The sequence below is a fragment of the Brachyhypopomus gauderio genome, chromosome 14 (assembly GCF_052324685.1).
Source record: "Brachyhypopomus gauderio isolate BG-103 chromosome 14, BGAUD_0.2, whole genome shotgun sequence".
Lineage (NCBI taxonomy): Eukaryota > Metazoa > Chordata > Actinopteri > Gymnotiformes > Hypopomidae > Brachyhypopomus > Brachyhypopomus gauderio.
The window spans coordinates 17429958-17668865 of record NC_135224.1 but is presented as its reverse complement, the minus strand read 5'-3'; the positions used below and the strand labels follow the sequence as shown (position 1 = coordinate 17668865).

The window sequence follows — 238908 nt, the reverse complement described above, 5'->3', positions numbered from 1 at the left end:
GTTTAGAGACTTTTATTTTTACTGGCACTTCATTTCTGAAGTAATGCATGTAGTCACTGAAGCAGTTTCACACATACACTGAAGTGGTTTGAGTAAAATCTGCTCAAATGTTTGTCTGAATGTACGTAATCTGAGCTCCGACGTCATCCCATCTTTCAGATGTTTCATTTATTTAATTTCTAAAGCTAAAGTAGTATGTGCAAAAGATAAAGAGAAAAAGATGTTTAGCTTCCTGTGTACTAGACATACAGATAGTATGGAGCAGGTGTTGTGGATGGTTGGAGAGATTATATACCATATAAGCAGAAAGCAGAAAGGGAAAAACAGTGTCCCTTATTCACCTTTGACCTGTTCAGTATGGCCTCTTCACATCTTCCAGACAAAGGATCTTAGTAGTCTAAAAAAGGGCCTGTTTTTTATTCTGTGAGGTACTTGATGTCTGCCTAAGATGAACATTTCTGCTGATGTATTCTGAATGGTGTTCTGAAATATTTAAACAACCTGCCCTCTCCAAGTAATCCAGTGGCCTATTGTGGAATTTGATATTTTTGTCATTCGTTATGAATATTACCCAGAAAAGATGTTCAGTGTGGGTGTGATGTCTCACATATTTGAATGTACTCTTTGTTTGTATGTTTTCTCCACTGATAGCCTGTCTCACACATCTGATTGCCTTATATTTGCCTGTGAAAATTGTGTGTTTGAACAGAAGGACATTAAAATATAGTTGTATGTAAATAATTTCAAGAATTTGATCAAAATATTACTATTTAAAGTTAGCTGTGGTGTGTTGTCGGTTCTCAGAGCATCACACATCTCAAGTAATGGGTGGGTAAGGTGTTGTTGGAGTTAGGGTTAGGGTTGGAGTTAGGGTTAGAGTTAGGGTTAGGTTTGGAGTTAGTGTTAGAGTTAAGCTTAGGGTTAGGATTAACCCGAGTGCAAAAACATGAGCAAAGATGAGAAAAAACATAAAAAATGCAGTATAAATCATATCAGTTCCCACTATACTGATTCTGTTGGTAATAATGCCTTGGACAGTGTAGAAGTGTTGCTTTTCTTCTGTATAGCAGCCAGGGGGCGCCACAGGTTCCTGCATGCTGCTAGTTCATCTAAGAGACTGAAGCTTGTGCAGGCCAAGGCAGTGGAGACACTTCATCTCCTGCTCATAGCAGACACAAGGACGCCGTCCTGTCACAGCCAATGAGATGCCTGGCTGCCTTTCACTTTATCTTTACTAGTCTTTACTAGTAAAGTCTACAAGCTTTACTCAGAGTCCGTATTTATTATGTCTGTCTTTATTATGGGCGATAATCTTTAGTCACAGTCAGTCTTTGCTGAACAACCTTTACTCAGTTTATGTGGTCTTGCCAAAAAGCAGAACAATAATAGTAAAAGATCAAATATTAAGGTTTTCCTTTCCAGGTCTGTTTAGACGGGTCTACTAGCATTAATGTTGCTTCTGTATAGTTTACAACGTGAGCGAATGGGTGTAGAGCACACTGAACCAATTAGGGAGGCCCCGCCCACAGCCTTGGCTGGCAGGTCATTCACGCCACAGCGGGAGATGCTTAAGGCCCTGAAACCGTCCCGTCTCTTCGCTAAACGAGACGTGTACTGTAGGGCCGAGCACCAGCACGCCATCGTTTTCGGTGAGGCGATGTGTTTGTTCGCAGTATGTTTTGGAGAGGGTGCATCACCATGGTCTTTTACAAAAATGCAGGTTTTCCCAATCGCTGACAGCCGAGGAAAAACGCGCACGTAAGGCCTCACGGCAACTCTTTTTGTCCGGACTGCAACACCGGGTCCTTATGTTATGGAATGCAAGGTTTTATGAGGCTGTGGTTACTTGAACCACTAGGCAGGTTTACACAAAGACACTGCACTTCACTTCTGCACTGACACGCGCCACACAGACGTGCGGGAAGCTCACACAGGGGGAGACGCGTTTTATCACCCCGGCCTTCCGGAGTCTTCCGCCTCTGACTTTATATGAGCGTCCATCACTTTCTAAAAGCTGACACATGAAATACTTTACATGAAGAGCACTAATGGATTTTTACATTATATGCAACAGAAAATACGAATTGTAATGGAATAAATGACCAACCAATAACACGCCCCGTTGAATACATTTTAAAATAATGGGTGTCACAATGTTGCTTTCTTGGCTAAAGGTGGCTGTGCCTTGCACTTTATTAACACTTTGACCTTTGACATCTCTGAATAAATGAAGGGAGAAACAGGCATCAATTTCACACTGCAAGGTCATATGTCTCTCAACAAATCCAGCGTCCTCTGATTCCCGGGAAGAAAATGATGCCCCGAGTGCTTGGGCTGTCAGCGAGTCAGCGAGCGTCTTCTGCATCCAGATGTTGACCAGCTTTCAGAATCTCCGGCATCCCTGTTCACGAGCGGCGAGTCCACATATTCCCCCCCGCCCACATACCCCTCTGCCTCCGGGCTGGATGGCAGACTTTACATGCAGCACAGAACACCTGTTTGCTGGGGACTTAAACATAATTATACATAAGACAGCACAGCAGCTGATCCCCGGACCTCAGGGAAAATACTTACGTAAACTGTCCTCCCAAATATGAATAAAATATGAGTTACTGATATCCTGCACACTCCTTTCAATGTGCCTTGGGCGGGGGGTTAGAGTGTATAGTAAAGTGCAGTATAGTACTGTGTATAGTAGCAGAGAACTTAATGATTTTCTTTGGAACTGTTAGTGAGAGAAAATAAAACAGTAGAAAAACACGAAATGCTCTGTAGATTTGTACATGTTTTTTAAAACTGTTAATTATCAGAATATATAGATTTGTAAATAACAGATATACAAACTACAAAACGACCATAAATAAGTATATAAAATAGAGGAGACAGAACTCTTTGTGAGGGCATTGAACAAAACTTGTTTTAGAAATACTTCAGAAATGTAATAATTGGCCCCTTCTTCTACACTCACACCCACACAAGCACGGACACACACGCACACAGAAGTGCTGCACTACAGTAATGGTGCATATCCTCTACAGCAGAAATGCAAAGTGGCTGATAGAGTGACAGATACTATAGCTTGCTTATAGAGAGATTAAACAGCTGGCTGCTTCCAGTGTGTTTGCAACATGAATATGTATGAGTTATTTCCATAGCCTAACAATTCCAGCTTTTTTCCTTGCAACTAAAAATAGATTATAATATATAAAATTTAGATATAGAATATGAGACATTTCAGAAATAAGCCTGGGGAGAAAAAGGTACGTTTGGAGAAACAGTCCAACAACCCTTCATGTCTGAAGCTGCACCCAACATATAGAGACAGAGAGCACCTCCCTCTGTTTGGGAGATGGGCCCAGCAAACAGTAATTAACCTGCTAACTTGCTGGTCAAGAAATATGTGTATGAAATGTGTGCAACTGATTCTTGGATAAGTCCAAATTCAACATTATTTTTAAACCAGAAGACATGGCAAGCTTAAACGACACCCCATATACTAAACCCCAATGTGGGTCTTTCTTTGATTAGAGCTAAATCCCTCTGACATCACCAGGTAGAGTCTTTCTACTTACTAAACACATGGCTGTGATTGGTGACTGTTTTGTATGGACCAATCGCAACAAGCAAAGATGCAGGTCCTCACCACATGACATGCCTTCTTACTTTTTAATGATCACGGACTCCCTTTAAAATGTTGCACCCCACAGTGGCTCTGCACTGAGCCGTCAGGGAAGTGGAGAAGCTGGAGTAACTACACCTCACTTACCACCAGGAGCTTACATCAGTACTGCTGAATCAGGTAAGTGTTCATGTAAGATCACGTAAGATCAGTTTATTGTAGAAGACAAATGTTATACGTTTAAAATCGGCTACAATCAGAATTATATATCAGTTCTTTTGAATATAACGTGATTGCAAATACATAATTGAACCAATTATTTAAGAAAATGCAAAAAACTATTTCTTTAAATGACTGCACTCATTTTAATAATGAAATAATTATAATAAATTAAATGGTAAATTACTAAAACCTGCCTGTTTTTGATAAACCTCCATGTTATTGCAAACCCTCCATGTTTTTGACATGTTTACCACCACACTGGAGCTGCTAACAAGATTCACCTCAATAGTCATGGACATGGGAGGTGAAGTCAGAGGCCAGTTTCTGGTCATGCAGAAACAATGTCTTTGGAATAACAATGTGCCCACAGTAAACACGGCTGTGTTGTTTCAGGCAGGAAGTGGCACGATCTCGCTGACTCCAATTTGGCTCTAAGGAGTCATGAAATCAAAAACCAAAACAGGATAACACACAATGACTTTTGAAGTAAACAGTTCTAAACACAATGGGCAGATTATTCAAGAGTTCAATAGATTTCACGCTGTTCTGTATCTGCAACCGTATTTTTTGTGACAAGTCAGCAAGATAGAAAAAATTGTGTTGAAACTCCAGAAGGACTAACGCTGGGTCTGGGTGGTCACTGTGTGTGTGTGTGTGTGTGTGTGTGTGTGTGTGTGTGTGTGTTTCTTCACTTTACCGTATTCCTCTCGGCACTCTCTTCACCTTCTTCATCCTCAGGAGCGGCTGAGGGCAGAAACATGGCCACACTCAAGCTGTCCTTCCTGTTCACCGGAACTCTGCTCGCATCTGTCTTCCTGCCAGGTGGGAACCTTTTCCTGTCACAAATCTAAGAGTAATTGGGTATCCTTCTATAATAATTTTATCCCAACGCTCCTATTTTACTCACATTCATTACATATCAAAAAAATTGTTAAACACATTCACCCTTAAAAAGGTCTAGTTTCCATAATATATGCACCCTCATTAAAAAGTATTCATGCAGTACTAAAGGAGCGTTTCCTTACAAGCACCAGAGGTCCTTTAATAATCAGCTGACGCTGTGCTTTCCCCCGAACCATAAACATCTAAGAGACCTACTGGTGCTGCCGACATATGGCACTCATAATCGTGCGTGTATAGGGTCCTTCAGCCGCCTTCGTCTTCCTTTACGAGAGCGCGGTGATTAAAGCAGCAGCCTGGGGCCATACGCCACGCGGGCTTTGTACTTTAAGGGGTGCCATCGCAGGGGCCCCGGGTGCAATAAGTGCCCCACGGTGGCACGGAAAGTCAAGGGAGCTGGGGGGTTTGAGCATTAGCATTCAGGACATGATACAGACCCATCCCATCAGGGGAAAATCCCTGCTAGTTCTTAAGAGCTTATTAGTGAGTCAGCATCTTAACACGTTTCTGCTATGGAACATCTGGTTCTTGAGAGTTTACGTTCTTTCTGTTGTTGCTGTATCTGTCAGGCTTTGTGTGGGGCGGTCCACTGGTGCGCCCGGAGAGAGAGAGCGGTAAGTGGCTCTTATTTTAGCTCTACCCATTAGGGACTCGGTTATGCAGTGAGTGGCACTATCCGGGGACGGAAGTAAGACTGAAGGACCACGTCTTAAAACCTCCTCCGTTGTAGCTGATATATCTCAGACCTGCCACCGCTGACTGTCTGCATCCCACCACCCAGCGCGTGCGCTCCGGGACTCCTACACTCCTGCTCCTTCTGGAGGGGGATCCTGGTTCCCGGTGGAGACTGTCTCACACTCTATGTGCAGATCTCTCTGCTGCCCCCCCCCCCCACTTTGAGTTCGTTTGCATGCCTATCTAAGTTTTTTAGATAGGCATGCAAACGAACGCTTCAGCGTAAGATCGCACGCCGCAGCTGTGAAGCCTCGTGCATTACACTTCCACAAGTACTGGGTGGTTGTTTAAAAAGTGAGACGAACCGCTGTGTTTTAGTGAGCACGGTGGCAGACGCCTCCGAGGAGACGCCAGCGCTGCAGAAACTGGGCCGTGATAGGAGGAGCGTTGCGTACTACCAACAGCAGCCGGACTTCTGGGACTGGTACAAGTACTTCATGGCCACCCACAACCAGGAAGGAGTGAGTGCACACTCACAATAATGAATGAAACTGTGAAGACCTGGCTGGTGTTCAAAATACGACACACTGGATGGGACAACTTTTAGAAATCATTACTCTATCAGCATAACATTCCCAAAAACGCCGTGTTATGGAAGACTGCTGTAGGATGCAATAATTATGTCTCTGATCTCTGATTTCACCTTTACAGATTGAGAACCTGGATCGGATGTATATGATTTACCAACAGAGCAATCACAAGGTGGAAGAGGGACGTTCCTACAACCATTACCTCAACCACCTGAGCGAGATCTACAGGGCCTGTGCCACCTCTGACGACCCAGAATGCATTGCAGAGTTCACCAGCAAACCCACCGCCAGGGTGGCCATCCCCGCCCCCCTGAGGCAAGCCTCGGTGAAAGCTGCCTCCCCCGCCCCCATCCTCAGCCCACTGCTCCCCCTGCCCCTGAGGGCCCCGCTGGGCTACTACTACGCCCCGATGATGGAGTCCTTCCTGTCGGCTGAGCAGAGCGCCGAGCTGCTGCGTATCTGCAACCCGTCCGACGTCGAGTGCCTGCAGTACCATCTGCGTGCCGCCTATGGCTATAAACCCGCCCTCAGCCCCGCCCCCTCCTACTCCCACCTCGGCTGCGACCCTGCCAAAGACCCGTACTGCCGGCCCCTGCTGGTGGCCAGGGCTCCCTCAGGCCTGTACCACCCGTATCCGGTCCCGGCCGCTCAGGTCGCGGGGGAAGCGTCCAGGGAGCGGTTCTGTAACCCGCTGTTTGACAAGGGCTGCAACCCTCTGAGCGCTACCAAGCTGGGCGCGCTCACCAGTCCCGTGCTCGAGTACATGCCCTCGGATCAGCAAGCACCCGCCAACCTGGCGTGCGACCCCCGCTATGACCCGTATTGCCTGACGGGGGGCGTGGCCGCCCTGATGAGGCCCCTCCCACTCCTCCCCCAGCTCCAGACCCGCTCTCGTCTGGGTGTCAGAGGCAAGACGAGGGAAGGCCACGACTGCTACATGTTCTACGATAAGGACTGCATCCCAGTCCAGCCCGAAGGCCTGCAGGCAGACGGCAGTCCGCGCTGCCATCCGTACGACCCCAGCTGTGGCAGGGTCGCCCCTCGGGCTTCCAGTAGCGCCCGCGATGGCGTCATCGAGCCCCACCCCGACTGCGATCCTGAAATCGACTTCAACTGTCGCCTACGCCGTTCAGAGCATGCAGCCGATGAGGGGCGGGCCGAGGAACAGAGAGATGAGCCAATCCCGCAGGAGAACGGCCAGGAGGATCCCAGCCCCGCCCACGTGACGCCAGAACAACCACGATTCGAGGATTTCCTGAGAGCATACACGGGTCACTACAAGAAATAGGTGGATGTTCCACTCTCTAAAAAGCCTCTCAAACTCCGCCCACATGTAAGGTGATTCCACAAGAACTCTGAAACAGGCCACGTCACCAGTGTTTAGGTCAGCAAAGACCTCCTAGTTATGAAGCCACTACTGGCAGTTCAGTGTAGTGTAAAGGGCTAGGGGTCAGGATGACAGTGTCGGTAGACCCTTGCATGTTCCTTACTGTCTGTGCCTCAAGACTCGTCAACACGTGTTTATCTTCACAATCATGCAAAATCATTTCTGTATTTAGGTGTATTGTGGAAAAAGGGATAGATTGCTAGAACATGACTGAACATGCATTTATTTTCTAGACAAAGTACTGGTTTTCCTGGTTTGTACATTGTCATTTTCCTTTGATTTGTTATGTGGGTTCTGATTAAAAGTATTTAATTTGAACACCTTCAGCAAAATGCATTCGCGTCAGAATTTTCGTCCATGTTGTGTGCTTTTGAATGTATTGTTGAAATAAACAGCTTGGGAAATATCACATGGCGGCACGTCAGGACCACAGCATGTCAGTACCACCACACGTCAGTACCACCGCACGTATTTGCCATACAGGATAAATCATTTAATTAACCGAAGCCTTAGATTTAACACAGATGTGTTATGATGATGGAGTCATTATTATAAACAAGCATGTATGTGATATGAGAGTCTCAAGGCAGGGAGATCATTTCAAAGAGGTTACAGCATCATTACAGCTTAAATATATGCACAAGATAAACACTATAATGCGTTGGAGTATTATAAGAATGATGATGACATATAAGAAGCTAAGATCTAAAAGGTTATGAATGAACCATTCTGCCCGATGCCCTGATTTGGTAATTTATAAAGATCAAATACAAACTTTCCATGGTTGCCCATTAGAATGAGTGAAAAATAACATGGTGTTAGCAAGCTGCTTCCTTTTGTATTTTGCACTGCACGCGAGTTTTAGGGAAGTCTGCTTAGTCCAATGAAAAGTAAGTGAAATTAATTAAGAGTAGCCTGTGTCTCGTGTGTGTATCTGCCTCAGCTATTATTGGGGAGTCTTCCCAGGAGGTTCCTGTGGAATCCAGGCACATTTGATGACAGATTTAAAGAAACAAGACACGCCAACACAGTAACAGTAATGACCACTTGGGAGAAACGGCTAAAGATGGAGACATGCAGTAATTGTAGGTGCGGGTTGAGACTGGGATCCTGGAGAGAACAGATCTGTGCACAGAAAACATCACATCTGGTCCTAAAACTGGTCAGATGTATCGCAAAGGTGGCAGCAGCGGTGGTGTTAACAGGTTTGGAGGAAAGCTCTAGATGTCTTCAAAATGACCTGTCGACGAACATCTTAGCAGTGTCGATGTCTGCACGTGTGTTCTCATAGGCATATCAGATTCGACGTTTCAAGGAAAGAAGCTTTTAAGCCAACCGCATAAAATTTCCACGCACTGATATTACTGACCTGAGACCAGTGTGATCAACTGCGATCGATTTGTAAACCCTGCTACAAATCAATCCTTAAAGGGAGACTCTCTTGAGGAGTGTAAAGTGGTAAGTCATCCTTTAAACAATAGCAAAAAGACAGAAGTCGGAGAGTTGTCCATGCATGTGTCTGTTCCATTTATACTCCTGGCTTGTCTGCTGGAGCTCATAGCCAACTGGGCATTCGTGATGGACTCTGTGGGCTGCAGGACTTTGTGTGGCACTCGAATGGAAGGCTGCAGTCAGCATGAAGTGACTCGGTGCTGACTGCAGCACACTGGCCCGGTCTCCCCTAGAGACGGCCAAAACGTCTCATTAACTAGATCAGAAAGGAGGCGCCATTGATAATGAGTATGAATATATCCTCAGCAAAAGCGAACCCAAATTAGCCATATGTCTGCATTTGGCGTAGGCCGCAGTACTGTGGGGCCTATCTGCATGTCCGTAAGTGGATTCTTCTCTGGAACGTTAATGTTGATTTTACTCTACTTTGCATTACATTTGGATGGACATTAGATGAATATCGTAATGTGTTTCCAGTGTCATCAAACACAGACAGAGGTTACTCTCATCATGGTTATTTTCTCTCCATTAATTGGGCGTGAATGCACATCAGACAGCATTTATAAACATGCACGAAAATAGCGTGGCTGTACTTCGCTGTTGCAAACATCGGTAACGATCATGGAGCGCTGTGCCATGTCGCAGCAGTAGGACTGTGAGATGAACACTTTCCTGTAGTAGGCCAGGTGTCCGTGGTGAGGAAAGGTGGCTCTGGTTAACAATGACATGCTGAGACATGCCTTAAAATAGTCATGTCATGGTCGGCCCAGAAAAGCCCACTTTGACCAGGCTTCTGCAGACACGCCTGAGGCTGGTCCTGCACCACAACACCAGCCAAACATCTCACAGGCCTGCGTAATCATGGCATTACAGTCTCCCAGTCCAAACAGTCTCCCAGTACAAACAGTCTCCCAGTTCAATCAGTCTCCCAGTTCAACCAGTCTCCCAGTACAACCAGTCTTCCAGTTCAACCAGTCTCCTAGTGCGATGTCAGGTGAATATCTGCATGGTCTTCACGTCTGTTCATGTACCAGTCTGACCCTGACTGAATAACATTTTTTACCATATTTTAATTAAAATAGATACTAGATCATTATAGTTAGACTAATGTACAAACATTCCATACAGCAGTACTTACATGCCCTGTACGCTAATGGAGAAAACACTATGAGTGAGGTCTCATCGTCCGTTGGCCTGACCCTCCCTAAGGCCGTGGTAGAGCTTCTGTCCACCAGCTTGGTGTCTAAGGTGATTTGGGAGATCTTCTGAACTGCCTCAGTCCCCAGACACCAACGTTGGAGGAGATTTCCGGCTCCACAGTGTTCACTGTGACAGATCTTCAGGTCCACAGGCCCAAAACACCTCAACGACAGTTTGGAAGATTCTGTGGCATGCTGTGATGGATGCTATTGGGGGATATTCTTGAAGATTCTTATTAAAATGGTTTGGTGTGCTGTGGTGGAACCGACTGTGGGTTATGCTGACAGGTTCGGTTCTGATTAAATGCTTTTTGGTGACACCCCATTAGCACCCTCAAATCTGACAGGTAAAAAAATGGACCCACAATCCATGTTAATATTCAGAATTAATATCAGAATATAAATGTGCTGTTAATTAACACCGAGATTTCAGGACGAATTATGGGTTGCACTGAACTGCAGGAAAAAAATCAATTAGAGAAGTAGCGTTGTACAAATAACTAATCTAATTAAAAAGGCTACATTCCCTAGGATACTGATGATTGCTTGCAATACAATATCCTTTTGGAATATGAGTGTCTTTTCCAGTGACTATTAATTAGGCTACTTTTTTATTATTAAACGTCCATCAAGAATCGGTCCGTATCAAACAGATGTATCCTACGTACATTATAACCGATCAGCTTTAATAATTCAGGCAGTGCAGAGAAGAAAACTAGACCTCACCAAACCAAACAGTGTGTGAATCGCTTGCTTGCAATACAACTTTCCTCCGACTATTGTTGTTATGGTGCGATGTTTAACGTGTCGCTATTCGTAATTGATCACAGACCGAATATATGATCCAGTAATTTGTATACCTGCCATTTCAACTTAATTGAACATTCCTTAAGCATAGCCGTTAGGGTAATTTATACGGACCACACGACACACATGCAACTTCTTAGTAAAACGGTTTTAATATTGATTGCACTGGAGAAAACAACTTTCAGCAAGCGAATCAAAAACGGAGATCCCGCGGATCCCAGCAGGAGAGCGTTCAACGCGATTCAGTGCGGTGTTTAGTCACATGATGGACTAGGCAGCCCTGGGCGGCAGTGCACGAGCTGGGCGCGCGGTCTCCTCTCGTGCACGTACGTGCCGTATATTAGCCTGCGTGTTAATTCGCTCGCGCGTCCTGCTCCGTTCGGTGAGTAGTCTTCATCTTACGCACGTAGTATTCACCCGTTTTGGATCTCGTTGCGGTTTGAAGTTTTTCTTCCGTTCAGTTGCATATTGTGATCGAAATAATACATTCACTAAGATAACACGGTCCGTTTAGACCAGCTTTAGCCAAAAGAAATGCTACATTGCGTTTGTCAGACTTTTAGTAGTTTTTATTAAGTAGCTATTTATTGAAGGCGTTTAAACAATTTTGTAAACATGTATCGTTTAGTTGTTAGTAAGAAATCTATGAACATTAATAGCTCTAACCATTGCGTGGCAATCTTTTCTCGTTAATGGTTTGTAATGGCTTTTGGGCGACCAGTCATAACTGAGTTTCCAGAGTGCAAGATGCACAGAAAAGTCCACTGTTGAATAAACTCTCACAATATTCGTCTGAGTCCTGCTGGACACATATAAGCTCAGGATAGAATTCCATCACTGATTTACTTTCGTGGTGATTCTTCGTATTATTGCTATATAAACACGATGATTTTGGTGAGGTCAGAAAGCCCAGTTTATTATAATGTCCATTGTTGTTATTATAATGTCTTTCTTTCTTTCTTTCTTTCTTTCTTTCTTTCTTTCTTATTCTCACATACAGTGTGGAATCTTTTAGTAGCATCACTATATTTCAATACACAGATGCCATCCTGTTGGCCAATGTGCAGTGCTGGATATTAAAAATTAGAGTTTAGAGATCAGTTTCAAGTTCAGTTTACAGATCAGTTTACAGTTCAGTTTAAAGATCAGTTTACTTTTCAGTTTAGAGATCAGTTTACAGATCAGTTTAGATATCAGTCTTCCTCCTGTTTGTGTTGCTTCCATCAGCTCCTCTAAGCTACCATACATTTGAATTATCCCATTATAAAAATGGCATCATCACATTATAAAACTCCACCTGATGATTTTGCTGTTTACATTTTGTGTCGAGGACCATGCGTGATAGCCTGCAAAGTACACAGAAGTGTTATTTTAGAGATAAGCAGCATTTATTATTCAGCCTGCATCAGTTGAAGGACCGATAGAAGAAGTCATCCGTGAAATGTATTTTTTTTTTCAAATAAAGCTTTTCTCTCATTGAGCAAGAATAACACCCATGAGAAAGCAGGACAGACCTTTAGCCTCTCGGGGAGCTGGACCTTGACTGAAGACTCTGGTGGGCACTGACTGTAACAGTGAACTGGACAGGATGACAGCTGTGGACTTCACCATGGACACTAACACGTAGTCGATGGACAGATAGTGGAAATGGTTGTGCACTCCTGAAGCTGCCATAGATTGGCAATAATGACCTTGATCTTCCAATCTCCAATGGCACGCCAGTGGCTTTACATTAAGCTGTTCACACAATTTTTTTTTGTTGTTGTCCATGATGATGAAATGATTCCTTTCCATCTGTAGAGTCAGGACAACCTAAATTATTATGATGAAAAGAGTACACCATATGTGTTATGCAGGAAAGAGACAAAAAGAGAAAAAAAGTGAGAAAAAAAATGCCTAGAATTCTGGGATGCAGTCATTCTGGTCTTAAGGTTTGCTAGTTGGAGCCTCTTGAACACCTGTCCGCCCTACTCACTGTGCATCGACTCGTGTTTGCGAATGTCAGCCGCTACTTTGTGGTGCAAAAATGACCCCTGCGTATCCTCTCACCTTCAGAGAGGGCTATAGAGGAGCAGGAGTCTGAGTGGGAGAAAGCTATTAGCATAAAACGCCCCATTTCATCATTTAGAAACAAGCACATAGCCAATTAGTCCTTACTCCAAAAGCACTCCACTGTCATATTCCTTTGCCTGAACATATTCCGCTGTGACTGCTTTAGTTTCATTAAAAGGTACAGATTATTTTGAGCAAAATGGCATGGAAATCAGTCTGTCTTTCCAGTTCTGTTTTCTCTGTCCCAGACTGATTTTGGACTTGTAGGTTGGGTTCTAGTTTGGCTTTGGTTATTCAGATAGAGGCCTTACCAACTCGTAGTCAGTCGCCAATGTTTACATTTAGTATTCAGATGAATTCATAAGAGATGTTTAGCGCACATCTCTGGTTTGTTCCAGCTAGCAATGATTATCGCCGCTTGAAACATTTCTTATCAATCAGGTTTAATTTAAACGAATCAGCTTAGAAATGAAAACTAATCAGCTTAGCAATAAGAACTAATCATGTATTAGAAACGCTTTCCTCGCACATCTCTGAGTGCCCACATTATCGGTCCAGTGTGTCCAAGGGTACGGTTCTGAACCGCAGTCCTTCATCGCTGCTCCTCATTGGTCAGTTTCTGACCACAGGACGACCGCTAAGCTGTTATTGTTTGGGGGGCAGATGATTCTTAACACAGCAGCGACACTGAGGCTGTAAAGGGCTGGCGGTGCCTGTTGTGTCTTTATGTCACACACAGCAGAGCGGCTGTCACATGTTAACACATCACTGGGTGCGCTGGGTCAGCACTTGCCCTGAGATCACAGACTGGCCACGCGAGAGCCGAACAACGGCCAACTCGGTCTGTCCTGAGCTACGGATCCACTACTGTACAGTGGATATGTATAAATCTTTGTAACAAAGAAAGGGATAGTGTAGTAAACCCAGTGCTTAAATTAGCCTCCGACATGCCCAACTTTGATTTAACCATAGAACCATTATATTTTATGCATTAAATTTTATTTAATATTTTATACTAGATTTTTCATGTTTTATTAATACGTTTCCACTCTTCAGGTAATATTGCAATAATGAGTTTATTCGCTTCACGTAATGCTTTACAATCTTTCTTGGTTATTTTTCATTTCATGCAATATTATTTTATTACTCTTTTTGTTACTTTACTTTTTGGGTCTGTTGAATATGTCCTCAACGGTTTAAGGCATTTCAGCACCACGGACAGCTGCTGATCCAAAGGCCGCCGTAAAGCCCCGATGTGATTGTGTTCTTGATCTTTTCTAAGCACCTCGTACTCTATCACATTGCTCATTATGGAACCGGATTGCTGTAATACGAATTTAGCGCAGAGGCACTAAATGGAAGGGAGGGGCAGACATAATTGTCCGACATTTTACTATGTCGTTAAATGGAGCGAGGATGTCCAAGCAGCTTGGCAGGGACCAGAAGCTACTCAAGGGAATGAAGGAGCACCAGGGGTCCGCACTATTTTACAGCTTCAGTGCTTCAGTGCTGCTCAATGCTTCAGTGCTGCTCAGTGCTTCAGTGCTGCTCAGTGCTTCAGTGCTGCTCTTTGATGGTGAGACTTGAAAACCCCACACAGAAGGCAAACGCACTTCAAATACAAAATACTACATGAATAAGTAAAAATATGTTTTAGATATTTCTAGCAAATTCTAAATGTAACATGGAGCAGAGAGGGTCACGACGACCATGTATTTATACACAGGATAGTGGTATAAACACACATTGGTGGCATGTTGGTGGTCAGCTCCACAACGATGTGCTGAAACGGACCACTGCGTGGTGTTAGCATCATCGGAACCAAGGCTAGCCTGGAACAAGACCAGGGGCTCAGTCCAGGGCCAAAACAGGGAACCGGGTCCAGAGGTGTGGAGAAAACTGGGTCAGGACCCGGGTCAGGATCAGACATGGGGGCCTGTGGAGGAGGTGCAGCTGGTAGAAATAGCCAGCAGGATACAACATCAACAACTACAAAGTTAAAGCAGCACATTGAAAAGCACAGACAACTAAATCCTTGTTACTTTTATTCCATTAATGTTTACTTACATTCATATACTTTATTAATGTTATTTGTTTATGTTTTATTGAGATATTGTTTATATGTAAATAGACAATACCTGCCAAGATAAATAGCTTAGAATTTCTTGGAAGCTTAAGACTTTGGCAGACTAGTATGTTTACATATATTTTCTTTGCATATTATATCTGTCTAGGCATGAAATGCAGCCTTCATTGATTGAGCCAGTGGTATATAACAGGAAAAAAAACAGCCAAAATAATTAAAGGGAAACCGTAACTCAGCGCAGACTGCAGTGAATTTAAATGACTTTGCTGCTGCATATAGCTGAATTACATTAGACCTGTAGTTAGCGAAGGAAGAATCTCTATAACAGCGTTGGCAAGAGTGGGGACATATCTGATATTTCCTTTGCTTTTATTCTGTTTTCATAGTACATAAACAACATTCCCAGTGCATTATAACTGATGTGCAATCCAGACCGTTAAAAATGGTCAGCTTTGTCACGACAGCAGTGATGTGTTTATGTGAATCTTACCACGTGCTTTAACAATGTACAAGGTGAGCTCTACAAAACAGAACATTTGGGCCAGAGATAAAAACAAAACCATAAAAGCATTCTGGGCCACGGTCTTCTTCGTCAGAGGGGCATTAGTGAGACGGAAGGCATCGTCACTTATCAGCCAGAGCACCTGCGTTGTGTTTACCGCTAAGCTGGTTCTGAGAATTCTCGTGCAGTGTCCGGCCAGTGTGGGACACAGCTGAGCGTGGCTTACCACACCATACACATAGAAAACGGGGACTTCTTCTTGTCTTTGAAGGAAATTGTTTTCGGGACTGGTGGGCCCTGGGAGGGCAGCAGGTCAGAGGGGCGACTGAGCTACACAGCCAGACACGTCTGGACTCAGTGAAAGGTCACTCTGAAGCTATCGGTGCTCATCTCCGAAACGGATCATCTCCTGCCCAGAATGATGACGTTCCTGATGAAGACGTGCAGGCAGCAGCGAACACCAGGCCAGGTTCATCTCCTACACAACAAATGGCTTAAACTGTGGGTGGAGGTTTTCTTAAGAGCACCTAACCAGCACCTAAAATAAAAGCATCTGGGAAGCCCCACCCTATCATACAAGAGCCCTGAATGGCTCCTCCTACTGCGGTGGAGTCAGGGTGACACCAGAGACAGCCAAAAGCTCCAAGAAGCTCCAACACATCTGTTACGTCGACCTGTGAAAGTCTTGCCATGTTTCTCTGAGTGAACGTCACAGAAAATTCCTCCACTGATCTCCCCCACTGATCTCAAAACAGTGTAGGACGGTGAGATTGTGAAGCTACGGGGTGGAGGGTGGTGGGGGGGGGGGGGGGGGGGGTCTGTCTCCACAGCCGTGGCAGGTTCGAGTAATCACTTTACCAACCTGTGATGTTCAGACGGATATAAAAAGAACGTGCGAGGACGACTCGCACAAAAGCAAAGCACAATGTATAGTAGGGTGTAATATACGATAGTGACACTTCTCGATTGTGTATGTGTTTTTCAGATCTTCACAGCGATGGCTGGTAAGACGCTGACCAGCAACGTGACAAACAGGACTGACCCTCACTCCCTGCACTCCAGGGTCTTCATAGGTAACCTCAACACTGCGGCGGTTGCCAAGGTCGACATCGAGCGCATCTTCTCCAAGTACGGCAAGATCACGGGCTGCTCTGTGCACAAGGGTTTTGCCTTCGTGCAATATGCCAATGAGCAGGATGCTTGCTCCGCCGTAGCTGGGGAGAACACTAGGGTCATCGCCGGACAGCCTTTGGGTCAGTGGGTATTCTCTATCACACATACTCTATACAGGGAGAGTTTCAGACTGTACAGGGAGTTTCAGACTGTACAGGGAGAGTTTCAGACTGTACAAGGAGAGTTTCAGACTGAACAGGGAGAGTTTCAGACTGAACAGGGAGAGTTTCAGACTGAACAGAGACACATTCTGCACAAGGAGAGTATCACACTGCTGAGTGGCTCTTTCATTTCAGACAGGGAGAGTTTTATACTTCCCAGGTTCACCAAGTAAAGGGATGACAGTGAAATGATGTAGCAGTATGAATTTCCAAGTGGAGCAGCTTGTTGAATTTACACAAGATTTTATTAGCTGATTAAATTCTGGAAGTGATGTATTCACGTTTGTATTCATGTATTCCATACAATATGGCAGATATTACTCGGCTGCCTACACACAGATGGCTGACGGTGGAACTGTTGCCATGTAGTGCAGTTTCAATTAAATTATGCATTTGAGTTTACACCTTCTTCCCCACATACGTTTTTTTCTGTCTTTGTTTCTCTCTCTCTCTCTCTCTCTCTCTCTCACTCTCTCTCTCACTCACACATACTTTCAAACACACACACACACACACAACCTTTGACGTTCGTTATTGGGGTCACACTGTAGAGTTCAATGTATTTTGAAACATATATTTTAGCGTCAGCTTGTTTTCCTGCTTCATATGCACATATGGCTTTGTGGTCTAGACCCTGTCTGACGTCTGCTGTGGTCTGGACCCTGTCTGACGTCTGCTGTGGTCTAGACCCTGTCTGACGTCTGCTGTGGTCTGGACCCTGTCTGACGTCTGCGGTGGTCTAGACCCTGTCTGACGTCTGCTGTGGACTAGACCCTGTCTGACGTCTGCGGTGGTCTAGACCCTGTCTGACGTCTGCTGTGGTCTAGACCCTGTCTGACGTCTGCTGTGGTCTGGACCCTGTCTGACGTCTGCGGTGGTCTAGACCCTGTCTGATGTCTGCTGTGGTCTAGACCCTGTCTGACGTCTGCTGTGGACTAGACCCTGTCTGACGTCTGCGGTGGTCTAGACCCTGTCTGACGTCTGCTGTGGTCTAGACCCTGTCTGACGTCTGTGGTGGACTAGACCCTGTCTGACGTCTGCTGTGGACTAGACCCTGTCTGACGTCTGCGGTGGTCTAGACCCTGTCTGACGTCTGCGGTGGTCTAGACCCTGTCTGACGTCTGCGGTGGACTAGACCCTGTCTGACGTCTGCTGTGGACTAGACCCTGTCTGACGTCTGCTGTGGTCTAGACCCTGTCTGACGTCTGCTGTGGACTAGACCCTGTCTGACGTCTGCTGTGGACTAGACCCTGTCTGACGTCTGCTGTGGTCTAGACCCTGTCTGACGTCTGCGGTGGACTAGACCCTGTCTGACGTCTGCTGTGGTCTAGACCCTGTCTGACGTCTGCTGTGGTCTAGACCCTGTCTGATGTCTTCTGTGGTCTGGACCCTGTCTGACATCTGCGGTGGTCTAGACCCTGTCTGACGTCTGCTGTGGTCTGGACCCTGTCTGACATCTGCGGTGGTCTAGACCCTGTCTGATGTCTGCTGTGGACTAGACCCTGTCTGACGTCTGCTGTGGTGGTCTAGTAGACCCTGTCTGACTTCTGCTGTGGTCTAGACCTAGTGTCGTGGGTTTGAAAAAAACGAGCAGGAACGAGATGAATCTCGTGAAGCGCGCTTTGCAACCCCTGATTTTCGGTATTGTAGTGCCCTCTTGTGTTCGTAAATGTAACTGACTGAAAGTTCAATTTATTTGAGTAAGAAAATTCGCTGTATACTATAAGAGTTGCAGGGTTGCCAACTCTCACGCATTGAGCGTGAGACACACGCATTTGACCGTTTTCACACGCTCTCACGCCACACTTCCGATATCTCACGCCGAAAAAAATATCCAGTTTATTTACCTCAGAGATCCACATATATGATTCAATACGTTACTAGTTCGCTAGCTCTGATGCCATCCACCGGCGATATAACACTGAATCTGTGTCCATTTTACGTTCGCCACCCCCCCCCCCCCCCCAACAACTTTCGTTCGCCATCCCCCCCCGGTCAACAAAATACACTCGCCACCGGCTCCAGGTTAAAAAATCTCACTCCAAGCGAACGTCAAAAGTTGGCAACCCTGTATTTACCTCTGATCCATCTATGATTCAATGAGTTACTAGTTCGCTCTGGCGCCAACCACTGGCGATATAATACTTAATTTGTGTCCATTATACACCCCGCCCGGTAACAAGTTACGTTCGCCACCCCCTCCAGGTTCAAATCTCACTCCAAGTGATCTTGAAAAGTTGGCAACCCTATAGTTGTATTTGTTGTGTTCGGTTTTAATAATGATTCCTGTTTAATTATTTCCTACTGACGTGAACTTGAGGCTGCTTAGTTTGTCTTACACATTGTCTGGTATGCTGTCTGTTGGTTTTGGAGAGTACTCTCTGCTTGCTTTTTTTTCCACAAAGAACTGCACTAGTACAGTGTGACGTACTCCTCCTGAACTGGAGCTATACCTGAATCAAACACTAGGTGGCGGCTCCAACACACAGTGGTTCAATAACCACTGCAGTGAACAAGATTAATTCAGAGCTGTCATCTGAAATATTTTATTGTGTTTCGTAACCTTGCATGGATTCATTTATGTGTCCTCACTCGGGCATTAATTTACATTAGATTATGCTGCACAATTTCAGTTTCAACAGCCTTGTCTTACCTTGTTGAGAGCAAAAACAGAACTCTGGCTGGCCTTGCAGTGCGGTGGTAATTACTTGCCCTTTTAAAAATCACCTGTGCTCTCATACATGAGCAGCAAGATACTTCACTGCATCTCAGATAAAAAATTGTCTTTAGCAAGATCATTAAAGGTTCTGAAGCCATTGCAAAATATCTGCTCATTGGATATTTTTACAAATCTCATCTTGTCATTGAACAATATAATGAGAATACTGAGTAGCCTATAAGAAGATTATTAAGGGCTTTAGTCTACATTCATAATTTGTAAACTCTAGATAAAATGATGACCTTCATTAATGAATCCCCCCAAATGAAATATAGAACTTAGCAATTTCAAAGTCTTTATATTTTGTTTATGTAAATTTTTAAATGGTTCCCTCAATCAGTGTCAGTCTCTGTCAAATCACTCATTTGAATTATTCAGTCTATTTCAGATCAGATAACCCCCCCACTCCTAGTGCCAGTGGTACAGTCTGGAGTGGTGTGTGTCTACATGTTCAGCTCCTTTCAGTCAGTAACCCCAAGAGCACCTGAGACCTGCATGATAGAGGGAGGTACCACGTACCACTTAACCAACCCAGAGGAAAACATGCATAGCCTGTTGGAGCCGTACAGAAGACCAGTTTATAAGGGTAAACAAAGGCGCAGTCAGATATGTGAGTAAACTATTCATCAGAACAACATTTAGACATGATACAAACGGATAAGTGCATGATTAGTAACAAATAGTAAATAATTTGTAATACTAGAAACTCCCATGATTAAACATTTTTACAGGCATGCAGACCCTTCATCATCATCATCAGTGCTATTTTAGGGTTTGCGTGTTTGTTTGCATAATTGAATCAGCTACTGGAAACTAACGTTTTAAACACTGTGTTTTTGAACCAGAAATTCATTTTGCAGTTTAAGTGACATGAGATCCGTAGCATCAAGTTGTGGAGATCCATGAAGCAACAGTTCTCAGCCGCTGTGTAAAACGAAGACTATAACTCCATTATGGAGCTCCGTGCCTGTTTGTGCTTGCTTAAAAAAAAAACATTGAAAATTTGAAATTAGTTCATACAAAACTAAACATACACACTTCTAAGTAATTACTGAAAACAATGTTTTTGCCTAATAATTTTCTGTAATTTACAATCGTTGTATGCGTATTATCAATATATCATTTGTGATGGTATTATAGATTTACATATTAATGAAAATATAAATGTCATGAGACATGTGAACATTTGTCTTGCCATGACAAATGTGTGTTGCATCAGCGTGTTTTAAACCTGTGTAAGGGACACAAAGAGGTCAGAGTGGTCGTGGGTTCAATGACCGTGTGCACTTGGGCTCACAATATGCACCCTGCTGTAAAAGTGAATATGATGTTTCTTCCCAGGAATACAGACTGTTGCAAACAATTGCATACACCAGTCTCTTGGTTACATCATGAGGGCACACAAATACACACTAACACACACACAAAACACACACGGTGAAATGTATGGTAATCATGCAGTGCTTAAGAGGGCTGATTAGGGGAAGTAACTGCTCTATTTATGTTCTTGATGGATTTATGGGTTTTGGATGAAACATTAAAATTATGCACCTGCACGCTTTAATATCTATCTTAATGAAAATGCTTTTAAAAAGTACAATACATGTAGTACAGCATAGTGCTGTAATTCTCTGTGGGCTTCAACAGAACCACACTCACTCATCATCTCAGATCTACTTCTGTAGACGGACACGGTACTTATGGTCTATGGGTTCATCTGTAGTTTCACCTAGACTCAGACATTTTGGTCAGACTTATAAAATCTCATCCACCTGCAGGCGTCCAGGCAGAGATAGTGCAGTCCTGCCACATGAATCACCCAGAGCCCAGAGAGTGTCTGAGTGTCTCCATCCATCAGCCCATCATCATCCCACCTCCCATCCTCCATCTCCCATAACACCACCCCCCTGAACCCCCACCCTCCGCCTCCTCAGCGCTCAAGTGACAGGTAGGTGCTATGCCTGTCCTATCATGGCCTAGAAGATGACAGACAGACAAGGAAGTTGTACGGGTCAGCAGGGCATAAGAGAGATAGAGAGGCAGAAAAAGAGAGAGAGAGAGAGAGAGAGAATTTAAAGGACTGAATGACAGATAGTAAGACACCTTTTTCGTTTAAACTAGATTTAATTTAGCTCTTACTGAAGTTGGATCTTTAGACATCACTGTGTTCAAATCATGTTAGCATCACTGGTGCAGAAGGAAAAGGGGGTTCTGTCTTAGCTATAGACAAAAGGTTCTTGTTCTTGTGTTCTTTCTGTTGCCTTAATTCTCAGGTAACCAAACGTTAATGCAAAAGGATAACATGTTCTAACACTTCGCAGCACCAAACATCTTGTCTCGCATTGTTAATTCTCACCTCTGTGCGAGGTCATTTGTCACATGGGAATGGTGTTTGCTTCTGTAGACAGATCCATAATGAAGCTGTCACCATTTTGTGCTCTTTCTGGTCCAGGGGTTGTGAGCCAGAATGTCACACAGAACCCTCGATTGTTTTGTAGGAGATGATTTAAAGGGTTTTATTTATGTGTAAAGGCTTGTAATCACTATAGTTCTACTTGGGTTCCCAGTGAACAGGCACTGACTCCTTCTTCACGCTGTTTTCATTTGGCTTTTAGTCTGTCTCAAAATGTTTTTTTACACCATTTTTGTAAAACTCAGTCATGTGTTTTTGGGGGTGGATCTTTCCAAATGTCTGTCTGTATGGATGGGTGACCTGAGCCAGTTGCACGTCTTTAATCCACATAAGCCGTGTTTCCCTGCGTCAACAAAGCGAACGTGGAATTTGGCATGAGCGGCTGCAAAGCCATGAACTGTGATTGAGTCAAATGCTTGTGTCATCTGAATGCTGGCTGGATGCACAAAGTGACCTTGAGAAACAGGAGTGATTGTGTGTGTGTGTGTGTGTGTGTGTGTGTGTGTGTGTGTGTGTGTGTGTGTGTGTGTGTGTGTGTGTGTGTGTGTGTGTGTGATCAGAGACAGAAGCCGTGCTCTGATATCACCTCCCTCTCTGTGACAGCTGAACCATCAGTCAGCCAGACACGGTTGATGGCTTTGTCTGTGGTGTCCACCTGCTTTCATTATTAGCATTTACTTCTACCCAGGGCTGTCAGTCATTATGGGCCCACCCTACACCTGGACCAAACTACACTGAGAATGGTCCTTCTCTGCTAATAAATTAATATTACCATCTGTTGAAACTGAAGCGGTTTCTTTTATGATACAGCGATTGTCACTTTTTCACAGCATTGCAATTCTGCTCCACCCACAGACATCAACATGGCTGGAGAACCCAGACCATGCCGCCCCAAGCTGGGCTTGAAGAGGCCTTTCTCTGCCTTGTACAGGTGAGAACCGTTCGTCCACGTTTTCAGAGGCAGAGAGCTGTTTTTGTCCCAGAATTGTCCTTCTGATTCCTGATGGAGCCATTTAAAAGAGACATTGAGATGCTCGATATGTCAGCAAATGAGAAACAACTGACGATAAACCTTTGTGTCCACTATAGATATGGGCTTGACTATGACTTCTACAGGGATGATTTCTATGGAAGGTGAGTGTGTAGTCTTTTATCTTATAATGTTCTCCATTACGCTGTACGGTCTGCTGTATGGGGCTCCTTCAAAAGGAGCGATGTTCTTGTGACCTTCTCACACCTTTTGACATTTGTTAATGATGCAGGTTTTAAGTACGCCATCATCTCCTCTCCTCCTTCTCCACAACCTTTTCAGTACTACCAAAAAAAAAAGAATGAACAGGGCTAATTAAATAAGTAACTAGGAGTCGGTGCCGCTAACGGTAATGAATTCCACTTTTATTTGGTTGTACACACATTTGTTGTGCGGGCTAATGTCAGTGGTGGTCCTCCAGAGAGGCCTTAACTGAATGTCAGATAGCTCGAGGGTCAGTATGGAGCAGCATCTGCGCGTTCATTCCGCCTTTGGCATTTTCACGGCTGCGCTCCTCGCAGAGAGACGAGTTTTTATGCGTCTCCACAGAAAAATAAATCTGCAAGCGAAGCCCCACAGGTGCCGTTCTGCAATAATTACAGAAGAGAAAGCCAATAATTATGCCCCCTCACATTCTACAGCTCTGTCTTGGCAGGAAAAGGGACGGTAAGATGATTATATGATATTGTGCAGCCTGCACCCCTTAGGAAACCTCAACCTTTATCATTGGTGCATTCTGTTGGGTTATTAGTAGAAAAATAATGTAAGGGATTTCATCTCTTTCATTTTGAGTCTTCAGGCTGGTGGTCACTTTTGCACTTATGCAGAGGTCCTTGTACTGTGGTTCTGTTGCTTGGAGGTTCACAGTGCTGGCATGTTCACATGTTTCCATCTGTCTCCAGACTGCTGGACTTTCAAGGGCGGGTGACGGCCCCGCCCCGTGCCGAGGTTCCTGTCAGGCTCTCCCGCCTGCCTGTTCCATGGAGACGCAGGATGAAACACTCCCTCCCGTCCAAGGGCTCCTCCTGCCCATCCCCCACAAAGGGCCTGAGCTCAAGCCCCTCCTCCTCTTCCTCCTCTTCATCCTCCTCCTCGGGCACAAAAGGTTTGCCCCACGCTGGAAGTTACAACAGTAAACCCCACATATAACAACCTGCCCAATCCCATCATCCTGATTGACAGTATATCTCCCATGTCACATTTGCGTTTATCTTTAACTGTCATTAAAACTCACCCCAGCGTTATTACCTGGTTAAACTCATCGGGTACGTCTCAGGCACGTTTCAGGAGATAACACACACACACACACACACACACATACACAGGGCTGCAAAGAGAAGGCTGTCGATGGAGGCTCCTAACCTCCAGACTCCCTGAAAGTCACCGTAGACTGATGAGAGGGTGATGAAGGGAGTGGCTGTAATTGCAAAGTGACTTGGAAAATGGTTCTGTCATTCAGACAGGCTCTCATTCTTCCCTTAGCAAAGTCAGATCACCTGCTGACAATCAGGCAGGAGCTATCGCAGATCAAGACCAAGATCGAGTCCTTGCTGGGCCGTCTGGAGAAGATTGAGAGGCAGCATTTAGCAGAGGCAGGTGAGGCGTGGAGGAAATGGGGCTAGCTGTCAGGGTGGAGGCCAGGTGGGTGGTGGTGGTGGAGGGGGAGCAGGGGAGGTGAAGGTCACTCACAGGTGCACCATGATTTTGAAACCAAAAATATCTCCCACTCAGGGGTGTATTTTCCTCGCATCTATGTGAGTGCAGTGTGCTCGGTGTGACTGCTGTGTGATCGGTGTGACTGGCCGCATGACTTTGATCCTTGTGTCTGGCGTGCAAGTGTAGCAAACACAGTTTTTCTTCTGTCAGCTTCTCCATCTTCTCGTCGTGCTCTCTCTTTCCTGTCGCCCTCTCACTAGTCACAAACAGGAGGTGTAAGGACATCCGTCCGCCTCTGCCAAATGAACGAGAGCAGAATTCTGCAAAGGAAGCAGAAGGATGCCGTCTGCGAGGACAACGTGGTGAAATAACAGACAGCTACGATGATGAAGGCAACATTGAACCGGTGAGCCACTCCTGGTCCCACATGAAACAGAACGACACTCATCCAGAGCAGAACTGACGTTCCTTAGTGGTGAAGTAAGATTGTATGGTTGTAACCTATCTGTGCTCTTTAAACTACAGATGGAGAACCACCTGTCTGATGTGGACAACTGAAAACAAGAGTCTATCCTCAATTTAATTGTCAATTTGTACTTCTAAACAGTTCTTCTGAGAAGGACATTGTTCAGGATGTGTCCTTCAAAACCGACATTACTCTAATGCACCGATGTGCATGATTGCAGAAGACCCATCTTATTGAGAGGAGAACAAGGGAAGAGATCAGTTACTTCACCTGTTGCTTCACCCGTGGCTTCCCAATGGCCTGTCATTCTTCGCTAATGCCCCTCCAGACTTTCCCCTGTGCCATGGCTGTTGCAATCTTCACCAATAGAACACCAGCACACTGCAACAAAACTGATGGATTTCAGTTGCCAGCAATATGAAGAATAAGATAGAAAATGTCTAAAAGAATGTCAAAAAGCATATCTACAGGACTGCCTCTAATCTTGACATCACTGAATGATTTCCGTCTTCAAGGTCAACCTTATATCTGTCATTGCAGCCAGGGCAGGATTCACGCTATATACTCTCAACTCCCTCTGGAGTTCTTTAGCTTTTAAGCTATTGCAGTGTCATTACTGCTGATGTGACTGCTCAGACTCTCTGAGGAGAAAAGACAGGTGGCTTGACAGATTAGAGGAAGGTCCAGAAAACACTCCACCACATGTTGCCCTTTGCCAGGGTCTATATTTACAGTCCACTTTACCTGCATTTTGTACAGACATAAGATTGACTCCCAGCCAAGCGGAACAGACATTAAATGTTGTAACTGAACAAATGTCTCACAAGCGTATGGGTTTACTTGCTACCGTGTAGGTTACATTTGTACTGTTGCATTGTATTGAGTGGGCACTGTTGTCACGCTAATTTTGTTCTGTGCATTTACATGTTATTAAAGTATTTAACTGTAGTAATTTTGGTTTCATAAGTGTTTGGCAGAATGTTCAACCGGAATGTATTTTGTTTCCTTAAAATAGGAATTAAATTAATAATAAAAGACTCGAGCAATGGAGGAGGCCATTAATATCAGGCCAATTGAGAAGCTGTTCATCCTTAAATCGTACATGTTATAACTGTTAGTAACACAGAGAACTGTTACTACTAGTGCAGGTAATTGGGTCATATGTGTGGCAGTTTGGAATATGTTTAATAAAGAAATTCAGAACTATGGTTTGTGTGTGTGTGTGTGTGTGTGTGTGTGTGTGTGTGTGTGTGTGTGTGTGTGTGTGTGTGTGTGTGTGCGCGCGCGTGTGCGTGTGTTAAATGTTATATTTTTCTCATCCTTCAAGGTGATCGTTACAATTCAGCTCACGGATTGAACTGCAACATTCGTCTATATAGGACGACCTAGCATGTGTCTTGATTGTCTATTGCTAAACACAATTTCCTGTATGAAGTTGTACATAAGAAAAAGAAAAGCATAGTGAACTCCCCGTCGGGGAATCGAACCCCGGTCTCCCGCGTGACAGGCGGGGATACTCACCACTATACTAACGAGGAGCTGCATGGAAAATTCCTTTAAACCAGGGCTTTTATAAACAACCATTTAAATTCAATAATTACAAGTTGATTAACCAGTTCGGATGTTGTATTATGCATAATTTGTACTATTTTAGCTATTATCGTTACATATTTAAATGAATTTTACTTTTGGAGTCCATTACGGCTGTGTGTGTGTGTGTGTGTGTGTGTGTGTGTGTGTGTGTGTGTGTGTGTGTGTGTGTGTGTGTGTGTGTGTGTGTGTGTGTGTGTGTGTGTGTGTGTGAGCGGGAGGTTTAACTTCAAATGAGGGAAAACGGTGTTTCCGAGCTCTTGACACAACTGTAATGACGTTTATCTGAGCAGGGTACGTTTAGTTCATTACGCCGTACATTATTACAGAAATGTCGTTTCCAGTTACCGTAAACATCTTAAATACGTTACTGCACTGATAAACACAGATATATGTGTAGCGGTTGCAAAACAATAACTGTTAGCTACTAACCGCCAGTAGTTAGCAAGCCCAGCTAGGCTATCTATAATATTTCAACTAATAACACCAGCGGCTCCACCAGTCTGTAAGAGAGCTTAAATGTTTATTTTAAATGACCGTAAACACGACATTAACCTCGAAGTTAACTGGATATTTGCAGCCATTTGTCCAGTTAGCTAGCCAGGCTGCCCGTAGTTAGGCTAGCGGGTTAGCTCGCAAACTTACAAACACACGACGGATTTGGATATGATAAGTTTCCCCCTGCTTTGTTTTGCTTCGTTTATGCCTGAAAAACAGTCTGAAGTTACATATTTGTTGTCAAATTACCCAATTTTAGCTAGAAAGTGAATAATTCGTTCAGGATTAGTTAGCTGACGCTAATGTAGTGAACCGTCTCATTCAGTTCTAGTGTTTCATGTACTTGAAAAAAACATGAGGAATAGGACCAGCTAGATTATATATATAGGTGGTTTGACAAACGTTTTTAGCAAAAAAAAGCTGCGAAAATGTGATGTATCATAACCAAACTCAGGTTTGTCTATTTAGTATTGCCATTTTTAAGCAGGTCTCAAGACAGGCCATGGGTGCTGGAGAGATATGCTTGATTGATAAAGGAATCTCCAGGTAAACTTCATACTTGACCATTTTATAAGTTGTCGTCTGCATTGCCAAGTGTGTTGAAATTAGTGTTTAGTATTGTAATTGTATAGTTTTTAAAACTGTAAATGTGTCTGTTTTTATAGTTTGTTGGAGGTCCCATTGAAGTCCGACATCACATCTTTAAATCTCCACTGTAATCGACTGGTAAAGATTGAAGGGTTGGCATCAGCATGGCACATCAGACATCTGGATCTTTCATCCAATCACATTTCTCGTATTGAGGGCCTTGGTTCACTATCTTCACTGCGCACTTTAAACCTGTCTTGCAACAACATCACCAAGGTGGAAGGTAAAGTTCCTCAAGAATTTTCAAATTGAAAAAGTGCATCTGTTATTTTTGCCTGTTCTGATTCCTGGAAGGTTAATCAAACATGTTTATCAAACAGATAAACCATAATACCTTTTTTTTTTAGGTCTCAATGGCCTCTTAAACCTCACAAGGCTGAACTTGGCCTACAATAAAATAAATGACCTCACTGGTAAGTAAAACATTGACTAAAATTTTGTATTGTATTTAATTTTAGTGAATGACAGTTGTCACACAAAACTAACCTATTTTGTCTGTTACGTTCCATGTAGTAAAATTTAATTAAAGAAGCTTCAGCCTGTCTGTTCATTCCATGACTGCCACCCTGTTGTTGATTCACAGGGTTCTTGTATCTGCACGGGGCTGAATACAAACTGAAACACCTCCAGCTCCACAGCAACCGTGTGGACAGCATGGCCCATCTGCTGCAGTGCCTGGTGGGACTGCACAGTCTACGAGATGTCACTCTCAGCAAAGATGGGGCTGATAATCCGGTGTGCGCAGTGCCAGGTTTGTCGTCATCTTAACCTCAAGTCTACCCATTCCCCCCTTCCTCCTGTTCACCCCCCTTCCAGCTCACCCTCTCATCTTTCTAGAAAAATACTGCAATGTAAAAAAAAATGGTAATCACAAAGTAATATTCAGGAAAATAAAATGATTCGGTTTAAATTTCAGATTCTTTTATTAACATTGTTAAATAACTTGGTGGACATTTCCAAGCAAGCAAGCGATGCCAGGCAATTTGTCACTGAATTGTGTGGTTAGGGTATTGCTGTGCAACTTAGCTAAATAGCTAGTCTGATTTTCCAGTACATTAAAATACATAACAAAAACTGGTCCATATTTAATTTGCATAGCTAAGTGACCTGCTAATCTGTCTATTTTCCAGTTCAATTAGGAACCACAGTCAGTTTAGCATGCTGGGATCAAGAGAGCATCTTTTCTTATTGGTTATCACCATCATGTGCCATGGGTCATTTGCATACTGTTGAGCAGAGCTGATTTTTTTCCCCACATCGCTCAGATTGCTCTCTTCATGCCACCAGCTGTCCAGCTGCTTTTGCCGCGTAGTGCGTCCACCATTCATTAAAAACGAACGACTCACTGCAGCGTGGTCACTGCCAGCACGCATGTACAATTAGACTAAAGCCCTTGTTGCTTTGGGAGGACCTTATGAATGAAGTGTACTGGAATTCCATTTTCGCACACTTGTTTATGCACTGTTGTAGTTGAAATCAGACATAATCGTTAAGGAATGCATTCCATCGTGTGCTCAATCGTTTGAGTGTATCTTACTGCATGACATAACCCTTTGGTCCTGTACCGTCTTTCTCCCATAGGCTACAGGGAGATGGTTCTACAGTCCCTACATCAAGTCTCCACTCTGGATGGAGATGATCGTCAGGGTAACCCCTCTAATTCAGGCAATGAGAGCCTAATGGATGTTCCTGGACTGGAAGACTTTCTTGAGTTCTTGATCTCCACAGGCACTAGTGTCAGCGACGTGCCGGTACACCCATTTCCCCGCCATAAGTCCTCATCGGTGTGAATGATGACACGGCTCATTGGCTTTCTCTATTACAAAGGTCCATCCAGATGCTTCTGTCCCCACTCCACGGATCGATGAGCTTCTGACCCAGTTCCGGCACCGCGGTAGGGCTTTGGGGATGCCTGATGAAATGACAATGCAAGAGAAATCGCAGCCTGGCCCACACAGAGTGGACTCCACCTCAGGAAACCAAGCAAATGAGCAGCGCATTGAGAAACTGGAGCAGCAGATCACCCAGCTATTCAGCAAGGTACAGCAGGGGCTTGTGGGAAGTCTTAATTCACACACTTGAGCTTCCCTCCGTCTCTCTCTTTACCAAGAGGTTCTACTTGTGCCAGGCTTCAGTGGGCCGTGGTCCTGACGCAACCACTGCTGTGCAGTCTGCGGTAAGGAAAGCCAAAAGAGACACTGATCAAACTTCAGAGAGCGAATGTGACAGCACAAAAGAAAACCGGGTACGCTCGAGAATCCCCTGTCCCAGAGGTCCAAGAGGGAAGCAGGTGGTAAAACACGGCAAACTCAAGGGGTCTGACAGGTGCAGTAACTCTCCATTACAGTGTCTCAGCCTACAGTATACCAGACTTTGAGCCTCCGAGTCATAAGGGAACTTGTTTTTCCGAGGAGGCAAAGTTTTGATCTGATCCTGTAATTAATCAAGTCCTAACTCCTCCCCATTTGCGATTGCTCTCAGACATGAGTGATTACTCTACCATCAAGTTTAACTCCAGTTCGTTTGGCTTTGTTGGAGTCAAGGCAATAATGCTTGTTCTGCTCCTGCATTTTAATGATGATTTATTGTTAGAAAAAGCTGGAAAAGTCGGGTTTACACCGAACTTCAATGTAATGCCTCTCAAAAGAGCAGTGATGGATCATTCATGTATCTAGAACTGGGAGTTGTTGTTTGGTTTGGGTTTACATGTGTAGTTCACGTTTCTGGTTAAGAATCCGGTCTTAGATATTTTCAGGTTAAATTAGTAAAAATGCCAGAAGCATTTTAGAGCAAGTCCTTGTTTTCATCTCGCTAGGTCAAACACTCTTTGCTAATATTATAATTATATGTATTAGTCTTTGCTAATATTCTAGTTGTCTTGCTTGATTAATGAAGCTCGTCTGATGTCCCTGTTCGCTGTAGTGAAGCAGACCCACAGAAGCGACGGAGCTCAAAGCTCCCTGCTGGTTCTCGTCAGAGAGCAGCTGTTCAGGACCAGGGGCCCACAGCCCCTGCCAGGAGAAGCCTCAGGACAGACCGCGGCCCTCCAGACAAAGGGCCCCATCAAACCGAGGAGGAAACGTATAGGGTGTGCAAACCCGCTGTGGCCATCTGTAGTGTTATTCAATATGTAAATGGGTCTGTGTAGAGAAGTGTGTGTGTGTGTGTGTGTGTGTGTGTGTGTGCACGTATGTGTGCAGGCCATAGTGGAGGAGCGAGACCAGGAGCGGGAGCGGCGCTGGAAGGCGGAGCAGGCCGTAAGGAAGCTGACGGAGCAGGTGCAGGGTCTGCAGACGCGGGCCACTGAGGAGAGGGAGCTGCAGAGTCTGGCCATGCACACCACGGACAGGTGAGCGCGTTCGCACGGACAGGTGAGCGCGTTCGCACGGACAGAAAAAAAACGGAAATCCCTTTACACAGAGGTGATGAGGAAACGTTTCTCACCTGTCCGTGCAAACACGTTCACATGGACAGATGAGCATTTGGACTGAGGAGAAACATTTCCTCATATCCAAACTGCACATTCGAGTACATCACCTCTGTGTAAAGGGATTTTCCTGTTTTTCTGTATGTCTACAGTTATTAGAAGAATAAAATAAGTAAATGCCAGTTTTTTCTTTTTCATAATAGTTTGTGTTTTTTTTTTTTTGTGGAAAATATTGACTGAAGTTTCTACTACCACCACAAATCTAACCTCTATTCTTATAAGTACAGTGATGCTTATTATGATACTTGTAGGTAAATCAATATTCTCATCACCGAGCTCAGGTAGATTAAAGGGCAAGAACTCCATATGGATGAGACTCTTATTGTGGAGAGATGATGGCCACTGTGCTAGTCTAGAGTTCCAGCCCCTTCTTACGTGGTGATAAATCATTCTTAAGGAGAAGCCCAGAGGTAACGTGTTAATGGGAGTGCGTCAGCCGTAGATCGTCCATCACAACATTACTGCCGCCTCTGCAGTATGTTCTCATCAGTGATGCTGTCTTCATACCAGCCAGAGTAAACTCCATTAAAACTGCCAGAATATGATGGGGTTTACGCTTTATATGTCTATTAAATGTACAGTTTGTAATAGGTGATTATAGAATTCATGAAATTGTATTGATAACTTTGTAATCTGAGTTTGAAAACATGCGTTTGAATTGTAGTGTGTAATCGCTAGAAAGAGATCTTTCTTGTGGCAATTTTTCTTAAATTTGCACTGATCAGTATTCAAACAAACGTCTAAAGAAAAACTAAACCGTAAACTAAAACAGTGTTCTCATACTGCCGTACATGTAGACTGAAGGAGCTGTTACTGAAGGAGCGCTCGGACCGGGCGGAGCTGCAGTCTCGGGTGGAGGAGCTGGAGGAAAGGTGTAGGACGTGGTCGGAGCAGGTGGAGCAGCTCCGCAGCCGGGAGGACCTCCACAAGAGGGCGCTACGCAGTCTGGAGGAGAGCGTGGCACAGGAGGAGGCCCGCACGGCCTCGAGGCAGGCTGAGGCGGTAATGCCCCCAACGCGCTCCCTCGGTGGGGCTAGCAGGCAGAGCCCAGCGGTGTCATGGGAAGGTTAACGTGGTTTGGCTTCGTGGTGAGCCACATTTGAGCACCTGCCCCGTCTCTCCTGCCAGATGAAGAAGAAGCAGGAGTTGGAAAACAGGAGTGCTGTCCTGAAGAGGGAGGTGGAGATACTCCGCGCGTCTGTGAAGCAGTACAAAGACAAGCTGCAGCACCTGCAGGAGCTGCTCACCTCCAGAGAGGAGGCGCACAGGTGCACGTCTCACACACACAGAAACACAGAAACATATCCATAAAAAGAATTAACCCCAAGAAAAGTCTTACACAGTCCATTTTAATCTGGACGAGAAATGACGAGGTGTCAAAGTGTAGACATGTCAGCCCAGTGCTGTTTTAATATAGTAAATAAAGCCACAGGCCTGAGGCTGCAAATGAAGCATTTGAATCATACTGCCTCCCAGTTTTCTAGCTACAGTAGTTTTTCCCCCGCGTGCGCTTCAGGAAGGAGCTGGGGTCACGGCTGCTCCCCGGGGGGCCCGAGTTCCAGGAGGCCGTCGGGAGGGCGGTGACGGCTGCGGAGCAGAGGCACGCCCAGAGACAGGCCGAGACGGAGCAGCAGCTAGCCCAGGCTAAACTCCACTACGCCGCCCTAGAGGACGAGTTCCGCATGGCTCTCGCCATTGAAGCGAAGCGCTTCTCCGAGGTAGGCCTGGGGATGGCCTCTGGCTTTGATGAGTGTAATTGTAACATCAGTGTGTGTTTCCACGTGTGCGGGACAACGTGTAACCAAGATTAAGCTAGTTTTCTAGGTGTATTTCATATGAAAATATTATGACATGCTAAATTTGTTTTAGCAAATTTTACTACCGTAGTGCTTTAGCCATACAAATAAACTACCTGACAAAGATTTAATTACTGTTCTTACACCAGAAGATGATTTACATGCATTGCTTAGCAGGAAAAGAATGATTTTCACTACAAAAGGCACATTTGAACTCTAATGCCATTGTGTGTGTGTGTGTGTGTGTGCGTGCGTGCGTGTGCCTTGCTGTGCATGGGGTCAGGTGAAGGAAGGCTTTGACCACGTGTCTGCTGAGCTCCAGGAGGTGAAGTCCGCTCTGAGTGAGCGTCAGCTGAGAGAGAAACAGTCCAGCTCTCTGGTGCAGGAGCTCACGGCCATGGTGAAAGAGCAGAAAGCTCGCATAGCTGATCTCATCAAAGCCAAACACCACGCTGTGACGGAACTAAAGGTGTGGCGGCGTTTCACTTATTTCAACTTAGAATTCAGTTATCTCAGCTTTACTGTATTTTATTAGATGAATCTGCTCAGTTTGTGTGTCTCTGGAAACTTTTAAATACCCACTTTGTTTCTCTTCTTCTGTTGTGTCGAAGGCACGAGTACGGACGCTCGAGGCGAAGACCGAAGACGACAGGCGTCTGAGTGTGCAGCTGGAACTCCTGAAGAAGGACAAGTCAAAGCTGATCTCTCAGCTGACTGCCCAGGAGTCGGTCATAGAAGGGCTGCGTGCAGAGAGGAGGATCTGGGGGCAGGAGCTAGCACAGCAAGGTCCCACACCGCACCGACCGCAATGAGGAAGAAGCCAACGTCGTTGTCAAACCGTTAACATTTTGTTAAACGTTAACGCCCTCGCTGTTTTGTGTAGGAGCTTCACTCTCTCAGGACAGAGGTCGCCTGGAGGCTAAGATTGAGGTCCTGACCACTGAGCTGGAAAGCCTGAAGAAACAGAACGAGAGAGACAATGATGCACTCAGGATCAAAGCGAAGATGGTAGACGATCAGACGGACACGATTCGGAAGCTAAAAGAGGTGATCTCACTTGCAGCCGTAATGAAGTGCTCAGAGAACGCACAGGTAGGACAAGATCAAACGTGGCGTCGTGTCCCGTCAGGCGGTGCAGGAGCGCGATGAGCAGCTCCGTGGTGTGCGTGAGGAGAACCTGCAGGCCCAGAGGAGACTGCAGCAGCAGCTGGAGGAGGAAGCCACCACGTCCACCGAACTCCGAGACGCAGTGGAGAAACTCGGCCTCAGGAAGGAGGAGCTCAAACAGCAGCTCCTCGACAAAGATGCTGAGCTGGATGAGCTCAAGGAAGCCTACAGGTACCTAGTGGCCAGTTGTGTGTGTGTGTGTGTGTGTGTGTGTGTGTGTGTGTGTGTGTGTGTGTGTGTGTGTGTGTGTGTGTGTGTGTGTGTGTGTGTGTGTGTGTGTGTGTGTGTGTGTGTGTGTGTGTGTGTGTGTGTGTGTGTGTGTGTGCATACATTACCTAACCCCACTCTCTCTTTGGCTAGCGACACACTGACCCAACTATCGGTTGTTCGATGGTGTTAGTGACTGAGCATTGCATGATCTCACTGTGTTCTGCATCATTGGCTCTAGTCCTTGTAAGTTTTGGCAAATTGTGGATTGAATCGGTGTTGGTAGGAGCCACAATCGGTTCGGATTGGCTGGTTCAGTCTAAATTTAATAATATAGAACAGGGTTTTGTATCAATTTGTAGCTTGACCTGCTGAGCCAGTGTGCTGGGCTAACGTGTGCAATATAACATTACGTTTGCTGCACAAAGAGTAATTATGTTGTGTTAGATCTCTAGAGAACAGGAGGGCCATTTGTTATTACCTTGCTGTATCCAATTTTATGAAAGGAAGAAGTTTGGTAAGTGGTAAGAGTCAGATCTCAGCTCTTCATTAGAAGGTTTCCTGTCCTGCAGTGTCACTTTGGTGTGTCCCTGGACTTACCGACAAAGTCCCCAAGTGTTGTTTTGTTTTATTTCCCTTCATGGCAGTGTTGTGTTCTGACAGTCTTGTCATTGTAATAATGATGATAAGCACGACGATAACGCCGACCTGTACTTGTTGTACCACGGCAGTGCCGCGAGCCGAAAGTGGCAGGACAAGGCGGACCTTCTTGGCAGGCTGGAGAGTCAGGTGAAACGCATGAAGGACGCCTTCGACACGAAGGAGAGTGCTCTACAGGAGGACAGGGACAAAGCCGTCCAGGCACACAAGTAAGAGCAGAGAGGTGGCTCGGCATGGCCACCCGAAGAGCCACTTTCGCACCGTGTCTGTTTTGCTGACGTCCTCCTAACATCGATCTCTTTCAGGGCAGCTGTGGAGAAGCTTCACTGTGTGGACGACGCCTTCCGTAGGCAGCTGGAGTCGATACAGGCTTCCCATCAGACTGAACTGCTACGATTGGCTAATGAAAAACAGAAACAGCTAGAACAAGCCAACCTGAGGGTACACCAGTGTAGAACCGTTCCTCGCATACATTTCATGCATCACTGTTGCGATGAAGTCTTCATTTTGGGTTTCACATCAGTCAGGTTATGTTGTTTGTCATTATGACACCAAATATGGAATTGTTTCAGAGATGTTATTGGGCAGTGCTGTATTCCCCGTCTGCTAATTTGCAATATTGTGATTCCCACGCAATCCAGATGCTACTCTTTATACACTGAGATGATGACTGTGATTAAGACAGCCGGTGTCCTTTTTACATATTTTCTAACACTGTGTGAGGCCGAGCAGCCGGATCTGTTGAAGTACGGAGCATAAACCAATTTGGAATGAGGATTATAGATCAATCTCTGCATGTAGGCCGGGGTGCTGATTGGTTGTGTTTTCTTCAGGTGCTCCAGGTGGAAGATGAGATGAGACAGCTCCTGGAGGAAACCGAGACCAACAAAAGAGCCATGGAGGAGAAAATGAGGCGTCTCACCAATGTGCTCCGAGACTTCTAAACACGTTATTTCCATTAAACAACACTCAGACGTGCCTTTTAGTCACAGATGAAGTATATGTAGTATTTTGGTAATTATTTACACAATTTATTTTGAAATTTAACTTTGTCGCAGTGTATGTCTCACGCTGCAACAATGACCAGTACAAGAAGGATGCCTTGAGTTTTTAGTCTGGAGGACGCTTGGGGGCGGACCACTTGTGAATTTGTATAATTTTTTGTTATATTTTTGGTAAAGTGCTGCAAATCATGAAATGCACTTTTATTGTATTTGGCTGTTATTTCAGTTTGTAAGCATTTTGGATACGGGCCATGTTTTGCCCTTTCAAGTGCTCTTGGGATCATAAACGAACACTTCGTTTTCTTTCCTTGGAACGATTAAATGAAAGGTGTAATTTTGTTGTTTTGCGGACGCCTGAAAATAACTTGACGACTCATTAAATTATTTTACGATAACACTTTTGTTTCTTTTGGTCTTTTTTGGTGTTGAGCAACTGCCGAAGCCGTGATGTTGCTATGGTAACGGTAACTGAACGTCATTTCCTTTCATTTAAAATCCCCCGAGCACAGTTGTTACTCTGAGGTAAATACCATGAATGGGGGGTATTTTTTTAACCCCCCCTTCTCCGTTATTTAATTAGTTGTGGGTAACCTGGATGGATAACCGCTTCCTCCGAGGCAAACCTGAATGGTCGCGGTAGTATATTTCGGATATAGTCGCGGAGTCTCTGAAACTATGGCTGAACTGAGCAGCCTTTCGCACGCAGCTCCGAACGGGTCCAGTCGCCATGAGAAGAGTTTGGGTCTCCTCACTATCAAATTTGTGACGCTGCTCCAAGAGTCCAAGAACGGAGTACTGGACTTAAAAGTGGTAAAGTTTGTTGCCTAACCGTCCCAACTTTTCCTTAAATGGGTCGAGGTTCGCTAGTTAACCAAGCCAGTGGACAACGTGCTGAGGTGAACAAACGTGTACCTGCCTTCACCGTGGCTGTGTGTGGTCACTTCTCCAGGTGTGCTGGCTGACCTTAGAGGAGTAGTCACGCACATCCAGGTAGCCTGTTGTGTGCCTCAAACTAACTCAGGTTTAACGTGTTGCCGAGATTGGACGCTGGCACATGGGCTTCACTGAGGTTCCTGGCAGGTGATCTTGGGTTTGATTTAGCAGTGAGTTGTCTTGCTGGCTTGGATATCTAGCTAAAATGTTAATGTTCGCTAACTTGCCTGTCTGCTCATAAGCAGAAGCGGTTGAGGACGTAGGACAGTCTGTTTTTTTCTGGTAAACACTGAAAAACCTTTCTGACATAAAATGCACCTAACTGGTTATCCACCACCACATAGATTCTAGTTGCGCCCCCCCTCCCCCTCCTCTTTTGTCTACCTGGGAACCTAATTGCTAATCTGACAGTACATGTTCACACTGGGGGTCTCTTGTTGTGCCAGCTGTTTTGTTTGGTGGTGTGAGATGTGTACTGGTTTTTGTGCGATCCTAATTACAGGCTGCAGACACTTTAGCTGTCAGACAGAAGAGAAGAATCTACGACATCACGAATGTGCTTGAAGGGATAGGTCTCATCGAGAAGAAGACGAAAAACACCATCCAGTGGAAGTAAGCGCGAAGACCGACATTTCTGCATAGTGATGCCTGAATATGTGATGGGCGTAGTGATGCCTTTTAAAATTCAGGCTATGTCCTCCGCACTTTGCTGCTGTTAATATTAGCTGTTCAAACCTCATCTCATTCTTAATCAGGGGGGAGAGTTCTGGCTGCCAACCTCAGGAGATCTTGGAACAGGTGGAACTTCTGAAGGCTCAGATATCCGAGCTAGAGAGACAGGAGAGAGAACTGGATGTTCAAAAAGAATGTCTACAGCAGAGCAACAAACACCTGAAGGAAGACCCAGATAACCACAGATATCCTTTTAGCCCAGTTTCCTGGATATAAAAGCTGGAATCATATAACCCAATTTATTAACAAATTGAGATCACCATTTTACCAGATTTACCAGTTTACCTTCATTGGAAGCTCAACACCTTAAGAATTACCTGGAAAAATGTGAAATTCCAGCACCATTGTTTGAAAAAGTAGCACTAATTATATGAGTGCTCAACTGTGGTAATGTGCATTTGTTGAGAGTCCAGTTTTTCTGGTATGTAATCTAAGCATCTCACTTGATGCTAGATTTTCAGGCCCCTTTGCCCACCAACATTTTGTCTTTCCACACATTTCAATTATTTTTTCCAAGCTTAGGTTTGACATCTAGTGCCCAGTGGTGGTTTTGATCATAAATTGTTTGCTTTTCTTGTCAAAATTCTGAACAGAGTAGCCCGTTTTATGTTCTGTTTGCACATCCCTTGAAGAACATAGTCTGTGGTCCAAGTCTTTGGTCATGTTTTCCTTGACTTTGTGTACATATAGTTATGTGACACATGAGGATATATGTGATGTGTTCAGTGGCGATACCCTTCTGGCAGTGATGGCACCTGCAGGGACTCAGCTAGAGGTTCCAGTGCCTGAGATGGTACATGTAAAAAAAAAAAACAAACACAACCCAAAAATATTCAAAATGCCAGCAGCCAAGACTGGAGCAGTCTGTGCCAGGCAGGCGAATAACTAGTGAACATATTTTGACTAGACGGTGTTGCGTTTTTTGTTTGTTTGTTTGTTTGTTTTATACTTTGTTATTCTAGGGTCAGAACGGTCTGAAGAGATACCAGGTAAACCTGCGCAGTCAGTCGGCTCCCATTCAAGTGATGCTGATCAACAGGGAGACCGGCAGCTCCAGGCCCGTGGTGTTCTCGGTCCCGCCCCCGGACGAGTCCTACGCTATGCCCACGCCGCCCCACACGCCCGCCAGCCAACAGTGCTTCGCCATCTCATCATCAGACTCCTGCGGTCTGGGGCCCGGCCAGCTGAAGAGCCCGGTGGCGTCTGAGCACCACGTCACACCCTCCTCCTCTCCTCCTGATGTTCATATGGGTACATGCGTCAGTGTGACCTGTTTTCTTGCTAATGCATAGATTTGCAGGAACTGGGCATTTGCGTAATTTTGTCTGACTATTAATCTCTATCTTATGTTGCTACTCTTGCATGATAATTTCCGCTTGTGAATCAATAAACATCTATGTTTATTAAATATCTATAATATATCTGTATGTATCTGTGTATATCTCCTCAATATGATTGTAAAGATCATATTTTAAGTTTATATGATTCCTCCATTTCCATCTAGTTGTGCTTACATCTGATTCCCCCCTCCCTTTGTAAGAGTGCCATCCTGAGTCCCCAGTCAGCCAGTGTCTGCTGATGCAGGAGCCCCTGGTTGGTACTGAGGTGGGTCAGGCACACGGGGAGCTGGACGGGCAGGACGGGCCCTCCATGCTGGATGTGGGCAGCCTGCTGAGACTGAGCACTGTGGACCAGATGAAGGAGGAGAGAGAAGGTGGGAGCCTGTGCAGAATGTTGCTGCAGCACAGTAGTGTTTACTGCTTCACCGGCTGTTTGATTCAACTGGGACATGTCCTGACGTGTGTGTGTGTGTGTGTGTGTGTGTGTGTGAGATGTCCTTTAATATCCGATTGTTTCGCTTAAAATTTGTTTGTGTTTTGAAGGGGTTGCTGACCTCATAGACGAGCTCATGTCATCAGATGGTAAGTTCCGCTGCGATTGGTGAATTATGTAGGTGCTGTGAACTAGTCTGTTGCTGCTCACTGCCCCCTTGTGTCCAAATTAGTCACTCCTAGCTATGATCGTTGTGTGTGTGTGTGTGTGTGTGTGTGTGTGTGTGTTACTGTAAAAACCTGAGAGTCTAAATATTCTGGTTATGCCAGGACTGAAGGAAGCCGTGTGCTTAATCTCATCTGAATCACTGTAGATCCCTCCTTACACTGCCATGCGTGAGTCTCTAAATTTTTTTTGTCTCTGTAGTTTTTCCCCTCTTGCGACTGTCACCCAACCCTGGTGTGGATTACAACTTCAACCTGGACGACAATGAAGGAGTGTGTGACCTCTTCGATGTACAGATTCTTAATTATTAAAGGAACCTTAATGCTCCACTGGGTTCTGGCACGGCTTGCTCTGAATAGAAGTCATCCTCTTTTCCATGGCAACGCTCCACGGCCAGAACGCTGCCGTTGCCCAAATTTCAAAGCAAATGCTTGGTGATCTCCACACCCTTCAGTTTACCCTTAATTCACATAAATGTTTAAATGTGCCCTTCCTGTGATGTCACTGACGGCGACATCTTTGAGAAATACTGATTTATTTACTTTCAGTACCATCAGTGGTTAAAAAGTGAATGTTTAGTCACTGATGAGTAGCATAATGCTTCAGTAAAGATTGCTGATAAACAGACATGCTGTGTGTGTGTGTGCGCGCGCGTGCGTGTGTTTGTGTGCGCACGTGCGTGTGTGTGTGTCCTTTCAGCATGTCTGTAGAGATATGGGCTTCTCCCATTGTCCTCACTCACTGGATATCCAGTCATTAGAGCTTGTTCCATATTGTATTTTTTTGTTACCATTTATATGAACACTGCTGGTGCTGCCTTATTTCAAGCTTTCGAGAAAAAAATGAAAGTGTTTGCTTTGTACAATAAGTTGCTCATACAGAATTGTATCTAATTTAAATAATTTTGAAACTTCTTAAATGAATGTTCTGTTCAGCTGCCTTGATCTTTAGGTCTTTTGAACTGACTGAACACTTGTGCCTTTTGTAGCACTTTTTTGAATGTCTGCTTTCTTCCTAACTCTTGCCTAATCAAAGCATTTTTGGGGTTTGTTTTGCACATTTTTTTAATCAAAAGTTTCATATAAAACACTATTGCATAAGTGAATATTGTGAAAATTCAGTTTTTGGGGGGTGGAGTACACATAAACCACTCTGATTTGGGCATTAACAAGTTTGTGTTTTCAGTTAACTGAGCCATGTGTATGTAACATACCTATTTTGTTTCCCATGTTGTGCTGCGTGACTAACACGGTTAATACGAAAGCCCACATTTAAACTAATCGCTTAAATCGTTATGCTTAGGCTGCCCAATCCAGCGTAATTTGGTTTACAGTGGTGACAATCTCACATGGCCCAATGTTCCTCATGCTATAGTACAACATCAATAGCACAGTCACGGTATTTTAAAAAGTAGAATTATACGGTCATCTGGAAGTTAAGTCAATTTTTTTTTACCCCTTAGTTTGTAAGATGAAGAATATGGTGCTGTAGACACAGTGCATGACCTGTTGTCCTCATAAGGGAGTGGGGTGGGAGAGTTGGCTAAGAAAGCATTAAAAATGATTTTTTTATGGCCATGGTGACCGTTCTACTTTCTGTAGCTATATAATTGATGTGAGGTAATGAAGAGGTTACCTTCTCAAATATCACATTCATACACACAGCTCTGCACATAAATCTGCATAATCAGGGTCTATTCCAACAACCTGGAGGAATGTTTTAAAGGACTGTTTATTTGTACTTTATCTTTTGGGGTTAAACAGTGGAATCATTGTTACCATATGGTTCCTTCAAAATCTCATGAGAATGTTTCTGCATGTATGCAAGACAGTAATGTAAATATTTATGGAGTTAGATGTAAACGAATGGACTATGAGTCTGTTGTGAAGTGAACAGTCTGTTGAGGCTGTGGATTAGTTTAAAAGAAACCTATTATACTGGTAAACTTTTGTACAACAGAGGGTGCTAGAGTCCAACTAACCTAAAACATTTCACCACCTCAAAATTGTTTTGTTTAGTTTTTCAGCTCCCGAACACTGAAATGTTTAATAATTAATGTTAGTCAGACATTCTCTTCTGTGGGGTAGGTTCAAGAATACTTCACTGTCCTCTGAAGACATGAAGTATACCTTTTGTGAATCTCAGATCTGATGAAAGCTGATGTGTTTCTCACCAATGTAACCTCAGAAGAGCTTGTCTGAAAGCACATTCTAGCACATTTGTTCTGCATACTGTATGAGGAAATGCTGTATAAGAATGTCTGTAAACTCCCTCTCAAAAGAGGTGCGTACTGCAAAATTGTAAAGATCTTGAACATGGCAGTAAATCAACAAAAGTCAGATGAGGAAAGATATTTTTTAGCATGCTAAAAGGTTGGCATTAAATTGGCATGGTTTGCTGTAAGTATATGAGTAATTGTTGATTTGGACTTTCTAGAGTTTCCATATGAGATCGGGGTTAATTCTTAAAATATGTTAACGCGAATATCTCCCGACTAAGACTGGTTACATTTATCAACAGTTATGGGTCATCAGAACTGACTCCAGGGGTTGTACACTGGTACAGGTTTGTCTGGGCATGAATTCAACAACACTGCGTGCCTTGATCGGGAATGGTGTGCCATGACTGATTATTGTAGCAAATTTGACAGCTGCACCATCTTTGCGTGTGAAGGTAGATGTCTTAGTTGAGCAGCCAAGTTCACATCACAAAGACGCATGTCGCTGCTTCAACTCACCCTGCTGTTAATTTTTAGTGTCTTGGTTCAGTGCCATTTCGCATGACCTCTCGCCTCTTTTGAGTTTCAGGTAACAGACCCCTAACGTTCAGTTGAGGCTTGTGAGAGTCCTTCAGTGATGTCCGACTCTGTGGGCCTGAGGTCAGGAAAACGATCCCACACACTCCTCATCCCTCCGACTCTCAGCTGGGAGGAGGTTCATGACAAGAGGTGTTTGTGCTGCTCTTTAAACTGGATCATGTTTATTATGATAACTCAGTCGAAGGTAGTACCACATGACAGCTGAGGCACAGCACACATCTCCAATTTACAAAAAAAAACTTTGCATTGCTTTTTCTCTTTAGTCATACTGTGTGCATAGAGGTAAATGAACAGGTCATTAGGTGTGACCCCCAGTTAGGGATAAGATGAGCCATTTGAAGTAGAGACTTCTTTTCTTCCTCAACTACAATTTGATTATGGTAAGAAAGAAGTGCACATAGTCATATAGCCTTATTCTTACTTTCCTAGAGGTCACTTCTAAGTAAACAAACCACATCAACATTCAGAATGCTTTAACATTTGAGTGCACAAACTGAAACCACATACAGTCACACACGTCCGCTGATTTTCATTCACAAATCAAACATTTCCTCCTTTTTAAATTGGCTTCCTTAATTTTTACACTTTCAAACCTTGTGATCTGATCACCGAGGTCTGATCTGATCACTTACTGTAAATCAGTAAGTCAAGGCTTATTCAGATGGTTTAGCTTTCTACTCATTAAAGGTCGATCGCTTTTTCTCAGTCCCTTTCATGGTTTGATCGCTTGATTAAAAGAAATTTCCCTGTGCTGTTCATCATAGCCAGATGGAAATTCCCTGAACATATGGTCCCAAGTACCGAAATGCTCGGGATGTATATACTCATACTGAAACGCCCACGTGCCTTGATAGATGGAAACAAGATCGTTGTCACCGCTGTTATTCCGCCTACAAAATATTAGTGTATACCTGTATGAAGAATATTTCCGGTGTCGACAACCTCTGGTGTCATAGCGCCTCCTCATGTTCGCTTGTGTAAGCTTGTAAAGTTTTGCAATACTTTTATTTCGTAATTCACCAAGCCAGTGAATTTATTTATTTCGCAGTTCACCAAAAGGCTTTTTCCACAAATGTTCAAAAACGGAAAAGATTGTGGTTTTGGGAGTCACAAAAATAATAACTAGCCTACATGAAAACAGTTATGATACGTTTGCCCATAATCTGATATGAATCTTTGTGTACGTACATAAGAATGTGAATAGCCTATATACGTATGCAGAGTAAATATTTATAATTGTGGGTATTTTTCTTAAATGTATGTATATCAAAAATATTTTTAAAATGTAAATATTTTATCAATAATAATGATAAACATCTTTTATACATTTTTTTGTGGACCATAGGACCCAAACATCTTTTTCAGTTCGTTATATTGTGTGGGTCAGTCCACAGAATATCAGAGCTTGGCCGATTTGTTTATGGACACTGATTCAGTAATGTTCAGTGAGGTGACACTTGTTTCCTGTATATATTATCATATGGAGAAGCTGCTGGTCTTTGGGGAGTGTGAATTGGAATTGAAAGACATGTCTACTCCCCCCTCCACCTGTCTCCGTGCCGATCTCCTCCACTGGCCGACGCTTTTAGCGAACTTCAGCACACGCTGTCTGAAGGAGGCGCCGATAAAAGCGTAGAGTACCGGGTTCAGGCAGCAGTGAGTCAGAGCCAGACTCCTGGTGATCTGAACCGCCCGGTCCAGGGCTTTGCTCACCCCACAGTGGGTCACCAACGCGTGCATCGCATCCAGGGTGCGGCTGAACTTCAGCACGTTGTAGGGCAGCTGCGTGAGCACGAACGTCCCGACCACCACCAGCAGCACACGGACGGGCCGCCACCTCCTTCTCCCCCTGCTGTCCAGCGGGAGGCTCAGCAGCGTGCGCACCACACGGGTGTAGCAGTACACCATCACCGCCAGCGGTGCCAGGAAGCTCAGCACCACCTGGAGAACCTCCACCGTCACCTTCGCCTGGAGCGCCGCGTCCGACGGGTACACGGCCATGCACACCCGCCCGTTGGCCAGGTCCCTCACCGTGCAGAGCACCAGGTCGGGGATCCCCAGCAGGAAGGCGGTGGCCCACACGACCAGACCGAGCTTGGCCGAATTCTCCTTCCTGAACGCCCGGCCCAGCCTCCCGTCCTTCGTCGCGGGTGTCAGCGCCAGGTATCTATCCAGGCTGATGCACGCCAGGATGATCATGCTGCAAGTGAAGTTGACCGTGTACAAAGCTGAAACGAGCTTGCACGGCGCCTCCCCGAGCTCCCAGCCGCGCACGGCCGCCGACGCCCAGAAGGGCAAGGTCAGCAGCAGGAGCAGGTCCGCCACGGCCAGGTGCACCACCAGCGCGTCCGACAGCGTCCTCGCCCGCTTGGCGTGCACGTACACGGCCACCACCAGCGCGTTGCCCGCTACGCCCACCACCAGACACAGCCCGTAAACCACCGGCTGGAAGACTCTCGCAAAGGAGCGCACGTCGTCCTTCTCACACATGGTTTGGTAGTCGTCATAGCTGAAGTTGTAGCTGTTATTCTCGGCGTAGTCGTAGTCCTCTTCTACATAGTCCATTCTCGTTATGATGTCTGCAGAACAACAGCGGTTATTCGCCGCACAGTCCGGAATTGTATTAAAATGTTTGGAGACTGAACAATTTGATTAGTACGTGCTTAAAGAAGTAAAAACAACTTTTTTTTCCTTTCTAAAATCTAAGTAGAGAGAAAACCACACCCAGGATTAAACCCAGCTCTCACAGATAGAAAACATCTTCTCTGAAGTAGACCAATAACGCTCTCCAACGATCTTCCACGTCATCCCACTTTAGATAACCACTTTCAGCTACCACAAAAATTACATAAAACACACGATTGCATCAACTCACAGAAGTACAAACAACACCTGCATTACAGTTTTTATGGATGGACTCATATATTTGCTCATATATTTGCAGGACTTATTTTTTTGTGAAGATAGCAAATATTGAGTCCATGACTAGCTGCACTAGCGTGTGTTTAACATGACATGAATATTTGCAACATGAGTATTGATTATTTCTCATTTAACATCTCCCTGCGCATATGGGAACCAGACAGTATCCCAGATTGCCTTATGCACGGAAGAACAGAATTCCTGGCATTCCTGCTGTACTGTAACACACTGTCGGAAAACACTTTCCAAATGTCTAGTATTAATTCCAGATGGTGTATCATGGACATTCACTGCATCTGTGCCCTCCTGAATGCCCACTGCACTCACGGTGCACCAGTGTCTTCTCTAGCCCTTCACGAATACCCTGGTCAGGAAAGTTGAGGAGTCCTGCCCAGTCAAATAAGGCACGTACATTTACACTATTCCTGTCTTCAAAGAGGAGCTGAATGCCTGAATGTATTTAAAACTTGTTTTCACAAATGATGATTTCATCTCGGTACATTCTTACTCGCAATATACACTTCAAACCTTAAACCCTTTAAAATGTTTCTATAAGCCCAGACATGTTTACAGATATGTAAGCTTCTAATGTATGATGCTGATATTGGGCTGATATTGATATGAGAGTGTGATCTCTTACCTTGCCTAGCTGGCTGAGAAGCTAGGGTAGATCTGGTCACAAATACTGAGAGAGCTCGCAGAGAGAACACCTTTATGTGTGTGTGTGTGTGTGTGTGTGTGTGTGTTATTGAGAAAGAGAGCGGGAGGGGGAGGCAGAGTAGCTATTCACAAAAAACTTGCAAAAACGGCAGAGGTGGACGAGCTTCGTCTGGTGTGCGTGGGGTTTCTGCCTCAAGAAACACGAGGCGAACGTTTCCGAATAATTATAGCTCTGTGGCTTTACATGTGCTTGTGGTCGGCCATGTTCCTAAGAGGATGTGCAGGCAGGAAGGAAGACAAACATTCTTTGATAACAACCGAACATTCAGCTCGGCATTCAACCGCCACGGGGCTGACTGGAACATCTCCAGCCTCCCTCCAGAACGGGCTGAGCAGTGCACATCAGCATCTTCGGTTCCAACACTTCCAGTTTGGGTTCCCCATACGAACGGCTGATGGACTCAGTCAGCACTTTCATTATTATTAATCATTTGGTAGCAGTCACTTGACAGAGGAAGAGTTCAGCTTCAGTAAGTGTCACAGGTCTGTGCGCTGAACAACGCGGAAAAATGCGGAATTCTGTGTCCTTCCCGGAAATTAATTTCTAGGATAACCGAATGTTTTGATATGTCTATACACATTACAAACACCAAACAATGCATAAGCATGAATATGCTATTGTTAAATTTCTGAACCTTTCTCTCTGTTTATATATGCCTCTATAAAATGCTTGTTCATACCAAACTTTATTTTTTGGTTTTCAATTATTTTAGATACTGTTAAGACTTTTCTGTTTCTGTTTGACTGGACAACGATCAATTGCACCACCTTTGTTATTGTGCTGTGTCTCCTGCATGCTATGTCCCAAGTGCTCGTGTCAAAACCTGTCTCCACTTGGACTTGACTGGTGTTTAAACAACTGCTGGGGCAAAACACCACCATAATCAAGTCAAAACACTCATGTGCTTTGCCTCATTTTTACTTTATAAAACCATGATTCTGACTTACCAACTTCAACATGTCCTCTGTACAAAGTCCCCTACAGTTCTGTTTGGGCTCTAAGACTAAACATGTCCTAAACATGCCAGACTGTGTTTTCATGTGCTCGATTGTCAGATTGTTCGTCTTGGTGTAGTTGGACATATGCTAGCAATTTAATCTACACACACACACACACACACACACACACACACACACACACACACACACACACACACACACACACACACACAGAGCAGCAGATGCTATGCAAAAATAAAAGCCTTTGATGTTAGCACAGCTCATATTTCAGAAACATAAACATAAATGACTCGTGTATCATCGACTGTGTTGTAATTACTACTAAAAATATCTGAAAAATTGTTCATTATAAATGTGATTTTATTGTCATTACTACACATACAGCATCAGGGGGTCTGGGACCCCAAACATATGGGTATATAAAAATTACCAAAACACAGGCCAACCATAGACTGGTGCAAACAACACATCACCAAATGTTCCCTGTTACGTCTAACTCAAACTCATAACTAACTCCTCTATTATATTTTGTTTGAGTGTACTCATAGCATAGCAGTGACAAACAGAATCAATGTCCATGCGCTACTACTGGTGATTTACCTCTAGACCTCTAGGCTACAGTGGCATGCTATGTGACGTTATACACTTCTGGGTTTGGCTTTCCTGGCATATAAAACTCAGGAAACCACCCAGTCACCAGGGTAAAAAACTCGGAAGACTTAACCACCAGTGCGTGTCTTCACCACACACACTTCCACATTCTCCAAACATTCAGAGGAGGAGGACCGTTTGGCAGGAAGCCTCAAACACAAGATCCTTCACTTCCAGCACAGTGCAGAGTCTTCCAACTGTTACTGGAGGATTTCTTCATCTACTTAAAAACAGACAACAACAATAACAATGCGTCTATGTGTTTACTCATTTAATTTCCCAAACACAAACAAATTGCCTGGTAATTGCTGCCACTTAGTGGTGTCTTTTGGAACTGCACAAAATAACAGCTATAATACATTAGAAGAGTATGAGTGGATTATTAAGATAAAAGTTCCTGTGTCATTTATTACTGTCATTTGAAAATATAACATTGGCTATATGTTTTCCTATATGTTCAACAATTTCAATAAAAACATTCTTGTTTTTAATTATTTATATTATGACTTAAATGCACGTGATTTATTAAAAATTCTCTGTAAAAAGAATCAGAATGTACTGTTGCTGGCAGGCTGTAGTGCTGTGGTGGTCTGAGCTGTCTCTCACTAATCACCATGACGCTCCATCTACATAAAGATAGATGAATCAGTGCAAGATCAAATCAGTAACCTGCTACTCCTGGAGGTTGTGGCTGAGAGATCTTCTGGTCGACGTATCTTGGTCCCTCTGTGTTCGTCTAAAAACAGGCGTACAGGGGAAAGATGCAAACACGTGTGTTAAATACGGAGCATTCGGGGACAACAGGACACAGCTGTTGACACTGAAGTCTGCTTGATTAGCCTTAGTGTTCAAGATCAAACTGTATTATGCAATTAACAAAAGTCCAAAATGATATTAGATATGTTTGTATTGTATTTATATAAATATAAAAAATATGTACTTTCCCCAAATCATCACATAGTTTATATATGCATTACCTATATTATTCATTAAATATATTCATGTTATATATATTGGCTTTTTTCAGCATATTTGGCACGTATTGAGGAACAGACAAAACATGTTCTATCATCTATGCTTCACCTCAGGAGCTTTGAAAGACAAACTCCATCAACAGCTCAGACAAACGAGGGACGCACTTGTAACGCAACTCGCGAGAGAATCCATCGTGAGGTTTTTTTTTTTTTTTTCGCGATAAAAGAACCCAAGAGCCTTTCCACAGAAAATAAAAGAACTAAAACCTCCGCCAAGAGGACTGCGGGAAACGCACCGAAAGAAGACTAAAGAAAAGAACGTGTAATAGTCTACTCAAGAAAAATGTAATAAACGAGCTGAGGACGCCAGGGGAAGTAGCTGGCCCTTTGACCACAACGGTAAGTAACAAAAAACCCTCCCCAAGATAACCAACAAAAACTGGATAGAGAAACGACCAGATCGGCACAGGAGTGAACACACTGAAATAGACTTTAGAGAGAAAGCATGGGGACGAGACACCAGGACAACGCCACACATTACCCATAAGAGAGGCTGACTGCCAGGATCGTTGCAGCAAATTCTGGGCCCTGTACACTCTCAATGTCAGTGGGCCCCTATAAATGCCAGTAAACGAGGCACATGAGCAAAATGGGCCCCTCTCCCTACTCGGGCCCTGGGTAGTCAGGTCCACTTTTCCCCCCACTACCGAATACGAATAGCGTAGGTCAACAAACAGCTCAGCAGTGAGACACCGCAGCTGGCTTCCTTAAGTAGGACTGCAGATGGGACCACCCTGGAGCCGGCCACATCCACAACAGGTCAGGGAGGTGAGGGGCGCACACACACAACACACCCGAAGTGTTCTGAGCATCTAGAAAGAGCGGCAGTGCCTAGAAACGACAACAGGACGGGCAGAACTGGGAGAAATCTCAACACCCTCATAAATCGTTCAGCTCAGCGACACTTTCCGGTCGGGTCCTTACAGTTAATACGGACATGGCCCCGGAGTTCTTCTTCTTCGTCTTCTTCTTCTTCTTCTTCTTCTTTTCTGTCTGTTGTCGGACTCTTGATTTGTGTTCCTAGTCACCAAATAACACAAATTAAGTCACAAAACGTATGAAAGTTTACCCAAAAAAAAAAAACCAAAAAACTTTTGAAAGCATTTCACTTCATACATTTTTCAGTTCATGGTGGATTACAGTTGGTGCTCTCTCCTCAGCTACGGGAAGAGATATCTGTGAAGTAACAACAGGAGGGGGAGAACTCGGAGAAATATTAAAACCCTTATAAATTACCAGGTCAGGAGCTCTTTCCTGTGCTATTGCAGACAAGGCCCCATGGTTCTTCTTCTTCTTCTTCTTATTCTCTGTCTGTCGTCGGACTCTTGATTTGTGTTCCTAGTCAGCAAATAACACAAATTAAGTCACAAAATGTATGAAAGTTTACCCAAGAAAAATAAACTTTTGAAAGCATTTCACTTCATACATTTTTCAGTTCGTGGTGGATTACAATTGGTGTTTTCTCCTCAGCTACAGGAAGAGATATCTGCGAAATGACAATGAAGGGGAGAATTCAGAGAAATTTCAACACCCTCATAAACATTTTTGAAATGAGACAATCGTTCAGCTCAGCGCCACTTCCCCGTCGGGTCCTTACAGCTAGTACGGACATGGCCCCGGGGTTCACCGGTTTCTTCTTCTTCTTCTTCGTCTGTCGTCTAACTCTCGTATATTTCTACCATACAACACAAAATGGCAGTTTTGGCAGTGTGAGAATTTACACAAAGAAAGTATCAACTGTTTTATAAGAAACTAAAAACAGAAAACATTTCATTTCAGTTCTTTTTCAAGTTTTTGGTATGTGTTTTAAAACCCCTTAATTAGGACCTATTCAGACCTATTTTTAAAGAGCAGAATTTTATTTTGTGGGTCTGCTAGAATAGATTAACATATTTCAATGTTCCCAAAACACATCATTTTTCCTCCTTATTCATCCTTTGAAATGCTCTGTTAGAGCTTGTCTGTCTTTAACCCTCCCCTGCCCAAGAGCCCAGTGAGCTCGGAGTGGTCAGCTTGCCCTCTCTATTCTAGCCAAGGTCACTCGTAGGTGGCCTGTATGTATTGTTACAGGATTACATCACCCTGTAACAGAGGAAACGGGCTGAAATTACAATGAAACATTTCAGGCTGCTGAGGAAGAAAAAGTGTTTTTGTTTTCTGGGAGTGAATAATTAAATCTTTAGGTTTTCTAACTATTTACATGCACAAACAAGCTACCTAACGCTAATGGAAAATCCAGAGAAGCGTGAACATGTGCCTCTAACACTGCCTGGGCTGACCGTCATACCTTAACAACGACGTCAGAGTCTTTCGGAGCCATATAGTTCAGTCCCATTCTGAAGGGGGGAACCTGTCACAACAAACTGTGCTTGTTATTCATGTCTTTCACCTTTGAATAATTTTAACTCACATGCACCAGATCTGTTTTCCCGTTTTTCAGATGAATTCCATGTAAATGAGATGCTGGGAGCGTTTAGCTCGCATACATAAAAATAACACTGCAGTTCAGTGACACAAAAACCCATACAACATCTTAACCCACCAAGACACACAAACCACCACTTCGCCCACTGCACCTTCCCCACGTCTCCTCGTGCATCCTGTAGGAAGATCCCGGCGCTCACCTCAGCCAGCAGCACTTCGGCCTTGTGGCCGCGGTCCGGACGGCTCAGCTGCAGTGCCGCGTGGCTCCCGGCATCTGTGCACCGAGTGGGGCAGAACAGGCAGAGCTGCAGTCCCAGAAACACCAGCAGCACTTTCAGTCCCATTGTGAAACCTTCTGGATCCCAGACGCAGTCCCGACTTTATAAACACTCTACCTAACTGCTCCCAGATGTGGAGTTAGGCTGGGTGCCCGGCTCTTCTCTGCAAACGGACGGGACACCAGTGACAACTGGAGGGGCGTGTGGGAAGGCACCAATGACAACACAGTAACCAGGGGAATCATTTCATAAACATGATGTTCCTAACTGAGTGGGGTTGCGCTAATCCCCAAAAAAGATCATTTTGTTCTAGGGGATCTGTATAGTCACAAGTTAACAGAGTGGATTACTTTAGATTATCATAATGCTCCGTCAACCAGGATAGTCTGTCTGATGACTCCGCTTAGAATGGCTGTTTAGAAGGGAACTGATGATTGATTAAAGAATTCTTTATGAGCCAGAACTTCGCCTTCTATTTTATGAACCTAACACATGGAAATGTGAAATTGGTTATGGTTCAGTTTGCATTCATCACTTTTCATAGCCCATAAGAAGAAGAATTTGGGAGTGTGTTTGTTTTGAGGAGTGTGTGCGCGCCTCACGCCTCCCAGTCTTGCTGCTGGTGTCCCAGTAGACTCTTCGGTGAACATGCAAACATTCAGCGCAAACGTCCCACTCTAACTGCATGGAGTAAAATATATTTAAGCAATTTCAGAGGATTATAAGGATCCTTTGAAATTGATCCTTCGGCTTAATGCAGTATTTTTGTGGCCAGCGTGATGTTACCGAGATACTTGCGCACCTTCGCCATTTCTCCTGGATAGTTTAGTCGGTTCTGCAGTACTGACGGCAGATTCCCAGCACTATGGATCCAGAACTCCATCTTCCCCGGGGGAGGGGTGGGGTCTTAACAAGATGGCTTAACGCGCATGTGACTTGGATTACCGTGTCCGTGAGCCACTGATTCTCATCTGGATACATATAGGCAAAACAATGTATCTAACGCAGATGTAACCATTAGTTACAATGCTAAAAATGGCAAGTACTCCTCCGTGAACTTAGTACTGGCTGAGAATCATCTAGCAGCCCTTCTTATTGAACAGCTGACATCTGACAAATGTCTTCATGGTCTTGCCCCTCTTTACCTAAGTGAAATGATTGTTAGATATGTTCCAGTCAGGTCTCTCAGGTCTTCAAACAGTAATCTACTGGTGATTCCTAAAAGCCGATTAAAGATTGGCGAGGGTGCTTTTAGCCACTATGGCCCAAAGCTCTGGAATTCTCTTCCTGAAGAGCTCAAAGGCATTTCATCCCTGCATAGTTTTAAGAGCAGTCTCAAAACATTCCTGTTTAGATCCGCTTTTAGTTAAGAAACTCTTAATAGTTTTATCTTATTTACTTTACTTTTTATTATCTTACTTCACTTTTACTTTTTATGTTATTTTAATATTTTTATCTTTAATTTCTTTTAACATTTTCTTTTTGTCTTTGTCTTATCTCCTTTTAATGTTTCTTTTATTTATACTGTAAAGCACTTTGAGTTACATGTATGTATGAAAGGTGCTATACAAATAAAGATTATTATTATTATTATTATCTAGGAACAGTCCTAAATTTAAATAGACTAGACTGCACAATACCTGACTAGGCTTCAGGTTTATTTACTTGCTCCCCTACCTCCGGTGATTATCCAGGTGTCAATAATCTTTCAATAAGCTTTCTGTTAGTTTCGGTTATAAAAGGACTGCATTACGTCCCGTTCTGATATTGACTCTTCTCTATAATGGTCGGCTGTGTACTTCCACTATATTTTCTCAGCATTACTCATGTTTCGTGCATTTCCTTCAAAGAAAATTATTTTCTGGACTTTATGTGTTTATTTTGTGCAGTTGCCTAAATTAAATATAACGTTTAAAAATCAGACGTGATTATATGAGAATGATCCGATTTTCTTACTAATTGAATTATTTGGTTAGGTATACTTCTCTTGGAATCGATACAACATACGATTTCGAAACACGAAGAAGCGGGGCGCATTAGATTCAACGGGTCCGTTGTGGCGCGGCGCTCTGCAGCGTGGCGAGCGCGCGCTGCTGCAGGCTTGTGGTTGGCTGCGCTCGCGACTCAGGCGCGCGCTGCTGCAGGCTTGTGGTTGGCTGCGCTCGCGACTCAGGTGCGTGCCGGGCACGGCTGGAATGGGCTGTTTATATTCTTCTATCTGATCACGTAAAGTAATTACAACTTACGCGGTATAATTCGCTAACTTTACAAATCTATAGAAACTTGTCTAAATGTTTATTTATTGTGACTTTTTTGTAAATTGCCGGTAAAAAAAGCAAGTAACTACTTGGTCGACTGCGGCGTGAGATAACGGTAAGTGCTTTGCACAGCTGTGGTTTCAGTTGTGATTTCACTTCAGCCATTGCTGACTCCCGTTATAACGGCAATGACCGTCGCTCTCATCCAGCTTTAGGTAGGCAGTTTAAGTTGATAAACAGAAATATTTCAGAGTATTCTTTGGATCATCACGAAGGGACGCTTTATCATTTTAGCCCACCAAAGTTCTTTAAAACAGGCAGCCACTGTAGAGATGCCACATTTACAGTATATCGTACGTTGTTCCGGGTCTGTTTTGGACCACATGCATTCTAATTGCGTGATTTTTCTCGTCGTAGTTGTATTTAGGTCCAGATTTTGCTTGAGACTTACGGTGAACACTGACGTGCGCGTACGAGTCGTCCACGAGCGCGACTTCACGCTTCGCTTGCGCGCGACGACGACGAGCGATAACGTACGCAATTAAGTTTGCGTTCGTTTCTCCTTCGGCTCAACACATGCCGTTTGTGACACAATACATTGTGTCTGCTGCCTCCTAAGTAGAAAGTATGGATAAGAAATAAGTAATAGTTATTTTTTCCTGTCCAGACAGTAACGAAGACAGAGACAGAACAGGTAGCCGATTGGCTCTGAGTGATGGGACGTAAACTGGACCTGTCCAGCCTGACGGCGGAGGAGGCGCAGCACGTGCTACAGGTGGTGCAGAGAGACATGCACCTGCGCAAGGCAGAAGAGGACCGTCTCAGGTAAGCCCCGCCCACTATCACCCCAATAAGGAACACGGCTACATAGGTAACTGTATTCTCCAATCACGTTAAAGTATGGACCAGCTGCTCCTGAAAGGATGCATATACGTGCCTTTGTGTATATTACTGCATTCTTTGGGAATGCAGGGACTGTGTTTTCCTGCATGGCCCACTTCCGAGTGGCATTCCAGGGACTGCTAGGCTGAGAGGGGAGATTTCCCATCATACTTTTGTGTGCACAGCACAAAGGGCCGGAAGGAGCCCTCCCTTCCCGGCCTCTCCTGCTCACGTCCTGAGACCAAGGGTCCCGGCTTGGTAGGCAGCTGATTTACAACACTCACCGCTGGGCGCATGCGGGTCTGAGCCATTTAGAGAGGATTATACCACATTAACCGTTGCCATCTAAGCGAGCAGTGTGTATTAGCTTATTTCTGCTTCAACTGATCTGAGTTTTTGTAGTGTGTAGTGTTGATATTCATGCGTGTCATTTCTCTAAGCATAAAGGTAGGAAATGACCCAGAGATAATCCTTCCATCGTAAAAATAAACCACACTGTGTGTACTTTACAAAGGTGTGCCAATACAAAAGTAAACCAGCATGTTTTCATGATCAGACTGCATACTGGTACAATATCTAAAATGCATTTCACACATCTGAATTTGATGAATGTGTTTTTTTTTTTTGGACATTTTTTATAATTTCTTCTTGATCATTAATTATGCTTGCACATGTTTTTAATGAAGGTTTTTCTTCATATTCAAGCTTGTGTGCTTGCTTCATCAAGCTTGCCAGTCACATTTTGCGGTCCACTTACAGTTCTGAACAACCTGAACATACTGTATTTCAGAATCAGAGCTCAGAACTTTAGAAACATGTTTAGATAACTAGTAGTTACATTGTTCTTTCATTTTAGCACAGATTATATGCTTCACTCTAGGTAGCAGAAGACAAGGTTATGACAGAATACAAGTCTTTGTGTCCATGGATACAGTGCTTTGAGTCTCCAAACATACTTCACTTTGTTTATACTTTTATCCTCTCTCATTGTTTTCACCTTCAAACAAATGAACAGACAGATAACCACATACAGCCTGTCACTGCAGACTTTTACAGCCTCTGATGTCAGTGAATTGAGTGTTTGAGTGTTATTATCCACAGGAGGAGATGTCATATATCCTCTGACAGACCATTAGAGTTCCTAAAGGGGCTCCGCCCACCCTCATTTTTCATAAGGAGCCTCTAAGAAGCCACCACCTCAGAAGTTCTTAACAGGGCTTAACGGGCAGGCACATCCCTTTGTCTGTATTTCACTGAATTCAGCCCACGACACCCCCAGAAGTAAAACAGTCAGGTCTGGTGTCCCAGCACCCCTCCCCACCTCTAAGCTCTCTTTTAAAACACTGACACCACTTCCTGAATCTCTGAACGTAAACCCAACGTGGCCTCTCTGGTGACTAAAGCAATCTCCATCCCCACGGATAGTGCTCACAGCTATCGGTTCCACTCTAGCATTATTTAAATGTATTCAGGAGGAGTTTGTCAGAGGAACATGCTTAGTTCTGCTATATTAGACTCTACATATATATCTGCAAAACAAAAACACTCTGCAGAAACAAACTGTTTCGCCTCCACTACTGAGTGCTGACATTTCCCATCACAATTAAGAACTGTTTGAGGCACCAGTGTTGTACTGGACTGATCCTGGGCCATTACACACACCCTCCTGCCAATAATCTTGTTTTTCTCCCCACAATGAGATTAGTTCAGTAAGAGTTTTGGCATGCAAAGTATCAACATTTACGCCGATCCTATCTGGAGTGGAATTTTCCTCAGAACATCTTGCCACGCCTATTCCTCGTTCTATCTGCGCATGTTTCTGTGTACTGCTAATGACATGGACACGATTAGATAACCGAGTGGAACGGTGTTGTTGTTGTTGTTCATAACGGATGTCTGTAATGACTGCCATCACCTTGCAGTTTAATCGTAGTGAAGTTTTTCATGTTTTTCGGTAACTAAAGTGTTCCATGGGGAGTGATAATGAGCTACACCATTATTCTGCTCTTAAATACCTCTTTAGCATCAGAGGTTGCACAGTATGTCCGGCACAGACTATATTGGAAATTCTGCGAGTTAGACTTTCCAAACAGACTTTTGTGTTTTTGATATCACATTTAAAACCATCACATTGCTGAGATTAAAGACTTTCTGATTTTAGACAGGGTGAAGGCCACTTTTGTCCAGGTTAATCAAAGCATTTAAATCAGTGTAGGTTAGCTGTCCTTGCACTGAGATTATAAACCCGTCATTGGCACCGTAGATCGGTTGCCTTATCAAACGCTGTATATTTATAGCTGCATCATGGCAGTGTGGTCATAACACCCCTGGACAGATGGTGAAGTGTTTTTAACACTGAAAAGAAAATAGAAAGGCTTCCCAGAGACCCATTAACTCATTAAGTGACTGCTGTAAGTATCACTTCATCTCTACGCACTTGGAGAACAATGGACTATGATGTACTGGGCCATTTGAAGTGATTAATAAAGACGCACCAAAGCTCTCAACCCACTTCTGTTTTCATCAAATCTCGGGCACATTACCGTTGATTGCTGAAGATTATACAAGAAGTCATATTTCCTATGTGCGGGGTTTTATTCTGTTGTAAGAGATTTCTTTACAAACAAGACGAAGGCCTTTTATAGCACCTTTCTAACATTTTAGATGCATAATTGCAGCCCAATTACTGGAATGAATATTGAATGCGACCGCAAACTGGAACACATGGTTCTCGTATTAAGGAGATAAAAGGGTCCTTTTAGTTTTCTTACCCTTGAACAATTTCACTCTTTAAACAGCACTACATTACATTTTTGATGTGGAAAGTTTTTTGTTTTTTTTCCCCGGCTCAGCCAATCACATGCCGAGAGGCGGTGACAAGGTGCCTCTGGGCAGACACTCTTGCGTAAACACTGGCTTGACCAGTAGGCAGACTCTCCTCTCTCTGCCCTCGCCTCTCCCCGTGTGTTTGGCTCGCACGCTTACCACTTCTCACTTTTTTGGGAGCATGACAAAATATTCAAGGCGAGACTAAAGGCAGACCGGGGTGCATGAGGCTGGGGGCGGGGCTGACTGGCAAGCAACAAACAAACGATTAAGAGCAGCCAATCAGAGCGCAGCGCTCCTAATCAACACCAGCAGGAAAGGTTTCCTGACCAAGTGTGAGCGGTTCCTCACAGACCACTGGGAGCACAGAAGCCTGCTTCTGTCATTAAAAAGGGACACGATGCATCACATGGCTCTTTTTATGTTGTTAGGGTTAGACGTAACCCTCATTTTCATACCTTCAGACCAGCACATGTTCTGGTGTGTGTCTTAAACATACTACAAAACTGCAGCACTCATAGATTGCTATAGGGCCATTGCCCACTAGGGGTGGGGGGTGGGGGAGTGACCCAGGGTGAGACTGGGTGAGACAGCATGACCTCACTGACATGCATGTGCTCTCCAAGGTTCTCACACTGTCCAGTCCTTCAATGTGAGTCTCACATTCTCATTCATGGCAAGACAGACAGGAAGCTCTTTCTCTCTCTCTCTCTCTCTCTCTCTCTCTCTCTCTCTCTCTCTCTCTCTCTCTCTCTCTCTCTCTCTCTCTCTTTGTCTCTCTCTCTCTCTCTCTCTCTCTTTCTCTCCTCTTTGTCTCTGCCTCTCTCTGACAATATCAGTTATTGGCCTAAAACACACCGCACTACCATTGACAGAATGTGTGCAATTCTCAGCACACCTTAGTCTATTCGATATTCCAGTCATGGCAAACCGCGCCAGTAGCGCAAATGTAGGTCAAGGAGGGGATGTGGAAGGTGAGACGAAATTGTGAGATGGAAAAACATTCCAACAAAGATCAGAGAGAAAGTTGGCAATGTAGAGAATCTCATCTGCGAGGAGATGCAGGGAATTCACCACTTAGGCTTTTTCAGTGTTATTTTCAAATGGTGTTGTAGTGGCAACAGTAGATATAGGTTTTGGATGTCTCACAGAGATGCTCAACTACTTTAGCAGTTCAGTACGTACTATTTCAGTAGTTGTAGTCACATTTTAAAAGTGCAGAGCACAGGAGTTGAGGATGCACTCTGGTTGCACTCTGCACAGAGTGCTGGGTTGAGAACTTTGTGATACAAACCGATGCACAAGGATGATAGTGGTTCAGGACAGAGCAGGGCAGTAGAGCAGGACACGGGATCAGGACAGTGGAAGACAGACAAGCAGGACAGAAAGAGGCTGGTGTAGCAGGACACAGGACCAGGACAGTGGAACAGGACATGAGCAGGACTGTGTAGCAGGGCGGTTGATGAGGAATGAGGAGTAGGACAGAGCGGCAGGACATAGGGTATGTGGTGAAGTAGACCATCCTGCAGTGTCCTCATGTAGCATCTGGACCAAAACAGAGAAACGGGGAAGGCAGACACACTCTGTCAGTCACTGGGCTGCAGTTCCATACCAACCTGTTTACATTCTTTGTCATTTACTAAAATTTATTAATATTTCCACCTGTGTGTCTCTGCATGCTTAATTTTCTCTGACTTCGTTACGCTACAACAATGTCATTTCCTGACTGGCTCGACCAGACCAAAGAGTCTTACCTCCAAACGTTAGTTGAAGTTTTCACTTCAACTAAAAGTCTAATTTCTCTTGACAAACGACCAAATCAGTACTAGCCAGTCTTTGTGGTCAGTTCTAAGTTTGTTTGCTTGTAACTTTCACAACAATCAGCTAAGCTTTTAGCGGCGGTCCCATAGTTGCGCCTATCCTAATAAAATCGACTGCAAGACATGATCGACTGGCCGCGAACACCACCCGTGGCGTGCGGTCAGAAACGGCGGGGGTGGCACTTGGATTACCCAGTACAGGATCCATTACGGTGAAAGTATGTAACATTAGAGTGGCAGCATTAGACTGGTCATTATTCAAAATGGGAGCCACTTAACGTGCAGTGTGACAGCCGGCCGAGACGACCGCGGGGAGCCAGCTGTGACGAAGGCCTTTTTCAGTCACAGTATGAAAATGGGAAAGTTAATCTTCTAATGTAAAGGCCGTAGTTGACGGCTATATTAAAGCCTGTGACTTTGTGTATGTTTTTTTGTAACACATCCTTCATTTTCTATAGTTTTCAGTGATTATCTGTAAGGCATATGCATATGTAGCTGCCATTCTTAGTTTTTTATTAGTTATTATTTTTGTGTACAAAAGGAGACCTCATAGGTCGGTCGTATAACGACCTCCGTTATAGAGCAGGGCTGCGACAACTTAACGGCATATCGATCTCATGTCGATAGTAAAGGAATAATGGCAAAGAATAATGTCAATTAACAGCGCTTTTTCTCAAGACACAGCACAGGGCAGTTCATGACCTACCAAGGAAAATTATGGAGCCATTTCACTCTCACATTATCTAAAATATGCTTTCCTGTGAGTACCATCACCGAGCTCGCCTGACTTGGTGCCAAGACTGTAAAATGGCGTTTTAAACAAACATGCCATTCAGCGTAGCTTCCAGAAAGCTAATATGTAATATGCTAACTGTAGTCAAAAGTCCAAAATAGTGAGTCAGTCACATATTTATCTACCTCCGTATTTGTTTATCTCACAGAATGTGCGGTGTTGGTTAGAGATTTTACACAAATGATACCTTGTCTGGGTTGTTGGTGCACTAAAACATGTTTGATTGTGGGCTTAAAAGAAAAATGTGGGTTTAAATTCACGTTTTTGGCTCACAATCCAAATGAAAACAAAACAGATCGCTTTGGAAAAAAGGTTTTGGGAAATGCTGTTAACCCCAACATGCAGTATAGAAGTTCCTGTTTCAGTGCCTCTCACACTGAGCACAGTGAGCGTTTTTATAAGCAAATATGAATACGAATCTAGAGATGTTTGTGATCCGAGGAATAATTATTGTACTTTACAGATTTTATTTTACTTACTGTATTTCATAATAATCGATTATGTGAATAGCCGATTGTTGCAGCCTTAGAGCCGTCCACCAACACGCCCTCCTCCCCCCTTTTCTGGGATCTGTGGACTACACTGAAGGTGTTAAGACATGTCATAAGCAGAAAGGGTTACTTTGTGTTTTGGATCTGTGTTTGTATGGCAGTGTTTGAGGGCACCTGTAGTGGCCCAGAGCTACATGTGTGCTCGTGTGTGTGTGTTGACGGGGATTTGGGGAAGATGCATTGATTGGCTGGTGTGGTACACTCATGCATTATGGTCAGTGTGTGGACTGTGTGTGGTGGTCTATGGCACTAAAAGGGTGTATCAGCAGTAGGTCTGTGTGGACGTGGCACGAGGACCCGCATGCAGAGCTGACAGGAGGTGCATACAGACATCAGATCATTACGCAATAATTGTGTGTGTGTGTGTGTGTGTGTATGCGTCTATGCATGTTTACCAGTTCTGATCAGCCCAGACTGGTGTGTGTAATCACTGATAATGCCTGTGCCCCAGGCCTTCAGTTAGATCGAGCAGAAGAGAATCAGATTTGAATTTGCATTTACTGTGCAGAGCAGCTCAGTGTCTCTGTGCTTTCTGGCTGAGATCCTGTGACCCTCTGTTTTTAGATTTAATTGCTATGATCAGGATTTGAGTGTTTATTAAGTCAGTCATTTATTCATTCACTCCCTTAACACCCAAGCAGCACTGGGTCCTTATAAAGTGTACACAGTCATTCTTAACCGCCACGACTGGTGCTTGTTTTAAAACAATAATGACTGTATTTAGTGACATGCATAACATAGGCAGCAAACTCAATTTCAGTGTATAATGACTTTCTTATCCAGAAGGGCTGATATGACAGGGCTGCTCTCACAGCTAATGTGCTGGTTGATCTCATGCACGGATTTGTCAGGGTGCGGAACCATTCGATGGAAAATATGGTTCACAATCGTGTTATTTTACAGTGAACATTCATCTTTGTAATTGTCAGTTTATCAGATGGGTTGTTGCGTGTGATTCTTTCTCCACTGCTTCTACTGCCACTGTGTCTTTCTCCACTGCTTCTACTGCCACTGTGTCTTTCTCCACTGCTTCTACTGCCACTGTGTCTTTCTCCACTGCTTCTACTGCCACTGTGTCTTTCTCCACTGATTCTACTGCCCCCACGTCTCCCCAGCCCCCTGTATGTCGCTTCCTCTTAACTGATTTTCCTTCCTCCTTTATTTCCAACATTTACTCCCACACTCCCGTGTGGTTTACTTCTCCTACCTTTACGTGTTACTCACTCTCTCTTCACCCCCCCCGTGTGTTAGGGAGCTGAGGCGTGAGCAGGAGGAGAACAGGAGACGCTGTGCGCTGCTCTCCCGCCAGCGTGGCTTTACCCGCCGCTGCTGTATGTGCTGCTGCTCCCCCTTCTCCTTCCTGCTAGCGCCCCGCCTCACCTGCCTCGACTGCGGCCACCACGTCTGCAGAAGCTGCTGCCGCTACACCCACCAGGGCTGGATCTGCTCCGCCTGCCAGAGGACCAGGTGAGTGTCCACCTCCGCGCCTTCGCCGTCCGCGTGACGGGGTCCCCCCCGGGATCGTGCCAGGGGCAACGGAATGACGAGTGATTCAGGGTTCAGGACCCCTGAGATCTTCATTTTTTAAATTGTGTTGTTTGTCTAAAGCTCATTGTCTAATTGAGGCTTTTTGTTTTGTTAAACATGCTCTGTGTAATTGGAGTTTATTTTACTACAGTGGTAGTGGTATTTTGCTTGTTTGCTGTGACTGGACAGCTGGAACTGTTCTAGGTGTAGAAAGAAAATTTTAGACTGTGCTCTGTACTTCATCTGTAGACCCTGATAAAAACGTGGTATAGTTCAGATGAAAGTAATTTAATAGTGAATTATGCTCTGCGGCAGGTTGAGTTTCATAAAAAATTTAAGCTGTTCGTAAATGCAGTAACTCTGTCACATACAGTAACTTTCCATACATCCATTGTGTTGAAAGCTAGGAGAGTTGGACATTCACTACTCCCCCCCAGACAGAGGACATCCATCACTGGGATGGGACTGTGATCGGAGAGAGTGGACCGACTCCTCTGAATTATTGCAGCGTACAGCTGAGAATTTCATCCAGTGCATTTGTTACACACGAGAGGAGTGAAGCTGATGTAGTGTGTAATGGCTGAACCCCCCCCCCCCCACCCCTGCTAGTAAATGACACAGTAATGAGCAGGAAGTGATGAGTGTGAATGATATGATGTTGATAGAGGAGGAGACGTGTCCTGGGCTTTATTATATATATTACATAACCCCGTATTTGTTATGGGGTTATATATAATATATAACCTCAATCTTGGTGCTATTCATGAGGACTACAAAAATTCCAGCACTGCCTCTTCATGCAAAATCACATATAACAGCTTTAAAGATGTTGCGTATGTTATTTATGTGTTTCGTATTTAGCGAAACTGAATCCGATGAACACTAAGGTCTGTACTGCGAGATTTAAGATGCTTTCAGTTTTGTATTTTACACCAAGACATCTTTAAAACTGAAACATTACTTTTTATGGATTGCCTAAGAATTTTTTATCAGTTAACACATTTTAATGTGTTTATGGTTCATCCTATATATGATTTGATGGCTATGATCTTTGTTTGAATTTTGTGCTTTAGTCTGGATTTAGAAACGTTCTGGATGAGTTGGGAAAGATGCCCGGGGCTGGATTTGTGTGGGCCAGTTGAATATGCAGCTGATCAAAGTACCCAAATACCCTAGAGTTAATATTTTTGAGGACTCTGTACATATCTGTCTCCAACATATGTTGCAAAACATATTTTCCCGTACTGCTCAACTTGCGAATCCTTTGCGCTCACCTCAGACAGCCTCTGAAGCGTGTCCTGGCTCTGGTCTCGAGAGAGAGCTTCTTCACGTGCAGGGAAGTCAGGGTCGTCTTTTCCAGGGGACAGAGCTGCAGCTCCCACACATTCCTCTCGCCTGGTGGGAGATGTTCCACAGGCCACCACATTAAACACGTGGACAAACACGGAGTGGCTGGATGAATTTGTGCTATTACACCCACGCAGTTTATTCTAATGCTTGCTGAGACTAATAATTGTTTTTTTTCTAAATATATCTGTGCATTAACAAACTGTTTTAAATATAATTTGGTAGAAGTGTCATAGATGTGCACGTGTGCACATTAAATTACTTAAAGAGTTTAACTGGTAACTAGTTAAACCGTTTCGGCTTCAGTGGGACTACATGATGGCCAGTGTGTTCCAGAGGAGGGTGTGTGTGTGTGTGTGTGTGTGTGTGTGTGTGTGTGTGTGTGTGTGTGTGCGTGCGTGCGTGCGTGCGTGTGTGTTCAGGCTGCTGAAGGCTGGTTCTCTGGAGTGGTTCTACAGCAGCATGAGGAGGCGCTTTAAGAGGTTCGGCAGTGCCAAAGTTCTGAAGACCCTGTACAGGAAGCTCCTTGCACCACAGGACAGCCAGGGAGAATTCACAGGTACAAGTCTTCATCACCACCACTCTTCACATCGGCCGTCTTCATAGGACACGTTTTTATTGTCTATTTTGTATGTATTTATTATCCTGGTAACCATCAGACATTTTGCACTAAATTCTTAAACTTTGACTAGTATGTTTGGTCTATATCAGTAACATATCTAGGTCATGGGCCAGGAAACAGCTTACACAGAGTACAGCACATCCACCAGATTATGAAGCAATGGACACACCATCAAAACACTTAGAAGTGAAGAAAGAAAAAATATATACCAGATGTAACTATGGACAACGTACTGCTGCAGCGACATGTGGGTTGGTGTGTGTGTGTGTGCGTGTGTGTGCGTGTGTGTGCGTGTGTGTGTGTGTGTGTGTGCGTGTGTGTGTGTGTGCGCATGTGTGTGTGTATTTTAAGAAGTCTCTGAGAGTTTGTCGTATTTGCAGGGGAAGTTTGGAGTAGAAGGTGTTTGTTGGTTCTATCGTGTTTGTTCTTTTCCCAAGTTCTGAATCCAGAATAAACGCATAGGTTGCCATGAAAACAAATACATTAACCATGGAAACAAATTCAATGGAAAGTGCAAATATTACACTGTTTTGCAAATGTTCATGTCCTTAATTATAACAGCAAAGGATAAACAGTTTTAGTATATACTCAGTTTTAGTATATACTCAGTGTTGCATAACCATAGTTCGGGGCTTAAGATGCTGTGTGAATGTAAGAGGGTTTATTCCCCACCTGATGTTTAAAGCTCATTTGCTGGCATTCCAGGACTCAGTGGGAGTTGTGAGCTATGACCCCAGCAGGGAAGCGCGGGAGAGAATCTCTTCATGCTGATGTATTCACACACTCCGCTCAAACGTCCTAGGGGGAGTCGTCATTTAATACATATGGCTGTTATCTAATGAAGCAGCCAAACAGAAGCTAACAGCAGCTGAGCTACACGGGGTGTGATTAAGGTTAATGTGAACACCCATGAAGTTGTTTGTTTGGTAGATTTTAGTTAAACCTGGTCATGTGAGATCCCCTGGCATCACGAGGCCCTGACTCACAGCCTATACGCATGATCTCCGGCCCGACGCAGACCAGCAGACCAGTGGAGCGTGTCCAGACCAGCCCGCCCGGAGAAGATCCCCATCATAGGGACTCTGGCTTTGTACCCCAACCACCTCGGCTAACGTATACCATGCAGCCCAACGTGATACAGCCAGAGAACATAGGAGACTTTAAGATGGATTTGCATTCCATGATGATGTTTGAGAGTGTATGTGTGTATCTGGAGGAACGTGTGATGTTTGTACGTGTGTAACGTAGAGGGTTGCCAACAGTGGGGAAAACCCTTTAGATGTTAAGTAGCAGGCTGTTCCACCACCACAGGTTTTTTAAGGAGGTAAGAACCCACGTGCTAGGTGTCTGAGATGCAAACAAACCTCTGCTGATATGATGCGGGTACAAATGGCAACATTAAAACCAGAAATAAAAACACAAAAATTAAGGATGCCAGGGGAAGACAAGGACCTCTCAAGGAGTGAGAGAAACTACAACAAAAACAATTTCCCTAAAACCAAAGATTTAAAAAATCTGATTAGAAAACCAGAGAATGGCACAGAAACAAAACAGATAATAAATGGAAAAGACTCCCAGGAGGGAAAGGAAGGAAAATTCCCACTAATCAAGATACCGGACCATCTGACCTCTGACACAAGAACACTCTGTAAAAAGACTCTCATAAAAAGACTCAGCAAGGGGTTGCTGAGCAGTCCGCCTATATAAACCCTCAAGAAAGGTGTAGCTCATCCAGCCTAATTAGGCTGGTTTAGCGGATGGGCTCCCTCTAGTGGTGGCTGGTGGTGTAGTCTTGGAGCCAAGCCTTACAGCGTGTGAATCTGGAGGAACGCATGAGATTGGAAATAGGAAGACTGTGTTAAAGCAACATTTGGTAGCATCAGAGGTCATCCGAGCTTGAGCGGATCTGTGGAGGCCTTTGACACCTCAGGCAGGTGTCAAAACGTTTTTTTCTTGGAAAAATTCAGTCTTGCGATGAGGTCATTGGGCCAGTCCAGCGGGGCGTGTCTGAATCACCCAGTGTTCTGTCTGCTTCTGTCACTGTGTGCACACTGACTAACGCAGAGCACTAGAACAAAACACAGTTATCTACGTCTATCAGAAACTAGTGTGTGCCATATTTTCTGGTCTGGGGGAAATGGAATATAGTCAAATAATTGAAATGTTTATCAGGAATAGAGTCTATACTATGAATCACTGTTCTGGAACAAGAGACTTAATGCTGTGCACAAGGCCACACTAATGTAGTTACACCACAGGCAGCACTGATTATGTGTGTGTCTGTGGGGGGGTATTATGTTGTACTATTTTGTTATTAATGAATTGCAGCACCTTTTATTTAAACAAGAGGGATAAACATGTAATGGCATTACAAAAACCATTATGTTGTAGATATGGGCATAGCACCTGTTGTCTTATGACAGAGTCAGACAGGCACACTGGCTTGATAGATATCTGCTTATTCTGTATATTAACACCCAGTTGATGTTAAGCTTACCGTACTGTAACAATCATACATAACAGTGAGGTCCATGGGAAACCTGTAACACAAAGGTTCATGTATGGTCTGTGCATGAGTGATTAGTAGTGGTTAGTAGTGATAGATAGTGTGATTAGTAAACTGATCATAACCTGGGTGCTTCCTTACGCCCACCGCACATGAGCTCCAGACGTGTGACGCTGTTGTATTTCTCACAGGGAGAAGTACCTGTGCTGAAAGCACCGGCGGCGACAGCAGCGTTTACGAGAGCGACTCCACGTTCTACAGACACAGCGAAGGTCAGTGACATCACAGTGACATCACACGTCGTCGAACTCCACCGCATTACGCCTGCGTCCCCGCAGGACAGAACCGCTCCCCGCACGCGTACGGTGTGACCCATTCAGCCAGACGACAGCGTAGATCTCTGCTGTGCTTTGTCACCAGAGCACAGCTTGGCGGAGACCACCGGTGTGGCACGTCGAGTGGCCGAAGAGGCTGTAGACGAAGCCATCGCCAAGAGCCAGAACCAGACGCACGGTGAAGTACGTCCCGTGCACCAGCCGACTGCGGAGAGTGCGCCTTTTATACTTGAGCCTCTGTTGAGTCTCTTTTGTTTTATTCAAATAAAAGTGGAAATACGTGTTTCTGTTTGCAAGAAACTGTTGTTCCTGCCCAGCTCTGTGCTGATTGTGTTTTGTGGAGATAGACCGTTAAATTAGACGTATAACCTACAAGTTCATGGGTTACTGTAATGCAAGTGTGGAACTTTCACAAGAAAATGCATTACTGGATGACTGATACAGCAGTATCTAATGTATTGGTATATGTAGGTCTACCGTATGAAGGTCGACCCCGTTACAAGCTGACGTCATTATTCACTAGTAAACAGAGCCAACGACATTCCATATGTACGTGTTAACTGAAATGAACCTCTGGCTTCACTGGCACTGATGGGCCAGCAGGACGGTGTTTGCGTGTACCAACTCGGAGAGCAGACGCAAACAGCCGTGCGTGGTGCCACGGTGCCTCTGCCCCGGCGGCCCTGGCTAAAGCTGCCCTCTCCTGTTTCCTTCCAAAGCAAAATCTGAAGGAGGCTCAGTACCTGCAGGACAACAGAGGAGAGCTGATCGAAGAGCTCACCACCGCCATCGTGGAGAAGGTGAGGAAAGTGCACGCGCCTGCTACTGGGATTGTCCTGGTTAGTTACCTGGACCTCCCCTCCAGGCTTGTGAGTCTTTTCCCCCCCTTCAGATAATCCGCAAGAGGAGTGATACATCGAGGATGCAGCCGGGGTGTCCAGCTGGCGGGAGCAGCGAGGCCAGCTCCCCTTCCCCCCCCGGGGATCGAGCCCACAGCTCCCTGGAGTTCAGGAGTAACCTCAACACCTCCCTCCGGGTCAGTGTCCTTCAACATGCCCTTGTGAAAGACCCACGGTGCCTCACACCGGTCTCCTAATAACACAGAGCTTCAGCCAGAAGGTCAGGATCATCGTTGTTAGTTCTTCTACAGCTTGTGCCCTCCTCTCTCCTCAGAGGTCGCAGTCAGCCATCGCTCTCCACACGGAGGACGGGCCGACCCAGGAAGGCGACGTGGATCAGGGACACATGTTCCTTCCCGGCTGCACCCGCGGGCTGAAGAAGGAGGGAACCACGGGTCCAGTCCTTCCCATCTGGAAGAGCGTGGACCGGCTGGACAATTCCAGTAAGAGACTGATTATGTACAGGAGGGCCTGTGTGGTTACTCATCCCTGCCTCCCCTGTGCATATGGCACTGACAAAGACAGACAGATTTTAAAATTAAATTAAGCTTAGAAACGTCATGGTGCTGAACTGTGTGTGTGTGTGTGTGTGTGTGTGTGTGTGTGTGTGTGTGTGTGTGTGTGTGTGTGTGTGTGTGTGTGTGTGTGTGTGTGTGTGTGTGTGCGTGCTCGTGTCCGAAGGTGCTTCGATGTTGCAGAGTCCTGACGGTAACTGGATTGCCATGCAGAGCACCCAGCTGTCTCGTCCCAGCCTGCTGACCAAGCGTAAGAGTCTGGTGTTCTCCGCCCTGGAGCAGGAGTCGGGTGCCGTGTCTGCCTACGACGCTCTGGGCTCCGACACCGAGCCAGACGCCGACGGAGCCTGGGGCGCCGCCCTGCTCCAGTTCCGACACAAGATCTCGTCCAACAACGCGTCCAACGACCCTCGGGCCACGATCCCACAAACCCCCACAGACAGCGCAGCAGAGAACTTCCAGACAGACTCGGGTCAGGATGTGGCGGCGTTCAAACCTCACAAAGGCCAGTTCCCCGTCCTGAAGAGGAAGGTGGTTCGGGAGCACAGACGTCCAAGCATACTGGACATGAACTTTTACCCAGACGGCACAGAAAGCAGTGAGGACGGCTTAGAGAACAGCAGAGCCAAGAGGACCCGGAGGAAGAGGAGAAGCAAGAGAGGGCCTGCAGAGGAGGAAGGCTTCATGAGCATGCCATCATCTGAAGAAGTGAGATAAATCTCATACTGGAATTTTCTCATACTGGAATTTTCTCATACTGGTATTTTCTCATACTGGTATTTGGATGTGTCATAAATCATAATATTAAATGAATATTTAAAATATTTAAAATATTAAATTAATATTAAATATTAAATATTATCTGTTGCTCTTTTTCTCTGGTGACAACCTTAATTAGTCCAAAGAATAAATATAAGAACAAAAAATTACCAGTGTAATAGAAATGCAACAAAATTATTTAAAAATAATGTTTATTTGCTGTTGATCTTCAGTCAGAGGATTACTTTTATTACACTGATATTGCCTAGTACTTCCAAGTAAGCCAATTTTCCTTTACAGGACTATAGAAAGATGCTTCTGGAAGTTCTGACGAAGCACCAGATGGAGAGTCAAGTTGACTCAGAGGTCGAGAAGGACACTTCAGACACCTCCACTTCAGACACCTCCACTTCAGACACCTCCACCCCACACGCTGGGAGCTCTGGTGCCATGACCCCCGAACCTGAGGATGAAGACCGAGTCACTGAGCATCGTCTTCTGACTGAACTCATAGATCACCAGCTGACACCCGCAGTACAACTGTCTGCTCCATTCTGCAAAACGAAGGATGAACCCGATAGAGAAGCGGAGATAGTAGGAGAGGCAAATGCAAGCAGAGAGGAGAGAATGGGAGAAACGTCGTGGGATGTGGAGGTGGGGGAGGGGCGGCGAGGGTCTGGAGAAACGGAGCGTTGGCAAGAGAGAGAAGCAGGCCAGAAAAAGGTGGTGATACCACCACCAGAAGAGGAAAGCACAGCATTCTCAGGGTCAGTGGAAGAAGGAAACATCGCTCTACCGGCTCTAAATGTCCACAAGAAGGTGAAAAGGTCAGACAGAGAGTGTGTGAGTTCAGGAAAGCTGAACAGAGAGGTGTGTGCTGACTTCCGTGACGAGATTACGCAAGAGACGACAGAGAAGCAAAGTGAAAAACAGACGGAGAGAACTGCAGGAATTCCACAGGAGAGGCGCTCAGGTCAAGACAAAGGTCACGAGAAGAGCGAATCAGATGTCTTCAAGCCAGAGGGACTGACCACATCTCCTTCAGCCACAGCCTGCCGGATGAGTGAGAGAACCAGCATAGAGAGGCAGGATGCAGAGGCAGAGACATCAGGTGGGGGACAGACAGGTGGGGGACAGACAGGCAGGGGACAAGAGCTGGAAAGCCAGAATGGTTCCAGGCTGAAGAAAAAAGGAGAGGCAGCTAGAGAAGGAAGAGAGGACGTTGAACACATGCTAGTGGCCGAGAGGCGCGGGAACCGGGAATCGACCGCCAACAGCACAAGTGCGGCCGAGAGTGAAGAAAGCGAAACAGCACCGGAGGGATGGAAGAAGGGAGAGAAGGACGGATGCAATGAGCTGGATCTAACCAGACGCGAGGAGGACGAAGCCGAGTACGAGAGCATGATTGATAGCGTGGTCCAGGCTTTAGACAACATGGAAAAGGAGATCGAAGCAGACATGTGTGACACCACGTCAGATGCCACCGCTGAACAGAGGGCGGAAGAACAGAAAAAAGTAAAAGAGATGACACGATTCAAAGAGACGGAGGAAGATACTGGGATAAAACAAGACAGAGTGAATGAGGCCAAACCACTCAGGGTCATGGAAAAGGACGGCCAACATGACTGGGTCCAAACAACAGAAGGAAAGAGTTGCGTCATGAAAGCAGACGAGTACAGGGCCCACACAGTCGAGGAAGATTTGGACAGCGCCCTCTCTGGTCAGGAGTTTCTTTCACCAGAGGACATATATAAAGTAAGAGCCAGGCTGCGTAGTGTTGACCAAGCATTCATGAGCAGATGAATCACCATCATTTTTTTTTTCACTTTCTTTCCACCTATCATTGGCACGGTCAAGATTGGCACCGTCTGGAAAATTACTTTTTAAATTTTATTCCCCATTCTGTTTTCCTCTGTATGTTACACACTTGTGTCACAAGTCTGGTTTGCTGGTGTCCTGAGAAACATTCTGTTCTCCACTATGTATACTTAAGAGCACATTACTCATCATCAAACTGTGTTTGTGTGTCTGTAGAAGTATTCTGCTGCGTCACTACGCAGTATTACTACCGAAGTGCTGAAGGTCCTGAACGCCACCGAAGATCTGATCCGCGGCACCATGCGTGATGGGGTCAGCCAATCAGAGTCCCAGGACCCGCCTTCCCTCTCTCCTGCGCAGAGCAAGAGGCTGGACGAGCAGCTCAGCCACTTAGAGGAGAACGTAGGAAACCCCCCCCCGCACTGCACCCCTTGTCAGTCACGGGCTGGACCATCTCCCCCACTCTTCCGTTTTAGCCAGTCTTCCAACCCTATTTGTGTCTCGACAGGTGTACGTGGCGGCTAGTGCAGCATTCGGCCTGGAGGCGGAGCTCGAGGAGCTGGCGGAATGTGCTCGTGGTGTCTGCGGAAACACCACGGAGGGCGAGCTCGCCCACCTGGAGGAGCAGGTGGCCTCGGCCGCCGCACAGGTGCACCAGTCGGAGCTCCAGGTGTGTGCTGCCTGGGCACACCCACGCTTCAACGCCACGCTTCCACGTCACGCTTCAATGCCACACTTCCACGCCACGCTTTCATGATCTCTCTTTGACGTTGTTCAAACTACATCTTTTCCTTTTCTTTATTTCTTTCTGTCTAAATTGTTGTTGTTGTTGTTGTCATGGTGACCGGTGTCGGCCAGAGGAGGATGGGTTCCCCCCCTGAGTCTTGGTTCCTCTCAGGGTTTCTTCCTCATGCAAAAAACTAGGGAGTTTTTCCTTGCCACTGTTGCCATTGGCTTGCTCACTGGGGGCTAGGACTCGGGACTTGTAAAGCTGCTTTGTGACAACAACTGTTGTAAAAAGCGCTATATAAATAAAATTTGATTGATTGATTGATGGTTGTTCTCCTTTCGTTCAGGTGACCGACATCGCAGCAAGAATTGCGGCCTTAAAAAACGCAGGCCTCAACGTAGCCCCACAGACACGCGTAACCAAGGTGAGAGCAAATCCCGCCGTACCACATCGGCGGCGAGAGCGTTTGACACCTGCTCACAGACACACAAATACTCGCACACTCGTATATATGTGTGCACACACTGGGATAAATATCTAACGTCTTATTGCAGCCACAAACCATTGACTCATGTAGGCTGCACCGCCGACGACTCCCAGCGCCTCCAGTTCAAGGTAAGAACCAAACAGGCCGCACACATCTGAGTCAAAACACTCAGTGAGTCAAAGTACCCTCATCCCCACCCACTGCCACCTTGATTTTTCATTTTTGTTGTATATATTTTTTGTAGTTCTATATGCGTGGTCCATTGATTAACGTTGATGCTTTTCCATTTGGCTGTAGAAAAAAAGGCATAACAAGCTCTTCAATCTGTCCAGATCTCCGTGTCTGTTCATCTGTACCTTCACACCGTGAGCAAGGGCTCTGAGCAGACGCACACTGCTAGGGTTTGAGTCACATCACTCTGTTTGCCTTAACCCAACAACCAGGAGGGCATAAAGGACAGTCTCCTTCTCTGTTCAAACATTTCTCCCCAGCATTGGAGGGAGACGGTCCATAGCTGATGTGTGGGAAGAAAAGAATCCGCAGTAATCGAATGGCTAATCTTCCTACCCAGTGGCTTGTTTACATGCCTAAATAAAAGCTCATATTTTGCTGTCAATCCTGAATTGTGTAGTTAGATTGGGAAACATTTTAAGGATCACAAAGAATCTCTGGATCAGGTTGCTTTCATATACAACTGCAAACAGATATGATGTGAGAATATATGTATTATTTTGCTTAATAATTTTTTTTAAGACCAAGTCTGAAAAGCTATTTCATATAGCTTTCCTCTCTAGATTATAGGTTTATATATCATAATTGGTCCGGAGAAACGCTGCTACCAGCTGAGTTCTGCCATTTGTCTGTTGCTGCTAACCTGCCAATTAAACTCAGTCACTGAGACTTTTTTGAGACTTTGTATCGCGGCATTTACAGAGAGAACACAGGAATCATAGTTTGCTGATGTGCTATTTGTGTCTGTAATTATTGTAAATATGTAGATTACATTGTGTAAATGAATAAACAAAAACTCAATCACGTACCATTTAATTATCACTGTGTTGAACATTATGGAACAGTGAACACTCACTTGCTGATATCCAGATCAGCTGAGCCCATTAAAGGTCTGGGTGAAACTTCTGAAGCTCAACTGATGTACCAACTCAGCTCTGTAGTCTCTTCTAGTTTAAGATTATAAATACAACACACTTATAAAACAAATAGAAAAATATATTTTGAAAAACATTCAAAATGGTCATTGTTGTTTTTGCATCATGAGACATTGTTTTCCTACAAATCATTGCCATTTATTCCTGATGCTTTGGTTGTTTTTTTATTTGCTTGCCATTTTTTAAATTTATCTTTTGAATTCAAGATTTTAGATTTGATACTTGTGACCAAATAGCAGTATTGGGAATCTTTTTCATGTTGATTCATCTAATTATAGTGCAGGGTGAAATCTGCTTGGTGAACTCATTCCTGATCTCTGGGTGTTTACGCCGTGTCAAGAAAATATCTAATATATCTTCTCTTATCAAAACAGGCTTTTATGTAGTGCAAGCAGAAAATTATAAATCAAAAACATTCTTTTCCAAAAATGCATAAATGTTATTTTAACTATTCAAATACTGTTTACATGATTTGTGTCCACAGTTGTTAGCAAAATAAATAAAAGGCAATGCGAGTGATAACGGTCAGAGGTCTGCTAGTCTCTCTTGGCTGGCCTTACTGGCACCAGGTGTCAGCATTGCTCCATGACGAGAAAGCGTTCCCTCTGGTCAGGCACGATGAAGCCGTCCCGCTGGTCCGTGGTAAAGGAGCTCTCTCGCCTGTCTGAAAGGCCAAAGCCCTCTGTAGGCTCTATTACAACGAAGCCTTCTTTGTCCTGCCCCAGGCCCTCGACGTCCGCGTAGCCCGGGTTGGCTAAACCTCGCCGGAACAGTATCACCGGCCAGTGTCTTGGGCGCCTCTGACAAAGATCACAGAAGGAATGACACACGGTACGGCAAAGATCCCCTACACCGAGGACTTATGAAGGTGGAGGCACTCCGACATTTAACTCTTCTGCGTGTTTTTTTACGTAAGCTAGGTTATTATTTACGGACCTCTATGAAGAAGACGGCAGCACTGGAGGTGGGGTGGTGGTACAGGTAGAGCAAAGCCATCACCGCGGCGACCATGAGGAGCATGGTGACCAGGGTGCCCGCCAGCGCGCCCGTCTGCCACCCGTCCGCGCTCCGCTCACTGGACGTCGTCTCTGCGGCTGGGAGAGGACAGAGCACGAAACCGAGCAGACCGACTGCACCCAAGCCCCTCCCACTGGCTGCTTGTCCTTCCCATTGTACAACAAGCCCCTCCCACTGGCTGCATGCCCCTCCCTCACGTCAGCCTCTGTCAGGTGACACATCCAGTCAGTAATCAGGGTGTCTGGGTTTGTTTTTTTCTTCCTCCCCCCAAAACAGAAGCTATTCAAAAAGATTCAAAAACAAAAAAGCTGCTCATATTTTTGGGTGGGCAAAAGGTGTAGCACTTACATCCATCTTCAGTCAAGTGTGCAACCTTGGAGTCATCTGCAGAGAAGCAACCAAACAACCATAAAGCGACAGTAACCACGCCTCTATTTGTAGGTCAATATCCACATCTCATGCTCAAAATTACAAGAGAAACACATAAAACCTCATGCTATCTATTTAACTCCCAACAGCCTGTCGTAACTTACGCAGCAAACAAGGTGGGTTTATTACAGGACGGGACTGGTAGCGGGCACAGGGGACTATAAAGTGAAGCTGAGGTACGGCAGACTGTGGCTTCCTGACACGTTTACAGCACAATAGTAGAGGAGCAGAACGCATGAGACCTTGTACACCTATACAACTCCGCTGCTTCTGCTCACTCGGCCTTATTAAAGACGTGATGTGTGCTACTGGTGCAGCCCGTGTGTGTGTGTGTGTGTCGAAGCACACTTCCTTCAACCAGCTTACAGTCCACCTTTTTTTCGAGGTCGTCCTTTTCGAGGTCGCACCCTTACACTAGATGTTAACACGTAGTCGACGGCGAGGCTGCTTGGCACTCACGTTCAGTGGGGGCGGAGGCAGCAGGGGGCGCTGCTGAGCACGCAGCGCTGCGGGTTCTGGCCCAGACACCTGCGGTTGTGGGCGGCTGGGCGGTGGCTCCAGGCGTTTCTGCGCCGAGCACCGTCCCCACTGCCTTGTTCACTGCGGGTGTGGTGGTCAGGCCGAGAGCCTGGGTTAGATTTGCGGTCTGACCGCAGCTCTGGTTCTTGACCTGGAAGCATATCGAAAGGCCACTGAATGAAGCAAAAGGCAGAAGATGACAGACAAGCAGATGAGGGGGGGGGGGGGGGGGATGTTGTGCTAATGCACGCCGATGTGCTAATGCACTCCATTACCTCATCCAGACACCCGCCGTCAACCCAGTCCTGACGGTAGCGGTCGAATCCACTGGAACATCTGCACCCCCCCCACACACAGAAGAACCATTAAAGGAACGCTAGGTTCCGCAAAATGAACGTCTCAAATATTTACTGTAACGAAACGCAGGGTAGGAGCAGACCTCTGGAGGCGGCCGCACCAGCTGCAGTTGAAGCCGATGTGAGAGGTGACGCAGCCGTGACAGCCGGAGAACCGCAGGCAGGCTAGCGGAGCGGGAAGGCCAGGAAACAAGACATTTTAACACGTGGGTGAGGAAGACGAGAAGGCAGCTCACGCTTCCCCCGCGCCACGCAAACAACCGCGCACGGCTACGCCGGAAAAAACGACCATGTGAAGAGGAAGAGGGTGCAGAACGCCGCTGGGCCGGAAACGCCACTGGGCCGGAAACGCCACTGGGCCGTATTCCGTCACACTCACTTGGCAGAGGCAACATCTCCACGACGGTGGAATTTGTAATCTTGGATTTTAACAGCTCGACACGGTGGTATTCGTACACGGTCCTCCTTCGGATGTCTGTTGCAAAAGGAAATCAGGCTGCATGCGTGAAACAGCGGGATTAAAGCTCTGAGCCAAAGCCCTGATCCTCCATTAGAACAGGAAGCTGCTGTAAGCGGCTCCTCACCAGGAATCTGCTGAATCTTATGAAGCACCACAAACGCATCGGAGAGTCCGACCTTCACGGGGTGAGCGGCCGAGCTGATCTCGCTGATGTCGACGGGGATCTGAACGGCACCGGGAGAAAAGTGTTAGCGGAAGCACGTACGTCTATTTTGGTGTTTGCGTTCGAATTAGGACACGGCCAAACCTCCTTGTACGCAAAGGCGATCCTGCCATCACTGTGCAATGTAGCCTGGAAGGTGAAGCTGCCCAGGTGAGGGCTGTCTTCCAGGTACATGTGGTCCCACTGCACCACAAGGGCTGTGCCTAAGAACCAGAGAGAGGCCAGTCCAGCGCCCACCTCCATAATCTAAGTTCTTTAACCAAACAAACTTCACTAGACCACGACTGAAAGAGCGATCGAGTTTGGACGATGGCGACTGATCTGTCTGATGTTCTGTCGTACCGTTATCACAGTAAATGACGGTGGAGTTTGGACCGATGCTGGGGTCAAAGCTGGCCATGAGTGGAGCAATGTACTGGGTGGCCGTGAGCATCCTGTGGATCACATCTCCAGTGTAGAGGAACCCTGTGCAGATATGTGGGGGGGAAGAGGGGGGGGGGGTTGTGTTTTAAATGTACCACCCCAATATAGGTTTTTAGAAGAATATTGAAAACTTACCACCAGTAGTGACTGTGATGTCTCTAAGTAAGTGTCCATAGTAGGGAAACTCAAAGGACAAGTTCACTCTCTGTAAAAAGGACACTGAATTACTGAATTACCACACATGGCTCAGGGACAGATTATCCACACTGAGTGGGTATTCGTGACTCGTACTACAGGCAAAAACCTACACTACTGTCTGCAACATTGATGAAGGTAGTGAAATGCCACACTCATCCAGCGGAGCCAGCACACATAATAGCTTCCACTCAAAAAACCTATTGAGATGTTCGTCTACAGTACCAACTATATTTTGTGCAGTTACAGCAAACATATCCATGTCCAGTCTTACCAAAGCCTGCCTGGGGCTGTTGGAGAGGACACCATGAACCTTTCCCTTGTCCATCTCCTCGATGTTTACCCACAAGCCCTTGCCTGTAACATCTTCAGGTCCGTGGATTTTGGACACGTAGTAGGTGTGATCCTTGTCCTGCTGTTAAGCAATGAGAACAACCGTGTTAGCAAAACGATGTGAACGTGAGGGCTAGCGGCCACCTGCGATGTTTATGAAAGGAAGCCAGTACCTCGGTCTGAGAGCTTATCCCACGGCTGTCATTGGTCACTATTTCAGGGAAGCGTTCGGATGCCGGTCTTCCGTGCTCGTGGTACTGCCCTGGCTCGGGGGCCTGACTGGTCCATGGGTTCCCTGGCTGTTTAGAAGGGAGCAGCCCCCTTGGGCCTCGATCTTCAAGGAGTCTGTGATCCACGGCCACCTCCTGAAGCCCGTCAAATGCTACATCAGAGACAGCTGATGTCCGGTTATAGTTTCAGAACCACAGACATCCTAAAGTGGCAAACTGAATGTAATTCAAATGAGGTTTCAGCTTTGCTGCACCTTACCCAAACACCCAAACATATTGGTAGTTCACAATCTATTAATAATTATTCTATAAACAACTTCAGCAGTGCTGTTCATATGATGGGGTGTCCGAGAGACTGAGACACATGAGCAGAGTGCCCAAAAACACCTCTAGTTCTCCTGGTGACAGTACGTGCACGCTCTTCTTTTCGCAGGATGGAGTGAACCATTCTTGACATTCCTCATGCTGGGCGCGTGGGGAGACGTAGTGACGTAATGTATTGATGCTTTCGAATTTTTTTACGCTTACGTGCGGTGCGCACACAGAAAGCAGACTGTTGCACTGTGTTGTATGGAGGTGCATTAATAGGAATTACTTTTCAGCATTAGGTGTCATTGATGTCAATATGCAATCGAGAGAAGTTTTGTTTTCTACTTGTCACTGAAACTACCTGAGCCGTCAGATCCAACGCCAACGGAAACAACGGTGAAAACTTTCCAAACATCAACACCATCCGTTACATCTGGGGTAATATACCTATTTATTTGTACAAGCTACCTACGTTAATAGTTAATGCTCACTGACGATTTTCGTTAAGTTCTGAAAATTGAAATATAGAGCGCTTGATATATCTTCAAACGGCGTCACGTTTGTGGATGTAATTTTAATTACAATAGGTTTCCCACACTACGTGTGTGAACCCTAATAAATGTAATACAACACAGACGCATGTTCGTCTCTTTTCTCAAATGCAAAAGCCACTTACCGCTTCCTGACAGTTCTTCAAAGGTGAACTTAAACCGAATCACAGTGCACACTCCGACAAAAACGCTGAATTTTGCCGCAACTACCATGTCGAAAACGACAATCCAATAATCTGTTGGGCACAGACGTTGAAGCTCTTCTTAAATGCACCTGTTATGCGTCCGCGCTCCGGTAATCCACAAATTCCCCGTTAACTTCAGCGATAGTTGCACAAATTTGCGCCACTCACTAAGCGCGAGTAGTGTATAGCCTATATATACAGTAATACAAAAGTGCATATATAATACAGACTATAGCGCAACGCTGGTGTTTCTATCCGTTACAGATGTCGTTGCAGGTCAGGACAAGAATGCTTGAGATGGATGTTAAGTGGGTGTGTGGTAGTCTGATTTATCGATGAGGGGAGGAGAAACGTTTTACATTTAGAAGCTGACTAAAAGGGTCAAATTTAGCGCCATACATCCATTTTGCTTTACTGTTCACTAAGCTATACTGAATCTCCTGCGTCAACTAAAAACAAGTTTTCCAGAGGCCTCCTTTACGTTTCGTATATTAAAGAAAACACACAGAAGTTCTTACCCTAGCATGGAAATCAGATTTTTCTCCAGATCTGTGACCACAAAAATCAAAAAAGCTTTTCACCATGTGTTCCAGATCTGAAATTTTTTTGTTCTTTGTCTACGCACTTTTTAAATGATAAGGTATTGTAACCACAATTAGTGAATCCGTCATGGGTATGTTTTTCCTGGACATGGTTATATGCTTCCTGAGCAGGAATGGCAGACTGTGTGTCAGCACAAAGAAAACCAGAAAGATTGTGCAGTGGTTTAGAAAACGCTTTAGCATTTGTGCACATTCAAATGTTACCATGTGCAGAGCACACCCAGAGATCACCGACTTATTTTGATTGTGTGTGTGTGGGTGTGGGTGTGTGTGTGTGTTGGCTCATTAGCAAGGAACCTGCTTCCTGTGAAGAATGAGAGGATTAGGAGGGTGTGACATGTCTCATGTGGATGACAGACCTGCAACCAGGGAGGCAGAGAGGCTCAGAGTGACGGCCATTTTACACAGGACTGTGTTCAACTCCATAAAGACCCAATCCATTCCAGAAATGTACCGTTCACTCTTATCACAAACTTTGTTCCTGACCCAAGCTGAACTGAACCGCCCCATCTTTAAGCCAGAGTCTATAAGTGATTCACAATGAGACATTTTCTTCACTGTTTAGTGTTTCCAATTTTTTCTATGTTGAATGTTGTACAAAATTGCCTATATAATCTGGACTAAATTCTATGTCAGATAAATTTTATTCTATGTTAACTTACGATAAAGGATAGGTTTTAAAAGAAATGTTACCTCTTGACATAGACCTACCATAAAATTAAAACATTTGTCATGTCTGTACTGGATGGTCATTTGAAAGGAAATATTGCACATAGTAAGACATCAGTGAGACAGTGTTACTAATACTGCCTGTGTTCCCATATAATTCAGACATACTGTCTCAAATTAAGCATAATAAATAATATATTTCTAAACAAAGCATCACAAAGTTTAATGTGTCATCTGTTTTCTTTATGGATTGTAGTTTGATTTGTACATGTTGATACCACAGTTAGGCACCATTACGTACTCGGCTTGGTGCTTAGCACGTTTGCCTCTCAGCAATGGGGTCTTGGATTCAAGCCCCTACCTGAGTGGAGTTTCCATGTTCTCCCCATGTCTGCATGAGTTTCCTCTGGGGTCTCTGGTTTACTCCTACATATTTCCTCCATTGGCAGTCCCTGACTTCATATCCAATAAAAACTGTTGTCTGAGTGTCTGTGCATGAATGTGTGTGTGCTTGTATGCCCAGTGTTGCATGGTGCTCTGTCACTAGGGTCTATCCTCTCTCCCCTTCCTGGACCCAGGGGGCTGTGGATACTGGTAGAGTGTATGATGATGTGTGATTGTTCATGTAAGACTTGTACCTGTGTTAAAATTGCAAAGTGACCTTGGGTGTCTTGAAAGGTGCATATAGATTAAACATTCCACCAGGAAAAAGTATGACAGGATAAATAAGGTTTTGTTCACTTCTCATTTTTATGGAACCAAGGTAGGGGTGCTTGTCTGGAAACTGTAGCGTTATTGTGCAGGACCCTGGAGATGTGGGCTCAGCTATTTCTTCTGCTGAAGCATTTGTCGAGGTGACTCTATTTCTTTCAGATTTCTGAGTCATGTAAAAAGAAGACTTGCTAGTAATACGCTGTACACTTAAATGAAAGGTCGCTGAAACAAACCAGAGCACTGATGTGCCTTTGAATAGGAAAATGATCATAGATGATAGAAAGGCTTACCTGATTTGCAGGATTTGCATTATAATGAGGACTGCAGTACCCATGTTCAATGGACTACCTGTGAATCATAAGCGTTAAAGACCATTGTCATCAACATTATGAAGACAGTCATCATTTATCATCACTGCCACTAACCTGTTTGAGTGTCTCCTCCGTTTCACATAAAGGACAGTGCCAACTACAGCCATCACCAGCACCAGCACTGAAACTCCCACTCCTACTGCTACAGCTCACACAGTGAACACGTGAGCAGACACAGCTTATTAACACCGATCAGCAAAAGGAAACAACTGCATAGATGTATCTGGAGTTCATTACATCTTTATGGCTGGTGTGAGAATATTCTGTACCATCATTCTGGTCTCCTGTAGTGGGGGGTTGTGGGTCACATGCCCCCTGGGTAATGAGAACGTCATCAATCGCTACATGTCCACTAGACTCCTTGCACTTCTGATACTCAAACACAAACTAACACAAAAGTGAACATCACATGCTAAGTGTTATGTGTGTTATAGATATATCAGTAATATGAGGCTTATATTAATATCAGTAATATGAGGCTTATCTTACTAATATCATTAATATGAAAATGGGTGTTTAAGTTTGGTACCCAGAACTGCTCTTTCTGAACAGTGTGGATTCGGCCCCTCCATCACATGTCACCTTTGTCTCCTGATTCTGTCCACATCAGACGCCCAAGCTTTTCCCCTGTGCTATAAATGGACCTGAGAAAGAGTGTGAGAGAGAAAGAGAATAGTATGTTTTTAATATGATATCCATTTATTTACTTATTCGGCGACCAAGCATGTGGTACCAGAATGTGAAACACTGCCCCCTGCTGCCTGAGGGGAGTATTGTTCTGTCTCCCCACAGGCCCACTTGAGCTGTCCACATACATGTAGTGACCTACAGACACACCGGCCACACATCATTATGGCACCACGACAGAAGCTACAGTCTCTTACCACTGGAGGAGTTGGTGGTGTGGTCTGTACTGGGACCTGTACTGGTAGTAGGCTTATCCCGATCCGATATTTGGATCGGATCGGCCGCTGATATTTGCAAAAAATGCGTATCGGATCGGCAGGCACGAGAAAATGCCGATCCAGACTCCCGATCCAGTTTTTTTTCAAGTCCGATCCGCACCCATTTAGATAATCCCTTCCAGTCTTTGCTGTGTTTTCGCCAGTGAGAGTAAAATCCGGTCCGCATTTTCCAGCACACCTTCAGCACATGAACTGTGTGGTGATTCACAGACCACACTGCAGTTCCCCTGCCGGCCTGCACGGTCGCTGCTGAGCTCAAGTACTGAACTGAAAAAGGAACGAATCAGCTGAGGAAGTGATTTGATTCAGTTCGTTCACTAATCGTTCGCGAACGACACAACACTACTGAACGTGAGGTAGTGGAGAGAAGAAAATGGTGCGCTAAAGCCAGGTTCACACTACACGACTTTTCAGTCGTCAGGTTTTTGTGCCGTTCGCACTACATGACTGGTTGTGCTGTAATCACGAGTCTTTCAGTTGTTGTTGTGGCTTTAACACTACATGACTGATCGGCGACTTCTTGCGTTATTTCTTTTGGCCAGGTCTGAAACGTGATGTTGTAGCTTACTGTCGTTCATGTCATGCCTGTCAAATTGCTGGTAAACCAAATCAAACCATTCCATTGGCTCCACTCCATCCAATTCCTATGTTGGGGGCGCCATTTGAACAGCTTATTATCGACTGTGTTGGACCCCTACCTAAAACCAAGTCTGGTAATATGTATTTGCTTTCTCTCATGTGCACAGCGACCCGATATCCTGAGGCTATACCTCTATGCAACCTGAAAGCAAAAGGTATCGTGAAAGAGTTAGATTCTTCTCTATGTTTGGGCTACCCAAACGCATTCAGACTGATCAGGGATCAAACTTCACTTCGTGTTTGTTTAATCAGGTGATGAGATTGTTACAAATTGAACATCGTATGTCAATTGCTTACTATCCTGAGTCTCAGGGTGCACTTGAACGATTTCACCAAACGTTTAAAGCCATGTTGCGCAAGTATTGTCTGACCTCGGGTAGAGAATGGGATGAGGGTGTTCCATTTCTGTCATTTGTCATAAGAGAATCAGTGCAGGAATCTCTGGGACTTAGTCCAGCAGACTTGATTTTTGGTTATTCAGTGCGTGGGCCATTAAAACTATTCAGAGAAAAATTGGTTGCGGATGACCAGAAGAGAAGTAATATTTTAGAATACGTGAGTGATTTCCGTGAACGATTACATCATGCTAATGATGTTGCAAAAGCAAATTTGTCATCGGTCCAGTCAAACATGAAGGCTCGTTTTGATAAAAGGTCAGTGCACCGAGAACTCTGTAAGGGAGACAAGGTTCTTGTGCTATTGCCTATTCCTGGTTCAGCTCTGTGTGCAAAATTTTCGGGTCCATATGTGGTGGAATGTAAATTGAGTGATACTGATTACGTGATCAGCACACCAGATCGACAGAGAAAAAGTTGTGTTTGCCACATCAATATGTTCAAATCTTGTGTTCAACGGGTACCATGTGAGGTTTCTGACGGTACCCCTGTTACTTCAACGTTGGCAATAAACAGGTTGGACTACCAGTCTGGCAGTGATGATCTCATGTTTCGTGATGATAGTCTTTTTACTCCTCACTTATTAAATTCGGAGTTCTTGGCTACTTTACACTCCCAGTTGTTACATTTTGGTGAGAGAGAACGGGATGATGTGATTGATATGATTAATACTCACCTTTCTTTATTTTCTGATGTTCCTGGTCGAACTGATTGGCTTTATCATGACATTGATGTGCAAGGGCAACAACCCATTAAACAACATGCTTATCGTTTTAATCCCACAAAACGCCAGAAAATGCAAAAAGAGGTTGAGTATCTCTTGGAAAATGGTTTGGCTACACCTAGCATTAGCTCTTGGAGTTCGCCCTGTCTACTAGTGCCTAAGCCTGATGGTACTAGTAGATTTTGTACTGACAATCGAAGAGTTAACGCAGTTACTAAACTGGATTCCTTCCCTTTGCCAAGAATGGAGGATTGCATTGAGGAGTTGGAGCAGCTAAATTCGTAACGAAACTTGATTTACTAAAGGGGTATTGGCAAGTTCCTCTAACCCCTGTAGCCTCTGAAATTTCTGCATTTGTGACGCCTGATCATTTCCTTCAATATTCCGTAATGCCATTTGGCTTAAGAAATGCACCTGCGACTTTCCAGAGATTGATGTGGAAAGTATTGGCAAACGTGGAAAATTGTGAGATATATCTAGATGATGTGGTGGTGTATTCATTCAGTTGGGACGAGCACATGACGAACCTCAGAAAGGTTTTTAGTCATTTACAAGATGCCAAACTTACATTAAATCTTGCAAAGTGTGAATTTGGTAAGGCCAGAGTGTCTTATTTGGGAAAGCTGGTTGGGCAAGGTGAAGTATGTCCTCTTGCAGCCAAAGTACAGGCCATTATTGATTTTCCGGTACCGCTTCAAAACATGATCTTCGGTGATTTTTGGATATGGCAGGGTATTACCGTGGGTTTTGCAAAAACTTTGCTAGTGTGGCTGCACCCTTGACTGATTTATTAAAACATTCACAGACACTGCTATGGACCATAGATTGTAGGGGTGGGAATTGTTTACTATCTCACGATTCGATTCGATTCCGATTTTGGGGGCCACAATTCAATTCAAAAATCGATTTTCGATTCAAAACGATTTTCGATTCAAAAAACTATTTGATTTATAAAAATGTCTGCTTCAGTCTATAAAATCTGCATGATCTACTACAGTCTGCTTTGCAAGACAGAAGGACAAATACAGAAAATTAAGTGTCTTTCACATTTAATTAACAAAAATTAAGTGCTTTGGTAAAATAAAATGGTTTTTGTTGTTACCAAAATTCTTGAGCTTCATTTTGCGAGCTGTCAGGGCTGGCTCGGATGCAGTTCCCCCAGCCGTCGCTAGGGGCACCAGAGTCAGTCCCAGACTAAACCGACGTAACCGTACGTTCTCAACCAGTCTCTGCTTTCTCTGTGATTGCTTATCGTTTAATGGTGTCTCGCCACCTCTCTCTGTTATGCTTTCTCTTTACTTATTCGAGTATCTTATGCGTCGCTTCCTGACCCATCTCAAGTTTTCCCAATCCTGTATGTCTTCCTATCCGTTTTGCCTTTATTTTTGGGAAGGGTTTTATTTTGCTGCAGCGTTTTTTGCTAGTTACTTCTGCTGGTGTCCTTGGTTTCGTTTTCGCGTTGCATTTATCCGCGCTGTTTTTTAGTTACTGTTGTTGTTTTGTTTCTTCCTCCCGTCTCACTACAGTTGAGTGTTATTTTTCATGCGTTGTATTTTCCGCATTGGTTTTTTGTTTCTATTTACTCCGTGCCCTCACGGTTTTGCTTTCTATTCTCTTGCGCGTTGAGTCTTCCGTGTTGTTTTGTTTGTTTGTTCTGGGTCGCTGTGCGCGTTTCCCTCTCGCTAATATATTTGACGAGTGTCAAACGTCTTGCTCTTGCGAGCCGGCACTTGGGTCCATCCTTCTCTATATTATTTCTCACCCTTCTCTATATTAACGCTCCCGTGCTCACCGAGTTACACAAGCCTTGCACACGAGCTACTTTGTGTCCAGTTCGGTCTTCCCCGGCATTCGGTAAAAACCAAAATGAACCCATATTTTTGCCTTAAATGAAGACCGGACAGGTTGAATATCTCTTTCCTCCATGTGTTTTGAACCTTTTCCGCGCATGAATGTGTCCCAGAACATGCGGCATAACGTCTCGCGTAATTTTGTAATTACGTAACGCGAGACTTCACCACGACTTAGAATCGATTTTGGGACATTTAAAATCGATTCTGAATCGTAGTAAATGAGAATCGATTTTTGATATATGAATCAATTTTTTGGCACACCTCTAATAGATTGTGACTATGCTTTTAAGGCCATCAGGTCTCTCTTGTGCAGTACACCAGTCCTGATTGCTCCTGATTCACAAAACCTTTTAAACTGGATGTTGATGCCAGTGCTTATGGAGCTGGTGCTGTTCTCTTACAGGACGATGAGCAAGGAGTTGAACATCCTGTATGTTATTTCTCAAAAAGGTTTTTGAGACATCAGGTTGGTTATAGCACTATTGAAAAAGGGGCTTTGGCCCACTTAATGGCTTTGCAGCACTTTGAGGATGCGAAATAAAAATCAGCGGTTGATGAGATGGTTTTTAATGATTCAGGATTTCAATTTGGAGGTTCACCACAAGAAAGGTACTGAGAACATCGTAGCAGACACCTTATCGAGAGTATAAGACGTCCTAAACGTATTTGAAAGCAATGTTAAAATAACTCTGAGGTCATGTATGAATTAAAACAAAATGTGAGTTTTGTTTTTTTTTATTTTGGGTGGGGGAGTGTTACGACTCTGTCTAATTGCATGCCTTGGATTAAGACAACGACTTAGCGCTGGTTATTGAGATTAAGTATATCTAAGCACACAAGAATGTACTCAGGAAGCCAGATATACCCCAACGCAGTTAGTTTTATATTATGTTGCGGTCTGTCCTAGACCAGCTCGTAACAATATATTTTATATTTAAGGAAAATAAAAATAGTAACGCACAGTTACTTGGATAAGTAACTTTAATCTGATTACTGTACTGGAAATTGTAACTCCTTATACTACTCATTACTGAAAAAAGTGGTAAGATTAGATTAGAGTAACGCTACTATAAGTAACTATAAGACATCACTGCTGATACTACATTTTAGAGTTTACAAGTTGTTTAATATCTCAATAAATCTATTAATCTAATCACCTTCTACAAAATGTTTTCTGTAAATACATACATTCTAAATAATTTATAAATACACATTCATTAATATCCCTGCAATCGTCTCTTAAGCAATGTTTCTTAATCAACATTTTTTAATCTCAACACATTTTGCAGTTACTTTGATATCCAATTAAACCTCTGTTCATCTAAAGTTTCACTTCTAAATCTCGTTCATCTCAAGATGAATGATTAAATTGTACAAGTACACAGTAATTTGTATTTCGAAGCTTCTTAGATTCAAAATTGTATGAGAGAAATGAATTATTTTAAACAATATTTTCATATAGCTCAGCAGTTTCCCTACTGGTTTGCCTTATTAATTTTAAGATCTATGTTTGATATCGGAGAATTAACAACCGTGATAATTAAGTTCGACCAATATGTAGACAAACCTGTATGCAGAAATGTAGAAAATTCCTAACAAATACGCAATCTATGGCTTGCCTCTTCCGATTTGTGTTCTGTGACCGTAATGCTAGTAACAATGTGTACAGCTGGTCTTTTTACAGTAAACAGTCGCTTTGTGAGCTCAAAAGCCAAACATATTTTATTCTTGAACATGCAATAGCTGCTTAAACCTTATATACTTCAAAATACATAAACCACACATTTTATACATACATTGATACAAATTACAAATGTACCCTGCTGCGCTCACCAAAGAATGTAAAATGTATGACACAATGATCCTTTGTTCTTTCATTAAAACAAGCATCAATGTTTACCTTTGGTTATGTAAATAAAAGTGCAAACTTGAGATAAAATCTAAACGTTTAGGCACAAACAAAACAGTGTCTAATCACTCATACCTGCAAGCTAACTTTATAAAATCTCCACCTTGTGCAATCTACGTTGTCACCAACAAGATGAAATGAAATGATACAGGTGTCACGTTATGGAGGGCCCCTGCCATCTATCTCCCAGCAATCAGCAGTGGCAGTAGGTGTCTGTCCTGTCGTTGTGACGTCATGTTCATCTCTCAGGAGGGCATGGCCCATTAGGGAGTTTGCCATCTGGGGGTAATTTGTCTGTATTTATATCTCATCTTTCTACCAGCCTTTATTGTTTTTTTGATTTGGAAATTATGGGGTTTATTCCATTAAATCTCCCTTTTTCCTAAGACTGGTGTGATCGCTTCTTTATTTTTGCACTTTCCTTGCCCGTGACAACAGGCACACGACTCAATGATGAACCCCACACAAACCACATTAAACACGTACAAAGAAGAAAATATTTGTGAATGAGTTGGAGAATAAATTGGACCTATTTATGTTATGATATCCAAACAAAATTCATACCCAAGGACAATTGTGGTCCTTTATGTGACGTTGGAACAGAAGCAGCAGGAGGCTGAGGGTGACTGGTTTTATTATCCATTATTCATTTATTTATTATCGTGAAACTTAAATGCTCAGGCCACAAGGCAGAATAAACATGAACAGAAAAAGATAACGAAGGTAGTTCTAAGAATAAACAACGGAGTTTAAATGCGAGTAGATACAGAGCAGGTCTTTCTCCCACGGTGCGAGGAGAGGTAGCAGGCTGAATGCGCAGCACTGGACAGCGCGACCTGTGGGAATAAATACACCACCACCTGATTATGTGACCGGTGTCAGTACTCCGGTGATTGGGAAGGTAGGAGTGACCAAAACTGAGAGGGTGTGCTCCGTGTGGTTGTGGGCGTGCGAGTGACAGAGGGTGTGTGTGTATACGCGCCCTCTGGTGGCGTCCAGGCTGACCTACCATAACACTTTACATGTTCATATATGTCTAGTAAAATTGGCATTTCATATACTTGAAACTAAATGATTTCACAATTGAAATAAAAGAAAAGAAAATAATTGCAAATAATATGCAGTATGTTTTCTCTGATTTATTTTGGAGACTGCATACATTCTAACCATTTACATTTACGGCATTTAGCAGACGCTCTTATCCAGAGCGACTTACAAAGTGCTTTGCTTCTGATCACAGAATACATCCTAGGTAATAGTACAGATAGGCCAGAATTCAAGACACCATTGAGTCAGACTACTACTAAACTACAGGAGTCAATATCATTACCTAGTGTTTTGCGAGTTAGGCATTTGCCAAGAAGCACAAATAACCATAGACAGACATACAATTTAAGAACACGGCAAGTGGTAGCAACTGAGTTAGTGCTCTGGTAAGAACTCAACAAACAGGTGAGTCTTCAGTCTACGCTTGAAGATAGCAATCGTCCTAGCAGTCCTAGCAGCTAATGGAAGATCGTTCCATCATCTTGGAGCCAGGACTGAGAATAGTCTGGAATCTATTCTCCGAATCACATTCAGGCAGAGGACCACCGGGCAAGCCTTTTAGCGCATTTTGTGAGGTGGTGCAGCATATCATGGGGGAACATGGACAAAATTTTGATTTCATAGGTGGGGGGGGACACAAATGGCTTGAGAACTGGGGTGCGGGGTTTACCAAAACCGGCTTTTGAAAGTGCAGGGGACATGTTCCCCCCAAATTACGTCCATGTGGGGGAAGACACTGTGGTGATCTGTGGAGTAGATTCTGCATTAATGAAATTCTAAAACATATCTCAAAGACAAGGTTTTTATCATTTATTTAGATTTGCACACAAACACTGTGATGCTAATTGTCACTTCAAAATTACTGCATCAGTAATAAAGAAGCTGCTCGTGCTCCCGATGGTCCCAAATCATCAGCACTACACTGCTGCATTTTTCCTGTAGCAATCGGCATCAGCACTACTTTTAATTCAGCTGGGATGGCGCTGCTGCGTGTAGTTGAAGGTGAGATGACATCTCTCACCAAGTCAGTGACAAAGATGATTCCTGCTCTGTCCAGTCTATATCATTTGATTAATTGAAAGTCATCAAACATTTCCAAGACATTCTTCCTCTCTTGGAAGGTTCACATGCGTCTCTGTTTTCTCAGTGCCATCTCAGCCCCCTGGTGGCAACTCTTAACAACTTAAGAGTCCTCTGGAGCAGTCTTTACTTTTCGGGAGAGTAAAAGAGGGCGGTGCCCCCTCAGGCAAAGTGTCCCGCCCCCTCAATATTAAGACCCAATTATTACCCCCCCCCCCCCCCCCCCCCCCGTCAACAATTTTCATTTGCCACGCCAAATTTTTTTGACGCCCCCCCCCCACAGTATGGCGCCGGCCCTGATGTTTTTGTATGTACGCACCGTTCGTACATGAGGCCCCAGGTCTGTTAGATGGTTGGTTTTTAGTTGAACCAATGAGTTGAGGTGTTGATGTAAGTAGATTTTTTTTGTTTGTTTGTACTTTTTTGTATGTTTTGCCATTTTCAGTTAGTGGCAGTGTTATTTAGGGTGTTCATTAAAAACACCCTTGCACCAACTGGACTATGGTGGCTTGCCATCGCTCTTTAATATAACCCACAGTCTCGTTGGATCATATCTACCCTCACCTGGAAGCAAGGTGTGACACACACACACTTACATATGCCACACAACAATTCCCCCCTCCCCATGCATATGCCCCTGCCATAAACACACGCATGCACAAATTAAAATTCTTCCATAAATAGAATCATCATTGAGATACAATTCAAACACACTACGGCTTCATTGGTGATGTAGATGCAGGTGTCTCCCCTCTAGTCCTCCAGGAACCCACAGCACCAACACTACACATAGACAAAGAACCAGGCAGGTGCTTCTTTGTCTTGGAGCATTTTAGTCCTTGCCATCTATGTTATGTAAATCATTCATTCTTTCCCATTGAATGCTGCTACATCCTACAAGTGTCAAAATAACATCATATGCTTTGATTTCATTATTTAAACTGGATGCATTTGTCAATAAAAAGATAAATGTATGTATTGCTTATAATTGTACCATCAATTATATCCTTATACCATGTAAACATCTGAAATAAGGTTAAAAAATCCTGAGGCAGCAAAATTGCTCAAAACCTTGTGTCATTCTCAAAACGTTTGCCCACTACTATATATTCTGTACACCATGAGGTTATTGGGAAGATAATAGAATAAATATGATTTTGAAATCATGTAATAATCAGGATGGGCAAACTGGATTTAAAAGCAGACCAATCCTGTAGTGTGGGTATACTTTAAAGGCAAATCATGGCAATATTATACATTAAATCAATTAAATAAAACAAGAGCACTCTTTAAAGTTGCTAACTGGAACTGAAAATAGTTCTTTAGGGCAATTCTATTGAACCATACACCCACGCAAACAACAGTTTAAGAACCGGTTTTAAGAGTGAGGAGTGTTGATTTGTGTCAGCTGTGAAAGAGTACTAACCTCATCATCAGGTTCAGAGGGACGTTAAGCTCATTAGGAGGGGGTGGGGCTGCAAGCCTCCTTTAAGATATAAAATGGAATGGTCAAACAAGACTGCTATTGTGAGCTTTTGTATTTATTTTATTAGGTAGAAGAACAATGGGTTTGAATAAAGTGGGGCTTGGTGTGGTGCTGTTGCTGGGTGTGTTTGTGTTGTCTGATGCACAACTACAAGGAGTGTTCAAATCTCAACTTCCAGCTGGACTACAACCTCATCAGCAGCCACAAGCAATAAGGCAAGTTGCTGGAGGGGTTTCTCAGGGGAGCCATGTTTCTAACCCCACAGGGCCTGCACAAGGCTCATTTAGCCAGCAGTCTTGGAATCCTGTACAGGTACCTGTACAGCAGACTTCCAACGTTCAGTCCCAGCAAGTACTGCAGGGACCTGTGAAGCAGGTGGCGTGGCATTTCCCCAATGAACCGCAGGTGCCAGCAAGACAGCCACTAATGCAGTTTCAGATGAGCCCCCCTGTTCCTGCTGCCAGTGTAGCAGCAGAGTGTGGTGAGGCTGGCATACATGTGGAGGTCAAGAAGGACCTGTTTGGTACTGGTGAGCTGATAAATCCCTCTGAGGTCACACTGGGAAACTGTGCCGTCAGTGGGGAGGACCGTGCTGCTCAAGTCCTCATCTTCCAGTCAGAACTGCAGGGCTGCAACAGTACTACCAGTGTGAGTCTCTATGCAGTCAATTCTTCAGTGCTGCATTAAACCAGCATGCAATAACACCAGTTGTTTCTTAACAGACGACCCAGGATGAGCTGGTCTACGTCTTCTACGTCCGCTATGTTCCCCACAATTTTGCTCACACTCCTATTGTGAGAACTGTTGGTGCTGAGGTTCGCATTGAGTGTCACTATCCAAGGTATTGGACCCAAATGTGCTGTTTAGTATTTGGAAGGCTTCGTTCAATCTGACTGCCATTAAATGCTTTGCAGGCTCCACAATGTAAGCAGCAATGCTCTGATGCCTGCCTGGATCCCATATGCTTCTACCCAAGTTGCTGAGGAACAGCTCGTCTTCTCCCTGAGGCTCATGACAGGTTTGTCCCATGGCTACACCAGACTTGCTGATCAGTGCCAGAACTGGACCTAATGAGGTTTCTTCTCCAGATGACTGGACATCTGAAAGGCTCTCCAACCAGTACTTCCTGCATGATGTGATCAGTGTTGAGGCATCTGTAATTCAGTTCTACCATGTGCCCCTTCGTGTGTATCTGGACACCTGTGTGGCCACGGTGGTTCCTGATGTGAATGCAGTTCCTAGTTATGCCTTCATAGATAACCATGGGTGAGTGACATCCTTCTGGGCTTTGTGATGGCTGCGGAGATCAAGTAGCTTTGGTCTAACTGCACAAATGATTGCAGGTGCCTGATTGATGCCAAGCTCACGGGTTCCCAGTCTCACTTCCTGCCCCAAACTGAAGCAGACCACCTGAGGTTTCAGCTAGAGGCATTCAAGTTTCAGCAGGACAACAGTGGTTTGGTATGTAACCATGTTTGGTAGGGGGGTGACTAGAATGACTGGCTGTCTGAACTAACCCTTGTCGCTCCAGCTCTACTTCACATGCTTTATGAAGGCAACTCCAGCTTCTTACCCTGCTGATGCTGAGCACAAAGCTTGTTCGTTCTCTAGCAACAGGTATGTGACTGTTCCTGAAACCAGCAGGTTACTGGTGAGGCCTTGCTCGTAAGCTTGGGTATTCTGGCTTCACAGGTGGACTGCAGCATATGGTCTCGACCAGGTCTGTGGCTGCTGTGACACCACCTGTAGCTTCCGGAAGGGTCGAGATTTGTCTGAGGACGGAGGTACGTGCCTGCCATGCTGTGCCAGTACCTGATCCTTCTTGGAGAAGGTCTGGGGCTTAGACTAGAGGTGATGTGGACTTGCAAGCAGAGCCTAAACCCCTTCCCCCTATTTTTTTTATTTTTTAGGTATACAGCTGGAAAGAGAAGTAATCCTTGGTCCAATCATGGTTAAGGAGAGTGCTTGATTGCCCCATGTCTTGAATGAAATAAACCTTGTGCTTTGACTCCACAACCTGTCCTGTGTTGTGTAATGATATGAACAATATGATTGGACATTCTTAGTTGTTACCTCTCCATGGATCAGATACAGCGCACGCACAGACTGACCTGTTTAGTTAAAACTAGAGTTCCTGAGGTAGAGAGGTCATTCTCTTCAAGAATCCTGTAAGGTGTCTTTATTCAAGAACCCGTAACACAAACACAACAGGCTGAGCCTAGTCTAGGTCTTCAGCTGTGATGTAGGTCAATGTATTAATTGCCAAATGTAGCTTAAGGTGATCAAACCTGAATTTGACCTAGGTTTCTACATGGCATTTTTAGCAAATGACCAAGGCTCTCCAGCTTTGACGCCAAACCCAAACATGAATAACAAAGGAAGATTGGTAGATGCTGCTGGAGAAAGGTGTTCTAATAGGCACAACTTGTCTTGGAGATCTTTCTGAAATGAAGTTCAGGTAGCTGCATCTCTCAAATGTCATTCGTAATGGTTCATGCAGTCTTGCTCTTGCCATTTGAGCCTACCTTCGGTAATCCCTAAAATTTGCCTAGAATGCATGTACACCTTTTTATACTTGGTTTGACCAAGGCCGTAGTGGGACATTGTCTGTGCTGTTTACACAAGCAAAGCTTATTTGGACTAGAAGCCTTGGGCGGAATATTGAACTTTGCTGTAGTCAAATTTATTTATATTGTGCTTTAACACATGTCACAAAGCAGCTTTACAATCGTATGGGTCCAGATCCCTAATGAGCAAGCCAAAGGTGACTGTGGCAAGAAAAATCTCCCTATGATGGTGGGGATTAGGAAGAAACCTCAGGAGGACCAAGACTCAAAAGAGAACCCATCCTCCATGGCGTCCCACTAGCACGTCTGTATTTGTGGTCCAAAAGTAGTTCTATAGTTGTGGTTCTAGTTCCCAGGCCAAGTAGTCAGTCCCTTTAGTGCAGATGGTATAAGCAATCCATACATTCATCCAGGTTAAATATCAATGATTGTATTAGTCATCAAAGCATCGGTACGTGATCGCTAGTGATATTTTGACACTTTAGCGATGTAGGAGCATTGAATCGGACACTCTTTAAATCGCACCTCTAACACATACGACGTTCGATAATAGAACGCGATGCTTGGGCGATATTCTGATAATGTGTCTCGGGGACGTGTCTGTGCTATCTAAGCATATGTTAATCATTTGTTAGCGTATTTGAAAGTATGCTCAAAATATATTCTAGGTTGATTCGAATTGCGTGACGTCATAAATGTTATCAGAAAAAGATAAATCGACTTGCAAAATTACCATTATCACCAGCAGTCTTGTTTGTACTTTTTTTGTATGTTTTGCCATTGTCATACTCAGAGTTTGATGCTTAACCCGCGTTCTGGAATACCCCCCAGGGGCCTCATGTACAGACTTGCGTGGATTTCTTACAAAAAATTGGCGTACGTACAAATCCAGAAAATTGCGTACGCAAAAAAAAATCCGGATGCATCAAACCATGCATATGCCGGAATCCACGTACATTTCTTTTGTACATCCCAATCAAGAAAGTGGCTGTCTCCTCCTGTGACACGCTCCCCAATAAATATGCAAATTCATTTAAATTTGCCCTGCACCGGAGGAGTTTCCTCTCTGATCAATCACAAACCATGTCTAAACGGGGAAAGAAGAGGAACTTCACGGAATGTGAAGTGGAGACACTCCTGAATGAGGTAGAGATGTGGAAAAAATGTTTGTTTGGCACGTTGTGGCATTACAGCAAAGCACAAAAGCTCTGAGTAGGACAGCGTGTGTGAAGCTTTAAGCTTAGCCTAATAACAGATACATTAGATGATTTATTTCTTACATGCAGTTTAATTCATGTATTCAGGGTAATACAGCTGATAAATGTGTAGCTCGTATGCCTCTTTAACAAGAATAGTAATAATATTCTACATTTTGACACACAGCTGCCGCAGTGAAGAACCCAGTGCCACCAGCTCCCACGGAAGCAGAGGCCGAAAAATGCCTAAAAGACTACCTACACCTGGCACCGGCAAGACGCCAATCTTTTAATTTGTTAATTACACGTTTGTTGCATATTGTTGATTTTCTGGTAAATAAACATTTTAAAGGAAAATCCATTTCACTTAATTTTGTTTTGAGGTAACAATATTAATATTAATTACATAAAATAATATAGCAGTGTAGATTTCTGTTTGAGTCTTTAGGCTTCTTAATGGCTCATATGATCTCGCTGCTTGTGTATTTCATAGCTTTAACTTAGGGAGGAAGAAGAATATAAAATCTAAATGTAAGGTTTGATTTTAAATGTGTAAGGAATGCCATCTAATCTGTCCCCACCAGCCTCACCTGCCACTGAACACCACATCCCCTTTCAGCTATACTTATATACCTTCCCACCACTTCATAGTTGTGAAGTGTTGCCATTCCCATGCAGCATACCGAGCGTTTCTATTACCTCTATTACTCTTGTGTTCTGACCCTTGCTTGCTCCCCAGACCTCGCCTCCTGCCTAGCCCTTCTGTACCTCCCGGATACTGCTCTCCCGTTATGACCCTGGACCGTCCCGACCGCCCCAAGAAAACGCTATCGCAATTACTCCTAGTGCTAGTGATTCCTTTAAATAAAAGCGGTATACTTCCGCAGTTGGATCCTTCTCTGTCTGGAGGACCACCGGGCAAGCCTCTTAGCGCGGTTTGTGAGGTGGTGCAGCGTATCATGGGGAAGACACTGTGGTGATCTGTGGAGTGGATCCTGCATTAATGAAATTCTAAAACATATCTCAAAGGCAAGGTTTTTATCATTTATTTAGATTTGCACACAAACACTGTGATGCTAATTGTCACTTCAAAACTATTGCATCTGTCACTAATAAAGAAGCTGCTGGTGCTCCCGACCCTGCTGGCTTGAGCGCAGATTCTCCATCTTCCCCTCCCTCTCTGACAGCGCTTCCAAACACCTCCAGTCATGAATGGCCGGAGGAAGAGTGAGCGTCTGAAGGAAGTCTGGCAGAGGACTCACTCCCAAATGACATACAATAACTGACAAGGCAGATGTCAAAGCTTAAAATTAAAGTATTAAAATTGCAGCATGAATATTACACTCTTGCACAAAAAAAAATGAAAGGAAAACAAATAAAAATTTAAACCTATGCTTATCTTAATGCCTAATTATTGTGCATATTTATACATAAAATTGAAATGTCTCCCTTTACACCCCCCTTTTCTTCTCCCTTTATACCCCCCCCCCCCCCCCCGCATTTAAATGTACAAAATGTATATATGTTTTTATGATTGAATAAATAAACAATAAAGTATCAATAGCCCTTCAAAGAGAGGGGGTGGTGGTGTGGTGGGGGAAAAAAAAAATTGAAATGAAGGTTCTCACGCATCTCTGTCTTCTCAGTGCCATCTCAGCCCCCTAGTGGCAACTCTTAACAACTTATGAGTCCTCTGGAGCAGTCTTAACTTTTCGGGAGAGTAAGAGTGATTCTTATACTTGAGAGTTTTGATAACTGGCACTTACACTTAACTCTGTGAGTAGGAGCAAATCTAAGAATTTTTCAGCACTTAAGTCCAAAATTCCATTCTAAGAAGTTTGATAAATACGGGCCCTGGGCCCTGGGCCCGTATTTATCAACCTTCTTAGAATTACTCCTAAGAATGCTGCTAAGAATTGACTTATGTCTAAAATAATTCTTAGTTAAAAGCTGAGACTAAAAGTTAGTTATCAAGCCTCTCAGTCTCACTTTAAGCAAAGTGTAGGAGTAATTCTTAAGTGTCAGTCTCAGAGCTGATTTATGACACCTGGCTGTGCCGCTAAGCTGATCCTGGATGACGTCGTTTCAAAACCCCCTGCAAGAACCAATCACTGGATCGGATTTCAGGTTCAATAATATTTCCTGAGAAATGTCAAGTTAAATTTCAGAAAATGTTGAAATACCTTCACATTTAACTTAATAATGTTGCAGTCATAATTTTTGTGAAATTACACAGCGTATTTACATAGTTAATAAATAATCCATTAAAAAAAATTCATATCTACCTTTAAGTATGTGACATGCACTGGTATGTATAATTTTCCCTTCTTTCTTTTGTTATTCATATATTTTCTCAGATTTATTTTGGATACTGCATACATTCTAACCGAATCACATTCAGGCGGAGGACCACCAGGCAAGCCTCTTAGCGCAGTTTGTGAGGTGGTGCAGCATATCATGGGGGAACATGGACAAAATTTTGATATCATGCATATCATGGGGAAGACACTGTGGTGATCTGTGGAGTGGAGGGGGGTCAGGATCCTGCATTAATGAAATTCTAAAACATATCTCAAAGACAAGGTTTTTATCATTTATTTAGATTTGCACACAAACACTGTGATGCTAATTGTCACTTCAAAATTATTGCATCCGTCAGTAATAAAGAAGTTGGTCGTGCTCCCGACCCTACTGGCTTGAACCAGTGACACACTTAAGTCCAAAATTCCACTCTAAGAAGTTTGATAAATACGGGCCCAGGTAGGGTTTCATCTTAGTGGGACAAGTAAGACAGTGTGTCACGTCCAGCCCCTCCCTCCTCCCTGGTCCTGCCTAGTTTCCCCGTTCCCATGGTTTCTCCCTCTGTCTGCCACGCCCCTGTCCTCATTGTTCCCACCTGCGTCTCGTTTCACAGTCATGTTGTCTGTGTATTTAAACCCCTCCGTTCTACCCCTTGTAGTCGGTCATTGTATGAGAGTCCTCCTTTGGTTCTCTGTTAGCGTTCTAATATGAGTTATCCTTACGTCGGTTCTTGTTCTTAGTTACGTTCCTAGCCTTCGTTGTTAATACATGTTTCTCTCCATTTAGCACTTGTGTTTGTTTGTGTATGTTGTTTTCCCCTGTCGGTCATGGTCGTCGGTTATTTATTCACTGGTTGTCCGTTTAATTAGTGGTTTGGTTTGGTGTTTGTGCCCGCTACCCCTTTAGTCGTTGCTCCCTTTGTGTTATGCTTCTCCCTGTAATGTTTATGTGGTTTTGTGGATTAGTATGTTCTCATGTGTATTATCGTTACCTAGTCATCTTGCTTGCCTGTTTGTCTGTATCTTCCCCTCTGTGTTTAGTTTAGTCGTGTTCTGCCTTTTGTGTGGAATTTTAGTGTTTGTTTACTTCCTTTATAATAAATATTCTAAAATCTGCATTTGCGTCACTCCTGCTGATCTGACACGGTACACAGTGGTACAATAGTGGTCAGTACTTATAAAACAATGAGACAAAGCTTTGTGTAAGATATCATTTCGATGCCGCCGGTACTCACCCTTTGTTTTTCTTCATTTAGAACTGTAGCATGGGTGCTGGCACTAAGTTTCCATTGAAAACAAGGCTGCATTCTACCCACAATGCCAAGCCCAACAAGAAACACACTGGCAAGTTGCCTCAAATCCACCAGGGGCATCTTCATGTAAGCAACTCACAATTCTCATACAAGTTCCAAAGTTTTAAATTAATTATCAATAACGTGTTACATCCTACCATGGTACACTTGATCTGATACAAAATAATTTCTATGTCACATCTATAGAACTAGCATCAATCTTAAACTTAAGTTCTACTACCTGATGTGACACTTGTGTATCGTGGCTGCTGCTGTCAAACTAGTTATTAAATGCTATAACAGTATGTAATGTATATAATTATTTACTTTCTAGCTGTAGAGAATGGTGTGGAGTTATTCTAGTAGAATTGTTAAAATATCTATACTACCATTTAAAGGTTTGGGGTCACTTAGAAATGTTCTTATTTTTGAAAGAATAGCAGTTTTTTTTTCAATTTAGCAAACATTATATGAATCATAAATACACGCTATACATTATTAATGTGGTAAATGACTATTCTAGCTGTAAACATCTGGTTTTTAATGCAATATCTACATAGATGTATGGAGACCCATTTCCAACAACCATCACTCCAGTGTTCTAATGGTACATTCTGTTTGCTAACTCTGTAAGGAGGCTATTGGATATTTAGAAAACCCTTGAAAACCCTTGTGCAAGTAGGTTAGCACAGCTGAAAACAGTTTTGCTGATTAGAGAAGCTATAAAACTGACCTTCCTATAAGCTAGTTGAGAATCTGGAGCATTACAATTGTTGGTTCGATTAAACTCACAAAATGGCCAGAAAAAAACAACTTTCAATTGAAACTTGACAGTCTATTCTTGTTCTGAGAAATTAAGTCTATTCCATGCGAGACATTGCCAAGAAACTGAAGATTTCCTACAATGGTGTGTACTACTCCCTTCAGAGGAGAGCACAGACAGGCTCTAACCAGAGTAGAAGGAGAAGTGGAAGGCCCCGCTGCACAACTGAGCAAGAAGACAAGTACATTAGAGTCTCCAGTTTGAGAAATCGACGCCTCACAGGTCCTCAACTGGCAGCTTCATTAAATAGTACCCACAAAACGCCAGTGTCAACGTCTACAGTGAAGAGGCGACTCCGGGATGCTGGCCTTCAGGGCAGAGTGGCAAAGAAAAAGCCATATCTGGCTAATAAAAGAAAAAGATTAATATGGGCAAAAGAACACAGACATTGGACAGAGGAAGATTGGAAAAAAGTGTTATGGACAGATGAATCAAAGTTTGAGGTGTTTGGATCACACAGACAAACATTTGTGAGATGCAGAACAACTGAAAAGATGCTAGAAGAGTGCCTGACACCATCTGTCAAACATGGTGGAGGTAATGTGATGGTCTGGGGTTGCTTTGCTGCTGGTAAAGTGGGAGATTTGAACAAGGTAAAAGGGATTTTGAATAAGGAAGGCTATCACTCCATTTTGCAACACCATGCCATACCCTGTGGACAGCGCTTGATTGGAGCCAATTTCATCCTGCAACAGGACAATGACCCAAAGCACACCTCCAAATTATGCACAAACTATTTAGAGAAGAAGCAGGCAGCTGGTGTTTTATCGGTAATGGAGTGGCCAGCGCAGTCACCAGATCTCAACCCCATTGAGCTGTTGTGGGAGCAGCTTGACCGTATGGTACGAAAAAAGTGCCCATTAACTCAATCAAACTTGTGGGAGTGGCTTCTGGAAGCATGGGGTGAAATTTCTCCAGATTACCTCAGCAAATTAACAGCTAGAATGCCAAAGGTCTGCAATGTTGTAATTGCTGCTAAGGGAGCATTCTTTGACGAAAGCAAAGTTTAAAGTAGAAAATTATTTCAAATAAAAAAAAAAACATTATTTCTACCTTGTCAATGTCTGGACTATATTTCTATTCATTTTGCAACTCATTTGATAAATAAAAGTATGAGATTTCAGGGAAAACACAAAATTGTCTAGGTGACCCCAAACTTTTGAACGGTAGTGTATATACTTATACATCTCCTGAGAGAAGGCGGATGGTGACTGGTTTTATTCGAGAGCAGGAGGAGGAAGTAAGACGGGCAAAAGCTGCAGGACAGAGTAAGCAGGGTCAGTGGATGAAATGGGAAAGTGTGGAGAAAAGGAGAATCACCTGGCGAGAGTTGTGGGCATTGGATGCAAGTCATATAAAGTTTCTTGTGGGAGCTACTTATGATGTGCTTCCAACTCCACAAAACCTTGGGCAGTGGTTGGGTGAGGATCCAACTTGTAAGCTATGTGCAGGAAGTGGTACATTGAAGCACATCCAGTCGGCATGCAAGGAGAGTATGTTACAGGGACGTTATACATGGAGGCATAATCAGGTACTTAAATCATTGGCAGGTGCACTTGATAAGAAGCGGTTGGAAGTTAATGGCATGCCAGTTGCTAGTTCCAATAGAGCAGGGGTACTCAACTGGCGGACCGCGGTCCGGATCCGGACCCGAACGCAGTCCTGTCCGGACCCAATCTCATTCCTGATTAACTGGATATGGACCAAAAAAAACCGGAGCATATATTTTCATACACTCTCTTTACTTTGTACTGAACTTTTTCTGCATTTAATTTCACATTCATTTCTTGTGCATGTTTCATTACATTATGTAGAATTTCAATGTGTTCTTTTTCACTAGACGTGACATGCACACCCTGGATGTCAACAGAAGTATCACTGTTCTTTTGTTACAAGACCTCACCGGCTGATCTGATTCCAAATGGTAGGCGCTTAAATCTGTAGCAAGAGAGATGCAGGTGCATCTAGCTTGATCTGCCAGTGACCATCCTTTTCATCTAAAATGAAGAAAACTCTTCTCTGCAAGTTTGCTTTGAACATGAACATCTGTGTGAATGGAATAATGCTGACACTTGTTTGCTTTGTTTATGCAGAAGCGCCCCCTAGTGGGCCCGCCGGCGGGCCCAGCTCCTTTACGGCGATATAAAACATATTAAACATTAATGAATCTCCGAACAAAAGCGCTTAAATCAAAATTTCCTATCCCATCTACATGCCTACCGAGTTTCAGCCGTCTACGTGCAGCCGATCGCGAGATATCCGGCTTTGAAGTTGACCACAAAAGTGCACCCCGCGGGGGGGTCTCCCGACATATCCGTTTACAAAACATATTTATGTTGTGAAATGTCTTAATGTTTTGTCACCTAAAAATCGTTTACTAATAAGGCTTTAATTTAAGACCTTAACAGCGTAGATCCGTTGTGGTTAAGTACCTTAAAAAGCTTGCTCACCTCACTGCAAAATTTTCCAAAATCCGCTTCCTGAATGAGACACTCCGACAAATCTGCCCCCTAAGCGTCACAGAAGCATTCTTAACGCTGATTTGACCCCTCATTACAAAGCTGCAGCGGTTCTGCTTTGATTTGAGTGGTTTTTATTGGTCTAAAGTGGGGTAGTGACTTTGAGTGACAGGTTTTACAACCTCTCCCACGGCGAGGTGCGAAGGGGAGGGGGGGAGGGTGAACCAATAAGCCCACAGAGACAAGCTGGCGCCTCAGAAGTGATTGAAAGCTGTTCTAACCAATAGTGTACATCCTTCCGAAGCTAGCCAGCCCTCATATGACATGATTGGTCAAGTATATTTTTAAATTGAGCCCTCGGAAACTGGCGCTTCATTTCCAATTTCGGCCGCTAGCATAGCAACATAAGCTAACCCTTTGCTAACCTAAGCTAAGCTCCCCAGAACACACTGTTCGGCGAAACTGAAGCAGCCATGGATTATTTTGTTCGTTTTTATGCGGATTGTGGATACTTTTGAACATAAACGGATTACTTTGTGTGGAATATATGAGCAATTTTCGGAATTTTCGCCAACCCGGAAGTAAGACGGTACACCGGCTACGACGCGATTCTACGTACTGTGAGTAACAATGGATAATTTTTCATAAGCGATATTGTACAAAATATATATTCTAATACTAAACATTAACTAAGCGTTAGATTATAAACAGTTTTAGAGCGTTTGAGTGCTGCAGCACTCTGTATCGTGTCGGATGCTACCGGAGTTGGCTACGGTAACCTAGCTTATGCTGTCGGACTATATTGGACATAAATATGATATCATAACGTTCATATTTGGACATGAAATTTAGTCATTGGAATTTTCTGGTCTTGCTGTAATATGTGCAGCATTGTTGTTTGTCGTAGCTCCTCGGTTTCGTGTAAGGAATTTGTTGGCATGTTAGCTTAGTTGGCTAATGGTGTGTGTTGGGTGTGGCATATTTAGACATGGGTGTGGTGCACTTGACATACCTTGGATAAAGCTGAATAACTTTTCAATGCTTGCATGGATTTGCTCCATTTTTTCTGTGTTGTTAGAAAAGACCCTAGCGAAATTTATTGTAATTTCTGATACCTAATTTGAATAACTATGTGAATATACATTCCAGTCATGTTCAAGTTCAAGTCAGCATTTGTGACATTCCTGGCATATTAGCATCTGCAATAGAGGCTCTAAAATAAACCAAATTATGTGAATATGATACTGAAGTGTATTAATATGTTCCCCCAACTGCCTACTTCAGTTTGAGCCATGAATGATAATTTTCCTATATGTACAACTTGAGATATCTAGTTTTAATGTGAACTATGTCAAAAATGTTAAAAATGGCCACCGGGTGTGCGAATCTGCAGTATAAGGTTAAGCAAAGGAGGATCAAGACAAAGACTTAGAGATCCATTCTTTTTTCAGTTATCACCAAACTGGTAATCCAGTTTGTTGGTTCGGTGACTGGCGTGAAAACATCTGCTTTCTCTAGCTTAGCTAATGTCTCCCTCAACTTATCCATGACTGTAAAGGGGATTTTCCAGCAGCCATGTATAACTGGTGTTGCATCAGGGTCAACATGAATGTGGTGTTCACCTGGACACTCACCCAGTCCATGGAATATTTTAGGATATTTTTAGGGATGCACCGAAAATTCGGCCACCGAAAATAAATACTTTCATCACCGAAACAACACGGCCGAAACAATGTGCTGTGATGACGCAAGCAAAAATCGCCTGCACGTGTTTATTTGAGCAAAAAAGTTTTCCAGTGATGGCGCCAAGGCAAAGGACATTAGGCCTACACCAAAAATTATGGAACTCGTTGCCTTAGACGATCAGCCGTTCTCTGTCGTAGGGATTTCGTAGGCTAATAGAGCACATTGAGCCCTTGCCGAGCAGACGACATTTCTCAGAAGTGTGTTTACCTGAGCTGTTTAATGTTGTTGCAACTCACGTCACGTTTTTATGAGAGAATTTATATTTATCTTTCAGGCCAGTCAGTTATAATTAAATTTACCTCGTATAAAATACATATATTTATCCTCTCAGATAAAAACGGTCTGCAAGCGAGTTTAATTTAATTAGTGGTCGGCCGTTGTCAGCGGTATCGCCGTTAACGGCCCACCACTAATTTTATTTTATAATATGCATTACTGTAATGTCAGTGCTAAATAAATATTTTCAAATCAAATTTTGTAGTTGATTTATTCTTTGAATAGCAATGCCTTGATTTAGTGAGGTTAGCCATAAATCCAATGTTACTAATAATTGGCATAATGTATTTCGGTGTTTCGGTTTTCGGCTTTCGGCCTTGGTTTCCTCATTTTCGGTTTTCGGTTTCGGCTAGGAATTTTCATTTCGGTGCATCCCTAGATATTTTATTCACTAGCTCCTCTTTTGTTGTCGGCGAGCATTCTCTTATGTCTTCAATGAGGTTATGAGGTTAATCTCTTGGCATGCTGCTCTACCCAGTACTGTGCATGCTGTTTGCCTGGTAATATAGAACAGCAACCTTACCTCTGCACGCTCAGTACTACATTTCAATTGGACACATCCGGCTGGTGTGATTTTTGCACCTCTATAAGCAACCAGTTTCGTGTCTGTAAGATTTAAGTGCAGACTTCCTGGCATCTTTCCGACCTGTTCTAGAGGCAAAACATTTGCATCAGCACCAGTGTCAAGCCTGAAGTTAACTAGTACTCCTCTTATGAGCAGTGTTGCATGCCAAGCTTCATCATTTAGCCGAGTACATTCAAGACTACCAAACACTGATCTGACCCTACACATGCACAAAAAGATTGCAGTGAACATTGCACTGTACCAGCACTACACTGTCATGTCTGTCAATTGTCTCTGGTCTGTTGTATTTTTATTGTATTTATTGTAGTGTTTTGGTACTGTTGTGAAATTGTCCCATGTTGCACATTTTGCACGTTGTATTCTTACCCTGTGGCACTTTATGTCTTCTATTGTATTGTTGATTCGTGTCGCACCACGGTTCCGGAGGAACATAATTTCGTTACACTGTGTACCTGTACTCAGATGTAATGACAATAAAAAGCCTCTTGACTTGACTCTTGACTTTAGTATTCTTCAGTTTACCATGCTTTGTGTGTTTTAAGGTCTCTTCTAGAGCATGGATTCCTCCTTCTTTCTCCGGGCAGCCGTTACATTAATCTGCTCCCTGGCATTCAATGGCTTTGGTCAAAGTAAGCTTGGGCTCTCAGAGTAATTTCTCTTTAATGCTGAACTGTTCCATATCTGCTCTGTGTGAGGTTATCTCCAGTGGAACAACGTGAAGTTCTCCTTAGCTTTCTATGCTGTTACCTCACTCCGTTTCAGCACACTGGCAGAAGCTTCTGACACCATGTTATGTTTCATCTTGATTCATGCGTTCATGTAGACAGAAGAAATGGGAGAACATAAAAGATACAGCCGATGTGTTTATTCACCTCTAGCCCTAGTACAGAGAGCGAAGCTGTGTCCGAAATAGCCTACTACATACTACTGGTGTACTGCATGGTCCCCAAATCAGTTTGCAGTATGTGAATAAATTTTTTTTTTCCAGTATGCAAAACATCCCCGGATGACATACTACTTCCGCAAAATATTCCAGTACGCGAACAGAGCTATCTTCGTGGTGTACTGCATCCCATCATGCAACGATATGTTCATGTGACCTTGTAGTATGCTTTGCTTTTGTCGCATACTGGAAACTACTGCATACTACTACGAGGACCAGTATGCAGTATCCAGTATATACTGAGTGCAGTATGCAATATGTAGTAGGCTATTTCGAACACAGCCCAAGTCTCACAGCTAGTTTTAACTCTCTACCTCATTACAGCTCTACCGTAAACCTAGGGTGAGGGTGCTACACCTTAGAAACATCCACTTTCCTAAAAAATACTCTACAATGACTGTGGTCACCTCCAGGCCCCTCCCTTTAGTTATGTTGACATAGATAAGCCTGTTGGAGCTCATGCTAATCATTGGCATGTGTGCTATATACATATTTACATGTGTTATATACATATATTACATATTTAACCTGCATTTATATCTTGGTTACGTACTTCTACAAAGACAATTCCATAAAGCACCTAGAAATTGTATGGTTTGCTTTGCCAGTGGATGTGCTGATGCTGTCAACTACCACATTGAAGGGACTGTTCTGCTTAGAAGTATAACTATGAATATGAACTGCTACTAGCTGGGCCACTCAATGGAAGATGCATTCCCTTTGGAGTCTTGGTCCTCCCAAGGTTTCTTCCTAATCCCAGCTATAGAGTTTTCCCTTGTCACTGTGGGCCCTGGCTTGCCCATTAGGGATCTGGACCCATGCATTTGTAAAGCTTACATTAAAAATAAATTTAATAATAAATTGACTTGACATGTTGGCTTTACATACAACAGTAATTAATCTATTTGGTTCTAGAATTAGCTTCATAGTTACATTTCTTGACTTGTACAGTTCACTATACATCATAAACTTTTGGTTTTTATATTACTACCTTTTTATTTTCTTGCATATTATGAAACAGCAAGCATATGGCTTTGATTACTGCTTATGCGTAATGTTCTATTGGTACTTCAAGAATCTGACAGTTAAATAAACACAAAAGGTAACATTTGTCCATCTGTACAGTGCACAGCTTCATAAATATCAGTTATAGCATTTCACCTGCCTTCTGTTAAATGTCAAATAATAGTAAAAAATATAAAATATTTAATATACTAAATATTACACTTCATACAGAAACACAGGTGTAGAAGTTTGTGGGAGGGTGGCGCAATGTTATTATGACATCACAGTTACCCATAGTTACCGTCACAGTTACCCATAGTTACCCTATGTATACAAAGTCCTGTTCGGGTTCATTAGTTCATTACCATATTCCGGCAAGACGACGATAGGATCAAAAAAAGGCGCGTCAGGTCAAACCGATACGCACAGCGATTAAGACATGGATCCCCTTTCTCCTAAGGGTAAGTCACGCTATTTTTTCAGTATCGGTTTACAGGACGTTATTGAATAGAAAATATAAGCACATTTTTCCAAGACCGACTTAACCCAAGTTTTTTGGAGAAGCATGACTAACCTATGTTAGCATTGCTAAATTATCTAGCTAACATTCGAAGACATTAGCGCCATTAATACTAATTTATTTTACCAGTACATCATGGGGTGTGGTGGTTAACGCTGTCCGGGTCAGGAGCATTTGACACGCAATTAAATTGATTATTTTTATACATTTCAATTGAAGGTGCAAAGCTAATGAAATCAACGCTTACTGGAAAAAGATAAATGGAACACATTCAACATTCAAAACATATTATTACCCAACGAAATACTCGAGCTCAGTAATTTCTAATCGTTGTAAACACCGCAAAATCATGGACGGATTGTTCTGAGAGACAGACTGCATGAAATATCCTACCTGCAGCAGAAACCAGAAAGGGCTCTTTAAATTGAGAGCGATGTGCGGCGTGTTCATGAAGCTACTGAACCGCTGCTGTGCGTAAATGCGCACATTGTGATTAATTTAAAAACGCTCCTCCAAACTTTCCATATGCAGAGAAACTGCCAACGTCTGAGCAGTAGCCGCTTGTCCTTCTGTTGACTGCTTGCTCGCTTCGTAGCAAAGTGACGGCTGATATTGTACTCTTTGAAAACTGCAACCGTTTCTTGTCATGTCAGACATACAGCCGTTGATCGGACCTCCGTGAAAAAATATTTTGTTGTCAACTTTTTTTTAAACACTCGGCACTCCGTGTCCACTTTTCTTTTCTTTGCTCCGCTCATTTTTACCGAAGAGCAAAACGGCAGCAGGAAAGTTCCACTCCAACAGGTCAATGTGTCTGGACTAATGCGCTATATATTGGGGGAAACGAGGATATTGCAAATGAAAATTAATGACGATTTTACTATAATTTAGACACGTTCGGCGGGTCGGATTAAAAAGCCCAAGGCCCCGTAGTTTGTCCGTGTGTGGGTAATTTCCACTTCCAGTGAGCTAACACATCCTATCTTGCGAGCGGAATTACTACTACAAATAACGATACACACACTATATTTGCTCATATATAATTATCTGGTGTCTTAGTAGTGAAAGGCATGGGAGTTTAAAATAAACTCTAGCTTCCGAAAAAAAGGACGTATTCAACAAAATTCCACACTAGAGCCAATGGATGGGACTTTTAATTTTTTAAAATCCACCTCGCAAGTAGGAGCAATCCACAGAACACAACGCGAGCTGTAATCTCGCCACTCCACAAAACACCCCCCCCCCATGTCGAAATAAAAGACCCCCAATATAAATGATGCATTAACACAAAATGGTCTCTAAAATTACAACTAAAATTGCTGTCTCACAGTAGTTTGTGTTTTGATACTGCCTATGTATCCTATGGTTTTAAAGCAAGCATTGAAGGAGTGCCTACATTTACGCCCTCTATGGTTTACTGGCGATTGGAATAGGCTTCTGCAGTCTAACAAAAGATGTAGAAATTTGTAGAATTTTTATTTATAATGCATATAGTACATATACGTTTTCTTCAAGCACATGAGTTACATTTTCTTCAAAGACATGATTTAGAAATGATTGACAGAGAGGATGCTCACCTTTAAAATTATAATGGCAGAAAAACACGGGGAAACAGCAGTGATTAAGATTTCAACTAGCATTTCTATTTCAATTAAATTTATTTGTATTTGATTATATTAAAATAAAATCCTAATGTTACTTAAAGGTTACAAAAACATTGTGTTCTCTTCATTTTAGCTGACGGCAAGGGGAGCAAGCCCAGGAAAGTGGCCCAGTTCAGGCAGAACTCTGTGGTGCCTGGACCCTCCAGGTGCAGGGACTGCAAGGCCACTACAAGCAGAGCCTCTTCCAACTCTGGCACACCAAGTCCCAGGAGCAGAAAGATCAAGAGTGAAGGGGACAAAGAGGACATCACAGTTTTGGTGCCCGTTGGATGTGGTGAAAAGTCCACACACACCTCGTGGCCCAGTGAGAAAAAGAAAAGGAGGAAGCGCTCTGCCCCGACTGAAGGTCCCGTGGCGGCGTCCCGCTCCTCTGCAAAGCGAGGGAGAGAAGAGGAACCCCTGAGGCAGAGTAGGAAGAGAACAGGGGATGCTCCTCAAAACTTGGCACCCCACCCCATGGAGACGCAGGCGAGGAAGAGGAAGAGAGAGGAGGAGTGCCTAGGTCTGTCTAGAGCAGGTATCACCAAATGGCGGACCGCGGTCCGGATCCGGACCCGAACGCCGTCCTGTCCGGACCCAATCACATTCCTGATACGGACCCAAATGCCAAAAAAATTTTAACGGGAGACTATATTTTAAACCGGAGAATTTATTTTCAGACGAGTGTTACGTTCGCCCCCGCTCAACAACTTTCGTTCGCCACCCCCCCCCCCCCCCCCCCGCTCAACAACTTTCGTTCGCCAACACACCCCCCCCCCCCCCCCCCCCCCCCCGCTCAACAACTTTCGTTCGCCACCGCGGACCCGGACCTAAGGTCTGAGCTATCTGCCAAAAATGGACCGCGGAAAGATTTAATTGATTACCCCTGGTCTAGAGTAACGCCCTCAACACTACCAGCATGTTACACCTGCTGAATTTTTTTTGACTGAATCTTATGTTGTACAAGGATGTAACTGTTTTTGTTTCATGTAGAGAGCTTCACTTCACGCTACACTTTGGGAGATCTCCTGGGCACAGGAGGATGCGGCGCAGTGTATGCAGGAGTCCGCGATGCTGATGGAAAACAGGTGAGCATCAGCACACAATACAAGAATGATTGTGGGACCTAATTTCTATTTTAGATTGTGATTAGAACTTTGAAGGAGCTATGAGTTTTCCATAGAGAGCCTTTGTTATTCACATGGCAATCAAGTGGTCAAGTTTAATGTGCCTTGACCTTTTTCCACTTTTTGAAAGATCCTGATTATACAATGTGATAAGCTTGACAATCTGTGGATGAGTATTTATCAGACTCCAGATTTATGAGTTACCCGAGAAGCTGTGGCTACCATCTGCAAGCCCTTAGATATGTTAAATGTATTGGCTGTTTTGTGTAAACAACTTCACTTGCTGTGTTTTTCATGTGACCAGATCGCCATTAAATTTGTGCCAAAGTCTGACAAAGAGGAGTTTATCACTGTTGTAAGTCCAATATCTTTACTTACGTAATATTGCAACAATGTCTGGAACTTTTTAGATGGGTAAAACTGCAAAGGGACTATAAACGCAAAGCTGTTAATTTTCCATTTAGTGACTCCTCCCAACACAAATGGAAAACAGTTCACTTTTTAGATTCAGGTTTCATCTAATGATTGGTACCAATTCAGATCCCTTTCATGTTAACCTGCTAACCATAATTCCACTATAAAACTTCAAACCCATACTAACCATGAGTTCCTTAATTTTAGCCTGGCGAAACTCGCAGTCTCCCCCTAGAGGTGGCTTTAATGGAGATGGTGTGTAAGCCACCTCGTTGTGAGCATATTGTGGAGCTCCTAGAATGGTTTGAGTGCGAGGACTGCTTCATCTTGATTCTGGAGCGACCCATCCCGTGCATGGACCTGTTTGATTTCTTGGACTTGCACCAATACCAACTACCTGAGCCACAGGCACGACTGATCATGCGTCAGGTGGTTCAGGCTGTCCTTCACTGCCGTGACCGTGGAGTTCTGCATAGGGACGTCAAGGAAGAAAACCTTCTGGTCAACACCGACACCCTTGATGTCAAGTTGATCGACTTTGGCTGTGGCGATCTGCTTACGACCGGACCATACAGGCTCTTTAAAGGTTATTCACCATAGGAATGAAATGTGCACCTCAAGTTAAAAAATGGGATCAAATTAGAGACTATTATAAACTTTTTATTTTGTTACTGATGATTCTCTCTCGTTGTCTCAGGCACTGAGGTATACCGCCCACCTGAATGGCTGGTTGACGGGACGTATGAGGGCCGTCAAGCCACCATCTGGAGTCTGGGTGTGCTCCTCTTCAGTATTATCTGTGGACATGTGCCCTTTGAGAAGGAGGAGGATATTGTTGAGGCAGACCCGTGCTTCAAGGGAAACCCATCCAGAGGTGAAAAGGCAGAAGCATCTTTAAGATAACTAGAAAGTCTAAATTGCAAAATGATCATTTATGTAATTATTTCATCTGGTAATGTAATACCACAGATTGATAAAATGGACTAATGAAGAATGGAGAATTGGCAATACAACATTTTGTAACCGTCTTAAAATTATAAAAAGACTTGTTCAGTCTTTTTTGTTAGTGATGGAGGATTCTGTACAGTTCTGTCATTTTAAAAACATTGAATAAGCCATTAGAACAGTCAGATCAGAGGTTTCAGATGGTAACTGATTTCCTTTCTCAACTAATTTCGTTGCTACACACACAGAGTGCAGCCATCTGATAACATGGTGTCTGCAAAAGGACCCTGAAAAACGTCCTGAGCTCGAGGATGTTCTTGCACATGAGTGGTTTTTAGAAGGACTTCAGAACTAATTCAGGTTAGACAGGGAGTGTAGAGGTAAATGGTACTGGGCATGAGACTAGAGGACAGTGCAAAATTAAATTGCAAGGTGCAGTGTAATATTGGATGAGCTTATCAAGTTGTTGCTTATGGACCAGAAAAATCTGGGTCAGGCATAGTGTACTATATAACAATTGAATGCTATAAGTGGTATATGCTTATATGTAGTACTTTATTAATCGAAAATGCAATTTAGGATTGTACTATCTGTACTGTTCCTCTATTTATTCTGAGTTCTAAATGGTTTTTTTCCCCCCAATTCCATAGATTCAGTTTTGAGGACCACATAAACCAGCAAGCCTCTGGACAGCATCAGAAGGATGAGCAGCTTGAGTGTTTGGGACAGTGAAGATCCTGCCTTCCAGAAATAAAAAAAAAAAATGTGCAGTTTGTGGTCCATGCCTTGGATTTTATTTTAGAACAAACACTTACGCAATTGCTCAAACAGAATGAATACTGTCTTCTTGGATATTCTTCAAGTGATCTACTAGAAACTGAAATGAAACTGTTGGGTAATATATAATGTAATATAATTGACATTGTCTAAGATTCTTAATGTGTTAGATTGAAGTGCACTTGGTGAATGTCAAGTTGGGTGATATTAAGTTTATTATGAATAATATACACTGTTCAAAAAATGTCAGTCCAATTTATTTATATAGCGCATTTTACAACACATGTTGTCACAAAGCAGCTTTACAATCGTATGGGTCCAGATCCCTAATGAGCAAGCCAAAGGCGACAGTGGCAAGGAAAAACTCCCTATGATGGTGGGGATTAGGAAGAAACCTCGGGAGGACCAAGACATTTGGGAACACATAAAGGGAACACTTAAACATCACAATGTAACTCCAAGTCAACCACACTTTGGTGAAACCAACCTATTCAGTTAGGAAGCAACACTGAATCAATTTCAGCTGCTGTTGTGCAAATGGAACAGACAACAGGTAGAAATGAGAGGCAATTAGCAAGACGCCTCTTATAAGAGTGGTTCTGCAGACCTTTTCTCTGTTCCCATCCTTTCTGGCTGATGTTTTGGTCACTTTAGTTCTCTCACCATAGAGGTAGCATGATGCTGTGTCTACAACCCATAGAAGTTGCTCAGGTTGTGCAGCTCATCCAGGCTGGCACATGAATGTGAGCTGGGGAAAGAAGGTTTGCTGTGTCTGTCAGCAGTGTCCAGAGCATGGAGCAGATACCAGGAGACATAGAGGGGGACGTAGGAGGGCAACAACCCAGCAGCAAGACCACTAACTCCTCCTTTGTGCAAAGAGGAACAGGAGGAGCAGGTGTCAGAGCCCTGCAAAATCACCTCCAGCAGGCCACTAATATTCATCTTTCTGCTCAAACTGTCAATTTAATGGGTTAAAAACCAAATAGAAGATTCAACACGAGTTTCAAAATCTCAAGTCTGTCAAGTGTGTTGCAGATCCAGACCTGGACAGACGTCCCAGGTGACCCCGACCTGTCCCAACAGCCCCACCTCCTCCCTCCAACGACGCAACCCCAAGACCAGCGAAACCTCTTCCTCCTCCGAAGCACCCGGTCAGCCCAGTGGCGTCGCACACGGGATCACGTGACGTGCAGGATGCGACAGACTGGCCAAGCCGAGAACTGATGGTCTGCGACAGCGAATCGTCCCTGCCCCCGCCTCCAGAGGAGTGGTCGATGGTTCTGGCAACAACCAACGATCAGGTGACGTGCCCAATGGTGGAGGTGGCGGGGCAGGACGAGCCTATGCTGGTTATGAGAACATGGACTTTAACGGACTCACAGAAAATCATAAAGCAATCCGGACACCCCAAGGACGTGGGGGGCTGCAGGTTTGCGGATGAACTGGAGTTGTTTTGCCGTGAGTTCAGACCGACATCACATGAGTTGCGACGTCTTCTGTGCCTGAAGCTGGAAATAGATGTGGCTGGATGGACTGGCCAGCTAAAAACAGACGTCTGACCAACACAAAGTGGACACATGCATAAATCCAGCTAAAGAGGGTGAGTAACCAGAGGACACAGAAGCAAGAAAAAGAAGCGCATCAAACATACCTAGCCAAGCAAAGCGATCTTCAAAAGTTGGCAACCCAGGGGTTGACTGGTGACGATCCGGAAGGGTCAGGTAAGACAAACTGTTCCCATGCTTTGCAATGAAGAAATGCTTTCGCTAACACATGCTGATGGTGTTGATAATGATTAAATGCTTTGCAATGAAGAAATGCTTTTGCCTATAGACGTAGATGACACGTAGGTAAAGTGATTAAACCTGCTACTGAGTTTTTGCTAAATAAATGTGTTTTGCCATGTGACGAGACATATGAACACATTTGAACAGCATATGCACTCTGTGTGCTGATAACGCTGATGTTTCCCACAGCAGAGATAAGCGAGCTCCTATCGACAGCAGACGCCTCTGAACTGTCAGAGCGGGCGGGAGCAATATAAAGGGAGGGGGTATTACTGCTAAAAATTTGGCAGGCCACCAAATGCATGCTAAGTTATTGTGCAAACCTGTTTTCTGTCACAGGTCGGTGTAAGGGGCCTTGCCTAAGCCATGGGAAGGTCTGCAGCACAACCTGAAACCAGGGGATTGGGTGGTCGTGAAGGGTTTTTAGGAGGAAGAGCTGGTGAGCACAGAGGCTGAGTGCATGGAGTAGGTTGCATCCCAGCTCCTATAGGGTGAAAGGAGGGTGTTCGGGGTGCCTCAGTCGAGTGGGAGGAGTGCAGATTTGGTGTGCACGCACTCCAAGCACAACAGCTGTCAAGAAAGGTCAACGATCACCCACCATGAACCCTGTGCTCTTGCTCATCCTGTGATGGAGCACAATGCTATTAACGATTCGCATGATAACATCTCTGACATAATAGAATTATGTTGATTATTTAGATTTTATTCTGTGTACCTTGTTTGCTGTCTCTCCTGAGTTGTGTCTTGCAGGAGCGGCCCTTACACCTAAGAACCTCACGACGACGACCAATGACATTCTGCTAAAATGTTCTGATGTTGATTCTTATGATTTCTCTGATGTTGATTCAGTTAAATAAGTAATCTTTCAAACAATGTGGTAATGATGTAACTTGTTTGGCCATCCATGGACTTTCTGTATGTGACGCTACGATCGAAAGCCTGCAATGGAGTGATCTGAAGTTGATGTACTTTGTCCATAAAGGACAGAAAGGAGGGAAATATGATGGAAATTTTATGATTTCCCTTTATGCCAGGCTTTCTTAGTATATATTAAACACATTAGATGTATATGTTAGGGCTCTTTGCATATATGTGTGTTAATCATGGCACTGAAGCCATCCTCATGGGTTCAGTAGGCCTCAGAAGTGTAGTGCCGTCTCTCTGGACGGCCTCGGCTCAGTCCTAATCTGATGTTCCTCTGGTGTTCCTAAACTGACCTCGCTGGAAGCGCCGGCCGGTCCCCCCTAATCTCAACTTGAAAGGGGCTACGGCGGCACTCAGTCCATCATGCCATCACGAGGATGCTGAGCGTGGATGGGACATGCAAGGGGAGAGGGCAATATACATTTGTTAAATCATGTGTGATTTACGTTATGTTTACCCAATCATATTCTGTTAATCACCTCGTGGACACTGTGTGTGCTTATGATTAAATTATAAAAGAGAGAGTTTGGAGAGGGGAATTAGCTCTTTGTGGCAGACGCCTTGTGCGTTTGTAACAGGGGTTTCTGGAATTAATCCATACTTGCTTAATTAATCCATATTTGCTTAATAAATTTATTTTACTCCATCTTAAAAAATAAGAGAGTACCCAACTGCTTCTGACTTTTATTGTGCTTAAGAGTTACAGAATTTCAACCACAATAGTCTTTCCCCCGTGGGACGACTGGAGTCTTTGCCAAGGTATGGGATAATGCAAACGGGTCAGTTGCAGCTCGTTCGCTGCGTGTGTCCTTGTCATCGAAGCGTAGATGCTGCATGATGTCCTGGAAGCGGTTTAGCGACATAATCTTGATGATGGAGGGCACTGCCAGTGTTGCAGACCATGGGTCATGCACCGCTGGAAGCCGGACAGTCCCTCGCAGGATGAGGATTGCAATGAACGCCATTAGTTCAGGGAGGTCCATGAACCAGTTTTCATGCTGTGTCTGGTGTGCATGCTGGACAGTCCACTCCTGTATGGTCTGAAGCATTTCCGAAGAGATGAAACAGGAAACTAAGTGACAACACTTTTCTGGCAAAAGCAGTTGGCTGTCCATTCGTGGGATGGCATTCAACTGGGCTGTGATGCCTTCCGTGATGTCTTCTGATATGTTCCCCACACTGCCGTATTTTGCCGTCTCCGTCAGCTGCTCGCGTGTCTCCATGCGACCCCTCTTTTCTGGAGGTGATTAAGTCTCCTCATCTACAGGACCATACATGTTTGAGATTTGATTAGTGAAAGGTTGAAATAATGTGAAATTCACATATTTGAATTATAATTCCAAAACACCTCAATAAGCCTGTTTTGTACTTATGTAGGATTGTTTTCACACTGCAGAAAATAGCATTTTGATTAGTCAAAATAGCTCTGATTTTTTAAACCTTATTTGAAATAGTTTTTGTCTTTTGAAAAACTGCCACTAGGTAAAGATATTTACATAATTTTATACAAAAAGACCCTCAGCTACTTGAAATAGAATAATATTCTAGAGAAGGGAGAAACTGTGGTCCTGCATCAACAAGACCACCGTTTCTGCTTCTGCCTTGAATCCTTTCATTTCATTAAATCTACCACCAGGGCAAATGTCACTTCGCCATCCACTTGTGTAGGAGCAGGTGACTCCAGACAGACTGTTGGAGCAGCTCCCCGTAGTGCTTGGCCTAACATCCCAAGGATCGTGCCAGCAGCTTCTCCACCTCCCTCTGAATCTCCACACATGTGGAATGCCAGGACTCGTCTGCCACCCATCACCAACCTGAGTGAAAATACTAAGAAGCTCCTCCAGCAGGGAGGAGCTCGTGAACAGGTACACTTGTGGGGTGGGGAGATGGCTCTGTTCTGCTCCTTTCATAATCTTAATGAAGAATCATTTTGGCAGTTCTGTTACTGTTTCTGTTTCTAAGGCTCCTCTCGTTTAGATTCAAATGGAGGATATTTCGATTGACCTGGAGGTCTCTGCTGCTGTTTCTACTGTGACCAGTGCTCCACCTTTCTCCCGAGGAGCTGCTACCCCTGAGGATAACATCAACGGTGAGATCAGCAGGACACCAGTAACAACGTGGATGGGTGAACAGGCTTCAAGATCCCTCAAGATTGATCCCAGATCTACACCCCATAATTCTGACATGTGCATCTACTGTGAACATGCAAATAAGTGTTTTTTCCAGAGCTACAGAGATGCTTTGGTGCAGGTATGTGGGTGCTGGAAAAGTGTCTTCTACGGTTTGTGTCATGTACTGTATTGTGAAAAATTGCATTAGCGATAGTTTTAGAATTTGTTTTTATATCCATATCAGAGATCTGTCACTCGTGATATATGAGGAAAGGAAAACTGAACAGAGGGATGGAAAGGAGGAAAAGAACAGTGAGGTTCAGGGAATGGCACATAGAAAAAAGAAGAAGTGGTGGAGGAGGTGAGGTGTAGATATGAACTTTTACATGGAGCCGTTCTCTCTTTTTGAAATCTCATCTGAGGAATGGAAGTGAGACTTTGAGTATAATTTATGAAAGCAGTTGTGTGTTTCCAGGCATTAAGATGTGTGTATTCAGCCATTAAGATGTGCAGTGCAGTCGTCCTTCCCTTACAAACAGGATTTGTTCTGCGTTGTTACAGGCTCCTATGTTTCCTACCTTGCGTTGGAGCACGATGCACTCCACATGCCAATATCTGCCCAGGACACAGATCAGCAGCTTGACGTACACCTACCTGTTGACCCAACGAAGGAGCAACAGAATGTTCCATTCAATTGAACTGCAATACAAAGTGCAAAATGTTTTTTGTTTCGTTTTATTATGTAGAAGTTTAATGAATATGGAGTTTTGAGTTGTTTATCAGTTTGTTGCCTTTTGTGATTGTGAAATTAGTAGTTATTCAGGTGGGGGCACGTTTACACCATATGGTGGTTGACACAATTTTAAGATGCGAGTAAAGGCACTGTGAGTTGATGGTGTAGGCAAAGCAAGTTTAATTATATACGTATATAATTTATACAAAGCAGTAAATTAAAGTGCTTTACACAGGAAAAGGAGCTTATTACAATCCGAGATCTATCCTTGGGAATGTCATTGCTAAAAAATATAATGAATTAAAAAAAATAGAAATTGAAATCAATTTAACAAAATCAGACCAACAAAAGTTTTAAAATAATAAAAAATAGATTGAGAGAAATAAGACATACGAATTAAAGACGATAAAATAATCAGAAAAAGTTTAATAATACTGGAATTAATGCCACATTTTAGTTAATGTTTCAGTACCTACAAAATATATACAATATCTACCCTGAACCAAAGGCCTGGCCAAACACGGATGTTTTTAACTTTGATTTGAAACCATCTAGCATTGCAGCTCTTTGTAACTGGGTGACAGAAGCAGCAGACAACATGGATGGTGCCGTGTTCTCTTTAATGTCCATATTCATGCTCAACGTGCACAACACACACTCAAATATATTAAAGAAAAGAGGAGAGCGCAGAGCACTAATAGAAGTGCGTAAAGCACAAGCGTCACTACTAACTTGGCGTCTGTGCAGGACAGCGGCAGAAGACGTCACACGCAGCCTCACTCCCGACAGGCACAAGGAATGCACAGCACCGACCTGCAGGACCTGTGGGCTTGTAAGGAGTGAGAGGGAATTAGAGACAGGTGCGTGTGATAATCAGTAGGTGGGGGATTGTGACCAAGGGAGTGAACGATACACATACACACTCATTCGATACACATATTAATAATATAACTAGGGTAGCGTTCTTTCACTTGCGCAACATTGCCAAAATTAGAAACATATTAAATATTAGTGATGCAGAAAAACTAATCCATGCATTCATATCCTCTCGTTTAGATTATTGCAACAGTCTCCTAGCTGGATGTTCTGGTAAATCGATAAACAAACTCCAGCTGGTTCAGAACGCAGCAGCACGAGTTTTAACAAAAACTAAAAAGTTTGATCACATTAGTCCCGTACTATCGTCATTACACTGGCTGCCAATTAGATTCCGTATTGACTATAAAATACTTTTATTAACATATAAAACGCTGCATGGCTTAGCTCCAGACTATCTTAGTGAACTTATTGAACAATATAACCCAGCGCGTTCACTTCGTTCACAGGACGCAGGGTTATTAACTGTTCCTAGGATCAAAAAGATCACAGCAGGTGGAAGAGCCTTTTCTTTTAAAGCTCCACAATTGTGGAATAATCTTCCTGCCTCTATTCAGGACTCAGACACAGTCTCAATGTTTAAAACTCGATTAAAGACTCATCTGTTTAGTTTGGCCTTTGATTAATCTGTTACATATTTACTACATCTCGTATCTTTTCTCCGAGGTTCACCTGGAGAGTAACATTGCAGTCGGAGCCTACAATACCAGCATCGCTGCTCCGACACGGAATGAAAGCCTGGCGTTCATCAACAGACATTTACAGTGACAATATCATAACCCAGAACTTTCATTTTTACCTTTACTTAGTCTGATTGTGTGATTTGTGTGTGACTTGTGTATTTGTCTGTATTTTGTGTAATCTGTGTGTTAACGGGCCGCCCAATGGAGGATGGGTTCCCTTTTGAGTCTTGGTTCTCCCGAGGTTTCTTCCTATTCCCCACTATCTTAGGGAGTTTTTCCTCGCCACTGTCGCCCTTGGCTTGCTCATTAGGGTTCTGGACCCGTAGTATTGTTAACCTTTTAAATCCTGTAAGGCGCTTTGTGACAACATGTGTTGTGAAAAGCGCTATACAAATAAACTTTGATTGATTGATTGATTGATTGAACGGGAGGTGGAGAGTCGTGAAGTGGGCGTCTCCCCTATGGAGCTGGACCGGCCGACCGTGACGATCTTCTGTCCTCTTGAAAAACGGTTCCATTTAGAAACAGCTTTTTGTCATTTGCACAGTAAGGAAACAGGTTTCTGTGTACATTGAAATTCTTACTTTGCTCCTTGGCAGGAATACCAGATAGAAAATTAAAAGAATTTACATTAAAGCAAGAACAAAAAGCTAAATAAATATAAGGTAGTAGACTAAAATGCAGTAATGTAACTTGAAAGATGCAAAAATACTTTGTCAGATGAATGATGTACTATGTTGAAAATACATAAAAATTTGCATAAAAAATGCAGTACATTCATCTTGGTGCGTTGTGTTCATGTCACCGGTGGGCGTGGCCAATCAGGGAGTTAGCCACCTGAGTGTTGTTTGTCTCTCTATGTACCAGTTGACTGCATGTTATTGTTTCCTTGGATTAAGTCACAGGTTTTTGAGTTAGTGCACTTCATTCCATTAAATCGCTTCCTTATTTTTGCTCTTCCCTTGCCCCTCTCAGTGTCATTATTTGATTATCCAATCTCCTCAGACAAACACTGGGCTTTAACTTTCACCATAGGGTCTGCAGCAGTTTCTCTCACTACCAGAAGAGCCTCTCTGACTTGCCCAGCCTGGTACCTTACTGCCTGAACGCTTTTTATGTTTCAGGAGGATCTGCCATCTTGGGGGGGAGGCTGAGAAGAGTTCGAATAATTTCATTAAATATCCAAAGTAGCCAGTGGCATCTGCTGAGCTCCTAGCAGCATCAACAACCACCAGATTTAAAGTGTGGGCACCACATGGGACAAAGAAGGCTTGTGAGTTCTGCTGAAGCAACCTCGCCTGAACACCTTTGTTCTTTCCCTTCATATTGGCACCATTGTCACAAGACTGTCCTCTGCAGTCCTCAAAGGGAATGTTAAGCTCCTCTAGTCTTTTGAGGATAAGAGATGATAAACTTTCTCCCGTTGACTTCTCTGCTACAAGAAAACCCATGAAATGTTCCTTAATGTGTGGCATGTCTTTGAGAGATACATGCCTGACAATGACAGAGAGTTGTTCCTTATGACTTGGATCAGGGGTGCAATCTAATATAATGGAGAAATACTTTGATCTCTTCCACTATATTTTCCAGTACTTTTCCACTGATGCACTCTATCAGTTCATTTTGGATTTTTTTGCCCAGGTAATGTGTGTGACTGCTAGTTCAATTTTTCACTCTGACAACATGATGCTCCATTACTGGATCAAATTTTGCCATAAGCTCCACCTCTTTGAGAAAATTGCCATTGTCTGGTTTGTTTAATGTGTTAGTGGATCCCCTTAAAGCCATGTTTCTTTCAGCTAGGGACTGAATTATTGCCACCAATCTAATAAGCACTTCACGCCACTAATAAGAACTTCAGGCAATTGTTAATGAGATCAAAGAATCAAAATACTTCTCTGTTATAGTTGACTCCATTCCAGACCTTGCTCATGTGGACCAACTTACTTTTATTTTCAGGTTTGTTAATAATGACAGACATGTAGTTGAGCGTTTTCTAGCTTTTGAGCCTATTGGAGAATCTGGGCCTAGACTTATCCAACTGTAGGGGCCAGTCATATGATAATGCAAGTAACATGTCGGGAAAGTGGAGTCCAAGCTCATCTTAAACAAAGAAACCCTTTGATTTGTTATGTCCCCTGTGCAGCACATTCACTGAATTTAGTTGGTGTCAATGCTGTTGGGCAGAAGCTGGACATTTTTTTGACTTTGTACAGGCAATGTACACATTTTGTGCATCATCTACACACAGGTGGGGAAAGGTTTTCCGTGATACTGATATCAAACTCACACTGAAATCACTGTCAGGTACTCGATGGAGCGCACGAGCTGAGTCAACTAAGGGCGTACTCACACTAGGCTCTGTGATCCGGGCCCGGGCACGGTTGCCTGCCGAAGCACGGTTCGTTTGGCTAGTGTGAGCGCTCCAAACGTGCCCGGGCCCGGATCAGTTAACCGTGCTCGGGCCCGCTTGAAGAGGTGGGCCAGGGCACGATTCATGTGGACTCGGGCACGGTTCGCTTCTAGTGTGAGCGCTATCGGTGCCCGGGCCCGCTTGGTGCCTCGTCTGATTGGTTCATTTTGCTGGAACTCAAACATGACGTCAGTGATGCGACGCTCACATTAAACAGTCATGGCGGCAAAGCGATTAGCAGACAATCGTTGTGTTAAATGATCGATAAATCTGTGCTTGCACCGTGTTTCTGCACTCCCAAAACGACTTCAAAAATACAATAAAAAGAGAATCGTGAACTCCATAGTGTTGTGCGAGCGCGCTTTTTTTCCAAATAAAGTCACGTTGTGGTGACGTAAGCGTGCTCGGGCCGGGTTGATGAAGCCAGTGTGAGTGCAGGCCAGAGGGGGAGGGGGGATAACCGGGCCCCAGCACGGAACCAGCAAACCGTGCCTAGTGTGAGTCAGGGGCGGACTGGGGAGAAAAAGTGGCCCGGGAGTTCCTGACAGACTGGCCCACTATATATATATATATATATATATATATATATATATATATATATATATATATATATATATATATATATTGTATATGAATCTAGTGTGTGTATATATACTGTATATGAATCTATACATGGCACGTAGTGTATATGATGGCGTTTATTGTCATATGGACAATATTAATTCCAGCAATATTATGATTACAAAGCCATATAGTGGCTTTTAATTAGTCCATCATAAGACCACCAAACAAGTTGTTTTACGCAAAGTGCATCCTAAAGAACAACCTACAACTCTAACGTGGATATTTCTTCCTCTTACCTATTTGTGGTGGTTAGTTTTAATCTAAGAATTTCAATAGCTTAAAAAAACAGTGCACAGTGCTCTGGAACCTTTAAGACCGCCACTTGCGTCCGTGTTAACCGTGTTAAGGTAATTTGCACATGGTGCCTTAGACGTTGCAGAGGCGACAGCAGTACATTTAAAATAACACGTTATCTACAATTTAAACTGCTGTATGTTTTCGTAGTCCGGCCCGGATTTTCTGGGACAAGTTGGATTATTTTCTGATCTCCGCTGCATACCGTCAGCCCGCATCAGCTGGCCCGGTCCAACTCGTTCATGTGTTTACAGGCCCAGTCCGCGGCCGCGCTGAGCAGGTTAGTCTGACTGGAGCGGGGGAGGTAATAGGCACCGTTAAACAGCAGCGTGACTACTATGGAGGGTTATTTGTGACAATATTATATAAATAAATGAACAAAGAAATAATTGTTTAAAACGTTAAATAAATATTTAAAATGAGATTTAATTAATTAAATTATTAATTAAATTATTTAAATATGGAAAGGAAGCATAAATAATTTTATGTAATTAAATTCATCATTAGTTGATTGTGATATTTGTATTTCATTAATTGTTTAACTTAAATAATTTAATTAATTATTTCATTATTTATTTCATTATTTCAAGCGCGTCGTCGAACCATGAAATAATTAAATCTGTCAACATCAGCCATCAAACTCAGTGGGCGGGCCTAACTCCGATCGATGCAGGCTGATTGGTTAGATTGCACAGTAAGTCATGATAGAGCGATGACAGATGTTCGAGAGCAGCTCTAACGCGCCTTAACCTTTTTCTGATACCGGTGTTCACTGTTTCGAGATAAAAATGTCGAGAAGCTGCCCTGAGCTGTTAAGAGAAGCTGCAGGTTTGATTGAAGAAGCATTAAGGAACACTCCTGAAGCTCTTAACACCCAGGAGCAGCCTTCAACCTCCACTTCATCACACAGACAACCTGTCCAAGGTCTGTAGTTGGGTGTAGGACAGATTGGGCCTAACATTAACCAGCTTAACACACCAACATGCCGCTTCAGTTATTAGTATACCAGTTAGATAGTCTAGTTAGAGGTATTTTAGATACTGGACTTGCGTGTCTAGTACTGGGGTGTTAAATATGGGCAAACTGTACAACGTTAACAATCAAGTTAGCTGCATCTTTCACAGACACTGATATTTGCTTCAGCAACTGGGCTAGTTCAGCAGGATGGATAATATTATTTGGGTGGTGGGTCATTATTCTTATCACTGCAGTGACTGCACTGGCATAGTGGTGGTGTATGAGGTGTTAGTGTGTGTTGTATTGTGGTGGTGTATGTGGTGTTAGTGTATTGTTGGTGGTGGTGTATGAGGTGTTAGTTAGGCTGACCATATTTTTGTTTGGGAAAACCAGGACACGGGGGGGGGGAGGCGAACGTAGGTTGTGAAGCGGGGGGGGGGGGGGGGGGGGGGGGGGCGGGCGAACGTAGGTTGTCGAGCGAGGGGGGGGGGGGGGGGGTGGTGTCGAACGTAAGTTGTTGGTTCTCCGCCAGTTGAGTATGGTGAGGCTCAACTGATGAGGCTCAGGGATTCCGTGTCATACAGCGCCGTGCTCAGGGTCCTAGTGCCTGTAGAATTAATGGCCCGATTAACGTAATTTAAAAACCAGGACATTTCCACAGTTTTAAAAAATATCCCGGGACGCCCGGGACAGGACGTGAAATACGGACATGTCCCGGGAAATACGGACGTTTGGTCACCCTAGTGTTAGTGTGTGTCATATTGTGGTGGTGGTGGTGTATGAGGTGTGTGTACTGGTACAGTGAGTGGATCGAACACAGTAGTGCTGCTGGACTATAAGTGTTATTTCTTAAGGAAAATAAAGCTCATTTTATATGTTTTTTTGCTTTTAAAAGGTCTGTTCCAACAAATTCAATCAATTAAAATATTCTAAAAAAGTTCTAGAACCCAACAATAAAATACAAGTAATATAGTTACTTGTCATGACGTGTTGTAGTGTGAGTTGAACCTTAAAGTATTTACAGAAATCATGTGACTGTGTAATCACAACAAAAAAAAACATTAATGAGCTGCTTAGATAAGTTAAATGATTGTTATTTTGAATAAACATTCAGAACTGGGTCTGGGTTCTCATGTTAAGGGGAGCACTATTTAAGGGGAGCACTACTTTATTTTCTGATACATTTTAGAATCATTTAGAGTAGCATGAGAATAAGGAACTTAAGCTTTGTCGCCATTCTACTAGACAGCATATAGTTAATCCTTTGTTTTCAGTCGGTGGTTCTCATTTTTGTTGTGACATTTTTGTTTCTCTCTATGTGCAGCCGAGGTGGCAAGGCTCTTTGCTCCATACAGCAATAACATTACACCTAGAAGGTATGCTAGACGTCAATTGCAGAGCCCTGCAATTCGATGCAATTACTACACACACACCTTCTGTTGCTTGCATGGTCACAAGGCTGATACAGTTCCAAGTGTACAGGAGAAGGCAGACCTTGCAGCCTCAGGACTTGGAGAAAAAAAAGTATCATTTTCAGGTTAGTTTGATCATTTATGAGTTGTAATTTGCTTTTGTTCATTTGTGTTTCAGTAATTGTGCTTGAAAGAACTGTAAAGTTCTGTTTCTGTGCCAGTCAAAATGCAGTTTGGCTCACAATATTAATGTGTTTGCATAACTCTAACTCTGAAATTAATGTGTGTGTGTGTGTGTGTGTGTGTGTGTGTGTGTGTGTGTGTGTGTGTGTGTGTGTGTGTGTGTGTGTGTGTGTGTATATGTATGTGTATATATTTTTTTATGTAATCAGGAAATTATGCAGATCCTATGGTAGTAACGAACAGACTGATGGAAGTATATCCAAAACTTCGTGAAGGGGGTGGTTTTGAGCTTCTCAAAGTTGCTGGATCTACTCGCAGTCGAAGTCTGGCATTACTCCCTTGTCCCAACTCTGGATACACACTTGTCTATCTGAAAGATCCAGCTACAATGATTGGACAGGCTACAATCTACATACGCCCACTTCAACAAGACCTGCCTTTTGAATCTGTAAGCTATACTTTTACACATTGTGAAAAAAAATGTTTATAATTCTTACACATTAATGTTGTTCTTTATTGTTATATTCTATAAAATCATCAGTTATAGCGGTAATTAATTAAAATGCTATTTTATGAATCTTTCCACTACATTATTAGGAAGGTGCTCGTCGTGCCTCTGGTCCAGTCATCTCCTGCCTCACTTGTCAGAGGGGTGTTCTTTTCTCTGAAATGAAACTGCACAGGGAGAACTGTAAAGGGTATGTAGCTACACAACCAATTTCTGTGCTTGGATTTGTATTTTGGCTTGTTGTACATTCTAGTGAGTATGATAAGTAAATCTTATTTTGTTACTTTAAGGACATCCATTCAGGAATCAGATAGGGATGGAGAGGAAAATCAGGGTGAGGCTAATGTTAGGGAACCAGACGCGGTCAGTGACCGTATCCAAGTAAGGCCGGAGTCAGCAGGGACATCGGTTGCAAGTGCAGTAGTTGTGGCTGACAGTGAAGAGTTTGAGCACAGAGCAGCAGACCGTGGTTTGTATTCACACAGCAGAGTAGCCATATAGTTTTGATTTGTTTGTAATGATTTTCAAAATGGTATAACATTTATGGATCTTGTGTTGTGCACATATTTTTTGTGTGTGTAGAATGGGGACTTATTGAAAATCCAGTTCAAGCCTCCAAAGTTTTCAAGGAGAGCTTACTTGGGGAACATGCATCTGGAAGGCCACTTAAACTGAAGATGGATATAAGGGACACTGAGGAAGACAGAGAGCGTGCACTTCTGTCATTCTATAAAGAGCAACGTGAATGGGCATGTCCTCTTCAATGTGCCCTTGATGGTTAGTAATATAGTGAGTTAAAATTTAAATGACAGCTACAGACAAAAATCTGTTAGACACTACTTTTATTTCAATTATTGAATAAATATTTTGTTTTATGACAGGGGATGCTGCTGTTGGACAAGGAGTGGTGTGGTACTTTCTGACAACAATAATATCCAAACTTCAGTTTGGATTCAGTCTAAATCTCGGTGTGTGTATAAAGCATATATTATAGCATGTGTAAATGAGAGTCAGTAAGTTACTTATACCACTGTAATGGCCTGTTTTGTATTACTGACAGGTGGCACAGGTCGAACGCTGTTATTTGAGGGTCAGCCTGACCACCTCGTTCCAGCCACATCAGAGTCCCTTATTGAGAGCAATCTCTTCCAGGTTGCTGGAAGGATGTTGGGTCATTCCTTCTTGCATGATGGCCCATGTGTGACAGGATTAAGTTCAGCTATAATCCATGTGTTGTTCAATGGAGACCCAGAAATGGCAACAATTGTCACAGAAGACTGTCCCGATTTGCACATCAGGAGCATAATAGAAATGGTACATGAAATTGCCTGTTTTAACCCTTGTGTGGTGCTGATATTTTTGTTACTCAGTGTTTGTGGGTTTGGTGGACCCGCAAACACTGAGTTCACATTCACATTTTGTTCATTGAAAATGCGTTTTGATATACAACATGTTCTTCATAGAAAATTAGCCAAGGCCAATGAGTCTGAGATTTAAAAATAATTAAGTGTATTTTTTTCATTTGATACAAAATGAACACCATACAAGGGTTAAGCGTAAAGGTTTTTGGTTTTGGTTTCTGCATTTCATAGTGCATTTTTATGGATTCAAAATATGACACATATTGGGTGCTATTTACACTTAGTATTTCCTTGGGTCAGTGGCATGCCTATGGTGCACAACTTCAGAATGAAGAAGGGTTAATGAAAGAGCTCTGTGCTGATTAGTAATCACTTTGTTTTACTTTATTAATATCTATAATAATCATCAATGCCGTTATTAATTTGTTCTTAAACATTTTGTAGGATAGATTACTGGGCTTGTTCACAAGATATATGCCTAAGTGTAATGTTATTTAAGAACTGTGTTCAAAGGGTGTGTGTGTGTGATGTTACATTTTAATCTATAGTAAAATACAGTACTGTTAGACAGTCCTTGGAAATACACAATACGTGGTTTGGTCATGTAGAGGTGATTCAGTTAAATAAGTGTAGTTATTTTTAACTGTCTTATGTTCTTTGGGAGAATCAGGCCCATAAGTGAAGACAGCACATAAGCATATCCAATATTTCTGAAAATTGTCATGTACTTTTTAAAATTGTGTCTTAGTGTAATAACTTTTATATAATAATCTAAATTTTAGCTTGAAACTGAAGAACTTACTCAGGAGCAACAGGACACTGTCTCAGATCTATCCATGTCGTGGGATCTTCCAGCAGTCACAAAAACAAATAGGAGATGGCTACAGAACAAACTATTGGTCCATGCTGTAAGTTAGAGACATATTTTTTTCAGTGAAATTACTGTTTTTATGTTCAGTGTTGAGAGGTGGAAATTGGCAAGCTATTACATATAAACACCAAATTGTCACCAAATCACTTTAAAAAACTGAGCATTTTAAACATGATTTAACACAGTTAAATTTGACAATTTCTATCCGTGCCTCTCCTGGTAGAAAGTTCTCATTTGTGTTGGCTATATCATTTAGGTCATTGGAAGGACCAAGCGTCAAATAAAGCAGCTAAGGAAGGGTCTGAAAGATGTGATGGTATGGCCCTTCCTGATATCTAGACCCGACGTTGTCTCGCTGGTTTTCCCCAGAACAGGTGAAACGCTCTACACTCCCCAGGTGATTTATTTTTCCTCAGTTTTGTATCATGATTGTGTTCACACGAGTATTTTTCGTCATCTGTAAACCTTGTAATCGGTATGTTTTGTAACCAACTGGGAGAATTTCCTGTGTAAAAATATGCAAATCTATATGTCCCATGATCTATGTAAATGTGCATTTATGCAACTAATTAACATTGTTGAATGTTTTCACCCCTCAGATGCTCCTTGACAAAATAATTTGGCCTGTTGAGGACAGTGATGATGATGATGAATTTGATGTTGAGACCACATGTCGCATTACTGGTTTTCTGCGCCTGTTCATCGAAACAGGTACGGTTGTGTTAATACTACTCTGTTGTCCTTATCACAGGTACAGTATGCAGTTTTACAGAAAATGCATACATATGTATGCAAACAATGGAATGGAATGTTTGCAGTACAGTTGTTTCTGATGAAAAAATCCTTATTCTAATATTCTGTGTTCATTGACTTTTAGCTTCACCAAGGAAACTGGCCGAGCTGCTAAAGTTCTGGGTGGGGTGGGAGGTGCTGCCATGTGAACTCAAAGTGGAGCTGTCCAGAGGATCCTTTCCTACATCCACCACATGCTTTGAAACTTTGAAGCTGCCAGTTCATTTTAAGTCCTACACAGACTTTGAGGCTGCCTTTATGGCTTCCATAAATAGCACACACACTGGATTTGGACTAGTTTAACACAACTTTCCCTTAGATCAGGGTTGTCCAATCTTGTCTGCAAAAGGCCAGTGTGACTGCAGATTTTCATTCCAGCCAGTCACAAGCTCAGGTAATCAGTTGTTTGAAGAGTGACTTATTGATTATACATGAAACCCAGTGTGCTGCACGTTGTTTCAAACCTGCAACCACACCAGTCTTTTTGAATAAGATTGGACACAAGTCTGAAGTTCAAACCACAGTTATTTGTTTGTGACATTGTATACTGTATTTAGTCCAGTTACTTTTCATTTCACACTGCAGTTTAGTGACTGAGCGCACTAAACAATTTTACTACATCCTGCCATCATCACCTAGGTGAGCAGAGTCACTCTGTACTCAACACCGATTGACATGTAGAATGTTAGCAGTTGAGCAGTGTTATCTTTCCAGGTGTTGTACTGAATCCAACTGTAGGCCTATCCTGCAGCAGATTCAGGGTAGTGCAATCCCCTCCAATTACTTTTATTTCTGTTCCTAAAAAAGGGGGGGTGGTATGTGGATGTGGGTGATAACGGCACAACACAGTTCTTTTTCTTCTGCTGTTATTGAATGCATTACAATATCATGTCTCAACTTCATCTGATTAGTCCAAAAGCTTAAAACATCTCAGTGTTTTCACACTGCAGATGAACTTAACCATGGTTCAGTTGTTCTGGCCGAAGACAACCTCATTAGGTTGGACCAAACTTTGGTCATTTGTTCCAGACCTTAGTTCATGGCACATTTTGTGCACCTGGTGATGTTGCTCAGATCAAATTGATAAGTCTGTACCAACAAGATTAAGTTTTTTTTTCACCTCATGTTTGAAAGAGGCTTGCAAAGGGAAGAGTTTAACTCATGTTTAGCTTCACTATTTTATTCTGTAATAAAATAGACAAACAGGATAGGGCTGTTTAACAACACAGTTTATTTTAGTTCCAGAAAACAAAGAATTATGTCAAATTCATGCTGTTAAAACAAAGTGTTTATTTTTTGCTTTTCATTAACTGTTGTTGAAAATCCAATGCATGTTTATCTAGATATGCTACAAGAATAAATTATATGCAATTTATTTCAGTCTCCTATGATTCTTGACAAAATCTGAACAGTCTCCAAGTACATGCCAATTGTGCGATCCAAAGGCCCCCCTGGAACTGGCAAAGAAGCAAGTTCATCATCAGTGAGCTCACGGCGCAGCTGGATCTCCGGAACAGATACAGTGTTGTCAAGAAGGGTGTGAGGCCCATTCCAGTCAATCCCATAGTCTTCATTAACCTATGAAATATATTATCATAATAGACTAGTGACTTCTTACAGTACCCAATGCTCATCGTAGAAGCAAAGATAACGTACTTAATGACCAGTCAGTGTATAATACCTACTGTTGCAGTAACAAACCAGCTAGTTTTTCAGTAAAAAATATAAGCAAATGTTTGAAATGCACGCATGCAGAATGTTTAATTACATTAAAATATTGACTTCTCAATGAATACATACCTCGGTTAAGTCCTCTGTGGGAGTTTGCTCTCTGTATCTTCTCCAGAGTTGTTCTGGTGACTGACCCCTTTCAGTTCTAAGGCCATGGAAGTTCCAAGCATCTCTGAAAGACTTGAGATGCCTCTGTATTTGTGGTAGGAAGATCCAATGCAAGGCAAATAGATGAAGTTCATTGTCAGGGTGAAGTGCTGACTGATCTTCCAAAGAGACAAAGATCTGGTAGAAGAGGTCTAGAGCATGCTCATAAACATCCCTCCACAACCTTTCTATTCTGTAAGAAAGACATAACCTGGATTGTATATCTTCTCTTGTACAATCAATTAACACTATAATGTAAGGCAAGTGAATTTACCGTTGATTATGAACACTTCTGCCGGTGATGTGGGAATTTCTGTTGGTACCTCTGCTCCTGATCATAAATTCTGCAACGTCTGCATTCTCCCCACCTTTATCAGATCGTACCCTTGATGGCAATCCATACTCATCAACAGCTGTGAGAAAGCTCTGTAAGACTGTGTTTGCTCTGTTATTGCCAGCCACAGTAAGGTAAACCACCAAGCGACTGAATCCATCCACCCCTCCATGGACCACAAACCTCCATCTGTATAAAAGAGACAATTGTGAACAGGTTAGCTAACTCACAATGTTGTACACATATCTGTACATAGATTTTTCTTTCTGCCAGTATTACTAATACCTTATGAGCTTATGGTTACCGTCGATGTGCCATAAGTAATTTGGGCCAGGCACAGAATACTGCCGTCGTCTTAGTGTATGCAACCGTAGACGTCTCATGCACACACCCTCTGCATCAACTCTGCGAAAAGACTCTCTCAACCTTGAGACTGAAAAGAAATATAGCTGAAAAACACATACCACTCTGGAAAAAAATTAAGAGACCATTGCAAGTGATGTATGTGAGTAAAATGAACATTATTGGTTCATTCTATATACTGCTGACAATATTTCTCTAAAATTCCAAATGAAAATATTTTCATTTAGAGCATTTTCTGCAGAAAATATGAAATATAAAAATAAGGAAAAGATGCAATACTTTCAGAGCTCAAATAATGCAAAGAAAACAAGTTCATATTCATTTAGAAATAACAATAGTAATGTTTTAACTTTGGATGAGTTCACTAATCAATATTTGGTGGAATAACCCTGATATTTAATCACAGCTTTCATGCACCTTGGCTTGCTCGCCACTACCCTTCTAAAAAAAAAAATCCAGCCCACGTCCAGCTGGACACCCAATAAAAAACTAGCTCTTTACCAGCATAGGCTATGTTTTTGTGGATGACAAGCTGGGCGTGAGCTGGATTTTTGGCAGGGCAGTCTTTCACACACAGCGCTCTCTTCATTCTCTAAACAGCTGTATATATCAGCCAGAACATTAAAACCATTGCAGTGCTCTCTTCATTCTTTACACAGCTAGATAGCATTAAATCCCATCCAATACAATGTCTCTCTACACACTTACTTGGAACACGTATACCTCTGGCTTTCAGAAGACCATGCATTAGCTTGTAGCCCGTGTTTGGGTGGCTTCTGTGGACATCAGTTACAATGTAGTCCAGCTCTTCATTAGTGAGTGGTGAATAGAGGTCTGTCTTTCTGCAGCAAACAAAAGCATTGAGCAAAGTCATATATGATGGGAAAGGGATATCTCTATACAATATACTTTACAATTGTACATGTTCATCTTTACAGCAGTAGACAGTATGAATGAAGAGTAATAAACAAGTTAAGTTTGGTGTTCATAGCTCAATGTTTTAGTATATTAAAGCCATGATAAACTGTTTTCATATAGTAGTAAGGTCAGTGTAACGTTTATCAGTTCAGTTTTCTGACCGTTTGAGAAAACTGGAAAAATTGGGTGCAAAAATATACGTTACACTGACAAACGTTACACTGACCTAGCTAGTACTTTCAGTACTTTAGTTAGAACTAGATCAGGGGTAATCAATTAAATCTTTCCGCGGTCCATTTTTGGCAGATAGCTCAGACCTTAGGTCCGGGTCCGCGGTGGCGAACGAAAGTTGTTGAGCGGGGGGGGGGGGGGGGGGGGGGGGGGGGGGCGAACGTGTGTGGGTGGCGAACGTAACACTCAAATGGCTGGTGAACGTAACACTCGTCTGAAAATAAATTCTCCGGTTTAAAATATAGTCTCCCGTTAAAAATTTTTTGGCATTTGGGTCCCGTATCCAGTTAATCAGGAATGTGATTGGGTCCGGACAGGACGGCGTTCGGGTCCGGATCCGGACCGCGGTCCGCCATTTGGTGATACCTGAACTAGATGATGCTACATTAGGGAAATTTATATGGAACAAATGATTGGTTACCCACCGTATTCCGTTCTGTTCCATGTGTCTCCTGATGGTCCTCTCAGACACTCCATACATATCTGCGATTTCAGGAGCTGTTACTCCACAGAGAACATGGTGCTCCAGCATTCCGCTGGGGATGTGAAAGGCTGGGCGACCTGGGCCTGCTGTAGTTTGCTGTGGTTGGATGGAGAAGCGCTGGAGCACTTCTTCAAAGTTTGCAGTTACCCTGTAGTCTATATTTTGGTGAGAGAGAGCAGAAAGCAGCCCTAACACTTCTATAAAGTCGTGTATTTGATCAGTGACAGAGTCTGGGGCTGCAGCCCCTGATTCAATTTCCTCCGCTAGCTGTAAGATAGTTCTAACGAACTCCTGAGAAATGTCCTGCAGATCCATGTCGAGAGCCACCATGCTGAGAAAACACTCACACAGGCCAGAGCAATCAACCTGCATCGGAGTTAGGCCCGCCCACTGAGTTTGATGGCTGATGTTGACAGATTGAATTATTTCATGGTTCGACGACGCGCTTGAAATAATGAAATAAATAATGAAATAATTAATTAAATTATTTAAGTTAAACAATTAATGAAATACAAATATCACAATCAACTAATGATGAATTTAATTACATAAAATTATTTATGCTTCCTTTCCATATTTAAATAATTTAATTAATAATTTAATTAATTAAATCTCATTTTAAATATTTATTTAACGTTTTAAACAATTATTTCTTTGTTCATTTATTTATATAATATTGTCACAAATAACCCTCCATAGACTACGGGCCGGGGCCGCAGTGCGCGGCAGTGGCTCCTCCATGGGCTGAGTTAAACCACCGGCGGCCCACCGGCCCACTAACCCATCGGCCCACCGGGGAAATCCCCGGTAGCAATGTATGCCAGTCCGCCCCTGGTGTGAGTACACCCTAAGGCTCTTTGGAAATATTATGCACAACTTTGAGAGGCATTGAATGATATGTCTAAATATATGGAGGAGAAATGTGTAACTCGAAGTGAAGCCTCTGCACTCTGTGACAAATTGGACAAGTTGGAGATGGCCTTCATAGCATACTTCTGGGACACAATACTACAGAGGTTCCAAGCCACAAGCCTGCAGCTGCAGAAGCATGATATTGACATATGTACAGCTACACAACTTCTCTTGTCTTTACGAGACTACGAGATAACTTTGAGGTGTTTGAAGGGGCAGCTTTAAATGTCACCACTGCGGTCTCCCAAGAGTACAGGCATGACCTCCAGCATACAAAGAAGCGGAAAATTATGTCTGATGATAGTGCAGAGCCAGGTGTAGCATTTAACGGAAAGGACAAGTTTCGGATCGAAATTTTCAATGTTGTCATTGACAAACTTGTGTCCTCTCTCTACCACCGTTTGAATGCATACACACACTTAACTGAGCTATTTGATGTTCTTTTCATGCCTGACAATATGTCCAACAGTGAGCTCACTTTAAAGGTTAACTCACTCGCTGCAGCATATCCTTCAGATCTGAACATGAGCTTGGCTGATGAATTGATACGATACAAATCATTCATAACAGAAAAAGAAAAACATCCTAGTAAAATGCTCAAAACCATGATAAATTTGAATTTACAGTCAACCTTTCCAAATGTCTACATAGCACTTAGACTTTTTTTGACTGTGCCTATCACAAATTGTTTGTGCAACTCTTTGCCCAGGGGCCCAGACCATCCTTAATCCGTCCTTGAATAGCACCTACTAGGATTGGGCAGTATGATGACAGTATTGTAAAATTGTGGCAGTATATTAAACACGTGATGCAACGTGCCAAATCTGTACTTTGAAAAATTTGGCGTATTCATTAAAAACATCTGTGGGAGAGGTCAGCAGTTGGTTATGGAGTGGCGGTTTTCACTAGGATCATACAGAGAGGAAAAAGCCATAATGACGACGAGTGCTAGTTATGAGTGAAGCGAACTGGTTTCAAAGAAAAACACGACTGCTACAGATTGGCAGCATTTTGGATTTGTTTCAAATTATAAGACAGAGCCAACAAACCTATATGAGTCAGTGTGTAAGATCTGCTTATAAAAATTCTCTGCCAAAGATGGAAACACACCAACATGCATTCTCATATTAAAACGAAGCACCCTTCAATTACAATTCAGCAGATGCTAGAAAAGTCCCGACTCAGTTACCACTTTAATTGGAGCTTTTTCCAAATACAAAAAATACAAAAGAGACGATAGAAGGCGATTACATTAGCGACATCTGAAGTTTCTGCTTATTGTAGAGTCTCTAATCAATGAGGACTAAGGCCTGCTTATTTAGTTGTAGCGGATACATATGTTAGTTTATGGATTATGAACGGGGCACCATCCTGATTGCTCAGGAACCAGTATTGTGATAACGGAAATAGGTGGAATATGGTTTGATCAGTCATATTACTAAAGGGTTAAGTTCTGGTTCCAGTGACCTAATACCATCGACCAAAATATGTATTTACCACCGTGACCAGATTAATGAATAAATGTCCAAATTTATTAAATGGTTAATATAGCAATTGTTACAAAACATATGGAATGATTTGGCTCAAAATGAAACTAAACCTATATGTGAATGTACTAATCTAAACTAGGGGTATAATAGTGAACAACAAAGAATATAAAATTAAACAACAGCGAATGATAAGCAGTTATCGACGGTCATGAGATTTAAATGGATTATATGACTACCCTAAGGCTTTCCTATTGTAGGACCCAGGGACGGACATAAGGTCTTTAGAGAGAGAATAGAAAAGGGAAAGAGAAAGTTTGGGCAGGTTAATGGTAACAGTATTCAGGGGCGCAGATGGCACTGGGGACGGGGGGGGACATGTCCCCTCCAGATTTATATTGACCCCATCCGAAATCTAGCATCTACAAGCATATGTATATATATTGTACAGCTTGGTCCCCCTCACTTCAGAATTTCCATCTGTGCCCATGACAGTATTTACTATTTGGACTCCGGGAGAAATAGAAGTTGGCAACCCCAAAACAGCATATGAACTGAGCGTCTTACGTTGAAGAAGAGGCGTGGTGACGCGGACCAACCGATGCGCGTTCACGGTTCGTTTCTTGAGGCAGCAAAGGTCTGCGGAGCAGGTCACGCGAGACGGCTCGAATCGCGGATACTTAGCAGTGACGTCACAGTCGCAGCTGGAGGGCGCAGACAAACTTGTGCGGATAACTTGACTCAGAAAGAAGATGCGGTTGACTTGAAAGACTAGACTAAATAAAAGTACGTTTGATGACGACACGTAAAATAAAGAAGATAAAATAAAATAAAGAAGAATCTTGGACTTGAAATTGTTGGACTCGGTGAGAGCGTTAGTTGCGGTCTCTTAGCATCGCTCTACTGGACACTGCGGTGTTCGGCGTGAGTCCAGCAAACTGTTGGTCGCGATGGTTTGGCGTGTTTCCAACGAGTTCGAGTCTTTGAGTCTCGGCGAGTCTGGCGAAATTCTCCAAGTCCTTCCAAATCTACCAGGCTGCCAAGCTCATTGTCTCTATTCGAGCAAGGCCTTTTAAAACAACTTTTGGTGCGTCTTCCTTGGTCATCGTGTCATTGACCATTTGGACTGTATTAATGAATATTCATTACCTCTGCCCGGACAGGGGAGAGAGAGAGAGAAAGGGAAAGAGAGAGAGGGGAGCGAGGAGTGCCCGTCTTTCCAGGTCTAGTTAATGACTTAACCAAAGAAGACAGATTAACACAGTTTGAAGACAAAGGGAATTCCCTATTCCTAAATAAATTGACTTACATACTCTGCCTAAATAAGAATTAATTTGGTTCTATTAGTCTACACATTGAGCCATTCTTAATTTCCACTTTTGGACAATAAATGACACATAGTGCACAGACAGGCATGGATGTGAGGTCACATAAGCACACATGAGAATGAATACATTTGATGAGTGACATACAAACTAATACATAGATGTGCATATGCCTAATATAGCACATTACATGTTTATACTTGGTTATCTATGAATCTAAATTAATATTTCTGTCACGTGCTTGGGGCGTGTGTTAACGTCGTCTGCGTCTACTTGTCTGCGTCAGTATATCTCCGTGGGTGTGGTTGTGTCTACACGTTACGTTTACACGTTACACGTTACGTGTCTGTGTTTCTTGTTCCTCGTGCGCCTTCTTGCGCAATACTTGTAAATAAAGCAGTGACGTTGGTCGCCAAAGCAAAGGATCCGTGTCTCATCCTTCGTGCTGCACCCAGCTTTACAATTACATTGGAATACAAGTGTATTGATGTGTCTAAAATAAGGCAGCACAGGAATATGTGAGTACACAAGCCTCTATGACTCTAACACAGAATTAATGAGCATGCATGTCTAAACAGCAGAACACACAGTAATATATATATGCATGCCTGCATTCATTATACAATTTAAGACTACAAGAACAGGTATGTCTAACTACTGATACACAAAGTAATATATGCATCATTGTGGTTTGTTTATACAATGACAGGTATTCTAATAAAATCACTTAATACTGAATACATGAAAGATCATAAGTTGTGTCTTTATATCAACCACAGGGCACAGTGTTCACATTTAGGCACATGGTCCTGTGGTCCTTTGTCCTTAAAGGCTGGAAAGCTGAATACTGGTTTCAAGAATAATTAATCTTTCCTTGTATGGATGGTAGTCAAGTTCGGTGTCTCTAGACTGCATTCGCTGAGCTGGTTCCTGTAAGCTGAATCCCAATTCCGTGTACAGTTTAGATTTGGAGTTAGAGATCTCTGAAATATTTGTATTTTCAGTTCTGGATTTTAACACAGAACTTCCAATGGGTTTAAACTGTGGGCAATCAGATATGGTTGGAATTTAGAGTTTTATGGTCCTTCCTGACTGTGGTCCCAGTGTCCTCCGAAGAAGGTTGATGTTGACCAGCCTCTCTTAGATGGCCTCTCTCCCAAGCTCAGGAGATCATAAGGTCAATTGTAGGCTTTTGGGAGGTAAACACCACTATGGATGTGGGTCCTTTGGGGCCTGTTGCTGGGTAAAGAATCAGTGTTTATCTTTACATACAATCAAAGAGATCTGGGTGAGTCAGTCGCTCAGTTCGGCAGGCGACAGTTTGGGTGTGACACAGTTTGGGTGTCACAGTGAAATGGAGTTTAGCTGTCTCCACTACATAGTCAAAATGGGGGGGGGGGGGGGATTTCTTTAACAAGTTTAGGGAAGGGGGTAACTGACTTTGCTAGCTAGTAACTACAGTATTTTTCTGAAGGGAACTTTTACTGTACAACATACCAGACATGTGAACAAGTCACTAAGTTGCAAGTAACAAGTAAGTCTCAAGTCTTCACAATCAAGTCTCGAGTCAAGTCCCAAGTCAATACAATCAAGTCTCGAGTCAAGTCCCAAGTCAATACAAGCGAGTCTCGAGTCAAGTCCCAAGTCTTAAACTTCAAGTCCTAGTCAAGTCACCATATGTAATTTCAATATTTAACACAAATGATGCAGTTGATTAGTAGTATATTAAGTTAGTCAGACTAACTAACGTTACTCACTAACGTGAGATGTCGTCGCAATTGTCGTCGCCAACACCCCCCCCCCCACCCCCCCCCCCCCCCCCCCCCCCTCGCCTCAGTGACTTTCGTTCGTCCGTCCGTCCCTGGTCCCCGCTTTCGATTTATCGTTGGTGCGGACCACTCACACAAGTCAGGTTGCTCATGTGGACCCCTGTAAAAGTTAATTTTCGACCCCTGAGTTATCACATCCCAGCTAGCTAGCTAACCGTTATAGCATTATGCAAAATATACATAGCAGAGACTTACTTTTGTTTGTGCAGTCTCAAATGTCGAACAAAGTTTGAAGTGGTCGCATTTCCATCTCTTATCCTGACTCCACATCTCTTGCATGTCGCAGTTCTTCTTTTATTCACAACAGCATAATCTTTATAATTGAACAGGATAATTTTTGGGAGCATGTTGCTTGTCCTCTCCGCACAAATTCAACGCTGCTGCTCCCCCTCCCCCTCTCCCCCGATCGGCTGCAGAACTTCACCTGTAGTTAGGTTACGGATAAACTGAGCTGAGCAGTTCACATTTTACACCATTTAATACTAAATCATCCAGTTATGTGATTCTATATTACTTATTTATTATGTTAAAATTAGGGTGACCAGACGTCCTCTTTTTCCCAGACATATCCTACTTTTGAGACCTAAAAAAAATTTCCGGGGGTAATTTCAAAATCGTCCAGGATTTTGCGAAGTAAGTGTGGGTAGATCGCATGACATTAAAAAGTAGTGTATGAATGACAGGCTATCATCCATCTGCACTGACGGTTGTATTTTGATTCACATACATGGTAGCCAATCCGACGTCTAGGGTTTGACACACGCTATCCCCCCGTCAACTATCGACACACACGCCGCTAAAAAATAAATTTGTAAAAGGTGTCCTCCTTTTCAGAAACCCAAATCTGGTCAGTCTAGTTAAAATAAGGATTTCAAGTCTTTTAAAGTCTTAAAGCTCAAGTCCGATTCCAAGTCCAAGACAGTAAAGGTAAAGTCTAAGTCAAGTCGCAAGTCTTCAGTGATGTTGTCGAGTCAAGTCACAAGTCATCAGTTTAGTGACTCGAGTCGGACTCGAGTCCAAGTCATGTGACTCGAGTCCACATGTCTGCAACATACAGTATAGTGTAATTCACCATATTATATTACCTTTGGTTTTTTGCTGCCTTTTTTCCTCTTCTTTTCTCCTTTTTCCAAGTACCCGTCGCTGCAGAATCAAAAGTCCAGGGGGTGGAGCTGGATCTAGATCCAACTCCTCCCACCGTCCATAGTTTCTTTTGGTCAGTCCAGGGGGTGGGCGGAGCTGCATCTAATCCAACTCCTCCTACGTGTCGCTTACGTTTTCCGACCAGGAAATAGAAATCCAGTAAATTCACCCTTTTACCGATCAAAATGTTCTTTGAATATTATTTAAATAACACAATACACATTTTTTTAAGTTTACAAGAAAACGTAAAAGTGGACAGGAATAATGATCTGTGATTGCCAACATAATAAAATACAGTACATTTCTTAAATATGTACTATTTCATTTTTTTTTACCTTTAATAAAATTACTTTTTTCGTTAGGGCGGTACACTTCAGGTGTGCAGAATGGACAGTGGTATTTACTGCAACATGTAGTGCACTGCACAACTGAAAGCGTCTGTCCTTTTTTCAAAACCGTGATATGCATCTATAGATGGATGGAAAAATATAAATAGCTTTATATTAGTTGTGAAGTTTTTCAGTGAACTGATTAATGAGGATCATGGCCGTTACATGCACACACTACTGAATTACCCCCCTCGACGTGTCCATGCGGTACCGAACAGGACAAGCATTACAAATTATAACTACAGCAAACACTAATTAATTTAACAGTTTATGTCCAATATGAAGAACACAACATACATAAGTATTTAATATATCTGTATTCTGTTTAGCTAACCGCTTGTCTTCTTGTGACGCTGGCGTGTGGGAGGAAGGAGGAGACACGACGAGCGTCTTGCGGTGAAACACAGAACGTTTGATACAAAAACACGCAAAGCCCAGCACAGATAATGTAAGCCCGCAAATGCGGAGGCTTACAGAGGCATGAACTTTAGACAAAGACGAGCACAAGACACTGCGCGAACGCACATTAAATAGGTTGTTAACACAGACCCTCGTGATCTCGAGACAAGGCACAGGTGAGACTACGAACACGCTCACAGACAACCCACACCCACGGAACTACTAATATGGACATAACAGCACGCAGACGACATAACGGCACGCCCACAGGGAAGGGTCCGGAGCTGTGACCGTGACACTTCTAACAACAGTTTTTACCGTCACTTACTTAGACACCTAGATTAGATAAACTTAACAGTGGCTGTACGTGCAAACAGATACAGTCAGATTTAGTATAATCACCAAAGGAAACTAGATACTAACATTAGCGAGATGAAGATTGGTTTATTATTAACCTACTTTCACATTCATGATTGTTCACAAATGAACGGCATGTGAGTAAATAAGAACAGCAATTTAGGACGACAACAGTGATTTGGAATGGCTGATCTGATACAACTCCTCCTGCGTCGTGCAATTACTTCAGACCAATGAAAACACAATGGTGGGAGGAGTTGGATCTAGATCCAGATCCACCCCCTGGACTTTTGCTTCTGCAGCGACGGGTATCTCCCTTTTTCTCCCCTGAGCACCAGAGAACTTCGGTCTTTTTGGCATCTTTCCGGAGAGATGTCACTCACTCTATGGCGTTGTTTTTTTAGTAAGTAAGTAAAATTTATTTATAAAGCACTTTCTATGCCACCAAGGTTGCCCAAAGTGCTGTACATGTTCTCATAAATAATGTGTAAAATACAGAAATACAACAATCAAAATAAAAATAAAATAAAATAGCATAACATACATCAATGCACCCAACATACCACAGTGTCTTACTGAACAAATGCAAGTTTGTATAAATAGGTTTTTAAACCTGATTTAAAAGCCGAGACAGAGGTAGCATGACGAATGTCAGGTGGTAGGTTTCGGAGCGTACTCTGAAAAAGCACAATCCCCTCTGAGTTTTAAATGAGCGCTGAGCGCTGCCTGAATGGAGATTGGAGCAAATCTGAGATGTAAGAAGAAACAGTAAAGAGGGGCGCAGAGCGAGCGGGGGGAGGGGGCAAATTTGACTAATATTAAACAATGAAGTTGTGATTATGTGGACTTTGCTTGTTTTCATATTTCTGAATTATTACTTTGTTAAAAAAAATTTAATAAATAAATAAATAAATAACGCGTTCACGCAAGCGCCTCCCTGGACAGCCGGCGCCCCTAGCATTTGCCTATATCGCCTAATGGAAGGGCCGGGCCTGCGTCCAAGCAAAGTGTGAGAGAAATTACGCCATTTTGCTTATGTCATTTAAAATGACAAAAGAACATTATGATTTAGTACATGTCATTCTGATTAGCAGAAGGACTGTGAATAGTGTGATTTATGTAATGTATGTAATCATGTACTTGTGTATGTATGTGTGTATATTGTAACCTGCATCAGGGGAATGTGCAGAGACAGAAAGCACTATGTTATCTGTTATCCCACTGCTAGGAGCTGAACCACCAGCCGTTTCTGTGTACAACTGATACGTCAGCACCTTAAATCTGTAGCAAGAGAGATGCAGGTGCATCTAGCTTGATCTGCCAGTGTCCATCCTTTTCATCTAAAATGAAGAAAACTCTTCTCTGCAAGCTTGCTTTGAACATCTGTGGGAATGGAATAATGCTGACACTTGTTTGCTTTGTTTAAGCAAAGGAGGATCAAGACAAAGACTTAGAGATCCATTCTTTTTTTCAGTTATCACCAAACTGGTAATTTGTTGGTTCGGTGACTGGCGTGAAAACATCTGCTTTCTCTAGCTTAGCTAATGTCTCCCTCAACTTATCCATGACTGTGAATGGGATTTTCCAGCAGCCATGTATAACTGGTGTTGCATCAGGGTCAACATGAATGTGGTGTTCACCTGGACACTCACCCAGTCCATGGAATATTTTAGGATATTTTATTCACTAGCTCCTCTTTTGTTGTCGGCGAGCATTCTCTTATGTCTTCAATGAGGTTATGAGGTTAATATCTTGGCATGCTGCTCTACCCAGTACTGGGCATGCTGTTTGCCTGGTAATATAGAACAGCAACCTTAGCTCTGCACGCTCAGTACTACATTTCAATTGGACACATCCGGCTGGTGTGATTTTTGCACCTCCATAAGCAACCAGTTTCATGTCTGTAAGATTTAAGTGCAGACTTCCTGGCATCTTTCCGACCTGTTCTAAAGGCAAAACATTTGCATCAGCACCAGTGTCAGGCTTGAAGTTAACTAGTACTCCTCTGATGAGCAGTGTTGCATGCCAAGTTTCATCATTTAACCGAGTGCATTCAAGACTACCAAACACTGATCTGACCCTACACATGCACAAAAAGACTGCAGTGAACATTGCACTGTACCAGCACTACACTGTCATGTCTGTCAATTGTCTCTGGTCTGTTGTATTTATTGTATTTATTGTAGTGTTTTGGTACTGTTGTGAAATTGTCCCATGTTGTACATTTTGCACGTTGTATTCTTACCCTGTGGCACTTTATGTCGTCTATTGTATTGTTGATTTGTGTTGCACCACGGTTCCGGAGGAACATAATTTCGTTACACTGTGTACCTGTACTCAGATGTAATGACAATAAAAAGCCTCTTGACTTGACTCTTGACTTTAGTGTTCTTCAGTTACCATGCTTTGTGTGTTTTAAGGTCTCTTCTAGAGCATGGATTCCTCCTTCTTTCTCCGGGCAGCCGTTACATTAATCTGCTCCCTGGCATTCAATGGCTTTGGTCAAAGTAAGCTTGGGCTCTCAGAGTAATTTCTCTTTAATGCTGAACTGTTCCATATCTGCTCTGTGTGAGGTTATCTCCAGTGGAACAACGTGAAGTTCTCCTTAGCTTTCTATGCTGTTACCTCACTCCGTTTCAGCACACTGGCAGAAGCTTCTGACACCATGTTATGGTTCATCTTGATTCATGCGTTCATGTAGACAGAAGAAATGGGAGAACATAAAAGATACAGCCGATGTGTTTATTCACCTCTAGCCCTAGTACAGAGAGTGAAGCTGTGTCCGAAATAGCCTACTACATACTACTGGCGTACTGCATGGTCCCCAAATCAGTTTGCAGTATGCAGTATGTGAATAAAAATAATTTTTCCAGTATGCAAAACATTCCCAGATGACATACTACTTCCGCAAAATATTCCAGTACGCGAACAGAGCTATCTTCGTGGTGTACTGCATCCCATCATGCAACGCTATGTTCATGTGACCTTGTAGTATGCTTTGCTTTTGTCGCATTCTGGAAACTACTGCATACTACTACGAGGACCAGTATGCAGTATCCAGTATATACTGAGTGCAGTATGCAGTATGTAGTAGGCTATTTCGAACACAGCCCAAGTCTCACAGCTAGTTTTAACTCTCTACCTCATTACAGCTCTACCGTAAACCTAGGGTTAGGGTGCTGCACCTTGTACTAGTTGCATTACCATAACGTAATAGAAACATCCACTTACCTAAAAAATACTCTACAATGACTGTGGTCACCTCCAGGCCCCTCCCTTTAGTTATGTTGACATAGATAAGCCTGTTGGAGCCCATGCTTATCATTGGCATGTGTGCTATATACATATTTACATGTGTTATATACATTACATATTTAACCCACCTATTATGTGCATTCTTGTAAAACAGCCGTGATGTTTAGGGTAACTTTGACCCTGGTGCATGTTTAATTGTTCAAAAGATGTCTGAAACCAAAAAAATCCTAACAAACAGTGTGAATATTTAATTACTAACTACATTACTAATTATTCTATCAATATTTAGTGCAATGGTGTTCCTTACTTGTAACAGGTAATGGTTCAATTATCAATCGTTTTTCATAAAAATGTGAAAATTCCCATGTTCAAACTATGATACCAAACACACACAACACTCTCATACACTTATACACACACACTCACACACACACACACACACACACACACACACACACACACACACACACACACACACACACAGACATACACACACACACACACACAAACACACACACACACACAAACACACACACACACACACACACACACACACACATACACACACACAAATTAAAAAAAAAATAAATAAATTTTTTTAAAGGGTCAAAAATTTAAAAAAGGGTCAAATTTACCCGAACAGTATCTATGTGATATAAACATGCAGGGGGTGGTTGCAAATAACTGACATTAATTATTTTCATATAATATGTTGATTATACTAATTAACCCTAGCAGAAGAAGTTTCATACTGAAAAAATTATTTTAAATAGTTTTCCTACATCTTCAAACTTTGAAAAGGGTCAAATTGACCCACAACACGATAGGAGGGTCTGCATTTTATATCTTGGTTACGTACTTCTACAAAGAGAATTCCATAAAGCACCTAGAAATGGTTTGCTTTGCCAGTGGATGTGCTGATGCTGTCAACTACCACATTGAAGGGACTGTTCTGCTTAGAAGTAAAACTATGAATATGAACTGCTACTAGCTGGGCCACTCAATGGAAGATGCATTCCCTTTGGAGTCTTGGTCCTCCCAAGGTTTCTTCCTAATCCCAGCTATAGAGTTTTCCCTTGTCACTGTGGGCCCTGGCTTGCCCATTAGGGATCTGGACCCATGCATTTGTAAAGCTTACATTAAAAATAAATTTAATAATATATTGACTTGACATGTTGGCTTTACATACAACAGTAATTAATCTATTTGGTTCTAGAATTAGCTTCATAGTTACATTTCTTGACTTGTACAGTTCACTATACATCATAAACATTTGGTTTTTATATTATTACCTTTTTATTTTCTTGCATATTATGAAACAGCAAGCATATGGCTTTGATTACTGCTTATGCGTAATGTTCTATTGGTACTTCAAGAATTTGACAGTTAAATAAACACAAAAGGTAACATTTGTCCATCTATACAGTGCACAGCTTCATAAATATCAGTTATAGCATTTCACCTGCCTTCTGTGAAATGTCAAATACTAAAATATATAAAATATTTAATATACTAAATATTACACTTCATACACTCATCACAGAAACACAGGTGTAGAAGTTTGTGGGAGGATGGCGCAATGTTATTATGACATCACAGTTACCCATAGTTACCGTCACAGTTACCCATAGTTACCCTATGTATACAAAGTCCTGTTCGGGTTCATTAGTTCATTACCATATTCCGGCAAGACGACGATAGGATCAAAAAAAGGCGCGTCTGGTCAAAACGATATTTACGCACAGCGATTAAGACATGGATCGTTCCCTTTCTCCTAAGGGTAAGTCACGCTATTTTTTCAGTATCGGTTTACAGGACGTTATTGAATAGAAAACATAAGCACATTTTTCCAAGACCGACTTAACTCAAGTTTTTTGGAGAAGCATGACTAACCTATGTTAGCATTGCTAAATTATCTAGCTAACGTTAGAAGACATTAGCGCCATTAATACTAATTTATTTTACCAGTACATCATGGGGTGTGGTGGTTAACGCTGTCTGGGTCAGGAGCATTTGACACGCAATTAAATTGATTATTTTTATACATTTCAACTGAAGGTGCAAAGTTAATGAAATCAACACTTACTGGAAAAAGATAAATGGAACACATTCGACATTCAAAACATATTATTACCCAACGAAATACTCGAGCTCAGTAATTTCTAATCGTTTTAAACACCGCAAAATCATGGACGGATTGTTCTGAGAGACAGACTGCATTAAATATCCTACCTGCAGCAGAAACCAGAAAGGGCTCTTTAAATTGAGAGCGATGTGTGTTCATGAAGCTACTGAACCGCTGCTGTGCGTAAATGCGCACATTGTGATTAATTTAAAAACGCTCCTCCAAACTTTCCATATGCAGAGAAACTGCCAACGTCTGAGCAGTAGCCGCTTGTCCTTCTGTTGACTGCTTGCTCGCTTCGTAGCAAAGTGACGGCTGATATTGTACTCTTTGAAAACTGCAACCGTTTCTTGTCATGTCAGACATACAGCCGTTGATCGGACCTCCGTGAAAAAATATTTTGTTGTCCACTTGTTTTTTTAAACACTCGGCACTCCGTTATGGAGCTATTATAGTGTCACCAGAACCTGAACCTGAAATCATTATTACTTGAAAAAACAGTCTGTAAAATCCTCGCAGGTATGCAAAAATTCGAGTTAAAATTCAGGTTCAGGTCGAAATTCAGGTTCGGGTCGCAATTCAGGTTCGGGTCAAAATTCAGGTTCGGGTCGTAATTCAGGTTCGGGTCGAAATTCAGGTTCGGGTTGTAATTCAGGTTCAGGTCGAAATTCAGGTTCGGGTTGAAATTCAGGTTCAGGTTGAAATGCGGTTCATCCGGGATACGTAGGATGAGCAAACAAACTCAGAGCTAATCGAACTGCATCTGGCCAATCACAAAACATATCAGAGGTCATTAAGAGGCGCGTCTTTCTGCTAAATTTCCTGTAAGAGTTCCTGTTTGGCGTGTAAGTAGCATGTAAGCAGCACGAAAGTGACCACTGTGCCACCCAGAAATGGCACCTTGTGGCAGCTGCCACATAATCGTGGCACTTAGTGTGACCAGTGCTGCGTGACTGTGGTCTCCGTTGTCCAGAAACGCCGCCTGCCTCTGCTGACAGACATCTAAAGACTCTTGGGTGACTCTGCGTATCGGCCACTCGCTTAAAATCATCCCGACGAGCTCCGAATCGCCATTTGTTGAAATGAAGATGGTTCATAACTTTTGTTTAAAAATTATGTTGAGTGAAATACTAGCCGACATCCAGCTAGACAGCTCTATATTACTAGTTCAGAATACTGTTTAGCGATAACGTCGAATTAAGATTATAGGAGGGTACGTGAATCTACAGTGGTAGACCGTTAACGACAGCACTAAATTTAAAGGGTTTATTATTATAGTTGTATGGTTATCAGTGAATGTTCCTACACGCCATCAGCGTCATTTAAACCTCTGCGAGCGAATGGCATCGCATTTAGTATTTGTGCAATTTGTAGTATATTTCGCTTTGTATTGGTTTATATTGTTAGTCTAGATTGTCAGCCGAGCGGCTCCCGACATAATCGTTAAACAGCATCCTGAACTCGTAGTTTGGAGCTGTCGGTCAGCTCCGAATCGTTCACCCAACATAAATTAACAAACAAAAAATATAAACCATCTTCATTTCCACGAATACTACAAATGCGATGCCACTCGCTCGCAGTGGTTTAAATGACGCTGATGGCGTGATGAACGTTCACTGATGAACAATCTGTAATAAATCTGTTTTATGTTGTGACGTGGGGGTGAAGTGTTATCAGTGGGAGGACACTTGATGAGAAGAGCATTTTATATAAGGGGTTTCACATTTAACATTAAATTAACTACGTTAATATAATAGAAGACACACGGACAGCACGATCATGATGAAGCATGACTAAACTAGACGACACCACAAACCACTACAGCGACACAACACGGATTGTAAATGACAGCCTTATGTTTATTTATTTGTTTATTATTGAATATTTGATTATTCTGCTACCTTCTGTTATCGCTGAACTAAACTTTCGGCACGAGACTTTCAGCGCGAGCTCTTCAGCGCAAGTTCTTCTGTGCGCGTTCGATGTACGTTGCTCCAGAGTTTGAAAAAACACAAGAACAAACGAATTACTTGTTATATTCCTTGTTGACACTTGTGGAAGATATTTTACTGTAGTTGGCTTCGTTTTTTTGTGTTGTTGTATGTCAAATGTAAAACAAAGTTCAAACTTAGCGCCCTTGGAAGCAGAAGGAGGTAGGAAGAAAAATTGTATTAATCCAAAAGAGTGATTTATTTAATTTGAAACGAAGGGAGATGTGATTGTTGTTTTGTTTTCAGTAAGAGCTGCGGCTCATAACATAAAGTTGAGTTCATGTGCAAGTTTGCTAGGAGTGACGCATTTAAAGTTTGGACCCTGTTCTACACATTATCTATGAGGTATGGTGCTAGGGCATTTGTGTTTATTTTTTATTTTTTGCCACATTTTGTAGTTTTCACGGTGTCAAATGTCAGTGGCGAAAGATAGATAGATAGATAGATAGATAGATAGATAGATACTTTTATTGTCATTGTACATGTACAACGAAATTAAGCAGCAATCCTTAAGGTGCTAGGACAGAATAACAATAAAACAGTAGAACAACAGTACAAACAAAGTCTAAACGTGGGCTAAGGACTGTTAACCCTAACTGGGTGTGGACAGTGAAGACAGTGGGGTATATATATACACAATAGTGGACATTAGCAGTAGTAGATGTGGTTATTGCACAATCCTATAGACAACACTTGAGACAGTTACTGCACTGTCTGAATAAATAAATAGTAAAAGTGACAATAGTGCATGAACACTGGGCAATTGAGGCAGATATTGTACGTTCCTGAGTAGATAGAAAAGTCAGAAAAGTAGTTTAATTTGAGTAGTTCAATTTTGGAGGGTGGTGTAAAATGTCCAATTAACCAGTTCGGTGGGTGTATTTGTTAGTGTTCAGTTCCCTTATCGCGCTGGGGTAGAAACTGTTTTTAAGTCTGTTGGTCCTGGATGTAATGGACCTGAGACGTTTCCCAGAAGGCAGTTGCTGAAACAGTTGATGTCCAGGGTGAGAGGAGTCCTTCAAGATGTTAGCTGCTCTGCTGAGACAGCGGGATTTGTACAGGTCCTCCAGACTGGGCAGTGGGCAGCCAGTGATCTTCTGGGCTGTTTTGATCACTCTCTGAAGTGCTCTCCTTTCTGCTGCTGAGCTGCTACTGTACCACGTTGAGATGTTGTATGTTATCACGCTCTCAATGGCACTGCGGTAGTAGGACACCAGGATCTTCTCTTGGATGTTATTTTTCCTGAGAATTCTTAGGAAATAAAGTCTTTGCTGTGCCTTCTTTACAGCAGCCATGGTGTTTGTGGTCCAGGAGAGATCCTCCGAGATGTGAGTGCCCAGGAATCTGAAGGATGGTACACTTTCTACACAGTCCCCATTTATGGAGAGTGGTGTGTGTTCTGACCTTTTCCTCCGGAAGTCTATAATGAGCTCCTTTGTTTTGGAGGAGTTCAGGGACAGATTGTTTTCTGCACACCATATGGCCAGTCTTTGGACTTCGTCCCTGTAAGCGGTCTCGTCTCCTCCGGAAATGAGTCCCACCACAGTTGTGTCGTCCGCAAACTTGATGATGGTGTTGCTGGGGTGAGTGGGGGTGCAGTCGTGAGTGTAAAGCGCATAGAGAAAAGGACTCAACACGCAGCCCTGTGGAGCTCCAGTGTTGAGTGTTACACTGGAAGAATGATAGTGTCCTAATCTGACAGACTGTGTGCGATTCGTTAGAAAGTCCATGATCCAGGTGCAGGTGGGTTGGGAAAGTCCCAGGTCTGTGAGTTTGGCCACCAGTCTGCTGGGGATGACCGTGTTAAATGCGGAGCTGTAGTCAATGAATAGCATCCTCACATAGCTCCCCTGGTGTTCCAGATGTATGAGTGCTGTGTGAAGAGCAGTGGAAATGGCATCCTCAGTCGATCTATTTGCTTTGTAGGCAAACTGATGTGGGTCGAAGGTGGGTGGAAAGATGGCTCTGATGTGCTTTAGAACCAGTCTTTCAAAACACTTCATTACTATTGGTGTGAGAGCTACAGGGCGATAACTGTTAAGGTCGCTGATAGTGTTCTTTTTTGGCAGCGGGATGATTGTTGCAGACTTCAAACATGGTGGAACGATGGATTGGGACAGGGACAGGTTGAATATTTTTGTGAAGATACCACAGAGTTGATCTGCACACATTTTCAGCACTCTACCCGTCACGCCATCAGGGCCCGCAGCCTTCCTGGGGTTCACTGCTCGAAGCACCCGTCTCACCTCATGTTCCTGCACCGTGAGGGTGTGGTTGTTGGAAACAGGTTGAGATTTTGTTGTTGTCTCCACTATATCCACCTCAAAGCGAGCAAAGAAACAGTTGAGTTCCTCAGCCAGTGAGGCGTCGCCCTCATTCATCACGGAGTTCCTGGACTTGTGGTTTGTGATGTGCTGGATCCCCTGCCACACCTGTCGTGGTTCATTGTTAGTGAAATGGTCCTCAATTTTCCTCTTGAAGGCAGTCTTGGCCTCCTTGATGCCTCTCCTCAGGTTGGATCTTGCCACGCTGTACAAGACACTGTCTCCTGACCTGAAGGCAGTGTCACGTTCTTTGAGGAGGGCTCGGACCTCTTTTGTAACCCAGGGTTTTTGGTTCGGATAAATCCTGATGTTTTTATCCACTGTTACAATGTCCACACAGTTCTGTATGTAGCAGAGTACAGTAGATGTGTACTGTTCCAGGTCCTGGTCCTCAAATATGTCCCAGTTTGTCCTTTCGAAGCAGTCCTGCAGCTGTGTGGAAGCTCCTTCAGGCCAAGTCTGGACAGTTTTTGTGATGGGTTGAGATTTCCTTTTGATGGGGGTGTATGCTGGGGTTAAAAATATAGAACAGTGATCTGATTGTCCCAGATGGGGCAGTAGTGTGGTTTTATAACTGTCCTTTATGTTTGTGTATACTTTATCCAATGTGTTCTTCCCCCTGGTAGCACATTTGATGTGCTGGTAGAATTTTGGAAGAACAGATTTTAAGTCAGCATGATTAAAATCACCAGCCACTATGTAGGCTGCTTCAGGGTAGCCATTTTGTAAATGAGTGATAGCGCTGTGCAGGTAGCCTAGTGCTATTTTAGCGTTAGCACCGGGAGGTATGTAAACGGCCGTTACCATGACGACGGAGAATTCGCGCGGAAGATAAAACGGCCTGCATTTAACTGTCATGTACTCCAAATCAGCAGAGCAGTGATGATCAATGATTTTAGCATTTGTGCACCAGCTGTTGTGTGTGTAGATACATAGTCCCCCTCCTTTACTTTTACCTGAGTCTTTGTTTCTGTCCCAGCGAAACGCGGTGCGGCCTGTTAGCTCGATGGCTACGTCTGGGACGCGCGAGTGCAGCCACGTCTCTGTTATCACAAAAATGCAGCAGTCCTCGATGAATCTGTTTGTGGATATCATCAAACTCAGATGGTCAAGTTTGTTGGTGATTGCTCTGGCGTTGGTGAGAAAGACGCTGGGTAGCGCAGGCTTGTGTGGTTGTTTCTTTAATCTGGCCACTAGACCGGATCGACATCCCCGCTTTTGCTTCCTGTATCTCCTCCGCTTTCGCCGCCTTCCGGAGCCGACAACAATCCACGGAGCGCCCGGTGGTCTGGCTATTTCTTCCGGGATTTTGTGCGAGTCCACAAACTCTTTTGTAACGGCCTCATTTTGCTGTAATCCGATGTTTATGAGATCCTGTCGGCTGAAGATAGGGTTCGCGGTGCTAAACGAGACTTTAGCGAGTAAACATATAAACAAAAAAACGACAAAAGGGCACCAATTCGGAGAGCGTTGAGCCGCTGCGTCTATGCGCGCCGCCATCTTGAAGGGTGTAAGAGAAAGGAGGAGAGAATAAAGATACACCAGTCGAAGCTCCGAGCATTGTTTGTGTGATTAATCCAAGTGGTCCGCTACACGGATGACTAAAGCGAACATACCAGAGAACGAGTACAGATAAACACGAAAACACTCAAACTTACCCATGCACAGTGGCGTGCACAATTAGACCCCAACTCTGCCCTTTATCAACGAAAGTGCCCTTTTGAAACTTCGTTTTTTATTATTATCATTTTACTGAGGTCGGTTTGAAATGATCTTTTGAAAACCTGAGCGATTAAAAACAATGCCCTGAAATGCGCCACCACCTCGCACACACCCGACCTCTCTCTTCCTTTAACATCAGATGCGCGGCAGCAGCAGTTCAGTTCAGCGAGTGGAAGGAAGCGTCTTCAGCACAGCACACACGCTCACATAGACTTCTTCTCCCGTCCCCACCAGCCAGGTCACATACACATCAAGTCAAATCGTACCGTTTGTCCTCTAAGCCCAACGTGAAATCATTTTGTTGTGCAGTAAAATGTCTCATACAGCACCAAACTACTAAGCATTTTTAGCCGATGGTCACTGTAGATTCACGTACCCTCCTATAATCTTAATTCGACGTTATCGCTAAACAGTATTCTGAACTAGTAATATAGAGCTGTCTAGCTGGATGTCGGCTAGTATTTCACTCAACATAATTTTTAAACAAAAGTTATGAACCATCTTCATTTCAACAAATGGCGATTCGGAGCTCGTCGGGATGATTTTAAGCGAGTGGCCGATACGCAGAGTCACCCAAGAGTCTTTAGATGTCTGTCAGCAGAGGCAGGCGGCGTTTCTGGACAACGGAGACCACAGTCACGCAGCACTGGTCACACTAAGTGCCACGATTATGTGGCAGCTGCCACAAGGTGCCATTTCTGGGTGGCACAGTGGTCACTTTCGTGCTGCTTACATGCTACTTACACGCCAAACAGGGACCGCACTCTTACAGGAAATTTAGCAGAAAGACGCGCCTCTTAATGACCTCTGATATGTTTTGTGATTGGCCAGATGCAGTTCGATTAGCTCTGAGTTTGTTTGCTCATCCTACGTATCCCGGATGAACCGCATTTCAACCTGAACCTGAATTTCAACCCGAACCTGAATTTCGACCTGAACCTGAATTACAACCCGAACCTGAATTTCGACCCGAACCTGAATTACGACCCGAACCTGAATTTTGACCCGAACCTGAATTGCGACCCGAACCTGAATTGCGACCCGAACCTGAATTTCGACCTGAACCTGAATTTTAACTCGAATTTTTGCATACCTGCGAGGATTTTACAGACTGTTTTTTCAAGTAATAATGATTTCAGGTTCAGGTTCTGGTGACACTATAATAGCTCCATACTCCGTGTCCACTTTTCTTTTCTTTGCTCCGCTCATTTTTACCGAAGGGCAAAACGGCAGCAGGAAAGTTCTACTCCAACAGGTCAATGTGTCGGGACTAATGCGCTATATATTGGGGGAAACGAGGATATTGCAAATGAGAGGGTGAAAAGGGGAAATGAATGACGATTTTACTATAATTTAGACACGTTCGGCGGGTCGCATTAAACGTGATTTGTTGGGGGTGGCGAACGTAACACTCGTGACGGAGTGTTTTTTTCAATAGCCCTGAAATAAATGCTCCGGTTTAAAATTAATTCTCCCGTCAAAATAAAAAAATATTTTTAACAATTTATTATGGGTCCTTACAGGACTGCGTTCGGGTCCGGATCCCGACCACCGTCCGCCTGTTAGTGGTCTATACAAACTAAATTGTGTTGGGTAATTTCCACTTCCAGTGACCTAACACATCCTATCTTGCATGTATCTTGCGATCGCAATTACTACTACAAATAACGATACACACACTATATTTGCTTATATATATAATTATGATAAATAATTATCTGGTGTCTTAGTAGTGAAAGGCATGGGAGTTTAAAATAAGCTCTAGCTTCCGAAAAAAGGACGTATTCAACAAAATTTCACAATAGAGCCAATGGATGGGACTTTTAACTTTTTAAAATCCACCTCGCAAGTAGGAGCAATCCACCGAACACAACGCGAGCTGTAATCTCGCCACTCCACAAAACACCCCCCCCCCCATGTCAAAATAAATGACCCCCAATATAAATGATGCATTATGTTGCTAATATTATGTTATATGGCTAATGTTAAAATAATCCTAATGTTACTTAAAGGTTACAAATACATTGTGTTCTCTTCATTTTAGCTGAGGGCAAGGGGAGCAAGCCCAGGAAAGTGGCCCAGTTCAGGCAGAACTCTGTGGTGCCTGGACCCTCCAGGTGCAGGGACTGCAAGGCCACTATAAGCAGAGCCTCTTCCAACTCTGGCACACCAAGTCCCAGGAGCAGAAAGATCAAGAGTGAAGGAGACAAAGAGGACATCACAGTTTTGGTGCCCGTTGGATGTGGTGAAAAGTCCACACACACCTCGTGGCCCAGTGAGAAAAAGAAGAGGAGGAAGCGCTCTGCCCCGACTGAAGGTCCCGTGGCGGCGTCCCGCTCCTCTGCAAAGCGAGGGAGAGAAGAGGAACCCCTGAGGCAGAGTAGGAAGAGGACAGGGGATGCTCCTCAAGACTTGGCACCCCACCCCATGGAGACGCAGGCGAGGAAGAGGAAGAGAGAGGAGGAGTGCCTAGGTCTGTCTAGAGTAACGCCCTCAACACTACCAGCATTTTACACCTGCTGAATTTTTTTTGACTGAATCTTATTTTGTACAAGGATGTAACTTTTTTTGTTTCATGTAGAGAGCTTCGCTTCACGCTACACTTTGGGAGATCTCCTGGGCACAGGAGGATGCGGCGCAGTGTATGCAGGAGTCCGCGATGCTGATGGAAAACAGGTGAGCATCAGCACACAATACAAGAATGATTGTGGGACCTAATTTCTATTTTAGATTGTGATTAGAACTTTGAAGGAGCTATGAGTTTTCCATAGAGAGCCTTTGTTATTCACATGGCAATCAAGTGGTCAAGTTTAATGTGCCTTGACCTTTTTCCACTTTTTGAAAGATCCTGATTATACAATGTGATAAGCTTGACAATCTGTGGATGAGTATTTATCAAACTCCAGATTTATGAGTTACCCGAGAAGCTGTGGCTACCATCTGCAAGCCCTTAGATATGTTAAATGTATTGGCTGTTTTGTGTAAACAACTTCACTTGCTGTGTTTTTCATGTGACCAGATCGCCATTAAATTTGTGCCAAAGTCTGACAAAGAGGAGTTCATCACTGTTGTAAGTCCAATATCTTTACTTACGTAATATTGCAACAATGTCTGGAACTTTTTAGATGGGTAAAACTGCAAAGGGACTATAAACGCAAAGCTGTTAATTTTCCATTTAGTGACTCCTCCCAACACAAATGGAAAACAGTTCACTTTTTAGATTCAGGTTTCATCTAATGATTGGTACCAATTCAGATCCCTTTCATGTTAACCTGCTAACCATAATTCCACTATAAAACTTCAAACCCATACTAACCATGAGTTCCTTAATTTTAGCCTGGCGAAACTCGCAGTCTCCCCCTAGAGGTGGCTTTAATGGAGATGGTGTGTAAGCCACCTCGTTGTGAGCATATTGTGGAGCTCCTAGAATGGTTTGAGTGCGAGGACTGCTTCATCTTGATTCTGGAGCGACCCATCCCGTGCATGGACCTGTTTGATTTCTTGGACTTGCACCAATACCAACTACCTGAGCCACAGGCACGACTGATCATGCGTCAGGTGGTTCAGGCTGTCCTTCACTGCCGTGACCGTGGAGTTCTGCATAGGGACGTCAAGGAAGAAAACCTTCTGGTCAACACCGACACCCTTGATGTCAAGTTGATCGACTTTGGCTGTGGCGATCTGCTTACGACCGGACCATACAGGCTCTTTAAAGGTTATTCACCATAGGAATGAAATGTGCACCTCAAGTTAAAAAATGGGATCAAATTAGAGACTATTATAAACTTTTTATTTTGTTACTGATGATTCTCTCTCGTTGTCTCAGGCACTGAGGTATACCGCCCACCTGAATGGCTGGTTGACGGGACGTATGAGGGCCGTCAAGCCACCATCTGGAGTCTGGGTGTGCTCCTCTTCAGTATTATCTGTGGACATGTGCCCTTTGAGAAGGAGGAGGATATTGTTGAGGCAGACCCGTGCTTCATGGGAAACCCATCCAGAGGTGAAAAGGCAGAAGCATCTTTAAGATAACTAGAAAGTCTAAATTGCAAAATGATCATTTATGTAATTATTTCATCTGGTAATGTAATACCACAGATTGATAAAATGGACTAATGAAGAATGGAGAATTGGCAATACAACATTTTGTAACCGTCTTAAAATTATAAAAAGACTTGTTCAGTCTTTTTTGTTAGTGATGGAGGATTCTGTACAGTTCTGTCATTTTAAAAACATTGAATAAGCCATTACAACAGTCAGATCAGAAGTTTCAGATGGTAACTGATTTTCTTGCTCAACTAATCTCGTTGCTACACACACAGAGTGCCGCCATCTGATAACATGGTGTCTGCAAAAGGACCCTGAAAAACGTCCTGTGCTCGAGGATGTTCTTGCACATGAGTGGTTTTTAGAAGGACTTCAGAACTAATTCAGGTTAGACAGGGAGTGTAGAGGTAAATGGTACTGGGCATGAGACTAGAGGACAGTGCAAAATTAAATTGCAAGGTGCAGTGTAATATTGGATGAGCTTATCAAGTTGTTGCTTATGGACCAGAAAAATCTGGGTCAGGCATAGTGTACTATATAACAATTGAATGCTATAAGTGGTATATGCTTATATGTAGTGCTTTATTAATCAAAAATGCTATTTAGGATTGTACTATCTGTACTGTTCCTCTATTTATTCTGAGTTCTAAATGGTTTTTTTCTCCCCAATTCCATAGATTCAGTTTTGAGGACCACATAAACCAGCAAACCTCTGGACAGCATCAGAAGGATGAGCAGCTTGAGTGTTTGGGACAGTGAAGATCCTGCCTTCCAGAAATAAAAAAAAATAATGTGCAGTTTGTGGCCCATGCCTTGGATTTTATTTTAGAACAAACACTTACGCAATTGCTCAAACAGAATGAATACTGTCTTCTTGGATATTCTTCAAGTGATCTACTAGAAACTGAAATGAAACTGTTGGGTAATATATAATGTAATATAATTGACATTGTCTAAGATTCTTAATGTGTTAGATTGACGTGCACTTGGTGAATGTCAAGTTGGGTGATATTAAGTTTATTATGATTAATATACACTGCTCAAAAATGTCAGTCCAATTTATTTATATAGCGCATTTTACAACACATGTTGTCACAAAGCAGCTTTACAATCGTATGGGTCCAGATCCCTAATGAGCAAGCCAAAGGTGACAGTGGCAAGGGAAAAACTCCCTATGATGGTGGGGATTAGGAAGAAACCTCGGGAGGACCAAGACATTTGGGAACACATAAAGGGAACACTTAAACATCACAATGTAACTCCAAGTCAACCACACTTTGGTGAAACCAACCTATTCAGTTAGGAAGCAACACTGAATCAATTTCAGCTGCTGTTGTGCAAATGGAACAGACAACAGGTAGAAATGAGAGGCAGTTAGCAAGACGCCTCTTATAAGAGTGGTTCTGCAGACCTTTTCTCTGTTCCCATCCTTTCTGGCTGATGTTTTGGTCACTTTAGTTCTCGCACCATAGAGGTAGCATGATGCGGTGTCTACAACCCATAGAAGTTGCTCAGGTTGTGCAGCTCATCCAGGCTGGCACATGAATGCGAGCTGGGGAAAGAAGGTTTGCTGTGTCTGTCAGCAGTGTCCAGAGCATGGAGCAGATACCAGGAGACATAGAGGGGGACGTAAGAGGGCAACAACCCAGCAGCAAGACCACTAACTCCTCCTTTGTGCAAAGAGGAACAGGAGGAGCAGGTGTCAGAGCCCTGCAAAATCACCTCCAGCAGGCCACTAATATTCATCTTTCTGCTCAAACTGTCAATTTAATGGGTTAAAAACCAAATAGAAGATTCAACACGAGTTTCAAAATCTCAAGTCTGTCAAGTGTGTTGCAGATCCAGACCTGGACAGACGTCCCAGGTGACCCCGACCTGTCCCAACAGCCCCACCTCCTCCCTCCAACGACGCAACCCCAAGACCAGCGAAACCTCTTCCTCCTCCGAAGCACCCGGTCAGCCCAGTGGCGTCGCACACGGGATCACGTGACGTGCAGGATGCGACAGACTGGCCAAGCCGAGAACTGATGGTCTGCGACAGCGAATCGTCCCTGCCCCCGCCTCCAGAGGAGTGGTCGATGGTTCTGGCAACAACCAACGATCAGGTGACGTGCCCAATGGTGGAGGTGGCGGGGCAGGACGAGCCTATGCTGGTTATGAGAACATGGACTTTAACGGACTCACAGAAAATCATAAAGCAATCCGGACACCCCAAGGACGTGGGGGGTTGCAGGTTTGCGGATGAACTGGAGTTGTTTTGCCGTGAGTTCAGACCGACATCACATGAGTTGCGACGTCTTCTGTGCCTGAAGTTGGAAATAGATGTGGCTGGATGGACTGGCCAGCTGAAAACAGACGTCTGACCAACACAAAGTGGACACATGCAGAAATCCAGCTAAAGAGGGTGAGTAACCAGAGGACACAGAAGCAAGAAAAAGAAGCGCATCAAACATACCTAGCCAAGCAAAGCGATCTTCAAAAGTTGGCAACCCTGGGGTTGACTGGTGACGATCCGGAAGGGTCAGGTAAGACAAACTGTTCCCATGCTTTGCAATGAAGAAATGCTTTCGCTAACACATGCTGATGGTGTTGATAATGATTAAATGCTTTGCAATGAAGAAATGCTTTTGCCTATAGACGTAGATGACACGTAGGTAAAGTGATTAAACCTGCTACTGAGTTTTTGCTAAATAAATGTGTTTTGCCATGTGACGAGACATATGAACACATTTGAACAGCATATGCACTCTGTGTGCTGATAACGCTGATGTTTCCCACAGCAGAGATAAGCGAGCTCCTATCGACAGCAGACGCCTCTGAACTGTCAGAGCGGGCGGGAGCAATACAAAGGGAGGGGGTATTACTGCTAAAAATTTGGCAGGCCACCAAATGCATGCTAAGTTATTGTGCAAACCTGTTTTCTGTCACAGGTCGGTGTAAGGGGCCTTGCCTAAGCCATGGGAAGGTCTGCAGCACAACCTGAAACCAGGGGATTGGGTGGTCGTGAAGGGTTTTTAGGAGGAAGAGCTGGTGAGCACAGAGGCTGAGTGCATGGAGTAGGTTGCATCCCAGCTCCTATAGGGTGAAAGGAGGGTGTTCGGGGTGCCTCAGTCGAGTGGGAGGAGTGCAGATTTGGTGTGCACGCACTCCAAGCACAACAGCTGTCAAGAAAGGTCAACGATCACCCACCATGAACCCTGTGCTCTTGCTCATCCTGTGATGGAGCACAATGCTATTAACGATTCGCATGATAACATCTCTGACATAATAGAATTATGTTGATTATTTAGATTTTATTCTGTGTACCTTGTTTGCTGTCTCTCCTGAGTTGTGTCTTGCAGGAGCGGCCCTTACACCTAAGAACCTCACGATGACGACCAATGACATTCTGCTAAAATGTTCTGATGTTGATTCTTATGATTTCTCTGATGTTGATTCAGTTAAATAAGTAATCTTTCAAACAATGTGGTAATGATGTAACTTGTTTGGCCATCCATGGACTTTCTGTATGTGACGCTACGATCGAAAGCCTGCAATGGAGTGATCTGAAGTTGATGTACTTTGTCCATAAAGGACAGAAAGGAGGGAAATATGATGGAAATTTTATGATTTCCCTTTATGCCAGGCTTTCTTGGTATATATTAAACACATTAGATGTATATGTTAGGGCTCTTTGCATATATGTGTGTTAATCATGGCACTGAAGCCATCCTCATGGGTTCAGTAGGCCTCAGGAGTGTAGTGCCGTCTCTCTGGACGGCCTCGGCTCAGTCCTAATCTGATGTTCCTCCGGTGTTCCTAAACTGACCTCGCTGGAAGCGCCGACCGGTCCCCCCTAATCTCAACTTGAAAGGGGCTACGGCGGCACTCAGTCCATCATGCCATCACGAGGATGCTGAGCGTGGATGGGACATGCAAGGGGAGAGGGCAATATACATTTGTTAAATCATGTGTGATTTACGTTATGTTTACCCAATCATATTCTGTTAATCACCTCGTGGACACTGTGTGTGCTTATGATTAAATTATAAAAGAGAGAGTTTGGAGAGGGGAATTAGCTCTCTGTGGCAGACGCCTTGTGCATTTGTAACAGGGGTTTCTGGAATTAATCCATACTTGCTTAATTAATCCATATTTGCTTAATAAATTTATTTTACTCCATCTTAAAAAATAAGAGAGTACCCAACTGCTTCTGACTTTTATTGTGCTTAAGAGTTACAGAATTTCAACCACAATAGTCTTTCCCCCGTGGGACGACTGGAGTCTTTGCCAAGGTATGGGATAATGCAAACGGGTCAGTTGCAGTTCGTTCGCTGCGTGTGTCCTTGTCGTCGAAGCGTAGGTGCTGCATGATGTCCTGGAAGTGGTTTAGCGACATAATCTTGATGATGGAGGGCACTGCCAGTGTTGCAGACCATGGGTCATGCACCGCTGGAAGCCGGACAGTCCCTCGCAGGATGAGGATTGCAATGAACGCCATTAGTTCAGGGAGGTCCATGAACCAGTTTTCATGCTGTGTCTGGTGTGCATGCTGGACAGTCCACTCCTGTATGGTCTGAAGCATTTCCAAAGAGATGAAACAGGAAACTAAGTGACTCAACACTTTTCTGGCAAAAGCAGTTGCCTGTCCATTTGTGGGATAGCATTCAACTGGGCTGTGATGCCTTCCGTGATGTCTTCTGATATGTTCCCCACACTGCCGTATTTTGCCGTCTCCGTCAGCTGCTCGCGTGTCTCCATGCGACCCCTCTTTTCTGGAGGTGATTAAGTCTCCTCATCTACAGGACCATACATGTTTGAGATTTGATTAGTGAAAGGTTGAAATAATGTGAAATTCACACAAACATAATATTTGAATTATAATTCCAAAACACCTCAATAAGCCTGTTTTGTACTTATGTAGGATTGTTTTCACACTGCAGAAAATAGCATTTTGATTAGTCAAAATAGCTCTGATTTTTTAAACCTTATTTGAAATAGTTTTTGTCTTTTGAAAAACTGCCACTAGGTAAAGATATTTACATAATTTTATACAAAAAGACCCTCAGCTACTTGAAATAGAATAATATTCTAGAGAAGGGAGAAACTGTGGTCCTGCATCAACAAGACCACCGTTTCTGCTTCTGCCTTGAATCCTTTCATTTCATTAAATCTACCACCAGGGCAAATGTCACTTCGCCATCCACTTGTGTAGGAGCAGGTGACTCCAGACAGACTGTTGGAGCAGCTCCCCGTAGTGCTTGGCCTAACATCCCAAGGATCGTGCCAGCAGCTTCTCCACCTCCCTCTGAATCTCCACACATGTGGAATGCCAGGACTCGTCTGTCACCCATCACCAACCTGAGTGAAAATGCTAAGAAGCTCCTCCAGCAGGGAGGAGCTCGTGAACAGGTACACTTGTGGGGTGGGGAGATGGCTCTGTTCTGCTCCTTTCATAATCTTAATGAAGAATCATTTTGGCAGTTCTGTTACTGTTTCTGTTTCTAAGGCTCCTCTGGTTTTGACTCAAATGGAGGATATTTCGATTGACCTGGAGGTCTCTGCTGCTGTTTCTACTGTAACCAGTGCTCCACCTTTCTCCCGAGGAGCTGCTACCCCTGAGGATAACATCAACGGCGAGATCAGCAGGACACCAGTAACAACATGGATGAGTGAACAGGCTTCAAGATCCCTCAAGATTGATCCCAGATCTACACCCCATAATTCCGAGACATGCATCTACTGTGAACGTGCAAAGAAGCGTTTTTTCCAGAGCTACAGAGATGCTTTGCTGCAGGTATGTGGGGAGGTGCTGGAAAAGTGTCTTCTACGGTTTGTATGTCATGTACTGTATTGTGAAAAATCGCATTAGCGATAGTTTTAGAATTTGTCTTTATATCCATATCAGAGATCTGTCACTCATGTGATAAATGAGGAAAGGAAAACTGAACAGAGGGATGGAAAGGAGGAAAAGAACAGTGAGGTTCAGGGAATGGCACATAGAAAAAAGAAGAAGTGGTGGAGGAGGTGAGGTGTAGATATGAACTTTTACATGGAGCCGTTCTCTCTTTTTGAAATCTCATCTGAGGAATGGAAGCGAGACTTTTGAGTGACAGGAATATAATTTATGAAAGCAGTTGTGTGTTTCCAGGCATTAAGATGTGTGTATTCAGCCATTAAGATGTGCAGTGCAGTCGTCCTTCCTTTACAAACCGCATTTGTTCTGCATTGTTACAGGCTTCTATGTTTCCTACCTTGCGTTGTTGCTAAATATGGCAACAAACAAAAGTAAAAACCTTGGAGCACGATGCACTCCACATGCCAACATCTGCCCAGGACACAGATCAGCAGCTTGACGTACACCTACCTGTTGACCCAACGAAGGAGCAACAGAATGTTCCATTCAATTGAACTGCAATACAAAGTGCAAAATGTTTTTTGTTTTGTTTTATTATATAGGAGTTTAATGAATATGGAGTTTTGAGTTGTTTATCAGTTTGTTGCCTTTTGTGATTCAGGTGGGGACACTTTTACGCCATATGGTGGTTGACTCAATTTTAAGATGCGAGTAACGGCACTGTGAGCAAGTTTATTTATATACATATAAAATTTATACAAAGCAGTAAATTAAAGTGCTTTACACAGGAAAAGAAGAAGCTTATTACAACCAGAGATCTATCCTTGGGATTGTCACTGCTGAAACATAATGAATTTAAAAAATTGAAATCAATTTAACAAAATCAAATCAACAAAAGGTTTAAAATAATAAAAAGTCGATTGAGAGAAATAATACATACGAATTAAGGATGATAAAATAATCAGATAAAGTTTAATAATACTGGAATTAATGCCACATTTTAAGTAATGTTTCAATACGTACAAAATATCTACAAAAAATAAATATTGGAACGTTTTGAAACAAGAATAAAAATTTTGGGGCCACGTTCATTTTAATAATATTTATTCTATAAGGTAGTAGACTAAAATGCAGTAATGCAACTTGAAAGATGCAAAAATACATGTTGAAAATATGGATTTATGCACAAAAAATATGCATAAAAAATGCAGTAAATTCATCTTGGCGTGGCCAATCAGGAAGTTAGTCACCTGAGTGTTGTTTGTCTGCCTATGTACCAGTTGACTGCATGTTGACTGCATGCACGCACACACACGAACGCACGAGCAAACACAGAAAATATAGGCAGAGAAAACCCACACACATACCACGGGAGTGGGGAGGAGGAGTAAATAATAAGTTACCTGCAAGGTTCAAGTAGTTCCTCTAGCTTTTGCAGTTTGGCAAGCTACTGTTCGCTCAACATGGCAACACTGCTGCTGTGCAGAGCCAGTGTTGTGGTCAGCGAAGAACTGTTTCGCTAGATTTGTTTCACCATCTCTAGCGTAGAATTCCACCTCGTCGCAACATCCTGAACGAGTGACTCTTGCTTCTGTCCAAGTGAAGCTTGCTGCTGTCTTAATTCATTTGCGTTTGATGGACTATGCTTAAAATGTCCGACAATCTTGCGGCATTTAGCCAGAACACTTTTGAATCCGCTGTCGCGAAGTGAAACCGTGATCGTTCTTTGCAGAGCATGGGCCGTGCACGGCAGGTGTTCAAATGGAAGTAGCCTTGCGGCAGCACTAGTTTAGACATGTTAGTAGAGTGAGCTGCATTGGATGCTAGTAGCAACAGTTTTCTTACCGTGTTTGCGTTAGGGTATAATGTTACTGCACATGTTTTTTCTACCATAGTTTTGAAAGTTTTACCTTTGTTTGTTTTTCATCATCCTGTAATAAAGTTATTTTTGTTCACTTTTACACGGAGTCCTGTGGAAGTAACTTTTCTAATGACGCAGACAGGAATAAAGAAGTTGCTTCGGCCGCTACTCAATGTTACAGCTCACACATTATTGTTTCCTTGAATTGGATTAAGTCACAGGTTTTTGAGTTAGTGCACTTTATTCCATTAAATCTCTCTTATTCCTGAGACTGACATGATCGCTTCCTTATTTTTGTTCTTCCCTTGCCCGTCTCAATGTCATTAATTGCTATCCAATATAGCCTTTTTCCAGTCACAATAACCCTCAAACGAGGTGAAAACAGTCCGTGGAGCATCAGGAAGGGAAAAATGCCTAAAAGCAGTATGCCGCATCTTTGGATTGTGAGTATTCTAACCAGGGATGAGATTTGCACCAGTAACTGCGGAAGCTTCTCCTGGCTAGGAAAACTCTCGCATTGGCTGCACTGACACCTCACACTTGGACACATCTAGAAGAAGATGGATGACATCTGAATCACTTATTCAATTTAACAACTAGTAAAAACAAACTCAACTTGGAACTGTTATTGATTAGTTATAACCATCAGGCTGTGTTAACACACTAACATTTTAGACTGGGACAGTGTTTTAGGTTAGTTAATTTATTTAATTTTGTACTTCAACCTGAGCAACAGATCTAAAATAGTAAATTGTACACAAATTACTAAAACTTGGTCTCCATCTCATTATATTTAGGCAGTATGTCATCAATTGTAGGCAGAACATACCTCTCCCTTTTCAGTGCTCTGTTTAATTGCTTGAGATCAACACATATATGCACATTCCCATTTTTCTTTGGCACTGGGACTATTGGGGCATACCACTCAGTTGGACCTTTGATCTCCTCGATGACTCCACATCGGACCATGCGATCCAGTTCATGCTTGGCCTTGGGTAACAGAGAGGCAGATACACACCTGGCAGTGGCAATGCTACAGGGCACAGTATCCTCATTGAAAGAAATTCTAATCAGTTTTGTCAAGTAAACTAATTTCTGAGTTGTAGGTTTGGACCTCCTGTAGTCTTTTCACGAGCCCCATAGTGACTGCTACATTACGACCTAGCAGGTTGTTTGCGGATGACCCACTGATTAAGTGAACACAAAACTTAAAACATGCATTGATCCACAGAACCCATAGTGTGCATCGTTACACAGTGTATGTTGTCTTGTCGGAGAGTTGCACCTCTGGAGACTTGGATAGGTAGTCCACCATCAGTAGAAAGGACTTGCCTTGAACCTTGAGAACATCAACACCCAGCTTATACCAAGGCAACTCGTGCGACTAACAGCTCTCTTGATTTTTTGGCAAATGTTGCTGACAAACAGAACACTGATCAACCACTTGTTCAATTTGTGCGGACATCCCAGGCTAATATAAACACTTTCCTGTTTTTTCTTTTGTGCACCGGATACCCTTTTGCGCTACATGTAGTTTCTGCAGTATTACTGGTCTTAGTGCTTTTGGTATGATAATGATCTTGATTGTGTTTCGGATTGGCCAGTAAGGAAGTAGCACTGGATTCAGCTGTATTCTGCGCTTTGTCCATCCCCTATGGCAGGGGTAATCAATTAAATCTGTCCGCGGTCCATTTTTGGCAGATAGCTCAGACCTTAGGTCCGGATCCGCGGTGGCGAACGAAAGTTGTTGAGCATACATTACCCTTTCATTGCATACATTACCCTTTCATTTGTATACATATACCCCTCCATATCTTCTGCATTATTGACAGCACAAGAGAGTGTATCTCCTGTAAGCATGTCTTTTCCAGGTATGTACTTGACATGAAGGTCGTTACACTGTACCTGTAGCAGCATTCTCTGGAGCCTGGCTGGTGCCTAATGAAGAGGTGTGACGGGTTAGTGGTTAATTCCACTTTTAGGTCAGCAAACATGGATACTATTAATGTGATTGGCTGCTGTGTGCGTGCTCACCGACGTGGGGCGGTGTTTAAGTTAGAATTGCCCCAGTCGATGAGCGCCACAGCAATGGTAAGGCGCACATGATAGTAGCGGTGCCATACTAAAGAATTACTAATCTGTAATAAATAGTAATTAATTGTCTATTGTTAATCATTCTTTGTAAAAATTTATTTAGTGTCTGTATTAGTATTTCTGTCATCGTGTGTTCCTTTGTTAGTATATGTAGAATACTTTTCAGTTGTGCGGTCAGATAGCTAGTTGGCATACAGCTAATTTCTGCTCTCCCTCTGAATTTCTGAAGTGAATGCTACTTCGCTGGCAGCGACGACGCTTTCTTTCTGTTTGTCAGGTATATGTTTGTTTTATTCAAATTTTATGTTAGTGAGAATTGCCCCAGTCGATGAGCGCCACAGCAATGCAAACATTCCAAAGTGAATGCTACTTCGCTGGCAGTGACGATGCTTTGTCAGATCGGTATAAAATAAACTGAGTCTGGAAACGAATAAATGTGTGAGTCCACCATCCAACACAACGCAGTTACAGAGGCACCAACATATACTGGTGGATCTTCCACGCAGAAACACAACCGCAAGCAGTTCTTTCTCAATTTGTGCATAGTTGAACCTTCTTGAATCAGATATGCGCCAAGCCCGTCCTTGGATGCATCTGCTTGTAACATCACTGGATTGGCAGGATCAAAGAATCTCAGCCCAGGAGCCTCAGACAAAGATCTTTTGAGACTATAGTGCTGCTTCATGCTTGTGAGACCAGCCCCACTCCATGTCTTTCCTTAATAACTGTTTTAAAGGTGCTGTGATTGCTGCTTCGTTTGGCATATACTTATATATATATATAGTCATACCTAATAGTCGTTGTAAACCAATTCGGTCAGAGGGAGCTGGCATATTAGTAGTTGTTCTCACCTTATCTTTGTCTGGCTGCACACCTTCAGGTGTTATCACATGCCCCATGTAGTTCACTCTCTTACCTTTTGTACTGAACTTTTTCTGCATTTAATTTAACATTCATTTCTTGTGGATGTTTCATTACATTATGTAGAATTTCAATGTGTTCTTTTTCACTAGAAGTGACATGCACACCCTGGATGTCAACAAAAGTATCACTGTTCTTTTGTTACAAGTCCTCACCGGCTGATCTGATTCCAAATGGTAGGCGCTTAAATCTGTAGCAAGAGAGATGAAGGTGCATCTAGCTTGATCTGCCAGTGACCATCATACCTGTCAAGTTTTGTATTTAAAAATACGGGACATTTCCCGTATATGACGTCATCGCCTAATTTGCATAATAAGTTATTTGCATATAGCCGCAATCGAGGCTGTAGGAGAAACGAAAACATCTTTGGAGTGGCAAAAGGTGAAGAAAAAACACCCCAAATATGTTTTGAACTACAAATGAATTAAAAAATTCTAGTGGTATTTCTAGCTACAAATGGGGACATCTCCTGGGCATATTTCTGTGCCTTTAGCCCGCGTTTGTGCTTGGCAGATTGTTCGTGCTGACCATTGACTGGTGCTGACGGACATCGTTCCTTCCCCCATGAGAGACACTAAAATCACAGCTACATATCTTACAGAATGAGTAGCTATGCCCCTTCATGCTCCTCTTTAGGAAAGTAAATTCCCTGTCCCAGTCGTCAAAGTACTTACACGTACGCTTAGCTTTTTAGGCAGGACTGCCTTCTCTCGTTAAATCCATCTCTGATTTGTTGTTCCAGGTATGCTCCCACTGTTGACACTAAACCCGCAAATTTTCAATTTTTATTTTTTTAAAGCATTCATGTGCCGCGCCAAACAGATTATGTCACTAGCCTCGCGAGAACTGCTACCTGCAGTAGTCTGGGTGGCAGTTCTCGCGAGGCTAGTGACAGAATTCTGTTTGGAGCGGCACATGAATGCTTTAAAAAAAATTGAAAACTGAAAATACGGGACAAATACGGGAAAAATAAAAATACGGGACGACGCCGGGACAGAGCGGTAAAATACGGGACTGTCCCGGCCAAAACGGGACACTTGACAGGTATGGTGACCATCCTTTTCATCTAAAATGAAGAAAACTCTTCTCTGCAAGCTTGCTTTGAACATCTGTGTGAATGGAATAATGCTGACACTTGTTTGCTTTGTTTAAGCAAAGGAGGATCAAGACAAAGACTTAGAGATCCATTCTTTTTTTCAGTTATCACCAAACTGGTAATCCAGTTTGTTGGTTCGGTGACTGGAGTGAAAACATCTGCTTTCTCTAGCTTAGCTAATGTCTCCCTCAACTTATCCATGACTGTGAATGGGATTTTCCAGCAGCCATGTATAACTGGTGTTGCATCAGGGTCAACATGAATGTGGTGTTCACCTGGACACTCACCCAGTCCATGGAATATTTTAGGATATTTTATTCACTAGCTCCTCTTTTGTTGTCAGCGAGCATTCTCTTATGTCTTCAATGAGGTTATGAGGTTAATCTCTTGGCATGCTGCTCTACCCAGTACTGGGCATGCTGTTTGCCTGGTAATATAGAACAGCAACCTTAGCTCTGCACGCTCAGTACTACATTTCAATTGGACACATCCGGCTGGTGTGATTTTTGCACCTCCATAAGCAACCAGTTTCATGTCTGTAAGATTTAAGTGCAGACTTCCTGGCATCTTTCCGACCTGTTCTAGAGGCAAAACATTTGCATCAGCACCAGTGTCAGGCTTGAAGTTAACTAGTACTCCTCTGATGAGCAGTGTTGCATGCCAAGCTTCATCATTTAACCGAGTGCATTCAAGACTACCAAACACTGATCTGACCCTACACATGCACAAAAAGACTGCAGTGAACATTGCACTGTACCAGCACTACACTGTCATGTCTGTCAATTGTCTCTGGTCTGTTGTATTTATTGTAGTGTTTTGGTACTGTTGTGAAATTGTCCCATGTTGTACATTTTGCACGTTGTATTCTTACCCTGTGGCACTTTAAGTCTTCTATTGTATTGTTGATTCGTGTTGCACCACGGTTCCGGAGGAACATAATTTCGTTACACTGTGTACCTGTACTCAAATGTAATGACAATAAAAAGCCTCTTGACTTGACTCTTGACTTTAGTGTTCTTCAGTTTACCATGCTTTGTGTGTTTTAAGGTCTCTTCTAGAGCATGGATTTCTCCTTCTTTCTCCGGGGCAGCCGTTACATTAATCTGCTCCCTGGCATTCAATGGCTTTGGTCAAAGTAAGCTTGGGCTCTCAGAGTAATTTCTATTTAATGCTGAACTGTTCCATATCTGCTCTGTGTGAGGTTATCTCCAGTGGAACAACGTGAAGTTCTCCTTTCTATTTAATGCTGAACTGTTCCATATCTGCTCTGTGTGAGGTTATCTCCAGTGGAACAACGTGAAGTTCTCCTTAGCTTTCTATGCTGTTACCTCACTCCGTTTCAGCACACTGGCAGAAGCTTCTGACACCATGTTATGTTTCATCTTGATTCATGCGTTCATGTAGACAGAAGAAATGGGAGAACATAAAAGATACAGCCGATGTGTTTATTCACCTCTAGCCCTAGTACAGAGAGCGAAGCTGTGTCCGAAATAGCTACATACTACTGGCGTACTGCATGGTCCCCAAATCAGTTTGCAGTATGCAGTATGTGAATAAAAATAATTTTTCCAGTATGCAAAACATCCCCAGATGACATACTACTTCTGCAAAATATTCCAGTACGCGAACAGAGCTATCTTCGTGGTGTACTGCATCCCATCATGCAACGCTATGTTCATGTGACCTTGTAGTATGCTTTGCTTTTGTCGCATACTGGAAACTACTGCATACTACTACGAGGACCAGTATGCAGTTTCCAGTATATACTGAGTGCAGTATGCAGTAGGCTATTTCGAACACAGCCCAAGTCTCACAGCTAGTTTTAACTCTTTTTAGTTTTAGTTCTCTTCCGGCTTTCGAGAGAGGCGGTCGCACTTTATCTCTGCTCCTGCACTCCCTTCCCCCTGCCCTGCTCAGCTTAGATTCTCTGTCTTGTCTAAGTAACCAGACGCTGCTCTTCAAATATTAACAAGAAAATGGATTTGATCAGGTGGTCTCTCAACGCAATTGACACTATTTTTTCCACGAGGAGTCATGGTGCGGGAGAACCCACATGCCCGGACGGAACGTCCTCAGCTGGATATGTGCATGACTCATGGGGGACCTGGCGTAGTTTGTGTCTTGCGCCTCTCTCCCTGGAAGATGTTGAGGACGTGTACCTATTTGGAACTTTGATCGCAGTGGCTCTGCTGATTGGATTAGGCGTTGCCCTGGTGTATCGGAAAACTGAAAGAGTGGAGTCAGCTATTGAGCGTCCACGTCAAGTGCCCCACATGATTGATGCGGTGGGTAGAGCTGTTGGAACACAGACTGTGACTGTTGGAAAAAGCTTGGAGACGATCGTGGATGGAATCAATGCTCTACGTGCGAAGTTGGATCAGTTGGGAGACAGCCGACTTTAAGAGGAGTTCGTGCTCAAATTCCCAAGGACGGGCTCCTTGCTACATTCTTCATTCTTCTTATCTGCATTGGCGCCCAAACAAATTCTCCCAGAAGGTCGTCGTCTTGGTTACCTGCCCCTACCCCCACACAGAGACTGTCAGAGATGGCTCTCGCCTTCCAACGCGAACTTTGACACAAAAACTGTGTGCCAGGCCTCTGGCTCCCCCCCCTCCCTCTCTGAATGAATCACGCCTCTCACTGCTTACTGTCTGTGTTATCAATGCTGTATGTGCTCTGGGGATTTTTTGCATGCACACAGACTGTTGTCCTGTTTGCGAGAATAATCTGTGGTCATATTTTTTTGTCTCCTCCTAATGTTATCTCTATGTTTATCCCCCCATTCTGCGTAATGGGCGGCGCACTAGTTGCAGCGGCCACTCTGGGCTCTGGTGCTTTAACACTGGAGTTTGGAGAAACGCAGTTTCGTTCAGCTGTGCACTTGTGTAAAGTCTGAATGACAATAAAGTTGACTTTGACTTTGACTTTGACTTGAACTCTCTAGCTCATTACAGCTCTACCGTAAACCTAGGGTTAGGGTGCTGCACCTTGTATTAGTTGCATTACCATAACGTAATAGAAACATCCACTTACCTAAAAAATACTCTACAATGACTGTGGTCACCTCCAGGCCCCTCCCTTTAGTTATGTTGACATAGATAAGCCTGTTGGAGCCCATGCTTATCATTGTCATGTGTGCTATATACATATTTACATGTGTTATATACATATATTACATATTGCCATGATGTTTAGGGTAACTTTGACCCTGGTGCATGTTTAATTGTTCAAGAGATGTCTGAAACCAAAAAAATCCTAACAAACAGTGTGAATATTTAATTACTAACTACATTATTAATTATTCTATCAATATTTAGTGCAATGGTGTTCCTTACTTGTAACAGGTAATGGTTCAATTAGGATCGTTTTTCATAAAAATGTGAAAATTCCCATGTTCAAACTATGATACCAAACACACACAACACTCTCATACACTTATACACACACACTCACACACATACACACACACACAAACACACACACACACACACATTTTTTTAAAAGGGTCAAAAATTTTAAAAAGGGTCAAATTTACCCGAACAGTATCTATGTGATATAAACATGCAGGGGGTGGTTGCAAATAACTGACATGAATTATTTTCATATAATTGTAACGTTTGGCTCCGCCCCTTTGTGTGTATCTTGCCTTGTTCCCTCCCTCTGTTCCCTTTCGTCGATTCTGTTTCGATTCGTCACGCCCCTTTTGTTTATCCCTGCCAATGTTATCCTTGTCAGCTGTTTTGAATATGTGGTTTGATTAGTTTGTGTATATAGTCTGGTTGAGTTCATGTGTTCCCTGTGGGTCTATGTCTGTAGGTTGGTTTACGTTGGTAATGTTCTTTGCCGCGCTTTCAAGTCTCTGTGTCCTTTTAGGACTTCTGTGATCAGTCTGTTATTGAGGTGTCTAGGTCTGTTGCGGTTCTGGTTAGAGTTCTGTCGTCTTTGATTCGTTTCGGTTCTTTGTTGAGTTTCCTATGTTATATGTAATTGTCCTTTTGATCTGGTTGTAATGTGTCTTGGTCTTGCTTATACTATATGGTTGTTCCCGCTGTGTATTCGTACTTAAGTGTTGCGAGGGTTTTCGTATGTCTGGGCTTTTAGTTCGGTTAAATATTATGATTTGATCCGGTGTGAATTGTTCATGACTGTTGTTAGACATTGTGATTTGATTGTGTGAATTGTTTATTGTCGTTGTCCGAGTCGTAATCTTTGTCTTTATATCAGTGTGTGTTTCTTGTTATGTGTGATTATTATGCCGCGCCGATCTCGGAACATGCGTGTTGGAAAGGTCGAGGTTATAGGAGGTAGTACCGCCTCTGACTTGAATAAATGTGGTTCTTTGCAGCAATTGTGTCCGCCGTCTGATTCTAGATTGTTACAATAATATGTTGATTACACTAATTAACCCTAGCAGAAGAAGTTTCATACTGAAAAAATTATTTTAAATAGTTTTCCTACATCTTCAAACTTTGAAAAGGGTCAAATTGACCCACAACACGATAGGAGGGTCTGCATTTTATATCTTGGTTACGTACTTCTACAAAGAGAATTCCATAAAGCACCTAGAAATGGTTTGCTTTGCCAGTGGATGTGCTGATGCTGTCAACTACCACATTGAAGGGACTGTTCTGCTTAGAGGTAGAACTATGAATATGAACTGCTACTAGCTGGGCCACTCAATGGAAGATGCATTCCCTTTTGAGTCTTGGTCCTCCCAAGGTTTCTTCCTAATCCCAGCTATAGAGTTTTCCCTTGTCACTGTGGGCCCTGGCTTGCCCATTAGGGATCTGGACCCATGCATTTGTAAAGCTTACATTAAAAATAAATTTAATAATATATTGACTTGACATGTTGGCTTTACATACAACAGTAATTACAGTTTTTTGCATTTGCTAAGACACAAAAAGTGGTCCTTATAGCACAATTTCTGAAACAACTAACCCATGTAGCCTATCTATTGACCGGGTGTGCCAAACCTTAAGCACATTCTCTGCCTTACACTCATTTAGAAATGCGAAAACACACTTTTTGCAAAACTTTAAACACAGTTCTTCACATAAGACACAACATTCAAAACTGAAAACCATGTGTTTCTTTTAGAAAACACTGCCACACAACTGCTACACTCACCTACCAAAATACCATACACAGTTCTCACACGTTACAACACTTCTAGCTAATTTTTACAAATCGTTATCAGAACTTGATCCCTATAAAGAGGCCATAAGTTGCAAATCTTGGTTTGCACAACAATGGAGGCTAATACTTCACAGAGAGGTAGAGGATGAGGAAGAGGACAAGGAAGAGGAAGAACACGAACAACCATCACGGATGAGATCCAGGCCACTTTGGTTGACCATGGAGGCCATCGTGAACATTGTCATATAAAACACGAGTATACCTTTACGACAACTACAACAGCACATCATTACTGACAACATCACTTTCAGCAACATTCATTCAGTGAGTCTATCTGCACTGGGCCAACTCCTGAGAAGACATCAAGTGCATATGAAGCAGCTACACAGGGCACCATTTCAGCGCAACTCTGACAGTGTGAAGGAACTGCACTATGAATATGTGCAAGTATGCTCTGCTATCCTCTTACTTATACTTTACTCCAGTGTCCTGTGCCACACAATGTTGAGTATGATACATGCCCATTTCATTCGGTCAAATACAGTACTGTAATACTGTAATGTTTGGTTTCAGAGAGTAATGGAGCTAGATGTTGCAGCAGTGGAACACAAGTTCCTTTATATTGATGAAGCTTCAACCTTGCCAAACCAAGACGCAGAGGAAGAAACATCATAGGACACCGTGCCATAGTCAGTGTCCCTGCAGCGTGGTGGGAACGTCACAATGTGTGCAGCCATTTGCCACAATGGTGTTGTCCATCATCATGCTACTTTTGGTCCTTACAACACTGCTCACATCATCACCTTTCTCAACACACTACAACTCATTCCACATCACCAGGGAGATGGACAAGAACAGACCAGGGACGTTGTCATCTGGGACAACGTAAGTTTCCACCGTGCTACACAAGTACGACATTGGTTCACCGAACATCCACAGTTTGATGTGCTTCACCTCCCACCATACTCACCTTTCCTCAACCCTATTGAGGAGTTTTTTTCGGCATGGAGGTGGAAAGTTTATGACCGCCAACCCCACCATCACATACCACTTCTGCAGGTGATGGAGGAAGCTTGTGGGGACATTGATGAGGGTGCATGTCAGGGCTGGATACGTCACTCAAGAAGATACTTCCCCCGCTGTCTTACCAAAGAGGACATCACCTGTGATGTTGATGAAATCTTGTGGCCAGACCCAAATACAAGACAAGATGCACCCTAAATTTGTCTGCTATTGTACAGTATTTTTGTCCTTTTTGTTTCCATGTGTACTGCTCAAGCAAAAAGTAAATAAACCTTGTTACTATTTTACTTCGTGGTGTTTATGAATGTGCATAAAAACCTCTGTATATGTGAACTATGGTATACTTTTGGAACAGACTATACACTGAACATTTACAGTTTTTCTCGATTGTTAACACACTAATGCTGGTAATTGAGACACAATGACCACAACATGTAACTATTGCACCAACCCCCTGAACCAATTCTACTAAACTACAAGCACAATTCCTGCTTTACACTCAAATTGCAGTTCTAAAACACACTTTTTTCAAAACACTACACACAATTTTCTGCATTTGGCATAATTTTCATGAAGAAAATTTCTTGTTTTCACAAGGAACACACTGTTATTCAAAATTCTAAAGTTAATTGTCCTACTATGCACACTGACTCATCATATCAGCAAACACCTGTCACACATATGTACAACCAGCAATCAGAGCTTTAGCATAAAATGGCAAAAGTTCTTCTGTTGGTGGTGAGCTCTTCTGTTTTGGAGCAATGGATGCCAACAGCGGAAACAGAGGGAGAGCCAGAGTAGTGAGAGCAAGAGGAGGAGGACGAGGATGAGGAAGGCCAAGGACCGTAATCTCTGATGAGATCCCAGCCACTTTGGTTGACCATGTGGTCTATGGTCTAACAATGAGGGAGGCTGGGCAAAGAGTACAGCCAAATGTGAGTAGGTACACTGTAGCATCCATCATCCGGACTTTCCGTAATGAGAACAGGTAAGAAATCAACTCTCAGTAGGAAACTGCAGTACTGCATATCAATACAGTACTCAATGAGTACAGTATTGCCTGTGGACTGTTCTGTAGGACTGTAAATATAAAGTATGTTTCAAGTATTTGGGAAATGTATTCCTACTTTGTGTTCCTACACAGTATTTACAGTATTTTACTATTTGTATTGCAGAACTGAAAGGTTACCAACATGAGGTGGACGGAAACGTCTTTTGTCTCCTGAATAGGAAACTGAAATCCTGAACATGGTCCTAGAAAATAATGCCATAACATTATGGAAAATACAAAGAAAAATAATAGAAAACAACGAGATATTTCAAAATATTGATAGGGTGAGATTATCAACGCTGGACCGTGTCTTGCGCAGAAATAATCTGTGGATGAAGCAGGTCTACAGGGTGCCTTTTGAACGCAATTCAGAAAGAGTCAAAGAACTGAAATATAACTATGTGCAAGTAAGCCCTATACAATCTCACAACTGATGTATCCCCTCAACACTGTATAAATTATACATATTTCAGTATTGTAATCATAATGATTGTGCTTCACAATAGTGACTCCTCCATGTCTATTTCTGATACTGTCATGTGTGTTTCAGAGAATCTTTGAGCTAGAGGTAGATGCAGTGGAGCACCAATTCATCTTCATTGATGAGGTTGGATTCAACCTCACAAAAAGACGGACAAAGGAGGGGAAGGAATATCATTGGCCAGCGTGCCATTGTATGCAACATAGTTTTTTTTTACTGTAATTGTAACTGTATATAGTAAACTCTTCTGTTGTTGTGTATGTAGACCACTGTATGTGCAACTTTGTGTTGGGTGGGATGTACACTGTGTACATTGCTTTTGTGGGAAAAAATAAAATATATTTGTTACTGTATATGTGTGTTCTGAGTATAAAAACACTATTCTAAAATATTTTACAATGCACTTATGTATTTCCTGTCTGTAGTAAGTGTAACACTGCACAAAAAAGGCCTAAGTCATTATGATGAATGGAGAAGAAGTGTTTTCCATTCATCATAGTGTTTTACATTGAGCACATCAGTGTTCAACCAGTTGTTATAAATGTCTATTCATATGATGGTTTGTGTGTGTCATCTCAGAACAAAATACCATTTTGAGAAGATATAATATTGTTCTGACTGTAAAGTTTCATTTTGAAAGAGAACTGAGGGGTTTTGCCCATTGTGTGTGTGTTTTTTCTGATTTGTGTGTAGAGTTTTGAGAGTATGAGGCATGCTTTCAGACAATGTGTGTAAACAATCGAGAAAAACTGTAAAAAACACATGGTAGTAGTGTTTTCTATTTATCACATAAGTGTGTAGTCACATATAAGAGAGGCTAATCATCTGATATTTGTGTGTAGCGTTTAGATGCAAAAATATGGTTTTGGCAAGAGTGGCAAGAGTTTTGGTTGAAGTGTGTGCTTTTTCCAAAAGTGTGAGATGTTTTGCCTGTTGTGTGTGTAGCATTGGCTTCTGTGTGTTAAGTTTCGACAAAAGAGACACAGTTTCAGAAATTGTGTCTTAGCAACTGCAAAAAACTGTAAACTATTTGGTTCTAGAATTAGCTTCATAGTTACATTTCTTGACTTGTACAGTTCACTATACATCATAAACATTTGGTTTTTATATTATTACCTTTTTATTTTCTTGCATATTATAAAACAGCAAGCATATGGCTTTGATTACTGCTTATGCGTAATGTTCTATTGGTACTTCAAGAATTTGACAGTTAAATAAACACAAAAGGTAACATTTGTCCATCTATACAGTGCACAGCTTCATAAATATCAGTTAGCCTATAGCATTTCACCTGCCTTCTGTGAAATGTCAAATACTAAAATATATAAAACATTTAATATACTAAATATTACACTTCATACACTCATCACAGAAACACAGGTGTAGAAGTTTGTGGGAGGATGGCGCAATGTTATTATGACATCACAGTTACCCATAGTTACCGGCATAGTTACCCATAGTTACCCTATGTATACAAAGTCCTGTTCGGGTTCATTAGTTCATTACCATATTCCGGCAAGACGACGATAGGATCAAAAAAAGGCGCGTCAGGTCAAACCGATATTTACGCACAGCGAATAAGACATGGATCGTTCCCTTTCTCCTAAGGGTAAGTCACGCTACGCTATTTTTTCAGTATCGGTTTACAGGACGTTATTGAATAGAAAACATAAGCACATTTTTCCAAGACCGACTTAACCCAAGTTTTTTGGAGAAGCATGACTAACCTATGTTAGCATTGCTAAATTATCTAGCTAACGTTAGAAGACATTAGCGCCATTAATACTAATTTATTTAACCAGTACATCATGGGGTGTGGTGGTTAACGCTGTCCGGGTCAGGAGCATTTGACACGCAATTAAATTGATTATTTTTATACATTTCAACTGAAGGTGCAAAGTTAATGAAATCAACACATACTGGACAAAGATAAATGGAACACATTCAACATTCAAAACATATTATTACCCAACGAAATACTCGAGCTCAGTAATTTCTAATCGTTTTAAACACCGCAAAATCATGGACGGATTGTTCTGAGAGACAGACTGCATTAAATATCCTACCTGCAGCAGAAACCAGAAAGGGCTCTTTAAATTGAGAGCGATGTGCGGCGTGTTCATGAAGCTACTGAAGCATTGTGATTAATTTAAAAACGCTCCTCCAAACTTTCCATATGCAGAGAAACTGCCAACGTCTGAGCAGTAGCCGCTTGTCCTTCTGTTGACTGCTTGCTCGCTTCGTAGCAAAGTGACGGCTGATATTGTACTCTTTGAAAACTGCAACCGTTTCTTGTCATGTCAGACATACAGCCGTTGATCGGACCTCCGTGAAAAAATATTTTGTTGTCCACTTTTTTTTTTAAACACTCGGCACTCCGTGTCCACTTTTCTTTTCTTTGCTCCGCTCATTTTTACCGAAGGGCAAAACGGCAGCAGGAAAGTTCCACTCCAACAGATCAATGTGTCTGGACTAATGCGCTATATATTGGGGGAAACGAGGATATTGCAAATGAAAGGGTGAAAAGGGGAAATGAATGACGATTTTACTATAATTTAGACACGTTCGGCGGGTCGGATTAAACGTGATTTGTTGGGGGTGGCGAACGTAACACTCGTGACGGAGTGTTTTTTTCAATAGCCCTGAAATAAATGCTCCGGTTTAAAATTAATTCTCCCGTCAAAATAAAAAAAAATTTTTAACAATATATTCTGGGTCCTTACAGGACTGCGTTCGGGTCCGGATCCGGACCACCGTCCGCCTGTTAGTGGTCTATACAAACTAAATTGTGTTGGGTAATTTCCACTTCCAGTGAGCTAACACATCCTATCTTGCATGTATCTTGCGATCGCAATTACTACTACAAATAACGATACACACACTATATTTGCTTATATATATAATTATGATATATAATTATCTGGTGTCTTAGTAGTGAAAGGCATGGGAGTTTAAAATAAACTCTAGCTTCCGAAAAAAGGACGTATTCAACAAAATTTCACAATAGAGCCAATGGATGGGACTTTTAACTTTTTAAAATCCACCTCGCAAGTAGGAGCAATCCACCGAACACAACGCGAGCTGTAATCTCGCCACTCCACAAAACACCCCCCCCCCCCCCCATGTCAAAATAAATGACCCCCAATATAAATGATGCATTATGTTGCTAATATTATGTTATATGGCTAATGTTAAAATAATCCTAATGTTACTTAAAGGTTACAAAAACATTGTGTTCTCTTCATTTTAGCTGAGGGCAAGGGGAGCAAGCCCAGGAAAGTGGCCCAGTTCAGGCAGAACTCTGTGGTGCCTGGACCCTCCAGGTGCAGGGACTGCAAGGCCACTACAAGCAGAGCCTCTTCCAACTCTGGCACACCAAGTCCCAGGAGCAGAAAGATCAAGAGTGAAGGAGACAAAGAGGACATCACAGTTTTGGTGCCCGTTGGATGTGGTGAAAAGTCCACACACACCTCGTGGCCCAGTGAGAAAAAGAAGAGGAGGAAGCGCTCTGCCCCGACTGAAGGTCCCGTGGCGGCGTCCCGCTCCTCTGCAAAGCGAGGGAGAGAAGAGGAACCCCTGAGGCAGAGTAGGAAGAGAACAGGGGATGCTCCTCAAGACTTGGCACCCCACCCCATGGAGACGCAGGCGAGGAAGAGGAAGAGAGAGGAGGAGTGCCTAGGTCTGTCTAGAGTGACACCCTCAACACTACCAGCATTTTACACCTGCTGAATTTTTTTTGACTGAATCTTATGTTGTACAAGGATGTAACTTTTTTTGTTTCATGTAGAGAGCTTCACTTCACGCTACACTTTGGGAGATCTCCTGGGCACAGGAGGATGCGGCGCAGTGTATGCAGGAGTCCGCGATGCTGATGGAAAACAGGTGAGCATCAGCACACAATACAAGAATGATTGTGGGACCTAATTTCTATTTTAGATTGTGATTAGAACTTTGAAGGAGCTATGAGTTTTCCCTAGAGAGCCTTTGTTATTCACATGGCAATCAAGTGGTCAAGTCTAATGTGCCTTGACCTTTTTCCACTTTTTGAACACAAAGATCCTGATTATACAATGTGATAAGCTTGACAATCTGTGGATGAGTATTTATCAGACTCCAGATTTATGAGTTACCAGAGAAGCTGTGGCTACCATCTTAGATATGTTCACAGCTTCATTCACCAGGCAGTCAGGCTCCTCAACTCCCAGATACGGAACTGACACACACCAACACTGATCTGACCCCACACACGCACAAAAAGACTGCACTGAACCCCCCACCAGAAATATTTGCTGCTCTCCCACAGGACCTAATAACTACCTCAGAACCACTGTGTTCATGTATGACACAATATATCACTCATCTCCGACACCACTCACACCACATTGCACTGTACCAGCACTTTACACCGTCATGTCTGTCAGTTGTCTTCGCCTGTTGTATTTATTGTATTTTTTGTAGTGTTTTGTTGTGAGATTGCCCCATGCTGCACATTTTGCACATTCTTGTACTGCTACCCTGCCGCACTTTATGTTGTCTGTTGTACTGTTGATTTGTGTTGCACCATGGTTCCGGAGGAACAAAATTTCATTATACTGTGTACCTGTACTCAGATGTAATGACAAAAAAAAGCCACTTGACTTGACTTGACTTAAATGTACTGACTGTTTTGTGTAAACAACTTCACTTGCTGTGTTTTTTATGTGACCAGATCGCCATTAAAATTGTGCCAAGGAGTGACAAAGAGCAGTTCATCACTGTTGTAAGTCCAATATCTTTACTTATGTAATATTGCAACAATGTCTGGAACTTTTTAGATGGGTAAAATTGCAAAGGAACTATAAACGCAAAACTGTTAATTTTCCATTCAGTGACTCCTTCCAACACGAATAGAAAACAGTTCACTTTTTAGATTCAGGTTTCATCTAATGATTGGTACCAATTCAGATCCCTTTAATGTTAACCTGCTAACTATAATTCTACTGTGAAACTTCAAACGCATACTAACCATGAGTTCCTTAATTTTAGCCTGGCGAAACTCGCAGTCTCCCCCTAGAGGTGGCTTTAATGGAGATGGTGTGCAAGCCGCCTCATTGTGAGCATATTGTGGAGCTCCTAGAATGGTTTGAGTGCGAGGACTGCTTCATCTTGATTCTGGAGCGACCCATCCCGTGCATGGACCTGTTTGACTTCTTGGTCTTGCACCAATTCCAACTGCCTGAGCCACAGGCACGACTGATCATGCGTCAGGTGGTTCAGGCTGTCCTTCACTGCCATGACCGTGGAGTTCTACATAGAGACGTCAAGGCAGAGAACCTTCTGGTCAACACAGACACCCTTAATGTCAAGTTGATCGACTTTGGTTGTGGTGATCTGCTTACGACCGGACCATACAGGCTCTTTAAAGGTTATTCACCATAGGAATGAAATGTGCACCTCAAGTTAAAAAATGGGATCAAATTAGAGACTATTATAAACTTTTTATTTTGTTACTGATGATTTTCTCTCGTTGTCTCAGGCACCAAGTTATTCTCCCCACCTGAATGGCTGGTTGATAAGACGTATGAGGGCCGTCAAGCCACCATCTGGAGTCTGGGTGTGCTCCTCTACATTCTTGTCTGTGGAGCTATGCCCTTTGAGACGGTGGAGGACATTGTTGAGGCAGACCTGTGCTTCAAGGGAATCCCATCCAGAGGTGAAAAGGCAGAAGCATCTTTAAGATAACTAGAAAGTCTAAATTGCAAAATGATCATTTATGTAATCATTTCATCTGGTAATGTAATACACAACCACAGATTGATAAAATGGACTAATGAAGAATGGAGAATTGGCAATTCAACATTTTGTAACCGTCTTAAAATTATAAAAAGACTTGTTCAGTCTTTTTTGTTAGTGGAGGTTTCTGTACAGTTCTGTCATTTAAAAACGTTGAATAAGCCATTAGAACAGTCAGATCAGAGGTTTCAGATGGTAACTGATTTCCTTTCTCAACTAATTCCGTTGCTACACACACAGAGTGCAGCCATCTGATAACATGGTGTCTGCAAAAGGACCCTGAAAAACGTCCTGAGCTCGAGGATGTTCTTGCACATGAGTGGTTTTTAGAAGGACTTCAGAACTAATTCAGGTTAGACAGGGAGTGTAGAGGTAAATGGTACTGGGCATGAGACTAGAGGACAGTGCAAAATTAAATTGCAAGGTGCAGTGTAATATTGGATGAGCTTATCAAGTTGTTGCTTATGGACCAGAAAAATCTGGGTCAGGCATAGTGTACTATATAACAATTGAATGCTATAAGTGGTATATGCTTATATGTAGTACTTTATTAATCGAAAATGCAATTTAGGATTGTACTATCTGTACTGTTCCTCTATTTATTCTGAGTTCTAAATGGTTTTTTTCCCCCCAATTCCATAGATTCAGTTTTGAGGACCACATAAACCAGCAAACCTCTGGACGGCATCAGAAGGATGAGCAGCTTGAGTGTTTGGGACAGTGAAGATCCTGCCTTCCAGAAATAAAAAAAAATAATGTGCAGTTTGTGGTCCATGCCTTGGATTTTATTTTAGAACAAACACTTATGCAATTGCTCAAACAGAATGAATACTGTCTTCTTGGATATTCTTCAAGTGATCTACTAGAAACTGAAATGAAACTGTTGGGTAATATATAATGTAATATAATTGACATTGTCTAAGATTCTTAATGTGTTAGATTGAAGTGCACTTGGTGAATGTCAAGTTGGGTGATATTAAGTTTATTATGAATAATATACACTGTTCAAAAAATGTCAGTCCAATTTATTTATATAGCGCATTTTACAACACATGTTGTCACAAAGCAGCTTTACAATCGTATGGGTCCAGATCCCTAATGAGCAAGCCAAAGGCGACAGTGGCAAGGGAAAAACTCCCTATGATGGTGGGGATTAGGAAGAAACCTCGGGAGGACCAAGACATTTGGGAACACATAAAGGGAACACTTAAACATCACAATGTAACTCCAAGTGAACCACACTTTGGTGAAACCAACCTATTCAGTTAGGAAGCAACACTGAATCAATTTCAGCTGCTGTTGTGCAAATGGAACAGACAACAGGTAGAAATGAGAGGCAATTAGCAAGACGCCTCTTATAAGAGTGGTTCTGCAGACCTTTTCTCTGTTCCCATCCTTTCTGGCTGATGTTTTGGTCACTTTAGTTCTCTCACCATAGAGGTAGCATGATGCTGTGTCTACAACCCATAGAAGTTGCTCAGGTTGTGCAGCTCATCCAGGCTGGCACATGAATGTGAGCTGGGGAAAGAAGGTTTGCTGTGTCTGTCAGCAGTGTCCAGAGCATGGAGCAGATACCAGGAGACATAGAGGGGGACGTAGGAGGGCAACAACCCAGCAGCAAGACCACTAACTCCTCCTTTGTGCAAAGAGGAACAGGAGGAGCAGGTGTCAGAGCCCTGCAAAATCACCTCCAGCAGGCCACTAATATTCATCTTTCTGCTCAAACTGTCAATTTAATGGGTTAAAAACCAAATAGAAGATTCAACACGAGTTTCAAAATCTCAAGTCTGTCAAGTGTGTTGCAGATCCAGACCTGGACAGACGTCCCAGGTGACCCCGACCTGTCCCAACAGCCCCACCTCCTCCCTCCAACGACGCAACCCCAAGACCAGCGAAACCTCTTCCTCCTCCGAAGCACCCGGTCAGCCCAGTGGCGTCGCACACGGGATCACGTGACGTGCAGGATGCGACAGACTGGCCAAGCCGAGAACTGATGGTCTGCGACAGCGAATCGTCCCTGCCCCCGCCTCCAGAGGAGTGGTCGATGGTTCTGGCAACAACCAACGATCAGGTGACGTGCCCAATGGTGGAGGTGGCGGGGCAGGACGAGCCTATGCTGGTTATGAGAACATGGACTTTAACGGACTCACAGAAAATCATAAAGCAATCCGGACACCCCAAGGACGTGGGGGGCTGCAGGTTTGCGGATGAACTGGAGTTGTTTTGCCGTGAGTTCAGACCGACATCACATGAGTTGCGACGTCTTCTGTGCCTGAAGCTGGAAATAGATGTGGCTGGATGGACTGGCCAGCTAAAAACAGACGTCTGACCAACACAAAGTGGACACATGCATAAATCCAGCTAAAGAGGGTGAGTAACCAGAGGACACAGAAGCAAGAAAAAGAAGCGCATCAAACATACCTAGCCAAGCAAAGCGATCTTCAAAAGTTGGCAACCCAGGGGTTGACTGGTGACGATCCGGAAGGGTCAGGTAAGACAAACTGTTCCCATGCTTTGCAATGAAGAAATGCTTTCGCTAACACATGCTGATGGTGTTGATAATGATTAAATGCTTTGCAATGAAGAAATGCTTTTGCCTATAGACGTAGATGACACGTAGGTAAAGTGATTAAACCTGCTACTGAGTTTTTGCTAAATAAATGTGTTTTGCCATGTGACGAGACATATGAACACATTTGAACAGCATATGCACTCTGTGTGCTGATAACGCTGATGTTTCCCACAGCAGAGATAAGCGAGCTCCTATCGACAGCAGACGCCTCTGAACTGTCAGAGCGGGCGGGAGCAATATAAAGGGAGGGGGTATTACTGCTAAAAATTTGGCAGGCCACCAAATGCATGCTAAGTTATTGTGCAAACCTGTTTTCTGTCACAGGTCGGTGTAAGGGGCCTTGCCTAAGCCATGGGAAGGTCTGCAGCACAACCTGAAACCAGGGGATTGGGTGGTCGTGAAGGGTTTTTAGGAGGAAGAGCTGGTGAGCACAGAGGCTGAGTGCATGGAGTAGGTTGCATCCCAGCTCCTATAGGGTGAAAGGAGGGTGTTCGGGGTGCCTCAGTCGAGTGGGAGGAGTGCAGATTTGGTGTGCACGCACTCCAAGCACAACAGCTGTCAAGAAAGGTCAACGATCACCCACCATGAACCCTGTGCTCTTGCTCATCCTGTGATGGAGCACAATGCTATTAACGATTCGCATGATAACATCTCTGACATAATAGAATTATGTTGATTATTTAGATTTTATTCTGTGTACCTTGTTTGCTGTCTCTCCTGAGTTGTGTCTTGCAGGAGCGGCCCTTACACCTAAGAACCTCACGACGACGACCAATGACATTCTGCTAAAATGTTCTGATGTTGATTCTTATGATTTCTCTGATGTTGATTCAGTTAAATAAGTAATCTTTCAAACAATGTGGTAATGATGTAACTTGTTTGGCCATCCATGGACTTTCTGTATGTGACGCTACGATCGAAAGCCTGCAATGGAGTGATCTGAAGTTGATGTACTTTGTCCATAAAGGACAGAAAGGAGGGAAATATGATGGAAATTTTATGATTTCCCTTTATGCCAGGCTTTCTTAGTATATATTAAACACATTAGATGTATATGTTAGGGCTCTTTGCATATATGTGTGTTAATCATGGCACTGAAGCCATCCTCATGGGTTCAGTAGGCCTCAGAAGTGTAGTGCCGTCTCTCTGGACGGCCTCGGCTCAGTCCTAATCTGATGTTCCTCTGGTGTTCCTAAACTGACCTCGCTGGAAGCGCCGGCCGGTCCCCCCTAATCTCAACTTGAAAGGGGCTACGGCGGCACTCAGTCCATCATGCCATCACGAGGATGCTGAGCGTGGATGGGACATGCAAGGGGAGAGGGCAATATACATTTGTTAAATCATGTGTGATTTACGTTATGTTTACCCAATCATATTCTGTTAATCACCTCGTGGACACTGTGTGTGCTTATGATTAAATTATAAAAGAGAGAGTTTGGAGAGGGGAATTAGCTCTTTGTGGCAGACGCCTTGTGCGTTTGTAACAGGGGTTTCTGGAATTAATCCATACTTGCTTAATTAATCCATATTTGCTTAATAAATTTATTTTACTCCATCTTAAAAAATAAGAGAGTACCCAACTGCTTCTGACTTTTATTGTGCTTAAGAGTTACAGAATTTCAACCACAATAGTCTTTCCCCCGTGGGACGACTGGAGTCTTTGCCAAGGTATGGGATAATGCAAACGGGTCAGTTGCAGCTCGTTCGCTGCGTGTGTCCTTGTCATCGAAGCGTAGATGCTGCATGATGTCCTGGAAGCGGTTTAGCGACATAATCTTGATGATGGAGGGCACTGCCAGTGTTGCAGACCATGGGTCATGCACCGCTGGAAGCCGGACAGTCCCTCGCAGGATGAGGATTGCAATGAACGCCATTAGTTCAGGGAGGTCCATGAACCAGTTTTCATGCTGTGTCTGGTGTGCATGCTGGACAGTCCACTCCTGTATGGTCTGAAGCATTTCCGAAGAGATGAAACAGGAAACTAAGTGACAACACTTTTCTGGCAAAAGCAGTTGGCTGTCCATTCGTGGGATGGCATTCAACTGGGCTGTGATGCCTTCCGTGATGTCTTCTGATATGTTCCCCACACTGCCGTATTTTGCCGTCTCCGTCAGCTGCTCGCGTGTCTCCATGCGACCCCTCTTTTCTGGAGGTGATTAAGTCTCCTCATCTACAGGACCATACATGTTTGAGATTTGATTAGTGAAAGGTTGAAATAATGTGAAATTCACATATTTGAATTATAATTCCAAAACACCTCAATAAGCCTGTTTTGTACTTATGTAGGATTGTTTTCACACTGCAGAAAATAGCATTTTGATTAGTCAAAATAGCTCTGATTTTTTAAACCTTATTTGAAATAGTTTTTGTCTTTTGAAAAACTGCCACTAGGTAAAGATATTTACATAATTTTATACAAAAAGACCCTCAGCTACTTGAAATAGAATAATATTCTAGAGAAGGGAGAAACTGTGGTCCTGCATCAACAAGACCACCGTTTCTGCTTCTGCCTTGAATCCTTTCATTTCATTAAATCTACCACCAGGGCAAATGTCACTTCGCCATCCACTTGTGTAGGAGCAGGTGACTCCAGACAGACTGTTGGAGCAGCTCCCCGTAGTGCTTGGCCTAACATCCCGAGCATCGTGCCAGCAGCTTCTCCACCTCCCTCTGAATCTCCACACATGTGGAATGCCAGGACTCGTCTGCCACCCATCACCAACCTGAGTGAAAATACTAAGAAGCTCCTCCAGCAGGGAGGAGCTCGTGAACAGGTACACTTGTGGGGTGGGGAGATGGCTCTGTTCTGCTCCTTTCATAATCTTAATGAAGAATCATTTTGGCAGTTCTGTTACTGTTTCTGTTTCTAAGGCTCCTCTCGTTTAGATTCAAATGGAGGATATTTCGATTGACCTGGAGGTCTCTGCTGCTGTTTCTACTGTGACCAGTGCTCCACCTTTCTCCCGAGGAGCTGCTACCCCTGAGGATAACATCAACGGTGAGATCAGCAGGACACCAGTAACAACGTGGATGGGTGAACAGGCTTCAAGATCCCTCAAGATTGATCCCAGATCTACACCCCATAATTCTGACATGTGCATCTACTGTGAACATGCAAATAAGTGTTTTTTCCAGAGCTACAGAGATGCTTTGGTGCAGGTATGTGGGTGCTGGAAAAGTGTCTTCTACGGTTTGTGTCATGTACTGTATTGTGAAAAATTGCATTAGCGATAGTTTTAGAATTTGTTTTTATATCCATATCAGAGATCTGTCACTCGTGATATATGAGGAAAGGAAAACTGAACAGAGGGATGGAAAGGAGGAAAAGAACAGTGAGGTTCAGGGAATGGCACATAGAAAAAAGAAGAAGTGGTGGAGGAGGTGAGGTGTAGATATGAACTTTTACATGGAGCCGTTCTCTCTTTTTGAAATCTCATCTGAGGAATGGAAGTGAGACTTTGAGTATAATTTATGAAAGCAGTTGTGTGTTTCCAGGCATTAAGATGTGTGTATTCAGCCATTAAGATGTGCAGTGCAGTCGTCCTTCCCTTACAAACCACATTTGTTCTGCGTTGTTACAGGCTTCTATGTTTCCTACCTTGCGTTGGAGCACGATGCACTCCACATGCCAATATCTGCCCAGGACACAGATCAGCAGCTTGACGTACACCTACCTGTTGACCCAACGAAGGAGCAACAGAATGTTCCATTCAATTGAACTGCAATACAAAGTGCAAAATGTTTTTTGTTTCGTTTTATTATGTAGAAGTTTAATGAATATGGAGTTTTGAGTTGTTTATCAGTTTGTTGCCTTTTGTGATTGTGAAATTAGTAGTTATTCAGGTGGGGGCACGTTTACACCATATGGTGGTTGACACAATTTTAAGATGCGAGTAAAGGCACTGTGAGTTGATGGTGTAGGCAAAGCAAGTTTAATTATATACGTATATAATTTATACAAAGCAGTAAATTAAAGTGCTTTACACAGGAAAAGGAGCTTATTACAATCCGAGATCTATCCTTGGGAATGTCATTGCTAAAAAATATAATGAATTTAAAAAAATAGAAATTGAAATCAATTTAACAAAATCAGACCAACAAAAGTTTTAAAATAATAAAAAATAGATTGAGAGAAATAAGACATACGAATTAAAGACGATAAAATAATCAGAAAAAGTTTAATAATACTGGAATTAATGCCACATTTTAGTTAATGTTTCAGTACCTACAAAATATATACAATATCTACCCTGAACCAAAGGCCTGGCCAAACACGGATGTTTTTAACTTTGATTTGAAACCATCTAGCATTGCAGCTCTTTGTAACTGGGTGACAGAAGCAGCAGACAACATGGATGGTGCCGTGTTCTCTTTAATGTCCATATTCATGCTCAACGTGCACAACACACACTCAAATATATTAAAGAAAAGAGGAGAGCGCAGAGCACTAATAGAAGTGCGTAAAGCACAAGCGTCACTACTAACTTGGCGTCTGTGCAGGACAGCGGGAGAAGACGTCACACGCAGCCTCACTCCCGACAGGCACAAGGAATGCACAGCACCGACCTGCAGGACCTGTGGGCTTGTAAGGAGTGAGAGGGAATTAGAGACAGGTGCGTGTGATAATCAGTAGGTGGGGGATTGTGACCAAGGGAGTGAACGATACACATACACACTCGTTCGATACACATATTAATAATATAACTAGGGTAGCGTTCTTTCACTTGCGCAACATTGCCAAAATTAGAAACATATTAAATATTAGTGATGCAGAAAAACTAATCCATGCATTCATATCCTCTCGTTTAGATTATTGCAACAGTCTCCTAGCTGGATGTTCTGGTAAATCGATAAACAAACTCCAGCTGGTTCAGAACGCAGCAGCACGAGTTTTAACAAAAACTAAAAAGTTTGATCACATTAGTCCCGTACTATCGTCATTACACTGGCTGCCAATTAGATTCCGTATTGACTATAAAATACTTTTATTAACATATAAAACGCTGCATGGCTTAGCTCCAGACTATCTTAGTGAACTTATTGAACAATATAACCCAGCGCGTTCACTTCGCTCGCAGGACGCAGGGTTATTAACTGTTCCTAGGATCAAAAAGATCACAGCAGGTGGAAGAGCCTTTTCTTTTAAAGCTCCACAATTGTGGAATAATCTTCCTGCCTCTATTCAGGACTCAGACACAGTCTCAATGTTTAAAACTCGATTAAAGACTCATCTGTTTAGTTTGGCCTTTGATTAATCTGTTACATATTTACTACATCTCGTATCTTTTCTCCGAGGTTCACCTGGAGAGTAACATTGCAGTCGGAGCCTACAATACCAGCATCGCTGCTCCGACACGGAATGAAAGCCTGGCGTTCATCAACAGACATTTACAGTGACAATATCATAACCCAGAACTTTCATTTTTACCTTTACTTAGTCTGATTGTGTGATTTGTGTGTGACTTGTGTATTTGTCTGTATTTTGTGTAATCTGTGTGTTAACGGGCCGCCCAATGGAGGATGGGTTCCCTTTTGAGTCTTGGTTCTCCCGAGGTTTCTTCCTATTCCCCACTATCTTAGGGAGTTTTTCCTCGCCACTGTCGCCCTTGGCTTGCTCATTAGGGTTCTGGACCCGTAGTATTGTTAACCTTTTAAATCCTGTAAGGCGCTTTGTGACAACATGTGTTGTGAAAAGCGCTATACAAATAAACTTTGATTGATTGATTGATTGATTGAACGGGAGGTGGAGAGTCGTGAAGTGGGCGTCTCCCCTATGGAGCTGGACCGGCCGACCGTGACGATCTTCTGTCCTCTTGAAAAACGGTTCCATTTAGAAACAGCTTTTTGTCATTTGCACAGTAAGGAAACAGGTTTCTGTGTACATTGAAATTCTTACTTTGCTCCTTGGCAGGAATACCAGATAGAAAATTAAAAGAATTTACATTAAAGCAAGAACAAAAAGCTAAATAAATATAAGGTAGTAGACTAAAATGCAGTAATGTAACTTGAAAGATGCAAAAATACTTTGTCAGATGAATGATGTACTATGTTGAAAATACATAAAAATTTGCATAAAAAATGCAGTACATTCATCTTGGTGCGTTGTGTTCATGTCACCGGTGGGCGTGGCCAATCAGGGAGTTAGCCACCTGAGTGTTGTTTGTCTCTCTATGTACCAGTTGACTGCATGTTATTGTTTCCTTGGATTAAGTCACAGGTTTTTGAGTTAGTGCACTTCATTCCATTAAATCGCTTCCTTATTTTTGCTCTTCCCTTGCCCCTCTCAGTGTCATTATTTGATTATCCAATCTCCTCAGACAAACACTGGGCTTTAACTTTCACCATAGGGTCTGCAGCAGTTTCTCCCACTACCAGAAGAGCCTCTCTGACTTGCCCAGCCTGGTACCTTACTGCCTGAACGCTTTTTATGTTTCAGGAGGATCTGCCATCTTGGGGGGGAGGCTGAGAAGAGTTCGAATAATTTCATTAAATATCCAAAGTAGCCAGTGGCATCTGCTGAGCTCCTAGCAGCATCAACAACCACCAGATTTAAAGTGTGGGCACCACATGGGACAAAGAAGGCTCGTGAGTTCTGCTGAAGCAACCTCGCCTGAACACCTTTGTTCTTTCCCTTCATATTGGCACCATTGTCACAAGACTGTCCTCTGCAGTCCTCAAAGGGAATGTTAAGCTCCTCTAGTCTTTTGAGGATAAGAGATGATAAACTTTCTCCCGTTGACTTCTCTGCTACAAGAAAACCCATGAAATGTTCCTTAATGTGTGGCATGTCTTTGAGAGATACATGCCTGACAATGACAGAGAGTTGTTCCTTATGACTTGGATCAGGGGTGCAATCTAATATAATGGAGAAATACTTTGATCTCTTCCACTATATTTTCCAGTACTTTTCCACTGATGCACTCTATCAGTTCATTTTGGATTTTTTTGCCCAGGTAATGTGTGTGACTGCTAGTTCAATTTTTCACTCTGACAACATGATGCTCCATTACTGGATCAAATTTTGCCATAAGCTCCACCTCTTTGAGAAAATTGCCATTGTCTGGTTTGTTTAATGTGTTAGTGGATCCCCTTAAAGCCATGTTTCTTTCAGCTAGGGACTGAATTATTGCCACCAATCTAATAAGCACTTCACGCCACTAATAAGAACTTCAGGCAATTGTTAATGAGATCAAAGAATCAAAATACTTCTCTGTTATAGTTGACTCCATTCCAGACCTTGCTCATGTGGACCAACTTACTTTTATTTTCAGGTTTGTTAATAATGACAGACATGTAGTTGAGCGTTTTCTAGCTTTTGAGCCTATTGGAGAATCTGGGCCTAGACTTATCCAACTGTAGGGGCCAGTCATATGATAATGCAAGTAACATGTCGGGAAAGTGGAGTCCAAGCTCATCTTAAACAAAGAAACCCTTTGATTTGTTATGTCCCCTGTGCAGCACATTCACTGAATTTAGTTGGTGTCAATGCTGTTGGGCAGAAGCTGGACATTTTTTTGACTTTGTACAGGCAATGTACACATTTTGTGCATCATCTACACACAGGTGGGGAAAGGTTTTCCGTGATACTGATATCAAACTCACACTGAAATCACTGTCAGGTACTCGATGGAGCGCACGAGCTGAGTCAACTAAGGGCGTACTCACACTAGGCTCTGTGATCCGGGCCCGGGCACGGTTGCCTGCCGAAGCACGGTTCGTTTGGCTAGTGTGAGCGCTCCAAACGTGCCCGGGCCCGGATCAGTTAACCGTGCTCGGGCCCGCTTGAAGAGGTGGGCCAGGGCACGATTCATGTGGACTCGGGCACGGTTCGCTTCTAGTGTGAGCGCTATCGGTGCCCGGGCCCGCTTGGTGCCTCGTCTGATTGGTTCATTTTGCTGGAACTCAAACATGACGTCAGTGATGCGACGCTCACATTAAACAGTCATGGCGGCAAAGCGATTAGCAGACAATCGTTGTGTTAAATGATCGATAAATCTGTGCTTGCACCGTGTTTCTGCACTCCCAAAACGACTTCAAAAATACAATAAAAAGAGAATCGTGAACTCCATAGTGTTGTGCGAGCGCGCTTTTTTTCCAAATAAAGTCACGTTGTGGTGACGTAAGCGTGCTCGGGCCGGGTTGATGAAGCCAGTGTGAGTGCAGGCCAGAGGGGGAGGGGGGATAACCGGGCCCCAGCACGGAACCAGCAAACCGTGCCTAGTGTGAGTCAGGGGCGGACTGGGGAGAAAAAGTGGCCCGGGAGTTCCTGACAGACTGGCCCACTATATATATATATATATATATATATATATATATATATATATATATATATATATATATATATATATATATATATACTGTATATGAATCTAGTGTGTGTATATATACTGTATATGAATCTATACATGGCACGTAGTGTATATGATGGCGTTTATTGTCATATGGACAATATTAATTCCAGCAATATTATGATTACAAAGCCATATAGTGGCTTTTAATTAGTCCATCATAAGACCACCAAACAAGTTGTTTTACGCAAAGTGCATCCTAAAGAACAACCTACAACTCTAACGTGGATATTTCTTCCTCTTACCTATTTGTGGTGGTTAGTTTTAATCTAAGAATTTCAATAGCTTAAAAAAACAGTGCACAGTGCTCTGGAACCTTTAAGACCGCCACTTGCGTCCGTGTTAACCGTGTTAAGGTAATTTGCACATGGTGCCTTAGACGTTGCAGAGGCGACAGCAGTACATTTAAAATAACACGTTATCTACAATTTAAACTGCTGTATGTTTTCGTAGTCCGGCCCGGATTTTCTGGGACAAGTTGGATTATTTTCTGATCTCCGCTGCATACCGTCAGCCCGCATCAGCTGGCCCGGTCCAACTCGTTCATGTGTTTACAGGCCCAGTCCGCGGCCGCGCTGAGCAGGTTAGTCTGACTGGAGCGGGGGAGGTAATAGGCACCGTTAAACAGCAGCGTGACTACGGGCCGGGGCCGCAGTGCGCGGCAGTGGCTCCTCCATGGGCTGAGTTAAACCACCGGCGGCCCACCGGCCCACTAACCCATCGGCCCACCGGGGAAATCCCCGGTAGCAATGTATGCCAGTCCGCCCCTGGTGTGAGTACACCCTAAGGCTCTTTGGAAATATTATGCACAACTTTGAGAGGCATTGAATGATATGTCTAAATATATGGAGGAGAAATGTGTAACTCGAAGTGAAGCCTCTGCACTCTGTGACAAATTGGACAAGTTGGAGATGGCCTTCATAGCATACTTCTGGGACACAATACTACAGAGGTTCCAAGCCACAAGCCTGCAGCTGCAGAAGCATGATATTGACATATGTACAGCTACACAACTTCTCTTGTCTTTACGAGACTACGAGATAACTTTGAGGTGTTTGAAGGGGCAGCTTTAAATGTCACCACTGCGGTCTCCCAAGAGTACAGGCATGACCTCCAGCATACAAAGAAGCGGAAAATTATGTCTGATGATAGTGCAGAGCCAGGTGTAGCATTTAACGGAAAGGACAAGTTTCGGATCGAAATTTTCAATGTTGTCATTGACAAACTTGTGTCCTCTCTCTACCACCGTTTGAATGCATACACACACTTAACTGAGCTATTTGATGTTCTTTTCATGCCTGACAATATGTCCAACAGTGAGCTCACTTTAAAGGTTAACTCACTCGCTGCAGCATATCCTTCAGATCTGAACATGAGCTTGGCTGATGAATTGATACGATACAAATCATTCATAACAGAAAAAGAAAAACATCCTAGTAAAATGCTCAAAACCATGATAAATTTGAATTTACAGTCAACCTTTCCAAATGTCTACATAGCACTTAGACTTTTTTTGACTGTGCCTATCACAAATTGTTTGTGCAACTCTTTGCCCAGGGGCCCAGACCATCCTTAATCCGTCCTTGAATAGCACCTACTAGGATTGGGCAGTATGATGACAGTATTGTAAAATTGTGGCAGTATATTAAACACGTGATGCAACGTGCCAAATCTGTACTTTGAAAAATTTGGCGTATTCATTAAAAACATCTGTGGGAGAGGTCAGCAGTTGGTTATGGAGTGGCGGTTTTCACTAGGATCATACAGAGAGGAAAAAGCCATAATGACGACGAGTGCTAGTTATGAGTGAAGCGAACTGGTTTCAAAGAAAAACACGACTGCTACAGATTGGCAGCATTTTGGATTTGTTTCAAATTATAAGACAGAGCCAACAAACCTATATGAGTCAGTGTGTAAGATCTGCTTATAAAAATTCTCTGCCAAAGATGGAAACACACCAACATGCATTCTCATATTAAAACGAAGCACCCTTCAATTACAATTCAGCAGATGCTAGAAAAGTCCCGACTCAGTTACCACTTTAATTGGAGCTTTTTCCAAATACAAAAAATACAAAAGAGACGATAGAAGGCGATTACATTAGCGACATCTGAAGTTTCTGCTTATTGTAGAGTCTCTAATCAATGAGGACTAAGGCCTGCTTATTTAGTTGTAGCGGATACATATGTTAGTTTATGGATTATGAACGGGGCACCATCCTGATTGCTCAGGAACCAGTATTGTGATAACGGAAATAGGTGGAATATGGTTTGATCAGTCATATTACTAAAGGGTTAAGTTCTGGTTCCAGTGACCTAATACCATCGACCAAAATATGTATTTACCACCGTGACCAGATTAATGAATAAATGTCCAAATTTATTAAATGGTTAATATAGCAATTGTTACAAAACATATGGAATGATTTGGCTCAAAATGAAACTAAACCTATATGTGAATGTACTAATCTAAACTAGGGGTATAATAGTGAACAACAAAGAATATAAAATTAAACAACAGCGAATGATAAGCAGTTATCGACGGTCATGAGATTTAAATGGATTATATGACTACCCTAAGGCTTTCCTATTGTAGGACCCAGGGACGGACATAAGGTCTTTAGAGAGAGAATAGAAAAGGGAAAGAGAAAGTTTGGGCAGGTTAATGGTAACAGTATTCAGGGGCGCAGATGGCACTGGGGACGGGGGGGGACATGTCCCCTCCAGATTTATATTGACGCCATCCGAAATCTAGCATCTACAAGCATATGTATATATATTGTACAGCTTGGTCCCCCTCACTTCAGAATTTCCATCTGTGCCCATGACAGTATTTACTATTTGGACTCCGGGAGAAATAGAAGTTGGCAACCCCAAAACAGCATATGAACTGAGCGTCTTACGTTGAAGAAGAGGCGTGGTGACGCGGACCAACCGATGCGCGTTCACGGTTCGTTTCTTGAGGCAGCAAAGGTCTGCGGAGCAGGTCACGCGAGACGGCTCGAATCGCGGATACTTAGCAGTGACGTCACAGTCGCAGCTGGAGGGCGCAGACAAACTTGTGCGGATAACTTGACTCAGAAAGAAGATGCGGTTGACTTGAAAGACTAGACTAAATAAAAGTACGTTTGATGACGACACGTAAAATAAAGAAGATAAAATAAAATAAAGAAGAATCTTGGACTTGAAATTGTTGGACTCGGTGAGAGCGTTAGTTGCGGTCTCTTAGCATCGCTCTACTGGACACTGCGGTGTTCGGCGTGAGTCCAGCAAACTGTTGGTCGCGATGGTTTGGCGTGTTTCCAACGAGTTCGAGTCTTTGAGTCTCGGCGAGTCTGGCGAAATTCTCCAAGTCCTTCCAAATCTACCAGGCTGCCAAGCTCATTGTCTCTATTCGAGCAAGGCCTTTTAAAACAACTTTTGGTGCGTCTTCCTTGGTCATCATGTCATTGACCATTTGGACTGTATTAATGAATATTCATTACCTCTGCCCGGACAGGGGAGAGAGAAAGGGAAAGAGAGAGAGGGGAGCGAGGAGTGCCCGTCTTTCCAGGTCTAGTTAATGACTTAACCAAAGAAGACAGATTAACACAATTTGAAGACAGAGGGAATTCCCTATTCCTAAATAAATTGACTTACATACTCTGCCTAAATAAGAATTAATTTGGTTCTATTAGTCTACACATTGAGCCATTCTTAATTTCCACTTTTGGACAATAAATGACACATAGTGCACAGACAGGCATGGATGTGAGGTCACATAAGCACACATGAGAATGAATACATTTGATGAGTGACATACAAACTAATACATAGATGTGCATATGCCTAATATAGCACATTACATGTTTATACTTGGTTATCTATGAATCTAAATTAATATTTCTGTCACGTGCTTGGGGCGTGTGTTAACGTCGTCTGCGTCTACTTGTCTGCGTCAGTATATCTCCGTGGGTGTGGTTGTGTCTACACGTTACGTTTACACGTTACACGTTACGTGTCTGTGTTTCTTGTTCCTCGTGCGCCTTCTTGCGCAATACTTGTAAATAAAGCAGTGACGTTGGTCGCCAAAGCAAAGGATCCGTGTCTCATCCTTCGTGCTGCACCCAGCTTTACAATTACATTGGAATACAAGTGTATTGATGTGTCTAAAATAAGGCAGCACAGGAATATGTGAGTACACAAGCCTCTATGACTCTAACACAGAATTAATGAGCATGCATGTCTAAACAGCAGAACACACAGTAATATATATATGCATGCCTGCATTCATTATACAATTTAAGACTACAAGAACAGGTATGTCTAACTACTGATACACAAAGTAATATATGCATCATTGTGGTTTGTTTATACAATGACAGGTATTCTAATAAAATCACTTAATACTGAATACATGAAAGATCATAAGTTGTGTCTTTATATCAACCACAGGGCACAGTGTTCACATTTAGAGGCACATGGTCCTGTGGTCCTTTGTCCTTAAAGGCTGGAAAGCTGAATACTGGTTTCAAGAATAATTAATCTTTCCTTGTATGGATGGTAGTCAAGTTCGGTGTCTCTAGACTGCATTCGCTGAGCTGGTTCCTGTAAGCTGAATCCCAATTCCGTGTACAGTTTAGATTTGGAGTTAGAGATCTCTGAAATATTTGTATTTTCAGTTCTGGATTTTAACACAGAACTTCCAATGGGTTTAAACTGTGGGCAATCAGATATGGTTGGAATTTAGAGTTTTATGGTCCTTCCTGACTGTGGTCCCAGTGTCCTCCGAAGAAGGTTGATGTTGACCAGCCTCTCTTAGATGGCCTCTCTCCCAAGCTCAGGAGATCATAAGGTCAATTGTAGGCTTTTGGGAGGTAAACACCACTATGGATGTGGGTCCTTTGGGGCCTGTTGCTGGGTAAAGAATCAGTGTTTATCTTTACATACAATCAAAGAGATCTGGGTGAGTCAGTCGCTCAGTTCGGCAGGCGACAGTTTGGGTGTGACACAGTTTGGGTGTCACAGTGAAATGGAGTTTAGCTGTCTCCACTACATAGTCAAAATGGGGGGGGGGGGGGGATTTCTTTAACAAGTTTAGGGAAGGGGGTAACTGACTTTGCTAGCTAGTAACTACAGTATTTTTCTGAAGGGAACTTTTACTGTACAACATACCAGACATGTGAACAAGTCACTAAGTTGCAAGTAACAAGTAAGTCTCAAGTCTTCACAATCAAGTCTCGAGTCAAGTCCCAAGTCAATACAATCAAGTCTCGAGTCAAGTTCCAAGTCAATACAAGCGAGTCTCGAGTCAAGTCCCAAGTCTTAAACTTCAAGTCCTAGTCAAGTCACCATATGTAATTTCAATATTTAACACAAATGATGCAGTTGATTAGTAGTATATTAAGTTAGTCAGACTAACTAACGTTACTCACTAACGTGAGATGTCGTCGCAATTGTCGTCGCCAACACCCCCCCCCCCCCCCCCCCCTCGCCTCAGTGACTTTCGTTCGTCCGTCCGTCCCTGGTCCCCGCTTTCGATTTATCGTTGGTGCGGACCACTCACACAAGTCAGGTTGCTCATGTGGACCCCTGTAAAAGTTAATTTTCGACCCCTGAGTTATCACATCCCAGCTAGCTAGCTAACCGTTATAGCATTATGCAAAATATACATAGCAGAGACTTACTTTTGTTTGTGCAGTCTCAAATGTCGAACAAAGTTTGAAGTGGTCGCATTTCCATCTCTTATCCTGACTCCACATCTCTTGCATGTCGCAGTTCTTCTTTTATTCACAACAGCATAATCTTTATAATTGAACAGGATAATTTTTGGGAGCATGTTGCTTGTCCTCTCCGCACAAATTCAACGCTGCTGCTCCCCCTCCCCCTCTCCCCCGATCGGCTGCAGAACTTCACCTGTAGTTAGGTTACGGATAAACTGAGCTGAGCAGTTCACATTTTACACCATTTAATACTAAATCATCCAGTTATGTGATTCTATATTACTTATTTATTATGTTAAAATTAGGGTGACCAGACGTCCTCTTTTTCCCAGACATATCCTACTTTTGAGACCTAAAAAAAATTTCCGGGGGTAATTTCAAAATCGTCCAGGATTTTGCGAAGTAAGTGTGGGTAGATCGCATGACATTAAAAAGTAGTGTATGAATGACAGGCTATCATCCATCTGCACTGACGGTTGTATTTTGATTCACATACATGGTAGCCAATCCGACGTCTAGGGTTTGACACACGCTATCCCCCCGTCAACTATTGACACACACGCCGCTAAAAAATAAATTTGTAAAAGGTGTCCTCCTTTTCAGAAACCCAAATCTGGTCAGTCTAGTTAAAATAAGGATTTCAAGTCTTTTAAAGTCTTAAAGCTCAAGTCCGATTCCAAGTCCAAGACAGTAAAGGTAAAGTCTAAGTCAAGTCGCAAGTCTTCAGTGATGTTGTCGAGTCAAGTCACAAGTCATCAGTTTAATGACTCGAGTCGGACTCGAGTCCAAGTCATGTGACTCGAGTCCACATGTCTGCAACATACAGTATAGTGTAATTCACCATATTATATTACCTTTGGTTTTTTGCTGCCTTTTTTCCTCTTCTTTTCTCCTTTTTCCAAGTACCCGTCGCTGCAGAATCAAAAGTCCAGGGGGTGGAGCTGGATCTAGATCCAACTCCTCCCACCGTCCATAGTTTCTTTTGGTCAGTCCAGGGGGTGGGCGGAGCTGCATCTAATCCAACTCCTCCTACGTGTCGCTTACGTTTTCCGACCAGGAAATAGAAATCCAGTAAATTCACCCTTTTACCGATCAAAATGTTCTTTGAATATTATTTAAATAACACAATACACATTTTTTTAAGTTTACAAGAAAACGTAAAAGTGGACAGGAATAATGATCTGTGATTGCCAACATAATAAAGTACAGTACATTTCTTAAATATGTACTATTTCATTTTTTTTTACCTTTAATAAAATTACTTTTTTCGTTAGAGCGGTACACTTCAGGTGTGCAGAATGGACAGTGGTATTTACTGCAACATGTAGTGCACTGCACAACTGAAAGCGTCTGTCCTTTTTTCAAAACCGTGATATGCATCTATAGATGGATGGAAAAATATAAATAGCATTATATTAGTTGTGAAGTTTTTCAGTGAACTGATTAATGAGGATCATGGCCGTTACATGCACACACTACTGAATTACCCCCCTCGACGTGTCCATGCGGTACCGAACAGGACAAGCATTACAAATTATAACTACAGCAAACACTAATTAATTTAACAGTTTATGTCCAATATGAAGAACACAACATACATAAGTATTTAATATATCTGTATTCTGTTTAGCTAACCGCTTGTCTTCTTGTGACGCTGGCGTGTGGGAGGAAGGAGGAGACACGACGAGCGTCTTGCGGTGAAACACAGAACGTTTAATACAAAAACACGCAAAGCCCAGCACAGATAATGTAAGCCCGCAAATGCGGAGGCTTACAGAGGCATGAACTTTAGACAAAGACGAGCACAAGACACTGCGCGAACGCACATTAAATAGGTTGTTAACACAGACCCTCGTGATCTCGAGACAAGGCACAGGTGAGACTACGAACACGCTCACAGACAACCCACACCCACGGAACTACTAATATGGACATAACAGCAGACGACATAACGGCACGCCCACAGGGAAGGGTCCGGAGCTGTGACCGTGACACTTCTAACATCAGTTTTTACCGTCACTTACTTAGACACCTAGATTAGATAAACTTAACAGTGGCTGTACGTGCAAACAGATACAGTCAGATTTAGTATAATCACCAAAGGAAACTAGTTACTAACATTAGCGAGATGAAAATTGGTTTATTATTAACCTACTTTCACATTCATGATTGTTCACAAATGAACGGCATGTGAGTAAATAAGAATAGCAATTTAGGACGACAACGGTGATTTGGAATGGCTCTAGATCTAGATCTAGATCCAGCTCCACCCCCTGGACTTTTGCTTCTGCAGCGACGGGTATCTCCCTTTTTCTCCCCTGAGCACCAGAGAACTTCGGTCTTTTTGGCATCTTTCCGGAGAGATGTCACTCACTCTATGGCGTTGTTTTTTTAGTAAGTAAGTAAAATTTATTTATAAAGCACTTTCTATGCCACCAAGGTTGCCCAACGTGCTGTACATGTTCTCATAAATAATGTGTAAAATACAGAAATACAACAATCAAAATAAAAATAAAATAAAATAGCATAACATACATCAATGCACCCAACATACCACAGTGTCTTACTGAACAAATGCAAGTTTGTATAAATAGGTTTTTAAACCTGATTTAAAAGCCGAGACAGAGGTAGCATGACGAATGTCAGGTGGTAGGTTATTCCACAGTTTCGGAGCGTACACTGAAAAAGCACGATCTCCTCTGAGTTTTAAATGAGCGCTGAGCGCTGCCTGATTGGAGATTGGAGTAAATCTGAGATGTAAGAAGAAGAAGAAACAGTAAAGAGGGGCGCAGAGCGAGCGGGGGGAGGGGGCTAATTTGACTAATATTATTAAACAATGAAGTTGTGATTATGTGGACTTTGTTTGTTTTCATATTTCTGAATTATTACTTTGTTAAAAAAAATTAAAAATAAAAATAAATAAATAACGCGTTCACGCGAGCGCCCCCCTGGACAGCCGGCGCCCCTAGCATTTGCCTATATCGCCTAATGGAAGGGCCGGCCCTGAGTCCAAGCAAAGTGTGAGAGAAATTACGCCATTTTGCTTATGTCATTTAAAATTACAAAAGAACATTATGATTTAGTACATGTCATTCTGATTAGCAGAAGGACTGTGAATAGTGTGATTTATGTAATGTATGTAATCATGTACTTGTGTATGTATGTGTGTATATTGTAACCTGCATCAGGGGAATGTGCAGAGACAGAAAGCACTATGTTATCTGTTATCCCACTGCTAGGAGCTGAACCACCAGCCGTTTCTGTGTACAACTAATACGTCAGCACCTTAAATCTGTAGCAAGAGAGATGCAGGTGCATCTAGCTTGATCTGCCAGTGTCCATCCTTTTCATCTAAAATGAAGAAAACTCTTCTCTGCAAGCTTGCTTTGAACATCTGTGTGAATGGAATAATGCTGACACTTGTTTGCTTTGTTTAAGCAAAGGAGGATCAAGACAAAGACTTAGAGATCCATTCTTTTTTTCAGTTATCACCAAACTGGTAATCCAGTTTGTTGGTTCGGTGACTGGAGTGAAAACATCTGCTTTCTCTAGCTTAGCTAATGTCTCCCTCAACTTATCCATGACTGTGAATCGGATTTTCCGGCAGCCATGTATAACTGGTGTTGCATCAGGGTCAACATGAATGTGGTGTTCACCTGGACACTCACCCAGTCCATGGAATATTTTAGGATATTTTATTCACTAGCTCCTCTTTTGTTGTCGGCGAGCATTCTCTTATGTCTTCAATGAGGTTATGAGGTTAATCTCTTGGCATGCTGCTCTACCCAGTACTGGGCATGCTGTTTGCCTGGTAATATAGAACAGCAACCTTACCTCTGCACGCTCAGTACTACATTTCAATTGGACACATCCGGCTGGTGTGATTTTTGCACCTCCATAAGCAACCAGTTTCATGTCTGTAAGATTTAAGTGCAGACTTCCTGGCATCTTTCCGACCTGTTCTAGAGGCAAAACATTTGCATCAGCACCAGTGTCAGGCTTGAAGTTAACTAGTACTCCTCTGATGAGCAGTGTTGCATGCCAAGCTTCATCATTTAACCGAGTGCATTCAAGACTACCAAACACTGATCTGACCCTACACATGCACAAAAAGACTGCAGTGAACATTGCACTGTACCAGCACTACACTGTCATGTCTGTCAATTGTCTCTGGTCTGTTGTATTTATTGTATTTATTGTAGTGTTTTGGTACTGTTGTGAAATTGTCCCATGTTGTACATTTTGCACGTTGTATTCTTACCCTGTGGCACTTTATGTCGTCTATTGTATTGTTGATTCGTGTTGCACCACGGTTCCGGAGGAACATAATTTCGTTACACTGTGTACCTGTACTCAGATGTAATGACAATAAAAAGCCTCTTGACTTGACTCTTGACTTTAGTGTTCTTCAGTTACCATGCTTTGTGTGTTTTAAGGTCTCTTCTAGAGCATGGATTCCTCCTTCTTTCTCCGGGCAGCCGTTACATTAATCTGCTCCCTGGCATTCAATGGCTTTGGTCAAAGTAAGCTTGGGCTCTCAGAGTAATTTCTCTTTAATGCTGAACTGTTCCATATCTGCTCTGTGTGAGGTTATCTACAGTGGAACAACGTGAAGTTCTCCTTAGCTTTCTATGCTGTTACCTCACTCCGTTTCAGCACACTGGCAGAAGCTTCTGACACCATGTTATGGTTCATCTTGATTCATGCGTTCATGTAGACAGAAGAAATGGGAGAACATAAAAGATACAGCCGATGTGTTTATTCACATCTAGCCCTAGTACAGAGAGTGAAGCTGTGTCCGAAATAGCCTACTACATACTACTGGCGTACTGCATGGTCCCCAAATCAGTTTGCAGTATGTGAATAAAAATAATTTTTCCAGTATGCAAAACATCCCCAGATGACATACTACTTCCGCAAAATATTCCAGTACGCGAACAGAGCTATCTTCGTGGTGTACTGCATCCCATCATGCAACGCTATGTTCATGTGACCTTGTAGTATGCTTTGCTTTTGTCGCATTCTGGAAACTACTGCATACTACTACGAGGACCAGTATGCAGTATCCAGTACATACTGAGTGCAGTATGCAGTATGTAGTAGGCTATTTCGAACACAGCCCAAGTCTCACAGCTAGTTTTAACTCTCTACCTCATTACAGCTCTACCGTAAACCTAGGGTTAGGGTGCTGCACCTTGTACTAGTTGCATTACCATAACGTAATAGAAACATCCACTTACCTAAAAAATACTCTACAATGACTGTGGTCACCTCCAGGCCCCTCCCTTTAGTTATGTTGACATAGATAAGCCTGTTGGAGCCCATGCTTATCATTGGCATGTGTGCTATATACATATTTACATGTGTTATATACATATATTACATATTTAACCCACCTATTATCTGCATTCTTGTAAAACAGCCGTGATGTTTAGGGTAACTTTGACCCTGGTGCATGTTTAATTGTTCAAAAGATGTCTGAAACCAAAAAAATCCTAACAAACAGTGTGAATATTTAATTACTAACTACATTACTAATTATTCTATCAATATTTAGTGCAATGGTGTTCCTTACTTGTAACAGGTAATGGTTCAATTAGGATCGTTTTTCATAAAAATGTGAAAATTCCCATGTTCAAACTATGATACCAAACACACACAACACTCTCATACACTTATACACACACACTCACACACATACACACACACATACACACACACAAAAACACACACACACACACACACACATACACAGACACACATACACACACATACACAGACATACACACACACACACACAAACACACACATACACACACACACACACATACACACACACTCTCATACACACATACACACACACACACATATATACATACACATACACACAAACACACACACAAACACATACACAAACACACACTCTCATACACACACACACACAAACACAAACACACACTCAAACACACACACAAACACACACTCAAACACACACACACACACTCAAACACACACACAAACACACACACACACAATTGTACACACACACACACACACACACACACACACACATACACACACATACACACACACAAATAAATAAAATAAAAATAAATTTTTTTTAAAAAGGGTCAAAAATTTAAAAAAGGGTCAAATTTACCCGAACAGTATCTATGTGATATAAACATGCAGGGGGTGGTTGCAAATAACTGACATTAATTATTTTCATATAATATGTTGATTATACTAATTAACCCTAGCAGAAGAAGTTTCATACTGAAAAAATTATTTTAAATAGTTTTCCTACATCTTCAAACTTTGAAAAGGGTCAAATTGACCCACAACACGATAGGAGGGTCTGCATTTTATATCTTGGTTACGTACTTCTACAAAGACAATTCCATAAAGCACCTAGAAATGGTTTGCTTTGCCAGTGGATGTGCTGATGCTGTCAACTACCACATTGAAGGGACTGTTCTGCTTAGAGGTAGAACTATGAATATGAACTGCTACTAGCTGGGCCACTCAATGGAAGATGCATTCCCTTTGGAGTCTTGGTCCTCCCAAGGTTTCTTCCTAATCCCAGCTATAGAGTTTTCCCTTGTCACTGTGGGCCCTGGCTTGCCCATTAGGGATCTGGACCCATGCATTTGTAAAGCTTACATTAAAAATACATTTAATAATATATTGACTTGACATTTTGGCTTTACATACAACAGTAATTAATCTATTTGGTTCTAGAATTAGCTTCATAGTTACATTTCTTGACTTGTACAGTTCACTATACATCATAAACATTTGGTTTTTATATTATTACCTTTTTATTTTCTTGCATATTATGAAACAGCAAGCATATGGCTTTGATTACTGCTTATGCGTAATGTTCTATTGGTACTTCAAGAATTTGACAGTTAAATAAACACAAAAGGTAACATTTGTCCATCTATACAGTGCACAGCTTCATAAATATCAGTTATAGCATTTCACCTGCCTTCTGTGAAATGTCAAATACTAAAATATATAAAATATTTAATATACTAAATATTACACTTCATACACTCATCACAGAAACACAGGTGTAGAAGTTTGTGGGAGGATGGCGCAACGTTATTATGACATCACAGTTACCCATAGTTACCGGCACAGTTACCCATAGTTACCCTATGTATACAAAGTCCTGTTCGGGTTCATTAGTTCATTACCATATTCCGGCAAGACGACGATAGGATCAAGAAAAGGCGCGTCAGGTCAAACCGATATTTACGCACAGCGATTAAGACATGGATCGTTCCCTTTCTCCTAAGGGTAAGTCACGCTATTTTTTCAGTATCGGTTTACAGGACGTTATTGAATAGAAAACATAAGCACATTTTTCCAAGACCGACTTAACCCAAGTTTTTTGGAGAAGCATGACTAACCTATGTTAGCATTGCTAAATTATCTAGCTAACGTTAGAAGACATTAGCGCCATTAATACTAATTTATTTTACCAGTACATCATGGGGTGTGGTGGTTAACGCTGTCCGGGTCAGGAGCATTTGACACGCAATTAAATTGATTATTTTTATACATTTCAACTGAAGGTACAAAGTTAATGAAATCAACACTTACTGGAAAAAGATAAATGGAACACATTCAACATTCAAAACATATTATTACCCAACGAAATACTCGAGCTCAGTAATTTCTAATCGTTTTAAACACCGCAAAATCATGGACGGATTGTTCTGAGAGACAGACTGCATTAAATATCCTACCTGCAGCAGAAACCAGAAAGGGCTACTGAACCACTGCTGTGCGTAAATGCGCACATTGTGATTAATTTAAAAACGCTCCTCCAAACTTTCCATATGCAGAGAAACTGCCAACGTCTGAGCAGTAGCCGCTTGTCCTTCTGTTGACTGCTTGCTCGCTTCGTAGCAAAGTGACGGCTGATATTGTACTCTTTGAAAACTGCAACCGTTTTGGCATGTCAGACATACAGCCGTTGATCGGACCTCCGTGAAAAAATAATTTGTTGTCCACTTGTTTTTTTAAACACTCGGCACTCCGTGTCCACTTTTCTTTTCTTTGCTCCGCTCATTTTTACCGAAGGGCAAAACGGCAGCAGGAAAGTTCCACTCCAACAGGTCAATGTGTCTGGACTAATGCGCTATATATTGGGGGAAACGAGGATATTGCAAATGAAAGGGTGAAAAGGGGAAATGAATGACGATTTTACTATAATTTAGACACGTTCGGCGGGTCGCATTAAACGTGATTTGTTGGGGGTGGCGAACGTAACACTCGTGACGGAGTGTTTTTTTCAATAGCCCTGAAATAAATGCTCCGGTTTAAAATTAATTCTCCCGTCAAAATAAAAAAATATTTTTAACAATTTATTCTGGGTCCTTACAGGACTGCGTTCGGGTCCGGATCCGGACCACCGTCCGCCTGTTAGTGGTCTATACAAACTAAATTGTGTTGGGTAATTTCCACTTCCAGTGAGCTAACACATCCTATCTTGCATGTATCTTGCGATCGCAATTACTACTACAAATAACGATACACACACTATATTTGCTTATATATATATAATTATGATATATAATTATCTGGTGTCTTAGTAGTGAAAGGCATGGGAGTTTAAAATAAACTCTAACTTCCGAAAAAAGGACGTATTCAACAAAATTTCACAATAGAGCCAATGGATGGGACTTTTAACTTTTTAAAATCCACCTCGCAAGTAGGAGCAATCCACCGAACACAACGCGAGCTGTAATCTCGCCACTCCACAAAACACCCCCCCCCCATGTAAAAATAAATGACCCCCAATATAAATGATGCATTATGTTGCTAATATTATGTTATATGGCTAATGTTAAAATAATCCTAATGTTACTTAAAGGTTACAAAAACATTGTGTTCTCTTCATTTTAGCTGAGGGCAAGGGGAGCAAGCCCAGGAAAGTGGCCCAGTTCAGGCAGAACTCTGTGGTGCCTGGACCCTCCAGGTGCAGGGACTGCAAGGCCACTACAAGCAGAGCCTCTTCCAACTCTGACACACCAAGTCCCAGGAGCAGAAAGATCAAGAGTGAAGGGGACAAAGAGGACATCACAGTTTTGGTGCCCGTTGGATGTGGTGAAAAGTCCACACACACCTCGTGGCCCAGTGAGAAAAAGAAGAGGAGGAAGCGCTCTGCCCCGACTGAAGGTCCCGTGGCGGCGTCCCGCTCCTCTGCAAAGCGAGGGAGAGAAGAGGAACCCCTGAGGCAGAGTAGGAAGAGAACAGGGGATGCTCCTCAAGACTTGGCACCCCACCCCATGGAGACGCAGGCGAGGAAGAGGAAGAGAGAGGAGGAGTGCCTAGGTCTGTCTAGAGTAACACCTTCAACACTACCAGCATTTTACACCTGCTGAATTTTTTTTGACTGAATCTTATGTTGTGCAAGGATATAACTTTTTTTGTTTCATGTAGAGAGCTTCGCTTCACGCTACACTTTGGGAGATCTCCTGGGCACAGGAGGATGCGGCGCAGTGTATGCAGGAGTCCGCGATGCTGATGGAAAACAGGTGAGCATCAGCACACAATACAAGAATGATTGTGGGACCTAATTTCTATTTTAGATTGTGATAAGAACTTTGAAGGAGCTATGCGTTTTCCATAGAGAGCCTTTGTTATTCACATGGCAATCAAGTGGTCAAGTTTAATGTGCCTTGACCTTTTTCCACTTTTTGAAAGATCCTGATTATACAATGTGATAAGCTTGACAATCTGTGGATGAGTATTTATCAGACTCCAGATTTATGAGTTACCCGAGAAGCTGTGGCTACCATCTGCAAGCCCTTAGATATGTTAAATGTATTGGCTGTTTTGTGTAAACAACTTCACTTGCTGTGTTTTTCATGTGACCAGATCGCCATTAAATTTGTGCCAAAGTCTGACAAAGAGGAGTTCATCACTGTTGTAAGTCCAATATCTTTACTTACGTAATATTGCAACAATGTCTGGAACTTTTTAGATGGGTAAAACTGCAAAGGGACTATAAACGCAAAGCTGTTAATTTTCCATTCAGTGACTCCTCCCAACACAAAAGGAAAACAGTTCACTTTTTAGATTCAGGTTTCATCTAATGATTGGTACCAATTCAGATCCCTTTCATGTTAACCTGCTAACCATAATTCCACTATAAAACTTCAAACCCATACTAACCATGAGTTCCTTAATTTTAGCCTGGCGAAACTCGCAGTCTCCCCATAGAGGTGGCTTTAATGGAGATGGTGTGTAAGCCACCTCGTTGTGAGCATATTGTGGAGCTCCTAGAATGGTTTGAGTGCGAGGACTGCTTCATCTTGATTCTGGAGCGACCCATCCCGTGCATGGACCTGTTTGACTTCTCGGTCTTGCACCAAGACCAACTGCCTGAGCCACAGGCACGACTGATCATGCGTCAGGTGGTTCAGGCTGTCCTTCACTGCCATGACCGTGGAGTTCTGCATAGAGACGTCAAGGAAGAGAACCTTCTGGTGAACCCAGACACCCTTGATGTCAAGTTGATCGACTTTGGCTGTGGCGATCTGCTTACGACCGGACCATACAGGCTCTTTAAAGGTTATTCACCATAGGAATGAAATGTGCACCTCAAGTTAAAAAATGGGATCAAATTAGAGACTATTATAAACTTTTTATTTTGTTACTGACTGATGATTCTCTCTCGTTGTCTCAGGCACTGAGGTATACCGCCCACCTGAATGGCTGGTTGACGGGGCGTATGAGGGCCGTCAAGCCACCATCTGGAGTCTGGGTGTGCTCCTCTTCAGTATTATCTGTGGACATGTGCCCTTTGAGAAGGAGGAGGATATTGTTGAGGCAGACCCGTGCTTCAAGGGAAACCCATCCAGAGGTGAAAAGGCAGAAGCATCTTTAAGATAACTAGAAAGTCTAAATTGCAAAATGATCATTTATGTAATTATTTCATCTGGTAATGTAATACCACAGATTGATAAAATGGACTAATGAAGAATGGAGAATTGGCAATACAACATTTTGTAACCGTCTTAAAATTATAAAAAGACTTGTTCAGTCTTTTTTGTTAGTGATGGAGGATTCTGTACAGTTCTGTCATTTTAAAAACATTGAATAAGCCATTAGAACAGTCAGATCAGAAGTTTCAGATGGTAACTGATTTTCTTGCTCAACTAATCTCGTTGCTACACACACAGAGTGCCGCCATCTGATAACATGGTGTCTGCAAAAGGACCCTGAAAAACGTCCTGTGCTCGAGGATGTTCTTGCACATGAGTGGTTTTTAGAAGGACTTCAGAACTAATTCAGGTTAGACAGGGAGTGTAGAGGTAAATGGTACTGGGCATGAGACTAGAGGACAGTGCAAAATTAAATTGCAAGGTGCAGTGTAATATTGGATGAGCTTATCAAGTTGTTGCTTATGGACCAGAAAAATCTGGGTCAGGCATAGTGTACTATATAACAATTGAATGCTATAAGTGGTATATGCTTATATGTAGTACTTTATTAATCGAAAATGCAATTTAGGATTGTACTATCTGTACTGTTCCTCTATTTATTCTGAGTTCTAAATGGTTTTTTTCCCCCCAATTCCATAGATTCAGTTTTGAGGACCACATAAACCAGCAAACCTCTGGACAGCATCAGAAGGATGAGCAGCTTGAGTGTTTGGGACAGTGAAGATCCTGCCTTCCAGAAATAAAAAAAAATAATGTGCAGTTTGTGGTCCATGCCTTGGATTTTATTTTAGAACAAACACTTACGCAATTGCTCAAACAGAATGAATACTGTCTTCTTGGATATTCTTCAAGTGAACTACTAGAAACTGAAATGAAACTGTTGGGTAATATATAATGTAATATAATTGACATTGTCTAAGATTCTTAATGTGTTAGATTGAAGTGCACTTGGTGAATGTCAAGTTGGGTGATATTAAGTTTATTATGAATAATATACACTGTTCAAAAAATGTCAGTCCAATTTATTTATATAGCGCATTTTACAACACATGTTGTCACAAAGCAGCTTTACAATCGTATGGGTCCAGATCCCTAATGAGCAAGCCAAAGGTGACAGTGGCAAGGGAAAAACTCCCTATGATGGTGGGGATTAGGAAGAAACCTCGGGAGGACCAAGACATTTGGGAACACATAAAGGGAACACTTAAACATCACAATGTAACTCCAAGTGAACCACACTTTGGTGAAACCAACCTATTCAGTTAGGAAGCAACACTGAATCAATTTCAGCTGCTGTTGTGCAAATGGAACAGACAACAGGTAGAAATGAGAGGCAATTAGCAAGACGCCTCTTATAAGAGTGGTTCTGCAGACCTTTTCTCTGTTCCCATCCTTTCTGGCTGATGTTTTGGTCACTTTAGTTCTCTCACCATAGAGGTAGCATGATGCGGTGTCTACAACCCATAGAAGTTGCTCAGGTTGTGCAGCTCATCCAGGCTGGCACATGAATGTGAGCTGGGGAAAGAAGGTTTGCTGTGTCTGTCAGCACAGTGTCCAGAGCATGGAGTAGATACCAGGAGACATAGAGGGGGACGTAGGAGGGCAACAACCCAGCAGCAAGACCACTAACTCCTCCTTTGTGCAAAGAGGAACAGGAGGAGCAGGTGCCAGAGCCCTGCAAAATCACCTCTAGCAGGCCACTAATATTCATCTTTCTGCTCAAACTGTCAATTTAATGGGTTAAAAACCAAATAGAAGATTCAACACGAGTTTCAAAATCTCAAGTCTGTCAAGTGTGTTGCAGATCCAGACCTGGACAGACGTCCCAGGTGACCCCGACCTGTCCCAACAGCCCCACCTCCTCCCTCCAACGACGCAACCCCAAGACCAGCGAAACCTCTTCCTCCTCCGAAGCACCCGGTCAGCCCAGTGGCGTCGCACACGGGATCACGTGACGTGCAGGATGCGACAGACTGGCCAAGCCGAGAACTGATGGTCTGCGACAGCGAATCGTCCCTGCCCCCGCCTCCAGAGGAGTGGTCGATGGTTCTGGCAACAACCAACGATCAGGTGACGTGCCCAATGGTGGAGGTGGCGGGGCAGGACGAGCCTATGCTGGTTATGAGAACATGGACTTTAACGGACTCACAGAAAATCATAAAGCAATCCGGACACCCCAAGGACGTGGGGGGCTGCAGGTTTGCGGATGAACTGGAGTTGTTTTGCCGTGAGTTCAGACCGACATCACATGAGTTGCGACGTCTTCTGTGCCTGAAGCTGGAAATAGATGTGGCTGGATGGACTGGCCAGCTAAAAACAGACGTCTGACCAACACAAAGTGGACACATGCATAAATCCAGCTAAAGAGGGTGAGTAACCAGAGGACACAGAAGCAAGAAAAAGAAGCGCATCAAACATACCTAGCCAAGCAAAGCGATCTTCAAAAGTTGGCAACCCAGGGGTTGACTGGTGACGATCCGGAAGGGTCAGGTAAGACAAACTGTTCCCATGCTTTGCAATGAAGAAATGCTTTCGCTAACACATGCTGATGGTGTTGATAATGATTAAATGCTTTGCAATGAAGAAATGCTTTTGCCTATAGACGTAGATGACACGTAGGTAAAGTGATTAAACCTGCTACTGAGTTTTTGCTAAATAAATGTGTTTTGCCATGTGACGAGACATATGAACACATTTGAACAGCATATGCACTCTGTGTGCTGATAACGCTGATGTTTCCCACAGCAGAGATAAGCGAGCTCCTATCGACAGCAGACGCCTCTGAACTGTCAGAGCGGGCGGGAGCAATATAAAGGGAGGGGGTATTACTGCTAAAAATTTGGCAGGCCACCAAATGCATGCTAAGTTATTGTGCAAACCTGTTTTCTGTCACAGGTCGGTGTAAGGGGCCTTGCTTAAGCCATGGGAAGGTCTGCAGCACAACCTGAAACCAGGGGATTGGGTGGTCGTGAAGGGTTTTTAGGAGGAAGAGCTGGTGAGCACAGAGGCTGAGTGCATGGAGTAGGTTGCATCCCAGCTCCTATAGGGTGAAAGGAGGGTGTTCGGGGTGCCTCAGTCGAGTGGGAGGAGTGCAGATTTGGTGTGCACGCACTCCAAGCACAACAGCTGTCAAGAAAGGTCAACGATCACCCACCATGAACCCTGTGCTCTTGCTCATCCTGTGATGGAGCACAATGCTATTAACGATTCGCATGATAACATCTCTGACATAATAGAATTATGTTGATTATTTAGATTTTATTCTGTGTACCTTGTTTGCTGTCTCTCCTGAGTTGTGTCTTGCAGGAGCGGCCCTTACACCTAAGAACCTCACGACGACGACCAATGACATTCTGCTAAAATGTTCTGATGTTGATTCTTATGATTTCTCTGATGTTGATTCAGTTAAATAAGTAATCTTTCAAACAATGTGGTAATGATGTAACTTGTTTGGCCATCCATGGACTTTCTGTATGTGACGCTACGATCGAAAGCCTGCAATGGAGTGATCTGAAGTTGATGTACTTTGTCCATAAAGGACAGAAAGGAGGGAAATATGATGGAAATTTTATGATTTCCCTTTATGCCAGGCTTTCTTAGTATATATTAAACACATTAGATGTATATGTTAGGGCTCTTTGCATATATGTGTGTTAATCATGGCACTGAAGCCATCCTCATGGGTTCAGTAGGCCTCAGGAGTGTAGTGCCGTCTCTCTGGACGGCCTCGGCTCAGTCCTAATCTGATGTTCCTCTGGTGTTCCTAAACTGACCTCGCTGGAAGCGCCGGCCGGTCCCCCCTAATCTCAACTTGAAAGGGGCTACGGCGGCACTCAGTCCATCATGCCATCACGAGGATGCTGAGCGTGGATGGGACATGCAAGGGGAGAGGGCAATATACATTTGTTAAATCATGTGTGATTTACGTTATGTTTACCCAATCATATTCTGTTAATCACCTCGTGGACACTGTGTGTGCTTATGATTAAATTATAAAAGAGAGAGTTTGGAGAGGGGAATTAGCTCTTTGTGGCAGACGCCTTGTGCGTTTGTAACAGGGGTTTCTGGAATTAATCCATACTTGCTTAATTAATCCATATTTGCTTAATAAATTTATTTTACTCCATCTTAAAAAATAAGAGAGTACCCAACTGCTTCTGACTTTTATTGTGCTTAAGAGTTACAGAATTTCAACCACAATAGTCTTTCCCCCGTGGGACGACTGGAGTCTTTGCCAAGGTATGGGATAATGCAAACGGGTCAGTTGCAGCTCGTTCGCTGCGTGTGTCCTTGTCATCGAAGCGTAGATGCTGCATGATGTCCTGGAAGCGGTTTAGCGACATAATCTTGATGATGGAGGGCACTGCCAGTGTTGCAGACCATGGGTCATGCACCGCTGGAAGCCGGACAGTCCCTCGCAGGATGAGGATTGCAATGAACGCCATTAGTTCAGGGAGGTCCATGAACCAGTTTTCATGCTGTGTCTGGTGTGCATGCTGGACAGTCCACTCCTGTATGGTCTGAAGCATTTCCGAAGAGATGAAACAGGAAACTAAGTGACAACACTTTTCTGGCAAAAGCAGTTGGCTGTCCATTCGTGGGATGGCATTCAACTGGGCTGTGATGCCTTCCGTGATGTCTTCTGATATGTTCCCCACACTGCCGTATTTTGCCGTCTCCGTCAGCTGCTCGCGTGTCTCCATGCGACCCCTCTTTTCTGGAGGTGATTAAGTCTCCTCATCTACAGGACCATACATGTTTGAGATTTGATTAGTGAAAGGTTGAAATAATGTGAAATTCACATATTTGAATTATAATTCCAAAACACCTCAATAAGCCTGTTTTGTACTTATGTAGGATTGTTTTCACACTGCAGAAAATAGCATTTTGATTAGTCAAAATAGCTCTGATTTTTTAAACCTTATTTGAAATAGTTTTTGTCTTTTGAAAAACTGCCACTAGGTAAAGATATTTACATAATTTTATACAAAAAGACCCTCAGCTACTTGAAATAGAATAATATTCTAGAGAAGGGAGAAACTGTGGTCCTGCATCAACAAGACCACCGTTTCTGCTTCTGCCTTGAATCCTTTCATTTCATTAAATCTACCACCAGGGCAAATGTCACTTCGCCATCCACTTGTGTAGGAGCAGGTGACTCCAGACAGACTGTTGGAGCAGCTCCCCCTAGTGCTTGGCCTAACAGCCCGAGCATCGTGCCAGCAGCTTCTCCACCTCCCTCTGAATCTCCACACATGTGGAATGCCAGGACTCGTCTGCCACCCATCACCAACCTGAGTGAAAATACTAAGAAGCTCCTCCAGCAGGGAGGAGCTCGTGAACAGGTACACTTGTGGGGTGGGGAGATGGCTCTGTTCTGCTCCTTTCATAATCTTAATGAAGAATCATTTTGGCAGTTCTGTTACTGTTTCTGTTTCTAAGGCTCCTCTCGTTTAGATTCAAATGGAGGATATTTCGATTGACCTGGAGGTCTCTGCTGCTGTTTCTACTGTGACCAGTGCTCCACCTTTCTCCCGAGGAGCTGCTACCCCTGAGGATAACATCAACGGTGAGATCAGCAGGACACCAGTAACAACGTGGATGGGTGAACAGGCTTCAAGATCCCTCAAGATTGATCCCAGATCTACACCCCATAATTCTGACATGTGCATCTACTGTGAACATGCAAATAAGTGTTTTTTCCAGAGCTACAGAGATGCTTTGGTGCAGGTATGTGGGTGCTGGAAAAGTGTCTTCTACGGTTTGTGTCATGTACTGTATTGTGAAAAATTGCATTAGCGATAGTTTTAGAATTTGTTTTTATATCCATATCAGAGATCTGTCACTCGTGATATATGAGGAAAGGAAAACTGAACAGAGGGATGGAAAGGAGGAAAAGAACAGTGAGGTTCAGGGAATGGCACATAGAAAAAAGAAGAAGTGGTGGAGGAGGTGAGGTGTAGATATGAACTTTTACATGGAGCCGTTCTCTCTTTTTGAAATCTCATCTGAGGAATGGAAGTGAGACTTTGAGTATAATTTATGAAAGCAGCTGTGTGTTTCCAGGCATGGAGATGTGTGTATTCAGCCATTAAGATGTGCAGTGCAGTCGTCCTTCCCTTACAAACAGGATTTGTTCTGCGTTGTTACAGGCTTCTATGTTTCCTACCTTGCGTTGGAGCACGATGCACTCCACATGCCAACATCTGCCCAGGACACAGATCAGCAGCTTGACGTACACCTACCTGTTGACTCAACGAAGGAGCAACAGAATGTTCCATTCAATTGAACTGCAATACAAAGTGCAAAATGTTTTTTGTTTCGTTTTATTATGTAGAAGTTTAATGAATATGGAGTTTTGAGTTGTTTATCAGTTTGTTGCCTTTTGTGATTGTGAAATTAGTAGTTATTCAGGTGGGGGCACGTTTACACCATATGGTGGTTGACACAATTTTAAGATGCGAGTAAAGGCACTGTGAGTTGATGGTGTAGGCAAAGCAAGTTTAATTATATACGTATATAATTTATACAAAGCAGTAAATTAAAGTGCTTTACACAGGAAAAGGAGCTTATTACAATCCGAGATCTATCCTTGGGAATGTCATTGCTAAAAAATATAATGAATTTAAAAAAATAGAAATTGAAATCAATTTAACAAAATCAGACCAACAAAAGTTTTAAAATAATAAAAAATAGATTGAGAGAAATAAGACATACGAATTAAAGACGATAAAATAATCAGAAAAAGTTTAATAATACTGGAATTAATGCCACATTTTAGTTAATGTTTCAGTACCTACAAAATATATACAATATCTACCCTGAACCAAAGGCCTGGCCAAACACGGATGTTTTTAACTTTGATTTGAAACCATCTAGCATTGCAGCTCTTTGTAACTGGGTGACAGAAGCAGCAGACAACATGGATGGTGCCGTGTTCTCTTTAATGTCCATATTCATGCTCAACGTGCACAACACACACTCAAATATATTAAAGAAAAGAGGAGAGCGCAGAGCACTAATAGAAGTGCGTAAAGCACAAGCGTCACTACTAACTTGGCGTCTGTGCAGGACAGCGGCAGAAGACGTCACACGCAGCCTCACTCCCGACAGGCACAAGGAATGCACAGCACCGACCTGCAGGACCTGTGGGCTTGTAAGGAGTGAGAGGGAATTAGAGACAGGTGCGTGTGATAATCAGTAGGTGGGGGATTGTGACCAAGGGAGTGAACGATACACATACACACTCGTTCGATACACATATTAATAATATAACTAGGGTAGCGTTCTTTCACTTGCGCAACATTGCCAAAATTAGAAACATATTAAATATTAGTGATGCAGAAAAACTAATCCATGCATTCATATCCTCTCGTTTAGATTATTGCAACAGTCTCCTAGCTGGATGTTCTGGTAAATCGATAAACAAACTCCAGCTGGTTCAGAACGCAGCAGCACGAGTTTTAACAAAAACTAAAAAGTTTGATCACATTAGTCCCGTACTATCGTCATTACACTGGCTGCCAATTAGATTCCGTATTGACTATAAAATACTTTTATTAACATATAAAACGCTGCATGGCTTAGCTCCAGACTATCTTAGTGAACTTATTGAACAATATAACCCAGCGCGTTCACTTCGCTCGCAGGACGCAGGGTTATTAACTGTTCCTAGGATCAAAAAGATCACAGCAGGTGGAAGAGCCTTTTCTTTTAAAGCTCCACAATTGTGGAATAATCTTCCTGCCTCTATTCGGGACTCAGACACAGTCTCAATGTTTAAAACTCGATTAAAGACTCATCTGTTTAGTTTGGCCTTTGATTAATCTGTTACATATTTACTACATCTCGTATCTTTTCTCCGAGGTTCACCTGGAGAGTAACATTGCAGTCGGAGCCTACAATACCAGCATCGCTGCTCCGACACGGAATGAAAGCCTGGCGTTCATCAACAGACATTTACAGTGACAATATCATAACCCAGAACTTTCATTTTTACCTTTACTTAGTCTGATTGTGTGATTTGTGTGTGACTTGTGTATTTGTCTGTATTTTGTGTAATCTGTGTGTTAACGGGCCGCCCAATGGAGGATGGGTTCCCTTTTGAGTCTTGGTTCTCCCGAGGTTTCTTCCTATTCCCCACTATCTTAGGGAGTTTTTCCTCGCCACTGTCGCCCTTGGCTTGCTCATTAGGGTTCTGGACCCGTAGTATTGTTAACCTTTTAAATCCTGTAAGGCGCTTTGTGACAACATGTGTTGTGAAAAGCGCTATACAAATAAACTTTGATTGATTGATTGATTGATTGAACGGGAGGTGGAGAGTCGTGAAGTGGGCGTCTCCCCTATGGAGCTGGACCGGCCGACCGTGACGATCTTCTGTCCTCTTGAAAAACGGTTCCATTTAGAAACAGCTTTTTGTCATTTGCACAGTAAGGAAACAGGTTTCTGTGTACATTGAAATTCTTACTTTGCTCCTTGGCAGGAATACCAGATAGAAAATTAAAAGAATTTACATTAAAGCAAGAACAAAAAGCTAAATAAATATAAGGTAGTAGACTAAAATGCAGTAATGTAACTTGAAAGATGCAAAAATACTTTGATGATGTACTATGTTGAAAATACATAAAAATTTGCATAAAAAATGCAGTACATTCATCTTGGTGCGTTGTGTTCATGTCACCGGTGGGCGTGGCCAATCAGGGAGTTAGCCACCTGAGTGTTGTTTGTCTCTCTATGTACCAGTTGACTGCATGTTATTGTTTCCTTGGATTAAGTCACAGGTTTTTGAGTTAGTGCACTTCATTCCATTAAATCGCTTCCTTATTTTTGCTCTTCCCTTGCCCCTCTCAGTGTCATTATTTGATTATCCAATCTCCTCAGACAAACACTGGGCTTTAACTTTCACCATAGGGTCTGCAGCAGTTTCTCTCACTACCAGAAGAGCCTCTCTGACTTGCCCAGCCTGGTACCTTACTGCCTGAACGCTTTTTATGTTTCAGGAGGATCTGCCATCTTGGGGGGGAGGCTGAGAAGAGTTTGAATAATTTCATTAAATATCCAAAGTAGCCAGTGGCATCTGCTGAGCTCCTAGCAGCATCAACAACCACCAGATTTAAAGTGTGGGCACCACATGGGACAAAGAAGGCTCGTGAGTTCTGCTGAAGCAACCTCGCGTGAACACCTTTGTTCTTTCCCTTCATATTGGCACCATTGTCATAAGACTGTCCTCTGCAGTCCTCAAAGGGAATGTTAAGCTCCTCTAGTCTTTTGAGGATAAGAGATGATAAACTTTCTCCTGTTGACTTCTCTGCTACAAGAAAACCCATGAAATGTTCCTTAATGTGTGGCATGTCTTTGAGAGATACAACCCTGACAATGACAGAGAGTTGTTCCTTATGACTTGGATCAGGGGTGCAATCTAATATAATGGAGAAATACTTTGATCTCTTCCACTATATTTTCCAGTACTTTTCCACTGATGCACTCTATCAGTTCATTTTGGATTTTTTTGCCCAGGTAATGTGTGTGACTGCTAGTTCCATTTTTCACTCTGACAACATGCTGCTCCATTACTGGATCAAATTTTGCCATAAGCTCCACCTCTTTGAGAAAATTGCCATTGTCTGGTTTGTTTAATGTGTTAGTGGATCCCCTTAAAGCCATGTTTCTTTCAGCTAGGGACTGAATTATTGCCACCAATCTAATAAGAACTTCACGCCACCTCTTTCTCTCAGCCTCAGCAAGTGCCATCTCCTGCTTATCTATTGTTATCCCCTTTTCAAGATGAGCTTCTAATTCTTTCCATGTTGCCATGTGTGTACTGTGCTCCTGACGGTCCTCATGGGTCTTTAGAAGGTGGTTTGCATTTTTCCAATCCCTTAGCCCTTTAATTAGCCCTTAGCCTCTATTTAATTTGAAATCTCTCTGAGAAAACATTTAGCAGCAGAAGCAGTACAAACTGTCATTCATTTTTGAGTACATTAGCCAGCTTCTTTTGATATTTTCTCCATTTGCTAAGACTCTTAATCATGCTGGCACCTTCTCCCATCTTTTTGTTTGGGAAACGTGAAACTGTTCTTGATTTGAAATGGTTTTCTGAGAACAAACTCTATTCTTATCTTTTCAGTCAGTTCAGGGGGCCAGTCAGCAGGGTCTATTGATGGAGCATTTGTCCAGATGCCTGATGATGCAGCTTCACTTTGGTCTACTGAGGTGGAGGGGACAGGAGTCCCTGATGCAGCTTCATGTTGGTGTACTGAGGTGGAGGGATATGATCGTGTGATGCTGCTTCACTGGAAGGTGATGGAACAGAGGAGCATATGTGTGGTTTAATATATATTTATTTTTAAAAATTTGCAAGGCTAAGCTAATAATAGCACCATGGCTGGATTACTGACCGGGCCATTGGGGCCAGCGCACAGGGGCCCTTGAGATCAGGGGGCCCCGGGGGGGCCCTGGCCAAAAACTTTTTGCGATGCCTATGAACATTTATGGTACAATATATTTTTTATTTCCAAGGGCCCTCCATTTTAAGGTAATTTTTTGGGCTTTATAGAACTCTTAGCCAAATTTGACCCATTCCTAGCTGAGCACCTCCAAAGGTTTGGAGGTAAGGGAAAAGGTTTTGTGTCCTACTTATCATCAACAGTGTGTGAAGAATTGGATCCATTTGATGGGACAGAGAACAAAGCAGGCAATTGTTAATGAGATCAAAGAATCAAAATACTTCTCTGTTATAGTTGACTCCACTCCAGACCTTGCTCATGTGGACCACCTTACTTTTATTTTCAGGTTTGTTAATAATGACGGACATGTAGTTGAGCGTTTTCTAGCTTTTGAGCCTATTGGAGAATCTGGGCCTAGACTTATCCAACTGTAGGGGCCAGTCATATGATAATGCAAGTAACATGTCGGGAAAGTGGAGTCCAAGCTCATTTTAAACAAAGAAACCCTTTGATTTGTTATGTCCCCTGTGCAGCACATTCACTGAATTTAGTTGGTGTCAATGCTGTTGGGCAGAAGCTGGACATTTTTTTGACTTTGTACAGGCAATGTACACATTTTGTGCATCATCTACACACAGGTGGGGAAAGGTTTTCCGTGATACTGATATCAAACTCACACTGAAATCACTGTCAGGTACTCGATGGAGCGCACGAGCTGAGTCAACTAAGGGCGTACTCACACTAGGCTCTGTGATCCGGGCCCGGGCACGGTTGCCTGCCGAAGCACGGTTCGTTTGGCTAGTGTGAGCGCTCCAAACGTGCCAGGGCCCGGATCAGTTAACCGTGCTCGGGCCCGCTTGAAGAGGTGGGCCAGGGCACGATTCATGTGGACTCGGGCACGGTTCGCTTCTAGTGTGAGCGCTATCGGTGCCCGGGCCCGCTTGGTGCCTCGTCTGATTGGTTCATTTCGCTGGAACTCAAACATGACGTCAGTGATGCGACGCTCACGTTAAACAGTCATAGCGGCAAAGCGATTAGCAGACAATCGTTGTGTTAAATGATCGATAAATCTGTGCTTGCACCGTGTTTCTGCACTTCCAAAACGACTCCAAAAATACAATAAAAAGAGAATCGTGAACTCCATAGTGTTGTGCGAGCGCGCTTTTTTTCCAAATAAAGTCACGTTGTGGTGACGTAAGTGTGCTCGGGCCGGGTTGATGAAGCCAGTGTGAGTGCAGGCCAGAGGGGGAGGGGGGATAACCGGGCCCCAGCACGGAACCAGCAAACCGTGCCTAGTGTGAGTACGCCCTAAGGCTCTTTGGAAATATTATGCACAACTTTGAGAGGCATTGAATGATATGTCTAAATATATGGAGGAGAAATGTGTAACTCGAAGTGAAGCCTCTGCACTCTGTGACAAATTGGACAAGTTGGAGATGGCCTTCATAGCATACTTCTGGGACACAATACTACAGAGGTTCCAAGCCACAAGCCTGCAGCTGCAGAAGCATGATATTGACATATGTACAGCTACACAACTTCTCTTGTCTTTACGAGACTATGAGATAACTTTGAGGTGTTTGAAGGGGCAGCTTTAAATGTCACCACTGCTGTCTCCCAAGAGTACAGGCATGACCTCCAGCATACAAAGAAGCGGAAAATTATGTCTGATGATAGTGCAGAGCCAGGTGTAGCATTTAACGGAAAGGACAAGTTTCGGATCAAAATTTTCAATGTTGTCATTGACAAACTTGTGTCCTCTCTCTACCACCGTTTGAATGCATACACACACTTAACTGAGCTATTTGATGTTCTTTTCATGCCTGACAATATGTCCAACAGTGAGCTCACTTTAAAGGCTAACTCACTCGCTGCAGCATATCCTTCAGATCTGAACATGAGCTTGGCTGATGAATTGATACGATACAAATCATTCATAACAGAAAAAGAAAAACATCCTAGTAAAATGCTCAAAACCATGATAAATTTGAATTTACAGTCAACCTTTCCAAATGTCTACATAGCACTTAGACTTTTTTTGACTGTGCCTATCACAAATTGTTTGTGCAACTCTTTGCCCAGGGGCCCAGACCATCCTTAATCCGTCCTTGAATAGCACCTACTAGGATTGGGCAGTATGATGACAGTATTGTAAAATTGTGGCAGTATATTAAACACGTGATGCAACGTGCCAAATCTGTACTTTGAAAAATTTGGCGTATTCATTAAAAACATCTGTGGGAGGGGTCAGCAGTTGGTTATGGAGTGGCGGTTTTCACAAGGATCATACAGAGGGGAAAAAGCCATAATGACGACGAGTGCTAGTTATGAGTGAAGCGAACTGGTTTCAAAGAAAAACACGACTGCTACAGATTGGCAGCATTTTGGATTTGTTTCAAATTATAAGACAGAGCCAACAAACCTATATGAGTCAGTGTGTAAGATCTGCTTATAAAAATTCTCTGCCAAAGATGGAAACACATCAACATGCATTCTCATATTAAAACGAAGCACCCTTCAATTACAATTCAGCAGATGCTAGAAAAGTCCCGACTCAGTTACCACTTTAATTGGAGCTTTTTCCAAATACAAAAAATACAAAAGAGACGATAGAAGGCGAGTAGAGTCTCTAATCAATGAGGACTAAGGCCTGCTTATTTAGTTGTAGCGGATACATATGTTTATGGATTATGAACGGGGCACCATCCTGATTGCTCAGGAACCAGTATTGTGATAACGGAAATAGGTGGAATATGGTTTGATCAGTCTCATTACTAAAGGGTTAAGTTCTGGTTCCAGTGACCTAATACCATCGACCAAAATATGTATTTACCACCGTGACCAGATTAATGAATAAATGTCCAAATTTATTAAATGGTTAATATAGCAATTGTTACAAAACATATGGAATGATTTGGCTCAAAATGAAACTAAACCTATATGTGAATGTACTAATCTAAACTAGGGGTATGATAGTGAACAACAAAGAATATAAAATTAAACAACAGCGAATGATAAGCAGTTATCGACGGTCATGAGATTTAAATGGATTATATGACTACCCTAAGGCTTTCCTATTGTAGGACCCAGGGACGGACATAAGGTCTTTAGAGAGAGAATAGAAAAGGGAAAGAGAAAGTTTGGGCAGGTTAATGGTAACAGTATTCAGGGGCGCAGATGGCACTGGGGACGGGGGGGGACATGTCCCCTCCAGATTTATATTGACCCCATCCGAAATCTAGCATCTACAAGCATATGTATATATATTGTACAGCTTGGTCCCCCTCACTTCAGAATTTCCATCTGTGAAAACAGCATATAAACTGAGCGTCTTACGTTGAAGAAGAGGCGTGGTGACGCGGACCAACCGGTGCGCGTTCACGGTTCGTTTCTTGAGGCAGCAAAGGTCTGCGGAGCAGGTCACGCGAGACGGCTCGAATCGCGGATACTTAGCAGTGACGTCACAGTCGCAGCTGGAGGGTGCAGACAAACTTGTGCGGATAACTTGACTCAGAAAGAAGATGCGGTTGACTTGAAAGACTAGACTAAATAAAAGTACGTTTGATGACGACACGTAAAATAAAGAAGATAAAATAAAATAAAGAAGAATCTTGGACTTGAAATTGTTGGACTCGGTGAGAGCGTTAGTTGCGGTCTCTTAGCATCGCTCTACTGGACACTGCGGTGTTCGGCGTGAGTCCAGCAAACTGTTGGTCGCGATGGTTTGGCGTGTTTCCAACGAGTTCGAGTCTTTGAGTCTCGGCGAGTCTGGCGAAATTCTCCAAGTCCTTCCAAATCTACCAGGCTGCCAAGCTCATTGTCTCTATTCGAGCAAGGCCTTTTAAAACAACTTTTGGTGCGTCTTCCTTGGTCATCATGTCATTGACCATTTGGACTGTATTAATGAATATTCATTACCTCTGCCCGGACAGGGGAGAGAGAAAGGGAAAGAGAGAGAGGGGAGCGAGGAGTGCCCGTCTTTCCAGGTCTAGTTAATGACTTAACCAAAGAAGACAGATTAACACAATTTGAAGACAAAGGGGAATTCCCTATTCCTAAATAAATTGACTTACATACTCTGCCTAAATAAGAATTAATTTGGTTCTATTAGTCTACACATTGAGCCATTCTTAATTTCCACTTTGGACAATAAATGACACATAATGCACAGACAGGCATGAATGTGAGGTCACATAAGCACACATGAGAATGAATACATTTGATGAGTGACATACAAACTAATACATAGATGTGCATATGCCTAATATAGCACATTACATGTTTATACTTGGTTATCTATGAATCTAAATTTATATTTCTGTCACGTGCTTGGGGCGTGTGTTAACGTCGTCTGCGTCTACTTGTCTGCGTCAGTATATCTCCGTGGGTGTGGTTGTGTCTACACGTTACGTTTACACGTTACACGTTACGTGTCTGTGTTTCTTGTTCCTCGTGCGCCTTCTTGCGCAATACTTGTAAATAAAGCAGTGACGTTGGTCGCCAAAGCAAAGGATCCGTGTCTCATCCTTCGTGCTGCACCCAGCTTTACAATTACATTGGAATACAAGTGTATTGATATGTCTAAAATAAGGCAGCACAGGAATATGTGAGTACACAAGCCTCTATGACTCTAACACAGAATTAATGAGCATGCATGTCTAAACAGCAGAACACACAGTAATATATATATGCATGCCTGCATTCATTATACAATTTAAGACTACAAGAACAGGTATGTCTAACTACTGATACACAAAGTAATATATGCATCATTGTGGTTTGTTTATACAATGACAGGTATTCTAATAAAATCACTTAATACTGAATACATGAAAGATCATAAGTTGTGTCTTTATATCAACCACAGGGCACAGTGTTCACATTTAGAGGCACATGGTCCTGTGGTCCTTTGTCCTTAAAGGCTGGAAAGCTGAATACTGGTTTCAAGAATAATTAATCTTTCCTTGTATGGATGGTAGTCAAGTTCGGTGTCTCTAGACTGCATTCGCTGAGCTGGTTCCTGTAAGCTGAATCCCAATTCCGTGTACAGTTCAGATTTGGAGTTAGAGATCTCTGAAATATTTGTATTTTCAGTTCTGGATTTTAACACAGAACTTCCAATGGGTTTAAACTGTGGGCAATCAGATAAGGTTGGAATTTAGAGTTTTATGGTCCTTCCTGACTGTGGTCCCAGTGTCCTCCGAAGAAGGTTGATGTTGACCAGCCTCTCTTAGATGGCCTCTCTCCCAAGCTCAGGAGATCATAAGGTCAGCATTGTAGGCTTTTGGGAGGTAAACACCACTATGGATGTGGGTCCTTTGGGGCCTGTTGCTGGGTAAAGAATCAGTGTTTATCTTATACAATCAAAGAGATCTGGGTGAGTCAGTCGCTCAGTTCGGCAGGCGACAGTTTGGGTGTGACACAGTTTGGGTGTCACAGTGAAATGGCGTTTAGCTGTCTCCACTACATAGTCAAAATGGGGGGGGGGGGGGGGCAAATTTCTTTAACAAGTTTAGGGAAGGGGGTAACTGACTTTGCTAGCTAGTAACTACAGTATTTTTCTGAAGGGAACTTTTACTGTACAACATACCAGACATGTGAACAAGTCACTAAGTTGCAAGTAACAAGCAAGTCTCAAGTCTTCACAATCAAGTCTCGAGTCAAGTCCCAAGTCAATACAATCAAGTCTCGAGTCAAGTCCCAAGTCAATACAAGCGAGTCTCGAGTCAAGTCCCAAGTCTTAAACTTCAAGTCCTAGTCAAGTCACCATATGTAATTTCAATATTTAACACAAATGATGCAGTTGATTAGTAGTATATTAAGTTAGTCAGACTAACTAACGTTACTCACTAACGTGAGATGTCGTCGCAATTGTCGTCGCCAACACCCCCCTCCCCTCACCTCAGTGACTTTCGTTCGTCCGTTCGTCCGTCCGTCCCTGGTCCCCGCTTTCGATTTATCGTTGGTGCGGACCGCTCACACAAGTCAGGTTGCTCATGTGGACCCCTGTAAAAGTTAATTTTCGACCCCTGAGTTTGAAGTGGTCGCATTTCCATCTCTTATCCTGACTCCACATCTCTTGCATGTCGCAGTTCTTCTTTTATTCACAACAGCATAATCTTTATAATTGAACAGGATAATTTTTGGGAGCATGTTGCTTGTCCTCTCCGCACAAATTCAACGCTGCTGCCCCCCCCTCCCCCTCTCCCCCGATCGGCTGCAGAACTTCACCTGTAGTTAGGTTACGGATAAACTGAGCTGAGCAGTTCACATTTTACACCATTTAATACTAAATCATCCAGTTATGTGATTCTATATTACTTATTTATTATGTTAAAATTAGGGTGACCAGACGTCCTCTTTTTCCCAGACATATCCTACTTTTGAGACCTAAAAAAAATTTCCGGGGGTAATTTCAAAATCGTCCAGGATTTTGCGAAGTAAGTGTGGGTAGATCGCATGACATTAAAAAGTAGTGTATGAATGACAGGCTATCATCCATCTGCACTGACGGTTGTATTTTGATTCACATACATGGTAGCCAATCCGACGTCTAGGGTTTGACACACGCTATCCCCCCGTCAACTATTGACACACACGCCGCTAAAAAATAAATTTGTAAAAGGTGTCCTCCTTTTCAGAAACCCAAATCTGGTCAGTCTAGTTAAAATAAGGATTTCAAGTCTTTTAAAGTCTTAAAGCTCAAGTCCGATTCCAAGTCCAAGACAGTAAAGGTAAAGTCTAAGTCAAGTCGCAAGTCTTCAGTGATGTTGTCGAGTCAAGTCACAAGTCATCAGTTTAATGACTCGAGTCGGACTCGAGTCCAAGTCATGTGACTCGAGTCCACATGTCTGCAACATACAGTATAGTGTAATTCACCATATTATATTACCTTTGGTTTTTTGCTGCCTTTTTTCCTCTTCTTTTCTCCTTTTTCCAAGTACCCGTCGCTGCAGAATCAAAAGTCCAGGGGGTGGAGCTGGATCTAGATCCAACTCCTCCCACCGTCCATAGTTTCTTTTGGTCAGTCCAGGGGGTGGGCGGAGCTGCATCTAATCCAACTCCTCCTACGTGTCGCTTACGTTTTCCGACCAGGAAATAGAAATCCAGTAAATTCACCCTTTTACCGATCAAAATGTTCTTTGAATATTATTTAAATAACACAATACACATTTTTTTAAGTTTACAAGAAAACGTAAAAGTGGACAGGAATAATGATCTGTGATTGCCAACATAATAAAGTACAGTACATTTCTTAAATATGTACTATTTCATTTTTTTTTACCTTTAATAAAATTACTTTTTTCGTTAGAGCGGAACACTTCAGGTGTGCAGAATGGACAGTGGTATTTACTGCAACATGTAGTGCACTGCACAACTGAAAGCGTCTGTCCTTTTTTCAAAACCGTGATATGCATCTATAGATGGATGGAAAAATATAAATAGCATTATATTAGTTGTGAAGTTTTTCAGTGAACTGATTAATGAGGATCATGGCCGTTACATGCACACACTACTGAATTACCCCCCTCGACGTGTCCATGCGGTACCGAACAGGACAAGCATTACAAATTATAACTACAGCAAACACTAATTAATTTAACAGTTTATGTCCAATATGAAGAACACAACATACATAAGTATTTAATATATCTGTATTCTGTTTAGCTAACCGCTTGTCTTCTTGTGACGCTGGCGTGTGGGAGGAAGGAGGAGACACGACGAGCGTCTTGCGGTGAAACACAGAACGTTTAATACAAAAACACGCAAAGCCCAGCACAGATAATGTAAGCCCGCAAATGCGGAGGCTTACAGAGGCATGAACTTTAGACAAAGACGAGCACAAGACACTGCGCGAACGCACATTAAATAGGTTGTTAACACAGACCCTCGTGATCTCGAGACAAGGCACAGGTGAGACTACGAACACGCTCACAGACAACCCACACCCACGGAACTACTAATATGGACATAACAGCAGACGACATAACGGCACGCCCACAGGGAAGGGTCCGGAGCTGTGACCGTGACACTTCTAACATCAGTTTTTACCGTCACTTACTTAGACACCTAGATTAGATAAACTTAACAGTGGCTGTACGTGCAAACAGATACAGTCAGATTTAGTATAATCACCAAAGGAAACTAGTTACTAACATTAGCGAGATGAAAATTGGTTTATTATTAACCTACTTTCACATTCATGATTGTTCACAAATGAACGGCATGTGAGTAAATAAGAATAGCAATTTAGGACGACAACGGTGATTTGGAATGGCTCTAGATCTAGATCTAGATCCAGCTCCACCCCCTGGACTTTTGCTTCTGCAGCGACGGGTATCTCCCTTTTTCTCCCCTGAGCACCAGAGAACTTCGGTCTTTTTGGCATCTTTCCGGAGAGATGTCACTCACTCTATGGCGTTGTTTTTTTAGTAAGTAAGTAAAATTTATTTATAAAGCACTTTCTATGCCACCAAGGTTGCCCAAAGTGCTGTACATGTTCTCATAAATAATGTGTAAAATACAGAAATACAACAATCAAAATAAAAATAAAATAAAATAGCATAACATACATCAATGCACCCAACATACCACAGTGTCTTACTGAACAAATGCAAGTTTGTATAAATAGGTTTTTAAACCTGATTTAAAAGCCGAGACAGAGGTAGCATGACGAATGTCAGGTGGTAGGTTATTCCACAGTTTCGGAGCGTACACTGAAAAAGCACGATCTCCTCTGAGTTTTAAATGAGCGCTGAGCGCTGCCTGATTGGAGATTGGAGTAAATCTGAGATGTAAGAAGAAGAAGAAACAGTAAAGAGGGGCGCAGAGCGAGCGGGGGGAGGGGGCTAATTTGACTAATATTATTAAACAATGAAGTTGTGATTATGTGGACTTTGTTTGTTTTCATATTTCTGAATTATTACTTTGTTAAAAAAAATTAAAAATAAAAATAAATAAATAACGCGTTCACGCGAGCGCCCCCCTGGACAGCCGGCGCCCCTAGCATTTGCCTATATCGCCTAATGGAAGGGCCGGCCCTGAGTCCAAGCAAAGTGTGAGAGAAATTACGCCATTTTGCTTATGTCATTTAAAATTACAAAAGAACATTATGATTTAGTACATGTCATTCTGATTAGCAGAAGGACTGTGAATAGTGTGATTTATGTAATGTATGTAATCATGTACTTGTGTATGTATGTGTGTATATTGTAACCTGCATCAGGGGAATGTGCAGAGACAGAAAGCACTATGTTATCTGTTATCCCACTGCTAGGAGCTGAACCACCAGCCGTTTCTGTGTACAACTAATACGTCAGCACCTTAAATCTGTAGCAAGAGAGATGCAGGTGCATCTAGCTTGATCTGCCAGTGTCCATCCTTTTCATCTAAAATGAAGAAAACTCTTCTCTGCAAGCTTGCTTTGAACATCTGTGTGAATGGAATAATGCTGACACTTGTTTGCTTTGTTTAAGCAAAGGAGGATCAAGACAAAGACTTAGAGATCCATTCTTTTTTTCAGTTATCACCAAACTGGTAATCCAGTTTGTTGGTTCGGTGACTGGAGTGAAAACATCTGCTTTCTCTAGCTTAGCTAATGTCTCCCTCAACTTATCCATGACTGTGAATCGGATTTTCCGGCAGCCATGTATAACTGGTGTTGCATCAGGGTCAACATGAATGTGGTGTTCACCTGGACACTCACCCAGTCCATGGAATATTTTAGGATATTTTATTCACTAGCTCCTCTTTTGTTGTCGGCGAGCATTCTCTTATGTCTTCAATGAGGTTATGAGGTTAATCTCTTGGCATGCTGCTCTACCCAGTACTGGGCATGCTGTTTGCCTGGTAATATAGAACAGCAACCTTACCTCTGCACGCTCAGTACTACATTTCAATTGGACACATCCGGCTGGTGTGATTTTTGCACCTCCATAAGCAACCAGTTTCATGTCTGTAAGATTTAAGTGCAGACTTCCTGGCATCTTTCCGACCTGTTCTAGAGGCAAAACATTTGCATCAGCACCAGTGTCAGGCTTGAAGTTAACTAGTACTCCTCTGATGAGCAGTGTTGCATGCCAAGCTTCATCATTTAACCGAGTGCATTCAAGACTACCAAACACTGATCTGACCCTACACATGCACAAAAAGACTGCAGTGAACATTGCACTGTACCAGCACTACACTGTCATGTCTGTCAATTGTCTCTGGTCTGTTGTATTTATTGTATTTATTGTAGTGTTTTGGTACTGTTGTGAAATTGTCCCATGTTGTACATTTTGCACGTTGTATTCTTACCCTGTGGCACTTTATGTCGTCTATTGTATTGTTGATTCGTGTTGCACCACGGTTCCGGAGGAACATAATTTCGTTACACTGTGTACCTGTACTCAGATGTAATGACAATAAAAAGCCTCTTGACTTGACTCTTGACTTTAGTGTTCTTCAGTTACCATGCTTTGTGTGTTTTAAGGTCTCTTCTAGAGCATGGATTCCTCCTTCTTTCTCCGGGCAGCCGTTACATTAATCTGCTCCCTGGCATTCAATGGCTTTGGTCAAAGTAAGCTTGGGCTCTCAGAGTAATTTCTCTTTAATGCTGAACTGTTCCATATCTGCTCTGTGTGAGGTTATCTACAGTGGAACAACGTGAAGTTCTCCTTAGCTTTCTATGCTGTTACCTCACTCCGTTTCAGCACACTGGCAGAAGCTTCTGACACCATGTTATGGTTCATCTTGATTCATGCGTTCATGTAGACAGAAGAAATGGGAGAACATAAAAGATACAGCCGATGTGTTTATTCACATCTAGCCCTAGTACAGAGAGTGAAGCTGTGTCCGAAATAGCCTACTACATACTACTGGCGTACTGCATGGTCCCCAAATCAGTTTGCAGTATGTGAATAAAAATAATTTTTCCAGTATGCAAAACATCCCCAGATGACATACTACTTCCGCAAAATATTCCAGTACGCGAACAGAGCTATCTTCGTGGTGTACTGCATCCCATCATGCAACGCTATGTTCATGTGACCTTGTAGTATGCTTTGCTTTTGTCGCATTCTGGAAACTACTGCATACTACTACGAGGACCAGTATGCAGTATCCAGTACATACTGAGTGCAGTATGCAGTAGGCTATTTCGAACACAGCCCAAGTCTCACAGCTAGTTTTAACTCTCTACCTCATTACAGCTCTACCGTAAACCTAGGGTTAGGGTGCTGCACCTTGTACTAGTTGCATTACCATAACGTAATAGAAACATCCACTTACCTAAAAAATACTCTACAATGACTGTGGTCACCTCCAGGCCCCTCCCTTTAGTTATGTTGACATAGATAAGCCTGTTGGAGCCCATGCTTATCATTGGCATGTGTGCTATATACATATTTACATGTGTTATATACATATATTACATATTTAACCCACCTATTATGTGCATTCTTGTAAAACAGCCGTGATGTTTAGGGTAACTTTGACCCTGGTGCATGTTTAATTGTTCAAAAGATGTCTGAAACCAAAAAAATCCTAACAAACAGTGTGAATATTTAATTACTAACTACATTACTAATTATTCTATCAATATTTAGTGCAATGGTGTTCCTTACTTGTAACAGGTAATGGTTCAATTAGGATCGTTTTTCATAAAAATGTGAAAATTCCCATGTTCAAACTATGATACCAAACACACACAACACTCTCATACACTTATACACACACACTCACACACATACACACACACATACACACACACAAAAACACACACACACACACACACACACACATACACAGACACACATACACACACATACACAGACATACACACACACACACACAAACACACACATACACACACACACACACATACACACACACTCTCATACACACATACACACACACACACATATATACATACACATACACACAAACACACACACAAACACATACACAAACACACACTCTCATACACACACACACACAAACACAAACACACACTCAAACACACACACAAACACACACTCAAACACACACACACACACTCAAACACACACACAAACACACACACACACAATTGTACACACACACACACACACACACACACACATACACACACATACACACACACAAATAAATAAAATAAAAATAAATTTTTTTTAAAAAGGGTCAAAAATTTAAAAAAGGGTCAAATTTACCCGAACAGTATCTATGTGATATAAACATGCAGGGGGTGGTTGCAAATAACTGACATTAATTATTTTCATATAATATGTTGATTATACTAATTAACCCTAGCAGAAGAAGTTTCATACTGAAAAAATTATTTTAAATAGTTTTCCTACATCTTCAAACTTTGAAAAGGGTCAAATTGACCCACAACACGATAGGAGGGTCTGCATTTTATATCTTGGTTACGTACTTCTACAAAGACAATTCCATAAAGCACCTAGAAATGGTTTGCTTTGCCAGTGGATGTGCTGATGCTGTCAACTACCACATTGAAGGGACTGTTCTGCTTAGAGGTAGAACTATGAATATGAACTGCTACTAGCTGGGCCACTCAATGGAAGATGCATTCCCTTTGGAGTCTTGGTCCTCCCAAGGTTTCTTCCTAATCCCAGCTATAGAGTTTTCCCTTGTCACTGTGGGCCCTGGCTTGCCCATTAGGGATCTGGACCCATGCATTTGTAAAGCTTACATTAAAAATACATTTAATAATATATTGACTTGACATTTTGGCTTTACATACAACAGTAATTAATCTATTTGGTTCTAGAATTAGCTTCATAGTTACATTTCTTGACTTGTACAGTTCACTATACATCATAAACATTTGGTTTTTATATTATTACCTTTTTATTTTCTTGCATATTATGAAACAGCAAGCATATGGCTTTGATTACTGCTTATGCGTAATGTTCTATTGGTACTTCAAGAATTTGACAGTTAAATAAACACAAAAGGTAACATTTGTCCATCTATACAGTGCACAGCTTCATAAATATCAGTTATAGCATTTCACCTGCCTTCTGTGAAATGTCAAATACTAAAATATATAAAATATTTAATATACTAAATATTACACTTCATACACTCATCACAGAAACACAGGTGTAGAAGTTTGTGGGAGGATGGCGCAACGTTATTATGACATCACAGTTACCCATAGTTACCGGCACAGTTACCCATAGTTACCCTATGTATACAAAGTCCTGTTCGGGTTCATTAGTTCATTACCATATTCCGGCAAGACGACGATAGGATCAAGAAAAGGCGCGTCAGGTCAAACCGATATTTACGCACAGCGATTAAGACATGGATCGTTCCCTTTCTCCTAAGGGTAAGTCACGCTATTTTTTCAGTATCGGTTTACAGGACGTTATTGAATAGAAAACATAAGCACATTTTTCCAAGACCGACTTAACCCAAGTTTTTTGGAGAAGCATGACTAACCTATGTTAGCATTGCTAAATTATCTAGCTAACGTTAGAAGACATTAGCGCCATTAATACTAATTTATTTTACCAGTACATCATGGGGTGTGGTGGTTAACGCTGTCCGGGTCAGGAGCATTTGACACGCAATTAAATTGATTATTTTTATACATTTCAACTGAAGGTACAAAGTTAATGAAATCAACACTTACTGGAAAAAGATAAATGGAACACATTCAACATTCAAAACATATTATTACCCAACGAAATACTCGAGCTCAGTAATTTCTAATCGTTTTAAACACCGCAAAATCATGGACGGATTGTTCTGAGAGACAGACTGCATTAAATATCCTACCTGCAGCAGAAACCAGAAAGGGCTACTGAACCACTGCTGTGCGTAAATGCGCACATTGTGATTAATTTAAAAACGCTCCTCCAAACTTTCCATATGCAGAGAAACTGCCAACGTCTGAGCAGTAGCCGCTTGTCCTTCTGTTGACTGCTTGCTCGCTTCGTAGCAAAGTGACGGCTGATATTGTACTCTTTGAAAACTGCAACCGTTTTGGCATGTCAGACATACAGCCGTTGATCGGACCTCCGTGAAAAAATAATTTGTTGTCCACTTGTTTTTTTAAACACTCGGCACTCCGTGTCCACTTTTCTTTTCTTTGCTCCGCTCATTTTTACCGAAGGGCAAAACGGCAGCAGGAAAGTTCCACTCCAACAGGTCAATGTGTCTGGACTAATGCGCTATATATTGGGGGAAACGAGGATATTGCAAATGAAAGGGTGAAAAGGGGAAATGAATGACGATTTTACTATAATTTAGACACGTTCGGCGGGTCGCATTAAACGTGATTTGTTGGGGGTGGCGAACGTAACACTCGTGACGGAGTGTTTTTTTCAATAGCCCTGAAATAAATGCTCCGGTTTAAAATTAATTCTCCCGTCAAAATAAAAAAATATTTTTAACAATTTATTCTGGGTCCTTACAGGACTGCGTTCGGGTCCGGATCCGGACCACCGTCCGCCTGTTAGTGGTCTATACAAACTAAATTGTGTTGGGTAATTTCCACTTCCAGTGAGCTAACACATCCTATCTTGCATGTATCTTGCGATCGCAATTACTACTACAAATAACGATACACACACTATATTTGCTTATATATATATAATTATGATATATAATTATCTGGTGTCTTAGTAGTGAAAGGCATGGGAGTTTAAAATAAACTCTAACTTCCGAAAAAAGGACGTATTCAACAAAATTTCACAATAGAGCCAATGGATGGGACTTTTAACTTTTTAAAATCCACCTCGCAAGTAGGAGCAATCCACCGAACACAACGCGAGCTGTAATCTCGCCACTCCACAAAACACCCCCCCCCCCCATGTCAAAATAAATGACCCCCAATATAAATGATGCATTATGTTGCTAATATTATGTTATATGGCTAATGTTAAAATAATCCTAATGTTACTTAAAGGTTACAAAAACATTGTGTTCTCTTCATTTTAGCTGAGGGCAAGGGGAGCAAGCCCAGGAAAGTGGCCCAGTTCAGGCAGAACTCTGTGGTGCCTGGACCCTCCAGGTGCAGGGACTGCAAGGCCACTACAAGCAGAGCCTCTTCCAACTCTGACACACCAAGTCCCAGGAGCAGAAAGATCAAGAGTGAAGGGGACAAAGAGGACATCACAGTTTTGGTGCCCGTTGGATGTGGTGAAAAGTCCACACACACCTCGTGGCCCAGTGAGAAAAAGAAGAGGAGGAAGCGCTCTGCCCCGACTGAAGGTCCCGTGGCGGCGTCCCGCTCCTCTGCAAAGCGAGGGAGAGAAGAGGAACCCCTGAGGCAGAGTAGGAAGAGAACAGGGGATGCTCCTCAAGACTTGGCACCCCACCCCATGGAGACGCAGGCGAGGAAGAGGAAGAGAGAGGAGGAGTGCCTAGGTCTGTCTAGAGTAACACCTTCAACACTACCAGCATTTTACACCTGCTGAATTTTTTTTGACTGAATCTTATGTTGTGCAAGGATGTAACTTTTTTTGTTTCATGTAGAGAGCTTCACTTCACGCTACACTTTGGGAGATCTCCTGGGCACAGGAGGATGCGGCGCAGTGTATGCAGGAGTCCGCGATGCTGATGGAAAACAGGTGAGCATCAGCACACAATACAAGAATGATTGTGGGACCTAATTTCTATTTTAGATTGTGATAAGAACTTTGAAGGAGCTATGCGTTTTCCATAGAGAGCCTTTGTTATTCACATGGCAATCAAGTGGTCAAGTTTAATGTGCCTTGACCTTTTTCCACTTTTTGAAAGATCCTGATTATACAATGTGATAAGCTTGACAATCTGTGGATGAGTATTTATCAGACTCCAGATTTATGAGTTACCCGAGAAGCTGTGGCTACCATCTGCAAGCCCTTAGATATGTTAAATGTATTGGCTGTTTTGTGTAAACAACTTCACTTGCTGTGTTTTTCATGTGACCAGATCGCCATTAAATTTGTGCCAAAGTCTGACAAAGAGGAGTTCATCACTGTTGTAAGTCCAATATCTTTACTTACGTAATATTGCAACAATGTCTGGAACTTTTTAGATGGGTAAAACTGCAAAGGGACTATAAACGCAAAGCTGTTAATTTTCCATTCAGTGACTCCTCCCAACACAAAAGGAAAACAGTTCACTTTTTAGATTCAGGTTTCATCTAATGATTGGTACCAATTCAGATCCCTTTCATGTTAACCTGCTAACCATAATTCCACTATAAAACTTCAAACCCATACTAACCATGAGTTCCTTAATTTTAGCCTGGCGAAACTCGCAGTCTCCCCATAGAGGTGGCTTTAATGGAGATGGTGTGTAAGCCACCTCGTTGTGAGCATATTGTGGAGCTCCTAGAATGGTTTGAGTGCGAGGACTGCTTCATCTTGATTCTGGAGCGACCCATCCCGTGCATGGACCTGTTTGACTTCTCGGTCTTGCACCAAGACCAACTGCCTGAGCCACAGGCACGACTGATCATGCGTCAGGTGGTTCAGGCTGTCCTTCACTGCCATGACCGTGGAGTTCTGCATAGAGACGTCAAGGAAGAGAACCTTCTGGTGAACCCAGACACCCTTGATGTCAAGTTGATCGACTTTGGCTGTGGCGATCTGCTTACGACCGGACCATACAGGCTCTTTAAAGGTTATTCACCATAGGAATGAAATGTGCACCTCAAGTTAAAAAATGGGATCAAATTAGAGACTATTATAAACTTTTTATTTTGTTACTGACTGATGATTCTCTCTCGTTGTCTCAGGCACTGAGGTATACCGCCCACCTGAATGGCTGGTTGACGGGGCGTATGAGGGCCGTCAAGCCACCATCTGGAGTCTGGGTGTGCTCCTCTTCAGTATTATCTGTGGACATGTGCCCTTTGAGAAGGAGGAGGATATTGTTGAGGCAGACCCGTGCTTCAAGGGAAACCCATCCAGAGGTGAAAAGGCAGAAGCATCTTTAAGATAACTAGAAAGTCTAAATTGCAAAATGATCATTTATGTAATTATTTCATCTGGTAATGTAATACCACAGATTGATAAAATGGACTAATGAAGAATGGAGAATTGGCAATACAACATTTTGTAACCGTCTTAAAATTATAAAAAGACTTGTTGAGTCTTTTTTGTTAGTGATGGAGGATTCTGTACAGTTCTGTCATTTTAAAAACATTGAATAAGCCATTAGAACAGTCAGATCAGAGGTTTCAGATGGTAACTGATTTCCTTTCTCAACTAATTCCGTTGCTACACACACAGAGTGCCGCCATCTGATAACATGGTGTCTGCAAAAGGACCCTGAAAAACGTCCTGAGCTCGAGGATGTTCTTGCACATGAGTGGTTTTTAGAAGGACTTCAGAACTAATTCAGGTTAGACAGGGAGTGTAGAGGTAAATGGTACTGGGCATGAGACTAGAGGACAGTGCAAAATTAAATTGCAAGGTGCAGTGTAATATTGGATGAGCTTATCAAGTTGTTGCTTATGGACCAGAAAAATCTGGGTCAGGCATAGTGTACTATATAACAATTGAATGCTATAAGTGGTATATGCTTATATGTAGTACTTTATTAATCGAAAATGCAATTTAGGATTGTACTATCTGTACTGTTCCTCTATTTATTCTGAGTTCTAAATGGTTTTTTTCCCCCCAATTCCATAGATTCAGTTTTGAGGACCACATAAACCAGCAAACCTCTGGACAGCATCAGAAGGATGAGCAGCTTGAGTGTTTGGGACAGTGAAGATCCTGCCTTCCAGAAATAAAATAAAAAAATGTGCAGTTTGTGGTCCATGTCTTGGATTTTATTTTAGAACAAACACTTACGCAATTGCTCAAACAGAATGAATACTGTCTTCTTGGATATTCTTCAAGTGATCTACTAGAAACTGAAATGAAACTGTTGGGTAATATATAATGTAATATAATTGACATTGTCTAAGATTCTTAATGTGTTAGATTGACGTGCACTTGGTGAATGTCAAGTTGGGTGATATTAAGTTTATTATGATTAATATACACTGTTCAATTTATTTATATAGCGCATTTTACAACACATGTTGTCACAAAGCAGCTTTACAATCGTATGGGTCCAGATCCCTAATGAGCAAGCCAAAGGCGACAGTGGCAAGGGAAAAACTCCCTATGATGGTGGGGATTAGGAAGAAACCTCGGGAGGACCAAGACATTTGGGAACACATAAAGGGAACACTTAAACATCACAATGTAACTCCAAGTGAACCACACTTTGGTGAAACCAACCTATTCAGTTAGGAAGCAACACTGAATCAATTTCAGCTGCTGTTGTGCAAATGGAACAGACAACAGGTAGAAATGAGAGGCAATTAGCAAGACGCCTCTTATAAGAGTGGTTCTGCAGACCTTTTCTCTGTTCTCATCCTTTCTGGCTGATGTTTTGGTCATTTTGTCAGTTCTCTCACCATAGAGGTAGCATGATGCGGTGTCTACAACCCATAGAAGTTGCTCAGGTTGTGCAGCTCATCCAGGCTGGCACATGAATGTGAGCTGGGGAAAGAAGGTTTGCTGTGTCTGTCAGCACAGTGTCCAGATCATGGAGCAGATACCAGGAGACATAGAGGGGGACGTAGGAGGGCAACAACCCAGCAGCAAGACCACTATCTCCTCCTTTGTGCAAAGAGGAACAGGAGGAGCAGGTGTCAGAGCCCTGCAAAATCACCTCCAGCAGGCCACTAATATTCATCTTTCTGCTCAAACTGTCAATTTAATGGGTTAAAAACCAAATAGAAGATTCAACACGAGTTTCAAAATCTCAAGTCTGTCAAGTGTGTTGCAGATCCAGACCTGGACAGACGTCCCAGGTGACCCCGACCTGTCCCAACAGCCCCACCTCCTCCCTCCAACGACGCAACCCCAAGACCAGCGAAACCTCTTCCTCCTCCGAAGCACCCGGTCAGCCCAGTGGCGTTGCACACGGGATCACGTGACGTGCAGGATGCGACAGACTGGCCAAGCCGAGAACTGATGGTCTGCGACAGCGAATCGTCCCTGCCCCCGCCTCCAGAGGAGTGGTCGATGGTTCTGGCAACAACCAACGATCAGGTGACGTGCCCAATGGTGGAGGTGGCGGGGCAGGACGAGCCTATGCTGGTTATGAGAACATGGACTTTAACGGACTCACAGAAAATCATAAAGCAATCCGGACACCCCAAGGACGTGGGGGGTTGCAGGTTTGCGGATGAACTGGAGTTGTTTTGCCGTGAGTTCAGACCGACATCACATGAGTTGCGACGTCTTCTGTGCCTGAAGCTGGAAATAGATGTGGCTGGATGGACTGGCCAGCTGAAAACAGACGTCTGACCAACACAAAGTGAACACATGCAGAAATCCAGCTAAAGAGGGTGAGTAACCAGAGGACACAGAAGCAAGAAAAAGAAGCGCATCAAACATACCTAGCCAAGCAAAGCGATCATCAAAAGTTGGCAACCCAGGGGTTGACTGGTGACGATCCGGAAGGGTCAGGTAAGACAAACTGTTCCCATGCTTTGCAATGAAGAAATGCTTTCGCTAACACATGCTGATGGTGTTGATAATGATTAAATGCTTTGCAATGAAGAAATGCTTTTGCCTATAAACGTAGATGACACGTAGGTAAAGTGATTAAACCTGCTACTGAGTTTTTGCTAAATAAATGTGTTTTGATATAAAATGTGTTTTGTTTTGATATATTTGAGATAAGCGAGCTCCTATCGACAGCAGACGCCTCTGAACTGTCAGAGCGGGCGGGAGCAATACAAAGGGAGGGGGTATTACTGCAAAAAATTTGGCA

The 238908-nt window shown here is 42.9% G+C and overlaps 17 protein-coding genes, 1 long non-coding RNA gene and 1 other non-coding gene across 49 annotated transcripts; 14 read left to right on the top strand and 5 right to left on the bottom strand.

The window, feature by feature from the left end:
• The first annotated feature begins 3735 nt into the window (after nt 1–3735).
• and2 (actinodin2) lies at nt 3736–7661 on the top strand. Its single transcript, XM_076973429.1, has 5 exons — nt 3736–3799; nt 4580–4663; nt 5311–5355; nt 5795–5937; nt 6128–7661. Exons 2-5 carry the CDS (start codon nt 4600–4602, stop codon nt 7292–7294), a joined length of 1419 nt encoding a protein of 472 aa, XP_076829544.1. The 5' UTR covers nt 3736–3799; nt 4580–4599; the 3' UTR covers nt 7295–7661.
• A 3469-nt stretch (nt 7662–11130) lies between these two features.
• ralyl (RALY RNA binding protein like) lies at nt 11131–26260 on the top strand. 3 transcript variants are annotated; one of them, XM_076972173.1, is made up of 8 exons: nt 11131–11233; nt 16477–16744; nt 22813–22888; nt 23047–23091; nt 23890–24092; nt 24470–24583; nt 24904–25049; nt 25169–26260. In XM_076972173.1, exons 2-8 carry the CDS (start codon nt 16489–16491, stop codon nt 25199–25201), a joined length of 873 nt encoding a protein of 290 aa, XP_076828288.1. In that variant the 5' UTR covers nt 11131–11233; nt 16477–16488; the 3' UTR covers nt 25202–26260. The 3 variants fall into 3 exon arrangements, with proteins under 3 accessions (XP_076828288.1, XP_076828289.1, XP_076828290.1); XM_076972174.1 differs by lacking the exon at nt 11131–11233 and adding an exon at nt 19923–20154 and having other exon boundaries at nt 16606–16744; XM_076972175.1 differs by lacking the exons at nt 11131–11233; nt 16477–16744 and adding an exon at nt 19291–20154.
• Nucleotides 26261–26575: 315 nt separating this feature from the next.
• Nucleotides 26576–26647, bottom strand: trnad-guc (transfer RNA aspartic acid (anticodon GUC)). Its single transcript has one exon. It is a non-coding gene; the product is annotated as a tRNA-Asp (tRNA).
• Nucleotides 26648–26853: 206 nt separating this feature from the next.
• Nucleotides 26854–36561, top strand: lrrcc1 (leucine rich repeat and coiled-coil centrosomal protein 1). Of its 2 annotated transcripts, none has more exons than XM_076972171.1 (20): nt 26854–26993; nt 27685–27743; nt 27863–28068; nt 28193–28258; nt 28429–28596; nt 29427–29596; nt 29673–29885; nt 29974–30170; nt 30768–30933; nt 31046–31194; nt 32130–32334; nt 32461–32600; nt 32849–33050; nt 33412–33597; nt 33740–33914; nt 34012–34175; nt 34258–34466; nt 35234–35371; nt 35468–35603; nt 35996–36561. In XM_076972171.1, exons 2-20 carry the CDS (start codon nt 27700–27702, stop codon nt 36104–36106), a joined length of 3045 nt encoding a protein of 1014 aa, XP_076828286.1. In that variant the 5' UTR covers nt 26854–26993; nt 27685–27699; the 3' UTR covers nt 36107–36561. The 2 variants fall into 2 exon arrangements, with proteins under 2 accessions (XP_076828286.1, XP_076828287.1); XM_076972172.1 differs by having other exon boundaries at nt 26957–26993; nt 27666–27743.
• Nucleotides 36562–36646: 85 nt separating this feature from the next.
• Nucleotides 36647–40156, top strand: e2f5 (E2F transcription factor 5). Its single transcript, XM_076972168.1, has 8 exons — nt 36647–36976; nt 37602–37711; nt 37855–38020; nt 38520–38624; nt 38794–39082; nt 39372–39545; nt 39715–39753; nt 40031–40156. The coding sequence occupies exons 1-8, from the start codon at nt 36794–36796 to the stop codon at nt 40138–40140; spliced, it is 1176 nt and encodes a 391-aa protein (XP_076828283.1). The 5' UTR covers nt 36647–36793; the 3' UTR covers nt 40141–40156.
• A 2630-nt stretch (nt 40157–42786) lies between these two features.
• On the bottom strand, nt 42787–46475 carry ackr4a (atypical chemokine receptor 4a). Of its 2 annotated transcripts, XM_076972169.1 has the most exons (3): nt 46210–46475; nt 45395–45479; nt 42787–45226 (listed from the first exon to the last, which is right to left on the bottom strand). In XM_076972169.1, the coding sequence occupies exons 2-3, from the start codon at nt 45453–45455 to the stop codon at nt 44124–44126; spliced, it is 1164 nt and encodes a 387-aa protein (XP_076828284.1). In that variant the 5' UTR covers nt 45456–45479; nt 46210–46475; the 3' UTR covers nt 42787–44123. The 2 variants fall into 2 exon arrangements, with proteins under 2 accessions (XP_076828284.1, XP_076828285.1); XM_076972170.1 differs by lacking the exon at nt 45395–45479 and having other exon boundaries at nt 46210–46472.
• A 1120-nt stretch (nt 46476–47595) lies between these two features.
• Nucleotides 47596–51782, bottom strand: LOC143474673 (uncharacterized). 2 transcript variants are annotated; one of them, XM_076972191.1, is made up of 8 exons: nt 51559–51782; nt 51222–51284; nt 50532–50609; nt 50361–50420; nt 50171–50272; nt 49859–49954; nt 48570–48636; nt 47596–48123 (listed from the first exon to the last, which is right to left on the bottom strand). In XM_076972191.1, exons 1-8 carry the CDS (start codon nt 51700–51702, stop codon nt 48101–48103), a joined length of 633 nt encoding a protein of 210 aa, XP_076828306.1. In that variant the 5' UTR covers nt 51703–51782; the 3' UTR covers nt 47596–48100. The 2 variants fall into 2 exon arrangements, with proteins under 2 accessions (XP_076828306.1, XP_076828307.1); XM_076972192.1 differs by having other exon boundaries at nt 47596–48120; nt 51559–51781.
• A 1993-nt stretch (nt 51783–53775) lies between these two features.
• Nucleotides 53776–73513, top strand: myripa (myosin VIIA and Rab interacting protein a). Of its 14 annotated transcripts, XM_076972183.1 has the most exons (18): nt 53809–53867; nt 53973–54009; nt 54322–54427; nt 54566–54719; nt 62018–62233; nt 64063–64199; nt 66960–67040; nt 67189–67286; nt 67823–67903; nt 67996–68139; nt 68277–68445; nt 68684–69225; nt 69577–71031; nt 71311–71496; nt 71603–71764; nt 72171–72248; nt 72379–72439; nt 72644–73513. In XM_076972183.1, exons 4-18 carry the CDS (start codon nt 54610–54612, stop codon nt 72691–72693), a joined length of 3570 nt encoding a protein of 1189 aa, XP_076828298.1. In that variant the 5' UTR covers nt 53809–53867; nt 53973–54009; nt 54322–54427; nt 54566–54609; the 3' UTR covers nt 72694–73513. The 14 variants fall into 14 exon arrangements, with proteins under 14 accessions (XP_076828302.1, XP_076828291.1, XP_076828303.1 ...); XM_076972187.1 differs by lacking the exon at nt 54322–54427 and having other exon boundaries at nt 53776–53867; nt 54562–54719; nt 71603–71743; XM_076972176.1 differs by lacking the exon at nt 54322–54427 and having other exon boundaries at nt 53776–53867; nt 54562–54719.
• Nucleotides 73514–73900: 387 nt separating this feature from the next.
• Nucleotides 73901–78996, bottom strand: plxdc2a (plexin domain containing 2a). Its single transcript, XM_076972190.1, has 14 exons — nt 78648–78996; nt 77606–77814; nt 77374–77514; nt 77040–77109; nt 76824–76946; nt 76566–76684; nt 76383–76482; nt 76178–76273; nt 75882–75963; nt 75718–75778; nt 75383–75593; nt 74843–74878; nt 74414–74571; nt 73901–74277 (listed from the first exon to the last, which is right to left on the bottom strand). Exons 1-14 carry the CDS (start codon nt 78733–78735, stop codon nt 74050–74052), a joined length of 1722 nt encoding a protein of 573 aa, XP_076828305.1. The 5' UTR covers nt 78736–78996; the 3' UTR covers nt 73901–74049.
• Nucleotides 78997–91187: 12191 nt separating this feature from the next.
• LOC143475599 (zona pellucida sperm-binding protein 3-like) lies at nt 91188–93177 on the top strand. Its single transcript, XM_076973482.1, has 8 exons — nt 91188–91809; nt 91884–92002; nt 92076–92179; nt 92250–92427; nt 92505–92622; nt 92693–92778; nt 92854–92945; nt 93072–93177. The coding sequence occupies exons 1-8, from the start codon at nt 91240–91242 to the stop codon at nt 93128–93130; spliced, it is 1326 nt and encodes a 441-aa protein (XP_076829597.1). The 5' UTR covers nt 91188–91239; the 3' UTR covers nt 93131–93177.
• A 13533-nt stretch (nt 93178–106710) lies between these two features.
• On the top strand, nt 106711–113863 carry LOC143475639 (serine/threonine-protein kinase pim-1-like). Of its 4 annotated transcripts, none has more exons than XM_076973517.1 (8): nt 106711–106815; nt 108612–109040; nt 109511–109605; nt 109949–109999; nt 110266–110644; nt 110756–110932; nt 111252–111363; nt 111654–113863. In XM_076973517.1, the coding sequence occupies exons 1-7, from the start codon at nt 106794–106796 to the stop codon at nt 111356–111358; spliced, it is 1260 nt and encodes a 419-aa protein (XP_076829632.1). In that variant the 5' UTR covers nt 106711–106793; the 3' UTR covers nt 111359–111363; nt 111654–113863. The 4 variants fall into 4 exon arrangements, with proteins under 4 accessions (XP_076829632.1, XP_076829630.1, XP_076829633.1 ...); XM_076973515.1 differs by having other exon boundaries at nt 108612–109055; XM_076973518.1 differs by lacking the exon at nt 111252–111363 and having other exon boundaries at nt 108612–109055.
• Nucleotides 113864–114957: 1094 nt separating this feature from the next.
• Nucleotides 114958–119711, top strand: LOC143475641 (uncharacterized). The gene is made up of 3 exons (XR_013121075.1): nt 114958–116741; nt 116847–116963; nt 117164–119711. It is a non-coding gene; the product is annotated as an uncharacterized LOC143475641 (long non-coding RNA).
• A 4773-nt stretch (nt 119712–124484) lies between these two features.
• Nucleotides 124485–129643, top strand: LOC143475590 (G2/M phase-specific E3 ubiquitin-protein ligase-like). 3 transcript variants are annotated; one of them, XR_013121056.1, is made up of 11 exons: nt 124485–124719; nt 124987–125225; nt 125375–125475; nt 125576–125754; nt 125868–126062; nt 126167–126253; nt 126346–126599; nt 127429–127554; nt 127774–127891; nt 128117–128228; nt 128395–129643. XR_013121056.1 is itself a non-coding variant. In XM_076973471.1 (11 exons), exons 2-11 carry the CDS (start codon nt 125004–125006, stop codon nt 128610–128612), a joined length of 1635 nt encoding a protein of 544 aa, XP_076829586.1. In that variant the 5' UTR covers nt 124486–124719; nt 124987–125003; the 3' UTR covers nt 128613–129643. The 3 variants fall into 3 exon arrangements, 2 of the variants coding, with proteins under 2 accessions (XP_076829586.1, XP_076829587.1); XM_076973471.1 differs by having other exon boundaries at nt 124486–124719; nt 127774–127914; XM_076973472.1 differs by lacking the exon at nt 124987–125225 and having other exon boundaries at nt 124486–124719; nt 127774–127914.
• On the bottom strand, nt 129526–132854 carry LOC143475591 (uncharacterized). Of its 2 annotated transcripts, none has more exons than XM_076973473.1 (6): nt 132459–132854; nt 131593–131726; nt 130807–130954; nt 130462–130710; nt 130110–130380; nt 129526–129887 (listed from the first exon to the last, which is right to left on the bottom strand). In XM_076973473.1, the coding sequence occupies exons 1-6, from the start codon at nt 132845–132847 to the stop codon at nt 129687–129689; spliced, it is 1392 nt and encodes a 463-aa protein (XP_076829588.1). In that variant the 5' UTR covers nt 132848–132854; the 3' UTR covers nt 129526–129686. The 2 variants fall into 2 exon arrangements, with proteins under 2 accessions (XP_076829588.1, XP_076829589.1); XM_076973474.1 differs by having other exon boundaries at nt 130110–130232.
• Nucleotides 132855–151059: 18205 nt separating this feature from the next.
• On the top strand, nt 151060–154885 carry LOC143474581 (uncharacterized). Its single transcript, XM_076972089.1, has 4 exons — nt 151060–151207; nt 153820–154248; nt 154357–154451; nt 154795–154885. The coding sequence occupies exons 1-4, from the start codon at nt 151060–151062 to the stop codon at nt 154870–154872; spliced, it is 750 nt and encodes a 249-aa protein (XP_076828204.1). The 3' UTR covers nt 154873–154885.
• On the top strand, nt 154884–155906 carry LOC143475575 (serine/threonine-protein kinase pim-1-like). The gene is made up of 2 exons (XM_076973451.1): nt 154884–155490; nt 155602–155906. The coding sequence occupies exons 1-2, from the start codon at nt 155151–155153 to the stop codon at nt 155805–155807; spliced, it is 546 nt and encodes a 181-aa protein (XP_076829566.1). The 5' UTR covers nt 154884–155150; the 3' UTR covers nt 155808–155906.
• A 20930-nt stretch (nt 155907–176836) lies between these two features.
• LOC143475309 (serine/threonine-protein kinase pim-1-like) lies at nt 176837–181896 on the top strand. Of its 3 annotated transcripts, XM_076973127.1 has the most exons (8): nt 176837–176933; nt 178575–179003; nt 179112–179206; nt 180033–180083; nt 180350–180728; nt 180840–181016; nt 181337–181448; nt 181739–181875. In XM_076973127.1, exons 1-7 carry the CDS (start codon nt 176909–176911, stop codon nt 181441–181443), a joined length of 1263 nt encoding a protein of 420 aa, XP_076829242.1. In that variant the 5' UTR covers nt 176837–176908; the 3' UTR covers nt 181444–181448; nt 181739–181875. The 3 variants fall into 3 exon arrangements, with proteins under 3 accessions (XP_076829242.1, XP_076829243.1, XP_076829241.1); XM_076973128.1 differs by lacking the exon at nt 181337–181448 and having other exon boundaries at nt 181739–181896; XM_076973126.1 differs by lacking the exon at nt 181739–181875 and having other exon boundaries at nt 181337–181728.
• Nucleotides 181897–204939: 23043 nt separating this feature from the next.
• Nucleotides 204940–209491, top strand: LOC143475229 (serine/threonine-protein kinase pim-1-like). 3 transcript variants are annotated; one of them, XM_076973010.1, is made up of 7 exons: nt 204940–205022; nt 206637–207065; nt 207174–207268; nt 207612–207662; nt 207929–208307; nt 208423–208599; nt 209321–209491. In XM_076973010.1, the coding sequence occupies exons 1-7, from the start codon at nt 204998–205000 to the stop codon at nt 209341–209343; spliced, it is 1179 nt and encodes a 392-aa protein (XP_076829125.1). In that variant the 5' UTR covers nt 204940–204997; the 3' UTR covers nt 209344–209491. The 3 variants fall into 3 exon arrangements, with proteins under 3 accessions (XP_076829125.1, XP_076829123.1, XP_076829124.1); XM_076973008.1 differs by having other exon boundaries at nt 208919–209491; XM_076973009.1 differs by lacking the exon at nt 209321–209491 and having other exon boundaries at nt 208423–208765.
• A 22888-nt stretch (nt 209492–232379) lies between these two features.
• LOC143475207 (serine/threonine-protein kinase pim-1-like) lies at nt 232380–236853 on the top strand. Of its 3 annotated transcripts, XM_076972974.1 has the most exons (8): nt 232380–232462; nt 234079–234507; nt 234616–234710; nt 235054–235104; nt 235371–235749; nt 235865–236041; nt 236361–236472; nt 236763–236853. In XM_076972974.1, the coding sequence occupies exons 1-7, from the start codon at nt 232438–232440 to the stop codon at nt 236465–236467; spliced, it is 1263 nt and encodes a 420-aa protein (XP_076829089.1). In that variant the 5' UTR covers nt 232380–232437; the 3' UTR covers nt 236468–236472; nt 236763–236853. The 3 variants fall into 3 exon arrangements, with proteins under 3 accessions (XP_076829089.1, XP_076829090.1, XP_076829088.1); XM_076972975.1 differs by lacking the exon at nt 236361–236472 and having other exon boundaries at nt 236763–236846; XM_076972973.1 differs by lacking the exon at nt 236763–236853 and having other exon boundaries at nt 236361–236752.
• Nucleotides 236854–238908: the final 2055 nt, after the last annotated feature.

Bases quoted from the DNA above. Each gene is read 5' to 3' on its own strand.
- e2f5 (XM_076972168.1), top strand. From the start codon at position 36,794: ATGGTCGCGGTAGTATATTTCGGATATAGTCGCGGAGTCTCTGAAACT. The intron at 36,977-37,601 runs GTAAAGTTTGTT...TCCTAATTACAG, and splicing joins GAGTACTGGACTTAAAAGTG to GCTGCAGACACTTTAGCTGT. The intron at 37,712-37,854 runs GTAAGCGCGAAG...ATTCTTAATCAG, and splicing joins AAAAACACCATCCAGTGGAA to GGGGGAGAGTTCTGGCTGCC.
- LOC143475599 (XM_076973482.1), top strand. From the start codon at position 91,240: ATGGGTTTGAATAAAGTGGGGCTTGGTGTGGTGCTGTTGCTGGGTGTG. The intron at 92,180-92,249 runs GTTTGTCCCATG...TTTCTTCTCCAG, and splicing joins CTCCCTGAGGCTCATGACAG to ATGACTGGACATCTGAAAGG. The intron at 92,623-92,692 runs GTATGTAACCAT...TTGTCGCTCCAG, and splicing joins AGCAGGACAACAGTGGTTTG to CTCTACTTCACATGCTTTAT.
- LOC143475309 (XM_076973127.1), top strand. From the start codon at position 176,909: ATGGATCGTTCCCTTTCTCCTAAGG. The intron at 180,084-180,349 runs GTAAGTCCAATA...CCTTAATTTTAG, and splicing joins AAGAGCAGTTCATCACTGTT to CCTGGCGAAACTCGCAGTCT. The intron at 181,017-181,336 runs GTGAAAAGGCAG...CTACACACACAG, and splicing joins CAAGGGAATCCCATCCAGAG to AGTGCAGCCATCTGATAACA.
- LOC143475575 (XM_076973451.1), top strand. From the start codon at position 155,151: ATGGAGATGGTGTGTAAGCCACCTCGTTGTGAGCATATTGTGGAGCTC. The intron at 155,491-155,601 runs GTTATTCACCAT...TCGTTGTCTCAG, and splicing joins ACCATACAGGCTCTTTAAAG to GCACTGAGGTATACCGCCCA.
- ralyl (XM_076972173.1), top strand. From the start codon at position 16,489: ATGGCTGGTAAGACGCTGACCAGCAACGTGACAAACAGGACTGACCCT. The intron at 23,092-23,889 runs GTGAGTGTGTAG...ATCTGTCTCCAG, and splicing joins AGGGATGATTTCTATGGAAG to ACTGCTGGACTTTCAAGGGC. The intron at 24,093-24,469 runs GTTTGCCCCACG...TTCTTCCCTTAG, and splicing joins CTCCTCCTCGGGCACAAAAG to CAAAGTCAGATCACCTGCTG.
- LOC143475207 (XM_076972974.1), top strand. From the start codon at position 232,438: ATGGATCGTTCCCTTTCTCCTAAGG. The intron at 234,711-235,053 runs GTGAGCATCAGC...TCATGTGACCAG, and splicing joins GCGATGCTGATGGAAAACAG to ATCGCCATTAAATTTGTGCC. The intron at 236,042-236,360 runs GTGAAAAGGCAG...CTACACACACAG, and splicing joins CAAGGGAAACCCATCCAGAG to AGTGCCGCCATCTGATAACA.
- LOC143475591 (XM_076973473.1), bottom strand. From the start codon at position 132,847: ATGGTGGCTCTCGACATGGATCTGCAGGACATTTCTCAGGAGTTCGTT. The intron at 131,727-132,458 runs GTGGGTAACCAA...TGTTTGCTGCAG, and splicing joins ATGGAACAGAACGGAATACG to AAAGACAGACCTCTATTCAC. The intron at 129,888-130,109 runs GTATGTATTCAT...TATATTTCATAG, and splicing joins CCACAGAGGACTTAACCGAG to GTTAATGAAGACTATGGGAT.
- lrrcc1 (XM_076972171.1), top strand. From the start codon at position 27,700: ATGGGTGCTGGAGAGATATGCTTGATTGATAAAGGAATCTCCAG. The intron at 32,335-32,460 runs GTAATGCCCCCA...CTCTCCTGCCAG, and splicing joins CCTCGAGGCAGGCTGAGGCG to ATGAAGAAGAAGCAGGAGTT. The intron at 33,598-33,739 runs GTGTGGCGGCGT...GTTGTGTCGAAG, and splicing joins ACGCTGTGACGGAACTAAAG to GCACGAGTACGGACGCTCGA.
- LOC143475229 (XM_076973008.1), top strand. From the start codon at position 204,998: ATGGATCGTTCCCTTTCTCCTAAGG. The intron at 207,269-207,611 runs GTGAGCATCAGC...TCATGTGACCAG, and splicing joins GCGATGCTGATGGAAAACAG to ATCGCCATTAAATTTGTGCC. The intron at 208,308-208,422 runs GTTATTCACCAT...TCGTTGTCTCAG, and splicing joins ACCATACAGGCTCTTTAAAG to GCACTGAGGTATACCGCCCA.
- plxdc2a (XM_076972190.1), bottom strand. From the start codon at position 78,735: ATGGTAGTTGCGGCAAAATTCAGCGTTTTTGTCGGAGTGTGCACTGTG. The intron at 77,110-77,373 runs GTAAGACTGGAC...TCCTTTTTACAG, and splicing joins ACAGCCCCAGGCAGGCTTTG to AGAGTGAACTTGTCCTTTGA. The intron at 76,685-76,823 runs GTACGACAGAAC...TCTGGTTCTTAG, and splicing joins CGTCATTTACTGTGATAACG to GCACAGCCCTTGTGGTGCAG.
- LOC143474581 (XM_076972089.1), top strand. From the start codon at position 151,060: ATGGCTACGTCTGGGACGCGCGAGTGCAGCCACGTCTCTGTTATCACA. The intron at 154,249-154,356 runs GTCTGTCTAGAG...TGTTTCATGTAG, and splicing joins GAGAGAGGAGGAGTGCCTAG to AGAGCTTCGCTTCACGCTAC. The intron at 154,452-154,794 runs GTGAGCATCAGC...TCATGTGACCAG, and splicing joins GCGATGCTGATGGAAAACAG to ATCGCCATTAAATTTGTGCC.
- myripa (XM_076972176.1), top strand. From the start codon at position 54,610: ATGGGACGTAAACTGGACCTGTCCAGCCTGACGGCGGAGGAGGCGCAG. The intron at 54,720-62,017 runs GTAAGCCCCGCC...CCCGTGTGTTAG, and splicing joins GCAGAAGAGGACCGTCTCAG to GGAGCTGAGGCGTGAGCAGG. The intron at 68,446-68,683 runs GTAAGAGACTGA...TCGTGTCCGAAG, and splicing joins GGACCGGCTGGACAATTCCA to GTGCTTCGATGTTGCAGAGT.
- ackr4a (XM_076972169.1), bottom strand. From the start codon at position 45,455: ATGACGTGGAAGATCGTTGGAGAGCGTTATTGGTCTACTTCAGAGAAG. The intron at 45,227-45,394 runs GTGAGAGCTGGG...GTTGTTCTGCAG, and splicing joins AGAGAAGATGTTTTCTATCT to ACATCATAACGAGAATGGAC.
- LOC143475639 (XM_076973515.1), top strand. From the start codon at position 106,794: ATGGATCCCCTTTCTCCTAAGG. The intron at 110,000-110,265 runs GTAAGTCCAATA...CCTTAATTTTAG, and splicing joins AAGAGGAGTTTATCACTGTT to CCTGGCGAAACTCGCAGTCT. The intron at 110,645-110,755 runs GTTATTCACCAT...TCGTTGTCTCAG, and splicing joins ACCATACAGGCTCTTTAAAG to GCACTGAGGTATACCGCCCA.
- and2 (XM_076973429.1), top strand. From the start codon at position 4,600: ATGGCCACACTCAAGCTGTCCTTCCTGTTCACCGGAACTCTGCTCGCA. The intron at 4,664-5,310 runs GTGGGAACCTTT...TGTATCTGTCAG, and splicing joins CGCATCTGTCTTCCTGCCAG to GCTTTGTGTGGGGCGGTCCA. The intron at 5,356-5,794 runs GTAAGTGGCTCT...GCTGTGTTTTAG, and splicing joins GCGCCCGGAGAGAGAGAGCG to TGAGCACGGTGGCAGACGCC.
- LOC143475590 (XM_076973471.1), top strand. From the start codon at position 125,004: ATGGTAGTAACGAACAGACTGATGGAAGTATATCCAAAACTTCGTGAA. The intron at 127,555-127,773 runs GTAAGTTAGAGA...TATATCATTTAG, and splicing joins ACAAACTATTGGTCCATGCT to GTCATTGGAAGGACCAAGCG. The intron at 128,229-128,394 runs GTACGGTTGTGT...ATTGACTTTTAG, and splicing joins GCGCCTGTTCATCGAAACAG to CTTCACCAAGGAAACTGGCC.
- LOC143474673 (XM_076972191.1), bottom strand. From the start codon at position 51,702: ATGGGACTGAAAGTGCTGCTGGTGTTTCTGGGACTGCAGCTCTGCCTG. The intron at 50,610-51,221 runs GTATGACGGTCA...GTTGTATGGTAG, and splicing joins ACTCTGACGTCGTTGTTAAG to AAATATACGAGAGTTAGACG. The intron at 48,124-48,569 runs GTTACTGATTTG...TCTGTTTTTAAG, and splicing joins ACAACCTCCAGGAGTAGCAG to TAGATGAAGAAATCCTCCAG.